This window comes from Pseudopodoces humilis, chromosome 6, assembly GCF_049639895.1.
Source record: "Pseudopodoces humilis isolate 2021_Gansu_Grassland_sample_001 chromosome 6, ASM4963989v1, whole genome shotgun sequence".
Taxonomy (NCBI): Eukaryota; Metazoa; Chordata; class Aves; order Passeriformes; family Paridae; genus Pseudopodoces; species Pseudopodoces humilis.
In genome coordinates this window covers 8,313,158-8,582,360 of record NC_142205.1, presented here as the reverse complement: position 1 = coordinate 8,582,360, position 269,203 = coordinate 8,313,158, and the positions used below count along the sequence as shown (strand labels likewise).

Below are 269,203 nucleotides of genomic sequence, written 5' to 3'. Positions count from 1 at the left end.
AACTATTTTTTTAAACATGACAGGGATTTATTCATATCCTTACCCAGCTGTGAAGGACAGGAGGGGGGAGCCATGTCTTTCCTCTGCCTGAGCATGAGAAGTGGATTCTGCCCCCCCACCACTTCTGCTGAGCCCCTGTCCCAGTCCATCCCTTCAGAGATGCTCAGGATGAAGGGGCTGCTGTGAGCATTTGTTTGGGCCTCCCCACAGCAGAGGTGTTGCAACACTGTGCTCCAGTAGAGTCTGTAGGATTTTGTATAGTAACTCCTTCCTCAGTTTAACCTTGTACAATGCACAGTGCTCCTGATCATTCCCTGCCAACCAGGGTACCAGCATTGGTTACTGTGCCTCGCACTGCTGTAGGTATGTTATCTCCATCCTACAGAAGAGCTTATTAAAATACCTGGGAACATGAGATTGGCTCATCCTGTCCTGCTATCTCAAGCATCCATGAATAATCCCTTTCATAAATCACTTGTATCTCATCACAGAGGTAAGTGCAGTTCTTTTTACTGTACTCAGACCTTAATTTTCTCAGTAGACCAAGGGTTTTAGAGATGTTGAAGTCTCCAGACCCTGATGTTTTAGTGGTCCTTTGAAGCTTAACCTTGGATCTCAGAGTTGGTCGTCCCTGTTCCTTCTGCATGCCAGGGGAAATTCTGCTCCCTGCCTGTCACCTGGCCTTATTTAGAGATGTGTCTGGTGGGAAGAAGAGAGTTTGTAGGAAATGCCTGCACTGCTGTAAAGAAGGGTGTTGTGCTGTGCAAACTGAGGATGGCTCTGTGCCTGTGGTGGCTCTGGGCTTCAAATTGAAAATCACAGCTTCTCCTGATTCTCTGAAAGTGATCAGTGCCCTCTAGGTTCCCTTTCCCTCTGGTAGTCTGCTCTTGTCTAGAAGTAGTCTCTGGCCTTAATTTTGCTCGTTCAAACTTGCTGGATGCCTCAAGCACAGGTGCCTTAAGGTGGACCTTAAAAGGCTAAACTCTGCTCTCACCTCCATCACTCCCACTTGGGCCTACAGCTCCATCTCAGCAGGTGTTTGTAACACCGTGGGGCAGCTCAGCTCATGAGGGTGCTTAGTGCTGGCTCACTGGAGTGTGTCAGCACACCTGAAATAGTGTGGGGTATCTAAAATCTGCTTCCAGGGACTGCATGGTGTGCAGAGTCACTGTGCCAGGCTGGGGGGTGTGGGTCATGCCTGCAGTCTGGAGCACAGTGTTTGTATCTTGGTATCAGTCTCTCCTTTTGGCAAACGCAGCAGAGATTGATGAGTTTGTTTTGCTTAGGTGGTAATGAAGCAGTTAATTGCACTCAGTAATGGCTGTCTCTGCCCAGCTGCTCAGGGAGATATCTTAGAGGTTTGTCCCACGGATCCTGGGCTGTGTAAGCACATCCAAGCCATCACCCAAATCCCTGGCCGCTCAGCTTTTCCAGCTCCCTTGTTGATGGTTTTGCTCTTCCCAAACACACGTTTTATCTCCTTGTTTCACCAGCCCTCTGTGCTAAATGTTGTGTGCAGCGACTGGCAGCAGAAGCGGTTCCAGCGTGGGCTCCTCGTAGCACGGCGCTCGGGTGACCTGCGGGACCAGGAGGTTGTGCTGCTGCCCAGCCAGCGCATCCCTGCCGTGCCGGGACATCCCCATCGCGGCTCCTCGCTGGCCCCGGCTGTTTCGGCTGTGCGGGGGCTCTGCTCTGCCGTGACTGATCTGCACAAGCCTTTCCAAGTCTGCCACGTACCGAAACGTTTGCCTTTCTTCACCGATAGTCCCCTGTCCCCCTGCTCTGATGGAGCATGAACTGCTGCTCCGGCATTGCATCCAGCAGCTACAAGGTTGGGTTATTTTTCTTCACTGGGACTTTTAAGTATTTTTAAGGCCCGTCCTGGCATCCTAAAGTCACCTTCTACAGAAACAAGCATATTTAAAATGTAGAAAAGCTGTTCTTTCCCGTTCTTCTTGCCAAATCACAATTTTCCCACCGTTAATGTCCCAGCCGCGCGGGACAGGGAGCAGGCAGCATTTTCACAAGCCAGGCTGCTCTACCTGCTGTCACAGCACCGGGCTCTGGCTGTGCCGAGTCATTAGACTTTTAGGTCAAGTGCCTGAGCTGCGTGGAAACCGATTGTGTTTGAGGGGGGTGAGTACCAAGTCCTTCCATCCTCTGCTCTGCTGTCACGCAGGAGCGTTAAAGCCAGTGTAGAGCGCAATATCTGGGTCAAATGTAAGCGGTTCAAGTGCTGAAAGCTTTCCCACCTGCCACAGTGGCAGGGATCACGCTGTCCTGCGGGGCCCTTGTCCCCAGCGGGTGCTGGCAGCTGCCAGCCGGTGCTGGGCTCTGGCACCTGTGCCTCGGAGCCTCCGATCCCCCGGGATGGCACCGAGGGAGGTCCCAGCGCTCCTGCCTCAAGTGAGAAATAAGATTTTCAATGCTGCGTGAGCCCATAGGAGACCACGACGTGAAGCCGCCGAGCCTCGCGGGGAGCGAGCAGCTTTCCCGGCAGGGGCAAGAGCAGCAATTCGTGTTTCCATACCCAAGCCCTCCAGACAGAAGGCAGCGGCGCTTGTCCCCTGTGGCAGGCTCGGCTCCCGGCGCGGCTGGTTTGTCCCCGGAGCGGATGGTTTGGTTTGGTTTGTCCCCGGAGCGGATGGTTTGGTTTGGTTTGTCCCCGGAGCGGATGGTTTGGTTTGGTTTGTCCCCGGAGCGGATGGTTTGGTTTGGTTTGTCCCCGGAGCGGATGGTTTGGTTTGGTTTGGTTTGTCCCCGGAGCGGATGGTTTGGTTTGTCCCCGGAGCGGCGCTGGCCAGGCCTGCGGGCCGGGGCGGCGGGCGCGGCGCAGTCTCGGTGTGACCCCGTGCGGCCGCCGGGCGCAGTGCGGGCCGAGCAGCGGGGCCTGAGGGCGGCCAGGGGGCACCGGCTCGGAATGCTGCGGCCCCGTTAATAGCCAGCCCCACTTAAAAAAACCCCCAAAACCCCAAACAAGCAGAAACAAACAAACAAAAACCCAGCTGGCTCAGCGCCGGGCTGCCAGAGCTCATCCCTCGCCTGGGTCCCCTCAAAGCCCCTCAGCCCGGGCCTTCACCACCGGCCGGGGCTCCAGTGCTGTTTGCCAATTAAAAAGGAAATGGCGGCAAGCCCCTTAAGTAGCCAGCATCCCACTGGAATTGCAGCTGGATATGAGAGGCCGTTTCAGTGTTTTCCCACTCTGAAGCCGTCTAGAAATGGAAATGGGTAGTTGCGATTGTTCAGGCAGGACTCGGTGCCCAAAGCAGCTCTTCAGTTTCCATGGCCTGGCTGTGCCCGGAGCCAGCCCTGCGTGTGGCTGCCTCATCCCTTTGCTGGCTCCGCGAGGGTGAGGGCAGGAGCTTTGCCGTTCAGAGATGACAACCGTGCCCACCTGGGCCTATGCGGGAGTCTGCTGGAGACTATGGGCTGAAAAATCCACTCAGCCACTGGAAAGACCAGAGCACCTCATGAACATTTACAGCAGCATATCCAAGGCAAGTTTTGGAAGTTTGTGGAGCAGGACAGCCTGGGCTGGTGTTGCTCCTGCAGTGCTGTGACAGCTGAGAACAGAAACCAGCTCTGAATGATTTGCAGTTTAGTCCTCTGATTTAGAGCCTGAAGGGTGCAAGAGTGTGTTTGCTGTGCTTTCCTTGCCAAGGCTCTGTTTTATGTCCTGTCCTGGGGTGGGAAGCAGGAAGGAGCTCTGCTTTTCTGCTGCCCTGTTACAAATCATTGGTCGAGGGCTGTTTTTCCTTACAGTTTTCCACTTGTTTCTCTTCCTGCACTTGTCAGAGATCTGCTCTATGGGTTTGGTTCACAGGTTCAGGGAGCAGTAGGGCAAGAGATTCCTCTTGGAGGTAATCCCCAGCCCAGGGAGGAGCAGTATCCATGCACAATTGGCCACCCCTGTGTGTGAAACTTGTGATTATCTTTGCGTGGCTTTTACTGATATTCAGCATGACATTTTACACCCACCCCGTGAAAAGATCACCACATGGCTGGGTGATACCAGGAGAAACAGGCAGGATGAAACTTCTCGGAAGAATGACATTTCAAGGCCTCCCAAGACTTGTTTGTTAATTTATGCTGACAAGTATTTACAAAAATTTCCATGCATCCAGCCCAGAATGTCCTGCTGTCTCTGAATGTGCCATACGGCGCAGTGCTCAGCTTCTGCTCCAGAAGCATCTGTGCCGCTGGGCACAGCACCTGGGACCAAGGCGCTGACCATGAAAACCTGGTGAGCAGCTGACAAGGCAGAGTGGGGCCAGGCTGCCCTGCAGGGCTCCCACACACCACTGATTAAATGCCTCAGCTCTTCCTTCCCCTCTACTTGAAAAACTCACTGTTAACTTGACTTAGAGCCTCCCTGTGGGTTTGCAAACTTGGAGAAAACTTTTTTTCCTATGAGATGAGTTCTCCTTGCCAAGAAGGTTTTAATAACTCACCATGAAATTTATAGAGTTTAAATTTAAACCACACGTGGGAAAGTGGAGCTGTAACAGTTTAATCCAATTTAACCTTGAGCGATCTGTTCCACAGCATTCAGGCAGACGATTCACACCACAAGCAAAATTCCTCTGCAGGGTGGCAGACAGCAGCTCTCTCAACATGTGAGTGTCCTTTCTGAAGCAGAGACGACCAGACTGGGCCATCTATGTTCCTGTTTCATTCTCCTGCAAGTCTCCCCTTGGAAACAGCAGGAATCTAACTCAGCTCAGACTTGGGCATACTCCTAGGATAAGTCTTGCTCTAGCCGTCATATTTTCCTTCCTATGCAAAAGAATATCCTTTTCATGCCACCTCCTGTTCATGCCACCTCCTGTTCCATCACAAGAAGGTGGGACATTTCACAGGTGACCATATAAGTGCATCTGGTTGGGGAAGCAGTCTTCTGGGAGTCTTCTTGGTACTTTCCAAGGAGAGGAGGTAGGAAAGTTTCATTGCCAAGTCAGCTAGATGATGAAAAGTTTTACTGACCTGCTTTGTCTTTTGTAACAAAGTCAGTTTTATATCACCACTGTTCCAGTGGAGACAAAAAGACCAAACATCCATTCCTAGCACCAGTCAGATATAGGACTGGCAAAAGCCTGTTGAGTGGGGATGTAAAATGCCCCAGCCCTGGGAGGATGCAATGACTGCATTCAGATGTGTGTTGGTGGCCTAAACCTGGAAGGGCTCTCCCCTGGTGTCCAGCTAAGGTAAGGAAATTCAACAGTGAGCAGCTGAAGGTGCCTTTATGTATTATATGCACCCACAGCAGTAGTGGCTGTTCTAGTAACAAGAACTATACCGATTAACTCTCTGTTGCAGTCCACAGCAGGCTGTGCCTGTCAGAATTGGGCAGACACAATGATTTTCTGGGGTGGCCAGGAGATCAGAAATCCAGGCTAGAACTGTCATGGTTGACCTAAAGCTTTGAGGAACCACTGCATGAATGGCAGTGCTGTTTCTGATCCAGCTGTGTTTGTCGTGTTTCTAAACAATTACTTTTGGTGCTGCCCTTCTTGGTGGTATCTCAGCCAAAAAAAGGTGGCAGCAAATGCTACTTTTCAGACTTTTAATCTTTTTCCTTGGGCTTGTGCATTTAACAGAAGGTTATCCGATAATTTGCTTTGATGAGATTTGCTTATGTGCTCTGTTTCTGGAGAGAGGGATACTCATCAGATAAATATTTTTAATATGCATTAGATATAATGTGGTGAGACCAGAAATTAGTTTCATGCATGCTCCCAGCTGGGTAGTTTCCCAGGGAGGTTGGCTGCTGGATGTGCAGCTCAGGTTGGAAACTTTAGGGTGGTAGAAAAGGAAAATATTCCTGAAACTGGATTGCCTTGCAGCTTGCCAGGTATACCAGGCTGACTCACCAAGGCGGAGGTTTCCAGAATGACTAATGACTGAGCAAGCATCTAATGGGACACATCTTGCAAAGTCTCCAGTTTCCAGACTGGGTGGTGTGCTTGCCCTTTGAAAATCAGATTCATGTATTGTCTATCAAGTTGACTGTACCAAAAAAGAAACCACAATCTTGAGACCAGGCAAGTGTGTCCATGGTAGGCTCTAGGCTGTCCACAGCAAGGTGCTGAGTCAGCTACTAAAGTTGCCCTCGTGTTCCCATGCTTCATTGTGGGCATGAGCAGGGCCTCAATTACAGACTAGACTTAGCAAAGCCTTGTGTCCTCATGCAAAGGGTTAATACACTCCCTCAAAGGGAGTTTCCTTCCTTTTCCCTCATCAGGGTGATGATAGTTGCTCTTCCGTTGCCATCTTTCTGCTGTTGATGAGCACATCCAGTTCTACATGCTTAGGCCTGGCCACTCAGTGATGCTTGAAGTTACTCTTGAAGTAGCTCCATGTCAGCTCCACAGGAAACAGGGCAGACACTGAGCTGGTAGTGAGAACAAAAGCTTTGTAACATTACATGTTATTTCTTATCATGGCAGGGGCCGTTTATTCTTGAATCCCCATCACAGAAGAAATACAGAAGTTAGTCAGACTTACTCTGACGCCAAACTCTCTGTTGAGCCCAGATGACAGTGGCTTCACACCTGATCCAGGCTGAGGTATTCAGCTGTGGGAATGGGGAAAGCCCAGCTCTGGCTTGTAAATCTGCCAAGCAAATCTACTGCCCTACACAATTATGTCCCCTAAAGAGCACCCACTCTTGTGTGTGGAGTGAGGAGACAAGGGTTTGGGTTCTTTTTGGCCTTTCTTGTGCCCTGTTTCATTAGATTCTGGAACTGTGTGGCACCATGTGTGTGTACTCTCCCTGCTCTTTGGGGACAGTACCAGCACAGGTTCAGCACTTCATCCCTGCTCCCTGCTGCTTCCAAGGGCACAGCAGTGCTGGGCTGCCGTGGACCTGCTCAATGCCCTCTTGGGAGATGTGCCAGAAGGTGGGTGGTTTTCCAGCCCTATCTGGGGACACGTGTCTTACTTGTGAGGCAGGTCTGTGGGGCTAGGTACTGCTCCTGGTTTAAACCTCATTGGCTTTAAACTGCTCCCTCCCCACTCCCTGAGGGGCAGCTTTGTGGCTCCAAAACACAGCACTGTCTCCCTGTGGAGAAGAAATGGAAGCTGCTACTATAGCCCAAGGAAGGGTCTTTCCACTCCTCCTTTGGACTCACAATTACCCCTGAAACTGGATGTGTGTATATGGATATTTTAAAGCTGATTTTCCTGAGCTGGGGCAGCAGGGAGAGTTGGGCACAGTCACAGTGGACTGGAGATATCAAGAGCGTCCAAGTAGCCTTGGCAAATATGACTGTGATCAAACCAAGCAGTGCTTTGTGGTCTGTGCACTGCACCAGCAGCTCATCAAACTCACCTTTTCCTGGGAATAAAAGGCATTACTAGTCTCAGGCAATGAAGGAGCAAGAGAGCATTAGGCTTTTAAGAAGCAGACTTCAGAGACTGCATCCTCAAATTTTCTGCCATTTAGAATGTTTCCCTAAGGTTTTACTGCATGTAAATGAAATGATAATTACAATATTTTAATCCAATTAGCTCCCTTCATGATCTGGCAGGTGCAAATTGGAGATGGATCAAACTTCTTACTGTGGATTATGCCTAGAGCCCCCTTAAAGCTACCGTCTGGCCCTGTGTGTACACGCTGTACAGCACGTGTTACAGGGGGACTGCAGTGAGGTCCTAAATTATGTATGGTGTATGAATTATTGCTGAAATGCATCACTAAGGCTTCACTCATCGAACATTTCCAGCTCCATGCGAGCAGCATGGGAAAAGCAAAGTATTTGCCTGTGGCGTGGGCAAGGTTTTCGTTTGCATGGATTTAAACAGTGTGTGTCACTGACAGAGTCACAGGTCACCTGGAGTTAATGCATTCCCCTACATCTTGAAGGAAATGTATTTTGCGAGCTCTCATCTGATTAGCATGGAAATTACACTGGGATTTCTTGTGAAAATGGGGACAGAGATGAAAAAAAAAAAGTATCTTGATGTGTTATTTAAAAACAGAAAAACTCTTTGAAGGCCAGTGCAGCTGCCCTTTCTCAGGCACATCTCCCAGCTCATGTCAGGGAGAGCATCCTCTCTTCCTCCTGCTCATCAAAACCAGGCAGGGATCAGGGAGCCCACCCTCTGCAAGGCAAAAGAGAGGGACATCTGCAGTGAGGTATCTGAGGATGGCCTATGCTGGCAGCAATCTCTGGAGGTTTCACACAGGTTTTCCTAACACCTGTGGATATGACTAAGCTAAAAATGGTGGGAAAATGACTGTTAACCCCATTCCAGACAGTGTGTTTGAATAACAGTAGGGATTTTGTCCCATGTGTCTGTCCTGATATGGCCCTATCGCCCCAGGGACCCCAAAGGGTATTGAAAGGATGAAGGAATTGCTTCTCGACAAAAGCCAGTGAAGTTGTTCTGGCAGCATTACATGATTCCAGGAATAAAATGACAACTTTTCTTTGACTATTTTATTTTATGGAAGTAACTGCATTTGCTGAGAAATGACTGAACCTCCAGATAGCCAAGTTAAATGACACAACCGTCCCTTGAACATACTGGACTGCACTGGCTGGGTACCCACCTTTACTGCATGGATGAGATGAAGGATAACTTCCTTATCTTTGACCTATTTTGGATGGAGAAATTTGCCATTTATGTTCTGATTTCCTCTTGGAAATGTGCTGCCAGTCTGTGCTGAATGGAAGCTCTTGTGGGACAGAAAAATCTTCATTCCCTTTAAAATAAGGACTCAGTAAATATACTTCAGAATAATGTTTCTTTTGATACTCGCTTTTCAAATCTCTGAGTGGTTCTATACCTCCATAATCTTCCATCTTCAGAGAGGTAGAAAGGGAATTTAAAACTGCCTTTCCTTTAGCACCAAGACCCAGCTGCAACAACAGTGATTGTCAGTGATGGGAGAGGAGCCAGGCCCAGGGAGATGCTGGAGCTGAGCTGTGAGGAGCAATCCACAAATTACATTAAATAATAATTAAAAATAAAACAAAACAAAAGGCACAGAATGTTTTCAAACAAACTGGAGAAAATTAGTTTTGTACATTAACAGTCTGTGAACATAAGGGGGTGAAATCCTGCTGGCAGTGGTTTATTCTGCTGTTGGCTATGTAGATGCTCTGTGGTGCAGTACAGCCCTACCTTTCCTTCCCAGCTGTCACCTTGAGCTGGGACTGAGGTGGGGGAGGCTGTTTGACCTTGTGGTTTGTTGTCCACCACTTCAGCTAAAGTTCCCTAGTGTCAGACTGACTCCTTCCCTGACCCTCCTCAGATGAGGTACAAATTGGGGGTGTCAAGAATCAATTTTGCCTGAGAAGGCCTTTGCTTCTGTGGGAGTAGGTGTGGTGGTGAATGTTCAAATCAGATTTGGGTTTGGAGTCCTTAACTGCCCCACAGTGTTAGTTGGTTTGAGTTCAGCTCTTGATCTCCACATTAATTTTTCAGCATGAAAGCAAAGAGCACAAGAAGCAGAAGCCTTGGCAAACTGAGGACACCCAGCCTGGGAGAGAGAGAAAATTTCACACAGTTGGAAAACCCAGAGCCAACAGAAAATTAGGAGTAAGGCAAAGAGCAGGGGCAATGAAAGGTAAGAATAAAGGAGGTCTGTAACTAGTTTAGTAAATTCACTTGATGTCTGTCTATAAATTCATGTCCTTAATAATTTATATTGAAAAATGAAAATGAAACAGATTTGGAGAAAAGTATTTTTTTATTTTGTTTGGGGTTTGTTTGTTTGTTTTTAAGTTTGTTTTTGTGAGTTTTTGGTTGGTTGGTTGGTTTGGTTTTTCTTTTCTTTTTTTGCTAACATAATAGATGTCTACCCCAGGCCTCCTGCTGGAAGGACTTTAGGAGGAGATGGGTTAAAACAGCCTTTCCTCTGGGAATGGGTCCCTATGGAATCATGCTGACTGTGAGGTTTGAGGAAAACCCTGTATTCATCAATATTTTGGAGGTGGGGGAATAAATCTTCTCTTTGAGCAAAGAAATGGCCACTCATTTGCTTGCCAAGCTTGCACCACCTCTGCTCATTTGAAGCATCTCCTTACAGACAGTGCCCAAAATGTCACCTGTGGGGTAAGGCTCAGCCCAAAACGTGTGACGGTATCAGGCTCTGTCTCCCCCATGTTGCACATGAAACAAAAATGGATGCCAAAATGGTGGTGTTTCCATGGACCTTGGAACTCCCAGTGTCATACTGGGCTTTTCTCTACATCAGTTATTTAGGAAAAAGAAAACCCCTCAGAGCTGCACTTCTGTGAGAACATCCTTTGCTGGAGGCAGCTGCTCAGGTGCATCTCCCAGTGATGCCCCTGAAAGGCAGAGACTGATGGTGACTTTCTAGTGGGACATGAATGTTTAGACAGTTTCTCATTCCTGTTATAGACCTCCTGTATTCTTCTAGGAGCCTCCCTCCTTTCCTTGCCCCTCCCTTTACTGCTGCTGAACTGCGCTTGCAGTTGCTGCCAAAGGACCAGGACACAGCTTGGTCACAAAGGTGGAGAAAACCCCCTGGCCAGCACACCAGGTGAGATGGCAGGAGCAGCAAGCACTACCACAACTCCCTTCCACCTCCTTGCTCAGCTGCTTTGCTGCCCAGAATGTCATACAAAAACCAAAAACAACAAGCAAACCACCACCCCCACCCCCCACCCCCCCCAAACAAAAAAACAACCAAAACCAAACAGAACAAAACAGAAAACCCAAAAAGCTGCTCTGGGAAAGAAAAAACTACTCATCCCCTAGCCTGGGCAGGAGAGGGGGAGTGGGCTGAAGGTCACTATATACTGACAGCGCAAATTTCTGGGTACTTGGCTGCATTTTTGTTTCTTCCTTGCCCCGCCTTCTCAAGAGATCTGCAGAAGTTGGGTGTGTGAGAAGCTGTTCCCGCTTGCTCAAGCCGCCTGACGTTGGCCGGCTCGGGCTCTGACGCAGCACGGCGGTGCCACAAGCCCTGTCGCAACTCTGCAGAGATCCTGCCATCCTCTGGGAACCCGGCACTGCCTCTGCGAGGCTCCTGGTGGGAAAGAAAACAGTCTGGTACTGACCAGAGAGAATCAGGGAGGGATGAGGGGGCTGTGAAATGCCTGAGCTAACTGGGAAGATGGAAGCGCTTTAGGTCCTTGTTTATTTATGTTTTACAGCAGTGGGGTGGGGGAATTTGGGTCCTGCCTGAACATGGGCCTCGGAGAGAAAACCCCTGAGAGTGTTCCGGCCGAGTTTAGGAGCAGATAACCACTGTGCTCCCTGATTAAATCCTTAACCCCAGAGAGGCCTCTAGCGTAGAGCCTCTGCTTAACTGTGGTGCCAAAATTGACGTCTCCCAGCTGCAAAACGTGGCTGCATAAATGACCTAGGGCAGCGGTCAGACATCTCTGGAGCTGCGGTCACTTCACGCAGACGCTTCCCTCTCTACTATGTAGGAAAACTGGGGTGCCTCCAGGTGGCAGCCCTGTCCACTCTAAACAGGGCTTTGTTTTTCCCTTGAGATTATAAGGGAGCATCGGTAGTGGAATTAACTTGGGATTCAGTCCACGTTAGCAGCACGGTGGCAGGACAGTGCTGGATGTGCCAGTGGTGATGCTCTTGCTTTCATACAATGATCCAGCACTTGCAGAAGTCATCCCAAACAAGAAGGTGTGGACTCTGGGCTCTGCCAGCCTATAGACAGAGTAAAGGATTGCAGAACTGCTGCTGCAGCCTCCACAGCAGCCTTGGTCCTGCCCAGGACCAGGCTGGCAAGAATCACAGGGCTTAGTGATTGCAGCATTCAATTGATTGGTTACAGATCAGAGCCTGGAAATATAACATAAAAATGTAATTAGATAAACAACCTCTTCCACCAAAAATTGTAGGCTTGATGCTGCAGTGAAGTGACTGCTACCGGCAACAAAAAGCAGCCTTCTGGCACTGTGTGGTAGAGTTCCCATGAATCTGTTTTTGTGCTTGAGAACACCCAACAGCTACTGGGAAGAGAGAGGTGGAAAGCTCAGGCTGCAGACAGCTCTACTCCATCAGCACATACGTGGTCAAGCACCCACAAGAACCTTCTCAGTAAGAAGGCAGAAATCTGTGGCTAGTGACTGAGAGGCTTGTTGCAAAATTTGAGCTTGATCCCTTTGTGAATCAAATCAACAGCACTTTGAAGAGCTTCTTAAAGGTGTTTTAAATAGCAATAAAACATTTACAAGTTGACAGCAGTAATTAAACTTATGTGTTCCCAAAATCTCCTGCTCAGTTTCTACTCCCAAAAGAAGGATTAAAATCTAAACATTTTGAGGATTCAGCTAGCTTATTGCTCACAGGTGCTTTATGGTATTCAGGAAAATGTCCTGCTTTCTGACCAGAAGTTAGACTTGTAGGCTGAACATGCAGAATTTGAATTTTCCTTTAGTGCAGTGAAAAGCAACACAAAGCTTCTGTCTGAATTTGGGTTAGTCTAAGGATAGAAATCCCTTTTATTTATACTTTTAATTAAGGATGAATTTTTGTTTCTGTCACAATGCACAGAATTATTTCTAAATCAAATTTGAAACTTCCAGCAGAAGAGGTTAACTAATACTGTGAACTCATCCACCCAGAGGAGCTCTGCATTAAAGTGGTACTTAAGTGTGGAGATCAAAGCTTTGATACCAAATGAAATGCTATTAACAGTTTTGCACAAGCAGAAACCTTCAAGAAATTTCGGTGCAAGATGTTGGCTCTGAGGAGCAACTGTGAGTGGGAAAAAAAGGTGGCTCCATCACAGTGTTGAATTTATTTGATGGTCAAAGCAAGGGCTGACAGTAGCAAATTGCTCACTGATAGCCGTGGATGTTTTGGCCATGGTCAAGGCTGTAATGACCTCTCTGAAATCTGCAGGGCAGAGGCATTGGCAGCACTCTGCTAACCTGCACCATCTACTCCCAGCTTCACTGATGAAGACAAATGCTGAGCTGTCCTGCTGTAGTCTGATGTTTCATCTTCCCAGCTTGCACAATGACCCTTCTGATTCTTTTCTCATATTGTATCCCACTAAGTAGTTCAGGAAGTTACCCAGTGGCTTTTTTTCCCTCCTCTTTTTAACCAGAAAGCAGCCCAATTCCTAATGTTCCTATCCAGACATGAATTCTGTTGTTGGTAGGAGAAGTCAAATTCTTTGACTAAACCAGGATTTGGTTGCCTTCCTTTCATCTCTTGTCATTTTGCTAAAAAACCAAAAACCCCACACAAATTTAAAAAAAAAAAATTGAAGAGAGAGACTATAATTTTTCAAAGTCTGCATACCTATCTTACAGCAATATTTTCCTAATTCCACAGCTGCGAGGAAGTCAACTTATAGGAGTGGGGTTAGAGCACTAATTAAGCAAGAACTGTAGAAAATATTTAAGTGGCATCTACAGCATTGACCTGTCCTTTTTCAAATGCCAAGTTTATATACGTGACTGTGCATTTCAAATGGGTCAAGAGAGTTTGGTTGTAAGTACCCAACACATTGCTGTGAATTAATATTTAATCAAATGTACAACATAGGGCTGAATGTTAAAGATTACCTTTAATTTTGACTCCTATGATTTTCTTGGGTTTCTAAACCCCTCTGAAAATACTTCAGTATTTTATAATAGTATTACTCATACGATATGTTTCTTAGCTGTGATTAAAGCTAGTGAGGATGTAAATCTACAAAGGGAAATCTAAGCAAGACCTCATCAGCATAAAGTACGTGGGAGACTAATTTAGTTACATCCCTATTAGTAATGACAAATCAAATTGTTCCTCTTTTTAAATCACTAATATAGCAAGGTTTTGCAACTCCGCACATAGCACGCATGATAAATCAGTTCAATCTGTACACAAACACTGAAGGCTGCCTTAAATCTGGGTTGATTTCTTATTCCAAACTCCTTCAGTGCAGTTCAGGTGAACCACCCTGGTTCCCTTAATACCTGGAAAGAAAAAAAAAAAAAAAAGAGTTAATCTCTACCCCCATGTGCTGTATATCAAGCACTGAACATTTATAACCCTGCAGCTGATTGCTTAGCAACTGTCTTTGGGAGGAACGTCTCACCTGATGTGCCATCGGGAGCTCTTGTGTTGCAGGGAAGAGGCCGGATGAAATGAGGTCAGGCAGTGTAAGCTTACCCTGTGCTGAGCAGCACTCGCTCCACTCTGTAATGAAATTAATCAAGGTCATTAATTTGATCTTTTTTTATTGTTATAATTTGAAACTGTAATTTGAGGTGGCTCAAAGAGGTGCAGGCATATCTGTAATTATACCTTTATAATTACATTTATATTTTAAGGTAAACATTTTCATGTATTGCTGTAAATAGACTGTGTATGACAGAGAATAATGACAGCAAATGAGGACTGTAAAAGGGATGGGGGGGATACTGAAATCTGCCAGCTGTGTGCTGTTTAATTTGGTTTAGGTGTTTCATGTATCTTAACATCTTAAGGTTAAGACTGAGCTTAAACCCCTAGACAGGCCCAAAACCAAAGGCTAATTGAAAGAGATACAGAAGAATTGCTGTTTAGGCACACTGACCTTTAAAAATTGCAGAGCCAAGGCATGAAGATTGTCCTCATCTGGCAAAGCTTAAGGAGTTCATGGTGGCTGAAGAAGCACATGCCAGAGCCACATCCAGACTGATGGCTGTGACAGGGACCCGCTGCCAATCCTGCAAGTGATGGTCAGGAAAAATTGCATTGCTTCTTCTGAGTTTAACATCTCAGTGGGTGAGACCACAGTGAGGGTACGAGAACACCTTTTGTCTGCACAGCCAATTTGGCTGCCTCTGTTCCCCCCCAGGCTCTGCTCACTGGCTGTCTCTGTGGCATGCATATGAGCTCCCTCCTGTCTCTGCTCCAGAGCAAACCAACTGGTTTCTCCCAAGGAGAAACCTCGACATGGCTGACAGGGCTTTTTTTCAGGGTTTCACAGAAGAGCCTGGCATGAGCTGGACCAGGCTCTACCCTGGACAGTCCTCCAGCCATCCTAGGAGACCTCATGCCCACTGTCCTCCATGCTGTGCAGTAGAACCCAAAATGCCTTCAGATCCTGCTGAGAAACATAATGCTGGCAGGCCGCAACCCAGTCCTTTCACCACTTAGAGAATTTCAAACTTAAACATCTGTCCAATGCAATAATTATTGACCTGGGGTCTGTGGGGCTTTGCAGGCAGCTCAGAGGAGACCCAGGCCAAGTGCTGCACAGCATGAAGGTAACCACTGCCCTTCAGAGAGCGCTGGTCCTTAGTGGTGTGGACACAAGCCAGCCTGTAGCAAAGAGCAGTGGTTAATGGTGCCTCCCAGGCATTTTCCACAACGGCAGCAGACGCACAACCTTTGCCAAGTAGCCAACATTCAGCATTTCCTTTCTTCTCCCTAAGCCTATTTCTGGACCATACAAACCTCTTCTTCCCTGTGGCCCAATGCTCTGTCAGCAAAGCAGTGAGGACTCCCTGGGGTGGCAGAAGTGGGTGACACACAAGCGTGTGATGCACCAAGTCTGTGAGATCTCCAGAAGCAGGATGAGGACACCAAGCGTGGGGAGCCCAGAATGAGAGAATCACTGAACCTGTGAAGGAACAAGAAAAATAGAGATATTTCTGGGAGAAAGCCCAGAAATTAATACCAACCCTACTCCATTTTGGAAGGAATTTCCTGAAGTGTGCAAGAAATCTGGCAATTTACATTGAATAGTTGAAAAGAAAAAATTGAGATGTTTTTAGTGTAGTAAAAACTGAATTCATAGATTTAGCAAGAAAGGGGGAGTGAAAGTGTCCTGAGTTCTTTACTCAATAATAAACTTGGTGCAGCTTCCACGAATACCTTCCATATCTGTCCTCCTCAGCAAACCAGTGGCAAAACTGGGAGCTTAACTCTTAAGGCCGTTGCCCCTGGTTATCTGGCTTGTCTCTCAGCAAATAAACATTTTCCATTTCTCTTGTATATTTACCTCATAGTACATATATAATATTTGTAACCGGACATTTGTCTATACTTGGCTTGTTCCCCTCTCCATTTAAACACACATCTGAGAAGAATTGTGAAGCCAATCACCCATCTCCAGCAGCAAAAGCATTTATAGAAAACATTCTAGTACACCTGTACTGGATAAATATGTGAACATGGATTTGTAAAAGATGAATGACAAAGGACCTGGCAGGCACTACGTGAATAAGCCATACAGAACCTCAAGACCCAGCTGTCAGGTCAGTGTGCTTTATTTTAGCTTGCCACAATTTTTAGAAATTGTATGGTATTTTGGCAACCTTCATTTCTCTGTTTTTCTGGAATTTTTGAGATGGTTTTATATAAGACCACTGCTATGACAATGCTTGCTCACCTCCAGATAAAAAACCCCAAAACATTAGCTTCTAAAGGTTTTTCAGTTTGAGTACCCAAACTGAATGGTCCTTCCTGAAAATTTAGGCTGTGGAAACTATATTAGGGCTGGGACAGAGACACCATAAAACACTGTGTTGTTTACACAACTACTTATTCCAGCAGGAGACCAGTAAGGGGCTTGTTTCTCAAGCAGGGCAGCAGATTTTTTTAAGCAATCCAGGAATACTCTGTAAATTCAGCAAGTGTGATTAAGATGGGTGCAAGTTCACTTTGACCACTTCGGTCTCTTTCACTTGCTGTTTTGTCTCAGGATCCTTTGGAGAATGCAGTCCTCCTCCAAAGAATTTTGTAAATTTATAGAACCAAGTGGTCGGGAGCTAGACTCAAACAGATGAAGCTGGAAAGGCTGGACAAGTTTTTTATATCTTGTTTCATACAAATTTTGAGTTGGCTGGGGTGATATCAGTGGCTTCACTGGCATGACCTCCAAAACTAAACACCCTGTGGTATCCTGGTCACTCTTGCACTTCTTCAGCATCTATATCAGCTGCAGCCTTGGCTGTTTGAAAAGAAGTCTCCCCTGTGCAGTCTGTTATTAAGTTCTCTTATGTCTTTATTAGATATTAGATGTGATGAAAGAAGGTGACATCTCCAGGGAAATCTTGCTTGAGGTGTGGGGATGGGATGTTAATGGGCTGGGGAAGACAGAAAGTCTACAAGTGTAACGATCCTGTAATGTCCCCTTGTGAGTATGAACATCCAGATATCTTTTCTTACTTTTTTATTCCACAAACAAAAAGCACTTGAGATGTATATAAACAAGGTACTTAGCTCTTCACTACTCAATACCTCTTGCTTCTGTTTTAAATATGGCTTTGGTGTCTTTTTGTTTTTATTGCTATTTTTCCATTCTGCAATCTGCATCCTTTTTATCTCACACATTGGTACAACAGACAAGTTCTCCTTTCCAAGTGACAGTTTCATTTCAGAGAAAAATGGAAAAATCCCTGCCAAATCAGCATCTTACAAACTTGTTGATCAAATAGGAGAGGGAAGGATGGATGCAGACTGCAGGACTAAACCCTGAGAAGCCAGTGTGTGGGTGCCAGGAACACTTTGGAGGCCTGCCTGCGGTAGGATTGAAAAGAACATGGTTTGAATTATTTAAAAAGAAGGTGCTTTAAAGTCTCCATGCCTCCTGGTGTGCCCTGCATGTGTGCCCATGTCCTGCTCCTTCCCCCTGGCCAACAGGCATCTTGTGAGGATCTGCAGACATATTTATGATACCAGCAGTATTCCTAAAGGTCAGTTTTGTTACCAAAACCCACCCTTTGTGTCACTGTGGCTGCAGGCTCCCCCCATGCTGATGGAGAGCCTGTGAAGCTCCCACCAGGTAGCTCCTGCCCTCCCACCCCTCTGCTCTGGATCCCAAGAACACCATGGCCATGCTGCTTGGGAACACAAGGCAAAGCAGCCATACAACAGAAGGGCTGTTGATGTAGCTTTCTCCTTAATGGATCCTTCCATTTTGCAGTATGGCCTGAAAGGTGCCACTGGGATGAACATTAGGCAACAACCCTTATTCTTAAAAGTCTGGGGTGTATTTGAGCCTTAAAGTGAATTAAAACACCCTAGAAGTTTAACACAGGTTTTTCTTTTATTAAATTTCAAGGGGACCAAAGACAGTTAAAAAAAAGAAATCTTAAATACCTCTTTAAGGTCATTTTTAGCTGTTAATTAATTGGCAGTTTCTGGCTATTTCTAATCAGGAATGCGTTTTTCCATGCAAATGCTGCAGCGTGATGAAGGACATGCTCTGTCTTCTGGCAAGAAAAATGATCTTCCCTGTCAGTGGAAACCAAAGCTGCATGGGATGAGTTCTGCAAGAGCTCATGTGCTCCTGGATCCCAGCTTGCACCATCTTGTCACATTTTCAGGTCTGGCTCCAGTTTGCTCTTTGTAACAGGTTTCTCTTGCGTCCCTCTGTTCAGGCGGACAGGCTCACAGCACAGTTGGACACCACATACCTCCCCCTTTTTGGGAAAGCAAACTGAAGGGCAGTGTGCTCCCAGGATGTATCTATATTGCAGCTGCTTTATTAGCTGGTGCTCGGGCTCCTCTGGGCTCACGGGTCAGATGCAGCTGCTCCTTGGCTGCACAAAAACCTGTGTCTTTATGAGGAAGGTGTGTTGTCGTTGGCCAGCTGGGCTGTGTTTCTTGGATTGCCTCAAAAATAATTTTCTGCTTTAATAGACCTCAGTGGCTGATGATCTTAACAGTTGCTCTAATTGCTGTCTAACTTCAGAGCTGATTTAATGTGTGTAGCAGTAGTAGTCACAAAGAAAATACCAGAATCTAAATAATTAAAAAAAACCCCAAAGCCTTTATGTGTACAAGGAGAGATTTCAATATGTGCAGAGATTTTTAGGCTCTGGCTTTAAAACAGTGTAATCATAGAAACAACAAAACTGGCCATCAGAGTAAGGGAGGTGGTATCCTGCAAACCAGAATTACAGAGTGGTCTGGGTTGGAAGGGACCTTAAAGATCATCTGCCATGGCCAGGGATGCCACCCACTAGCCTGGGTTGATCAAAGCCCCATCCAACCTGGTCTTGAACATTTCCAGGGATGGTGCATCCAGAGCTTCTCTAGGCTGGAAAGCAAGCAGACTACAAATTACTTTCTAATTGACTTCTTAATGTGTTTAAGTTTGTTTGTTAATGTCAGATAAATCTTAGTTCAGTTTTTCTATTGTTATGGTTTATTACGATGATAACTGAGGTAGCACTTCTGGAAACAGATACTACTAAACCCTATAATATTTTATCTGTATTGTCCGAGAAAGAAAAGTGAGCAGCTCTGATGAGGTGGTTGCTGTTGTAACCCAGCAGGGAACCATATGAAGACATGTTTTCATGGCATGTCCAGGTTGCAGGTAAGATGATGACCAAAATCTAGGTAATATGTAACTGAAAATTTAAGATTTTGCCTTAAGGAAACCTGTATGCCCAGAAGATTTTCTGGGGAACAGAAGAAACCCAATTACAAAAAAATCATAGGTGCTTTATGGTGACATAATTGTGTGACTTAGCAACAGGGTTCCCACAAGCAATAAGGAATGCATCCAAGTGAACCCGTGATTTATTGCTGCAAACCCTGGCATGGACACAGAGGGACCTGTGCTTCTGCAAACAACCCTTTAGCACAAGCAGCTCAGGAAATCTTGTTGTCTTCTAGGAAATCACTCTTGTGTTACATCAAAGCCCCTTCCTTATTCTCCACACACAAGTCAGGGAGACCAGAGGGTGAACAGGGCATTGCTCTCCATCAGAGCAGAGTCTGCCTGCTGGGGCTAAGCTGATCCTGCCCTTTGGGGAAGCAGAGGAGTTCAGGTTCATCTCAGCCTGGCTTACATGCTTATGCAATACAAAATATGTGTATTCAAATCTCTTGTCCTCACCCTCACAGTAAAGAATTTCTTCCCAATACCTAATCTAAATCTGTCCTCTTGCAGTCTGAAGCTGTACCCCTTGTCCTGTCACTGCATGCTCTAGTCAAAAGTCCTTTTCCAGCATTTCTGTAGACACCTTTTGACAGACTTTTTAATGTCTTGGGATATGTATTTTTATTTGCAAATTATTTTCACTGAGAAATGACTGAGGACCTCTGGATACAGTTACTCTCTAAAATCAGTGACACTTTTGAGGCATCGCCACTTCCATCCCAACTGTAATTTAGCTGTCCTGCATTGGCTAAATACAAAAAAAAAGAATTAAAATACTAGGATTGGGGGGTTTTCTTTTGTGTATTTTGGCTTATTTTAGTTGTTTGGGTTTGGGTTTTTTTTTTAATTCCCATTGTGAGGCTTTATGACTTTCTGTCTTTGAGTTTAAACAAATGCTAAGGGATTCATTCAGTGAATGGTGCTACATATTTGTTCAGGATGGGAACCTCCAGCCTTACTTCAGCTGAAAGATTTTAATCTGTGCACTCCTGACTGGCAGAGTTTTTCTCTCCCTTTGTAAAAAGCAGATTTTCATGCTGTTGTTTCAATGAGACTTGAAGATTTTACACCCCTGGGGCTATTGTGTAGCTGCTGGAGCTTTCCTCCTCTGGCCAACTTTCTTTGCTTAGAGGTTATTAATACTTTCTTCATTAGTTATTTAACATTGCAAAATGAAAACTGCTTATATCAGCCATGGACTAACTGGAGATAGGTTAGTGAATGTAAAACACAATCATGTCATCATGATGAGCAGGTAGCAAGTGCCTGCTCTCTGTTCTCCCACATGAAGTTGCAGGCTGTCCAGCTTTTTATCAACCTGATTTATAAAGTAAGCCCAAGAGTCCTTCATCATTGCATTTAAAATCCTTTCTCAGGTGTTTCTTCAGTTTCTCTTTGTCACTCAACAGCCTTCCCTGATCTGTGTGAGTCTGTGAAAGTGTTAATAATGTGACAGGTATAAAGGTGCCCATGACTTCAGAGAGAACTATTTTCCTACCCTTAAGATGCCAGCCTCATCCTGGGGGAAAACTGCCTTTTTTCAGCTCCCTGTGGTCTGTGTTTACCCTCCACAGGCTCACCAAAACCTCTTAGCAGGAACCAACAGGGATGGGCCCATACCCACAACCCATCATCTGACAGAGGCTCTGCCAGCTCTGGGGGTACAACAGGGGTGTGAGCAAGGGTTTGCAGTCCACCCCTTGTGTTTGTTGTTCTGGTAGATCTCATTCGGTGCAATGTCTGCAGCACCAGAGCAAGCACCCACACCTTTCAGGAGAGGTACCTCATTAAGCCTAAGAACACTAATTGCTCAGGCTGAGCTGGGAGGATAAAGCACCCTTTTGCTTGGGAATCATAGAAATGTTGCTCTCTAGGGCTGTGCAAGCTGAGAACTGTGTAAACAGAACAGATAAATTATCCCCCAAGTTACAAATGGGCTCAGAAGTAAAGTTACAGCCAACCTTTGCATTAGTTGGGAACAGCTGCATACAGCATAGCCTCCAAATTTCCATAGAAACTTGGATCAGCAATATATTATCTTCATTCTGTAAATGTTTTAATTATTATACTAGAACACTCTTCTGTGGGGCTTGCAATACTAAAGCTAAGGCTACATGGAAGCCACATTTTAAAAGCAATTTCCCCTGACCATATTTTAAGAAAAGCAAAGCTGGTTTAGGATTAAGACTTATGGTTTCTGATAGGTTTGATTTTTATTTTTTTTTCCATGCTACTGCATGCACTCTTTTAAATAAATAAACTCCCACCAAGCTTGCTGCTCCAGTGGGACTGGATTGAACTTCCCAGGCATGCATGAATTATAAAGTCAGATATATGTTCCTGGGGAGAGAAGAATTACTTGCAGAAACCATCTCCCGATGCACGTAGCCTGCATTGGTCACTTTAAAAAATAAAGCCCCGGGTGCGTGCGGGCGGATGGAGCCGGGGCCGCGCCCCGATGGGAACCAGCCCCTCATTGCCCCACACGGACGTGTCGCTCCCTGCGTGTCGCAACCCCTCTGCGCTGTGGCCAAGGAGAGATGGCCCTGCAGATTGCACAAGGGGATGACAGGATGTGGCTTCTGCGAGCGCCGGCGCCGATGTTTACAAGAGCAGGTACCCAAGTGGAAGAGGAGTCCGGCAGGCGGCCCTGGGAGATGTGGTTAGATCAAAGGCTTTCCCACGGCGAGGGCTCCCAGGGCGGCGGCAGCGAGCCTCGCATGGCAGCGCTGAGCCCGTCACGTGTCCGTGCCATCCCTCGGCGACCGTGCCGGGACAGCTTTCCTTGGCTCAGCTGTCGGAAAGCAGCCCGAGCATCCGTGCTGCGGGAGCGGCTGATGCTGGATGCCACAGGTGTATATAGGGTGGACAAGGGTGTGAAGCTGCCCCGTGCAGCTCAGAGCCTGCCTACAGCCTGTGGAGTGTGGTCCAGAGCCGCCCTGCCCATGCTCTGCCCCTGTCAGGCTCATCTCCCTGCCCCTTCCCTGCCTCTCTCCTGTGAATGCAAGGCCCTAAGAATCAAGCCTACCCGTGTGCTCAGTGAAACGTCCCTTAAATAACAGATCTTCCAGGACAGAGTTTGTAAAGTCACTCAGATGGGGTGAAGCTCTTTTCCTATGTCAGGGAAAGGTTTGCTTGCCTTTCCATGTGAGGCAGGTGGGCAGAAGAGGAGCTGAGCACCAAACCTGTTGCTTCTTACGAGTGTTGGGTCAGCCATGTGTTTTATGTGTCTTTCTTTGTAAAAATGCTGTTTTGCTGTCCTACACCAAAAGGAGCAGGGTTGCCAGTGGGGGGAGGATTGTGCAGCCCAGTGCTTGCACAATGTTCTTGCAAGGCTTAAATCAATGGAAAGTATTTGCCCAAGCGCAGCAAACTATGAATCAGAAAACAGCTCCTAACAAAACAGAAATCCTCCTTGCTCATGCTCTGCTAGTCATCGATCGAGGCAGAGTGATGAAATACTCAGCCCTTCTCACCCTGATAAGTGTTTTATTTTTAGACTACCTTTAGCATCGCCTCAACAGCTGGTCCTGCAGGCTGGGCTGTCGGCTCTGGCTCCTGATGCATACTCAGACCCTCTTGTTGGTGTGTGTTGGACTGTCACGAGCCCTTCCAGCTCCTAATTTACACTCCAGGACAAATGTCACTGCAAAACATTTGCTTTGTTGTGCCTTCATCTCCTTCTCACCTTCTGCTGCCGTGCTACATCATGTCCTGACTGTTTGAAAGAAGAGTTTTCTGGTCAGCTCAGCAAAATGCATCCTATGTGTTCACGTTTCTTCAATTCCATCCAGCAAATTGAATATTTTAGGGTACTTCAGGGTAATTTGTTGAGACAAAGAAAATGCCTGGCAGGGTGCTGTTGTGTGCAGAGGCAGCCACGTGTGCGGTGCCCTCCGGCTCTGCCTGTGGTGACAGAAACCAGCCGGCCACGTGTGCCTGGCTGAGGAGGCTCTGGGGGAATGCCTGGGTGTCTGCTCTGGGTATCCCAGGCAATCCCAGCATGTCCCAGCCAGGGCTCACATCAGCACATGGGGACCGTTCCCCAAAGCTGCTGCCAGCATGAGCCGCCTTCTCCGGCTTCAAAAATTTTCGGGATTTTTGAGCAGAGGTGCAAGAACAACAACAGGGATGGGAAACATTGGGACCAGTGTATTTTTCTGCTTGGAAATGCTGAGGTGCTGGGAAAAGAATTCTCTGGGAGAAATGCTTTGAATTGGACAAAATTTAAATAAACTCAAATTGCTCCAGATTTTTCTATATTTTGGAATGTTTTGGTTTGATGTCTTTCAGTTTTATAGAAAAAGCTAATTTATGATTTTTAAAGGCCTACATCAGATTTCATACATACCAAATACTTTGATCTACCTCATGTGAAGCAATTTTGGAATTGCAATCCTTGACAAATTTATTACCTGCTTCGAAGTAGAAAACAAATTCCAAAATTGTGGATTTTTTCCCATAAAACAAACCCCCCACCCATATCCTTCACCAGCTCACCCACTCACTCATTCTGAGTGAAATATGTAGCTCAGTTCCCTGCAGAAACACAGAGCTGTATTTATGACCCAAGTGGTCCCTTTTGCCGTGTGTCTCAGCCTGCTGGGTTTCCAGGTGGGATTTCTTAGAGGCGTCAGGATGACTGACCATGTGCTGGGCAGATGGTTTGCACCAGGGCAGTAAATCAGAGGGGTTTGGGATTCAGCAAATTTCCTGTGCCTGCTCTGGGTGCAGCCCGTATCCACCTCCTGGCATTCCCTGATGGCATGGCAATCCCTGTTCATTTGATGCTGCTTGATTTCTTCTGATGTTTAGGGGTGTTTTGTGGTCTGTGCCAGCCTATGGAATTCTCTAAGCAGCAGAAAAGGACCTCAAATCCACCCAGACAAACTTTCCCAATAGAAACAAAGGGATTTCTCTGGAGTGATACCTTGAAAGTATTTAGTCACAGCATCTTCATTAAGCACAGGTGATCCACCTTGCAATGCACTCCAGTTTTCTCCCAGGAGCTTTTCCCTCTTCTTCTGCTATTGCTGGCCTTCCTCTACCCATTCCTTTGCTGGTAATTAGATGTCAGACTACAGAGCTGCTGGCAGTCAAACTCTCAGCTGCCTCACTGCTCACCGTGCACACTGGGAATCGTGCTTGTTATTATTATTATTATTATTATTATTATTACTACTACTACTACTACTACTACTACTACTACTGCACTTAGAGGGCTCAGAAACTGTGGCAGGTGTTTTGCAGACATGTAGGAAAATGTAAATCTTTCCCCCATGGATGTGCAATCAAAAACAAGTTTCAACAAGTGGGAGGCAAAATTAGAAGGAAGGACTGGTGTTAGGGATGGGCAGCCAAGCTTACCACCACTGCCCTTTGAAGATAAGGCTGATAAGTGCAAACATCTCCATTAAAAAATAAAAAAAAAATATTTGAAAAAGTAATTTTTAAGTATTTGAAAAAAATTTCAAATACTTTTCAAAGTATTTGAAAATCCTAGGCTAGTTACAGCCTTTATTTATTTTTTCCAGCTGTACTATTTTGAAAGGCTTTGAAGTCCTGTTTGCTGAAGTCACTTGGGCAACCAAAGTCCCAGTGACTTTCAGGCAGATGGGAACTCCTGGATTCCCCTTCATCTAAAGATTCCTGAATACTGCATCTGAGGTCAAATGTTTTTGAGGTAAGATATGCAAGGGATGAAGAGAGTGAGGGTGATGCATCTAAAAACACCCACAAAACTTCATCTCAAAATATCCATTTATACGGTATTTGTGACTTTTTTCAAAGATGATGCTGCTAAGTACATTTTACCAATGAAATGTGAGTTTCTATGACTTAATGATTTTGATGCTCCAGACGTGTTAGTATTTCAGCCAGGACAGGCCTATTCTCAGTTTATGTCTTTGAAGGTATTTGGGGGAAAGACAGCCAGGTTTAGCTGTTTGTGAATGTCTAAGGACAGTGTTCTTTAACACAGCATCTGCAGTCAGCCACCATGTTGTGTCCCTGTGATTCTGCAACACCATTGTGCCAGAAATACCTGTCAGTGTCAGGATGACCAGGAAGGGGTACCACACAAGGCTGCAACTAAACAAGAGCCAAGGTACTTTCTAAGCATGAGTTGTACTCTCTTACAGAGATCGAAGTTAATGTGTAGACAGGCAGAAAAAAACCCAACAAAACCAAAGAACAAAAAAAACAAGCACAAAAATATCTTTGGAAAAATCACCATTCAGGTTGTGCTTTGGATTTTCATTGTCCTTTTTTTGATGAGGGGAAGTGTTTGTGCATGTCCTTGTCGAGCACTGGTACCTGAGACCTGACAGTCAAAGATGCAATGCTGTAAAACCACAGGAAATGGAAAGAAGTTGATCTCAGTAGCTGGGTATTTTTCAGGTGAATAAAAGTATGGCATGAGTGCTTTGTAGAGATGTAATTCTGAAAAAGTTAAACAGCTTTCATTCAGAGGCAGTAAATAAGAATTTTTAACTTAGTTTTTTTTCACCAGTAAAGGGCTGGTGTGCCCCGAGGACAGAGAGCCAAGGGATCAGGAGCAGAGGGAGGAGCACTTGAAAATTTGGCTTCACTAATTGTTTCTTAAATTCAATGAGTCATGATTTTTTTTTCTGTGCATGTGGCTCTCTGTGTATAAACTCCAGCCCAGCCAGAAAAATATCCCTTGGCCATTCGTGAGAGCTCGTAATGGTTTCCTAAGGATTAATTCCTCCTAAAAGATACCGTCTGCATTCCTTTGGAAGATGCCCTCCCACAGGCCCTCTCTTATAGCGCTGCACTAAAAATAGTGCTCAGAGCTTCGTTGCGACAGCTCCGTGTTGCAATTTTTATGGTTAGGTAGGTGAAGTCTCTTTAATTCAGCCAGCTCAATTCACTTAAATTTGCATGATAATGTGGTTAATTATCCATGTATTTCAAATGAATAATGATTTCACAAAAAGATAAGAACAGGGTCCTGTTTTTTCTTTCCCTATGTTTTAAAAATGCGCATAGAGTTTGCATAATTAAAATGTATTTTCTCTGGAGTGGAAATTCATATCTATTGTAGGTTGAAGTGCAAACTGCTCTGCATGCTGGGATGGCATCCTCCAGTGGATCCATGTGCAAGGATGGAGTCCTTCAGGCACTCACTCAGCAGACCTGACTCACCATGGCTTGCTGCCATGTCAGTGCTGACCAAAGGAAGTTCTGGGAATGTGACTCCAGCCTGGTTAATAATCACTGTAAAGGGCCGTGCAGAACGAGCTGCCACCCAGGCCCTCAATGGCTTTGCTGTGGGGTGGCAGCAGTGCTTGGAAAGGGCAGCAGTCCGCCCGCAGAGCAGTCCCTTCCTCTTATCTCTGTGCAGATAAAGTGGCTGGTGGCAAAGGGCACTTCCTCATGTGCTTTTGGTTGGTCTTGCTGGCCCTTTCAGTCCCTGACCTTTCCCTGTGGTCTGTGCATCCAGGAGCTCCAGGGCAGGCTGGAGTTCCTGGATGGAAGTGAGTGCCTGTGATGGGGATGGGGTGGGCAGCACCAGGTCACTGTGGATGTTCAGCTCTTGCATAACCACACACCCCTGGAGCAGGGCACTGCTCTGGAGAGCCCCAAAATCCTTCCTGGCCCAAGGAGCAATAAGCACTGTCGATATTTTTCCACCTTTCCCTACATCTCTTTTTTTGAGAATTAACTCAAGTTTTTCAGAAAGAAAAGAGAAAATAAGTATATTTTTTCCATATAAATGGGGTTGTGCCCCTGTTTTTCTGTTGTCTGGCTTGGTTTGAAGCCCTTTCCTTGTCCTTTCCCCAAAATACAGACAAGGTGGCTGAGGACTGGGAAGCACTCCTTGTGCCTGTGTGGGAGGAGGGGGTGCCTAGTCCAGATGCCAGGTAGTTGGTTAATGAGATTAATGACATTGGGGAACTGAAACTACAGCCTTTGAAAGGGAAAGGATCATCTCTGCTGCTCCCTTTACACTGTTGACTTTGTTTGCTCTTGCATGAATGGTTACTTGGCTGGCATGTGGTTGGGCAAAAAATATTTATTGGCCCTTGGAGATGAGGAAACTTAACAGGGTGATAGAAGGAGATTGTGAGGGGGCTCAAGATGCATCCTTTCCTGTGGCAGAGGGAGAGGATGCTCCCACTGGGACCTGAGCAGTGCACAGCACCCCAATGTATCCGAGACATACGAATCTCCAAGTCTGCTAGTGTTTGAACCAATGTTAATTAAAGCATTTTAATGAGGATGTTTTGAGAACTGTGTGTTAGTCTGTGCATGCCCTTCGTGAAATATTAAACATCTCTGCCCTTTCAGCAGCATCCTCCTCCCCAGAAGGTCTTCCTGCAAATGGATTTTGACACTCCTGATAATTTTGGAGCTAAGGAACCCAGAGAAATAACCTTCTACAAAAATCTTAATATGGTCTTTGATGTTGCAGTCAAAGGAGCACATGCCAGAAAATGTTTTGCTCTTTTCAGTTCATCCTCTGGTTGTTTGTTGTTATTTTACCAGTTCATCCTCTGCTTGTTTGTTATTTATATTTCAGGCGCGACAAAAAGCAGCTGATTAACTCATTAGGCACAACCATCAAAGCACAGGGTGAGAGCACAAAATCTGCTCCTGCATCCTGCAGCCGCTCCCCACAGCTCGGGGCGTTCTGCAGGGCCTGACTGAGGTACAAAAGCCTCAGTTACTCGTGGACAGCAGTGCGCCCTGTCTTTCTCAAGCCTTGTCTTTCTCAAGCTGTCCTCACTGAGGGACTGTGGCTGTGCCAGAGGGTCTCAGGCTCTGTCCAGGGGGACAGCCCATGCTCCAGATTACGTGTTCATCAGCCAGCAGGTAAAGGTAGGCCCACAGTGGGGAAAGTCCCCTGTGGAGAACCATAGGCATGAGACAGAGAGGGAAAGCACTGTATGGTGCTGCTCCAAGCTGAAAGGCCACTTGGTGGACAGGTAATACAGAGAGCACACATACAGATTTTGAAGGCAGCTCCTAACTATCAAACTCACCGGAGTTGCAGGAGCAACTGAAACGGATAATGCTAACTTTCTCTTGCAGGTTCAGCTCAGGTGGAATTATACTCAAGGCAGTAGTTTGCACCTGGGTGCTGCTGCCTTGGATTGAAGGCTTACCAAGGTGTTTTCTCCCCTAAGTGATGTGCAGCAGTGTGGCTGTCACCCAGCCTTGAAAGGACCAGCGGTGCCCCAGATCTCACTGGTGGAGGGTAAGGTGATCTGTCTGTTATCTGTGTATACCTGCAGCCCTTCAGAAGCAGAGGATTATCAAATGGGTTGTTGCAGTCATACTTAAATCTTGCAGACCCAGCTGCCTGTCTGTGCAAGTCCTACAGAAATGGCACAGGAGCTCAGCAAGTCCATGGCCTCTTGGGAGCCTCCCAGGAACCTTCCTGTACAGGAGACATCCAAAAGATCAGCGGGTCCTTATCAGGTACCCAGTGTGTCTCTTTTTTCACACCTCCTTTCACTCCTACCCAGAGATCACAGCCTCCTGCCCACCCTCCACCTCCAACACACTTCTCTGTTTTCACTACACAGGTTTCTGCCTCCTTCTTGTTTGTACTCCTCAACCAAGTGCCTTGACCCTGGGTGTGTGAGGTAAATGGACCAAGCTGGATATGCCCAGGGGCCTCACCAAATCTTATTCTGGCTTTAAAGCCTCCTGAAACTTCTGTCATTCATTAGGTGTTCAGTATCCCACCCACAACAACTGTGGTTTACGTGACCACCTTGATGTCCTTCTCTAAGGGAATTACCACAGTCCCATGGGGCTTGAATGCAGTCCAACACCACCTTGCAGCTACACACACAGGAGGAGAACAGTTAGTATTTACTGGCAATTCTGAGTTCAGGTCCATTGTGCATGGCACTGCCACAAAGGGAAAAGACCAGATTTTGCACCTGCAGAGCTAAAAAAAAGGGCTCATAGATCAAGTCCTTGTTCTCCTAGAGCACAAGTCTTTGCAAGGAGGCTGCTCACACTGGCAGCCATGTGGGATCAAAGCTGATTCTGGAAAACCCACCAGAAAGTTGATGGGTCTGTAGCATAACCAATGGCAAAATGAAGGAGAGGAGCATGGCAGGATTAAAGTATTTTTACATGGCTCAATCTTCAGAATCCCAGCCCTGGCAGTGGTGCCACTCCTGAACTCCCAATTCTCCAGTGATCCCCTCTCTCCTGCAGCCCAATCAGCCTGTGATTCATTTTGCATTGAGCAAAAAAATCAAAAGCTGAGGCTTTGTTTTGCACATTTGCCACATAAACAGGCCTGTTTGCAAAGACCAGTGCGCACTCGTACACCTACCATGGGCTCTGTTAGCACCTGAAACCATCTCCTGACAGGATGCTCCAGGGAAGGAGGAGTAAGGAGGCATAATCCCAAAATGAAGTCATGCAAGGAAATGGTTATGTTTTTTTGCTTTTACATAAGGAGGTGCCACAGTGCTGCTGAGAAATAGATACCCAACAGCCAGCCCCAGGCAGTGTGAGATGACAGATACATGTTTAAATAATGTCTTTATTCCAGTTCAGCTGAAAAAATAATTATTGAATTTGGGTCTTAAGCCAAGAAGAACCTTTGTATCTGAGAGCTCATTGATTAAAACAAATTGTGGTTTCAGCTGGGTTCTAAGAAAGACACTACATTACCCTTCACACAGAATATTAAAATAATATCTGTATTTGGGAGGACAGAGGAATTTAGAGTGACCTCAGTATTTCTTGAGATTTAAAGAATTTCACCCAGCCTAGAGAAGCTTCTACTTTTAAACTCGGGGATTTCTGCTAGAACAGGAAGTTTCTCTTGCATTGTTACCCGGCAAAATGAACTCTGGATTATATTTAGCTCCATTCATTCAGCACAATGAAAAATAAGACTCCAGCCAATTTCCTTAAGCAAGTTTATTAATAAGCACTAGTTGTTTGGTGACTAGTCATTTCTAGGTGGCTGTGGGACATGACATGCTGCAAAACCTCCCTCCTTCCACTGAACAAGGTTCCTAGTGGATTGGACAACTCGAAGCACTTTATAACCTGTGCTGGGTACCTGTGCAAGCCTGGCAGCCTGAACAATGTCCCAGGTACAGCTTCCAGTCCTGCCCTGGTCACTGTTGCTTGGTTCATGCTTCACTGGAGCTTCATCAAGGACAGTTGAGCAGATTTTAAGCTTGAAGTAGGGGCTTCTGACTGCAGGCTCGAGGCAGCTGTGTGTCCATGAGACCACCATCGCTGCAGCTGCTGAGCTGGAGGAAACCACACTCACTGCAGGTACAGCAATCACAACAAAGCCTCCCAGCACATGGAAGCACATGCTGCAGCCACACACAAGGAACTTGGGTCAGCCAGTGGCCTGCCCATAAATCCGGGCTTCATCCATTGCTTTCTGTGTATCTGAACACAAATTGCTAGGGGTGTGTACCTGCTGAGGGCTAGAAAACAACTTGAGGTGTTTTAAACTTGACAAACTTCATGACCCTAAACTTTTCATCTCTATTGTTTGCTCTCACTTGGTCTCAAAATATCTGTTGTGTTTTTAGGGTGGGCTGAGCTCAAATTATCTCCTGCCTGTGCTCAATTTAGATGCTGTGACTTGAAGTTTGGGCTTGCCCTAAAGCAGTGAGGTCCTTACCCCCCACCTCCATTTGCAGTCATCCAGGGGAGAGGTCTGGAGCTGAGTGTCCTTGTAACACTTCCAGTGCTGGGATGTACTTTCCTTGAGGTCTCAAACAAAATACAGGCTAAATGGTGACTTGGCTTTGCTTGGTCAGGAAAAACTAGTTGTTCTCCTACTGTGGATGCTGGTAGAAGACTGGGTGGAAGTGATCTGTGTGCTTCTGCAAAAGCAAAATACAGCAATCTGTGGCTATCATCTCTCAGTCTAGAGCCATGGTAGAATGCCTTCACAAGCTATGGGTGCAAGGGATGAGGGGACTCAGGAAGTAGCATGTGTCAACCACAAACCATCACTGTTGGGGGTCAAATATAAAGGAAGGAGCACTGCTGGTCTAACTTCTCCCTGCAGACTGAAGATATCCACGTAGAAGAAAAAAAAAATTCTGGTACTCTGGAACTCAAATACCAGTCCTGGGAGGGTGGTGGTCAGCATGGTCATGGGTCCTTTACTGGAACAGCTGGGCCGGTTGTTCCCTCAGCGCTCACCTTGCCTTTCTCAGGGCCCATCATGTCAGCAGTTGTGGCACTGAGAATTCCCAAAGCTCAGGTTTGCACCTTTCTGCCTGCAAACTCTGGCAAAGCATGTGTTTCAACCCAATCTGGAAGATTTCAGCCACAAGGACTGCAAATGGACTTAACTTTTCCTAAGGACAGTTGAGACTTTGTACCATCAGAGCATGGCATCTTCAAAACAGGTACAAAGGAGGTAGGTAAGGCCAACTAAGCCAGCTAAACCTATATTAGCAAGTTATAAAAGCAATAAAATGTTAAACCACAGAATTTCTTCAAATTCTAGCCATTTTTATGTGTGTGGTTGGCAGTGCTCTGTTATTCCTGCCAAGCACTCAATTAGCACTTGAGTTAATAAGATGTTTTAATGGCTGTTAAATTAATCTCTGACATTAAACAGAAATCTCTGAAATTAAACTCTGACACTGCTTTCCAGTGTTTTCGAAAGGAAAAATATTAATTCAAACCAGTTCCTATGTTATCATTGCCACTAATTATTTGTGTTTATTCTCTTTACTACGCTTATTTGATTTCATTTGAAATTAGATGCAGTGATAGGGGATGTGATTCGGTATTTTTCTCCAATGGGCTGAATAGATGAGGATTAGAGCTCCAGAGCTCTCAGAAAATGAGTCTTCACAAGCATTTGTTCAAATAGAAATCACAGAGCCTTTTTTAGGACCATCACAGCCCCTTTGATTTGTTCTTCATCAGTGCTCTTGCAAGTTTGCTCACAGAAAACTTTGCCAAAAAATTCTCGTATTGCTAAGAGAAATGAAAATGTACTAGCCCAGGAATACCTATAAAAATGTTTGGTTTGACCTGTGGCATTACTGCTTTGGTTTTTGGTTTTTTTTTTTTGGTGGTTTGACAGTGATTCAGGCATGAAAACACACAATATTTTGGCAGTTAGCTCATCAGCCACTTAAAACAGCTAATGTACTATAAATAGAAGGACAACATCAAGTAAAAGCAATAGGCAATATATCCCCAAAACCAAGAAATTTACGATTGTTTCATCCTGAAAAATTAAAAGAACAAAAGAAAACACAATCTGTAGGCAGCTGACAGCTCTGCCCTGGCTGGAGCACTGAGAATGATGTTCTTCCAACCCAGCCAGGAGTGGGATTGGTGCGTGGTTGGGTTTCGTAGGTCTCAGTCTGTGATATCTCCCTGGCTTCAGTTCGAACTGATGCTTCTGCTGGGAGTGGAATAGCCTAGGGCTGGAGTTGTGCTGAGAGAAATGAAAAGCTTTCATAAAATTATGTCATGTGCTGAATGTGCCAGCCTGTCATGTAATAATAGCTAAAACTTTCTGTAATTAAAACAAGTAGCTAGTTATGGTGTCTGACTGTGATCAAAGTTCTTTTGTCTGCCTTGGCAGTTGGTACATGTGAAGGATTTTGGCTTACATGGAAAATACTGTTGTGGTTTTTCTCTTAGTTTTAAATGGCAAGACACATACATCTTGGATTATCCCTAAACTGAAGGAAAACAGTAACGGGAAACACCAGAATGTGCATGACGTAAAATGTCTACGATTTCTGGCAGAAGCATCTCCTGCACCCAGCCATGGTGCCTTCGGAGTGCTTGACCCACTGCTGAAATGCAAATGGTTAAAAAATGTAATTTTATATTTCTGCAAAGATGGGAACAGAGCTCTTGAGAACATTCCCAAATATCCTGCACTGCCTTTTAAAATAGGAGTTTGTTTTGCATAACAAATATTTGTCTGAATTGTGACAAACCAGTTGTCTCCCATTTGAGGATTTTTTTTCATTGCTTGATTGTAATTGTTTTGAGACTTTTATGGATAAAAGGTACCTTTCAGTTCATGAGAGAAACCATCATTATTTTTCCATATTCATGTCTGGTATCTATATTATAAAAGAAAGGCCTTGATGAGTAAATGTAAACTGGTTTTGCTCTCAAATTCCTCTTCATCTTGAAAAAAAACAACAAAACAAAACAAAACCCAACCAAACTAATCCAGAATTCCTTTTGCATCTCTGAAAATATCTACTACTGCTTAGAAAGTCTCTGGGAGGATAAATATGAAGTCGTTTTACAAAAAAAATAGATGTGAACTGATTGGTTGAGGAGCATCAGCCAATAATAGAATGTTTTAAACATTATATTAATCAATAAAACATCATCTGAGGGATGTGTCCAGCAGAGTATTTCTGAGCATCTGGATTTTTTCATCTCTTCTCTTGAAGTTCTGAGGCAGATTTGGTGAAGATTTGCTTCTTCCACATCATGTGTGTGATTGTGTCTTTTTGTGTTTCCTGTAGTTTCAAATCCTGTGAATGCAGTGAACCAAAGATGAATATTTCCCAAAATTCAGCTGTGTTTGATATGGATTGTCTTCTTATCTTGGTCATGGCTGAAGGAATTGGTTCTACCTTCAACTGTTACTCTGCAAGCAAGTGTGCCTAAACCCTGCTGCTTCTGACCTGAGATTTTTCCATGTTTGCTGCTTTTCAGAGGTGACAGAAAATCTTCATTACTTCTTATTTAGATATTTGGCCAATAAACTGATTTTCAGTTATCCTGGGTTACCTCTACTTCAGAGGGCAGGACTTCACAGTGCAGGCTCAGAATCCACCTCTTCAGGCTATGTGGTCCTTGAAGCAGCTCACCCCATGGCTGGTGCTTTTGGACCAGACTGCAGGGCATGCAGAACCCTCTAGTCCCTGGAGGTTTAGCCAACTACTGCCAACTCCTGCTGACCGCTGTGAGGATCTCCAGCAGTTTGTATCTTGGTGATGTCTCGTGTCAGACTGCACCTTCTCTGCTTGTAATCTTGGTTCCGTATAGGACTGTCTACAGAATGACCCGTTTTCATCTCCTCTTGGGTGTATGACAACTGCTCTTCTGGTATATGAGGAGGAGATGCTTCACAAGCAGAGAGAGCCACCCAGGATGCTCATGTGGGCATTTCAGTAGCACTAGAGCTGTGGTCAGTACAGAAACAAACCTTCAGCTCAAACATGCTGAACCACAGCACCATGCAGGCTGCAGGCAATGGTGTCATTAACATATCCAGAGATGTTGCCTCCAGGTGACTACAGACAATATTACCATCACGTGCAATCACAGGCAATGTGCTGTGACATTCCCTCATCCCTGACTGGAAACTGTTGACCTATGGAGCTTTCCTATTAGATTAATTTATCCACAGCTCACCTTCAGTGAATGCTTTTAATTGGCAACCTGACTGATATACCTCTCACGGAAGATGAACACTGACATCTTGTAGACTGGTTTTGCTTTTGAACTGCAGACATTTAGAAAGAAACATATTTACTGCAGATATCAATGCAGAAGATTTGACCCTGCTGTCCTCAAAAAGGACATGTCAAAGGCTATGGCTGGACCTGTTTTTGCTCCTGTGCTTGGTCTGATTGCCTGAATGTGGCCACCTTGGTCCTATTACCATGATTTCTGTCCCTGTTTCTAAGAGCTCTGTGGAATGCCACCTCACTTTGCTGCTTTTCCTGTGCAGAGCTCTGGATCCAGGCTTGTCCCCAGCTCTCATGGCAGCCAGCTCTCACTGTTAGGACATGCTTATTCCTTTTTGCAAAGGAACTTTTCACCAGGAGCAGGGGGCAAGAAACATCTACCTGGCCCAATGCGCTTGACTTTCATTTGGTGATCTCACATGCTAAGGGTGAAAGACTGGTCTCTGCTGTAGCTCAGTTAGGGTCCATGTGCAGCCTCAAATGGATGGAGTATTGTTATTTTAACATTCCTTTACCTGAGATCTCATAAATGGTGATAGATATTTTCCCTTTTTGTCTATTACAGGCAAGAAGGAAGGCTCCCTCACCAAAATTCCCATGACACTGGGTGTTTGTCTACTCATTGTGTGAATGTGCATATTGACTATTCACATACCTCTAACCTTGTTTACCATAACCAGCCTCTTTTTGCATACATCAGGCTTCTGTGGAGTTCTCTTAAGTCCTCGGGGATTCACTCCACTTAATGATAAAACAAAAGATCTGCAGTGCTGCTATTGTAGCTTCAAGTGTTTCTCAATACTGTATTGTCTCACACCAGGGCATGGTTAAGAAGGATGGGAACTGTATTTCAAAATTGGCATGAGAAAACTAGATGTAATTTGCATGGCTGCACAAGGTACAGGAATCCACTGTGTAGCTTGTCACTTTCTCAAGTTGAGAAACTCTAAAAGAAAAAAGTTCCCAGAAAACCAAAAGTTTAAAAAACATTGCTATTTTACACCATTTAAATTCTTATACAGAGTCAAGGTTATACAGTTCTAGTGGGCAGGGCTAGGAGGATGGTCTCTCCTGTGATGATAACTGGATTTTTTCAGATACAACTTTCCATATTGATTCTTACTTTTCTCGCTGGAATGCAGCATATATATTTTTTCATTGGTTTCTGCATGTGTATAAGTGCAGACATAGGTGAGTACATACATATGTGTCTATATGTACATACACACACAAGACCTGGGGGACATGCCTATGCACAAATTCTATTTGAATTCTGAAGACTTCTTCTATTAACTTTAACTTTCAGGTCTGATTAATGACCATTTCACAGCAGAGGAATTATCTCAGCTGTAACTCAAGGCAGCAGGGAACATCAACACTGTCCTTAGAGCTCTTGGGGTCTTGTATAACATTTCTACTTCAAAAGAAAAGAACAGAAAACTCCACAAGTGAAAGAATTAAAGATACAAGATTCTACTGCAGAAGGCACAGACAGCACTCCAAAACTGAAAAAAACTCTTTCTAGAACCAGAAGATTGTCTGGAGATGGGTGGACCAGAGCTATGTGCTGTTTCTTGAAGGACACTGACCCAAAGATCAAAGGACACAAGAAGCACTAAGGGCTCCCAGAAAGGGTAAGACATTCAGGTATTTATTGTCTTTTGGAGATGTTATTATTATTTTATGGGTGTTCAGAGTATAAAACAAAAGTGACTTTAGGACATTCCCCTGCAAAACCTTTGTGTACATTGATCCACTCCCACATGAGTTCCCAGGAGGGTGAAACTGGAAGAATCCTGATCTTGGAAAGGACACTGGCTCAGTTAGAGCTGCTGGTAACATCCACAGTTTAGATGGACCAGCAGTAAAGAACCCAGAAAACAAAGGATTTCTGAAACGAGTTTAAACAAAACCAGATGTACAACATTAGAGGAATATATATTTAAATAAAAGCTTTTTAAACCTCAAGAGCATACTCCCCTAACAGTCAGTGAACTGAATGCAATATAAAACCCCCAGGTAATACAAGAAACATGAACAATTCCTGCAGGGAGGGATCCTAAGGTGTTTTGCAAGTGTAAATGGATACAGAGAAGATTAATAATTACCAGTTTGCCGTGAACTGGGGTCTCATCCTCTGGAAATCCCTGCAGAGAAGAATGGAGTAAGTTTCCCAGATGAACATGAAGTACTGCTGGTTTGATATTCCCTTCTTTCTGGTCATTAATAGTTTGAGAATCTTCTACCAGCTTTTTCAGTAAATCCTTCCTCTACTACTCATGTAATTCAATCTCTCCTGCTCCTTAGCTGAGCATGGTCTTACTTGCCTGCAAAATCACTGACTCCTCAGGGTGGCTCAGCAGGCATTAGTTATACTTCAGGGATTTCTCTTTTAAAATTTTTGATCAAAATACATATAACTTTTCCCAGATAATGAACAAATGATGGGTCAGTGGCACAAGTACCTGTAATGAATGTAGTAGCAAATGCTAAGCAGGTGCTGTGGTGTGTGTTAGCTCCTTATAGAAAAAGCAGAGTAAGGAGGACTGGCTATGTCCTTCTACCTCTGCCTTCCACAGCAGCTGCACTGTGGCACCTCTCCAGCTTCTGGCAAAACAACTCCCACCCAGACAATTGTGAATATGTTTCATGTGGTCGGAGAGCACTGGAGAGACAGGCCAGAAATTCAGCCTGTTAAGCTAAACCCAACAAATAGGAAATTATCTGCATATAAATATAGTTTATGCTTTTCCACTTGAAAGGAAATCCCCTTATCAGCTCAGTCTCAGTTGAAAACAACTGTGGACATTGTGGGCTGAGCCAAGAGCTCTTGCTGAGAGGAATGGGTGGCCTGCCCTGGCAACTGAATCCATGGCTTTACAGGCCTTTGAGGAAGGAGTTTTCCTATATTTTGTAAAATAAGTTGCCAGAGGGAGCTGTTGAAGGGCAAAGTGGAGCATGGAAATAGCACATGGCTGTTCTGCTCAGCCTGATACTGGGAACTGATGCAAAAACAGGGACGGGGATGTGAGGTTGGAAGAGACTTTTTTGGTTAAATGCCATTTATTTCCCTTTTAAGTAGAATGTCGTCCTGCTGCCACTTAAATCAATGAATATGTTGCTATTAAATTTCAAGAAAGTAGAAATCATTGGAAACTTCTTTGTTGTCTGAATCTTCACATTTTAGTCCTTCCTCTGTTTTTTCTTTCTATGTATTTTTGTTTCAAAATGCTCTGTGTCAAACTCATTAAGTCCTCTACAGCTGAAGACTACACAGGTACAGGTGGGATAAAGCATTTTATTTATTAAAAAAACCCAAACTGAACAAAACCAAACTGAGAAAGATACAAACTGAAGTTCCCTGCTGCAATAGTACAGAGCTATCTTAAAAATGAAAACAAACAACAAAACCTCTGAAACCATCCCAAGGAGTACTGGATGGCATGAAGCCCTGGTTCAGTGCTCAGAAATTCAACACAGCCACATACAGAAGTAGTTCTCCATTCATCAGGAACACAGCAATCTCTGAAAATTATCCTAACTAACTGCCAGGGAATAAACATTTTTCCATGATATCTGGTGGCCAGAAAAGTGTGGGTTTTTACTGCAGAAGTGCAATGATGTGGCTGATAACCGATAATTTGGCAACACACACTAGTGGTCTCATACCACTATCATGCATGTCTCATACAGGGTTTGAAATGTAAATTTTCTCTGCATCCAGCCTGATCCAAGGCATGGGAACAGCAAGTGGCACCTTTCACTCCTGGAGCTGTTCTACGCTGCTGAACCACCTCCTCCTCACTGAGGCCATGCTCTCTGCAGGCTGCACAGGCAAAGGGCAGGACTTGCTGCTCACAGAGTCCCCACCAGCCCTGTCAGGGTGGTTTTTACAAACAGCTGTGGTGAGTCCCTCTGTTTTTCTGGGATGACTCTTAATCTTGATAGTGATCCCAAAGACCCTGCACTGGAGCAGTGCAGGAGAGAAGGAACAGGGACTAAATGGGACTAGAAGGAAAAATGAGCTGATAGCACGTTTAAAATTCCTTTCAGCCTATGGTGGAGTTATGAGCAGCACCAATGGAGCCTTTCACAAGAATGGGAGCTGGTTCTGAGCTTGCCAGGGGACTCCATTGGGAGCCATGGCCCAACAGTACCACCTGCCTCAGGCAAGGACCTGCCTTCTGGTAAGAACAAGGTTTGCATGGCATTCTCAGCATCCCTGGTCCCTTTCAAATCCTCTAGTCTGGGAAAAGCATTGATTTCCCATCCCTATTCTGCCCTAACAATCAGAATTTGTTTTTCCCAGTTGAAGTGGGGAGCATTCCACCACATGAGCCCAAAGAAACAATTTTTATATATCTGCTTTCCACTGAAACAGCATCATCTTCCTGATGGCGTGGGGTCAGTTAAAGTTCTCAAGCTGTGCTGTGGAGGTTTCCTCCACAAAAGCGGGGGTGTTAACCATGATGGCATGGCACAGCTCCAGCTGGGCTCGCACCACTCGGCTCTCCCGCTGCTCTGGCAGCCGGGGCAGCGCACCCCGCACTGTTTAAACAGCTGCCTCGTTTCATCTGGGAGGTGGCTGCCCTTCAGTCCTGGGAGAAGAGCTCATCGTCTGGATAGTTTGCATAACAATTAACATTTGTCAGCTGAGATCTGCCTGGTGAAAGATCATTATTTACAAGTAGGCGGTGAGTCTTTGGAGGTCTGCAATACTTCTTGAACCACAAAAAAGTCTGCTGAGAGTGGGGAGCCTGAAGGTGGGCTGATTTCACCTGACAGGTTTAAGGAAGAGTTTCTTTTGCATTCAGCTTAGAGGTAGAAAAGCAGAGCTGCCGTGAAAGGGGGGATTCTTTAGCTCTTACAGATTTCATTCAGTTGTTCCAATGAAATAAATACATCTGCCTTAAACAATTGAAAGAGGTATTTACTGCCTGTGGTTTAACAACTGTACTAAGTCAAAGGGACCAGTCAACTAGAGCCTTATAATTCTTTTCTAAAGAGAGGATGAGAGAAAAGAATGAGACGACAATGCAGTATTTATAATAAAGATGAAATGAGTGGAACTCAATGGCGCCAGCAGCCCTGGAGCTCCTGCTGCTTGGGCTAATGCATTTTGCATTAGCACGTCTGGATATCTGGCACTGGAAGGTCCTGCAAATGCTTTTACAAAATAGCAGCATTCTTACAGCAGCAGCAGCATTTCTTCCAAGCACCACCACCGACGGGTGCAGCTGGGATGGGCAGTCCCTGCAGCTGGGTGAATCAGCAGGAAGTTTTCAGCTGACTGAGACCTGTTTTCCACTTAACTTCCCGCAGCCAGGTTGCTTTTTTACCTGCTCACTTCTGCACATTGCTAAGTGGTTGCACTATGACTCCCTGATGGAGCACTCGCTTGAGCAGGGGTGGCTGTAAGGGCAGCTGTCCCTGCCTGGGAGATCACAAAGGCAGGAACCCTGGCATCTCAAGTTATACTGGGGGGCTGCTGGGCACATAGACATCATGTTGAACATACAAAATTACATCTGTAAGTAGGTTTTCTCTGCATAGGCTAAATAAATAACATCTGTTTTACAAGAACCCCCATGTGATCTCTATCCCATACTACTCCATTACTCCATCAGCTAATCTTGTATTTGCCTTGGAAGCAATACAAAATCCTCAAAGGAATTAATAGCCAGCAACTGCAGATCACCCGAGCAATTTATTTTTCATTCTTTCCCCAACAGACTGGAGAGATATGTGTCTCTCCTTCCTGAAACCTCAATTTGAAAAGCTCTGTGTTGTCTCATCTTCTCATAACCTTGCAGAACAGTATTAGCAGTAATGAGCAAAGCACAGCAGCACCTCAGGACAGACTCCAGGACAAGTGGAAAGATCACCTGGATGTAATGTTGTAAGAACCAGATAGCAAATGGTACCTTCTTTTTATAACTATTATGTTAGAAAGGATAAATTCAGCACTTCAGGGTTTTCTTTAGGTTTTTGACACATACAAATGATTTCTTGCTCTAAGAAATAAGTGACACCAGAATATATCAACAATGTATACATCAACATGTATATATCAACAATACTTAAAATATGGACCTTAGCTGTTTGTTTTTCTTTCTGTTTAAGCCTCTCTTACATGAGCTTACCTCTGCACAGAAGCAGCACAGAAGTCTGGAGAAAAGAAAAATGGTGCTAGAGGCTACCAAAAAGTATGGGAACAAGTCAATGAGTGAGGAAGGTAGAAGGAAATTAATTTATGAAGCTGTTGTCCTGATTTCTCTATGCTTGAACCCGGCTAAGAACAGGACTTCTTTGCAAAAATACATCTACTCTCAGCCTCTTACCCCAAATGCTGGAGCAACAGGTCTGGGGTAGCAGCTATGAGCCCTGACACTTTGATCCCAGCAGCAAACTTTGTGTTCATGGACAAATTACTTTTGACTTAGCTTTTCAGCAACATCTTTTGTTTTCAGTAGCATGTGTTGGTGTTGAACTCTACAAAATCTGCTCTTAATATCTTGACCTCCTATATGGAAAATACTTCTGAGAGCCATGGATGTTGTTCAGTTACCATAGCACAATGCCAAGAACTTGTCTGGCAGTGTGCGTGACAGGCTGCTTTTCACTGCTAACCTGCTCACACACCATAGTGACTTCACCCAAACTGGAGGGTGAAAAGAAACCAACACCCAACTTTGTTTTAAAGCAACCCTGGTTAGAGTGTCTTGCAATGAGTTACTTAACCCAAGGCAAGCAGAAACTTTTGGAGAGGAGGATGGCACCCCAACAGAACCTGGAGCTGTGGAAGGTAATTAAGAAAAAGGTCTTTAAATACCACAGGTGAGCAGTAGCTCAGCACCAGGAATCCAGAGCCAAAGGGTTGGTCTCCAGAGCAGGCAGAGGCCCCAGATTGTGACTCTACATTTAGGCTTTTGAGTCTGGTCAGGATATGGCTTGGATCTGGACGTGAGGTCTGGACTGGGGTTTTGACTTGTTGCTATTCAGAAGAGTTCCCTGAGGCAAATGTTTTATGCTGAGCAACCTCCGTGTCAGGTTTCCAGTGCATCTTCGAGTCTGGATTAGTGTCCATGAGGAATGTGAAGTATTTAGCAGTTCAGTCATTAGCTGCTTCCAGGAGGATGTGCTGCTGGCCTCGCTCCACAAGTTCCCTGGGGATGGGCTGAGCTTTAACTTTGCAGAATGTTTTAGAGAAACACTGGACACCCTGGGGCTGCAGAAAGCACACGTTGGGGCAGAGTCCTCCATTTCTTCATACAGAAAAGCCAAAATGTGAAATTGATGCTAAAGAAAGCAGCTCTTGGAGCCAGTTCTCAGGAAAGCCCCTCATGTTCCTGCCCTAACACATCCTCGGCACTACTTACTAGAGGGATGCATTTCAATATTTTTTTCATACATCAGTGCTTCTTTTACATATTTGTCTTCTTTCCAGTGTAACCACTGTCTCAGAGAGTCTGAGCTGCTGCTCAGCTGGGACTGGAGAAATGGCCACGGAGACATACAGTTTGTGACAGGTAATTCTGATTTATGCCACTTGGTGCTATCACAGAAGGCTTTGAAAACAGCATGTCCCAATACAGCCACATGTATTTTGCTGTCTGCTGCTCTGTGAAGCCAGGAACAGCTTAAGGCTTTGTATGTATCTTCCTCTGCCTAGAGCAGCGTATCCTGCTAATGCTAAAAGGCATTTTGACAACTTGTATTCAGTATTCTCCTTCCTGCAGGGGATCTCAGCAGCAAAATTGTCAGAGTCACTGGTCCAGGCTGAATAGATACAGCTACAGGCTGTGCTGAGCGAGTTGCATTTTCCCACCTTCAGTTTACTGGGTGAGCTGGGGCAGCTGGTTTTCCTTTCAGGTGGTGCCTGGAGCAGAAGCAACTGACCTGGGAGTGAAAAGCCTAAGGTGTCACTTGCTGTTCCCTCAGGGTGAAGAACAGTAACTCATTGCTTTAGTGAAGAACCAGTCCTAAATAATGCCCTGGCTTCATGATGGGAGAGCAGGAATCCCAGTGGTGTGATGGATCTGGTACTGCCCTCAGAAATGGCCCAGGTGGATCCCACCAGGTAACAGACGTTGTGCAGGAAGGGAATTCTCAGACATGCAGCTCCCTGGGAGATTAGAGAATCACCTGAGACAGCATTTTGAAGATAGTCTGGAAGAGCAAGAACAGTGGGTACTCTGCATGGCCAAGATCCTGGGAATGGGACAAAAGGAGGGGAAAGGATGGGTGCAAGATGACCTGATACTTCTGCAAGGAGACCCAGAGTGAGGCTTCTGCATCCCCCTGCTTGCTGCACAACATGACTGTGAACAGCTGTACCTCAGGGGCAGGGGAGTGCCACGCTGACTCCAGGCACTGCTGCACTCTTGGCGTGTTGCCCACTCCATGAAGTGGCTTTGGCAAGGCAGCAGATGAAATGTCCTCAGTCCTGAGTGTGCAGGCAGGGACTGTGCCATCCCGAACATGCTGCAGATGATGGGATCCAACCATCAGGGCACACAGTCAGCTCTGGATAGGTGCCAGCTGCAAGGGCAGCCCCAGGAACAGGGTTCCTTGCTTTAGGATAGATCACCATGTTACCTGATTTGTCTCTTTCTGTGGTTTTGATGGTTTTGCACATATTTCCATTGTTCTGTGCTTTGCTTTTGCAGTCACGTGTTGAAAACAGTCAGGATACATAAAAACAGGAAAGATCTTTAATCTTAGGGTCATGAGAATGACACTTGACCTAGCAAAGCTACTCATCCAGTTGCTTTTCTTCTAATATACTTGTTTTCTTTTTTCAGTACTGACAGTGTTTCAAGCATCTGGATTTCAGCCACAGCTCCAGATATGAAGTTTTAGACAAGTGATGGGTCAAGGTACATCTTGAGGGGACTACCATAAACAAACAAATTAAACCATCTCAGAAAAGCTCAGGATTGCTCTTGATTTCTTTCCATCAATTTATTCTTTTGTCTTTAAATATATTCTAGAGTCTCTTAAGCAAACTGGTGTGTTTTTGTTCATTGCACAATTTTCTTCAGCTAGTGAATATTAATTCCCCTATTGGGTCAAATAATTGGAATAATGCAAATAGATCCAAATAACATTTGCAAATTAAATGATTCCTAAGTACTTTACAATAAACAGGTCAAGAAAAATACATTCATTTTAACACCTGAATTCTTTGTATAGGCAGAATCAAGACACAGAAGACCAGAAAGAATGTTAAATTTGCAATAACCCTAAATCCTAGGTCATGCAATTTGAGCTCTGCCATTGGAAAACTGTTGCATGTCACACATGCTGTGCTTTAAAAATTACTCTGATGACTCTGCACGAACACTTAATGGATTGACTTCCCAAAATCATCTGTTCAACTCTGTGTTCAAACTATACCAGTTCAGAGCATGGCTACAAGGCACAGATGTCACTTATGGAAGTCCCCAAACCTGGGCTGAACTTTGCAGTGGTGCCTCTCCCTTACAAATCCTTCACTGTCATTTACAGGGGGCATCACCCTTGCATAACTCTCCCCACTTTGGCAGTGGACCAAGCCAGCTTGCATTTGGCATGAAAAGGGAACAGCCCTGTCCCACCAAAATCCAGAAATGGCACTTGGCACCATCAGACCACATGGACCTTTCCCAAAGCTGCATTGCAGGCAGGAGCAGAAACCCCTTGTTTCAAACTCCTGCATTATCAGAAAACTTCTAAAGTTTCTCAGGCATTCATCACACCCCAACAATCTGTCCAGCTGAGTGAGAGTGCCTTGCAGCGGGATCGGGTTTTATCCGGCACCAGGTACACTGATAACCCTCCCTAATCAGTCGCTGATCTCTGCTTGGTGAAAGCACTGCCCATGGTATTTCTGCTGAAGCTATTTTTAAATGACAGTGTGATATTTTGTTTTCTTTCACTCATTTGTCAATGAAGAACTGGCTGTGCTGTGCGTCTGCTCTGACAAGAAACTTCCAGTTATTTTTCAGCCTGTTCCAGCTGGGATGGAGGCAGGGCTGGAGAAAGTGCTGTCTGCAGGCAGGATGAGCCCTCCAGGGAGCAGTGACCCTGCAAACCTCTGCCTGTCGGGGTCCCCTGGGTCCAGCTGTGGAAAAAGCCTTTTAGGTTTCTTCTGACTCTTGTCCTGATGCTGCTTTAGGCTGGCTTTCACAATTAGGGTTATTTTATGTTTAGCTGAAATGCTACTTGCATGAATGTTGGGGTTTTATTTGGTTTGGTTTTGCTTTTTGCCACTTTAATTGCACTAGGTTTTCAAGGAATTACATTTTTAGGTTTAGGTTCTGAATGACCTCAGAGCATGAGCACCCAAAAATTGAAAATTAAAACCTGTCATGTCCAAATGGTGTCACTGCATGGACAATTCACATTTCATCTCATCAAACAGCTTTCCCAAATGGAGATGTAACAAGTTCCACCTCTTCATCTGAGCACTTGGACATCACTGCATGTTTCAAACATCATTTCTCTCAAAAAATGAATTACAGATTTGCATTAGCCACTTTCCATCCCCGTCAGTTTTTTCTAGATGAAGGAAATATAAAATTCCTGCTGGAATTTTGCTGATTCCCAAGCCCTCCACCCTTAAGCACTGCTGGATGGCAGTTGTGCCATAGTTCTAACCCAAGGTTTTCTAACCCATCAAATTCACACACAAATGGCTCACAGATGATAAAACCCTACTGAGAAATAGAGGTTGTCTATGAGTGTGTGGCTATCAGATAAAAACATGCCTAATTAAGTTCTGGGAAGTTACATTCACCGGTTTTAAGTCCTCTGTTTATACCTGGGCCCAAGATTTCTCTTTAATCCCAGGATCATTCCATCGCCTTCCCTTATTTATAACATGTTCAACACTGGTTCCCTACGGAGCTAATCCCACAGATTTCATCAAGATTACTGCTCAGGTAATTCATTCCAACCTAAGAAAAGGTGTTTTGACTCAGTTGAGACCAAGTTTTGGGAGGGGAGCCAGTCCCTGGGATCAGTTCTCAGAGCAGAACTACATCTTTACTAAAGTTAAATCTGATCCAGCAGATCCAGCAGCTGGGGCAAGAGGGAGAAATCTATCACTTCTTAACATGAGCTATGACAGTTCCCACTGCTTACCAAAACTGGCTTTTACATTGCAGAATCCAGTGGAACTAGATTGAAAGCAGCATGCTTTTTTTTCCCCATTGAGAATCTGACTGTTACTCTAAAATCTCTTGAATTTTCTAGTTTGTAATACACAAGCCATTGGGAAGACCAGATATAGTGTGATTGGTTAGATTTTAAAGATATGTTGAACGCTAATAATTTCTGCTGCTTTTACTTAAGATCCCTGAGGCAATAATAACGGAAGCTGTAAAAATATGTCCCTTATTCATCATGGCTTTACGTCAGAAGTTTACTGCTCTAATCATTAACCAGCCTGCTGCATTAACTATGAAAATTGCTTGGTAATATTTATGAAATGTGACCTTTGTTAATTCAATGTTACAAAGTGTTGGATTTGTTCTGTTTGCAAGTGGAACAGATTTCCAAATCACTCTGCAATTAGTACAGTTTGATCTAACCAGCCTATCTCTGCATGGGGTAGGCTTCTACTGAAACAGCAGGATTGCAGTCAGAAATGAAATGTGTTTTCCGTATGGCTGGAAGTACGGCTGTGACACCTGCTCGCACTACATCATCTTTGGCAAAGGTAAGTGCTGAATGAATATTCACAATAAGGGAAAACAGTAACCTGACTTAGAAAGACTTTTGTTGGGAGAAATACCTCAATTAACAAAAATAAAAATGCTTGTGGCCAAAAATGATTGCTATGTATAATAGTACCAAAGGAAAATGGGACAATGTTAGGTTGAAATGGGCATGATTGTTCATTCCACCATGGATACCAATAAAGGAATTGCAAGAAACAACAGGAAGATGCAGGAGCCCCATGGAGTCAAGATGCTTTGCTGCATGATTCTCTAATCCACTCCCAAGGCCACCATTAGGCACAGAAGTGCTAAGTCCATGTTCCTGATCCTAATGCTTCCATGAATTTCTGATTCTCAGAGTCATACAGGACAGCCTGCAATGCCTCAGCCTACAGGGTGTTTTGAAGGAACCAAGTTTCACCAGAGAAACAAACGTGCTGGACAAGCATCACGCAGTGAAGCCATGTGGCACCATTCAGTAGCAGATCGCCAGGAATGTGTAATATCTGCAGCATTAATATAATATTTTTCCATTTCCCAAGCTCCATGTGGTCAGTGTCCATTTTCAATACAGGATAACCAATGCTGACTCCAGCTGGGACTGTCTGATGTGACAACCACACTGGGAACAAACTGAGCATCTCCTTGTCCCTGCATAAGTCCCCTGAGCTTGTCCGCTAGTGATGCACAAAATTAGGGCTTGGTTTGATAAGCCAAGTTAAGCTCTGATGAAATCTCTATGCAGATGTGTAAAATATACCAATCTGGCCCTGTGTTTTATTTTCCTCTAGCATGACAGCTGACTGTGCTTTCCTTTGCAGGAAATAAACATCCTCTTGGTTAAAGCAGGAGTTGGAGAGCCACAGAGATACCACCCTCATGTTCTACTCCCAGTGTGGAAACAGAAAGAGAGGCTGGGGCAGATTTGGGACAGGACAAGGTAGTGCAGCTGCTCTGCAGACAGCACAGCTCTACCAGGCCAAGGCTTCTTCTCAGGAGGAAGTGCTCAGATCCTCATAACAGTCTTGCCTTTCAAACTGATGTTTTAACACTTCTTTTCCTTTATATTTACTGGTAACCATGTTAACCTACAGGAACTGAGTAATTCAATGTCAAAGCAGCAGCACAGGCTGCAGAAAGCCCTGCCCATGCCCTGCTCGTCAGTCCTCCAAGCCTACAAGCTGCCTGCAAGCCTGGCCAGCAGTGCTTGATGAACCTGCCCTCTCCCTTTTTCCTTGACAATGCACCAGAGAACAGAAGAGCTGCTAAGGAAACAAATGTGAATTGTTGCCTGTGAATGACATGGGTTTCTTGGCATATGGCTGACAATTGTGGAACTCACTGCCAGAACTCACCAGAATCAGGGAATCCTCCTTCCTCCACGTCACTCTGTTGTTTCCGAAGGAAAAAGAAAAAAACAATACAGACATTTTAACAAGGAAATAGCAAGCAAGAAGCTAGAGACCTATACAGGCTGTTACGATATGGGAATTGGGGAAAAAATGGCTCTGTAAGTACTGGTACCATGAGCTGCAGCATTCCCTGCTAGCAGCAGGGCTCTGACAGGCTGCACTCACCACCAGTCCACCTACTTTGCAGGTTCAGTTCGGTGGATGCCCTTCCCATTTCCCAAAATTACCAAACGTGGGAAAATTTTGAAAGGATCAAATAATCATGTGGTCTGAAACAACTGGTAAGAAGGAGAAGATGGGAGAGTGAACATGTGAAACCTGGACGAAGGGGAACAAGCAGCTGCACTGATGGGATGAACTCAGCCTCTCCAGGTGTCCCAGGAACACAAACATGTGACAGCCACGGTGAAGGCAATGGGACAGGCACTGACTGTGGCACTCAAAAATGGGGGAGCCACAGCACAGGCATAGCTGCTCTCTGGCTTCTTGCTAGGGCTCCATTTCATGCACTTACTGCAGTTGTATGTGCCCACATTGGTGCAGAATGGATGAAGTCCTGGTTATCCCACAGCTCTGAGGCAGGCACAGATCCAAGGAAAGAGGGAGGCTGGGAGAGAAGAAGTGGTCTGGCCAAAAACATGTCTAGAAATCCCCAGAGTCCTTCTGGAGAGCAGTGCTAGAGCCAGGTTCCTCCTGAGCAAGTTCCTCTCTGCAACAATCAACGCAATGCTTTCTCTTCTCAGAATCATGGATTGCTCCATCAGACAAAAGATTTTCCTCCTGCTGGGTCCTTCCTCAAAGATGGGGCTCTCTTTACCATCCACACTGTTCTGTTTCAGCAAAACCATGTGAGTGTGCTGTGAGCACACCCCTCGTCGTTGTAATGTTTGACATCCCAGTGTGAAATCCCCATTTGGTTTCAGGTCTTCTCTTCGCCTGTTTTTTTCCAACCACTTCAGCATTTTTGAGCTTCTGAAAGTTTAGGAGTTTTTATGTTTTTGCATAATTAGGAAATTGAAAGATGTGGTTTATCTACTTGTTTCCTGTGAAACACAAAGGACTGAGAGACTGGGGGAGTGAGTGGGTTGGGGTGGGGTGTGTAGATAAGACTCCTAGAGACTACGAGGATGACTGAGCAGTATGAGGAGAGATTTTCTGTTGGGCCCACCGGCTTAAAGTAAGGACTGCAGCCACATTTGTCTGTGGAAATGGACTTCTTGTCCATGAAATGACTTCTGGGAAGTACCCCTCACTTACAAGGTGATCAGCTGCAGTTTGTTGTCACTGCAGCTCTGGGGCTGCAGTGGAGTGGCCGTGGCAGTCCTCCTTTCTTGTCAAGGGGCGCTGCAGTGCTGGCCAAGCACCCTCTCCTCCAACATGTCACCAACATTAGTGACATTTTCTGCTGTGCAAATTCTTTCCCATTTTGCAATGTTTGCCACAGGAGGGTTTTGTTGACTAGGAGGTGCTTTGAACAGCTTGACAAGGAAGGGGCATGATGTGTGAGGGTGGTCTGTCTGCAAAGGTATGGGCAGCACGGATGGAGAGTTTGGTGCTCCCCACCCAAGCTGCCCTTTCCCTTCCAGCATCAGCCCTGATGTGGGTTGGGACTGCTGAGCTGGAGGAATAGCTCAGGGAGAGCAGGAGGAAGACATGTTGTGATGCATCAGCACTCATTTTCACAAACAGCTTTCCATCTTCCAGAACAAGGCAAAGTTCCCGTATGAAAATGTTCTCAGTTGAATATATAATAAGAAGTAATAATAGATATTTCAAGATGTAAACAGTAGCTCTTTTCCTCTAGCAAAAAAAAAAAAAAAAAGAAAAAAGCAATTACAGCCTTTGCATGTTGTGTAGCTGTTTACTAACATGTAACATAACTCTAGGGATCAAAAGTGGAGGAAATAAAGTGGATTAAAGGAAATGTAGGGTTTTTTTTAAACTGAAAGTGTTCTTCATAAAACTATTATGCTGAGAGGATGACTAATGTAACCAGTGTGTGTTTTGAAGTGTGTCATTAACACTTTTTATTCTTTCTGAACACACAAAGAGAAACCCCAGGAGAGAATTAATTTACAAATCTGATTAAGCATAGTGCCTAAGTGGCAAAAAGCATCATACAATAAACAGTAGACTCCACAGGTAAGCAAAGCTTTAAAAAATAAAACAAACATACTTTACAGAGAGCCCAGATGTGTGCATTTTGGATAGTTTAATGTGTGTTTGATTAGATGTCAAAGTTACAGAAAATTAAAACAGAGGTCACACTGAGGTAATACCACTGACCTCTTTTTCCTTAAGCCACCATACTGAGATACTGCCTGTCTAGTGTAAAACATGTATCTGAATTTGGGAGGCAAAGACAAGAATGCAAACAGGAGAATAAGACCAAAGATAAGGATTTTCTTCCTGATGTTGAAAAAGACTTATAGATACCTTTTGTGTGGTTGTGTCAGCCTTTGCTCATGCACAGCTATAGAGTGGTTTGTGTCAGTGTTTCAGAACTAAGAAGTACTATTGATCAGCAATCAGAGGTTACCTCTCTTCAGGGACTTTCTATGTTTACAGAAGTTAGGATGCTAATTCAAATACCTTGTAGCTGTAGATCAGGGATGTCTGCAAACTACAGATAGACGGTTATTAGATGTTAAAGCTTTAAGTCTCATCAGTGGACCTCTGAATATTACACCTATCTTTTTAAATAGAAGAATATACTACTAGTGGTCTTCTCACCCCTTGGGATAACTGCCAATATACTTAGCACTTTTAAACAGCCCTCAGCATTTCATTCAAAAACAAGAGAGGTGACAGAGTGACTTGGCGTAAGTTAGACTCCCCCACATGAAGGAGTGAGTGGTGAAGTGCCCTGTCCCAATACTGCTGTGTCAGTTGTCTGGTACAGGTCCTACCTTCCACACTCCTCAGCACATCTGAAAGGGAGAAAAAAGTAAAAATCCATCCATCCCTGTGTTACCCTGGTCCCAGTGAACAGAAGGACTGTTTTGTCGTGAAAGCCCTGAACTGGATGTGAGATATCCAAGTTACTAAAGGTATCATTTCTCTAGTAATGAGATCCAAGGATTTTTCTGTTTCTACTTCCCTTTGCATAGGGAAGGTTTATTCATAACAACTTTCTCATACCTTTATCTGTTTTCTCTGTGTTGACTGTAAGGTCTTCACATTAAGCAAAGCTCTCTTGCTGTGTGTAGATTATCTAGAGTAGTCTCCTGTAGATACCAAGAGACTAGCAACAATGAAGAAGAGGTGAAGAGCTGCCAGTGTCCTGAGAAGGTAGAAAAACAAGAATCCATTAAGTAATGCCCTGAAACTTCTTTTCTGTGGTTTGATAAAACACACATTCAGTTACACAATGCAGACGCTGTCAGAGAAGCAGGAAGTCATGTCCCTGGTGTTGAGACTCTGTGCTGTAACTGCAGGGAGTCCAACACCTTGGACGGGGCTCAGGCAGAGAATCTGTGTCACACGAAAGGAGAGGAATGGAAACAGCGTGAAACCATCGGCAACAAAGGAAGGTGAACAAAAACAGGACAGAAGGGATCAGAGACACAGAGCCAAGTACAAGGTAAAAAAATAGACCCGTGGAAAGCTGGAAGGAAAACAAATAAACCAAGTTAAATTCTCCATCCTACCCCCCATTTTCTTCCATCTCACTAGTGCCTTGTTAACGAAATTTTCTCTCAATGCTAAAATCAACAAAAAGAATATGGCACTCTACATGACACTTGAAGGGTAAATATCTGCCTGAGGCTAGATCACAGGATCATCGAATATCCTGAGTGGGGAGGGGCCCACAAAGATCATCAAAATCCAACTCCTAGGTCTGCACAGGACACTCCAAAAATCACACCATGGGCCTGGGAGAGTTGTCCAAATGCTTGTTGAACTCTGTTAGGCCTGGTGCTGTGACCACTACCCTGGGGAGCCTGTTCCAGTGCCCAACCACCCTCTGGGTAAAGAACCTTTCCCTAATATCCAACCTAAACTTCCCCTGACACAACTTCAGGCCATTCCCTCAGGGTCTGTCACCGTCATCACAGAAAAGAGATCAGTGTCTGCCCCTCCTCTTCCCCTCATAAAGAATTTGTTACTTCAATGATGTCTCCCCTCAGTCTCCTCCAGGCTGAACAGACCCCTCAGCCTCTCCTCATATGGTTTCCCCTTGAGGCCCCTCACCACCTTTGTTGCCTTCCTTTGGATGCTCTATAGTAGCTTTATATCCTGCTTATATTGTGGCACCCAAAACTGCCCCCAGGACTCAAGGTGAGGCTGCCCTAGAGCAGAGCAGGAGAATCCCCTCCCTGTCCCCACTGGCAATGCTGGGCCTGATGCCCCCCAGGACATGGTTGGCTCTTCTGGACACCATGGCACTGCTGACTCATGAATGTTTGCATTTTGCATATGTCACATTTTGCAGACACAGTGCTCTATGGGTCCTATAAGGCTGGGTCATAACCACTGCATGCTACAGCATCTCAGATTCTGGTCCACAAACACACACTGCAGTTTAGGTGGCCTTTTTTTTTGTATGCAAGATTGTTTCCATGCAAGATGTGCCTTTTGTGGAGGTAATTTCTTTTCCCCTCCATGATGTCAAAGAAGTTTTTTGGGATTGTTGAGCAAAGATCTTCCCTTTCCTGAAATTCAGTGTCTCATGCAATGCCTCAAACCCAACACTCAGCTTGAAGCTTTAGCTGGGAATTATCACAGGGAAGCTGCACATAGGATCAGTTGGCCAGACCTATGCAGACTTTGACTTGTGATTCCTAAAGAAAATGATCACTAGATCAGTCCTATCCACAAAGCTATAGCTGGAGTCTGACAACATTTAGATACTTTTCAGCATGATTGATTTCCCATTATCTAATTAATTGCAGATTTCACATTTTCATGTTTCCTGCTTTGCCATGTGTCAAAAAGAACAAATGGCCCATCAGCACAAAGCAATGGCACTGAATTTGTCCTTGTCCTTGCATTTTTCCACAAATTGTGGCAGAACTCCAACCAGGCACTGGCAACAATGGCCCAGGAAGTCTCTGGGGGCTCCATCCCCTGCCTGGGGCTGGAGCCAAGCTGGAGGTGCCAAAGGCTCTCCAGGTGTCCCAGCCCCATGTTCACGGTCCTCACCAACAGAATATTTTGTTGATATCCAACCTCCTTGTTGCAATTTAAATGCACTGCTTCTTCCTCTCTTGGATTCTCAAAGACGATGATTTCCTGCTTGCAGTAGCTGGTTTTTGTTGCATAAGGAAGGGAGCTTGTTACAGTCGTTTCACTTGACTCTTCACTCAAATTCCATACTCATACCAATAAAAGAGTGGGAAATTGTCCTTGTTTTAGGTGGAATAAGAGATTGTAAGACAGTGTGAAATCAAGCCCATAATTTTTTATTCTAAACTATATACAGTATAGATACAGTTCCTACAGAGTGCTCATCTAGCATTCAGTTTCATTTCTCCATAGGAGTAATTAGCTGGCAGTGAGAAAAAGAATTTGATTAGGTCCACAACTGATTAGAGGCTAGTGCATAGCCAATTGAAATAAAGGAGAAGATACAAATTGATTTCAACATGTTTTGGGTCAGCCCCAATCTTCCAAAGCAAATAGAGAGATAAGACAGCATCTGCTGAGTATTCACCTGCCAAGTCTTTGGGCTGATCTCTAATTTTAGGTCCTGCAGGCAAGTGTCCAGGTTATTTACCACCTGGGCTGTTTTGATCTTCTCTCAAACGTGTGTATTGATGGACGAGCTCTCTTATCTCCAGCATGATAATACTGACCTAACTATACCAGCAGCATGGGGCTCGGGATCAATACTGATTCCTCCCTCATTCAGCTGAACAGCATTTTATTTGCCTAATTATTAATATCTATTAAATGCCTGAACTGGAAAATCTTGACTAAGCAGTTTAAATCGCGTGAGTTGGACACACTATAGAAATGCAGTGTATTATCATTACTGTACAATATGGGATGTACCTGCAACCTTTCCATCACAGATTCACTTGGTTCCATCACAGCTGATACAAATGATAGAATCCTATGGCTGGCAGCAGATTTGCATCAACCACATTAGGTATTATTTTTTCCCTACTGGGAACAGAACTCAACAATTTGCATACATAATTGCTGCAGCCCTTTTAATATGTTACAGATATCTGTCCTCTGAAAAAACCTGCTCTCCCATATAGGTATGCATGCGCTTGGTTCCTGGAGAGTGGGTTTATGGAAAGACATTGCAGCTCTAATTTCCTTCTCATTTCATTAGCTGATTCACCCAGATTAAAACTCAGTAGATTTTGCATGTCCAAGCACCCAGGTGAGAAATCTCCATGCCTAAATTTGTAAATACAACTTTTTCTTTCTTGGTTCCTCCTCTGTAACGAATATACTGTAGATTAATGGCTGCTAACTACTTTGTTGGTCTCCATAGGATGCATGAAGTCATTCTTCCATATCTTGATGGATTTTCACACCAAAAACCAATACAAATTCATTTGGGTTTCTTCCTATAATCTCAGAAGACACGACTGACAGATACACAGGATGCAGGTACCTTGGGTAAGAAAACGCTGTTTTTTGTAATTGAGACTGTGTTACCACTGCCTGATTTTGTTCATAAAGCTCACAGTTTCCTCCCTCCTTTAGTGAACATTCTGTTTGCTAAAGGCAGGTGTTTTCAGCTCTGTTTGGTAGCACAAATGCACAACCCTGCTCTGTTTCTCTGTCTGTCCTGGACTGCAGCAGGGTGCTAAGCATCAAGGCAGCTTAGAAGATGATCACAGTGAGGTAGAATATTCTTTTACTTCTATATGATGTGTTTGTGTCACAGTCACACAATAAGAAGGCCTGATTTTATCAGCTAAAGGAGAAATGTTTAATTTGCCAGCTCGTTCAAGCAGTGACCTCAGGCAGATGCCCATGCCCCCCAAAAGCACTTTAACAAAGTGGGTCTGAGCCATGATTTCTTCAAAGCCTCTTTGCACTGCGCTTGTCTATATATTTTGTGGAAGCTTAATGCAATACAAGTGCACACAAGGCCCCTTGTGGAAGATTAATGCAATAGAAAGCCTTTTTCCTACACCAAGGGAATGAAATAAGGCCATGACATCTCTGAGATTCAGATCTGAAATAACGTAACAAATCCTTATACTGCAGTATATCATAATGCCATTCAAGCCAGACTGGGCACTGGGATGCCCAGCCATCTTCCTGACCCTTGCCCTGCCTTTGCTGAGTGGTACTGGCCACTTGTTTTGCCCCATCTGATTTATTTTTTGTCTTTTAAAATGAAAGCAGTGATACCACTGCCTTCTGTAAAGCACTTTCAGTGTGGCAGTGTCAGAGGGAATTTTTAGGATGATGCTATTTAAAATTGCCAGGCATGGTTTAGGCAGAGCAGGACGATGGAATAAAGCAGTGTCTCTCAAGCTTTTCAATCTATGCTTCACTTCAGTCAGTTAAGAATAATTTCATGCCTGCTCACAGGAATGGCTGCAGGGCCTGGCGTCAGGGCACTGCATGTCTCGCTGGCTGGGGAGTGCTGGCAGAGAGGGGCATGCGAGCTCCCTGCAGCCAAACTCTCAAGGACACTAAGATACAAATGTTGTCTTTCATAATAACAGCAATTAACAGGAAAAGAACGTTACAAGGGACTGGCATTCAGTTTGAAGTACTTTTTCTTTTTAGATTTGGCTTTCAAGCATGTGTGTACCATAGCATTACATAAGCCCATGCTAAATCCCAAGCAAAATCAGGAAAAATTCAACTGCTTTGGAAAAGCTGGTGATTCAAACACTGCAGCAAACAACTGGTCAAGGCCAGGCAGCAAGCTGGGCTAGTGAGCTTCACATAGAGAGCCCACCAAATGCATGGAAGCCACTCAAGTCCACAGGAATCCACAGTATCCATACTATTTGTTGTTGTGATCCTTGGACCAAGCTCTTTGCCAAGCCAACGCCTGGGTGCAGCTCAAGGGGTATGACAGGTCGAGGACCAACCCAGAAAGCTCATGGGGTGAGATTGCACAGACATGACTCCTCCACAGGACACAGTCCTTCAACACTGCAGCAGCAACTCATTAACCCCGACACCCCACACACCTTCATGTAACCTCAGCTTAAGGTCTGAAAACAGCTCTCTCATGTGCTGCCACCCATCTTTGGGTACTTTGAACTTTGAGAAACCACCCCAAACTAAAAGCCAACCACACATAAAATAAAATGATGACTAAAAGCCACATGTGCACCAGTAGCAGTCTAGATACAGGGCCAAGCAGATGCAGTGACACCTGCCATTTGAGATTGGGGTGGGGAACTGCTTTACTTGGCAGAGTAAATAGAATCAAAGTGTCTCAAACTGGGCTTGGGCACCGACAAAACTGTTATTTTTGAAACTTCCTCCAGAAGTTCCACCTTCAACTTTCAGGTGTTTTGGTTTCTGTATCTAGGAAACAGAGTTCATGATCTGAATCACAGGTAAGATGAAGAATTAAGTGGAATTTGAGATACTGAGTCAGGGAGATGAAACTTGTCAGTGCCAGCCCTGAGTGTAGATCCCCTCATATGTGGGCAGATGAGTTAGTCTTTGCTAATTACTTAAACCTTTCAACACCCAAGAAAACAGAGGGAGGGAGTCCAAGGCACAGTGAAGGGCTTATCCCTGGACACAAGGATATGATGTAGTATGGAATTTTGAAAGAGAGAAGAAAGAAACATGCAGCAGATTCAATGACCCAAATCTGAAAAGCAGGGTAGGCCTAATTATTTCTTTAAGGCCATATGTGGGAAATAGCGAATGAAGTTTCTTGAATTATTGATCATCAGCTTCAGATCTCTGTCCTCACCACAGCTCAGGGCAGTCAACAGCTCTGATGTCACTGATCTTACATGCCGAGTCATGCTAGAGGACAGATTTTGGAAAAGAAAGACACTGTAACATTTAAAATTGTAAATATTACCATTCCAATCACCAAGTGCAGGCGGCAAAGAAACTGCAAAACAGTTCAGGTTTCAGGGTGTGGCTGCTGATGGCTCTCCCCTCTGCTTCTAAATATAAAGTTTTTTAGACTTCACAATGAAGTGACAGCTACCCCTTATCACTGAAGGCCAGCTGTTTCTTTAGCACTCAGCTGTTCCTGCTGCTTGCTCGTAGAAATGGAAGAAAGCTATTTAGAGACACAAATCTGCAAAGCCTTTGAGCACGTCTATCTTAGAGCCTGTCCTTCAGTTCTTAAAGTAATTTGGTTGATCTTCTTTCACACCCATTTTACACCTCTGCACCCGTGCTGACACCACCAAAACTAGTCCTGGTTCCCCGACACAAATAAAACCAGATCCAGAATTATTCCTTCTAGGTATTTTAAAAGCTTTTATGGTGCCTCCTGAGAAGGACTCAGTTAAGCTCACCCCTCGTAATAATCATGATTAAACCTCTCAGCACTAACACATTGTTGCTGTGTTCCTTCTTCAATGCAGCTAAGGGTGAATGTGTGCCACTGGTTGTGAGGTATGAGCCAGTCCTGTCCTTCCCAAATGTGTGTGGATTTATCCTGGATTTCATCCGCAGGGGCTTTATGGGTGTGTGGGGTTACATACACGCTTACAGCTCCAGCAGACTAACACAGTTTATGACTCCTGAGGCTGAGAGCCATGACGATCAGAGATCAGGTTCCTCTTGTGATGGCACTGGCCCCTATTTTGCACAACACTTTCTCCACAGTCCAGCTGGCTTCAGTGGTTCCTCACCTACCAAAGAAGACCTTCCATGCAGTGAAGTGTGGAGGCACAAAGCCCTGGAAAATGCCAGTATCAGTGTGAAATTGTGCTCAATCTCCTTAAAACAACTGTCTTCCAAATACTTCTGTCCACATTTGAAAGCAGAGCGAGCAATGTTTTTTACCTTGGGAGTGGTTAGAGATGCTGAGTTTGGGTACTGGGGAGTGCAGGGAAGGCTGAGGGCAGCTTCAGCTCAGCAGCTGGATCAGTCCAAGCTCCAAGGTTTGTCTGGTGAGGGCAGGGTGCTCAGCTCAGGCTGTGTACCCTCCTGAAGCACTGTCTTGTGCAGTATTTGTTATACCCCTGTGTTTCCAGAGTTTTTTTTCCAGGTAAAATTGTGTGCTTACAGTATGGTGAGGCAGAGCTTTCAACATTCGGAACCTCAATAAATCCATACCTGAATACCGGGCTTTCACAGAAGCATTTACATACCTAGCACATTTATCTGCCTTTCTGGATGTATGAGCTATTCTACAGCATGTGTACAAAACAGTTTAAGATCACTTAGACCTGTATACTATTATATAAATATAGGTGTTCTGAAGATCTGAGATACTGCTGTGGATGCAGTAGAGAACAGTGATGCCTTGTCTGTGCATCTCTGCATCTTCCTCACTAAGTGCCCTATGTATGTGGTCAGGCAAAGGGAACTTTCCTTCCTGTGTGGACAAAGCAGACCTGGGCATATATGGTTTCATGCTGTTTTGTAACAGAAGGCAATGTCAAATAGTGTCTAAACCTACTTCCAGTTAACAGCAAAACTGCCATAAGGTTCAATGGGTTTACAGTAAAAACTGTACTCTCTCACCCACATGCAGCAGGATTTCAACAGTTCAAGCACTGAGTGGAAAATGTTACAGCAATTTTTTTACCTTTGCAATCTATGCACCAAATTCCCTTCTACTTTGTAATTCACAGTCAGACTTTTCCCAAACATACAAAATTCTCTTAAACTACAATCACAATGCTGTTTTCTTCACTGCCTTGTATTTTCTCTTATCCGTGGTGCCTGGGCCAAATAGCAGTAAAATGTTATCTGTGTTTCAGCAATGTTCAAGAGCCACATTACACTTGTGCATCTGGGGCAACAAGATACAGACTAATACAAGATCAGGGGTAATGTATATGTGGCTTTACCACAGTGCTGTAAAAACAGTAAACCACAATCCTTGTTTTAATCTGAATCGCTATTAAACTCTTAAAAGGAAACTCTGGCTGACATCTTTTGCCAAGGAATAAACACACAGGACAACACTCTGCGTCCATCCTATATGCTGGATAGCTCTTACCTAAACACTTCAATTAAAACCAATGGGACCAAGAGCAATCCTGCAGGAGGACCGATTACAAGCTTCAGCACTTTTGGCCTGAAGATGTACCAATGTGTGATTACAGCACAGCTTAAAATATGCCTATTTTAAAACTACACTTGCTCGTGTTAAAACCAACCAGTTTTAGGCAACAGCTGTGCAGCAGCTATCTGAGATAAGGATGCAGAGTTAGCAGCACAAATAGGATGGTGTGGACAGGAAAGGTGCTGAGCTCTTCCTGCTCAGCCTGTGTGCCGGGAGCCAGGCTATTCTGGTACACGGCTTCTGTGTATCCAGATGACGAAAGGCAGCTGAACATGCTGGCAAGGGCTGGCAGGAGCTCTGGCTGCATTTTTGAGAGCTTTCCACTGTTTCTCTTTTTCAGCAGGTTAGGCCATTGTGTAGAGTTCAGTAATTCTCTTACATCCCTGTGCGTGTTTTTACAGCGCTGCCGTCTTCCTCTCTCGCCTGAGCACCGCAAGGGGTCACGGATGCACGTGCCAGGCACATTTTTAGAGCCCCTCCGGGGTCCCGTTTGTATCGTCTTTTTGGTTCCCGTTCATTTCCTGCCATACTTTGCCGCACGGGACGCTCCGCCGCCACACTGTCCCTTTTTCCCGATTTCCCTCACGCTTCCCCCGTGCCCGCCCGGCGCGTGCGAGGGGGCGGAGCCGACGGAGGCTCCGCCCTCCGCCTACCTCTTCCTCACGGCAACGCCACTCCCCCTCTCGCCCATTGGCTGCCCGCTCCTCGCTCCCCGCCTCCCGCCGCGCGGCACGCGCCTCCCGCCCCATTGGCCCCCTTCCCCGCCCTCATTTGCATGACGCTCCGCGCACCAATGGGCGGCCGCTGCCTTCTTAACATGCAAGGAAGTGGCCAATGAGCGGGTGAGGGGGCCGGGCCACCACGTGCTGTTGCTAAGCTTCGGCTTCTAAATTGTTACTACACGGGCAGCCAATGGGCGCGGGCGGCGGGGATCTGTCAACATCCCCTGCCCCGGCGGGGGGGGGGCTCTGGCCGCCGATTGGTCCGGACGCCCCCCTAAGTCCCGCCCCGCACCCGTCCGCCGCTCGCCATTGGCTGCGCGGGCTGCCCGTCCGCTGTTGTGTCAAATGTAGGTGCCTTAAAACCGGGGGCTCGGGAGTCCCCGCGCGTGAACTCGGCGCGGGGGGCTCGGGACGGGCAGCCATGGAATTGAACTCCCTGTTAATCCTCCTGGAAGCGGCCGAGTACTTGGAGCGAAGAGACCGAGGTACAGGGCGCAGGCGGGCAGTCGGTCAGGCACCCGCAGGCGCTCCCAGCCGCTCTCGGCCTTTGTTGTGCGGCGGCCGGGCCGGGGCAGCGGCCCCGAGCCCGCACCTGCCCGGGGGGGACCCGGGCTGCGCCAGCGGCACCGCGCTGGGGGAGCATCGCTGCTCGGATCTTGGCTTTTTTTTATATCTAACCCCCCAAGCAAACCAGAAGGGGGTTGTTTGTGCCGCCCTGGATGGGGACGGTGCGTGTGGCAGCGCTCAGGATCCCTCTCGCCGCTCCGTGTGTGGCAGTCGGTGATTGTATGGCAGCTCCCCTCCCCCAGCGCAGCGTGACAAGGGTTTGCATGATCCGCCTCGTTTTTAATGTGCACTTCAATAATCTTCCTAATTTCGACACTTCGGTGTTGGTTTTTTTTCCCCCTTTGGTTTACCGAGTTACGTTTTTTTGTCTCGCTTCTTTAAGAGATGCCAGAATAAAATCCAAACAAATCAACCGGAAAAAATTCTGTTCTTTACCCTAGCGTTCCTGCAAAGGAGGAAAAAATTGCATGGAAAAAATATATTGCCACTAATGCTGACTTTGTCCCTAGAAGCAGAACATGGCTATGCATCAGTGTTACCCTTCGATAGTGACTATTCCAGAAAGAAAACAAAGGCAGGCACCATGGCCAGAAAATCCCAGAATAACAGGTAATAGACGCACCGCTTTTTCAGAATGAATCGTCAGCTTTTCCGATGTGTCTAGCTTATTTGCAGTGCATACATTTATGAAAAATAATAACTAATCCGGTGTCTCAGTTTTCCCCATCCCGGTAGTCGCCATTTTTCCCCTGGATGGGCTTGGCTCTGTTTTGATCTCTCATATAAACACTGCCACGCGTACACCATCTCCTTAGTACTCACTGCACTTCAGAACCATCCGCCCTCATCGCTCCTTCTGCTCCGCGCTCGCCGACAGCGGCTTTTGCTGCAGACATTAACACCATAATCGCCACCCAGATTTCTCTTTGCATGGCACCTAATTTTTCCCCCCGGCACTCATTTATAAACCACAGGCAGCGAGCCGGCCGCCTCCCCCATGGCAGCCCGGGCAGATGCAGCCTCCGGTTGCGGCGGCTCTGGTCTCCGGGGCGGGGAGCGTGTGCGGGGCGGCGGGGGGGACACTCCGCACGCCCTCCTGCCTCTCCGGGAGGTTCGGGCTGAGAAGGTGCCGGAGCGAGCTTGACCTCCCCGGGGGCTGTGCTGCAGCGCCCGCTCGCCAGCCCTTCCGCCCGGCCGCCGCACGCAGATCCGCCGGGGAGCGCGGCTCGCCTGTTGTCGCTCCCGGTTATCGCCCATCCACCTCTCGGCCGCCGCCGTTCTGTTGCTGCCCCGCAGCCGCTACCTGCGCTGCGATGGCACGAGCCGAGCGCTGCTGTGCGCAGGCTCCGCAGCTTTGTTTGCTGCTCGGGCAGCGGCTGTGTACGTGCGGGAGGCTGGCTGTCTTACGGGGACACTGCCGGCCCCTGCCAGGAGCGAGCCCAGCCCTGGGCTCTGCCTGCTCCGCTCTGCTCCTCCAGGGCTGCTCCGGAGAGGACCGAGGAGCGTGCCCTGCTGGGCCTTGCCTCGTCCCGGGGCAGAGATGCTCTCCCCGGCGCAGGCTCTGCTCTGCATGGTCATGCTGGATGGTGGCTCCTGTAGAATAGCCTAAAATGAACTTGCTTTGCACGTGACTTGTTTTCCAAAGGAGCAGTGAGTCTCGGCAGGCCCGCTCTCGCTGCTCCGGCGGGCATCCTGCGGCCGGCTCGGATGGTGCTGGGGAGGTGCCCGGCGGATGGCCAGGAGCTGCTCGTGGGGCACCGGAGGTGCAAACCGAAATCAAAAGCTGACGAACTCCCTCCTTGAGCAGAAGCACGAGCTGCTGAGCGCCCTGGTGGTGCCTGCTGTGGCCGAGCAGTGTGCCTCGAAGATTACCGAGGGGGTGCAAATTGTGCCCCCATGCCCCTGCTCCAAGCAAGGCAACCATTTTGGGGGCTGTTAATTGCAGTACTCCTATTTTGTTTTTAGTTTTAGTTGAATGCTTTGTCTCATCATGGAGCGTGAGAAGACAGTTCATTTTAAAGGAGAAAGTCATCAGGAGCAGGAGGAGTGTCCTGAGACACTTTGCTCTTTAAGATTTTAAATTATTTTCATATAAAGTATGCTCACTGCCTTTAAAAAACTTCAGAACAGATTTCATAAGTTTTCCAGCTGTGAATTGCTCCTTGAATTGTACAGATTTCTTGTCTGTCTCTTGCATTCAAGAAATCTGTGTTACTTACAGCGCTATTATTCCATCGTTTCCGTTCTTAGGGCTCTTGTCATCCGCTGCAAAATAGTTATTTGTCTGAATTGTAAGCTGCTTTCAGGAGTTTTTAGGAGAGGATTTGTAATCTATCAAATACAGCAGAATTAAAAGATTTCTGGTTACAGATTTGCTAGTGTTATTAAAGTTGAGGCACACACATCCGCATACAGTTACCTTCCTGCTTTTTTTTCTGCCTGCAGATTTATATTTATTTACCCGTTTAGTGTTTTGCTCTGGTTCTCACTCCATAAAAGTGGCAGCCTTCAAAAACGCCATCCTGCAATGTGCAATGTGTACATTTACTCAACACTTTATTTTCTTCTAGCTGCAGTGATGAGATGAGGGGTGGGTTATCTGTGTTACAGGACAGGACAGTGTTTGTCAGGGAATGGTTTCCAGCGTGGACACTGCCGGGACACTGGCTGGTTTGGTTCAGCACGGCTACCAGGCTTGCTGGCCGTGCGGGAAGCAGAGGCACATTGCTTTAATGCAGCTCCCTGTCCCTTCAGGGACTGAGGGGTAGCAGGAGGGCCCTGTGGGTACCTCTGCATTGTCCTTATGGGCTTTGTACCTGTGTCCAGCAATCGCTGCTCAGGTTTGCCTGCATGCTTAGATTTGCAGGGGAGAAATTACCCCCGCATTTAAATATGCAGTGCAAAATACATGATGTACACCAGCATCAGTGTTTTATTATTATTTGGAGCTTAGAGGCTGTAAGTGCTGAGCCCCAGACTAGAGTGAATTTTTGGAAACACAGTTAATTCTTCCTAAGCAACTCAAAGATTAACAGAGGGAGACGACTGGCCGAAGTTCAGAGGATCTGGAGTGGTCGTGAGTGATGTGAACCACCGAGCAAAATGTTTGTCCATATTGTTCCACTTTAGCCATTTTCCAGACTCACTGGGTTTGGAGCATTAGATGCAGGGAGGCATCTGATTGCATACAGGGGATTGCATACATGTCTGAAATTCGTGCCTTATTATTTAATTGTTTTTCTGGATTAAAAATACATACTTAAGGTTGGAGGAGTAGGAAAGGAGCAGCTAACTGCACATTTCAAATCTGCAGGGGCATTGTTGTTTTCATTATCTATTTTTGTATCCTGCTGCTTGCAGCATCTGATCAGATTAAAAAGTGAGAGATGTATATATGCACATACGTTGTTTTTTTTTATGCCTTATGAGGTATACATATATAAAAGCATGAAAAACATCTTATTCTTGGAAAATCAGAAAAGAGGAAAGGCAGAGAAAAACTGTCAGATGTGAGGAAGCCTGGTGTGCTGTACTCTTCTTTGTTCTGTGTTTTCCCCCCCGTGTGCCTGCCTGTGGTGGGAAGAGCATACCCCATGTAGCACAGGTGTGTTGGCCAGGCGCCGTGGGCTGGGTGACAGGCAGGGATGGATTCCAGCTGCCCTGGGCTTCAGCAAGGGCACCAATGGACCCCTCCTTCCTCTGCCGAGGTGCTGCTGATGTTCATGTAAGAAACTGCAGGATGAGACCTCCGTCCCTTGTGGATGGCTGGCGAGACCCAGACCCGCAGGAGAAGGGGCAGGAGGCTGCCAGCCCTTTGAACGGGATGCTCAGGTCTGGGCTAAAAGCTTGCTGGCCTCTTGACTGCAATTGAGTGAGAAGTAATTTTGGCAGGTTTCGATTTGTGCAGGGAAAAATACCAGCAGAATTACATTTAAATAACCAAAATCTATAAGCTTTCTGTCCTCTGTATCTGTAGGAATTGAATAGTTTTGCTTTGTCCACTGTTAGCTTTGAATCAAAATTGAAAGTGGTTGTTAGCAGTGTGTTGATAAACAGTATTCTTGATGTTATTGGTAGCAATCAGGTACAGTTTTTAGCCATTTCTGTTTCACTTGCACATTAAAATGTCTTGATCTTACATGTTTTCTTCTCAGTTTCCCTTGATGTGCCCTTTCCCATGTCACACAAACCAAACTGCTTTGTTTTCTTTTTGGTTTGCTGTTCATACCATGTCCTCAGCTGAGATTCAGACTTGTTTCCCCCAGTAATTTTGACCAAAATCCTCTGGCAAATGAAACTGGATTCTTGTTTTGCAAAGAGGACAGGAGATTAGAGAAAGCCACAATATTACCTTTTGCAAGAAGGTAAACCTAGGTCGCATCTTGTTACAATACTACTTACAAGGTACTTGACTATAGTATAATAAATGTCTCCGCAGAGCAGTGGCCGTATGTAGTTCTTAAAGCAGTGCCATGCAGTCTGATAATTCTTGTTAAGGTGTACTTAGAATTAAAAAAAGGCATAAACCAGCTGGATTTATTGCTGTTGTACCTTGGAAATGTTAATAGCAAATATTCAAAAGTCAAGCTTGGTTTTTGCTCCAAAGAAACAGATAAGTGACACGTGTGCAATGTGCCAAGGAGGAATGCGACACAAATCTGAAATTTGGTGACGTTTGCTCACAAGGCAAAGCACTCTGACTGAGGAACATGCAATCCTGCAGATAACTGAGCTTTCTTCTGCCCTGGCTGAGTGACACTCACCAGGTGTTAGGTACCTTGAGCTCTGTGTGGGTTTGAGGTGTGTGTCTGTCCATGCACCGGGAAGCTCAGGCAGCTGCTTCGCCATGAAAGGGTCAGAAATAAGGTAAAATGAAAACCAAAATCTTAGTGTTAGATGCCAGTCTACTGAGGTCACAGTTAAATTTACTTTCAGAGAAAGGAATTGAATGCCGGTGGTGCAGTGTGTTTGGCCTGTTAATTTAGGAGCTGGTTTATTGAAGGAGAGGGAGCAAAATAAATGTCGGTTTATAAATATATCTTCTGTGTCTATTAATTAATTAATATTTTTGCTCATATGTTATATAAATAGACATGTACTTCGTGCTGTGTTCTGGCAAAGGGTTATATGCAGAAAAAGATGAAAGCGGCATTTGGATTTTCAAATAAAAACAGAGCCTAATGTCCAAATTCCTCTGTTGATGTTGGCTCATGGTGAGGGTGAACCTGTGGCCCGCAGAGTGAGCCCCTTGCTCTCAGCAGATGTTTTTCTGTGCCCACACTAAGCAGCTTAGGGATCGGGGGCCTGATTTTTGTTTTATTTTTCCTTAATTTTTTTAAAAAAAATTTTATTTTTTTGTGAGAGGCCAAGAATAAAACACTGCAAAGCAGACTGTGCAGACACAGCTCCTCTGAATTTTCACCTGGATTTCTGAATTTGATAGATCTTTCTCAATTTGCCTTCCTAAAGCTAGCACAGCAATTGATATCGCCACATTTGGTTTCAAAATAATGCATTTTAGTCCCAATATAACAGATTTCACCAATGGACTTGTCCCCACTGAGGAACTGCAGTAGGTCTGTGATATTTGGGAGCTGCACTGCTTGTGCAGTTGAGGAAAACAAATTGCCACTGTGTTAGAAGCACGTTCAGACCTGGCCACTGCAAACATGTGGCAGCACCAACTTGAATGCAATCCTGGAGCCAGAACTCTGCATCAAGGCTGTGCCAGTGTGCCTGGTTCCCAGACCCCAGCTGAATCTGCAGAACCAGTTAAATTTTGCTATGATGAGAATGCAAAATTAATTTTTAGTGGATTAATTCCGTACAGGCTTATTCTTTGACAGGCTGTAAGCAGTGTCCAGTTTGAAACAAATGGAAAAAACCAACAACCCAGATGCAGTGAGTAATAGGCAGAATGTGTGCTTATATTCAGGTTTATCTGTGCTTTTTGGGGTGAACTGTAGCATTTTCAGGTGCATTCCATGGCAGGTTAGGTATGTAGACAGGGAATTTCCTGGAAGTGAATCTGGATCCTTTCAATGAAAAGCCACACAGTCTCATTCACACAAGGCTGCAGGTGTAGGCATTGTGCTTTTACACACCTGCACTTCTGGGAGTGGGAACTGGATGCAGACACTTAAGGTGTAGCACCTTGTAAAGCTTCTTGTTCTGTTTGTTCTTACTCTTTTGGCCTGGACAAAAGGTGAAGTGCTGGCAGTGTAGTTCACACGGCTGCACCACCTGAGGTGGAGTTGTATCCTGCACATGGGTTGTATAACACCCTGTCAGTCCTGCCTGCACCAGAAAGCCCTGGCACTGGCAAGGTGCTGCCACTGTTTCAAGTACTTGGTTAACTACCCTGCTTTGCTCCCTACAGTGCTTTAAAGTGTGTTGGCAACTGGAAGTGTATTGGTGAGTCACGGTCTAGACTGGCTCCCATTAACACAGGGCAATGAACCTCAGCAGCATTGCCACACATCCCTGCTTTTGTCAGGAGCTGCTACCTTCCTGCTGAGGAGATGCCCCGTTCAGTGGGGTAGATGGATGGAGGAGTAGGGAAGGTGTCAGAATACTGAAACAGGCCGTGCACCACGCATACAGTGAAATCTCAATCTAGCATGTATGTGAGCAGATCCTGCTGGCTCACCCATAAACTGGCAGCAGGGGATATGGAGAGGCCTTTGCCTCTTCTGTGTTAGTCCTCTCATCTCAGTTAGCACCTGTTCAAATTCCTTAGGTGTGTCTGCTAAATGTTGAATCAACCAAAAGCTGAAATCCAATACCTAGAATTCTTGTGTGGGGAAAGGAAGGTGGTGGATGGGGATGGCTCCAGGGATGTGCTGTGAGAAGTAGCACAGCATCTTGCAGACCAATGGCTGCATTTGCTTGGTTCCTCCTTGCTCTTTCAAATCTTCTTTTGACAATTTTTTCACAAATAAAATTTATAATCAGTGAACCGCTTGGCATTTGCTAAAGGGATATTAGAGCTGTCTCAGATCAACAGTGTAGTCAAAGCACCAGTGTTCGTTATCCCTTCCTTCTGAACATATGATTTGCAGTTTTGTTTGTTGTTGGCTTTTTCCCTTTATTTTGATCTGAACCTTTTTACTTTTTTTTCCTCACTGCTACCTCCAACTTCCCCAAGCTTTTTGTGGAGATCTGAACTCAGTGAAGTGAACCTAAGTTAAACACCAGAAGTCTTCCTTCTCTTGAAGCTGTTTCTGAAAGGCTCCACAGACCATTTGCCTGCAAACCACAGTCATATATCTGTCTCTCTCATATAAATATATTTATATACATATAGCTTATTAGTTATGACCTACATCGTATCTTCACTAAGGTAATAAAAGATTCCATTTTGAAACAGGGTACTGGGTTCTGTGGAGACCAGTTCTTACGTTGTTTTCCCTCACTTTAGGTTGCATAAACAGCAGGAGATGGATATTCTTGCAATATACTCTGCTGTAGACAATGAGGGAAATAAAACCCAATATTCTGAGAGAGGTTAATCTCATCTGAAAACAAATGCAACCAAAGAAACCACTGTCATACTCTGTAATAGGGTATTTAACTTGCTCTGCAGATGGAGCAATTCTCAGGTAAATGTCAGGACTCCTGGTTTTGGTTCCTGCCTAGGGCCTGGTAGCTGGGGCATTATCCCCCTACACCTCCTGAAATGTGTGGCTGGTGCCCACGTGTGCACAATGCAGGCGTTGCTGAGGCTTTTGTGTCCCCAAGAGCTCTGCCAAGAGGCACAGGGTCACTGCCGCTCAGTTTGGCAGCTGGCACGCCCAGGGCTGTGCCGCTCCAGAGCTGCTCTGGCTGGACACACCTCAGGAGAGCACCGGGGCCACCCTTCATGTACCACAGGAGCCCTGTAGGTGTGCTGTATGCGGGACTGACAGCTGCTCACGGCATCCTCTCTCAGCCCAGCAAAATCCTCCGTGCAGGCTGAATTTTTTGGCCAATGGTTCCTGTGCTGTCCCAGCATGTGCTCGCCAGAGCTGCTGGGAGCTGGCAGCTCAGAATGGGCCAGCTGGAATGATCGTGTTCACCTTTGTGTCTAATTGCCAGAAATGTCAAGGAGTTCATGTCATAGGGATGAATCCAGGCCAGCCTGTATTTCCTCTCTGGTTCCAAAGTTCCCTACTAACAGTGCCTTAGACAGACCTTGTTGAGGGTGTCCAGGGACAATGGTTCTCTCCTGAACTTCTGTTTTCCATGTTTTTTCCTAAATACTGGTGGATTTAGCATAATCTTTGTCAATTTTTGTGAACACAGGTGTGGAGAAATGATTGTGGAGAAAGCCTGATCTCTCTGTAGGGAATAGAAGATAAAAACAATATCCCCTTAAGACAGCCAAATGACCAAGCCCACCTTGCCCTATTAATGTAGCACAGAAAATGTATATAACACTTGCAGTGTTGCTGCATTGGTCAGGGGCACTTAAATGGCATTGTAGAAATACACACATTACTTGATCACTTGATGCAACAAGTGTAAAAAAACCCCAAAAACATAAAGAATTCATAGGCTTTTGAGACAAAGATGCCAGGTAATGGTTGACATAATGGATGTCTTGGTACCAAGACTGAGGTGCTTTCTGTTGAGAGTGGATTAGCATCAGTACACATTTCAGTGTTACATGCAGAAGGGCAGTTCACTTAGTTTCTTGCAGGATCAGGAGCTGCACTGGCCTGAGATCCATTGCTGCATTGTGAGTTTGTTCACTGGATGTTTCTTGTGTGAGCTTTGCTTTCTTTTTCCCTCTCTGTGGCTGGAGTGATGTTCTGCCGTCAGTCACACCCAGGTACAGCATCCAGCAGCTCGAGTGTGTGCAGGGAGAGGCAGGACAGCTCGGCACTGGGCAGCATTTGTGCACGAAGGCTTCCTAATCCCCCTGGGGTGTCTCTGCTCCTGGAGGGACTGTGCACTCACCCTGCACAAAGGCACCTTACTCTGCACCCTGTGCCCAGCTGCAGGCTGAGGTTGCAGCAGGCTCCAGCAGAGCTGCTCTGACATAATTTGCCAGCCCTAAAAGCCACCACCGCCTCTCCATCTTTTGATTCTTACGTGCTGGGCATGTTTTCAGTGGGACAAAACTGAAAGTACGGAAAATCGCTGGTTCTGAAGCAGCGACAGTAACTTCGTTTTAGGAATGTTTTTAATCTGAGCTGTGTAAATAAATAAAATGAATATTTTTAGCTGAATCGGTTTTAAAAAAAAATCCTCCAATAATTTGGCTTTCTAATGGCAAAAAACCCGAGGCATCACTTGGAGAAGAAAAAAATCTCTAATCCAAGTAGATTGGAAGAGGGTAACATACTGCTGTGGTCAGTACAGGGACTATGATTTTTTTGGGTTTTATTTTCTGTTTGTAGACTGAGAAGAATTAAGAGGATTCCTCTTTTGTTGCCATTAAGATGTCAACAACAGCAACAGCAGTGATTAGCTGCTGAGTTTTCTTTCTGCTTCTCCGTGTGCTTGAAAGCTGGCTTTTTGGGTGCTTTTTGCTCTTAGCTGCTACCATTTAGGTCTTTGAACACTTTCTGCCCCTCATAATTTTTCTTCACAGATAAAAATCTTGTGGGCTGTTTTTATTACTAACCTGCTCAGTTTTTTATGTTCATTTCTGTCTCTGAATGTATTGAACACTAATAAATGCAAATATATTATAATTCCCTCCAAATCTACACTTTACTCATGGAAATTAAGTTGATACCCTGAAGAATCTTAAAGTGAACCAATTTAATAGAAAAGCTGTTTCATAATCCATGTTAAATACGTATTTTAGAGAACTCTTTTGCCATTTATGCCGGTATTGACTTTTAAGTATTCTAAATCTTTGTTTATTTATCCTTTCTCTAATATTTCTTTTCTCTTTTTAATAGGTCATCACACAACGAACTAGAAAAACATAGGTAAGTCTTGGAAAAAAGCTAATTAAAAGATGTATGCCTGACATTTGAATTACTGTGTTTATTGAAGAACATTTTATTGAAATTGTTTTGATTCTGCACTGAATTATTTATTAAGTCGGTTTTTTGGGTTTTTTTTTGTCAACTAAAATCTAATAGTTATAGTATTATTTGGCTTTTTTTTTTTCCCCTCTGTTATTTGGTATGCTCTTTTTGAAACATCTCTAATAGTTAGCTTTGGACTGATTAATGCTGTAACTGGTTAACCGAATTGTTACTAACAAAGAATCTGATTGCAGCAACTGTTTGCTAGAGGTGTTAAATGCTGTAAGTACAAAGTATTTTTGTGACTAAGGTGACTGCTTTTCGGGAACAATGTGTCACACACGGTTATTCTATGTTTCTTTTAAAGTATGCCTAAAGTGCAGTTAATTTTCATCTTGCATGTAAGTACCTTGGGATCCGTTTTTCCCCTCCGTCTGCTTTCCTTGCTGGTGCGTGTGGTGTCCGGGGAGCTGTGTGTGAGCGAGGCTCGGGCAGCTCGGAGCCGCGGGCTGAACCTAGCGCCGGGGAAAGCCGGACTTAGCCAGGACCGACCTTAACGCTGCAGCCCTGCGTGGTGCAGAGCTCTCGTTTGCCCCGCTCTGGAGGCAGTGCTCGGCGTGTGCTGTACCGTGTCAGAGTGTGTTTGCAGCCGGGCCCCAGGGCTGTAGGAAGGCTCCGGGAGCGCTGCTCCGAGCGGGGGAGCACAGGGAGCAGCGGGGCCCGTCTGGGCTCTGCCTTTCGCTTCGCCGCTGGGGCACCCTCACTGCGGGGCCGCTGCTTTCACTCGCCACTCAGGCAGCAGCATAAACGCCCTTTTGGGTGGGTTTTTTGTTCTTTTTTTTGTGTAGCTTGTGCTCTTTTGGGTTTCACGCATCCAGAGAAAGTGAGCGGGGTGTGTGTGGATATGACTGAAACCTATTTGCATGCTTCTAAATACGTGAAAAGTGGTTGATGGCACAACGAGATTGAACTCGTGGGTTTTTTTTGTGTGTTGTTCTGTGGCTGCAGTTACGTAGCAGCTAGACCATCACTTCCCTTGCATGCTTACATGCTTTCCTGTAGTTTAATTGTAATATGAGTAAACTATAGCTCTGCCTAATAGCCACGTGGTCATCCTAGAGATGAGAGGAACTGGAGAAGGCTCAAGCTCACAAACACAGGCCTGGGCTGTAAAATGCAGTGCACTGGCTAAGGCAGTGACATCGAGTGGCAGAACTTCTGCTGACAGTCTTCAGGAAAATAACTGCATGTAAAATTCTGTCCTTCGGTCACAGTTCTTTAAAAGAAAAAAAAAAAAATTGGCCCCAACTATGATTCTTTCTCATTCTGTTCCATTTCTTCCTCTCCTCCTGCTTCATCATTACAAATTTACTTTCATCTGCATATTTCTTTTCTTTTTCCTTCCGTTATTTTCTTCTTCCTTCTGCTGTGCCTTAACATGTTTAAGCAGCACAGTAAATGAGGCACAGCAGCATTTGCAGCAGATGCAGGGCCAGAAGGAGATTCTATTAATTGTTCAATCGCTGTTCTCACTTTCAGTTCTGTGTTATATCTTTGTAGTAGCTGGACCATATAGTACTTGCCTTGCTACCTTTTCTCTCTCTGCCATCTCAAGGTCAAAATAGGTAAACTGCACAGTATGTCTTGTGATTATACAACTAATGTTTCTAACTGCTGCTGCTTGCTGTGCCTCCTGCAGTTAAACTATACTTGAAGCCAGATTTTTATTATTCCTGGTGAGAACCTGCAAATTAGTGCAAGATCTTTATATGTGCAAATGGGTGTTCACAAAAGCAGATGAGGTGTGTACAGTTCTAGCTGCCTGATGTATTGGTGTGAAGGACTCCTGCAATTTCTATTTCTTCTTTTTAACAACCCCCTCCTCCAGCAACGTGGGTGTATGAGCAGATAATACCGATCATAGTGTTTTTCACTGTGTTTTACTAAAATTACATTAAGATCTGTGAAGCGTCTTGCACGGTTTAATGGAAGATTCACAGCCATGGTGTGTCCCTGTAGCAGCTGGTCCCTGCAGCAGAGCCTGTCTTCCCCCTCGGGTGCAGCCCTGCCCTGCCAGCTGGGAAGCACTGGATGTTGATTTTGGAGGTGTCTCCTTTCCAGGACCAGCGCCTTTGACTCAGCACTGCCGTGATGCTGCTCTGGCAAGGCACACTGGGTTATCTCACAGGAGCCTGTCGAGGAGGAGGAGGAGAAGAGGAATGGCTGTGCGTGTCCTCCTCCGTGCCCAGTCCTTCACGTGGTGTCTGAGGGCTGCACTCTGTGCTGGAGGGCAGGGAAATGGCTTCCTCATTTACACGGCCCTTGTGTCCTGCGTGAGGCAGAGATGCCATTAACTGGAAAGCCATGGTGTCAAATACAGGGTGTACATGGTGCTGTTTTGGGTTCTGCATCGGTGTTGCACATCAGAGCTCTTACCTCTGGTTTTGATGTCGGTGGGAATGGCAGTGGTTGACCTCTGTGTGTGCTGTATTGGCCATTTGGCCACTACCACTTTATTTTGCGTTTTCTACTGCTGGGTCTCTTTTCTGTGTGCTTTTGAGGGGGTGCTCAGAGGAAGATAAATGAAAGCAGAAACGTAATTCCAAGAAAGAAAGTTTCATTATATGATAGAATTCAGATTACTATTATGGTAAAGTGTTTCTCAGCGATTCATACATGAAATTAATTTTTTTCTGCTTTAAGTCTCTCTAGAATACCCTGCTCAGAACTTTAGTGTGGGTTCCATACAGGGAAACTTGTCCCTCTAATGGCAGTCTGGTTTGGGTCCTGTGCATTTAAGGTGTGTATCTTGGAGCCATGAAACAGGAAATCTCCTAAATAAAAAGTAGGAAGGCAAGAAATCTTCTATCCCAGGACAGCTGAGGTCCGAGAAGGTATTTTAATAATTACAGATAGGTTAGTCAGAGTGACACTTGGATGTAACTAGTTCCTAATGACAAAGATGTATATTCATGTAGGTATTTTTTGTTGTCTCCAGCCAGACCATTACGACTGTAGGCTTTCACAGAGCAATATAAATAGTAAGTAAATTAGTAATCATGACTTTTTGTAAGGAAATTTTTTAATTGACCTGACAGCTGTATAGAGAAGTTCAGCTTTCGTTGTGTAAAAAAACACCCAAGCATTCATGAGAGACGTACGCTTCTTTAAAAGACACAGCATAATCTCATTTATTTGCATCAATTTGTACTAGTTCTACATTAGAAGGTAAATGCCAAGGTGTATCCCCTCTGAAGACTGTGCTGAGATCTCCACACTGCTCTGTGAAGGCAGGGACAACCTGCCTTGACTGTTCACCTGTGGTCTTCTCCCCAGCTTGTGCAGGGCTGTGCGAGGAAGAGCACACACAGCCCTGACAAAGGATACTGGATCAACCCATCAGGACTTCTTTGGTGTCATTCAGTCCTGCCTGGCCATGAGGAGGGGTTCAAGGTCTTGCCCTTTCCCTGGAAAGTCTTTGGAAACAGCTTGTGAAGCTTGATGATTTTGAAGAACAGCTTTTAAGAGTTAAAGAGGAAAGGAATAGGTGTGCCTCAAAATCAGCAAGCCATGTGCTGCTGTCCCCAGACTGGCACCATATGAGCTGAAGAAGTGCTGTGTAACCCTAGTATGGCTTGATCTAGGTTCCAGGTCCCCAAGCTTAGATTTGACAAAAGCTGGTGAGCTGAGCCAGATGGAGGTAAAAACCAGGCATTGCTGTTCAAGCTCAGACTGCTGGAGTTGGTGTTGGCCTGGATCAATTGAGAGAGACAACCCTGAACTTTTAGAAGTGCAAGACAGAATGGGGAATGCATGAGACACAGTGATTTGCAAAACCTTAAAGATGGAAAAAAAACCTCCAAATCTTTCTTTCCAGAGGAGCTTAATGTATTTGTTGTTGTAGACTGCTGACTGGGGGAAACTGAAAATGTTCCCACGTGCACAGAAGGTAATACTGCTGCTAGTTTTGTGCAGTTCTTAAAGCTAAAATCTTGCCAGAACAAAGTTTCTATATTGCATCATCATCTGCATGAATGAGCATCTCTACAGGAACACAGGTTTTGATGAGCAATATATATTTTCATGGGAGTATTATTATGTACAACATTAGCTGGTGCAGAAAACAGAGCAAATGCCTTTGAAGTTAAGTCCTGATAGATGGTTTTCTCATGGAGGAATTGCACATTCAAGAGCACAGTTATATTCATTGGTACATCAGTTTCACCCACCAGAGTTGCTTGGTGTTATATAAGCTGAGAGAATGCCTAGATGGATGTCCAGAAATCTTCTCTGTGGCTCTTCAGGTTAGTAAACTGCAGGGTTAATGAAAAGCATATAATTGCCAGTTGGTGATAAACTTGTAAGTTTTGAAACAGAACTGAAAGGTCATTGAAATAATAGTATACCAAAACAATGCTTAATGTTTATTTTTATTATGGGCTGCCTTTTCAAAATCACAAATTACCATTGTGGTTAGCACTGTTACACAGCATAAAGCTGTAACTGCACTGATCCATCACGGTGACTGGCTGTGGTGCCACTGCTGAGGAAACCCCTGAACTGGTGCTGGAGGTAAAGTCCTTCCAGAGAAGGATTACTCAGTGTCTCACTGCTGTGCTTCCATCAGGAATTTAGCCCAGCCGTGGCTGCACACTGGTGCTTCTGGGTCCTCCTTCCTGCCAGCACAGCAGGTGGGGAGAAGCTTCCTTCTTTGGCCAGGTCACCTTCCTGAGCCAGCTCACTGTCATAGGCACACCCTGATGCCAGTACAGGGAGAGGATGGGATGGCTTCTTTGAGTGATACTGTTAATTTACAGTGTTAATTTACTGTACAGAACTGTTATAGTTCACTTCTCTGTCAGTTTATGTTTTTCCTAAGCATCCAGTTTTGGCTGCTGTTGCCTGGAAAGTGCTGTGCTGGATGGGTCTTACTGACCTGGGAAAGATCTCATTGTTATAATGGGTCTATAAAAATTGCTGCCATTTCTAGGATCTGTCCAGATTATACATAAACCATCCAGATAATGTGGCTGCTGCGTTAGTGGTGGGAAACCTGTCGTCTTGCTGGTGAAATCTAACTTCTGTACTAGGTCTTTCTTCTGGTTTTCTTGTCAAGAAAATAACTTTTTTTACACCATCTGGTTTGTGTGGTTTATTACAATCCCAGTGAATTGCAATAAAAATGCTACCTTTGCACTCCTTAAGCAAGATAATGTCTTAGGAGTGTGATTTGACTTTTGTGAGCTGAAAGCCACCATGGTTTGGGCATCTGCTCCCCCTCCCTAGCTATGACTCCTTCTCTGAGGGTTCCAGGTGTAGTGAGCAGGTGACTGGTGTTATCTCAGCCAGTGCAAGGCTGAATTTCAGCTTAAAGCCCATCTTGCCAGGCATTTGCCTCTTAAATCTCTGTAATATATTTTTTTTTTTTTTGTGCAGCTTGTTTATCAAAGTCTATAAAGAACTGGACCTGCAGAACTGGAGATTTAATCCTGTGCTTTTGCTGAAGTGACCCATGTTTCTGAGTCTGACAGATCTGTGGAATTAAAGAAATTGGAAGGTTTAAAACTTTGCACTGAAATGCTGCTCTTTCCTCACTTTACCCCATCTCTGGGCAGTCAGCAAGTGTCTGGACCTGTGACTTGTCATGCAGTGCCTGCTGCAATAGCTACTGTGGATACTTATGCACTGAACTGTTTGTTGTCTTTTCAGTGCACAGAGCAGCTCACCTGATGATGCACTCCTAACAAATGTGTCTCTCTACCTACACTGCTGGTTTGGAAAGGCGGAGTGTATTAAGCAGACGAAGCTTGACAATTAATCTGTTCAGGAAGTTATACTACAGGTATCAGAGATGTACACACAATTACACTCTGGGCAGAGCTTCTATTTTGCAATGAAATATGGGACTAAAATACAGTTTGGACTCAATTATTATGTCCTTTTTCCTGCTGAAGTCAGCTTTGGACTGTGGAGCAACTGGGTCTGGGCTCCAGAAAGCTGTGTGCTTCCTGGCCAGCCAAGCAGCCAGCAGGGAGCAGATGGGTGAGAAACCAAGTGCATGCGTTTTTTTCCACTCAAATTTGTTCATCCCTCTCTTCAAACGTAAATCCATTGTGTGTCAGCCTCTAATGGACTATGTAGAAGGTGGTTTATGTTTTCAGCATCTGCTAATTGACCTAGCCAGTTCTCATCCAGCATGGTAGAGAGAGTGGGCTGGACTTATACAAAGTAGAGATGCATGGGCCAGACTTTCTGGTACTTTCTGGACAGGTGCTGATTGCCTGCATATAGGAAAAGAGAGGCCTGATGGTGACTGCTCTCCCAATTGGAGAAGAAAAACTAAGTTGAAGTAGGTATTTTGAAAAAGAGGGTTTTTTTTAAGCTACATCTGGACAAGTGAGCTGGAATTTGATTTTTGTTTTTTTTAAAGGTATTTAGGCAGCTAATGGACTTTAAGAAGCTGGCCTCTGAAATGAGTCTTACATAATGTGATGGGAATCCTTGGCTGAATCCCAGCCAGTCAGGTCTGTGGAAGCCCACAGACCAATATACAGAAGTGGTACTTGCTGTGGTTTGAAGAGGTAGCAAATGTGCCTGAAAGTCAGCAGTGCAGCTCCAGCTCTTCAAGGCAAGGTTGGCTCTGCACTTAGGATTCACACCAGATCTGCAAGAGGTTGGCTTACTTTCTCCCAAGTATATCATGAGCATTCATGTCCCAGTGTCCCTGCTTGGAGTAGACAAAAAGGAGTCAACCTCAGCTGGAGGAGGTGGCTGTGTCCTGTGAGTTGCTTGTCCTGTCCCTTCCTCTCCCTGCCTCCATGCTGTACTGGCATCTGTAGCTCTATTTTTAGCACTCCTTTCCCTGTAGTGACTATCCCACTTGGGTATTGGATATACCATGGCCTGGTCCCAAATTCAAAATGTCTCTTTCTGAATGGAACGGTGTGTACTTCCCTGGTGCAGCTCGTGCTCCTTTGCCCTCGTGGTCTCTGTCAGCAGACACTTGTGCTTAAATTTACTGCACAGAATTCCTTTGCAGGTCAAGTAGTTTTTAATCTGTGGTTTTTCCCCTTGATACACTGGCAGACTTTGGGCCCAACTCTGCCTCGTGCCGAGGGAACTTCAGTAGGAGCTGTGCCTGGCTGCAGGCTGAACCCTGCATCACATCAGGGCTGCTGCAGAGGATACAGAAAAGGTTCCAAGAACTGTACCGAGCATGAGCATTTAGACAGCAGATCATAAATGCGAAAAAGCATTATGCTGTTCCTTCACAGAAGTTTAATTTGGGCCTTTTTTGGAAAAACAGAACCAAAACCAAATCCCCCCCATCCCCTCCTTTGTGCATGGGATTCAGTTAAAAACTGACTCCTCTTGTCCTAAAGAACTGTGCAATCCACAAGAATGGAAAAGATATTCCTTCTACACACCCCTTCCTGTGTTTGGAAGGAGAGAGTTGTTTTGGGACTTCACAGAGGTCTTTTGAGATGGAAATACATATGCTGAGCTATGTACACATCCTTCTAGGCTAGAGCAGAGTGACAGGACTTGTCAAAGGATGTCAATTGGCTAATATTATTGTTTAATGCTAGTTTATGTTATGCAAGCTTTTTTCTACACAAATTAGTGTGACTAATTTTGTAGCGCGTGGAGATTGGCACAGCCAACACAGAAGAGGTGTGGGCTTGGGATGTATGTACATGAGGTCATGTTGCAATGCTTCTAACTTGAAAAACTAATAACTCTGGTTACAGGCTACATGCCCTACATTAAGAAAGCCTTTATTAGGTTCTATCTTATAGCAACAAAGCAGATTTGTGTAACAGTCAAAGACTACATCTGAATGTGGTGAAAACGTCTGTAAAAGGCTGGAGGAGCAGTGAGTCCTCTTCTCCCAGCTGCCACCTTGGGATTGATGCCTAACAGATTTATCTGCTTTTCTTTCCTTGATGGTTCAGTTTGGGTAACTAAGTGAAGATACAAGGTGCTAAATAAGGGGCCTGCCTGGCATATAATTGCTGCTAGGACTCAGCAGCTCCTATTGAAGTTAGGTATACCATCAGTGTTTGCAAATACTGGCTGCACAGACACTCTGTGTCTTACATAGCACATTAGCTGGTATTTACAAAACATAAAGGTAGCAAACCCTGTAATTCCCCAAGAAAGCTGACTTAATCCCCATTGGTAAGTGCTGTTGTGTTGAGTGCTGCAATGAACATCATGGGTGGAGCAAATAATTTCTGCTAGGGAAATTTGGGAGCTTGTTGTGTATGTTTGCTAGAAGCAGTTATTGGGTGTAGGTGCTAAGAGGTGTTTTAAATAGACTGTTGGGTGTCTCGGTTCCCACTGCCTGACTTTACATATGGCAAGTGAGTCCAAACTTCTGGCACTTCCTTCAGTTGCCAGATAACCTCAGGACACTGCACTTAAGAAATCTGAGCTGAGTTTTGTGGGAAAGAAAGAAGGAGGGAAGGGGGGAGAGGTTTGAAAGCTGTTCCATACCTTATCATCCCCAGATGGATCATTTTCAGATTCTGCCCAACTGCATCCTATCTGGCTCAGACACAACCAGTTTTGTACTGTTCAATGGAAGGGGAAATAGGATGGAAATTAAATTATAAACAAGGCACTATCTGTGTTGTGGCAAGCTATATCTAAACTTGGAGGCAGGTTGTCAGATATCTGTAAGTCTCCACTGTCCCACAATGCCAGACTTTTTTTTTTGTTGGGGAATGTGGGGGGGAAATAAGTGTTACTTAGCTTTTAATTCACCTGAAAGTAAGAGTACCCATTGCAGCCTTGGAAGTGACCATCTTTAATTAGTCAGTGCATTTGATCCTTCCCCTAAATTTGTTTATACATACACCTCACTGTCTTCCATTCACCTCTAATTACAAGGTTTAAATGAGGGAGTTGGAGACATACAGCAAGACGTTTGGGGACATGTATTCTTAATTACTTCAGTGTGATTTCTTTTCTTCTCTTCCTTTGTTGTTCTCACCTGGGGTCTGAGCCAGCCTTCAGCTGGCTGGAACTGGCACCCTGCTGTTGTCCCAGGGCACCTCAGCTGTCTCACTGGAGCACATCTCAAGTATCTGCACTGGTAAAAGCAACACCCACCACTTCCTTCCCCAATAAAGTCAATTCATTTGTGCATGCTCAAGCTGCCATCATTAGCTACTCCCTCTAAGATGGCCACGAGGCTTTGGTAGGTGCATGTGCTGTGGAAGTAATAGCAGAAGCAAAAATGAAAGTAACACATAGCACTAAATACCTCTTTTTGATAGTTTCCTGATCAGAGCTTAAAACTTCCTACCACTGTGAAAGAGCAAGTAATTGTTCAGGTGCTGAACTGGAGACAGAGTTGCCTTAACTGATGAGGTTTCAAAACTGATGTAAATTGCTGTTGTTTATTTTGATGCCTTGTGCAGGTGGGAGCTTGGAGTCCCTACAGCGTTTGTCAGGCTACTTAAATTGGATACTTGGTATTTGGATATTGAGGTACAATAAACAATAAAGTCACAGGTATCCTGTATTACAGATACTAATGCTTCACACTCATTTAAGACGATGCAGGAAAAGGCTGCTTAATTCCAGCTGTCTGCCATCCCTAGGCCTTGTGCTTAGTGTGTGACAGCAGATCATGTTTTTAATTTAACTAAAATAATTCAACTTCACTTGCCTTTCCTTTAATTTGGCATCATACAGTGGTATTAAAAAAAAAATCTTGAACACATTTCTCCCCTCATTTGACATATGTACAAAATAACTAGGTCTATAGGGAGGTTTAAAATTAGGCAGAAAAAGCTCACTAGGCCTAGTAGTGTGCTCTCTTGGCTTAGTACTGTGCTGCAGCTCAACTTCTCTAGGCTTATTTAAGCATTGTAGTCTCCCCCGTGCCTTTTTTTTTTAAGATCCTTCCTGTTGGCGGCTGTCCTGAGACACTATGTTCTTGTTTAGCATTTTGATGTGGGGAAACAGTCTGATAATTAAAGCCGGTTTCAAGCCATGAGCTGATTTGTAAGCAGTGACTTGCTCTGGGGTGTTGTCAGTCAATAAATGTGTAGCTTGTGTGCACAGAGCTGAGCTGCACCTTGGTCCTTAAGGCCCACGTGAGAGGGACATGCAGCTCCCAGGAGCCACTTCTGGAGAGACAGACTGCATCCTCTCCAGCCACCTGTTGTTGAATGGTTAAATTGTGAAAAATTATCACTATCATTCTGTTCCACTCTGTGTGTAAACCCAGTGCAAATCTGTTGTTACGCAGCTTTTCCTTTTTTAAATGAATGTAATTCTCTTTAACCCACTCTTTGCAGTCCTTGACAAATTCCTTTCAAGGGTACTGTGAAAGGTGGCAAAAGCCAACACACGTGTTGCAGGTCTGCAGGCTCACACCATAGCTTTGAATGTGCTGTGCAAATTTGCTTCGTGGTGCTCCAGTGCCAGTGAGGGCCAAAGTTTTACTGCTCTCAAAAATGGCTGTGTATCCTACCCCACTCCTGGGGTTTCCATGGGCAGCATGTGAGTACGTGTGTGTCTCCATGTCACGTCAAGTGGGAATTACAACTGCTTGATCCTGTAATGGCATGATCTTGTGACGGCACTTTCCTTATCTAATTGCGTCTGACACTATTCTGAGGTAGCAGACAAACTTGAGTTTCCCTGCAGTGTAATCTAAGAAACTTGAGTGCCAGTAAGACAGATGGGTTTGAGAGGTCTAATTTAGGAGGATAAATTGCAATGTGTGCATTTTAATGTGCAAAACAAATGGGTGGCTGGCTGAATGAAGTATTAAATAAGTTTATTAAAAGCATGGCTGATTAGTTTGTTGTGGACTCTGTTTTCAGTATGTATGATGGTATTTCCATCATTCGTGTATTTCTCTACAAGGCACTGTTTTTCATCTGCCTGGATTAGGTAGGTACTGAGTGATGCTGAGCTCGTGGTACTAGGTGACACCTCACTCACTATTGCTTAAAAGTGTTTGAGAGGTAAACGTTAAAGACAATCAGTAGATAATAGGGCTAAAAATAGAAGACACCTGAAAAAGAAATTCCGTTTATATAGCTCTAAGAATTGTTCCTATTTGTCTGACATTGACTTTGAAGGTTTAAAATACAGAAATCTGTTCTCTATAGATGAGCACAACCTAAAGGCTGAAATGCTAAAATATAGGTTGGAATCTTCTTTTTTTTTCCTTTTTGCAGAAGAAAATAAATCCATACAAGGGCAAAAACATACTGCAATGGGTTTCAGCTGTTTGCATAATGTTTGATTTCTGTTGCCTCAGACTCTTGCAATATCAGAGATTTATTGCCCATGGTCAAAGGATGTAGAATCTCATACATGTAAATTTATGATGGATACCATCCAGGAAAGACAAATGATATCCAGCTGCCATTACTTTTGCTTGTGATGCTTTTGAGAATCCCTGTATAGCTTGTAAATTCCTGTTGACATTTCCCATGAAGTACATCTCAGATTTCTGTGTGTTGCTGTTAGTTGTCAAGACCCAAGACAATGAAGGGTCTTTAAACCTTTCATGGCTGCTCTTCAAATAAGAGCAGCTTAAGATAGTGGGATGGTTGAAGCATGGATAAAGCTGTGAGGAAGAGCCTGCCTGCAGGGAGGAGTCTAGAAAAAAACAAGGAGAGGAGATGAGAGTGGTCAGATGATGGTCCTGCAGCTCTTAGTACTGCAGAGCCTAAAGCTATGGTTCCACAAAACAGATGCCAGTCTGCTAGTGCTCCATCTGCCCTGGAGTCCTTGCTGATGTTGTCTTGCCTGTGCCTTGCCTTGCCCACTGCTCCTCTGAGTGCCTCCTGTGCTGCTGGCTTGGTCTGCAGATGGTGCAGGTACGTGGGTGAGCGTGCACCGTCGTGTGACACATCTCTGTCACACCTCTCACGCCTCTGACAGCTCGTGCTCACTTTGCAGGCAGCAGAGCCCGAGTGGAAGAGGGTTGAGGAGCAGTACAGCAACGGGCACTAACTGTGCCACAGGGCTTTCGTTCTTCTGCTGGCCAAAGTCAGATGTGACTCTGGGACACTCATCAGTCTGTCCGCTTCTGCTGCCAGGTACATTCCTGAAGGGACAGCACGTGGGCAGTCTGGCCAGCCAGCAGCTGCTGAGACTCCAGGTCTCGTGCTGGTGTTGCCCACGTTGATTTGCAGGGTCATTCCAGTCCCCAAAGCAAGCCTTGGGAACTGCTGTCGTTGCCCATCTTAGCTGATGTCCCTGGCTTGTGGCAGCACATGGGTAACCACAGCTCACCTTCTGATGGGAACCAGAACATAAAGTGTATCAAAGTCTCCTTGTGGGCTTTTTGAGAGATAAGGAAATGCTGATGTAGTCCAGTGCTTGTAACTTAGGAAACTGTCACTATATTCAGCAAGGAGCTACTGGAGGGATGGGTAATGGAGGGAGAGACAAAGGAGGCAACATGGGCAGCAAGGTATTCCCTCTTTTAGGAGTCAGCAGCTTCCCTCTCACAGACCAGTCACTATTCACCTGTTCCCAGTTTGCATCTCAGCTATCTTTCTGTGCACTGCTGCCAAGAGGCTTAGCTAGCCAAAAATGCATGCATTTGTGGCACTCCAGATGCTTCCATTAACTTACGTGTACTGAAAGATGTAGGAGCAAGTTCTGGTTCCATGTATATGTTTTAAAACATGAACAAGTGGCATCTTTTGGAAGGTGAAAAGGTAAAGATCAAGTGTGGAGTCTGGACTCAGCTAGTGGGCTGAAGTGGGCTGAAGGGAAAGTAAACAAAATGCACTGGAGCTGCTGTAGTGTGCATTTAGATATAGTGTAAAAGAACTAAAATATTTTTCAGAGTGATAAAATGTGCAAAACATGGAAATGATAGGCTACGTTAACAGGCAGCAGAGATTTTCTTCTATTTCCTTAGCATTAGGAACAGCACCAGGCGTTGCTGAGAAGTTCTCACATAAAAACTTGCAGATAAGTTCAGAGCAGCGCTGACTCTCAGAGAGTTTGTGATGGTAAGAGGCACTTGCAGCAGTTGTTATCCCATGTTTGGACACTTCCAAGGTGTACCCCAAGACCACTTGGCTGCCAAAGCAATGTGGCTGCTTTCAGTTTAGCAGAGCAGATGCACACAAGTATTCAGCATGCTGGAAATGCATATTGAGGATGAAACTCACAGTTAATACCACAGTAAATAAAGCGGGCTGTTGCATTTAATTCACTAACAATCACTGCAATTAGGCACTGCCACTCTTCCTGCCTGTTCGTTTTCATGCGGGCTTTACTGCTGAATTTAGTTGCAGAGGCCCTCTGAGGTGTTAGACACAGACAAAAATGCCTTGGATGAATTTTCACCAGTGCACAAACTTCAGGCATTAGTTTTTAACATGAAAAGGACCCCCAGCTTACTGCAGAACACTGGTGTTTGGTTTATCTTCCCCTGGATAATAAAAAGCCAAGAGGTTTGCTGTAAGAGCAAGACTGCATTTTCTGGGTTTGACTCCAAGGCACTCAGCTGTGAGCAAGCTTTTCACACATCTCGGAGCAATCTGCACACTGGGTGCCTTGCTATGGTACAGTGCTTTAATACTAAGAGGTTTTCTTTCCTTTTCACTAAAGCATATTTGTTGCGTAGTTGAAATAGATTGTGCAGTTCAAGTGTGAGCTAGAGCATCCCTTAGAAAAAAAAGAAGCATTTGAGGTATCCTTTGTAGAGGAGAAAGTATTAAAAGCATTTCTGAGTGAAATAAATCTGAAAGAAACCGGATTTTTATTGCAGTGGAGGGTTGTTATCTTATATTATGTTCAATATTTTGCTAGAGATATGCTAAATACTGTCTGGACCATTAATAATTAGGTTTCTTTTGAACCATTTATCTGATTGAATTTCTGTGATTTCATAAGATGGAAGCTTATAAATAATCTCTTTAAATGCATTTGTAAACAAATGTGTTTTAATTAGTACAGTCATCTTTGGTAGCTTATAAAAAGTCTTGTAGAGCTGTAAATATGTAATTCCTGACACTTTAATGAAAATGTTAGCTTAAAGAGGAGCAAGGCAAGTATGCTTGAGTACCAGCTTCTACTAAGCAGAGTTGGGTATATAATTACATGATTACCAACACTGTATATGCCACCATGATACCCAGGACTACGTAAAATAATATGAACATATTAAATTTTCAGTACCATTAAAATAATTTGCAGCAAAATCCTTTCACCACGTTAGAGTGTGACTGTGCACAGAATAAAAGTGCTGCAGCCCTTAAAAGATGTTGCCTTGATGTGTCAAGCTCCAGTAGGATGGGATTGAAGCTGGTATCAGAAGGCAGGCAGAGTTTCTCGCCCTCGTTTTACCTTGGTGGCAGGTGAACCCTGAAGTTACACTGGGGAAGTTTTTACTGCTGCATTCCTGCATTTTTTAAAAATTTTGAAATAATGATGTTTATGAGTAATGATGCTGTCTCTGTTCATCCTTACCCAGTGCATGTCACAAAGTATCATGAGCTTCTCTTTGCTGATTCTGTCTAAAACTCAACTGCCCCCTGTATGCAGGTGTTTGCATTTCATAAATAAATCCGTGAAGAGTCTTCCTGTAAAAACACGACTGTCTTACAATTGCAGTTAGCTCACTTCTGTATTTTATGCTGAATGTCATGTCTGGCAGGAGATAAAATCACCTTGCTTTAAGGAGGAAATACAATCAGTAGTTCACTGCTGGTGTCTCTGACCCAAAGCTGCGGGCTTGGGCCAGACTATTTTGGTTCATAGTGTATCTGGATAACATTTGACTCCAGAAGTGAATTTTTGGTGCAGAGATTCTTCTCTGACTTCACCCTTTGCATGTTATTAAGCCAGATTACATAGACATTATGCAACAATGAAAAATTTAGTAACTGCTCTATATTTAAACCTTTGTGTATTAACTTCATTGCACAGCACCAGGATAGGTTTGAATGTGGAAAAAAAATGTGAAACATTAGAGAAGGAATATGAAATGCTTAGGTAACTCTGTCCAGTTTGTAATGATGCATCTTCTAGATTAATTTCAAATACATTTCTATTCTTTGAAGTCAGGGTTTAGTTTGTACTGAATTTGCCTTGTGATAGGGTCTGATGCTGTCTGGTTTTTAGACCAAAATGGTTAATGTACAGAAATGACAAATTTTTAGTTTTTACATCTATTTCAAATAGATGTGAAGTTATTCTCACTGGTGTGCCTTGTAGTGGTTGCATTGCCTCAGTTTGACCTGTAGTGTCCTTTTCTTTTCAGAAGAGCACCAAACAAATATACTTAGGAGTTGATTCGAGAGTATGTCAACCTCCTGTACACAGAGCTAGTTTAGTGGAGTAAACTGGGACATCTGACAGACACATGTTCAGTCACACAAGTGTTTTTAGCACTAAGGCATCCTACAGAAAGCACAGGGCCTACTTGTGAGGCCAGCATTGTTTCATGCCTGCTTCAGTGATGCACTGTGGTGAGAGGTACAATGGGCTGTGCATGTGGAAGCAACAGCATCGTGTCTAACCCAGCCAACCTCTGCTGGAGCCAGCGTGAAAGGAAATTCAGGGCATGCAGTGTGGGAATATGGACATTTAGTGGCTTTTTGGCCATTTTCTAACCTTCCACATCCTTGCTGCCCATCAGCTGGAGATGCTGCATGTCTAAGGTGCCAGTATGGCAAGGACAGCTCCACTGCCAGACTGTGCAATCTGCTAGGTGTGGACCAGACAGAACTGTTCTGGCCCACAGGATGACAAACTGCTGATAGAGTTGCTCCTTCCTACAGCCAGCTCTGGGTCAGCAGAGAATGGGTACATGTGAGAGTCATTCTTGTGCTCCATGGGGGCTGTGGAGTGAGCCGTGGAGGATGTGCAAGGTGAACACTTGTCATGAATTTGACTTCTCTGTAGTGAGTTTTATGCTCTTGCTCACAATTGTTCAGAAACAGATGAGCATGGCCCATGACACTTTCAGCAAGTGACCTCTGGCAGTCAGGAACATGATGCTAGCAGTGGGAACTGTTTGTCTTAGGGTGCAGCTTCCAGGAAATGCCTACCCCGTGCTACCTGCCATGAAGATGTGGAGGGCTCTTGGAAGCTGGTCTGCAGGGAGTGCCCAGCTGGGGTGGCAGGATGGACAGGCACACATTTCACAGGAGCTCAGTGCTGTCACCCTGTATCATGAGTGTCTGTGGCCATTTAATGTCGGCAGGCCTGAGGCATTCCATGCTGAGGACTGAGCAGCCTGTTTAGGATATGCACCCTGCCTTTGCAGCTGGCTCTGTGCAGCTCAGTGGCCTCTAAATAAAGCCAGTAGATTTACACTTGAATGGTTTAGGAAACACACCTTTGCTGCTGTCAAAAAACTGTGTGACTGTTGCTTGAACAGCTATCTGCTGTCTGACTGGCTGCAGGCCATTTCTCTCTGCTGTGCTGGACCTGAAAAAGCCCTGGAGAGCCCTTGTGGAAAGGCTGCAGTGGATCAGGTCACTCCACAAACCTACCAGCATTCTGTCAACCAGAGTAGAACAGGTTTAAGCCACACAGCTGTGGATGTTTTGCTGGTACATGAATGAGAGCAATCTTGTGAGTCAAATGCTGAAGGGTTACAGGCAGTCTTGGATTTACATGTTCATGGACATGAATGTGTGTCTGTGAATGTTTATGGCTCTGTCTGGGTAAATCTTCAAGAACCTCCGTGGTCTGCCTTTCTGGGCAACCTATTCTGATTGTGCACCACAATAAAAAATTTGTTTCCCAATGTCCATCCTGAACCTCTGAATTCACAGCCATTGCCTTTTGTTGCATTATTTAGCCCTACAGAAAAGCATTTTGTTCCCATTGCAACCGCCTGTCAAGTGGTTGTAGGAATTTCTTGGAGTTGTTGCAGTTTCCTTGGAATGAAGATTATCCAGGGTGAACAATGGACTTTCTTGTTTCTTTTTTTTTTTCTTTTTTCTTCTTTTTTTTCTGCATCTTAGTATTCCATTTCTTGGAGTGCTGCTTGGATATCCATCTGAGATTTCATATATGCAGCAAAGCTTATTGACTATTATTTAATAGACTAATTTAACACAGTTTTGAAATTGATTAAGGTCAAAGATCATAGTACACCTTTGTATGGCAATCCTTTCTTTGAGAAGTGGTGAATCTGCCTTTCCATAGCTGAACACTGGAGCAAACTGGACTCTCCAAGGACTAGAGTCAGTGAGTGGTCTTCCTGTGATGGTCTTCTGGTGAATGTCCTTGTTCTACAGGAAAATTCTTAATACCACCTTTTTGCTGCTTTGTCCCTCCATGTTGTGGGGCTCCAGGGTTCATTCTGCCATGGGCTCTGAAACCCCTGCCTCTGTTGCCCATTCTGGCTTACAGGAATTCAAAACCAGTTAAAGGCAGTTCCTGCTGGTAGCCTTTGGGTCAGTTGTCAGCAGGTGGCTTTGTCCTTTACGTGAATATGAGGAACCACCGGACAGCTGCTAGACAAAGCCACTGCCCTGGAATGCTGACCAGCCTGGGCCTATCAAGCACTAGAAAAGCTGTAAAGCAGACTCAGAGGACCCTGCCGTGAACTTGCTTATGGAGAAACACTGGAGTCTTGAACATCTGAAACCCCTTTATCATCTGGCACAAAGGACAATGTGATAAATCAGACTGGGCACCCATGCACCTCTCCATATGTGGGGCTACACCCAAAACAGAGAGCTGCAGGCTTGATTTGGATTTCAGATTTTGGATGGCACATTTTAGATCCCTACCTTCCCAGATGAAATCAGTACCAGTGATGAAGGGGGTATTTCTGTGCATCCACCTGAGGTGAGGAAAGTGCCCTCTTCTGCCTGGTGTCCAGTCCTGATACCACACTGGGTGTGGGCAAAGGTGTAGCACAGGGGTTGGAAGCTGGAGCAGAGCATAATTACCCAACTTCAACCACATTTCATGCACAGACACTGCTACCCTGTTGCTCTGACACCAGGCTGCTTATTTTTTTTCCTTTCTTCTTGTTATTTTTGTAGGTGGAATTTAAGGCGTGAGCTGCAAAACACAAAGCAGCTCTGGCTGTGATTACCTCTGTGAGTGCCTTTCCCTCCTTCTGTGGTCGCAGGCAGCCGAAGAAAAGCAAAAGCTGTCAGGTCCCTGCAGAAAAAGAGAGAAATTAGTGCTGGCAGAATCTGTATGAGACAACTTCTCTGCTGTGAAGTTTGAGTCCCTTGTTCCTGCTGGTGTGATCTGTTAACGTAACATGCCTGAAATGTTTTCTTACATTCTTACAGTTTTTTCTAAGATGTGCAAGATGAAAAACGTGGGGATGTTTACTCCAGCACCAGAGGAATTGTGGTGGGCTGGTTTTCTTTTTGTGCATTTACAATCTATGCCATCAATTAAAATATATGAATTAGTCACATAAACATGTTTGCATTTATGTCAACATCTGTGTAAAACTTATGCTTTAAAGTCTGTAATGGATTCATAGGTGTTGAGTAATTAGATGAAAGAAGAAGTCTCTTTAAGAAAAAAAGGTGAAGTTAGAGGAGGTCTTTCAGCAAGTGTGTTTATTACATGATATCAGTATTGGCTGGTAGTACTGAAAAAGCCTTAAAGCAGTTTTGTTAACATTCAGATCTTTTCATTCTTACTGGTCACTTAAAATACTCTTCATAGATTCAATCCCATGTTCTTCATGGCGCTTCTGTGAAGTCCTGCTCTGCTGGGCTGGCAGGTAACATAAAAGAGTTTGTGCTTTAAAAAGGCACACAGCCATGCCCCTGATCCTTGGTGATATTTCTGTGAACTCCCCAGTTGACGGCAAGGAAGCTCACTAAAGCCTTACTTTCTTCTCCCTGTGGTAAGCAGACTTTCCTCAAATAGCAAGAGGCAGATTAGTATGTAGTCTGAAGAATTCCAGAATTAATACTAAGTAAATCTCAGATCAACAGATCCTTATCAGATTTTTAATTGCTCCCAGTATATTGATCATTCCATTTCAAGGTGTTTACCTCTCTATCTACTATTTGGTACTATCCTTCTCCTGTTCCTTCCTATATCCTCCTTCATCTTCAGTCCCCACTTCCTTGTCATCAGTCTAAATACAGTTGCATCCAGGCTGGGCTGAGTGATGCAGACTCATGTGTATGTTCAGAGGCCATTTAGGAAACAAAAAGATTATTTGAATTTAGTCCCTGATGCAGGGTTTCGTATTTAAAACCCAAATCCAGCCAGACAGTTGTTAGAGATTACAGACACAGAAATAAAAATTTGCCTCATTAAGATTTTCTGTATAAATACCAGTAGTCCCTATTGTGGGTATTTCACCATTTTAAAGATTAATGTCCCAGTTTAAGGTAGCAGCCTCAGGGGATCTGAGGGGGCTATTTTTGTGAATACTTAGGCCAGTCTTTGTTGGTGTTGTTTAAATAAAAGCATTTAGATGCTTAAGTTTAGAGCCTTGTATTTAAAAACAAACCTAGGCCTAAACAAAAAGCCTGTCATCAGTTTTCTCATGTGAATCACATTTTCACCAAAAATCCTTTTTCCCTAAATGGCTTTTGAAGAAAAATTAGAAATTTTATGGAAATGCTTTGTGATTTCTTACCTAGTACACTGCTGATTTTTAGGCAGAAAGAACTAAATGTGTGAATATGTAGTCATTACTGTTCTGTATTATATTCTATTTTGCTTTGGGTTTTTTCACCAATAATTCTGAGGTTGTTTTCACATTGCACTAATAATTCCAATTGCACATGTGTAATTTGTCATTTGGTGCATATTAAATCCTGTTCAGCTGCATTTTAAACACTGATGCTGGACTGTGGTTCTGAACTCATTGTTCAAAAGAAAGTTCATTCTCAACCAGAAGTGTTGAATCCTCTGCAGTGTTTGTTTCCTTCATGCAGCATTGAGCAAATTTGAAAAAGATGATTATTCACCTCACACTTGTGATCTGCTTCAGTTATTCTTACGGCTGTGAGGGCGGTTTCAGCTCCAGGTCATTGCTTTGCTCAGTCTGTAACAGGCTGGCAGAAAGGCTAATAGCAGATATTCATGGGAGCACTTCCACATCCGTTTCTATCTCATTGCAGAACCGTGTGGATTCCTGTTCAAGGGCTGTGAATCAAAACCAGAAGAGATTTTCTTTAGGATGTAACCGTAGAAATGCACTCGCATGCTGTTCTTTGGTTGGCCACTGCCTTGTTTTGGATAGATCAAGCAACTGTTTCATGGACTGTTGTATTACCAGCTGCTTTCTAGTTTGGGAAACATTTGTAGAAATAGTACTTGGTTCATCCTCTTTTTACTGATAGATTAATGGCAGTAGTACAGGGGAGATTGTTGAGAGCAGCAGTAGTGATACTCGCAAGAGAGTAACAGAGAAAGCAGGACCCTGTTGTTGAGAAATATGGCTGGAAGTGTTTTTTCTTGTCTGTTTATAATAAACACTGTACAGTGAGAGGAAGAATGTCTCCTTCTGGGGGGCTGTGGGTCAGTAGAAGAGAGGAGAAGGGGCATCAGGACCTCCCTGTTAGAATACATTGTTAAACCATGGCTGGAAACAGCTCTGAGCTGTGAAGAGCTGCACGGATGCCGTTGCCTTGCATAGCTAGAGTGTGTCCTATTGCAGCAGGCAGGGGTAGGAATGGGGAGAGGGGGATCAGGGTCTGCAGCTGCCCACAGCTTTGTCTGTGCCTTCAGAAATCACTGCATTGGAGCAAAATCCCAGGTTTTTTTTTCCTTACCCAGCCGTAAGTTGAGTGTGCAGCCTTGCCTGGATGTCTCAGATCTCTGAGCATACTCCACTTTGGGTAAGATGGGACTGACCAGGCTGAGCAAACTGCTTTGAAATACAGGTATGAGCCTCCTGTCTGAGTGTGCCAAGCAGCATTACTGCATTTCAAGTGACCTTTCAGTCTGAAACTTTGCCAAAGGGAGGGGAAAGGAAGCCACCATTGACTCGAGTTCTGCACAGAGATCCTGCAAACAGATGGTGTTTGCATATAGGATATTCTGTTCGGGTGCAACTCCACTACAACGCTCTTCGTTTTTAATGATTGCAGGCGGGCTAAACTCCGGCTATATTTGGAACAGCTAAAACAGCTTGTGCCTCTCGGGCCGGACAGCACCAGACACACCACTCTAAGTCTGTTGAAAAGAGCTAAGATGCATATCAAGGTAAAAACATTCATCCATGTTTTCATTTCTTTTAAGGGAGAATCTTCCAGAATGTGTATCCATAGAGAGGAAACAAATTTTCACACAAATTCCATATCCATATGTCCAGTCTTCTGGATTTATTGTCCTTTATTACTTGCAGGGATTTCAGTCAGTGTCAAAGTTTAGTGTTTTGCAATTTAGCATCTCAAATATATAAAACAGTGGGTTTGTGATTACTGCTTAGTGTTAGTAAATACACTAACTAGTGTATTTAACCATTTACACCATAATTAAAAAAATCTGTCAAACCTGTTCTTTGATTAATAGATTTATTTTTTAAGAACTGAGCAAAATATTGCGTTGTTTTAAATGTAAAAAGCCAGATCCATTTATGATGAAAAAAAATGAAATCAAAAAATTGTATCTATTACTGAGCCTTATCACCATCAACATTTTGTTGACCAGATTCTCATTTAAATGAAACAAAAAATTAAATGCAATTTCTCGTTAGTTGCTGCTTCCCTTGTTACAAGTTTAAAACAAAAAACAGCCTCAAATCTCATCTGTGATCCAGCAGCAGTGCAGGTTCTACATCTGCACAGGTAATTCAAAGGAAATTTTTCCTCAGGCCTCCTCTCTCCAAAGACACCTTCACTCCCATATTCACTGTCATTGTTTTCAGGGAACAGGGTTATATGCAGAAATAAGACAAAGAGGTATTCAAATGTAGAAGTTAAAGAACAGGTTTCTGCTGCTGTGTCCAGGACTATAATTACTCATCTGGCATTTTTTCAGTGTTACAGAGAAACAGGTCAAGAAAAGTGTCAGGCAGAATTGAATGCTGCCAGTAATCTTGGAATATTTTGGAGAGCAGCCTGCTGATGCACAGCTTTAAGATTCACTGCAGTTACAGAAATAGGTGTGATTCATAGGAAGAATTATAGATTAATTTAAACAAAACCATTCTTGTGAACAAGTTTACAGAGCTACTTTTTCAGCACTTCTAAGCACATTCACTCCAGCTGGGCAACCCCTGTTTTAACCATTTGAGATTTTGGCCTCTTGTTTATAATTCAGGCTAACATGCATGAAAGGCACTGCATGTGGTTTTTGTCTTGGGCTGCCCCCCTATCATGGGCTTATGCATACAAATTGAAAAACTGTTTTTACAAGTGGCGAGCGTGCGAGATTAGCCCTGTAGTTACCATTTCAGCTGCTGATAAAAAAAGCTGGGAACAGATTCTTTCCAGATCCGTCTTGCACAGCACCAAGTACTCGTTTTCTGAAAACCGAGACTGGAGTTTAACTTTCTTTTTAAGATTTAAATGAACCTGCCCTAACTGGGTTAGCATTTAATTGCTCCCCTTTGTCAGGTCAGCTCCCTCCCCTGCCCTGCCAGAGCTTGCCCGTGCCCCGCTGGCATTTCAAACACAGTCATTAGTTCTGAACTTTTCACACACGCACGCCCCCCATATATTGAAATCTGCTCTGAAAGATTGGACAGTTTTGAGTCTCCTGGATATGAATCACTGAGTTCTTTCCTAAAATAGTTGTTAGAATTTGGGATTGCAGCCAGGAAAATACAGGAAAAGGAAGTCTGATCAATTGGGCACATTTGGTTTGTTGTGTACATGGATGTACCAACCCCTTTTCCTATTATAACATTGTGTATCCACCTATGATGAGTATCTGCAGAGTGTATTGGTTGGGAGGGGGCTTAAAATGTGGCGGAAGAAGGTGGATTTCATTGAGCCAGGAAACTGCCCTGTTCAAGAGCGTCAATTATTTTTTCAAACACCTTTATTTCAGGCTTGCATGGGAACAGCAAAATCTCTGAAAGGGTTTTATTTGTGGTTTGCTGTGCACTGTCCCAGCCTGCTCTCCTCAGAAAACCAAGCCTAGGTTCATTCAGATGGCAGGGAGGAATCTTCAGCAGCTGTATTCACTCCCTGCACATCTCCTAAATCTCAGTGATCGTGTAAACACAGCTCACAGAGAAATGCTCACTCTTATAAGTGCTTTTACTGCTACAACCTGTAATTTACTGCACCAGATAGATAATATTTTTTTAATAATAAAAGGTGTTTTGATTTGTGTAACCTTCATGCTTTTAATCCCATCATACTCTTACAATTTTTTCCCTGATTATATAGTCAATTTTTTTAAATGGCCACCAGTGATTTGGAAGAGGGTTCAGTTCAAATACTAAAAGATACTATTCCTGCTACTGCATTTGGACCAACAGTGCAGCACATTTTACTGGGTGTGAAGTATTCTTTTTATTTGCAAAATTAATACCTGCTTTTATTCTGTCAGAGGGGAGATTTTAGGTAGATATCTGAAGAATCCTTTCACAGGCTGTTTGCTCAGAAATTTTGGATTAATACCACTGACTTTGTAGGTGATATCACGGAATTATCATACTTGCTCTGCAAAAGTTCAAGGAAAAAAAAAAAAGCAAGAATAAAGAGAGTTGTTAGTAAATTCATCCTTCTATATATAATCGATGCTGCTAATTGTTAATGAAGCTTTTTAAATGCTAAAATTTTCCATGGCCTGCAGTAGGAGGGAGAACATTCAGAGGCTCACGATGGTTCCTTTATGGTGATAGGTGAAATAAGAGACTCATCTAAAGAGGCGTTATGTTCTCACTGAAACCTGAGCTGTGCTTGAGTTATCAAAGATGATGCTGGTTTTGCCCGATAAAGTGATTTAAATATTCCCCACAACCAAGGCAACAATAATATGGTCTTAGCCAAGGAATGCCTGCTAGTGGCGAGAGAGTCTTTGAGGGATTTTTTTATTATTCATTTTTTCACCTGTAACCATATATCTTACCGTGAAACAAATTCAGCCTGCTAAAATTGTACTGACCTCTACAGAATGCTAACTAAAAAACTGAACTTTTAAATTTAATTTTAACTTTATATTAATTAATTAAAATATTTAAATTTCTTTCAAATTTCTGTTTGCGAGAAGACCTTAAGTTACTTATTCTTTGACATGGCTACAAACTGTCAGCTTAATGTGTTTCTCTCCCTTTTAAGAAATTGGAAGAACAGGACCGAAAAGCTCTAAATATTAAAGAACAATTACAGCGGGAGCACCGCTACCTCAAGCGCAGATTGGAGCAGCTATCCGTGCAGGGCATGGAGCGAATCCGCACTGACAGCATGGGATCAACAATATCCACTGACTCTGAACAAGGTAATTGAGCCAGGCCTTCCCAAAGGGGCCTGCAGGAGCAGGAAGGAAAAGGGAAGTAGGGAAACAAGGAAATGTCATTTAGAACTAAAATCAAGCTTTCAACAAAACCCAGGCAAAATTATTCCATAATGTGATTTGAAGAGTAAAAAATTAACACATCTTTTTCACATTCTTTGAAAAATGGTCTTTTTCCTAATCAGTTTTGAAGCTGTTAATACGGTGTGTATTTTTAAATCTATTTATCCTGCATGTGTTTTTTGCCAGTTTTTTTAACAATTCCTATTTAATGTTTTGATTTTTTAGTGTAATTATAGGTAAGACTGGCATAATATTTTCTTGTGAAAAAAAAGTCTTATTGGGCTTAATTCATTTGTGTGAATAAATTATTTCCGCATCATTTATTGTGAAATTTTAAAACATTTTCTGTGCAACGATCACCAAGGGCTCTCTGCATTTGTTTCTTATTTAAGACAGCTCGTCAAGCTGGCTGTTGCCATTTCTTATTTTCCCATTTGGAAGTTTTTCTGTGCAGAACAGTCACCCAGGCTGGCTGTTTCAAGGCTCAGGGGGGTTGAATGGTCGGTCTTGGGGCAGTTCCCTGGGACCACCCAACCACCCAACCATGCAGTTACACCATGGCCAGCCAACACCTGCATGGTTGGAATTACTGTGGGCAGCACTGCAGTAGGACAGCCTCCGAGGGCCACCCTTTTTCTAAATCAGTGTCTAGCTGCAGGTTAGAACAGCTCTGGGAAAGCATTTGGTATTGATGTTATGCAGTATATTTATGTGGCTGAGGACAGAAGGGATTTTAATTCTCAAGTGCACAAGATGATCCTTTCCTCAGTAATTAATGTGCCAGTCCTTTTTTTTTTTTTTTTTAAATTATGTGATTCAGGTTTCACCTGGATGTTGATTGACACTGGCCCATGACTAGTTGCTACAACTTTCTGAAAATGTTCCTTCTTATGTTTTCTTTAGAAGTAGACATTGAAGGAATGGAGTTTACTCCAGGTGAAATGGACAGTATTGGAAGTGCCAGTGATGCTGAAGACCACTACAGTTTGCAGAGCGGTTCGAGTGACGGAGGTTACACACATTCCCGCAGACTGAATGCCAGGCTCTCATAGTGCCTGAGTTACCCGCTCAACTCAGGACCATCTGACTGAAGCACTTATATATGAATATTCCAGAGGTGTCAACTGCCACTCTTCCGGGAAACCCCAACCACAATACTCTGACATGGAGGTTTCTTACCCACGGTTCCCTGCACTGTAACCACAATATTAGATATTGTAAATCATGGGTTTGCTGCAGAGAACTGTGGTTAGGTACAGTTGTGACTTAAAGCTAGCTTGATGTAGCCATCCTGCAAATTAAAGGAAATAAATTATGTCGTTCCATTCAAGAAGTATTAAATTCAAATTGTTGGAAGCATGATGTAAGGGGGTTTGACAGTTTATTTTGATTTTGCAGAAACCATTTTCAAACATGGAAGAATAAATGAAATCTACAATGTGTTAATGATTCAGAGATACAAAAACCTAAAAGTACTTTTTGTGGTATTTTTTCATGAAAAAAATACAAAACCCAAAACATTTTGAATGCTGTATAGTGGGCTTCATAGAGTAAATTCTTTCAGCAGCTGTTGTTTGGGTGAAGGAGGCAGATAAATCTTCAAATCTCAGATGATCTTTAGAAAAGGTCATATTTACAAGTCACTACTGTACTTCAAAACGGGGGAAAAGCCAGCTCTAATAATGACTTCATGTGGGATGATCTCAACTTTCTTTTGCTTTTTGTATTCAATATCCAACCAGCAGCAAATCATTCTATCCATGTTAACGGGAGCAGTAGAAACCAACATGGCAGTTTTAACCTGTTACCGTGGAATGGATGACATTTGAAGCATTTCAGTGGTTTTATGGGTTGTTGTTTTCATTTCTTTCTCTGAAGAATACAAAACTCAAGTGATCCAGTTTGTGATAGTTAATCTTTTCTTGCAAGGAAATGAAATCCGTGTGCTTGTATTTTTTTTTTCTTTTCTTCTATTTACACATGTCAATACATTTTTATGGAAGGCATGGCTTAAAATTACAGTATTCAGCTAGAAGATAATTAATTTTTTTTCTTTTGCACACTATAATTGCATTTTCTATTCTTAAAAAAGTGCAAAAAAATTAAAATGTATGCTGTAAAACAGCAAAGTTTATTTAGTACTCATCAAGCTGTTCAGAACATATTTACCCAAATTGTAGCAATACTATGAAGATGTATTTTAATACAACTTCTGCTTAGTGAAGTCATTAGAGCTTGGCTTGCCGGGTAAGAAAAAATGGACCAGTCTTTGCATTATCTGTTTAAAGAAGGTCTTTTAAAAAAATAAAAAAAAAGAAGAAAAAAAAAAAGAAAAAAATGAAAAAACTAAAAAAAAAAAAGAAAAAAGCTATAAACACTTTTAGGGAAGTGATTTTAGCAAGTGTAGTCTATATTTCCTGTAAGAGATTTTGTATTATATTTTCCTAAATGTTCTCATTTACTTGTATAAGGAGGGGAATGGTACAGACCCAGACCAGAGTCTCAGGGACTCTTCACCTTTGTCATATTGTGCCTTGGTGACCATTTATGTATGCCTCTCCTTTTCATTGTTTAAAGGACGACTAAGCTTTGTTTCAAGACCCTCTGTTCAAATGGTCAGTTGTCCACCTTCTTACGGATGAAGCAGAGAGGTGTATTTATATCTTCACCCTCTCACAACTGATTCAGTGTGGCTTTAAGTAAAATCATGAAATTAGGTTTTGGTGCGAGGGTTAATTGTCTTTGTATGAGCCCTCCCTTGGATTCTTCAGCACCCTAATCTATTTTTTGTTAGCTTATAAAGTCAGGGTCTCTGTGAGACCAGCACTCAGTGGCTTGGGAAACACAAATGTGTACTGTGTAAGGCTATGGGATGTCCAAGTGTGGTGCCATTTTTAGCATTCGGATACAAGACCTCATGACAGACTGACCATAATGATCAAAAGCAAAGGTTCGGTTGTTCTTTCAACATCTGACATATGTGTCCTCCCTTTGGCTCTTACAACACGGAGTAGAAATATGAATACATTTTGTGGCAGCTTACAGATCCTTGTTTGCACTCTCGCTTACTGCTTGGAACTTGCCAACAAGGAAACGTATACATTTAATTTACATAACCTAACGGATGGCCACCCCTACTTTGGCTCTGGGGAGGGGCCTAAGGTTATCAACTCTGGCAGCTGAATAAGAAAACAATTAACCTTTTCTGTGATGCAGGTTTTGGTATTACGTTCTATACACCTTGCATATTACTAAAATCCTCATTGTTGGGGAAAGCACACAGCAATATACTCATTGTGTGTAGCTGACAAGCAGCAGAAATTACTAGCTCCTTTGGTGCATATGTAACTAATTTCCAAATCATGGAAAAAAAAAATATAAGAGTTTACTTTAACACACGACTGTTAACAGGAAAAAAAAAAAAAAAAAAGAGGCTAGTATATTGTTGCTGTTCATTTATTATATAATGAACACATTCATGGATTGTAAAGTGTTTCCTTTCATGACAAGCAGCTCTTGCACAGAACCTCCTAATGAAAAGAGATTTGAAACTTACAGAAGGAAAAACGAGACTTTAAATTGAATATTATTGTACCTTAGGTCAACCTGAAATTTTCCTTTTAAAGATGAATGTGCTAACTTAATGAGTTCTTCCACGCTGGGTATCCATGGCTTTGTAGATCTTATATTTTCAATAAAAATTACTCGAATAATCTTGAGTGGAAATGAAAAGGGTTTATTTGTTTTTACTTTTTCAGTTATTACAGCTGGGAGCTATTACACTGGTAAAGAAAAATGACACCATACTGCCTGTGTCATTCTCCCTCAAGCACAGCCCAATTTAAGGTGGAATTTTCAGGCACAGCCCCCGGACAGCAGCAGCCCCTTTAGAGGCAATGGCACAGCAGTTCCTAGGGTCAGGTTTGGGGGCTGGGCTGTCCCCCCCAGCAGAGCTGCAGTCCCATGGGGACAGTCGGGGCTCTGACATTCCTTCAGGTTCTGCTGCTGAGCAGCCAGTGCAGCACTGCCTGTGGCCACAGCACCTTGGGATGCAAGCAGTGTTATTTTTATTATTTTTTCTCAGCTGGACACTTGTGTGTGTGCCCCGTGCGTGTGCACCAGTGTCTCTGTGCCCACAGTGGGACTGCAAAAAACCAAACTGTTTGCTGCAAGATTAAATCCTGCCACCACCTTGGCAGCTCCGCTGTTGTCATGACCACACTTTTAGCAGGCGAGGAGGTGCTACTGCTCAGTTCATCCATTTCCTCTGCAGTTGCCACATCGGAAAAGGAGTAGGGACAAGATTACAGGGCTGCTAGGTCGTTTTCTTCTGCGGAAGGGGCTTTGGAGAGATGAAGTCATCGTGGAGTTCTTTTTATGGAGACGTAGAGGTTTGGCCTGTTTCCTGGGGGAGAAGAAAGAAAGGGCTTTCCCTTGCAGCACGCAGGTGTCGGAGGATACACGCCTCTGCACTGCTCCTGGATTAGTGCTTCCTCCAGCTCCGTGCCTGCACTCTGGCATCACCGGAGGGAGACACAAAAAAAACTGCCTAAAATTGTTAGTTCCTTCTGCATATTCTCTGCTGCAATTCAGAGGATGAATCCTCCTTCACATCCATCCTCTCTCAGCCCAGCTTGTACCCTGCCAGGCCCATTGCAGCTGATTTATTTATCTTCTGAAAAGAGCAGGTTTGGCAGTAGAAGCTCTGCAACACATTATTAACCAGAGAATGGATCCTGTATTGTCTTCTGCAAAGAACAGACTTGGTTCAGAGTCAGTTTTAGCAGGTTAAAATAGAAATAAAAAAGCCTCCCAAAAATCCATGAAAAGGACAGTTTTCCATGTGGGGTATATAGATGGACAATCCTAATTTATTAGTATAAGATTTGGAGTTGAAAAAAACTACTTAAAATCTAACACATCTAACTTGATCTAACTTACAGAATTAAGACTCTGACTTCAGTGGTGTTATATTTTTTACATGGATGAGTATGGGTTCAACTATACCACTTGCATATAATCAAGCAAAAAAAATGTTACTCATTGATCTACAAATTAATTACGGTGATAAATACCAGTATGCTGAGCATCTGAATGTACACTTTGCATAACCTGTTTCAGTGGATGAACTTAAAATGCCAAAAGAAGAGAACTGAGCAACAGAAAGAGGTGAAGTTACAAGTGGGCTCTGCCTGCAGACCTGCTCTGGGCGGGTACTTCTGCTTTTCCTGGAGGTACTTACAGCAGTCTCTGCTCTTGGCCAAGTGATTATTTCACCATTTTACTAACTTTTTGGCAGACTGGTAATTAGTGGTGAAATTTTTCATCCTTGCAGATCAGCCATGTGGAAAGAAACATATTTTTGAAAAGAACCATATCATCACTGCTTTTAATTAAGTAATATTAATTTTATACATTTCATTTTATGATGTTGCTGATAAAGAAATGGCTTCAAAACAAATTAGTCTTTTATAAATCTGTTAAATGTTTTTAAATGGTAGAGGCCATTGGTTGTGTGTGGCATGAGCCAGTAACAGTGCTGATATTTAATCCATTAACTTACACTTTCCAAAATTGATGGAAGAATAATTGAAACCCTTTAGGAACCCTTTAAGGAAGAGCTGTACTCCCTACAAATACTAATGGGGCAAACACAGAAATTAATGTTGCCAGCAATGAAATGAGCCAATTTGCTTAAGTGTCTGTCTAAATGCACTGTTGTTAATTGGTAGCTGTAAAGAAAACATCCAAGTGTGTTCCATAGCTACCCAGTATTAAAATGCAGGGGATATATGAAACAGAAAAGACCATTTGGTCACCTTGGCTGTTCTCTCTGCCTGAAGTATTGTAAAGAAGCCCAGGAAAGGATTCCTGGGGAGGCATGGCCAGCCAGAAGCTTGCCTACTGGCAAGGCAGAGTGAAGGTGCCCCAAGTTCAGAATTCCTTTCTTTCATTTTGCATGAGAGGCATAAACTGTGGTTACACAGGATTCATGGCATTGGGATGGGTCTGTGCTGTATGGATGTTTGAAATTTTGGTGCACATGAAGCACTGACTGAGAGCCTTCTGCTGCTTACTGGTAAAATTGTTACCTAAAGATGTTAGCGAGTGGGTTCTGTGCCAGAGCCTCTGGGTCCCAGAGCCAAAGGAATGGTTCATAGTCTGTGAGATGCATTTTACTGTATTATACAGATCCATTTGTACACACGTACATGGCACTTGCTACGTTCTGTAGCACACGGAGTATTGTGTTGTATCATTATCTCATCACAATATAAATACAAATTTTTATACCTTTTTGTTGTGTTACTCAGGTTTCTTTAAACTTTCATCACTTGGTTTTTGTGCATAGTGTTTCTTCTCTTTTCAGTTCTTTACATACTGCAAATCTTTACATGTCAGCTTATTTCATGTCAGCTTATTTCATGTCAGCTACTTCATAAGGAGCTCACTGAATTTCAGCAATTAAAATTAATAGCACGGTATGAAGATTGGGGTGCTACTTAGAGCTCTTTTACACACACTGGCCCATTGAAACCCCAACAGTCATTAATCTTATTTGTCTCTAACCATGGGTGCTGTATAAATTTCCACTATTGCATTTCTGAAGACAAACTAACCTGTTTGCAAAGTGCAAATTGAAATACATTAGTGTCCGTTCTAAGTAATTATACTTGAAATCATTTCAGCTCTGTACAAGAAAGTGAAAAAAGCATTAAAAGGCAGCCTACATGTTCTGCATGTTTATTTTGCCAAATATGAAAGTCACATCACAAGTGATTTGCAGCCAGACAAAAACGAGCATTTTAGCTGATGAGAGATGAGAGGAGGCACGAGCTGAAATCATTCTGTGAATTACATTGTTTACTCTCAGCTGCAGTGTGTGATATCCCCTGGTTTGTGTGTCAGATTGTCACGCATGTTGTTCTTAAATACAGTGATATCTTAAAAATACAGAAGTAGTAGTTTTCTGTTGAAAGCATGGCCAGTAGCTAGTTGATACGTTTATTTTTGATTTGACTAAGCTGAGCTGCTGAATCAGTAAGATACTCATAAGAATATATGTGCAAAGCATAGTAAACTAATTTTTCTATCAGTTTTATCTGAAATTAATACTATCACAAAATAAACATAAAATACAATCTAGCGCTTAATAACTTACTATAAATTAATCTCCAACAGAAAAAAATAGCTTTAATAACATTTTAGCAGTGCTGTACTTTGTGACAGTACCAGTTTTCTCAACACAAGAAGAGCATTGAGTAAAGAAATTATTATAAATGTGGTGGCACTATTTTAGTTAATTCTGTACAGTTTATGATCTGTACAGCTTTGTTTATGACATTTGTCATATCATGCCATTTGTTTATAAGAAAAATAAGTTTCCTCATTTTGCTAATCATGAATGTTTCAAATTTAATACTAAACATTCAGAAGCTTGCCTTACCTATCAGGGTTAAAATTGGGGGTTTCATTCAAAACAGGATCAGGAGAGTAAACAAACAATTTTATAGGAAAAATATCCCTTTGTGCATTATATATTTAAATATGTTAGGAGTGGTAGGCCAAACGTGTAGGTGCTTCTTGTATATTTATGGTACTGAATCCAAAAAAGCTGAAGGGAACTAATCACTTTGACCTGCTTTTTTTGGGACTACAAGGTCTCAGAATGAAATCTACCATTCCTCTATATTAAAGATAAATGCACTTGGCAAAGAAAGCAAGCTGGTGCCAAATTCCTGTCTTCTGACTTTATAATAAAAGTTCACATGGCATTTCAAAAGTTGTGCTTAATCCGGAACACAAATTTGCTTAAAGCAATGAATTGCATTTTAGGACAAGGTGTTTCCAAAGAGTGACTGTTGTTCGTACAATCTGCAGCAGGGACCTTTGCAATCCTGCTGCTGTGAGCAGATGTGCAGTATGATGCAAAATCAAAAACCTTCTGTACAGTTACAGTTCACCAGCTAAAAGCCTATTTCCTTGCCTCCTCTGTGTTGATTTTTTTTCCCAAAACAAAACCATAACCAAAACAAAACCCTGAAGCAGTAGCAAGCAAACAACTTTGAGTTTTCCATCTGACAGATGTATCCCAGTGGGAGGGTTTAGACCGGGCAGCTGCAATGCCTATGAGGTGGCACTGTACTCCTTGGCTGTTTGTTACAGCCTCGGACGATGGGTAACCGAGAGCTCCTCTCTGAGGTGTCCGGCACAATGATGTCATATTTTGCAGTGGAACAAACATAACATGGTATGGATGGAATACTGCAGAGCTTGCAGACATCCTTCCAGAAATGTTTATGCCTTAATCTGCTGGAATTCACCGTAAAATGGCTTGTAAAGGCAATATGCTATCTGAGCAGCCTCTCCAGTTCTAGGAAACAGATGCAAAACAACTGCTCCTAGAATGGAAAAAAAGGGTAAGGTAAGCCTTAGTTATGTTTTGACTGAACACAATAACAACAACAACAAAAAAAGAATCAGAGGAAAACAATCTTGATCCAAAAGGAGCTGCAAAAGCAAACACTGATGCACATGGGTCTGAGGCTGGGTGGGGAAAGGGGCTGTCAGAAATTCTGATGATATGTTTGTAGAAGGCTGTTGTTTAATCTCTGCCCTAAGAGCTGATCAATGGTCTAACAGATGAAAATTTGTTTCTCTTTAGAGGCTTGTTCTTTCAAAATAAGAATTTTAAGTGCACAGTGTTCTGACCTAAAATATTTCAATTCTAGCCTGAATTCCTATGCCAGCGGGGATTATGAGATCATGCTGTCTGTCAACTCCTCTTTCGTCCATCTGTTCCCCTCCTCCTTTCCTTGATAACTTCTGAACCTTCTGGCTAATTTTCACCAAATTTGACAAAGCAGAGATAAAATGGAGCCTGCAATTAATAATCCATGATGAAAACTTTCATGGAAATTCCATGTCTGGGTAGAAAGAAAAATAAATTATTTCCTGCATTGAACATAGCCAAATTGAGCTCTTCCCTGTTTTCAAGAGGTGGCCACTGGCCAGCATGGACATAGCTCCAAACCTGCTACAGAATGAGCATGTAGTGCTGCTTTCCCAGGGAAACATGGGGACATAGGTTTTAGGAAAGGCCATGAAGGAGATGGGACATCATAGCTGTGTGAGTCTGGAAAGAGGATGGGGAACCAGTCACACATGGAACTGAAGGCATGAGTTGCAGTAATCCAAGAAGACAATTTGATATACTAAAGACAGGCAAACTTTTATCAGATGTATTTGTGGACTTCATTGGCAGAGCTGCCTTTGTACAGCATAATTTAGGAATTTTTCTAGGTGTTTAAAATTAGCAAATTTGCTTTTATGCAGGCATTTTTTACATGAGTAACACTGATATTTATATTAAAAAAAAAACAAAACCCCAAACCACAACACTAAAGCACAAGTCTGCAAAATACCACTGTAGGAGAAGTTGATTTTGGTGCAAGTAACTGACTGAACTGAAACAGCAGGGCATTATGAAATAAGCTGGTGAAAGCTTTTGCTCCTTCCCTGTTGGACAGGCACAATGCACTCTATCTGCAAGATGATTTGAAAACTTCAGCCAGCCTAAATTGCAGCTGCAGATCAGGCTGTAATCTGATGGGGAGGAATTCAACACTACAGCTCTTTTTGCCCATGAAAACTCACTGCCAGGTCAGGGTTTAGTCTAAAAATGTCTTGCACAGACCACATTATACCAGAAATCAGCATTCTGCACTTTGCAAGTGATACAGGTGCTGATTTTGATCAAGAAAACCTAATGTGAGCTTTTGTTAGCTGTGCTAAGCTGCAAGGTTGCTCATTTCCCTGTGTTGGTTCATTTCAACAATTGCATTAAGTGAGATTAGAGAAGCTGCACATTTAGGACAAGTAGTGGAAGGGCTCAACCACCCACATACGGACTGGGTCAATGCTTCATCAGGGTGAAACGTAAAGATAACATTTCTGGATACAATAAATTATTTCTTTTTAGAATAACTGGCCATACGAACCACAACAAAAAAATGCCATTCTGAATTTAGACCTCAGCAGTGCAGAGGATCTAATTCAAGAGCTATTAGAGGGTGAGCTGCTCAATTGTAGCAACCACAATATAATTAAATTTAACACTAAGATGAATGCAAGACAAATAAAGCAAACAAATACTCAATTTTAAGAAAATAACCTATGCAATAATGGGGAAAAATGCCAAAAAAACCCCTAAATGAGCAGTTCCAAACCAAGAAGCCTGCAAACACCCAGAAGGCTTAAAAATACAGTTCTAGAAGCCAAGGTAAAATGTCTGACGTAAATAGAAAAACGTGGCATAAACCTCCCCCCGCCTTGCATGACTCAATGAGAAATTTAAGGAGGCTATTGCAAGGAACATGGGGAAGCCCAGGAAAATGTGGCATGCGAAATGTAAAGAGGAAGTGAAGACGGCTAAACTTGAGGAGTGGTTGATGAAGGATGCTCAGAGCGTTAGTGACAAGTTTACATGATGCTTGTCTGAGAGCCAGCCTTTGCAAAGCAGAGGTTCCACAATCTATGTCGAGAGCTTTCTGGTAACTTCACAGGCAGCAGCAACCAAAAAGCCAAGAAAACAGGGAGCATTGTAAAGAAGGCATTGGAAATGAGGGTTCTGTAGAAAACCTTGGTAGACCCATGCCCTGAGGATTCTGTGCAGTCTTGTCTGCACCCTGAGCAAGGCACAGCGATGCTGTAAAGGGTTCACGGGAAGACGTTGGGAACAATGTTGGGAATGGAGCACTGGCTCTACAGAGGCCGAATTTTAGGACTCTTCAAACTAGAGGACAAAGCTGAAGGAAAATGCTGTGATAGTTTGTAAATTGCCATGAATACCACGGGTAAGGTACATGCAGAGGTAGCAGTGACCAGATCCTGAAAGGCTAATGCCAGGAATCATTTGATGAGTTTTTAGAGCTACGAAACAATTAGGGAAGTGCCTTTTCAAGCAGCACTTAATGATGTTCTGGGATGTTGCCTTGTTATGTGTCAGCATGTTTAAAAAGGTAGCAGGCAAATCCAGGGACATAAAGCCCATGAATTACTTAAAGGACTAAGCAGGGTGAAAACCACCAACACAGCGACATTGGGTACGGATGGCGAAGTGCCCACCGCTAGCCACGTCTGGGGTTCAAGGAAGCCGGTGGGCACAGCAGTCAAAGCTCAGCGACATCAAGTACGCTCAAGTCTGCCCCATCCTCCTCCTCCCGTTCGCAGGGCAGGGGAACCGAGGAGCAAAGGCCGCGGAGAGCTGAAGGGCCAGGCCTGCGAGGCCTGACAGGCCTGAGGGGACGGGACGAAGACATCGGGACCGAGGCGACCGCCCTGAGGGAAAGCGCGGCCAGCCGTGGGAGCCTCGCCCACATGACGTCACCGGTCAGCGGGCCGGGCTCGAGACGGAGCACTGCGCGCGTGCGCGGGGCCCCCGTGGGCGGAGCGGGCTCGTGCGCAAGCGCGGTGGGCGGAGCAGGGCGGGGACACCGCGCGCGCGGCGGGCGGTTCGAGCTGGGGGCGCTTCCCGAGCCTTCCCTGAGTCTTCTTTCATCCCTCCCTCGGTCTTTCCGCCACCGCCCCTTACCCTCCCTAAGCCTCCTTTCAGCCTCCCTTAACCTCCCCTCCGCCTTCCCGCCGCTTTCCCTCAGCCCTCTCTGAGGCTCCCTTCAGCCTTCCCGCCATTTTCCGCCTCGCTCCCCTCCCCTTCCCTCGAGCCGCCGCTGCGGCAGAGCAGAGCACTGGGGTGAGTATGGAGCTGTGCTGCGGGCTCGGAACTCGCTCCCGGCGGGACGGGATCAGCCGCCACCGCTCCCCGCTCCCTTCCGACCTCTCGTTCCGGCCAGAATCCCTGTGTGGCTGGAGGCAGCGGCTGCCCCGGGGGGCGGGACGTGGCCCTTGAGGGCCCCACTTGTGCGGCCCGGGCGGGGACGGGTACCGCGGGTGCTCCCTCAGGGCTCCGGAGTTGTTTTTTGTGGTGTTTGATGGCAGTGGCAGTGCCGTGGTGGCCCGGCGTGCCCGGGCACAGGACTGTGTGGGCGCCCATTATTTCACGGAATCACAGAATCAGTAAGGTTGGATGGGACCTTTGGAGACCGTCCGGTCCAACCCCCCTGCAGGATCACCTGGAGCAGGTTATCCCGGAGCGCGTCCACGTTGTTTTGGAATGTCTCGAGAGAGGGAAATTTCACGACCTCTCCGGGCAGCCTGTTCCAGTCCCCTGCCACCCTCAACTGAGAGGAATGACGGACGTAAAGTTCTTCCTCGTGTTAAGGTCAAACTTCTTGTTTTTTAAGCTTATTGCCGTTACTTCTTGTCAGTGGGCACCACTGAAAAGAATGCGGCAGCCGCTTCTTGGGACCCATATTTATATATTTTGAGGACATCCCTTTTAAGCATGGAGGGCTCTTGGAGCGCTGCCCTGTGACACGATACTCGCGCAACATTCTGTGTCATCTGCAGTCTCTGAGCTAAATCAGACACATGGGGTACTTAAGAGAAATGGCTTTACTTGTTCAGTGCTCCAGGCTGACTGGCAGAACGGGGTTCTCTGGTGAAATGCATGTTTTAGAAACAAAGTATTAAGTAATATCAAACTAAAAAAAGTCCCTATTATCAGAGTATTGCAGACAAGGCCTCCTGACTATTGATTAGTTATCCTATATCCTTCGCTGTCTGTTACACGTGCTTTAGGATCCCAAAGCTGATTATTTGTCCGCTAGGAAACAAAAAAGCATCAAACTGCCTCCTCTAAGTTGTGACCATTTTCACAGGAGTATTTTTACACTGATCTTAATTTTAATTTTTTCGATCAAATATGTTAAAGTATTTATTGTTCCATTTTCAGAGGAAACTTTTAAACAGAGGTTTAGAAGACAAGATTCTGCTTGCTGTTGAGGTAAAAAAACTCTTGTAGCCAAGATCTTGAAGTGCAGTGTAACATCACTGTAGTTTTGTTTTTAGAACAGACTAAAAACCCTGATCATTTCCGAGGAGTTAAAATAATTATGGGTGTTTTTTTAAAAGAATGTACAGAAAACTGTGTAAGTAAAATCACTTTTGGAGGGCAATGAATTGCTCAGTATTAACACCTGTTGCTTTTAAATTAATGATACTGTACTGTTTTCATAATAAGTTTATGTGAGTTAAGGCAAAACAAGTGCTTGCAATGATATGGGATGTAATTGTTATGTCCTGATTTGATCAACAAAATATATTAAGGTATCTGAAATTAAAATTGGTTTCTAGTCTTGAATAGCCACTTTAATCCAAAACAGCATTCCAGGTTTGTTTTTTTTTTTTTTTGATCTGACACTTCCTTTTTCCTGTACAGACTCTTTTTATTAAAATACTGAATATTCATTATAAATGGCAAAAAAAACAAAGCTGGAATAATACCCCAGATCTTTTCCATGTATTCGGATTTTTTTCTGCTTACAAAAATATTTCATCATGAGCTGTGGAAAGGATTTTGTGGAAACTCTTAAAAAAATTGGATATCCAAAGGCTGATGAGCTTAATGGAGAAGATTTTGACTGGATGTTTGAGTCTTCAGAAGACAAATCATTTTTGGAGTGGTTTTGTGGAAACATAAATGAGCAGCATGTGGTATCTGAAGAAGAACAGCGAGATTATCAGAATCTTCTACAGTGTGGTCAGCCTGTTTTGGAAGGAAGTGCACTGGATGAAGTCCTTAAAACCTTGGAGCCCATGGGTTCAATGAACAGTAGCCAAGAGGAGGACAGGGAAGAAGTGAAGAAATTAGAGGATGAGCTTCAAACTCTTCAGAAGCTAAAAAACCTTCAAATTCATCGGCATAATAAGCTTCAACTGTTGGTTACTACAAACAGCCACGTGTTGCAAACGTTCCAAAGCAAAGAGGAAGAAGCACGTAAGAATTGGAAAGAAGGTCTGGAAATATTTACTGCAGCAAGTAATAAGCTTGACCATGAACTGCAGTCTCTTACAGCTGCAGTGAAGAAATTTGCTTCTTTCTTCACTGCTTCAGATTCAGAACAAGGGTCGGATACACATCCAGTGTTTTTTTCCCAACTTTCTTTGGATAAATATTTGTCTGTGGAAGAACAAAGTACTGCAGCAGTTGCATCACACATAAAAAAGCATTTTTATAAAGGTATGTCTGAATGTGCTGAAAATTCACGTGAAGGCAGCTTTCAGCTTGAAGATTTAATCAAGCAAGTCCCTTTAGATGAGGCTGATGAAGTTTGTAAAGAGAGACAAGAGATAGCCAGACTCCAGGCAGCGTATATTTGTGGTCAGAACCAGCTAATTCAGCTGCGAGCTGAAGAGGAGGGCATGAATTCAGCTATCAAGTGTGCGGAGAGCCTGCTGCAATCCTCGGACAAGGTAAGGTACAAAAGGTGATGAAAGGTACTGGAGTTTTAAACAGACAGACAAGTTCCATTTGATCTAGTAAAGGGAGTTGCTGAGTTATTGTTATTTCAAATATTTTTATGTAGTGAAATTGCACTTTTAAGAAGTTTTAGTCTTAGCTACAAAACTACTTTTATGAAATATCTTCAGTCTCCATGGTTAGGAATTCTTCAGTGTGCTACAGTTCCTTTAATTCTGCATTTCCAGTATTACTACCTTTAAAATCTTAGAATTTATAGTACCTTTCTAGTTTAGTTTAACTTTGAATTTTCATATTAGAACTGGTTCTTTGTAGAATAAACAGAATCTTAGCTTTGATTGCAGTTCTGTGGTATCAAGGAGCCAAAGTGATAAATGTATTTCTGTTTATATTGCGCATCACAAGCTTAAAAAGTTTTAGTTCACTGACTCTGGAAACTCAAGCATTTGTACCAAATAAATGAATCTGATAGTTGAAGCCCCAGCAGTTTCTCAACAAATGAGTGACAGGCAAATGTGGCTAGTGGAATTTGTGAGGAAATCATAATGAAAGGAAAGGTATTTGCTTATGCCAGTCATAGAATAACTTGAGGCATCATGTCAGTTTGTATATTTTCAGTTTTGGATGATTAGTATATAGGACTTGATTGATTAAGGTAATTTGAAAAAGATTGATTCTGCCAGCAGTGTTGATCATCCAACTGAATATAAAAAATTATGTTTGCTTGTGAGATTTCAGTTAGACATACTTGAAATAGGTGCTTGGTAACATGTAGCTCTTTTATTTTCAACACAATAAACTGTTTCCTGACCCTGTGATAGAATGAAATTATTTTTTACTGAAATATATCTATTATCTACTTTGTTCATCTGTATTTGCATTATTTTGTAAAATTATGTAAAACTACTTGTAGGGTTTTTAATTTAATTTTGGAGCTAAATGTAACACAAATACGTGAACCTTATATGACCTGAAGAAATGTTTGGGTGGTGGCTTGGTGGGAGCCATGAAGAAATTCACAAATATTTTGTTTTATGCAGGATATTGGACAACAGGAAAACATTGATGCTAAAATATCTAGTTTAAGTGCTGAAATTTCAGCAATTAAACAAGATATAGCTCAGATAAATAATGAAGAGTTGCTTCCCCTTCTTAAGAAGAATGCACGACTTTTGACTGCACCAGTGGTGAAAGAATATTTAGATCACCAAATTGCTCAGCAGGACTATTATGCTGCAATTCAAGAAAAAATAGGCAGGCATTTGATAAGACAGAAAACCTCATTTGAACTTATTCAGCTGGCCTGTGAAATGGAGATGAAGAAACACCAGGAGATCAGCTGCCAACTTGAGAATTTGGTAGAATCTCTGAAACAAAGCACTGATGAGTTGCAGCAGAGACTACAGGTGATAGCTGAACGAACGGAACGGGCAAAGCCAAGGAGCACTATTACTTCAGAGGATGGTTTCTCTTGCAGGTAAGTATTATATTCAGTGTTGAACTTGTATTTCCTTTGAAATAATATTGGGGACATGAAGGCTCAGGCAAGATATGCCTTGCCTGCTTCCAAATTCTTTTTTACTTGCTGTAGCTAATTAGAATTTTGAATTTTCAAGAGCTGAAGCATTTAAGATGTGAAACTTGTTTCTTCCTTGTCCTTTGAAATTCTCTTTAGGTTTGCCTGAGGAAAAACTGTTCAATTATCAGTCTTAGTAATATTGCTGAAGCATTCTTAATTAGTATCTGTAACATGAAGAATGTTTGAACCCAAGCTTGTTTTATCTAGCACCTCCTGATACTCTAGAGGCATAGATGTTAATAGCACTGATTTCCCAGGTTGTATGCACGACCTCATCGGCTGAGCGGGCAAAAACCCCCCGTGTGGTAGGAGAGAGGAATGATTCCTTCGGGCTGTGAAATGTTTAGCTCATTTTTGCTGCTTGATTTGCCATCTGGTTTGAGTGTCCTGGCACCCATGTAGGAGTCTGATTTTTCACCATCTAAGTAATTTAAGTCTCCTTAAAGTTCAGGTGATACAGTTAAGGATGTGTGCTGTGCTGCTCTTCCATCAAGACTAGATCTTTTGATGAGATATTGTGAGAATTGTGTAATTATAGGTGTGTTACTGTCAGACTTTTCCTCCTTCTTTAAAATGGTGCTTTAAGTGTTTGTTTTTTTAATAATTGATAAGTGATAACTGAGTATGGTTTGTCACAGTGAATGACTGGAAGAATTAATTTTACTCCTATTGTGTGTTTGTGTCAGCTTGTTACATTTTTGTTCAGGTTTATTATGGTGTCTGCAAATCACTGAATGTTTCTGGCTTTTTTTTTTTTTTTTTTGTTTGTTTTAAGAAAAAGGGAAGGGAAGTTGAAAGAATTAACATCCTTACAGGGTTTGTAAACGAGACACTTGAAGGACCTTCAGTTATTTCTGAAATATAGCTCTTGCTCTTAATAAAGCCAGTCTGATTTTATATTAGGGAGCAGCTCCTGAAGATTTTGTTATGCAGAGGTGGTAGTAACGTTTGGACTATGTAATGTTGTCTATAATTGTATTAGGCCCATTCCTGATACAGTGTAAGGGTACAGTTTGCTATAGTGTGTAATGCTGTCTTTTGCATGACTTGTAACTAACTGGAGAATTTCTTAGCGGTCTCTTCATAGGTAGAAAACAGGAAATACTTCAGTGAGCTTGAAAAGGTTATGATTGTTCTTATTTCTTATCAACTGTTGAAGTCTGCTTTCATTCAGCACTTAAAAATAAATCTTATTTTGCAGTCCTTGAAGTATCAGGAAATAGTTGGCAAAAGCAGACTGTCAACTTCTATTTGCATTCATGATCTACTTACTAACTGTTACTTTAGTATTTCATTGCTGCTAATTTGATCCTGAAATATTTCAGATTCCTATTAATCACTGCTATATATAGATATATAGATGGAATCCTGAAATCAGTGGGAGATATAGCAGTGTTGCAAAAGTGCCTTTAGCAGCACTTACCTTACTTGTCCTCTGACTTTTCAACACAGACATGTCGTCTTAACTGATAATGATAGAGTGCTTAGGAGAGTTAAAATATTTGTCTGTCTAACTTCACTTGTTCCAGGCTGTATCAACTCCTGGAAGGAGGAAGTAAAAAACAACAGTTGTTTAAAACATACAAAAGCCTGGAGCAGATGGCTCAGAAGTTAAAGCAGGACTGTGCTACAGTACAAGATCAGCTGGCAGCATCTGCTCGCGAGCAGTCTGTCCTTTTGTCCAGCCTAGAAAGGGATGTGGATGCCCTTCATGGTGCTCTCTATTGTGGAACAAATCAGATACAGCTCCGGAGTCCGGTAGGCCCTTAATGATTTTTTTCAAATTGCTACATTTTGTGTCGTGTTCTTTTACTGATAAAAGTATAGTGTGAAGGCTCTAGACATGCAAACTGTCCCCACTTATCAGCAACAAATTTATTAATGATAATGGATGCTGAACATTTACATTGTTCTTGGCAAATGTTGGATTTTTCTAAATGCTGGCAGGTAATTTTTTTTGTTTCTGAGCAAACTGTTGCATCTAACTGAATTTCTTTCAAGGGCATGTGCAGTCCTTTATTCTGGTAAGCTTGTGATGTGAGAGATCCTTTGTCTGGATAGGGTGTCACTGGAAAACTCCTTTAAGTTGCTCTTCATTTCATATGGGCTTTCTCCTTTGTTACCTCTAAGACCCCAATAGTAGAGTTTCACCCATTAAAAGCCTGGCCGTGGGTGGGTCATTCAGACAAACTAAAAATAACAGAATTTTGAAGGACAATTGTAGTAGGACAATCCTGCTGCACCAGGTCTCAGGTGTTACATTTAAAACATCTTTTAAATGGGAACAGGATTTGTTAAATGCACCTTGTTATGGTTTATAAATCATTGTAGACACCTCAAAAATGCATCAAGGGGAATCTTCTGTTATATAATACTTTCTTGGTTAATTACATAAAAATATATTTAACATTTGTCAAATGAGTTTGCAACATATAGAACAGTTTTAATTTAAAAATGAGACTGTAATTGGAGCAGTATGTGTTCAGGGATTGCACATACTTAAATCAAATACCTTACTATTGATTTAAGTTACTTCTTATAATATGACATCTTGTTCTACTGTTACTGTTTCTCAGAAAAAGAAAAGTAATTCCTTTAATAACGGAACAGTGTGCAAGTAGATGATTAATCTGCTTATACTGAACTATCATAAGAATGCCAGTTGTGAAACTTGTAGCTAGTATTTAATGATTTAATTGTAAGATTGATTTAACTTTTTTATTGTGCTTTTTTTTTGTTTGTTCCCTTTTAAGATTTGAGAAAATGTCATTCACTCATCTCTCTAGGTCAGGTGCAGATTTGTGTGGTCTTAACTCATCTGGTCAACAAGTAAATTACATTTGCATAATACGATATGAGTTCTGTTACATGGAGCTCAAAAGTTACATCAATTGAATGGAATCCCTTATTATTCTTGTTTCTGGTTTTTTTTGTGATTACTTTTTTGATTACAAACAAGTGACTTCCTAAAGCAAAAAGCCTTTCCTATTTCTAGTTCAACTAGTGTATTAACAATAGAAAAGTAATAATTTTTTTGTCTTTTATTTTTTGTTAGGAACTTACTGAGCAGTTTCACCAGCTGAAAGTGGATTTAGGTGAACTAAATCATCTCCTTAAGGATCTGGTTGCTGATCTGAAGTCAAAGAGAAGCTTTTTAGAGTCCAATAGGCTGCATCAGATGGAAAGGGACTTGTATGTGTATTTTTTCAAAGATGAAGAGCACTTGAAAGAGATGGTGGAGAAGCTTGAGCAGCAGTCTCGGGCTAAAGCCAGTGGTCTGGAAGACAAGAATTTCACAACCAGTGGAGTTCTTAATGGCTAAACAGCAGTGTACTCTTAAGAAAGGAAATGTTAATGTAAACTGTGTATGACTTTATGGAGTAATAAGCATTAGCTTGACAAGGCTGACACTTACCTGTCACTGCAGTGAATCCTAACTGCCACTGTTACCAGCTGGGATTGCGTGCTGCTTTATGGCTTCTGCCTGCTGAATTCAGTCTCAGTTTTATCAGAACTCTTGGATATGAAGTAATTGTTGGTTATTTGAAAGAAGTATGTTTAGGCTGCTCTTCTGCTGACCTGTGTGTTTACTTCTGCTGCACACAGCATAGCATCAATAGGAATGTGTCATACCCTTGAGTTAAGTCTTACTGCATGCTAAGAACTTTTGATTGAACTGCAAAATAAATGTGGAGAAGGCATTCCAGATTTTGGAACAAGACTGCAATGTGCTCATAGTGAAGAGGAGAGTTCTCAATGGCAGCAGATATTACATGATTGTTTCTCTTACAGTTCTTCTAGGAAGACTTGGTTTTGTTAGAAATGTGTTGTAATATGTACCAGAATGTTTTAACTACCAAGACCATCTGTTTTAAGACCATTCTAATATCTCTTAACTTATAATCTACCTTCTTCATTGAAACCAGTCCATACTTACACTGGGCTTGTCAATGAATGAGAATTTTAAATTTCTTTTTTGTACTTCTGAGTCTGCCTTATAATTTATAATGATAGGCATTTCAACTCAGAGCACTGATGCTTTCGTGCTTGTGCTTTCATGTGCACTGTTAGCCTGTTTATCAAATTTTTATATAGCTTCCTAATATACCAATGGAACTAAATAGGCTTTTATAGTATGATAACTTCCAGTCTTTTATATTTTGATGGGATCAGCTGTGCTTGCTTTCAAGCACTGTACATATTGATGAAGGTTAATATATTAGTTGAAATTCAGTAACAGTAGTCTTTAAACTATTTTGATGGCAGACTTTTAACTTCTATGTACTTATAACTTATTTTTTTTTAGCTTACTGGTCGGGTGTCTTTATGTCTGGATTTAATGCTGCTTTACTCTTTGTGTTTATTATTAAATGCCAAACTCTGTCAATTCAGTTCAGTGTGGTTAATATTTATGGTGAATCTGTGTGGGTTTTTCTAGGCCTGTTCTCAGTCATGGTGTCTTATTTATTTTTAAGTCTGATGGGTTCTCATTTTGTTCTGCTTCTGGGGCTGCTGCTTCCCAGCCTGAGAAGTCAGGGAGAACTTTAACCCTGTGTAGGAAAGAAGTGTTGCTCTCACAGAAGTTAGGAGGATTTGAGTGTGGGGAAGGATTGTACTTCTGACTCATGGAATGTTGGGGAAAAGAAAGCCATTCCATCTCTCACCCTTTCCTTCACATGCTTACTAATTAGAACTAGATAGATACAGCCAGTGCTAATGCAGTGTGATGGATGTTCCTCTTTGAATTGTATGCAAATATTTGCATTTGTAAATACTAAAAGTTGCAACGTACCTGTGGTCTTGAGGCAAGAAAAATATTTCTGTGTAGGCAGAGGAACTGTTTGCTGATGGTTAAGTTTGACAGTCTGCTCATGCATCAGTGGGATCTAGTGGGAGAAGACCAGAGTAACAGGACTCCAGTTACCCACTTGTATAGGAATAATTGAGTCAACAGCAGGTTTTGGTAGAGTGATTGGTTTGTACAGCTTGGATCCTTTAAGTGTTTTTTAAAATGCTGCATATTTCTCTTGTGTTTGTGAAGAACTTAAGATTTACATGTTCTTCTGGTGTAACTGTAAAGCAACAAGTCATCAGTGTAGGCACTGTTTCTTGTGATTCTCCAGTGTGTGTTGTACCTAGGGATTCTCCAAGTATTTTGTAGGTATTACAGAATATGGGCACTTTAGCTGGAAAACCAGCTCCTATTCAGAAAAGGATAACATTTACAACAACAGTAGCTGGGGTCAAAGCATGTAGAGACTATTGATGTTGCTGACCAGTTTCTTAAATTGACAAGCTATAGCAGCTATTTTAAAGTTACCAAGACATAGCAATATTTGAATGCATCAATTATACAAAATTTAAGAAAGCAGAGGTCTTTTATGATAAGTATTTTTTGAGATAGCACATAACTAATGGCCAGACATTGTGGTAGTAATGCTTGTTTCTTTAATCTTGTGTTGGCTTAATTTTGGCAGCTTGCTTGAAAGTTAATTGTGCTTTTCCTGATAAAATCCAAGCACTAGTAACAGTAAATGTAGGCATGTGCTAAGCTACAGACAAGTTTAAAGATGCTGGGAGGCAGAAAGTATCTCCGACATGCATACTTCTTGTTTTATTTGTCAGATTTTTTTTTTAATAGTAAAGTTAGCTGTACTTAGGACTGCTGATTTTTTAATCAGTGTATTAAAAAACTATTTCAAAGTTTGTTTTTATAAATTATTATATTTGTTATTTCCAATACAGTACTGGTAGACATGTCTGGGAGCAAATGCAATTTTCCATTGAGAATGAATGGCTAAACGTGTTCACTATATTTTTGTCTTTAGTTTCAACAGAATATAAATGAGGATTACTAATGGCCTTGATTAATTCATAATTTGTGTTCTGTGTTTAGGTTTAATCTTAAAAATGGAGCGTTACATAGGATGTGAGATTTCTAAAGTACCTTTATCTGATATTGCTCAGAGGATTATGACAGCTCTGCAGTCTATTCCTGTAGAAGCTCAGACTAACAGAGAAAATAATCAGAGTGAGTAAATCTTAGCCTATTTGTGCTTTTCTGCTGAAAAACTGAAATAGCAATATCAAACCTCTAGTCCCTGTTTTTAAATAGAGGAAAAGAAAAGGTGAGACTTTAGGTTTATAGCTTTAGAAAAGGAATTAAGCTGTAACTGTGACATTTTCTGGGACTTTTCCGATTCAATAATGTTATGTGAGTGCAAGGAATGGTACCACAAATTTAATTTTTCCTTTTCCTGTTCCTGCTATATGGTACAGAATTACATGGGAATTTGAAACTGTTACCTAAGTACTACTGTGTCATAAATCAGATGCATACATTAACTCGACTCTGGACTAGATGTTTAAAGATCACTGGAGGTACTAGGAGCTTAACAGGAAATCTGCGAGCTCTCCAGACTCAAGTCTGTCCTTACGACACATATTCATTAGCAGTTTTCTCCTTGTGAAATTGTAGGGGGAAGAGTGAACAAAAGTCCTGGTGAAAGAATGAGTTTGGTAATGTTAAAAGTGCCTCAGCAGATCTAGAACATTGTGGATACTGGGGAGGTTTTGCAAGGTGCAGGGTTTATTCTCAGTTCTGGGCAAGTTGCAGCCAAATTGTGGCTCTGGAAAGAAGTAGAAAGTTAGGAGTTTGGCTTAATTTCCGTTGTCTGTTTTCTCCTGAGAGCTAGGTCCTGGTATATTATCTGATCAGTGGGCTTAAAATGTAACATTTATTCCTGTGTACATGGTGGTTTTTGCAGCCACTGTTCTATATTAATTATGGTTCAGGCTCCTCTTTCAGTGAAGTATTGGATCACTGGAGCCTGCTGATGTAGCAGTGACAAAGATAGTGGTTCATCACTGTGTATATCAGTGATACACTGATTTAAAGGAATGTGGGATGAGTCAATTCTAAAATATTACTTTGGTACATGTGGTACATCTGGTACTAAAATGCAGATGATTTTAAAGAAAATTCTATCTCTCTTTAGCTTAGTTTGATTTACTTCTCTTGCTACCTTGTAATTTCCTGTACATATATATACACACATACAGCTTTAGTGTGGGTCTGTAAAAAAGAAGTTTGCCTCTCTTAAAAAAAACAAAAACAACTACAAACCTTTGATGTTAGTTGGTCTGTTTCAGACTGCATTGAACTGTATTTTATAGATAGATTTCTAAATTTTTAATTCTACTTAATGGAAAAAATGTTTGTCTTTAGAAGGTAAATACTGGGCTCAAATAGAACAAATATCTGCAATGTTGACCCAGTTGGTGAAATTCTGTGGTTATCCTGGCAGTGGAGCTCTAATCTTTCCATCAAGCCTTGAGGAGTTGGAAGGCAAGGATGGGTTTCTGCTGCCATCTGGTGATATTCTGTCATAATTCACAAACTGGAAGTTGCAGATCTCTTCAATACTTATCATACCGATTATTGTGTGCTGGAGGAGAGAAATGTAATCCTCATCTTCTCTGGGGGTTGGAAAAGTGTCAAGGAAAAGTGTCTAGCTGTTAAACAAAAGCACTGAACATAAACTGAGATACTATCATTCTTAATTTATTATCTCATTGTTGTAGAAGGTGTTGAGAAAACCAAAGGTAAAATGTTTGAAGCTACAAACACAGCTGTGCAATATTGGCTGTTCTAACAGCTTAGGTTAGAAGTTTGTCTGATTATACACTAAGAATAACATGCAGAAATAAGCGTATTTTCTTCTGTAGACAAAGGTTTTGATTTGCCCAGACATGTTTTTTTTGAAACAGTGCTAGTAAATTGAAACAGATCACCTTATGCTTTGTTTGACGTTGGTCAACACCATTGTTGTTTCAGAAAGGATCTTGTTGCTGGTAGTGCAGCTTCATAGCTGACAGTGGCAGTTTAGTATGGGCATTTATTTAGTATGAATATTACTCAGTATGGGGGGTCAAAATACATACTTTGCCTGTGAGGTGTCTTTTGGCTGGGCAGTAAGATAATTGAAGCATAAATGAAGCCAAACTAGTTGTGAACTCTGGAGAAACCTGAAATTCAGGGGAGTTCCTCTTTTTCCCTGTTCTTCTTTCTGTACCCATTGAGATATTTACTGCTAGCCTGTTACCCCTGGCTCCTTCGTTCCAGGCTTCACTTGATTCTCCTCTTGGGACTTGTGGACAGTGTTAACAGCAGAAAAGAACCCATGTCCTAATGGTTTCACTTGCCACGGTGTGAGTCTGAGGTGCATTTGCAAAGCCCTCTTGGAACAGCAGCAACTGTGCTTTTGGAGCCATGGGCTAAGGGTCTCTGGCAGTTCAGTGGGGGCCCAGACTCCCAGCTGTGCTGTGCTCTGTGTCACACCCGGCACTGGTGGCTGGCTAGCTTCTTGTGGGACTGGTGTCATCTTATCTTCCTGTCAGTTTGTCAGGTCTGAAGTATCTTTGATCTCTCTTATCTGGTCTTAAAATGCCTGTTCTGTTGCAAGATGAACAATGTGAAAAAAATATCCCCTGTAGGTGAAACATGGTCAGTTTGTAAAACATGATATGCTAAATTCAAATACAAATAATGCTTTATAGAACAGAGGTTTTGTGGAATACTGCTGCTGAATTCCAAGAAAACAGTTAAGCTGTGTAAAGTTTCTAGAGTTTGGATTTTTCTTTTTTTGTCCTTCATGTTTATATACTCAGCTTTACTATGATCAAAATGAGTTGTGTTTCCTTGAAAGAGGGAAATTCACATAATTATGGAATTATAGTAATTCTTCCTCTGAATACCTTGGAAAATGTTTTTCTGCTTTGTTGTGAATTTTAAGTGATTTTTTCTTAATGGTGACAGAGCAGACTTTTGCATATGCATATTTTGGAACCTCCAGGGCCCTTTTAAGCATGAATACTAACTTGATAAATGAGGGAAATTTTTTTACAATTCTTTCAGGTTTGGTAAAAATGTCAGTAATATAACCCTGTATGAAGCCTAAGTTACATGGGCTACTTGCAGATTCATTTGTATTGTAAATTGTTTCTTCTTTTTTAAAGGTGTAGAGAAGATGAAGGAAAATAAGCTAGGTGATAAGGATGCACATCTGAGAAATGAAAAGGCAAGCATTTTGTAAGATTGAAAAACCACTAAAAGCAGTATTTCTGTAGCAGGTTTGAAGTTATAGACTGGTTCTTTCATAACAAGCTTTATCATGCTGTATTTTATACAGTCATAGTTCAGGTAACTTCCTCTGTCTTTTTTTGCACTTGGCCTATGTTTACCTGTGAGAGTCTGGTCCCAACTTCTGTTCCCTTTTCACAGGACGTTGGTCTTCTATGACAGACTGATTAGAAAAGAGGTTGCCACATTCAGACAGTCACCAGAGTTTAGAAATGTTCTCAGACTCCTGTCACTGAATAATCATAAAGTGAGATGATTCATATGAAAAATTGCTTCATATTAGGAAGCCTAATTTTGGGTTTAATAATTTCTCTGAATTTTATTTGATGTGCATGTGAGTGAGTGCCAGTGTGTGGGAACAGGTAACTGGCAGCCCCAGATCAGTCTTTGATTGTAAAATCCATTGAGTTAATTGACGAATTGCAGATGCTGCAGCTAATCCCAGCTGCAAATTTCACAGCCTTCCTTACTCTGACACTGGTGCATGTTGCACACTTCAATTCCATTCAGGTTGCTCAAGATGCAGAAAACTGATGCCTTGTATGGAAAGAGATTGTTTCCTACAAATTACCCTGGCTCACAGGTGCTCATGCAGCTGTGGGTTCACATGGATAGGAGTGGAATCCCTTTTTCTAATGATGATGCTCTAATTTTGACTGTCTGCATCTACTGAGATCTTCCTACATTGACATAAATTATGAAACTACATCCTGGGAATCGTCTTTACTTCCAGCCATGTCATTATTCCCAAGAGAAGATCAGTTCTTAATGGAAGTTGCTGTTTCTCTGTGTGGTTAATTGTTCCAGCTGTATTATTCTGACTTGATAATTAAATTGCTTTGTTCGTATTTTTTTTAATCTTTAAAAGACTTGCTTATTCCTGATTCTGTAATTACTAGAGTGTCCTAATTTAAATTCTGCTGTGTTAAATGATAAAACTATTTGCAGTTTGACTGGAGAATACACTTGAGTGAATTAGTTGTCTTCCTATGGCTCTTAAACATTTGGCCCTTCTGTGATATGATTTTTCTCCTTCTGATAACTTTATAGTGCCCACCTTTTAGCATTGCATAGGTCAAATTAATTTGTCTTCATTCAGAACAGCCACTAGTCATTTTGGTAGTAGAAGAAGCTGAATTAGCTTCCTTTTCCTGCTTACTTAGAACCTTGTAATTGTGCTTTTGTGTGGAGTTGATCCTGTGAAGTATGATCTAAAGCAGTCTTAAGCCTTTTTCATCACTTTCTAAGGTTTGGGAATATGGGAACTGGGTTGAGGAATATTGTGAAACCATAAAAAAGTACCAAATTTACTGGCTCTGTCATTCTGGCTTTCTCAATCAATACAGATGTGATGGAGGTAGACAGTAGCCTTTGATCAGTGAAAACTGTCATCTTGGGGACTGGAAGGAGCCCTGCACAGCAGGACCTTGTTCTTTTGAAGTGAGGAGGTCTCGGTTTTTGCAGTGGTGATGACAACAGTTGTACTGAATGAGACTGGGCTAGAAGAGACCAAAATACAGTAATTATGAGAGACTCCAGTTACTTTCCAATGGAGTCAATGAATATTAAGCTTACGCATGGTGCTCCAGCTGCAAATAAGGAGACAACTGCTTTGTGGAATAGTTGGAGAACTCACAAGAAAAATTTGTATTTATTTGATTCTGTGTAAGATCAGGTCCAAAATCTTCCCTGTTGACAGGTGCGCTTACAGAGACTATAGTGTTTGGGAGGCATTGAAAGATAGGTAAGACAGTAATGCTTAATTTTCAGAAAGAAAACTGTAAAATTGAAGAAGCTTTTAAAAGAAATTATATGGAATTTCCCTCCAAACCCAGAACATTTGTAGGTAGTATAGGGATTTCTTCAAAGCAGAATATTGAAGATTTGAAATGAATACTAAATTGAGTCTGGAAAAAGTAGTAGGGATGAGAGACAGTATGAATGAGACTTAAAAAATGTCATCATGCAAAAATGTGAACTCAGCAGAATTTGTATTATTTTATACTTGTCTCATTTCACTAAGTTAAATAATATGCACAATGGTATAGTTCAAAATAACTTTGAGGAAAAGCTTGCAAATGCATCACTAATACATAATTTTTTTCAAATGCCTCAGGAGTAGAAAGAGGAGCTGGCAGGCTAAGGCCTGCTGGTGGTTGAGGCATAAAAAGCATTGAGGGGAGTTGCAAGTCTGTATATCTGTAAATTGTTCAACACACATTTAACTTGGGGAATCTTGAAAAGGACAGTGATTACCATTCCAGGGTCCTTGTTTGTGAAATCAAGGCAGAGGATCTATTTCAGCTGAGGAGTTTGTAGAAGAAACTAGCAAAATAAATAGTAAGAAAGTACTAGGGCTAGTAGCATACCAAGGAAATTTCTGAAGGAAATCAGGATGAAGAAGTAGAATTGAAGCACTACCATGCAGTATCTTGCTTAATGCCCCTTAGTAGCATGCTGCTGTAAAGGGATTCAGGGGATCTGGAGTAGGAAAACTGTTCTGTGTATAGTGGATTAAACGGAATAGAATATAATACTTATTCATACTTTTTCAACTTTCTTATGTATTTTTGTTATATATTGCAATACTGTAAGATGCTTGAAGGACCCAGTTGATTCATGTACTTGAAATTCCAAAGCAGTCGTTAAAATCCCATGCCAAAAGTTCTATAACAGATGAAACTGTCATGAAAAGAGCTCTGAAAGTTGAAAGATGTAGGGTCTCCTCTCTTCAGACAATACTGACCTTGTCACTATGGAAGACAAGCTACTGGACGAGATGCATCCTGCAGTTTTTAATTTGCCACTTTTAGTGTTGAACTAATATTAGGTTAAAAAAAAAAGTAGTTGTGGGTGTAAACAGTGTATGTCAACAAAATCTCTACTGATACATGGTTGAATTTTGGTTTATGTAATGTGGTTCCCCTAAACTGGTTCTGTTTTGTTAGTATCAACATTTTTTCATAGAATTTTGCTTTCTTGAAAACTTACCTAAATTAACTTTGTGCAATTTTTAGTTTCTCCTAATAAGTCAAATAATTTGTTTACTAAAAATTTCTGATTTTCCCAGGAGGATTGTGATTCCAGAATTTCCATATTAAAAGCAACTGTCAGCCCTGAAAAAAGAGCTGCTGGTCAGATAGTCAGGATAGTGCGTATGGATGAAATACTTGGCTGTCAAGATACCAAAGTATCTGGCAGCTGTTACCAGGATTCAGGCTTCCCAAAATGGGGATATCGAGAAAGGAATCTTTCAGTAGAAGAAAAAAACCTGAAGGATGGGGAAAAGAAAATAGTTATTCCTCTTAAAAGAAAGCAAACTGTGTCTACATCTCGCTCAGAGAAAAGAAGATTGCAGGTAAATACCTACATGTTCTTACATGAAAGAAGATACAGCTGTACTCCTGGACAAACAAAGTCTTCTGGAAAGTATCCTTGTGATATCAGCAGTTTAGGATGTGAAGAGAAAAGTGAACTGCTTGCAGCTATAGAACAGGCAGCAGCTTTTGTAACTACTATGATATTTCAAGATGGTTCTTCACAGCTCAGCTCGGAGCAGGTTAGTGAAGGATGGGTTTTGTTTAGTCAGCTCTGTGGAACCATTTGATTGTGCATGTAACTGATAATCACAAACCCATGTTCATTGGCACACTTTTGTGTATGGCATACCAAAATGTACAGTTAGATTACATTTTATTTTAAACTGCCACGTAAAACTTAGAGAAAATAAAACCACTCAGATTTTTGTGTCAAGGTTGAAACGCATCCTCCTCTACTGTGTCAAAGGTGTTACTAATACATGATATTATGTATTAGTGTACATAATATGTTTAATATTGTAAAACATTTGGGAATTTTTCTTTATAGGATTGCACAAAATCTGTTAGAGGAAACACTATTGTAATTATGCTTAACAGGCCTCTACCTCATCAGTAAAAGGAGTTGTTGTGCTGGTGAAGAATCAGACTGATCAGCCTTGTCCTCCCAGTCACACTTCAACTGGCTATGCTTGGAATGCTGATAATGAAAATGATAAATTAATTTATTTGAAAACTGGACAGTCATCTCTTTGGGAACAAGAACAAGCTCACAAGAAATTTTCTTGGTGAGAGTATGTAGGAAAAAATACTGTTTTGCTTTACATATGCTTTCAGCAATAATAATGTTGGTTGCTTAGCACAGGCCTAATCTCCTTACGTGTCAAGCTCGTTGAATTTCATTTTGGCTGTGTTAGTTCCATATCAAGTCTGGGTTTATAGAAACCAAATAAGAACAGACTATTCCTTTGGGCCCAGCATATCACTGACTTGCAGCCCTTTCAGAATTAGGCTGGGATTCTGGTAGGAGCTGTTTACACTCACCTGAAAATCCTTTATGAGCAGTTAAAGCTGGACAGCACCAAAGAATGTTTTGTCCAGGTTTATCTTCGTTGTATTTTATTTACCATTTCTTGATCTGTATTTCATAGCTAGTACATTTTTGATGGACATTGTGGTAAACATCCTTTCTGAGCTTTGTTAATACTTTAAATCTTTTTAGCACAGATTTTTTTAATGGCTTTTGACATTCCAAATGAAGTTTTACTAACATTCAGTAATAATACAATATAATTTTGGCAGTAAAGGCTTTATGTTTATGTGTAATACATGGACTAAATTTTTATAAAAAGTTGGACTATGTTTTAAAGTTCTAGTTATTATAACCAAAGTCCATTTTTATTTTTATTAACTTGAAAATCATAGCCCAAAAAGGGAGAAATGCAAACTGAATCTGATTCCTAGATGTAATACTCTAGCATTTTAAAACTCCATCAGAATATTTTATGACTTTCAGTAATAGCTGTCTTATTGTAAACTGCTGAATTTGGATTATTAAATTACAAAACATTAATTTCAAAATGTGGGACTTGGTTCTTAGTTGCATCTCTTCCACTGCTTGAAGTCATGGCTTGAAACAAATCATGAGTTTGCTTCTTCAATAGTAATGGGGTTACGTGACAAGTAGATTAATAACATGTCAGCTTGAATATAGGTTGTTGTGAACTGAGAACATATCAGTAAAGCATGTATGTAAGAACAGTAAAAATTTGATAAGTTGATTATGAGTATAAGCAATTATATGAAACCTATGGGTAATTACTTACTGTAAGAGTTGTGCAATTGTTTAAGAAGGAATCTATAATGCATACAGCAATACCTTATGATCTGTGTGATGTCTAGTATGTCTGAACCCTTGGAGCTGTGGTCTCATACCATCAAAAGTGCTTTATAAAAACTATGCTTTTTCTATCTTGCCCAAAATATAACTTATTTTAAAAAGACACATAGTTGGTAAATCTATATACTAATATATATATATATAGTTGGTTATATCTATTTAAAATATCCTGAATGAAGGAATTGTAGATATTTTCAATGGGTATGGAAATACATGACAAAGATGAAGCATTTTGGATTTAAACAGCATTTTAACACTGCTATGGCAGTTTAGGCTGTCTAGTAAGTTTTAAACTGGTGTTTTATAATGCTACATCAGTATAATCTCTGTGATCTTATTTAGATATACTGAAGTATTACAGGTATTCCAATTTGGGTTTTGGATCAAGGTTGCACTTCAGGAGTTAAACAAGTATTTGTTTTCTTTATATGATATGTGATTTATATGATATTTATATGTGATAAAAAATATCTGCTAGGATATTTTAATTTCTTATACAACATCACTTTGAGTATTACTGAACTGAGAATTTAATACTCAAATGCACTAGTCTGTTCTTATAGGAATAAGGAAATGTCTTGGGTTAAGTGTTTAGTATTAGGTGCTAATTATAGATTGACTAAATATAGGAGCAGTATAGTGTGTGTTAATGAACTACTTCTGTGCAGGCAAGTGTTGATTCAAATGCTACAGAGCAAAGTTCCAATAATTTGCTTCAATGCAAAAGATTTCCTGAGGACTCTACTTCAAGTTTATAGTAATGAAATCAGCTGGAAACAAGGCAAGTATTCAATGTATGATCTCATCCTGAAATCTCTGTGCTATTGGTGTTTCTGTTAAAATCGCTAAGTGTAGAAATAACTAAATTGCTGGTTAAGTAATATATAGAAAAACAGAGTTTAGTACCATTAAAAAGAACACCCTTCCTGGGGGAGGTCGTGACCAGAGGCTTGGCATGGCAAGATAATGTATTTCTTCTCAGAGTAGGAATCAAATCGTTGAGTAACTTAAGAATAGCTTCCAGCAGAAACAAAAGCTCTCAACACGGTCCTGAATATAGCTGAAAAGTTCAAACTACTTCATGTTTCATATTCCCTAGGGAAAAAAACTTCCTCTGCTCAAAGGAAGGGCTAAAATAAATCCCTGGGATGCTCATAGTTGTCAGAATTAGGAATCACTTGAAAGGGCCCATGTTCTTTTGATAGAAACAAGACTCTTCTCTATAGATTAAAAAGCAACTACAAACAATGGGCATAAGATGTAAATATAATGTCTTTTTTGTTTTGGGTTGGTTTTTTTCATTTTCTTGGGGCGTTCTTTTTGGTGCCATGTATCAAATTACTGCTCAGTGAGTTACAAAAGTGCACGTGACCTTTCAGGAGGGGCTCCTGCTATGGAGAATCATGTTGCGTTCAGCATCTGAAAAGTTTCAGTAAATCACAGTAAACTGATGATGATTTAAAATCTGGTGTGAAGATCTGTACAAAAACCAGCACTGGGAATGGGTGGGAAAAGAAATGCCATAATGGAACTGGCAATAATGGCTTTTATAACTTTGAAGTATTTCATTGGTAATATCCCACCTGATCCATGGGATTTGAATCTGAAGATTCTAGTAAACAGAAGAATTCTTGTCTAGGCTTTTGGAGTAGCTGTAACTTGCATTATGGACATTAGAATTTGCTCCTGGATAGCTGAGTCTGCAAGGTTGTGTAGCATGGAGTGCACTATAAATGTGACCTGTAGGTCATAGTTTGAACTTAGGGGTTACTGAAGAGGATACTTAGGTTTATCTTTGAATATATCACAAAGCAGTTTAATTATTAGTTTTTCCTGTTCTTTGTAGAACTGCAGGACACATGTAGAGATTGTAGTTCAAAGGAAAGTCGAACAGCACTGGGTTTAGCCCACCCTATCCATCTAAGTGAACATGAGGCTGCAGTGTAAGCACATACGATGCTAACGGACAGAAGGTTCTGAGTTTTGGAAACAATGCACTGTGTGCCCATATGTGAATTCATATATACATTAATAATCTTGGTCTGATTGCTAGGAAGTAAATACCTTCCTAATCCCCAATAGCAATTTTGTGGGTATCAGTCAAGTTAACAACAGTAACAATAAGAAAACTGTACCAGAGGGAGACTCTCATAAAAAAAACCACCTCAACTTGAAGTTTTTTAGTTCTAGGAAAGGGAGGTTTTTACAGTAAATCTAAGGAGCCAGAAGTTTATTTATATTTAAAAATTTGGAAAGATCAACCAACCAAAAAAATCCTCCCCAACCTCACAAAATAACACTCTTCAAAAATAGGCAATACTGAACTTCCTCCTGTGTAGTCATGACCATGTATTAGAGCTGTGAATTTGATGTTTAATATTTTTGTGGAGTAAATATTTGTCCTTTTACGATGTGTGCATGCAGGAAAGATGGACAAAACTTCAGAGCTGTTTTTCAGTATGGGAGTTAATTTAAGTATTTTTAATAATTTGTTTTGTAGTTGCCAATACTGTCGTGCTAGATCCAAGGATTGCAGCATGGCTGATAAACCCCAGTGACACAGTTCCTTCCTTTGAGTGTTTAATACAAAAGTATTTTGAAAAACCTTTTTTAAAGGGAGCAGAAAATACAGATCTAGGCACTTTGATAAATGTATCTGTAAGTAGCTTGTTTTCAGTTGTTTGTGGTTGGGTTAAAAAGGGAAGAAAATGATAATAAAATTGCTTTTTCTTAGAAAATATTACAGAAGAAGATAGATAATGCTTTTATAATGGAATAAAATGATTCTGTAAATGCTACATGTTGGATATCTAAAGAAAGGGGAGAAGGGGAGGTTTTACTGCATCTACCAAGATGGGACCTCATTCTCCAGGAGCAGCTGTAAAATTTTCTTTTGAAACTGTAAAGCTCAGTAACAACGTTAATTAATATGCAGTTTTCTCTTTTCTTCTCTTCACCTTCCTGCAAAATGATTTCCAGCTCTCCTTTCCAAAATGTCTGATGCTGTGTTCTCCTGTTCCTGTGCAATTGTAGCCTGTATTTAGTTGATTGTTATTAACCATTTTGCTAAATTTCACAGCTGGTAAAAATGCCACATCATAGGCTGAGAAACAGCAGGGAGTGAAATGTGAACCTTCAAGCATATGTATGAAAAAATCTGTGAATTTTAATTCTCAGTGTGAGAGAATGCATGATGAACTTTTTGAGATGTTATCCCCTGCACTATGGGAAGTTCTTCCTGTATCATATCAAATGTCTTCTGTATTTCTCTTGAAATTCAACTCATGAATATTATAAAATATTTGTATCTGTTTTGGGCTGTGGTGATCTACTGTGGGCACGTTAGCTTTCAGAGGTTGTTTGATGGATAAGAAGATGTAGAGAAACCTACATAATGGGTTTTTTTGATGCCATTCACTTTTCAGAGGTCTTGCTCATTCAGACCATCATGTATTGCACCATGATTATAGGACTTGTAGGATACAAATCCACAGATGTCAATTGTGCTTAGAGCATAGACAGAGATTGGTTGTATTGGCACCTACCCATCAGTGTAGACTCTTCTGAGAAAACCAGAGGCAGTTACTTGAAAGCATTGGCTGTAAACTGCAGTTGTTCAGAAGCTACTTCATTAATTAAATTATTAGTGTAGGGAATAGACAAGCAGACAGAAGTTGCCTATCATTATTTCTATATGGGATGGCTTTGCTGTGAGTCAGCATCATTAATCTTGTCTCTTCCCTTAGCTTGACTCAGTCTTTTGTTCTTCAGATAACACATCTGTTCTTAGTCACTTTTCAGCTTTGTCATCCTGATTCCCAGCTCTTGAGTTAAATATTGAAATTTTATTTCCTTCCTGTCCTACTTCAGGTCTAGTTTGTTTCCTTGCCCCAGCCATCTCCAGTGTCTTTATGCTGACTTCTTCACTCAGTGCCCAGCTAATGCCTCCTTGTAACATCCTGTAATTATTTCCCCCCCTTTCCTTATTTCTTAATTTGTCACCTGCACTCTCACACTTCCTTTTTGGCTTTTCTCTTTGCTCAGTGAATCCCAGTTCTTCCTGTGTCTCCTGGCTCTTTGCCAGGTTTATCTCTTCAATCTTCTTGCTGTTTTTACTGGTAGCTTCCTAACAGTTGTCTATACTGCCAGAGGGATCTGTGGTAAGTGATAAATCATCTTGTGCCTCACTGCTTAAGTGAAGCTCCCTGTCTTGTGCTAGTCTTGTCCACCCACCACAGTACTTGGGATGACTGCTGGTTTATTCTGTAGCCCACAACTCACCCACACACCTCTAGCACAAAGATGTGCTGCTTGCTGCTTGTCTGTATATTTGGTGCTGTGCCGAAGTGGTTATGGTCCATACTCACAGCAATGTTTGCTGGAACAGGTGCTAAACATTATGCTGGTCATGTCATTGCTGCATTTACTGATGAGGAATTTTGGTGTCAGTTAAAGCCTGTCACTGGGTTCTCTTTCACCTTCAGAAAGGGATCAAGCAAACTGTCTGTATTTCACAGGCAGCTCTTTTGTTTCAGAACAAGTTGGTATGGACAAGGTTTCTTGGAGACACGTTGGTGACATTTCACTGCAGTATGGACTAGACTGTTTTAGAACAAGGATCATCACCAGTGGATATATCAGTTTTGAAGAGAGCTCTCTGCATCCTACCTTCCAGGGCTTGCTGTTTCTCAGTCTTTATTTTTAATGGTCATGTTCTTGGAGCAAACAATCATTCTCATTATTTGTATACATTTCAAAAAGGTATTCTAGCCAATTGAAGGAGGTGACGTGATGCTGTGTGGAACACCTCTGGAACAAAAGGGAGGAAATGAACAGTTCTGACACAAAAGTGGCCGTACTTATATGAGAAAAAGAATGCAAGGAATTTTTCCTCATCTTACAAGTAGCAAGGGAACTCTGACTTCACTGTCAAAGGCAGTTTATCAATACTATGTTTCTCTGTACTTGATACAAAATGTAAATATAAGAACAGGCAAAATCTGGAATGTTTACAATCTAGTTCTGTGTTAATGATTTGGGTTGGACAGAGATCTAACAACATTTCTAAAATGTTAAGGCATACAGAAAAGCACATTTTTACAATTTATACCTTCTTAAAAAGTTAATTCTCTAAATATTTTTATGCTAGCAATAAAGTTATTGTTTTTTTTTTTTATTTATCAGTATCAAAACTTGGGTGTGAACTTGGAGAAGCTTTATAATGTCATGATGGACCTTGCTCATGGCTTAAAGGTAAGACAAAAAGAATTTGCCCAGGAATAACTATGTAAATATTGAATTAAAGAGAGTTAATGATGTATTTCTCAATTGAATTAGAATAAAAGAATGCTTCAGTCCTTAGTGGTTTACATTGGCAGTCAACATTTAAAATAAATTGCCCATCCAATTTGCCATTTTTTCTAGAAGGAAATGGTGTCAAGGTTAATCTTTAGGAGGAACTTTTCCTCTGCTTCATTTAACTAAATGAAGATTCTGAGAACAGTAAAGGTTCAGAATATTGGCTTTTCTTTTAGCATTTAAATCTATGGTATTACTGTCTAAAAAGTGTTAACAAGACATAGAATATAGTATAGCTATATTTTTCTGTGTATTCCTTGCTTATGAAAACTCTCAGCATGTCTTGTGTTCTGGACTGTGTTAACCAAGCACTGATCACATGCTGCGACAGGCTTCCCAGAGAGGTGGTTGAAGGCCCAGGCCTGTCAGTATTTAAGAGGCAATTGGATAGTGCCTTTAACCATATGCTTTGTATTTTAGTCAGCCCTGAATTGACCAGGCAGTGGGACTAGATAGTCATTGTAGGTCCCTTCCAAGTGAACTATTTCATTCTGCTTTACCCCTTATTTCAGTTCAGAATGCACCTCAAGAAATCTGTCAGGGTATGTGTGCTTTTTTAATGCTTGTGATCCTATAACTGGAAAAGTGCCAGAATTTAGGGATACACCCAGGTTCTGGTGCAAGAGGCATCATAGCTTCCCAGGGATTGTCTTTGAAGTTTCTGGTAGCAGATGTAGGGCTTAGACCATGAGGTGGTGGAGCCATATTAATGTGGATATCCAAGTGGCCCAGCAGTATGATGAACAATCCGTGAAGGGAGGCAGCAGGGAAACACCAAAGGCACAGAAACACAGAGATCCAGCCCACAAGAGATTTTAGACACATCAGATTGCTTCAGTGGTTAGAGAAAAAACAGACTTTCTGTTCTCTGTAAGTAATTTGGGGACATAACCATTTCAACTCTTATTGTCTCCCTAATGAAAACAAAGTTATGGATTATGAATGGTTGCTGAATCGTTCAAGCGAACAAAGGAAAAGAGATAACTATGTGCGCTATTATAATGAAGCTTGCTTTAAAAATAAACTTTTTAGAAAAAATATATATATATTATTAGCATTCTTGTACAAAGTGGTTACTGTTGCAAAATTCCTATTCCCCACAAAAAGGATGTGACAACATTAAGATACTATAATTTACACTAAGTAGTATTTCATGCCACAAACAGTGTTGTTATATAAAAAGGGAATATACAGTAAGTGAAATACTGCTCACTGGAAAATATGTTCACCTAATGACACCACTATATGTTTTGAGATCAAAATTAGCTGGTACTGAAGAATGTACTTATATCTTGCTTTACAGGCTCAAGGTTTGTGGAACTTATTTTGCACATTAGAGCTTCCACTTATCAAAATTCTGGCAGGTATGAAAGTTCTGGTTAAAATATGAATCTTCACTATTTTCACATAGCTGCTGACTATGCTCAAGTGCAATGTAATTCCTCAGAATATGAAATCTTATCATAGCCTCATAACAGCTGTGTGAGTTTGAGTTTCCATTTTACAGTCTAAGAAGAATGTAAAATTGAAATTGTAAATTATAAGTGTAACCTAAAATTGTATTTACAGTGATGGAAACACACAAAATATATGTGAACAAACAAGAACTGAAAAAAACATCAGAGATCCTAGGGGTAAATTTTGTATTAATTTTTTTCTTGAAAATTGTATAATATCTTTGTGCTTTTGCTGAGGATAACTGATTAGAAAGAGAAGGAACTTCTGTCACATTTAATGTAGTAGTGTGATGTTTTTATTATATGTTTATAAATATAACTAATTATATTTGTTATTTTAGGATACTTCCCTGTTTATTTACACAAGTAAAAAAGAGGTATTTGCTTCATCAGCCTTTCCCCAGTACTGAAATTGTATTGCAAAATGTGCAGGTCTTTTGGGTTATGTGTTGCAGAGTAAAAATGATAATTTTTACTTTCTGAGCATGCAGTTTTCAGTAACCATCTACTTGAGAAGCGATAGACTTCTTTCCCTCTTTTGTGAACAATACACTCTTTAAATGACTGTTCTTTGATAAAAGTAGCTACAAGAGAATCCCATTTTGTAACATAAAATTTGACTAGATAATCACTGGTCTGGCAGATTACTAATTTATCAGAATAATTTGCATAGCTATGTTTCTCACAGATCTCTAAAGCTTCAGTAACCTAAATTCTTTAACCACAAACGTTGGTACTTCTTACTACAATAAATTTCCTTACCAGATCATGAAGCAATATAAATTAAGGAGTATATAAGCAATCTACTCAACCAAATGTTGATGGCCAGCAATTACATGATATCAAGTACTCCATTCTTAAATAAAGGTTCAATATTTGCATTAACCTTGGAAGTGGCAGATACTGAAGAAACTAATAATGTGAACAGAATAATTTTGATGTCCTGATACGTAGTTGCGGCTCAAAGAGCTTGAACAGGAGGCTCATGAGGTTGCTGGAGAACGATTCCTTTTGACCAGCAGTTGTCAGCTCCGGGAGGTATTATTTGTATTACTGTTTCTACTTAAGGTGTACGTTCTATGGATTTATTGATACAGAAGAACTGTAAAGCATATAAATCCTTACTGCTTCTTACTTATTTTCTTCTATATTAATTCCCTTATTTTCTGATTTTAATGAAAGACATATCAGTTTTTCATAAATACAACAATGTTGAATAATCTGTATTTGATTGTATGTACATAAATTATGCTTTTTTTAAAGTAACTATGTCACTGCTTCAGTAGCTCAAAAATAAAGATTTTTAGTTCTGTTAGTTCTCTTTGCTACAGTATGCTCTATTTACCTTGAAACCTTTTCTGTTTAAGTTCAAGCACCCGATAATTTTCCTTTCTATTTCAACTCTTGAAACACTGAAAGATTTATTGTCTTTTTCTTACTTTAGGTACTATTTGATAAGTTAAAGCTGCATACGCTGTGTGAGAAACTTCACAGAACTGAAATACAACAGCTTGTATCCACCTCAGAAGTTGTGGTGAGACAGGGAAGGGTTTTAAAACCAGCTGCATGATTTGGCAAAACTTCTAAGTTATATTCCAGTGAAATTGTGGTTTGTCTGAAGTTTTTTTAATGATCTTGGTTTATTTTTGTATTGTCCTATTTGTGCTACAGTTACTTGTGCCAGAAAAGAGAGTTGCACACCATGGCGGGGGAAAACAAATCAGCTACTGAAGGTCTCCCCTGAGCCTCCTTTTCTCCAGGCTAAACATCCCCAGCTCCCACAGTTGTTCCTCATCAGACTTGTGCTCCAGACCCTTTTCCAGCTCTGTTGTCCTTCTCTGGACACTCCAGCACCTCAGTGTTCTTTTTGAAATGACGGGTCCAAAACAGAACACAGTACTCACTGCTGAGTGTAGGGTGACAGTCACTGCCCTGCTCCTGCTGCCCACAGTGATTGGTGTGCCCAGCTGACCCAGGCCAGGAGCCATTGGCCTTCTTGGCCACCTGGGCGTGCCTGGCTCGTGTTCAGCCACTCTCAGTCAGCACCCCCAGGTCTTTTTCCACCAGGCCCTTTCCAGCCACTGCCCCAGCCTGTAGTGCTGCAGGGGTTGTTGTGACCCAGGGTAGGACCTGGCACTTGCCCTTGCTGAACCTCAGACCCCTGGGCCCACTGATCCAGCCTGTCCAGGTTCCTCAGAGGAACCTTCCTGCCTTTCAGCAGATCAGCTCTTCCATCCAATTTGGTGTCATCTGCAAACTGACTGAGGGTGCTCTTGATCCCCTTCTCAGATCATTAAAAAATCATTTTATGAAGATGATAATAATAGCAATGGAGATTCTTTTTAGAAGAGAAAAAGCTTCTGTACAGCTGCACCTGTTTCTGATTTGGTGCTACAATTGAATTGCTCTAGTTTACATAGGAGTTAAAGTGCACAACTCACTGCTGAACTTGAACATCTTTGGGGAAGTTAGGAGGGTAATATTTATTTCTTCTTAAGGAGGAAATTCCACTTTTCAGTCAAGCGTCTGAACTACCAAGTATGATCTCCAGTAACCTCAACAGTATAACCATAAAACCCACACACTACTCAAGGAGAAGGAGGTTTCATAGATCAAACATATAATCTTGGAGAGTGACAGAGAGCCTTGGGAAATGGGAGGGATCAGTGAAATAGAATTCACCTTTTTGTGGGAATATAAGATTTGTTGCTATAATCAAAGCAATGCTTTAATGTAGTTCAGTATTCTCTTTCCAATAACTGCTGAGACTTGGTTTTTTAGAGAAAGGTAGGATGAAACCTTCCAGGAGATAAATAGTAGGCAATTAATCTTAAGATGTTGTTTCTCCCTGGTAGCAAGAAAAAAACCTTATGTCTTAAAATATACATTCTAGTACAGTTGCATCTGTTTTTCATCCTGGACTATTATAGTTCCAGATATTTTTTGTGGTACTTATAAATATCCAGTATCTATTTTAATAATTTAATTCTTTACCTCAACAGAATTTTTGGCAGTTTCCAATCAAAGTAATAAGAAATATACTTTATTTTATTGATTTTTAATTTGACGATTTCAATTTCTCTTGAAGTTTTGCTGGAACTTTTCTTAAGACATGAACAGGAGAAATTATTCTCTTGGATTGTGTGGGTATAAATATGTGTGTATGCATGTATTATTTTGCCTACTTCCATTGTGTTCTCTCTTGCGTTTATGCTGTATAGCACAAAAAACAAACAAAGGGCCATAAAAACACACACACATATCACACCCCTGTGTTTTCAAAGTTGCTGTGGAAAAGTTTTGATGTCTGTGTGTCTTTTTGTCCTGTTTGGGACAGGAGTGAAAATGAAATGGGAAGGAGTAATCTCCAGCCTTCCTAATGAAGGCTTCATTGGGGCTGGGGAGGGACTGCTGGAAGGACATCATCCTTCAGCCAGTATTTTGTCCATTCAGCTTGTCAAGAAAATTTCTTCCTCCAAAATGTATTCTGTTCAGGTTTGTTTAATAATATAACTTCAAGAAAAGTGTGTCATTAATTCACATTCTTGATTTTGCAGCTAAATAAATTGCAAGATCTTCATCCTTTGCCTAAGATAATTTTAGAATACCGCCAGGTGAGCTGATATTTTTTTACAGAATGTAGTTGTATTGAAGAAAAATTTGGCAAGACAGATAACATATTCATAGTTAAATAAATAAGTTGGCTCTAGTGAAAGTTCATTCAAATACTAATTTAAAGTCAGTGTTATTAAGACTTTTTAAATTTTAATGCTTATAGTTGTTTTGCTCTGTATTAGATTATAGCCAGCAAACAACTTGTACAATGTTGCAGAATCAACTGGAAAACTTCACTGCTAAATTTGTGTAGTGCTATAAAGCATACTTAGGGCAAAACCTCTATTTTTTTGAGTTCTGAAGAAATGCTTTGTGTAAAATGAAGGAGATAACTGCTTATGGGGAGTTTTGGGGTGACAAGCCTCCTGAAAATCCAAAAATATCTAGTTAGTCTGCTCCCACACTTAATCATTAGGTATTCAGTGAATAAACTTCCAAGAATTTAAAAAAATAAAGCAAAGTTAAAAACTGTGGGGTTATGTTTGGTTTTGATCTTTTTTTTTTAAATTTGTGTGTGTTTTTTGTGTGTGTGTGTGTGGTTCTCATGTAATTTATTGACCTGGGGATATAAGATGTAAAATAATACATTCAAATAGTTCATTTAATAGTATCTGCGAAGCTCTGTCTCTAGGTTATAACCAAGCACTTGCCTAACTTACGTGAATAGGTTAAGCTATCAGTGAGTATAAATCCATTTTTTACTTGGATAAAACTATCTTTAAGAAATAAAAGTCTACAAACAGGATGCATTTGGAAATTAGGATCTTTAATTTGAAAATAATCCCTTCTTTTTATAAGTAAACATTTATCTTAAATTTTATGCATTCTAGGTTCATAAGATGAAGTCAACTTATGTGGATGGACTGCAAACATACATGAAAAAGGTAGAAATATATAAAGTAGCTTGTAAAATCCTAAAAATATGTGAAATGATTGCAGTGTTTACAGTTTAAGAACTTCTATGCATGGAAAATTTAAAAGTATTTCTTTTATATTTTCTTGTTTTGATTGCAGTGAATTTTTCTTACTGATACTTGTATTAAATAAAGCATAGCTGTGTGTCCTTTTTTTTGTTGGTTTTTTTTTTTGTTTTTCGCTTTACTTGATTTCAGGGATTTATTTCCTCTACTTGGAATCAAACTGGAACTGTGACTGGCAGACTTTCAGCCAAACATCCTGTAAGTGAGCTTATTGGAAGATTTGCATTTTAATTGAAACAAAATATTAATATTACTTGTACAAAATATGTAATATTTTTAACACAGGAAATGTTTGTTTTCATGCTTGTCTAGTGGTTGCTGTATTGTATCTAAATGATGGACAGAAAAAGCTTATTAAATGGGTATATTACTGTAGGTCATCTGTACTTAGGCATATTTTATGTTATCTGTGATCAGAATTAACATTAACATTCTACCTGAAGTAGAGGAGTACAGTTGTAAGCCATGCATGTACCTTGAGTATTTCCTTGTCATGAATTCCTGGTGTTCATGAAGTACTCCTTGTAAAGGATCAGTGGAAGGTGGGCATTACAGAAAAAAAGGAAGCTCTCTTCTGGAATTTGGCTTCAGGTCTCATAGCAGTAAAGGGCTCAGCTTGGCAGTGCTGGTGCTCTGGAAGTCTTGCTTATATGCCTGTGACACTTGGGCTCTTTGTGCTTCCTCTCTTGTCTATAATGATCTCCATGTACATGTCGGTGCCTGAAACATGTTTTATTTGACTTTCTGGACTGCTAAAGGCTTGGGTTATCTTTTTTTTTTTCCTATAAAGTGGCCTTTCAAGGGCTTACTTGAATGTATTCTATGATCCCATTTCTCTTGGTGTTTATGACACCCACTGACCTTTGGCTGTACAGACTGGTGAGTCTTTATGCTCCCCTCTGTCACAGCCCATGGCTGCATGGACAAGAGTGCAGGACCTGGTGTGGGACGAGATGGGGCTGCAGAGTTCCAGGGCCTCAAGACATAAGTGAGAACAGCAGAAGAAAACTAGTGACTGTTGATCAGGGGAAAGTTTCTGTTTGGTTTAACCATGGCATTTTCTAGCAAAGACATGGCCTGTAGCCCTGTGGATGACTGGGAACAGATGCAAAGATGGGACTTGTCTCATAAAGGCTCAAGGGAATCTGTGAGGCTGTTGTCCTTTTAACTTGTGCCCCAAAGTGTTGTCAGTTTCTATCCATGCAGATTTGGGTACTGCTTATCTCTGTGCAGGACCCAACCTTAAGCTTCATGGGTACAAATGGCATTAGGAGCTTTCTGCAGTCCTGGAGAAAGTCCATGGTCTTCCACAGCTCTTTGTGGGAACAGAGGTGTAAACCTTAACAGTCCTGACCACTTTGCATGGATGGGATTGTGTGGTTCCTGGCAAGTCCTGCCTGGAATGGTGATTTTGGAGTTCTGACAGAAACCTGTCCTGGGGGGTTCTCACCCTCACCATACTGGTGACTTCCTTAGCTCTTCTTTCACATGTCTTCACAGTTCATGTTCATTTGCATCTTCCTACCCTTGTGATACATATTTCCATAAAATTTGTCATCAAACAATTTATAGGAAGTGCTTATGCTTTTTGCTGAGTGAAAATCAGTGTTTAAGATGCTGAATTAACAACGGAATGGGGAAGTGTTACTGCTGCTCTCGTTTCTCATGCACCCAGATAGGAGAAAGTGAGAGGAAAAGATGATCATGAAGATCACAGTTGGCTGAATTTTCTGATGTGATGCACAGGCATTTCCAAGTCAGAGCTGAACAGACAGCTGTCTTGAAAAACTGCATACAACACAAAGTGACCTTTGGACCATCATAGTAAAAAGGACATGAAATCTAGTTTTCTTAAAAGTTGTTTTTCTTCAAAATAATGCTGCTAAAGCTAGCATCCAGGGTTGCCTGAGGCTGGCTTTTCCTTCTAAGGAGAAACATTGGCATGGCTTTTTTTGTTTGAAATGTTTATGGAACCTATACCATCTGTTTCTGAATCATTTATTGATATAGAAGATACACTGCAGTTCCCAGTCACTTTGCTAAGTGTTAAAGATTTGGAAGATTCTTGCCAAAAATCATAAATATTTGAGATATTTTTGCAGTTACTATGATATTATGTCAAATTTTAGCTGCATTTTTGCAGAGGTAGTTTATTTTTAACTGTTTTAAAATACTTTAACAAGTGATTAAAGCAAAAGATAAGTGTGAATCAGATTCTGTGAGAATTCAAATGGAAAAACATCCCATATTCTGCAGTGCTTCTGAGAGATGAGGTTCCAAACAAAGGTTTCTTCATCTTTCTTTTGTTTTGTAAAGGTAGTGGATATATCTGTCCTCTGTCCTTTAAGGCATTTAATGGAGTCCAGGAGGGATTTACTTAGAGGTTTGAGGGGAAATGACTAGACATTAGATACAGAGCAGAATTTCTTTTTCAGATAAACTGTCATCCTCTTTCCGACAGTTCCACATTTGATATATGGATGATGTATATTTTTGGCTTTATGTGGGTTTTTCTCAATAGATAAGTTTATTCACATGAATTTTTATGACTTCTGTGTTGTAGCAACTTAGAGGGGGTTTCTTAGCAGCAATTTACTTCAGTGGTTCTCCACGTGTTCATCTATTTTAGTTTAACTGTGCACTTCATTTCTTCTCATTTGGTTTCTCCTCTGCAATACGTGTGCAGTATAAATCGTGTTTTTCACAAATAACAGTGTTAATGTATTATTGCTAAACAGGGACACATTTGATCTTGCAGTCTCCTGTTATTGCATTTTAGGCATCTATCTGCTACTTTTGGAGAACCTGAGTATCTGACACCTAAAAGTAAATATAAACCCCAAAAAATATTTTATAATGTATCCATATGCTAGTTTTGGGGTTTTTTTCTCTTTTATGGATTGCTTATGACTATTAGGGGAATTTAATTAGTTGTATTATTTGAATATGTTATTTTCAAATAGTTTTTTGTATAAATGTATTAGTCTTGTCTACATTAGGATGCCCTTTGATTATATTGTTCATAGATAACTCTTCTATTAGATATATTTATGACATTCATAAAAGCTTGTTTATGTTCTCCAAACCTACCTGGAAATATCTCTTTTCAGGCTCTCATGTTTTAAAGCAGAAATAAGTCAAGACACAAGTAGAAAAGCATAAACCCAATTAAGATCAAGCCCCTTTCAGAATGAAAAGAGAGAAATCCTAACTTGAGATATAAAGATTGCATAAAATTAGATGCTCTAATTTGGTTTAAGATGTAAATTTCAGTGCTAGAATCAAATACTCTGTATTAAGTTTTCTTTCCTCCAGGCTTCTGCAGCAGAAAGAACTAAAATGCTGCTAATGAGTTTATGCTTCTCTGCTTCAGAAGATGTTTGTATCATTAAACTGAAAAGCATATTGTGGTGGACTTCAGGGAGCATTTCCTTCCTTTTAGTAACAAAAAGTTATGGTGAAGATAAATAAAAAAATTCACCTTCTTGGAGCAAGTGGAAAAAAATAAAAAAGCATTCCTGTTTTTCCTCAGGAAAAATGCTTTTACAACTCATCCAAAAAGGCAAAGAAATAAAATAATTTAACCTATCAGTCAAATAAATATGTTTTCCTGTAATTTGGAAATCAGGAATGCAATTTGAAAGGGAAACTAATTAGGGCATATTGAATGTTAACATGCTTGAGGAAGTATCATCAAGAACCTGATATATTGCATATATCTCAATCTCTTCAACAGACATAAGATTTTCTGGTTGTGAATGCACAATAGAGAATTGCATGCTTGTTTATTAGAAAATGAGTGTTGCAAGTAGTGTTTGGAATATGAATAATGAATCTACCCATCTGGTTTTCATTCTAAGGGGAGAGACAATCCCTTGAAGTAGAGGCCCCTCTGAGCAATTGCCATCCAAAACGAGTCTGTTCTCTCAATTAACTTAGCAAACCAGTATTTCTGATTATGCATACTGTATGCATGTTATTTCCCCTCTGGGCTGTTTTTTTGGAGTGAAAAATTTTCTAATTTTCTGAGATAAAATGGAAATGTGGTTTTGGCATAGTTTTGGGATTGTTTTTGGACAGTGTGGATGGGATGCTGCTTGTCTCCCTTTTCTAGCAGAATCCCAACAGGATTTGCATCTTGGCATCCCCACATGTGCACTCCTAGCAGGGTGGTCTGACAGAATCGTGCTACCAAAGCTGTTGTGACAGCTCCAAATTTCAGGCGTTTTGTCCAAGGCCTCGTTAAGGCTGCAGGCAGATTTGTGGTACTACAAATATTCCTTCTGAAAGTTTGAAGTTTATGGTTACAGTTGTATCCCAGCAGAAACAGGATGTTCTGCAAGGTGCTCCAGTAATGATGAGATTCTGCACTGTCTTGTTTTTTCCTTCCCCCTTTCTTTCACAGCTTTTAGAAGGTTTAGCAGAGGCAAATGTGAGAAGTCAGAAATCAAGTCTGGGAGCAGGGATATGCTTGCATTTTGCATTTTTTTTATCCCCCTCCCCAGAAATGAGCCTGTCTTGGCTGCTTTTGAAACTGCACATCTGATAGGAGTAAGATTTTTGTAAACTTGTTTTCATACACTGCCCAGTTGAGAAGAGTATTTACTTAAAATGGACAAATGGTATGTGCCTTACATTTTCATTGATCTTGGAGTGTGTTTTCTATTTTTTTAAAAAAAGTATGTTTATTGGAAAGCACTGGGGGTAGAGACATATCAGGCACATTACAGGTTCACGTAAAACATCTTTTCTAAAGTCTTCTATAGTATCATCTAGGCTAAAATAGTTTTTAGGTAAGTATTCCCTAATATAGGCTTTGCTTATAACAAGGGTAATAAGGATATGAGAGTGTGTCTGTGCTTTCTTGAGCCTTTGAATTAAAGCAATTTAATGTTGTATTTTCTAGTCATTGCAAACCCCTGTCACTCAGATGAGCTGATGTGCTGTTAGAGAAAGCCAGAGTGTGCTTGCTGATTGTTGTGGTTGATTGGTGTTCTCTGGGCATCTTTTGCATTCAGAACATATTTTCATGCCGTATTTCTTTTCAGTATGTTTATTATAATACTCTTGAGTCATATGGTGATTATAACTGCACTAATAGCACTAAAATAGTATCTCATTTTATGAGTAGAGTTATGATGTTTTTATAGTCTCTTTTGTTGCTTAGTTTTCTTAAAAGTAATCTTAATGAAGGCTTCTAGAAACCATATTTACAGTGTTGGAGACAGAAGTTCTCTGTTTCCTCTTCCTCACTCATCACAGTTGAAGTTTTATGACAGGAAAATTGTACTTAAAAATGAGTGAATGGGCATGTTGACAAGACTTTGGTCCAATTACATTTTCAGGATGAAATTTTACACTACCATAACATTCCAGTAGGAGGTTCTTAGGTATTAGTGTGTCAACTGAAGTGTGGAAAGTTACTGTTGGTCATAACGTAACACTCATATCTGATGCTTCAGAACACTGCGTTGATTTATTACCCAAATGAAGAATCAAGGTTTCTTCATTATAGACCTTAGTTCTTTCAGCATCTGGACTACAATGTCCTTTTCTATGATACATGCACATCTTTGGCATTCTCTGTTGTAATGTTCTTAATTTGTATAGATTAATGTATCTCACGGTGAGTGGGTGTATCCAATATGTGGACAACATTTTATAGCATAATTTGACTCAATAAATCTTGTAGCATCATCTGGGCTGCAATTCTTTAAAACAAGCAGTTCAATCCTGCCCTCTTCTCTTCTTTTTGGTATTAACTTTATAATTGTTCTGTGTGTTATTTAAAGAAAACTAATGTGCAGCTGGTATAAATCTGCTTCCTTGCAGTAATAGCATAAAAAATACTTGCATTTTATTTATGCAGGATAAGGTAGTCTGTCATTATTTCTTCTACAAGCTAAACATATAGCACAGAAATAAACAGAGCAATTAAAATTGACAGCACAAAAATGAAAGGTTCTATACAACTTGGAAAAATATCAGCCAGAGTATTTTTAGCACATTATGAAATATTGACTATGGAGGCTGAAATCCTCCTTCACTCTCCTTTAGTTTCTGGCAAAATAAATTCTCAGAGAAGCTTAGATTTGTATAAATGGGGAAAAAAATGTTCCTCTAAAATCTTCCTATTCTAGAGAGATGACAGTACTACGTACTTCCACTTGTTTCTTTAAAATTAGAAGATAATCTATTTCAATCCAGTATGTATAAATTAAATTGTCTGTACTTGAGCATTTACTGCTATTGAGTGGGCATTGTTAAGGTCGTTGGTTATCTGCTGATTCATTTTATCCTTTAAATGGCCTTTGCCAGTGATCTTTTGGGAATGCTCCAGGTAAAAGCCAAAGCTACAATCATGTTTTAGAAAATAATCTTGGACTACAACTACTGCTACTGCCAGATTATTTTTCTCTATGATATGAATGTGATTGGAGCACAGAATTAACAAGAATCAAAATTAGAATCATCCTTGCTAAAAAACTTGTTTTGATTAATGTAGCTTTTACTACATTACAAATTCAATGGTGTTTTAAAATGAAGTAATTATAGTATTATCTATTACTTGAAGTATTCTGTTACATAAATTAATCTACACACTTTGTTATGTTTCTTGATATTTTATTGTCTGATTCCATGTAATCTGAGAATAGTTTAAGAACAATATTAGCATGGAGTTTAGCTTGCAAGAAACAATTAGTGACATTCACTCATAGTCTGTCATAGTCATTGTTCTGCTACTGTTTATCCATTTGCATTTCACCTCATGGCTGGGCACATTTCTTATGCCTGTGGTTGGCATATGCAGCATCCCCTGATGTCTCTGCTGGTCACAGTCACTGTACCTCTGTCAGCTCTGAGGAGTTTCATGGACCCCATGTTCTGCTGAGGTAATTTTTACTGTCCTCATCCATAAGACAGTTGCTCAGACTGAATCTTCAGCAACATGCACAAATACATACGTGATCCTTATATTAAATATATATGTCGATTTGTTATTAAGTTTTCTGTTGGAACCTCTTGTGAATTGATTAAGATTTTAGAAATTCTACCTGATGTTTTTTTTGGTTTTCATTTGAAGCACTTCATTAGAGGGAGTTTTAGATATACACTTTAGGAACTACTCAGAGCTTGGAGACTTACATTCTGACAGTACATTTAAAATAAAAATCTCAGACACACAAATTATATCTTGTTTTACAAACTCTCAAAAGGGGAAGTGTTACTGTATTTCTCTGATGGCTGAATTCCTGTTTGCAAGGACAAAATTTAGTCTTAATCTCAGCATAGATTTCATTATGTTTTAACATAGCAAAAGTATTTAGTTTATTTTGCTGTGTAGTGTTCTTCTACAGTACAACCTTCTTCCAATTTGTATCTAAGAAAAAATTAAAAGATCTGTGAGGTCTTGCAAGATCAGAAATGAAGAATGATAAAAATTGGTTTATAGGGGAAGATCAAAAGCTAGGTGGATTGAAAGAGACTTCTTGTCTATTGGATGTCTTGTCTCGTCTTGGATGGACCAGTTTTCATGCAGTAATGATTTTCCAAAGCTTTGTTTTTGGAATTGGCATTCCAAAGAAATTCAGGAAAATTATCTCAGTAGCACTACATTCCTATTATATTCATCTTTCTCTGCTGACAATTATTTTTATTTCTGTGTCAGTAACTAGAAAATTTTCCAATTCTTTATTTCCTCAGCAACCTTCCATAAAGCGTTGGGAAACTTTGTGCAGTTTTGGAGATGGATGTGCTCTCTCAAGTTGGGAGCAACAGTGGAAAGAAAAAATAGTGGTTTATATAAGGGTCGCTGAAGACGGACAGAATAGGACACAGGTCATCTTGCTGACACCCATGTGGCCTTGCTGTCCATAATTCTCCTGTCACAGCATGATCATCCACTGTCTCTGACTCTTGAAAACTTACATTTAAGGACCACTTCTGTAAAGTCATGAACTGTCCTTTCCTCATTGGGAGCAAAGAGACATTACTTATTTTGGTTTCCTTTAACTCCTTCAACCAGCCTCCTGTTCACAGCTTTTTAAGAGGAATTCCCTGCTAACGTATGCTCACTTAATTCCTCAATATGTGGAACAATCTTGTTTGAGATGCTAAATTTTGCCCTTTTCATAAAACAACTGTTATATCTTTTCTCTTAAAAGTAAATTCCTCCAGCCTGGAAATCTTGTAAATTTTTGTGTGGTTTGAGGTCTGGTACTTATACCTTTGGACAATATTCCCTTGATACTGTTTACTTTAAACTTATAGTGTGCAGCTAATCTACAACTATACAATATTTACTATCTCAAGCTGCCATTCAAAGGATTGTTATCTCTATCCCTTAGCAGTGTTTTTTTTCACCAAAACCAAGTCATATCTCCTTGGAGTTCATCCCAGAGTTTGAACATCCCATATTAATGAATATTAGTGTAACAGAGCTAGTATTCTGTGTATAATTTTCTTTGAGGAAAATGAAATTAAATAAATGATAAAATGTAGTCAGTTTATATATGGGAAACAAAAGCAGTCTTTTTGTCTTGAAGGATGAAAGACATGTGTATACAAACTTCCTTGCTTGTTGTGCAAAAGTGAGTAATCTGTCAGTATGTAGCCAAGAATCTGGGCTGATGCTGTGTTTTGACAAAATGATTTGTCACAGAACACAGATTTTAATCAAATCTGTGAGTAAATTATTTTTTTTATTTATTTTAAAAATCAGTCATCAAAACTTTTTTCATGTGCCCCTAAACCTTTATTATGGCACATGACCATTGTGATCATTGCCAGGTCTAAATTTCAGAGAATGTGGCAGAAAGATAATTAGTTGTAGAAAATCAAACACACTGTTCTTAGGGCCTACTCTCTTGAAGTAAGAAGTCACAAATTTTTTGTTGCCCTTTTTTCCTTCTTTGTGTTCACATCTTTCAAAGCTGATTAAGCTTGTGGGAATAGGATGAATAACTTTTAAATTTCCCACTTCTCTGATGTCTAAAACCTTGATAATTCTTTGCTGCCAGGTAAGGCAAGAGGGGAGCGCTTTACCTTTGATTAATTGTTGTCTGCTGAAAAGTGGAAACTAGTACCAAAAATGAAGGAATCCTTCTCCAGAAGTCTTGTAATTCTGTGGTTTTTGACAAGGAAAATAGATATCCTTAATTTTCCAAGCCACTAGATGGCAATTGCAGACAAGATTTGCTAAGGAATGCATCTACATATCCATACCAGACTGGCATTGCTATGGTGACCTTCTTAGTTTTCCTATTTGCTGTGTTTATTGAGATGCATGCCATATTTTAAAGTTTAGATCTTCAGACTGTCTTGAAATTGAGTTTCATATAAATGTCACAGAAAATAGCTGTTTATTCCTTTAGAACTATAAACTAATGCCGCTGTGGACAATAATTAAATGTGGCAAATTTCCAAAAAGTTTTTTAAACTTATTTTTGCTGTGTAATTTCTCATTACAGTTGCCTCCAGCTTTGGAGGTGCCAGATGAATTGAGTGAGTTTGATGTTGTGAGTGCCCCCAGGACTCAGGACTCAGTCTTTTCATTCTGCATTGTAAAGATGCTCTTCTGGGCAGTGTATGGTTTTCCTTGCTAGTTCTCCAATAGCTTTGGCCTTTAACAACGGAGCAAGTGAAGTATTGATGGTTAAGGAAGCAGCTCACTGAACCTATGCTCAAATTTCTTCTCAAACTGATTAAATTGGATGTGAGGGCACAGTTTATCACTAGGTGTGGTCCCATGTAGAGCAAGAAAAGACAAGTGAAAAAGGAGGAAAAGGAGTGAGAAAATTTTGAAGAAGCAGATAAACCAGAGGGAACAGTAAAGAATAACAGGAATTAAAAAAAAAAAAAAAAAGGAATTAGAAATTTTTAAAAAAATGCAATTAGAAATTTGGAATATAAAGCTTAAAGGAGTTGTTATCCACCTATCTTATTAGCATTGTAATGAAGTCTGGTCTTACAGACCAGTCTTACTTCCGCTGTAAAAATATTACAGTGCTAGTCATCAAACAGATGCTGTGGATTTAAAAGCTTACTTTGTGTTTCTTTGTGTAGAGCTGAGTTCATGTTCAAAGAGAATAGTAGTGGCTTAATTATTCTAATAAACTTTCTGGAGAAGAAGTTGCTAAGAGAAACTGCAGAAACATTCGACTTAGAATGTTTCAGTTTTGCTGGAGTGCTACATTTCATGAGCAAAACTGGAATTTTGCTGCTCTGAACTTTGATTCAAATGGAAAAGAAAATCTGTGTATTTTTCAAGTATGAGGAAATAATTGGTTTCCTGAAGTAACATCTTATTAGAGCAATTAAATCTAAGAAGATCACAGTCTCAGTAAATTTTATTGCTTACAAGAAATGCAACTAGCTTTTGTTATTTGTTGGCACTGGTAGCCACTGTTAAACAATAATTAATGGCTTTATTTTGCTGTAGTGTTTGGCACTGTGCCTCACAAACAGCTGGTAGGTTGGTTGCCACATCAAAGGACATGTATATCATAACTTTACCTGGTCTCACTCCTTCCTTCTAGCTGTATGGTCTAACTCCCCCTCGTGACACATACATTTATGAATGGATACTCTTATCTTAGTAGTATTGTCTCTGTTCTTATTTTTAAGGAAGGTCTTAGAACAGTGGGGGAATTAGTCAGAATCAAATGCCCACAGAATAGTCAGCAGCCACCTCTGTGCATTCATGTTTATTTCAGTAACTACCTGTTACACTGCTTTGTTCCCCTCCCTGCAATTTGTAGGTTTTCAGAATTACATATTTCATAGAGGTTTAGAAATGCAGATCTGGGTAGTTATAGATTAATGAGCCATTTTCTAGTACAAAAATCACTTATAACTATTGATGCCTTTGTATGCAGACTTGGATGTCTATTCTGAGATAACTGGGGTTGTCTGAGGTTGCTTTTTCAAAATAACAATTTAGGCTACTGAAAATGTAAATGGGGAGAAAGAGAGATGTAGGGGTTAGCTGAACACATAAAAAACTGGAAAGGGAATCAGAATGTAGGAAATATGATCAACAACCCTACTTGATGTAGAGTAAGAAATAATTAAAATGAACCACCAGCCTCTGTGATAAGGTGAAATCTAACTACAGTGACTTTAAATGTAATTTATCAAATATATATCTGTATACTGTAGTCCTTGGAAATAACTGAAATAACATACCGGTTTTAATCTAGGAAGGAATAAAAAAAATCAGTGGCAAATGAAGATGTAGAATTTTGGATACCAAAAGTAGGAAGCTCAACAAAGTTTAACTGACTGAGAAGAAACTCATAAAACTGGGAAACTGTCTATTTGATTGATTTTGATTAGGTATTATTTTATTATCACTGATAATTCTACTCTCCTTGCATATGGTGAGTTTTCTTATGGATAAGAGCATCATTTTTTCAAGGCTTGAAGCTGTGTTTGTGAGGCTTTAAGAGAGACATCCAGAGTCCGTCAGTTCTGAGCCTCCTTGCCAGGATTGCTGGAGATTCTTTTGAGAGTTTGAATATCTCTAAGGCTAGAGGTTTCAGAACTTCTCTGGGCAGCCTGTTCCAGTGTTTGACCACTGACACAGCAAAAATGTTTTTCTAAGATTCAAATGGAACATCCTGTAATGGTTTCTGATTGTCATGTCTTGTCCTGTCATTGGGCATCAGTGAGAAGAACCTGGCTTCATCTTCTTTATGTGCTCCCATCAGGTGTCCTGAGTAGAGGACAAGGATCAGTCTCTTGGCCTGCTGGTGATGCTCTTCCTGATGCAGCCCTGGATGCTGTTGGTCTTCCTCAGTACAAAGGCACATTGCTGGCTCATGTTCAGCTTGTTCTTCACCACGATCCACGGGTTGTTTTCTGCAGAGCTTCTTTCCTGACTGTGAACTCTGTGGGACCCTGACAGCCTGCGTCTCCAGCCTGAGGTCCCTCTGAATCACTCATCTGTCAAGCACTCCTCAGGGTTTTGGATTGCCTGCCATCTTGCTGAGCTTGCGTCAGTCCTGTTATCCAGGTCATAGATGGAGCTGTTGGGCCTTATTTGCCCCTTGGCTGCTCCAATAGTGACTGACCTCCAGCTGGTCTTTGTGCCACTCACCAAAGCCCTTTGGACCCGCAGTTCAGCTGGGTCTCAGTCCATCTCACTGTCCACTTATCTAAGTTGTACTTCATCAGCTTCTCTGAGGCTTTTATGAGTGAGTGTTTTGAAAGCCTTGCTGGAGTCAAGGTAAACAACATCTGCTGCTCTCCCTGCATCCACAGAGCCGGTTGCTGCATTGCACAAGGCTGTCATTGGTTAAACATGATTTCCCCATTCTAAATCCATGGTGACTACCCCCAGTCATCTTCTTGACTTTAATATGTTTGCAGATGTTTTCTAGGATTATTTGTGCCATCATCCTGGGAACTGGGGAGAAGCTCATTGGCCTATAGTTTTCTGCATCTTCCTTCTTGTGCTTGTGGAAGATAGGAATGACAGTTGCTTTCTTCAGAAATCACCCCTGATCATCACAGCCTTTCAGACATATTGAAGCTGGGATTTTGGTTTCATCTATCCTTCTATCAGTTGGAACCCCTCTGAAAGTTAATTTTGGATTACAGTGTTGTTTTTATACGTTTTTAATTTTTTTTTTAATAATGCTAGAATTTTCTTGTTAATCATCTACTAGAATAGCTTAACCTTTTTTTTCACCCTCACTCAGAAACATTGAAAAGAAGTATTACAATAGTTAACTTCCACAACCAGCTTTTCTACCACACTGTTTCAAGTATTCTTTCTTGTCTGTTGGAACATGTTTTTTTCAGAGAGAGCAATTTTGTTTCTCTGTAACTTCTAACAAGATGTGGATACCCTTTTCTAACAATAAGGGCTAACATTCACATCTCAGATTGGATCTGTGAAGGTTTTGCAGACATACTTGAAATGTACACATAAAAGCAAAAATACAGGCTGTATGATGTAGCCCAAAGTGGTGATAATTAATTAAATTTAAAAAAATAATCTAAAATTAGATGAGAGGGATGTGCTAAACTATTCCAGTAGTTTAAAGATGAGCATTACAGCTCTCATGTTTCTTGACTTACCTCTTTTCTGAAGGTCTAGTCAAATTGAGTTGTTAACTAATTTACAAGTGAAAAGACATTTTGCACTTGTAATTACTTACTAGTGTTTTCCAGAATTATTAGTAACACTTAAAATTGCATTGACTTTGAACATACACTCTCACTGAAAACAAGATAGCAATGTATCTTGCTTTGTTTTTTCCTACAAACAAGATTTTTATATTGTTGATAGATTCTGAAATACTTTTATTTAAAATTCACTTTGTTCAGTATTTTGAAGCTAATGAGACAAGGAAAAATATCAGAGTAACTATAAAAAATTTTAACCTGTGCTGGAAATTACCTAAGTGCATGTCACAATACCATTGTAGAGCCAAACGAAAAGCTCCTCTACATCGTCTGTTAGAATGGTTCTAGAAGTCAGAATTTAAATGTTTTTTTAATGTGTGTAAAATTAGGCTCCCACATTCATTCATGTCCAGGTACATAATAAAGGGCTTAATTTTCTGAATTTCTAAAGATCTACTAGATTCTGTGGCCGCTTAGACTCCATGTTATTCATATGAATGAGCAGTAGTTCTTCCCAGCTTGTTATTGGTGGAAATCAATAGTTGCCAATAGGAGTCTTAGTTTTGTGGACAGATTAAATAACCACTTGCTTCAAAAAATTATTTTAAAATATTCATTACCATAAGCATTGCCACAACTGTGTTTTTAAATGTTTCTAGATGCCAAAGAATAAAATATTCCAGTTGGTAAGTGTTTCTTCCGGGTATTGATGGACCGAGGGTAGTGTTGCTAGTTCTTACTCATGCTGTGAAAATATTCAGTACGTTATGTGGCAGTTTCCTATCTCTCTCTGTAGGGTGCTGTGGCAGGTGCTCTACTTTAATACATTTAATTGTACATCTTTAAGGGTGGTACTAAGACTAGGAATGGTACTATTGTGGTTTGGGGGTTTTGTTCATTTGCTTCTGCTTTAAATTTCAATAGCTTTTGCTGTCTGATTACATCCCTCTCAAGTTTAAAATAACAATTTTTGAGTTGAAAATTGCATAGAAAATGATCATTCTCATTTGGAAATTATATAGCACTATTCCCACTCTCTGAACTTCCAGTATTACATAATATTAGTATGATCATCTAATTCCTTAACTTCTTGAGAATTAATTATATGGAATGACAAAATCAAAGCTTGATACACATTCTCTTGTCATATGTTGCTTTTCTAGATAAAGAGGCATAATGACACAAAATAACAGAAAGGAATTGTTATGTGCAGCTTTGACACTTTGCTGGAGGTGTATGAACCCAGATATTGAAAAAAAATCTTCTGCTGATCCTAGTTCTATATGTTGGTTGATAAAATTAGCTCTAGTTTTTAACCTGGACCAATTTGCTGTAGACAGTAAAGAGTTGCTTATTTATTTTATCATGCATTTCAAAAACATAGAAATAGATCCTGGAAAAAATCCAAGAGGCTGAAGAATATTCAGTTCCTTTTCCCTGCAGGCAAGATTCACATGTATTCTTTTCTCAGAAGTAATGCACTGTATATAAAAAACACCAGTTAAAATAAGAAGAAAATTATTTTTATTGGATTACGGATTATTTTCTATGGTGCATCCAGAGATTAGGTTTTGGAAAGGCTGCAAGTGAGTAATTGTTCTTAGAAGCTTCCAATTTTCATGGAAGAGCAAATATTCAAAAATGTCTATAGATGCAGAGTGTGAAGATTCCTTTGGAAGGCAAAGTGGTTAATCTTTCTTAATATATGGGAAAAACTTCTTGTCACTTATATTGCTAATGCTGCTAATAAACTGTTCCTAAACATATTTTCATAAACTTGCACTTACTAAGCGTTTTTATTCTTCCTGTTTGTAGAATATTCAAGGTATCTCTAAACATCCAGTTACAGTTACAAAGAAACAGTACATAAAAGGTAAAATGTGTTTTTATTAAGATGAAAAGGCAGTTTTATGTAATTATTTTATTTAGTGGTATTATATTTTGAAACAGACTGATAGGTATAAAACCTCCTATGGTTTGCAGCATAGTATTTTTTAATTGGTGTTTGGGATTTAAATGTGTATCTCCTCTCTAGGAAAAGAAGAGGACATAATAATTATTTCCCCACGAACATTGTTTGTTTCAAAAAAAGGATGTACATTTTTAGTGGCAGGTAAGAGAGAGTGAATTATTATTCTCATACATATTAATATTCATAGTTCTGTCATGTCTTTTTCCCCCTCTCCTTTGGATGACATATTTTACAGGGCTGTCAAATCCCTTAGTAACAATTAATATTGTTATATGATGTGTATTCCTTATTATGCTTTGGAAGTGGATGATGTTTAAGCCTTGTGAGTGGAAACAGAGTTAATAAGATTTATTGACACGATAATGAAGGATTGAGGCACTTTGTGATCCATAGCTGGAATATAACATCATTAGGATGAGCTTTTTACACGCATCTGTCTTTTTGGAGCATGAAGAAGTGATTGAGTACTCCAGGCTTACCTTTTAATTTGTGATAGTCTGGTTAAGATGCAGGTATGTTTTTATTTTAGAGCAATAGATGCATTTTAACACTGTTTTCTAGACTTTTCCCATATTGAGTTAAGGATCCTTGCTGACTTATCATCTGAACCAGAACTTCTGAAACTGTTCCGAGAACCTGAAATCACTGATATCTTTGCTACACTGGCTTCTCAGTGGTAAGATTAAACGTTGCATATTTTAGTAGTAATTAGATAAAATATTAAGAATAACCTAAGCTGTTGCATTACTGCATAATGGTAACAAAAGACAGTATTTTGTTACAATATATGTTATTCATACTGTTTTAACACCCTGAATTCCCTTCTGTCTTTCTGAGCCTTTTCTTCTCTGCTGTGGTTAATTACCACATATCAAAGTGCTGCTATCCAACTGGGCCACGTGACCCTTGTGGCTAAAGCGGATGCCATGATGTACTGTGAACAGTGGTTGCTGGTAACTTTCTCCTTGTATTATTTTTAACCAATTATTTTTAAAAATCCAGAGCAGCTGTTAGAGAGTTTATCGATCTGAAAAACTGCAGAACAGCTTTTCTCAGTAAAAGTTTTTTTTCTCAATAAATTTTTGAAATTTACTTAGCTACCCAATAGAAGTATTGGAATCAAATTATATATATTTAAGAAACAGAGGCTAGAGCTTATGGGATTTCTTTTGAACTAATAGGGTTTAGTGCTTCCATATTATGGAATGACTTGGAAAAAGTGCTACCCCAATAATTTTAAAAAAGGTAGGTTTATTAATCTCCATATCTATATAATTATTTACTGATCTCTTCAGTACGCTGATTAAAAGATTAACTATCAAAAAAAGATGGAATATTAGTCACTTAGCTGTTGAAGATATTTTGTATTGTTCTTGTGTCATGGTGATGCCTAAAAATCCTCGAGACCAGGACTCCCTTGTACTCAAAAGTGCATGAGCATTCATTAAGTGACAGGATAGATGTCAAGAAACTTGCGGTTTCAACAAATAGGTCAGAAAAGATTGAATAAAATGCTGTAGCATAAAGCTGTTTAAACAGACTGAAGTTTATGTAAATACTATGCAATTTGCTTATTTTCTCTTTGCCTCACCCTCTCTTTTATCTATTTTAGTTGAAGATTGTTAGCTGAAAATTAAAGCAAAAATACCTATGATTGATTGAGCTCGCTTCTCATCCTACAGTTTCTAAATTTTTGCAGGCATAGTCTTCCTAAACATGATATTTCCTACACACTTCTGTAGTTCACAGAATCTTAGAATCCTAGAATGGTTTGAGTTGGAAGGGACCTTAAAGACCATCAGGTTCCAGTCCCCCTTCCACAGGCAAGGACACCTTCCTCAATCCAAGGTTTCTCCAAACCCCACCCTACCTGGCCTTGAGCACATCCAGGGCTGGGGCGTATTTGTTAATATGCTCTGAAGTCATACAAAGAAACAAAATGGAGCTCACAATATAATTATCCTGCTGCCAACAACTGAACCAGTGCTCCAGGCATGTGCATTCTGGGAGAACAAAAATAAAGGCCACAAAAATTCCATTGAATATATCTTCGGAAAGATCGCATTTCTTTTAGAGTTTCTTAGAAGCTTCTCTTGATACTGTAATAAATTCTTAGCTCTAACATGGTATCGCTAGAACCTCATGATGGAGTTAAATCCTTATTTTAGTTTGGTGGTTTATTGGAAATGTATGCATGAGGATGAGTCAAATTTTGTCTCAGCTCTGGGCACAGCTCCAGCAATACCATTCTATTCGGCAATCTCATGGCTCTTGGCAGCCGTCAACCTCTTGCAGTTGCTACACAGTAACTTTAAATTTAATGAAATATTACAGGCAAATATTTTTATCAGACAGAATTGTCATGGTGTGTCTACAAAATCATTACATAATGATTCTGCTGACTCTTAAGCTTCAGTAAAGCTAATGCTTAGAAGAAACTTTCTGTTGAATCTATTAGATGACTTATGAGTCACAGAAACACAAAGGGCATGTTTAATCTCATCTAAACTTGGACATCTGTCATGTTCTTGGAGAGATTCATTTGGTTGACTGCTGATATGCCCTGTGTAATAAGATCAATCGCACAATAAAAGTGTTGACTTCTCACCATTGAGAACAAAGTAGGTCTGGGATGGCCAGCTTAAATGTATATTTGTTCTGACAAATTGAATTCCTCCTGTTGGGTCAGCTCCTACTGAACTCATCTTGGATTTTTGAATGTTGTCCTTAATTTCTTTGGCACCAAAGAGAAGGTATAAAATTACAGGCTTCACAAATGCTTTCTCATTTTGGATATTTATTCATCTCTCATGGTCTGCTATTGATAAATAAAATCTTCAGGGCTAAAAATTAGTCAATTGACTTTATTGTAGTTGATTCTGCTCACTGGTATTAGAATGAGTTATGAGAAGAACAAAATAAGCAACAAAACTTTAATCTCGTCTTGGTCATCCAGTTTTCTCTGGGTCTTAATCCTTTAAAATCTGTGCAACTGATACACCAATGAGCATAGCAAATGTTTTGTTCTGTTAGAAGGAATTGCATGTTGCTACTATTTGTAAATCTTTCCTGGCATATTTTGGAAAATATAATTGGAAAAACCTTTACAAAAAAAGGTATTTAACCTTTACAAAAAAAGGTTTTTTCTCTAAGAGATCTATAAAGAATGGATTTGTTTCTGAAGCTCCCTCTTCATAAACAAAAAATTAAGTTAGTGTTAGTATCTAGTAGCATATCAGCTTCTGAATGCATGTCAGGTGGTGTCTTTTAGCAGGTTTTTTATATCTAAAAATCCTTAGACTGATTAATATTAAATCATAAATAGGAAAGGATATACATTATTGGATAGAAATCTGAGAATCTGAATCCACACTCCAGAGTCCAGCGAAGTTTTATATTGTTTTGTTCACTTATTTTTTCTAAACTTCATGGCTTCTTCGCTGAAACGTAAATCCGTTCCTTAGCTGCCATTCAGACTAAAGCCTTCTATCTGAAATACAACTTTTTTAAAAACTTTCACAGGCATTTTATAGCATTTGGCAGGAAATACACATGGGTGGGCAGCTTCTGCGAAGAAGTGAACCCTATGAATTTCTGATTAAATTAAGTTCTCTTATGTATAAAAGCTTTCATAATTTGTTTAGGTGTTCTGTGACTCAGCCTATCTCTGGTGCCTTACAGATGCATCTCTCTTGGAACCCTGCTGGATCCATGTTTCTCTTAAACATTGTTCATATGGAATCTTTACCCTGGTCAGAAGAGCAGATGGAGATGTGTAGGTGTGTGAGCCCCACTGTCTGTACATGGTAGTAAAGGGCTGAGTGGAGGTATTAACTTCCATGCCAAAATTCAGTCATGTGCAGCACACTGCCCGAACCGCCAACCCCAGTGAGAGGTAACGCTCCTGGCCAGGCTGGGCTGGGATCTTGTGCTGCTCTGGTGAGCTTGCAGGGACAACTTATTTCAGGAGTAACTCAGCTCCTCCACTGTGCTCAGCTGTTTGCTGGAGACACAGCTTCCTGTAGAGAGTTTTTGAAGTGTTCTGTATTCACTTTGGCGGAACTGGCTATTCAGCTAAAACCATCAGAAGCTGCAATTAACTACCACAGAAGCACTGAATGGTTTGTGTTGGGTGGGGCCTTTAAAGATCATCTAGTCCATCCCCTTGCTATGGGCAGGGAGATCTTCCACTAGACTAGCTTGCTCATCTCTGTCTCATACAGCCAATATATTTTCTGGTCATCTAACATAGTTACCCCAGCTAGATCTAAGATGGATAGAGATTTTGATGTTTACTTGTACATGCTTAGTGCTCTTCCTCCTGTTCTCCTGTGATGATGATCGTAAGGTATTACCAAAATACCTTACATTATAATATATATATATATATATATGTACACATTATATATATTACCTTACAAAATACCTTATATTACAGTGAGTGCTCTGTTATGTCCTACAAAGAAAAAGCCTTAAAGACCAAGAGTGCATTACATTAATGACACACTGAGCACATGGCAAAGTTTCAAGGCATGCCTAAAGTTTTGAAAATTCATGATAAAATGGTTTCTCTAGCTACCTGCAAGTTCACCTTGTGCTATGTTGCCTTGATGCCCTCTGACAGTCATAATCCTTTTAAATCCAAATCATCATCCTGGTGCTGAAGGTGATGAGAGCTGTCCTGGCAGCTGTCTGACCAGCCAAGAGACCTAACTGCCATAAGACATCCAAATGACAAACCTCAGAGTGAACATTCTCTCACTTCTTTAGCTTTTATAAAATAAATGAAAAATAAGTGATTGTACTTAAAATGCTGTTGATGTGCATATGTTAAAATCACTTCCAAAAATAGATGCTGAGAAATAAGTTCAGTCTTTTAGGTAGTCTGTACTTTCTTTGCAGAATTTCTTAATTTGAGGTGTAATGATTGCCAATCTCTTCCATACTGTTCTTTTGTCACCCTTCTCAGTAGGTTGTTCTTCCTCCATCATAGTGTATACTCGCATATTGACCACATTGAGTCAAAAACCAGGATAAGTGTCTTGATTTAGCTAAGCACTCAAATGTACCATAATATGGGGTTTCATCCAATCTGACTTCTGCCTACTTTCCTGCCTGAGTGCTTTTTTGAATGGGGATAGTACTGCTTCAGAGTTCCTACTATTGGAGCATTAATCCATACTTAAAATATTTGGGTTCTTTCATTTCTTTCTTTAGAATCTCAGACAACTGGAGATCCCAGCAGTTACAAGTTCAGCTGCATCCAGCAGAGCACAATGGTGCCCTCCCTCCATCAAGGGTCCTGTGGGCAGCCTGGCCATACAAATGCAGCTCTTTTATGGCTCTATTTATGGCTCTGAACGAACTTAGTCAATGTAAGCTTGAAGATGTTGTCAGTGCGATCCAGTATTTGCTACAGATATTCCTAATATCTGCAAATGATATTTACGTTCTATGTTTTATGTTCTCAAGCCTGAAATAGAACATTGATGTGTCTGTCATAAATGGCCTAGCAGATTTATGAGACCATTTTGCCCTTTCTAAATTATAACTATGAACTAAGATGGTAAAACATGTAGACTATATCTTCATAAACCAAGAGGTTCAGAGGAAAAGACCCTGTAAGTAGATTTGTTGCAAATGGATTGAAGTGAAAGTCCAATACTCCTATATCCAGAAATTTAGGAAAGGGAATGCCCAGGTGATTTATAGTCTCTAGGGGTAATACTAGCATATGAAACAACATTATCTTGACCACATTACTTCTCTGAGATTTAATAATATTTCTAGATTGTTTGTATTGATTTACTGTTACCTTCTCATGGTAAATACATCTCTTCTTTAGATGATATTTGCTATTTGAGAAGGGAAGAAATTAAGGAAGATATTTAGTAAATTGCTTACATTATGATCTACTTGCAAACATGAATTTATACCTACTATAAACTGTGTATTTTCAATTATGTGAGAGCAGAAAGATTATTGTCCCTGTGCACAAACTTTTCCATGCAGTAATAAATTACCTGGGTATTTTCTGTCATATATTCTGTGTTATGGATAGTCTGTAGATCCATTGTAATGATACCCAAGTTGGTCTATGCTTCAGAAAAATGCTTTTAATAAAATTCTTAGAGAGTTGTACTCTGATTATTTTCAGTATGGAAATCAGAGTATGAATCAGAGAGCATACAAAAAGTTTGCCTGTATGCAATGAGTTTTCCTTAAATTCTAAAAGCTAAAAGAATAGGAGAGTAGAGAAATTTAAATAACCTCTATTAAAGATACTTGTGTATTACTATGTAGTAGAGGAATAGCTCTAATACTGTTCAGTATACAGATGTGTTGTGTATTAAAAGGCATAATAATCTGAATAAACTGATAGCTGCTGCCATTCCAGTATGGAAACAGGCATTCCCTTTAAAGTATCAATTTCTAGCTCTGAACTGTAATTTAACCTGTACACATTAACTACTGATTGTGAATTAAAGTAACAAGGTAATTAGTGGATTCTCTTTAAGGGTGATATTTACTCTAATTATACAAATGAAAGGACAGTTTGTGGCAGTTGTGTGCAATGCTCACAGTCATGGCAGTGTTTGAAAGAAGGCTGGAGAATTTGATAGTGGTCTAGCTGCTCCAGTTTCACATTTAGGTCTGAGTTTTGTAAATCCAAACCAGAACATACTCCCTTCTTTCTCATCTGTCATCTGTTTCCTCATATTCATGCTATTAGTTATTTCTTTTGTGTGGTGGTGGAGAACAGCATGAATACCTGTGCTTCTTCCAGGTATTGAATGTACCTTCCAGTAAGTACTGGACATAATTGTTCATCTTAGTCTGGGTGGCTTTCAGAGAGTTAAAAAAATTGACTGCAGATAAAGAGGATATACCTCATTATGTCTTTGTAGCCATGGCAGTTTATATCTAAAATAAAAGGTGTGTAATTATCCCATAATTATATAATCCAAGGGGTTTATAAATGCTTTACCGCTAATCATTTTGAAAAACATTTCTTTCCGTTTTTATAGCACAGGCTTGGTTGGCTGATGCTTTTAAGACATGGAAGGGTCTTTAGCTTATTGTCCTTATTATTATTTGTCCTTGCCACAATCAGAGGAACTTGAACACTTAATTTCCAATAACCTTGGGAACTGCAGACTGTTTATAAAATATTGTGAACACAGAAGTTCATCTCTCTTCAGCTGGTATTGCTGGGATCATGATATCTGTTCTGAACTGTTGCGTCAGAGACTGACATGCTGATTTTGGAAATTACTTAAGAAAAAGCCTAGAGAGAAGGAAAGCACAGAGCTACTTGGAATTAGCATGTTGAGCGGAGAAAAGGCTTTTTGTTATGTTTTTGGGTTATCTTTTCTTAAAAAAATAAGTTCAGCCACCCTTGAATAAAAAGACGATGGTGCAGAAAGGTTTGGTTTGTTCTTCACAGAATGTCTTCCTGCAGGAAGTGAAATTTTATTTCTTTACCACCTGCCAAGCAGGGAATTCACAGAGCTGATTATATCCAGTGATGGCCAGGTGAGCCAACTGTTGCATACTGGCAGTTGGTCTGGTAGGAACTGTGTCAAAATAGGAACTCTTGTTTTTCCAGCCTCTTGGCAATTCAGGTTATTTCCTGACAATAGCTCTACCTGCTGATATCCTGCTGAGTTCTGAAGAACACAGGAAATAAGCAGCAATATTTTGGATATCCTGAAATTAATCAAAATGAGTCCTCATGGGCTGAATTAATACAAAAAGATAACTGGGTCTGTTTCAAAAAGATAAGGTCAAGTATTAACAAATGCTTGGTGATAGGCTGACTAAATATATATACACCTGCCCAAATCCATTTCATACAATTTCATTTCAAATACATTCTTTGTATTAAATAGATTAAAGATTAATCCTCCACAAAATAATATTTTTTCAGGTTAATTCATATAACTGTATGGTATAGCAGATATGAAATTCAGTTAGGCTGCCTACTCAAATAGCTAGAGCAAAGGCCAGTTAATCAAGGATAAGACAAATAGATTTCTGAGTAGTGAACACCACATCTGTAGCTGAATGGTTTTTAAACAGAGATGAATATTTGTCATGAATATTTGTCCTTCTATATTAATTTTATGAAAATATTATCAACAAACTTGAATAGAGTCATTATTAATCAAGAGATGTCACCTGTGTGTTTGTTAGGTGATTAAGGAATAATTAAATAATCATGCTTATCCAGGTGGATTTTTACTAAGGAAACAGGAAGAGTTTTAGCTCTCCTCCTGTCCCTGTTAGCAGATATACAATTAAAAGATGCAGCCACAGGGTTACACAGTTCCCTCTCCCCCAGGCAGAGCTTTCTCAGTTTTGTTCTTTGTCTAAATAATGAGCTATACCAGTGTAGGGTTCTTAGAGCCCCATATTTGTTTAAAGATTTTTTAGATAATCCAGGCTATTTCATACACTTCTAATCTTCTAGGACATGTGGTCCCTTGGGTTCATTCATTTCTCCCCTTTTTATGAACTTAATGTCAAGTCTGAAGTGAATTTGAGTTAATTCATTTCACTTCATCCATTTCAAAAAGGCAAAATCTTTGGTTTTGGAGTTGCAATGAAGAAGAGACATTCCATGTCACTAAGCACATAGAAAATGTGAAACTTTTGCAGTATTAAGACAAGTTACAATCATGTCTGCTCTTCACTGGGGAATAGTGTTACTTCTAGAATTCTTTGACAAGAATGGAAAGTTTTCCTGTGTATTACATGTCAGCCCCATTAAATAAGTGTAACTGAGCATCTCTGCTGAAGTCTCTGTTTAGAAGTGTGTGACTACGTTGTGATCCTTCAGCTCTGAAGTGTGGTTCTGTACCTCAGCCTGTATTGATTCACTGTAAATCAGGAAATCCTAAGCTCAGTGCTGCCTGCTAGGACACTCACTAAGGGTTAATACAACATTTCTTTCATTATGCTTTATTAAGCTGGTTTTATAATCCTGTTAAAACTTTTAGTTGGTTTCAAGGCTTCTACTTAGTTTCCTTTGGTGAAGTAGATTCTGAAGAAGCTTTTTTTGTTATATATATATATAATTTAAATTCTGATCAATATCTAAAATATCTCTCATCTTGTACCTTTATTTAGAATGGTACTGAAAAAAGAGTGGAATCAGTAATTTGTTTCTTACATGCAGTTGAGATACAACTTCAGTTTGAATGGGAAAGCATACTCTTTCAAATCAAGTCATTCAGGGACAGGTACTATATACAGGTACTACTGTTTATAAATCTGGTATATAATAACTTGTTTGGTAAAAAAGTTGTGAGTGAGGCTGTGCCACTTGCAGCTCCTGCAGCTGCTGTGTGTAGTAAAAGGGGAAGATGTTCATTTTGCCTTCTTAGAATCAGAGTTTTAAAATGTTTTAAGCTCCAAGTTCAACACCTCATGGATGTTGGTGTGGAATATATCAACAGTGTTACTTTTGAATCAAAGAGATTTCTATGTGTTTTGAAGCTCATTTGCAATAGTTGATATTAATGAAATATCAAACGCACTTGTCTTACTTTGTGCTCTGACAATCTATATGGCAACCTGTGGAAATTTCACCTTGCACTGCCTTGTAGTAGTACAGCTGTGCCTTTAGTTTAGACTGGCAGAAAAAGCAGAGGGAATAAAGTCTTCAGGAAGCATAATGGCTTTTGTTTCAGAAGCTTTAAATAAACCAGGCAGTTAACTAGAAGTTTAAGCAGACAGCTTAATTTTATGTCACACTGGAAGCTTATTATTACTGCACATTAAATGCTTTCTTATCTTTCTAGAGTAACTAAAAAATAAAGTTTTACAATTGCCACCACCATAATGAGCACAGAAACTAGAGAGCTAGTAAGCTCTGAGGAGGCTGGATAGTCCTCAGTGGTTTTGTGGTGTCTGATAACTTTTGGCTTTGCTAATTTCATAGGTTTTGTTGTGTATGAAACTCTTATCTCCAAACAGTCATGTCCTTCTAGAGTGACTTTGGATAAAATGCTCTGTTTTATGAGCACACTCCAGAGCTCAATAAAATATTTCCATTTATTCCGTTTAACTTAACTTCAACTCTAGTGTCAAGCTAAATTTTGATGAAATCAAGAATGTCACAGCAATTCATTCTTCATGTTTACTTTTGCCTTTAGCTCAGTGCTGACCCAAGACATAGTAAAAATTTAAGCTGAAAGAAGTGTTTATAGAGAAGATTGAAAAAGATGGGATAGGAAGTTTCTTGTCCTTCTCAGCAGAATTTGTTCAAGACCCTTATATATAGAATGACTGATTTCTTCCTTTTTTGATTGCTCATCCAAGATCTTTCAAAGTCTGTCTCTTATATTTTTTCCTGCGTCATGTGGATGTAATTTGATGCAGTGTGATATCTCCTCTCTTCCCCTGCCTATTTTTCCTGAGCAAACTATATATTGTTGTAACAATATGATAGCTCCATGTTTTGTTCCGTGTAGTATATGATATGGCATTACATCAGCTTTTGATTATATGCTAAGAACTCTGTTCTTTCTTTTTCACTTTCCTGGTATTTATCTAAAGGCTGCTCTGAAGGTCCCTCTATTTCTTTGAGAGTTTTGACAGGTCCAAGATGTGTAATTATTTGATGCTCTGCTGCAGCTGCCTGTGTCGTCTCCCAAATGGACTGCTGTTCTGTCTTAACTATTTGAAGCTGCTTGAAGAAAAGCTTTGAAAGTATTTGTGATAAGTAAAGAAAGAACTCCAAGGGCATTAATTTGCATTTGATCCCTGTTGTTTTATACAAATGGCCTCTGGGAAATTTTATGTCATCCCAGTTTGCGTAGGGCCCTTAATCCATTAACCATTATTAGTTCTTTCTGTGATGGTGCCCATCACTGTTGATGCTCACACTGGCACCTGACATGGGGAGTTAGTTACCCTGACTTCCTTCTCTTCTGTACTCATAGACCCAGAGACCCTGAAATAAGACTGCCCTTGTGACTCAGAAATGTCTATGGATATGTGTGGTGAAAGCCCTTTTTTTTTTTTCCTATAGGGGTGAAGGAGAGGCAAGGTGAAGAGTAAGGTGTGCTCTTTCAAGAGCCTATGTCAATGTCAGGGACTTTCTGTTCCAGCTGCCGTATGTCCAGAATTGTGCATTTTTACAGAAAAATCCTCTAAGTGGCCTTTTTCTAATGAAGAGCACTGAAAAATAAGTGCCATCTAATTAATCTCTTCAGTATCTCATACCTGAAACAGCAACATGCCAGTAAATATCTTAATAAAGATAATGGATCACTTCAATCCCAAATTTATCTCAGCAAATTGTTCCTGATGATAGCTATAATTTATGACATAACCTTGTTGCAATTGCTTTATCTGGTTCCCTGCTACTTTAAAATGTAACAACAGAAGACTTTTGACCCTCATAGAAAACTGCAAAGACATGTCTTCTTTAAAATGCATGAAAGTTAGATACCATGCTTTTTAAAAGGAGGTTGAGGACTAATGAAATAAATCTTCATGCAGTGGATTATAGAGGCTACTCAGACAAAATAAATTATTTTATGATTAACTACTGGAAGAAGTTTTAAAATACTAAAGTGCTTCTGGATTTTTGCAAGTGTTTTATAGGAGTTATAAAGATCTTCCTGGTGCTAAATAGATATAAAATAAATTAAACCACATTTGGTAGGGTGGCATACCCAAAGGGAATAGAGACACAATGACAAAAATGTTTTAGAGTTGGCTGTAGTCTGGGAAGAATGGCATCAAGCTGACAGCTGTTGTCTTTCATTCGAATATGTTGAGCACAAATAAAAACTTTGAAAAAAACCTCTTAACTAAATAAAACACAATGTTAAACTCCTGAATCATATGTTGTGACTCTCTCTCCTCTGAGTTTAAGTACATGACCCAGATATTTATGTGGGAGATTCATGCCAGAGTTCCTCTAGCATGTGCAGGCTACTGGAAGCCAGCTCTGCTTCTCCTAATGCCAGGGTGTCTATGTATATACATATGTATGTACATATATATGTAATGCTATGTATTGCCCTTCAGGTAAGGAGGAAAAGATGTGGTCTGGTGTCCTATGGTGTGAAAAGTTTCTTTGTGTTATTCTGTAACCTTTTATCTCACACAAACCAGGTCATGATAAATTTGCAAATACAGTCATTTGACATAACCTCTGAATCAGACATGAGAAGTGTTTAGAGGTGACATAGATTAAAAAAATACAACAAAAAACTAATATATACTTAGGTTACATCAGAAAGACTTTTGACTTGCTGTTTCCCTTCTGGCAAGATGTTAGTCTGCATTTTAGTTTTTGTAGATTTTTTTTTCATAGAATCCTAGAATCCTACAATGGTTTGTGTTAGAATGGACCTTAAAGATTATGGGAGTTCCAACTCCCTACCATGGGGAGGGGACATCTTGACTGGGCCAGGTTACTCAGAGCCCATCCAGCCTGGCTGTGAACACCTGCAGAAATTTGGAGTCCACAGCTTATCTGTGGAGAGGTTTTCTTCCTATTTTCAGGAAAGTGTCTTAACTGTATTTCCATTCTACTGGGCAGTCTAGAAAAATTTCATTTTTCTATTTTCATTTTCATCCTGCTGTCTCCATGTGCTGTCTTATGTGAAAGATAATCTCATTACGTTTTGCTTTGAACATAGTTGTGTAAATGTCTCATAGTTATAGAAAGCATAGACATCATACATTTTACATTTCTATATGAAAAAAAGATAGGCTAATTGTATGTATCTTATATCTGGCTCTTGATTGATAAAAGACAAAAGTAGTCATATATTTTGATATGACAGTGTTTTCAGGGAAACTGTTTCCCAACATCTTCCTTTTCTCTATTTTGTAACAGAAGTTAGCCAGGCAAAAGTAATTCCAAGTTCTCTCCTGCATAATACCTTACAAATGTCTGGGACAAAGTATGCCTGAGCCATGTCAGCATTTTCTGTGAGTCATGGAATAGCAGCTTTCAAAAAAATTGTTTATTTTTGCTCATTACATTAGCAGTGAGTTAACTGAGTTACAGGTAGCCAGGTTTTTTTTTTGTATGTCTTGGATACTCACATGCATTGTTATAGACATTCTGCTTGCCTCAAATATAAGATCTGCTACACTGAAAAAGTGAACTTTCAGAATTTACCTCCTACATGATTTACCCAATAGTGATGCTGCTGTAAAACTGGGCTTTTCTAATCTTACTGATTACATAAATTGTCTATACCTGTTTCATATCCCAACACAAAGTTCGAGGTATAAACTTACAGAATATAAAACCCTCATCTGTTACTAAAAAGCAACAGGTGATTGAAAATGAGATTTATATAGTTCACTGATGAAAATAAAAAAAGCTGTAAGAGCTGACAGATGAGCAAATGTGTATTCACTCATACATTCATTCATTTATTGGACATCAATGACCGCACATAAAATGAATTTAATGCCGCTCCATCTCATTTCCCACATCAACAATTCACAGCTTGGACTTGGATTAATTGGCAGATGCAAGAGAACAGCCAAGGGTTTATGGCTATTATGACTGAGCTTAGTTTGGCTGGAGTGTAATGCAGATCAAAGCAACACATGCCTGCCAGATATTGTGTTTGAGGAGTTTGTTCTGCCTTTTCCTGTGCATAAACAGTTGACTTCCGTCACCACACAACATTTCCCAGAAATTCTGGAATGTCTTATCGCATTCTTTTAAGACTGATTTCCTCCTATTTCTACCTGTTCTCAAGGTTTTATTTTGCCATTACTCATATGTTATGCCTTGTGGCTTCTTTAATCTTATTTTTTTTAATGTGTTTGTTTTGTGTGAGCTCATTTCTGTATACTGAAATTCATGTTAGTTTTTTTTTAGTATTCTGTACAGGTAAAAATTAATCCGTTGAGATGTGTACTCTGTATTAATTGTTATTCCAGTTTACAGTTAAATTTTGTTAAAATTGCAGATATGATTGCTATATTTTTCTTGGGTATAAAGAAACTAGGTGCTCATATGTGTTAAAGACTTAAGACAATTAAGTAGAAAGGCTTTGAGATGTCCATTAGACCCCATGAATAAATGGAAATGTATAGTGAATCTTGGAAAATTTTGATAATATTCAAAGTATTTTCTCTGAAGAAGTAAAAAATTATATATTCCTTTTGTTTCATATCTGCACTTTGTTTCATAATCATAATTTCATGTTATCCTTCTTCACTGTTTGCTAGAAAATTTTTTCTCCTTGTTTTTTACTCTCGGAATTAGGTGGCTATTCCCTATTAGGCACACAGCTCCGTTCTTGGTAGAGCCATTTTTTAAAGAATTTGTGTATCTCTACTCTCACTGTGTTTGTTAGATTTTCTGCAATTTTTGGCTGCAAGTAGTTTGCTGCCCTCACAGACCTTTCCAAGATTGTTTAGCTCTGCTAACTCCTTCCCAGGACACTGAGATTTGCCAACTTGAACATGTCTTCCAGCACTGAGGGCTGTTTTTTATTCTACCTTTGAGATGTCTATCAAATAAAGTACTGTAAGGCAAAGTACTTGCAAATCAGTGCTAAACAAAGTAAAGGACAAACAAATCAGAGATGTGGAAATTGCCTGAGACAAGTATGTAGGCAAGTATACAGGAATGTAGGAGGTGAAATACTGCACATTTGGAGATTTGAAGATGGGGGAAATACTGATTATGAACTTGAACTTTTCCCAGCATATTTGAGAGAGTAATGAGAAGGAAGTAATAAAATGGGAAAATATGTTTCATGCTAGAACTAGTAACTGCGTATTTATTTCCTGCAGGACTTCAGGAATCTTGCTGTTTCCACCAAAAATTCTGCAGCAAATTCTTTTTCCTCCTGAGCTTTTTTCCTGCATCAATTTCTATAACATTGCATTAACAGTCTTCTTCTTACTCCAGCGGTACAGACAGTGCTGGGTGAGCTGGAGTCACAGCCTCAGTGTCACTGCCCAGCAGCTAAGACCACTTTATGTCCATTCACCTTTTTCAGATTCGCATTTGTTCAAAAAAATGCATTTCCACTAAAGTTCTATATTATATCCTACCGCTCTTCAGCACTGAGTATTTTCATGCACTGGACGGCTTGCTAAAAATTCCTTATGCTAGTATGCAGATAACAATATCTTTTTATCAATATCATGGTGTTCTATGATGAGTCCAAAGGTAAAATATAGGTTTTATCTTGAAATGGTTTCTCACAGTACCCATTAACACTAATCAATTATCACAAATGTAAACTAGTTTGCAAATGAAACAGGATAAAGCAGAAAGCCCACTGGGGATTTCTAACATGGCTGCTGCGGTTCTGAGTAACTGCACACCTCCTCTTTAATTTTATTATTCAAATGAATAAACACCCTTCACCTCAAACCGCAGGAATGCCTCTCTTTATTATAGAAGGAATCAAAAACTCTAGTAGAAGCCAATCACTGTCAATACAAAGAGAAAAAAAGTATTTATTAGGAAAGAAAAAGAATAGTTGCAATTAATGACTTCTGTTTGCTCAAGCAGTTTTGGTTTATGTAGCAATTTCATACCGTATAATTACATATTCTTTTCCGTGGTACATAAATTTGCAAATACTCAGAGTGGTAGATGTAATGCCTCTCTGTCTAGTGCTCACATTTCCCACTGAGACACTCAGAGGTGTTGACTGACCATTTTGGTTATAACATTATATTGAAAGAAATATTTGAGCTAAAGCTCTGAAATTTTAATTTTTTCTGTGTGTTTCATGACCAGCCCCAGACCAGGAAATGTGAAGTGACTGTTGAATTGCCATGATTACATGTACATGATGCACGTGCATCTGAACAAATAACTGTTAGGCAACATATTGTGCTTGTTGACTGCCAGTCATGATTCTAGCAATAAGACAATTTCTGTTTTTTCCAGTCAGTCCTCCAAGCTGAAGCTTGGATAATACAAAATCATAATCAAACCCGCAAAATCAAATAACCAGCAGACAATCCAGTTCTAGTGTCTTCTTTCACTGCTAAAACTTCTCTAGAACCACAAGTCTCTCCCAGCAAGTCTCACCTTGTGTCTCCCTGAGAACCATGGTCTGATAAATATGTATGTTCCTCTTACAGGTCACCATGATTCTTACCCACTGTCTCCTTTCTCTTGTAGCCCTTCTTTTCCAGAGCAGTGAGCAGCTGATGTACCCACTGCCTCTCAGTGGTCTCTAGCCTCTGACTTCAGTAAATCTGCAAGTAAATTCTGCTGCTGTTCTCCCATTTCTTGCCTTGTCCAATCCTCTAATTCAAATTATGCAGTATTAGGAAAGCAGTATTACATTTCCTAGGGTTTCCCCAGTTTCAGCATTCCCCAGTCTTAGTTTTGCATGTCAGAAAGCTCCTCAGATGATATGTGCTCTCTTAGCAGATTCTGTTTTCCCTTGGGATCAACTCTTTCTCAAGTGTCTGTATAGTTCTCTGCCAGATTCTTCAGGAAATTCCTGCGGTCTTTCTGCTGGAGATTGTTTCAGGAAATCCTTAATGATGTCAAGTTTCCTAATTCTGCACTTATTAACTCCTATTGGCATTTTGTCCTTATATTCAGGTACAACTAGGAACCTCAATCTACTGTATTCAAAAGATGCATGAACTTTTGACCTGCCACAGCTAAGAAAGTAAATTATAAGTGTCTCAAACTAGCAGAATGATTAAGTGGGAACAGTCTTCATTATAGGTGGAAACACTATTAAATTATTCTTGTTTCTCAACTAAACTGAGCAGTGAAGTTTTGTTTCATCTTTGAGCAGTTAGTGGTATTCAAAGGAACAATGTGAACTTCTGCAAAACCAAAGACTTTTTGTCCAGTGAAGACTAGAAATTATATTCAGTTTTATTTTTCCTCTTCAAAAAATCTATACTGCCATAAAGACTTGCTTAAATCTGATTTCATTCAGGGTCTGCTGTTTATCATTCAGAATGCCTAACTATATCAGCACTGAGCATAGGCTTGGCTGAAATCAGTGTATGAGGTAAGCAAGCAAAAATTGGTAGCTATGCTGATTTTCTAGGACGTTGAATATCTTAGTAGTGGTGAAAGACGTTCCCTGAAAAAAATACAGAGAAATACACCATTTTCTCAAAGCTCCTCAGCTAAAACCTTTGCAACAAAGCATCTTTTATGACAAAGAAACTTTCATAGCAAACCATAGAAAACTTCGCTTTTAAAACTGCAGATTTATGAAAAAAAATTACAGTCCCATGGAGAGACTATTTCCCAAATGGTGCAGATATAATCAAGTATCTCTGATAGCAGTTAATCTCCATGTTTCAAATACTTTTTTCGTCGGTATTTGTTTTCAGGGAATGAGTATATGGTTTCCCTCAACACCCTTCCATTTAAACCAAATGATCAGTATTCTTCAGTGCTTTCAGCTGTTAATAGTCAGTGTTCTTTCGGAAGGTACATTTTGATAAGGAAAACTATAGGTGGCACATACTTGATGATTGCAGAGTCATAGCTTTTCATTTTTCACATTGCTAAATCCATTAGCATTTTTGTAGGACTGTTTTATGTCAGTTGCTGAGAGAATGGGAGCTGTGAAGGAGGACACTTGGTTGGGAGTAATCTGGATGCACTTTTGAGTTCAGAATCGGCCACTGCTGCCGTTTTATGGAGCCTTGCTATTGTGGAGCTTTGTAGGGCATATGGAGCAAGCAGTGCTTGCTTTGATCAGTCATTTCTTGAAAGAAGGCCAGATATTTCTGTTAGTGATGCCCTGATAATAATCTTATTTAAACAAGCTTTAGGTGAGACTTACGCTTTGAGTCTCTAGACCCTCACATCTTGAAGAAGTGCTGTTGCTGGAAATAATTAATATTTCTCATGAACCACTATTAAATCCTCCTCAATCTGAAGAACTAGAAATATAGTAGTAGGATTTTTCCTAACCAAGAATTTAATTGAAAAGGAAAGGAGAATATTAAAATTAAAATGAAGAATTTAATTTACTATGGACTATCTCTATGAAAATTTTTTTAAAGAAGTTGTGCATTCCTGGTTGACAACAAAATCCCTTAAGTGCGTCTATTCATATCTTACAATTTTGTAGTTATTAAATTATTATTGACTTTAAATAATTTTTCTGTGGGGATAACACCTTAGTTTTAATTGAAAATGTGTGATTTTTGTTTGTTTGTTTAGGAAAGGGATTCCAAGTGAACAAGTGAAACATGCTGATAGAGAGCAAGCCAAGCGTATAGTTTACTCAGTGGTTTATGGAGCAGGTAGGCATTTTTAGAAAAAAAACCCAGCTACTATAAATTTATACTTTATTCATGATTTATATAAGTAGACTGAATTTCTAAAGGTGAGTAAAAGTTTGTCAAAGGATTACATTTATATTTTTATCCAGGATTATTAAATTATCTACTCAGTATAAAAATGATGAAATTAATGTAGTTACATTGCCATATACAAAGATTATCTGATTTTGTATTTATTTACTGCTGATAAAACTGAAGCATGTATCTGATTTTGAGTGGACTTTTGTATCCTCTCAGTATATAGACAGAGATGAGAACAACTGCAATGAAAGTAAAAAAACTCCAATTTTGTTTTAAAACACATTTATAGAATCAGAGAATGGCAGGGATTGGAAGGGACCTCTGGAGGTCATCAGATCCAGCCCCCTGTTCAAGCAGGGACACCTTGAGCTGTTTGCCCAGAACTGTGTCCAGATTTTCAATGTCTTCAAGGCTGGAGAAAGGGCTCTTCAAGGCTCCACATCCTCCCTGGGCAATCTGTGCCAGTGCTTGCTCACCCTCACAGTGTAAAAGTGTTCCCTTACTTTGAGTTGTAATATTTACTGCCATTTCTTCACAACTGCAGAAAACTTGCAAAAATCCATTGTTACCTGTTCTGCTTAAGTCCTAACCAGGTCCTAGATAAGTCAAGATGTTCTCCATACTTTCCAAAACTGCCTACTATTTCTTAAATGATGCCCAACTCTCCTTTTGCTTCATACATGCTTAAGAGTTATCTTTTCTGGGGAGATAGATGCATGTATGTCATCAGCCTAGAAGCTCTTGTGAATTGGTTTCAGTGAACAGCTGACTAACTTTCTCTACAGAGGATGAGTTCTTGAAAAAATCATTTAGGAAATGAGTGCCCTGGGCTGCAGACTTTATGTAACTTAGAAACACTTAATGCTACATCTTGGGTTCCTGCCTGTGCTTTCTAAGCCATCTTTTGCACTGAATCCTTGAACCAAAGGCAAAATCAACCAGGGTATTCTATTTATGGCATTCAGTTGGAAAGAAATGCATCAAATTCAGCTCTCCAGAGTATCTGTTTTGTGTTTTGGGGTGTGTGTAGTTTATATACATGCCTGTAAGGATGGATGGATGGATGGATGGATGGATAGATAGATAGATAGATAGATAGATAGATAGATAGATAGATAGATAGATAGATAGATAGACACCTCGACACCTCCATTTTTTCATTAAGCTGTATTGCATTTGAAACCTCTGTGTTTAAAATCTATATCAAAACAGCCCAGCACTAGTACCCTACACTGTAAATTTAGACCTGCCTGCATTGAGACTGGAATCAAATCTTCAATTTCCCACCTGAATGGTTTCATCACTAGATTATTTCAAAAAATGCCAGCATTATCACCCCTGCCCCTTGGTCCATGCAAATGCTAGACATTTCCTATCTCTTCCCTTCACTGTGGGTGGAATGGGCAGATACCAGATGTAATCAGATGAATCACCACCAGGTGAATGCCCTGTAGTTCTGTGTGTAGTCAGAAATGCCTCAGTTCTGGGGCTCAGTGGAGCCTATGTCTGTCCCCTCATCTGTAGAGAACTTTCATGTTTGCATTTAAGCACAGTATTGGCATTCCCTCACTTCCTTTGAACCAGGCACTAAAGATTTCAGTGCAGCAGTGTTTGATATAAGTGTCTCCATTTACTTGTTTGCTTTATGTCCCTGTCTCTCAAACAAGGGCAGTTGAAGCACCTCAGAGATAATAAGAAGTTTCCAGTTCATTAGAAGTGTGATCAGATCCTAATTAAGACATGAAATGGTATCATTAAACTACTTAGATGGAAACTGGGCTGACAAAAAGTAATTGTTAGATACACAAAGTTGATGGACTGAATTCCACCCACACTTTGTCTCCCTTCAAAAGACAGCTCACTTTTCATTAAGAAGACATTTTGATACAACTGGAGAGTGTGAATAGTACTTCTTTCAGGATTGAAAACTACAAAAACACTCCCTGAGGAGGTTGCCTGTATTAGGCTTACAGGAGTTAATAAAAACCTTTCATGTAGTAAATAGTATTTTTTTTTTTCTTTTTGTTTTCTTAGTTTTAGGTTACACTTGATTCATGTTTTCAAGGTCTTTTCTTTAATTCTGAAGGATAATAAAGGAAGAGACAGACTGGTTATTAGGAAAAAGTTTTCACCCAGAGAGGTGGTTGGGCACTGGAACAGGCTTCCCAGGGCAATGGTCACAGCCCCAAGCCTGACAAGAGTTCAAGAAGTATTTAGGTAACACTCTCAGGCACATGGTGTGGCTCTTAGGGTGTCCTGTGCAGGGCCAGGAATGGATCCTTGTGGGTCCCTTCCAGCTCAGGACATTCTATAAATGTTTTTAGTAGGTTTGGAGCAGTTCAGTTCACCTGTTTCTGCCTTAGTCATCTTGTAGAACTGAAACACAGGTGACTTAAACATCTGTAAAATAAGGAATTCAATGACAGTATGTTCAAGCCCTGAACTGACACAGAGGGCTATCACAGTGTTTAAATGAAAACTAATGCTATTTTCATTTTTGAAAGATGATACTCCAGAATGGAGAACACTGAAACTCATAGGCTGCTGCTAGTAATTCTACTGGCACAGATAAGTCAAGGAAGAGTGCTCAGAGAAGGTTTAGTCCACTCCTGGGCTTTGCCTTGCATGGCCTGTACTCCTGCATTGTGGAGCATGATCTGACACAATTACGTAGCTGTTTATTCCCCTCTTTTTGCTTCCTGGGAACTGCATTTCCCTGACACCTTTCAGATGTCCTTGCTAATATTATGCTTTAATTTTCCTAGTATTCTATGCAATTGTTCTGTATATTAATAGTTCTTTAAATGGATAACATGGACAAACTTAGATGTTACAGTTCTCTAAGGAAGTTACAGTAGTCTCCTAGCTGTTAGCAATGTGTGCTTTATCAGATAGATTTGTCATTTGCTGACCCAGGAAGAAAACCCAAATTAATTAGATGTCAAAAAAAAAAGAGTGTAGATCTATAATAGCTCAGCAAATGTCATCCTGGATGTCAGTGTGAATTTCTTTCTCTAGCACCTTGTCCAGACTGGTGTTCTTGCAGCTCAGTGCAGATCCTGGCGTGACTGAGAACAAAATGCTACAAGAATTGTTCTGAAATGCACATCAGCCTGACAGTGATGGCATTTAGGTGGCTGAAATCTTCTCTCTTTTAAAAGTGCTAGACAATTTTTCTTGACAGTGTTACCGTGACAATGACTATTCTGTGCCTTTGGTGCCTTGAGATGTCTCCTCTCAACTTATGTTCTTTGCAGACACGGTGCTGGTTCTCTGTTGCTGTGCAACTGATGGAAATATATGTCTTTCAAACTTCATATGACTAATGTTGATGTATGTTTTCTTTTTACTGGAACTGTTTGATTTATAAGTGGGTTTAAACTGTAACTCTTAGTTTATATTTTCGCACTCTGGAATATTTTCAGGTTTTTTTCACCTTTTCTTATAAATGCTCTTAGATCCAGCTTAACAGATATTGTGCACCTATATCCTGTCCAAAAGCTATTATTCCTTTCTCTCTCTGTTGAAACACTTTTTCTGTTTTTTCCTTTTTCCATTTTTTTTTTCCAACCCTTTTATCTCAAAACTTGGACCCAAATTTCTGCTGACATTGAGGAGCCTAAGACTGTTTGAAATCTATGGGACTCAGCCTCCAAACATCCTTTCTAAATTCAGGCTAAACCCTAAAGCTTCTAGCTAAACTCAACATCAAATATCTCCATCCTTTTGTACACCTTCATTATATTTGTGTTTGCTTGAAGTTAATTTCAAATCTTTATCTGCTCTTCAAAGTTTGGAGATTTCAACACTGAACTAGTAGAATGATACTTAAAGCAACAGCATTGCTCTGTGAACAAAAGAGATTTCATCCACATTATAGATATAAATTATAACTAGGAATGTCTTAATTGGATACTTGTTTTATACTTATTAATTATATACTTAATCCAGTAACATCAGTAAAACATTCAAGCTCAGGGTTAAACATTTATTTTGTTGCAATATGATTTTAGTGTATCAGATCCATCTTCTTTCATAGAGATAAGTTAACTAATTCCACTGACTGTGCATGAAACAGTGCTATTACATGTAGTGCTTTTGTGTTCCGCTTTATTGCATAATAGTGAGAATTTCTGTACCACCAGGTAAGGAACGTCTTGCTGACTGCTTGGGAATAACTCCTGTTCAAGCCGGTCAATTTATAGAGAGTTTTATGCAAAAATACAAGAAAGTACATGAATTTACAAAGAAAACCATTGAACAGTGCCGAGATAAAGGTAATCCAAAGTCTGTGACCATGTTTTGTTTACTGATCTGCAATCTGTGACAGTGGTAAAGACAGAGATTCAGCTTGACCCAAATTCAGATAGTTACAGGACAACAAAAATAGATGGAATATCCTTTCTTGGTGAATCAGGTTTGGTTTTTTTTTTCTTTTTTATCCCTAAAAGGAGCTGGTTCAGTCTGCCTTTTCTCAGAAGATACTAACAGAATAAGACATCTGTTCTCAGAATGAACCCCACTTAATGTCAAGTTACAGTGCATCATTTTGACATATAATGTACTCCAACAGAAAAAGAAGCCCAAGGAATCTTCTGCCTAATAAATTGGGTATATGGCCGTTGGACCGTGGAAGTTCAGTCAATTTACACAGCCAATTTTTTAAACTTACTTTTTCTTTACATCAGTCAGAATTTATGTTCTTGAAGTTCAGGTGGTAGCTGTAGTGACAGATGTGTGCTGAGTGCTTCTGCAGCCAGCAGCTGCAAACTCTTCTTGCATCAAATTTGTTTTTAGTCTACATATTCATTTATATTTAGTGAATCCTAGGAGTGCAGTAATTTGGGAAGAGAAAACATAACTGCTTGAAATATTGTCTTTTAAAAGCTTATTAGCAGAACTATCAAAATTGAGTTATTTTGCTTCTTATTCAGGCATGCAGTACTAAGACATTTTTTAGAAATTAAATAGTAAATTTGCAGTATAATACCCATCACTGTATGGATGAGTGTCATGACAGAAACATATAATTCACTTCTAGTTATGAAAATGGCTACCCTTCATTTTTCATACTTTGTAGGGCCACAGAATCTGCTGGAAGTATGAACTGTCATTGTGTCACACATTTGCATTTATTTTTTAATTAGAATTGCTCAAGAAAAGTGAAGTTACCCAACATCCATTTTTAGCTGTAATCAAGCCAAACATAACACACCTAGTAAAATATTACACATTTATAATATAATTATGATATATTTAAAATAAATTAGCATTCTTTTCTTAAAAGTGAATGGATTTCAATAAACAGTCTTCCTTGCAAGAGAATCTGGTTTATGAGTACAGTAGAAAAGAATGTCATGACTAATGTTCTAAAGTCATCAAAGCATGCTTGTCCTTACACTCCTGCCTATCAACCATTTTTAACTACTAATGGTCGAAGAGCAATCTGTTTGGGTTGTTCAGGCTTTAGAAATCTGCAGCAGTTCAATATTATTTTATATTTTTCTTGTTAATCCACCTTGGATTTAAAAAAAAAACATTCCAACCTATTGAGCTCATTAGAAGGTATTTTTCTTAACTTATTTGCAGTTCAAAGGTGAGCAGCAACCCCCTGACTAATATTATTTAAAAGTTATGAATGTCTGATACTCCATGTAGACATGATAAGCATATACATAATTCTTTTATCAGTAAGATATTTGTTATTATATATATTACTGTAGTGCTGTTGTTTTTTTATGAAATTATTGACATATTGAAAAGACTACATTAAGACCTCATTCAGGCAGGCATTTGCAGATGAGTCACTGACACCAGGCACCTTCTCTGCCACTGTTACACAAATGATGGCGTTTGTCTGGGGATGCTGCTCAGTTATGAGGAGTCACACCTCACAGGAATAAGAATATTACAGCAAATCTAATTTTAACTAAGAATACAATGTTTCAAGAATCCCATCTTCAAATACTGTTCTTCATGGAAAATGTTAGTTAAATTGAGAAGACTTGTTTGCCAAAAAATACCCCAACTTCGATATAGGTCTGTTCCTTGTTTCAAAACTGGTACTTTTGGTATCACTGCTCCTGGAAATGCACTAATTCACAGAAAGCTGAATTAATTCATCCTCTGCACACAAGCCTGGGTATGTGCTGTCCATTATAAGGTGATAACTTTTTGTTTGAAGAGATCTCCTCACCACTTACTCTTGCACAGCAGAGGAGATGAAACTGTGTCAGTCTGAATTTCCGTGGTATCTAACAACAATTCATGGGTAGTCAAGGTGATCAGAAATATAAAGAAAATTTTTTTTCAAGATGTATTTTTAACATGGATGATTTTTCATTTTTCTTAAAATAAGAATAGAAGTTTATTTTTGAAGATAAGCTAAGTTTTGTGTACGTTATTTTGACAGGAGAATCCTCACATTTCTTTTCCTCTCTCAACTCCTCTCACTTGCCCTCCAAATAGGTTTTTTTTAGAAAAATACGTCATTATGCCTAACATAAAGATTTAACTGTGTTTTTATGCTTCTTTTAAACTAAAAAATCCCACCACACTAGAGTTAAGGAAGTTTGGCTATGAAAGCAACACAGAAATACTACATAAAGAAAATGGAAAAAAAATATAACTGGTTTTTTTTCCCCAAAAAACCCTATTTTATATTTTTGGGAAATATTCATTACTGATTTAATTACTCTACAAATTGATTTTTCTTTACTATTCCCAAGTAAACTATTCATTGTGTCAAAAGCTCTAATTACGGCTGCTAATAGATAGCTAATTCTGTTAGGTATTTATAGTTTCATCTCCCACAGAGAGAGTTTGTTGGTTTATCAGTAGACATTCCCAATAAAAATTTAACAGCCTTAAAGAACAAAAGTTTTCCTTGTATAACATGTACCAATTCCTTGAATGAAATAATTTTTAAACCAAAAATACAATAAGCATTGAAGGTTTAAATAAGCTTTGACTATTTTCAGAGTACAAAATATTAAATTGAATCAGGCAGTGCATAATTACAAACATTTGTATTATCTTCAAAAAGAATTTTTGAAATTTAATTTTATTCACTCTGTTTTGCATAATAATAATTTTTGTTTAAATCCTGCAAGGTTACGTGGTTTCCATAATGGGACGCAGAAGGCCCCTGGCCAATATCAATGCACAGGATTACAAGCTACGCACTCAAGCAGAGAGGCAGGCTGTCAATTTTGTTGTTCAAGGTAAAGATCTGCCTCCTGACCTTCCTTTCTCCCCACCTGTCTCTATCCCTGCCTGGCTTTAGTGGGCAATAGCTCTGATAGTTTCAGAGGAATGAATATTCCAGTAGTCTACTAGAGTAGGCGTGAGTTTTACTGTGAAAAAAAGAAGTTAAAATTATATATTCCATCTACCTTGGAAATTGCCGATAAACAGAATACTATAATAATAGTGATAAGATCAGCAACGGTATAAATGTTCTAATACACTAGAGTGCTCTGTGATAGTTAAATGTAGGTATTGATACAAACTATGTATAGACAGAATATCTAGAATTCCTTTCTTCAGATGCATTGTTTCTTTAAACATTTCCCAGTTTTTATAGTCTGTTACTGCAGAAGGGTTTCAGTGATTATGTTTCTTACAGATTCCAGCTTTTATTTTGCCAGAGAGCTTTAGTTTCAGAAATATAAAATGTTACAATAGTTGTGCATTGTTATTATTTGTTTTGAAATCCATCTCATTCTTTGCAGAAACTTTCAAACTTAAATCTGTGGAGGGCAAGAAAAAAATTGGGTTTTTTCCACAGAAAAACATTTAACATATAGATTGGAAATGTAAAAGTCAGCATTCTATGCTCACATTAGTTAATCTAATTAGATTAGTTAATCTGAAATTAGTTAATCTAACTTGGGCCTCAGGTGTGTACAGAATTTAGCCACCCAAAGGAAAAAAATATCTGAGCTGTCAGCCAAGACTGAGATCCCTCCTACCAAGCTGTCCATTAGAAGAATTATTTTTTTAATTGGATGATGCTGACAGGGTTTTCTCTAAGTTATCCTGGAAGTGTACAATTTACAGGCAAGGAAAAAGTGCTTTCTAGACATGGTGATGGCATGCTCCTTCTAAAGTTATTTGAATTTTGAAAGTATCACTTTCCTCTCCAAATATTATTCATTTTAATGTTTCATTTTTAAAATGCCTTAAGCATTTATTTCATGTTTGACAGTCCTTAAGTACTGTCTCTGCAAAGATAGCTACAGATCTAGAATTCTAATTCTCATTCTGTGAGTCCTGCAGAGCACACAGTGTAGCACTGATAAAGAGACACAGCCCTCTGAGCAGCATTTGCTACGTCCATCTGTCCCAAGAGCTGGAGCAAGGCTGTCTCAGGAATGTCTATGGAACACTCACTTCTATGTACCTACAATCATAAGATTGTCAGATTTCTTTGTCAGTTCAAGTGATACTGGAGGACAAATCAATGCAAAATAATGCAGTTGTTACTCAGAATGTAATATTAGAAGGTGTGGTGGAGCAAAGATTAAAAACTCTAAAATATTCAGTATTCCCAAATTTTATAAAAGAAATTATTCTAGACTACCATGATGTTATTTCAGCTATAAGATAATGTTTAAAGACTACAAAAAATTTCTAAATTATGATAAAAATTTTTATCACATTTAGTGCACTAAACTGCATTTAATATGTGCTTTATAGTTAAACCTAATAGTCTAATTAATTTAAGTAATTTACATTTTGATTATGGTCACAGCGACTCAGAACACTTCAGATGCATGACAATATTGAAAGGAATGTAGAATTGTAGCTTTGAATTATTACAGTTGGATTTCTCACACTTTTTTCATAGTGTTTGTTCTCTTTTTGAATATTTCCCAGTTCAGTAGTTTCCCAGTTCAGTGTGCAGCATGTTATTCTTCAGTTATTATTCAGTTGTACCTATCCCCCTAGAGAAAAAAAAAAAAAAAAACAAACCCAGTTTGTTTTATCTTTAATTATTAATTTATAATTATTTTCTTTTTTAAAATTTTAAATTAGGATACCTCTAAAAATCATATTTCAGTAAAAAATTATTTTGAGAATTCTTTCAAAATTTATTACTCTATGTTTCGTAAAGAATGTATCTAGAACATTTCTATTGTGATGGACTAAATGCTCAGTGTAGTTTTATTCTCACAATCACTGAGAAGATATTTACCTGACCTTTACTGAAACATCCTTCCTTACTTTTTATATCAGTTGTCCCTTTTTGTTGTGTGTTGAATAATTTGACACATGCTTTGAACAGGAAAACAAGATGGATATTTGAGGCCAATCCCACAGTCAGACATCACCATCTCGATCATCAGCTGAGGCTCTGCGCTTGGTACAGTTAATGAGCAAAACAGAGTCTCAAGAGGAGACAGTTTGTCATAGATGACTGTGGAGAAAGAAGAGATGTTAAGCCTTTGTCCTCATTCTCTTAAATATTCTTCCCAAGCCAGAAGGGCCCACTGTATCCTGGGGGACATCAGGCACAGCCTCACTGGCCAGTCATGGTCCCACTCTGCTCTGCACTGGTGTGGGCCCACCTCAGTCCTGTGTGCAGTTTTGGGTGCCTCAATATAAGAAGGACATCAAACTGTCAGACTGTGTCCAGAGGAGAGTCAGCAAGATAGTGAGAGGTCTTGAGGACCTTGTAAGTGAGAGACTTACAAGGAGCAGCTGAGGTTTCTTGTGTTGTTCTGCCTGGAGAAGAGAAGGCTGTGGGGTGACCTCATCACAGTCTATGGGTGCCTCAAGGAGGCCAGTGGAGGGGAAGGTGCTGAGCTCCTTTCTCTAGTGACAGCTGTAGGACCTGAAGGAGAGGCATGAAGCTTGTGTCAGGGGAGGTTTAGGTTGGATATTAGGAAAAGGCTCTTCACCCAGAAGGTGGTTGTGCACTGGAACATGCTCCCCAGAATGTGGTCACAGCCTCAAGCCTGACAGAGTTCAAGGAATATTTGGACAATGCTCTTGGTAATATGGTTCAGATTTAGAGTCCTGCAAGCAGCAGGGAGTTGGGGAGTTGGACTTGATGATCTCTATGGGTCCCTTCCCATTTGGAGCTATTCTGCGATTCTCTGATTATTTCTCAGCAGTGTACCCTTGTGATTTGGCTACCTGGCTGTTCTCTGCCCCTATTCTGAAAGCTGAATCATTTGGAGGAAAAAAAATCAGAATTTATTGATTTACAGGGTTGTAAAAAGGACCATGATCTAGGACATTTAGGATGTTTAATGAGACAAGGAGGATTATGGCTTCCACTCTTTACTCAAAAGATTGTTTCTATGTTTTATCAGATAAATCTTTTGTGTAAAATGCTTGGATCAGAGCAAAGCCCTTCACCAAGCTGCAGGCCTGGAGAATTATTCTGTCTTGACGACCAGAGATGTGTCATCTGTTCTGTGACATGACACTGTTTTATGCACCACTGCTCTTAACACTGTAATGTGATGAATATACATTACACATGGAAATATTAAAAAGTGCAAAATTAAGGCTCCAAATTGAAATGCAGCACTAAAACAATGTTCTGACCTTTTATGACATTAAATTTTAATTGATTAATAGGGAAATTTTAATTAAAGCTTATAGATAGATTATTTCATACCTTTTTTTATAGAAAGCAATTTTTCAACATATAGTCCTGAATGACAAATTCACCTTAATTAACACATAATTTCATATTGTTATTTTCTAGTTTTAATTGACATGTAATTACTTCCTCTGTTATTTATTAATCTTATAATCTGTTCCACATATTACATTAATTGGATCTGCTAGTTTTGAAAATTATTATAATTCAGAATCTTCTGATGTTTATTGTTCCTATGCCATAGTTCCAAGAAGAACATTTTCCTTTCGCACGCTTTAAATTAAAAACAGATTGCTTTCTTTCGTAGGCTCTGCAGCTGATCTTTGTAAAATGGCTATGGTGAAGATTTTTGCCTCTGTTGTCATTTCTCCAACTTTAACAGCCAGGTTAGTAATGAATGACTGCAAAACTGTTTGGTTTTAAAACAAAATTAGTTGAAATTAATATGTTTCTGGTGTTTTAAGCAGCTCTAGAACTACCATGTGTACCTCTGAATCTTTCAACAAGCAAGGACATGTGGAATGGTTACATGAGTAACATTTAAAGTTATATCTCTGTGCTTGAATGGTTGGATCTGTAAATGCATCCATAGCATTGAAGTGCCCCATGGTCATTTAAACTCAGTCAGATCTAATTCAGTGGTAGTTCTGCACCTTTGGAATCAAGCCTACTGATCATATCCTTCCTGTATTTGAGTATATTGTACAGTGGGAGTTGAACATTCAATGGGCTGGGGAAAAAAACAGGAATCAGGAAACCAGTGCTCAAGCAAAATAAATGAACATTTTTTTATTCTTGTATAAATGGCTTTTCTTTAAAGAAAAGCTCAGTCATGATAATTCTCTTCTGTTGTGACTGCTCAGAGTTGGGTGGGAGATCACATAATGTCCTCAAAGTGTTTTATGCCAGTAGCAGAAATAATGAAGTCTACTTTTCCTGTGGAGAAGTTGGTCTAGAGAGCCAGTGAGCATTATTATTTACTGCAATAAAAAGAGACTTTGAAGTCAAACATGTAGAAAAGACCCCATAGAACTGATTTCTCATCTTTGGTAATGCAAAGGTTTTGTAGCAAACAATCCAGTAGAACATGGATTGGTGCAGTAGAAGTTCAGACAAAAGCAGAGCAGTGCAAATAGTGCAGAACAGCAATGTTTCTGTTATCTAGAACTTAGCTGTAGCAGTCATGCATTGAGGACTTCTGTGGGTGTTTAGCTCAGTACAAAGAAATAGGGCTTGTCCTTCCAAATATGCTTGGCAATTATGGGTATTATCTAACCCTATAAGTGATTTGTGTGTGTTAGCGTGTTTCATTTATACACAGCAGTGTTGTCTTATTTGATCAATGCTTGAAAATACAATTTCTAATTACAAATAAAAGTTCAGTTTGTTGAATTCAAAGTAGTTGGACTCATTCCTATGCTAAAAATTAAATAACTTCTGAATGATTCTTAAAACGTTCTTGCAACTTTTTAAGCAAAATACCATTGAGCTATTAAAAAAAAAAAAAAAAAAGCAAGTGGCCCGCTAGTACAAATCTGAAAAGGGAAATTGTTCTTTGATGGAGATCCTGCCTGTACTCAGACAATGATACATTTTTGTATTAAATGTTGGATGATGCACTATCACATACTGCATTGTACACTTTTAGGCAGATTGTCTGCACTAATTGTTATTCATTTTGCTACCTGAGTTGAATGAAGAGCCCAGAATCTGTCAGCTGTGGCATGGATGAAAATTTCTGCAGCAGTAGCAGGCATAACTGAGTTAGATGAGTGATAGAGGAACAACCAACAGCCTTTAGTGGAGGAAGCAAGTGGAGGTGGTGCGAGGGCAAAGAACATTGCACATTCTGTAGTTCCTGCCTGGCACATAGATCTTTAGGTTCAGCAGCTGGCTTTTTGTTGTAATTCTGGAAAAGCCAATGTTTTTTGCTAGTAATTACCATGTCTGATTAAGCTTAAGAATGATTCTTCTTTCAACAGAAGATTTTACTTGGGATTTTCTTTCCCAAAACTATTTATTTTAAAGAAGTAATGTCACCAAATGCTAAGGAGGTAACAGACATGGGGAAGTATTGGAGCTGTACATGTTAAAATTCATGGTGTTGTGAAAGCATAGGGAAATGGCTACACTGGTCATAACATGGATAACAAAAATACCACTGCCTATCCTGGTTGTTCCTATCATAAATGTCACAGCTCGGAAAGACCAACACTGCAAGGACATTTAAAAAGGATAGACTGTTTTAAACAGGAGTTTTGAACTTCTGCCAGCCATTAACAACTGGATGGCTTTGCTAGAGAAGTGTTTTAGTAGTCAATAATAGCTCCTTGCTGTAATATTTGGTAGGTACTTACAGGCTTGTCAGAAAAGCACAATCAATACCTTTGTAAATTCCGTGAACACTTCCCTGCTTGGACATTTGAAAACATCAGAAGGATCTTGCCAAAAGAATATGGGACTGAAACTTGAAATGTGTTTCTGCTTATCTGTCAGGTGACATTCAGTTAGTTATTTTTTCAGTGGTCTGTTTCTTGATTTTCTTATCAGTCAGGTCAGGATAATGATCCTAACATCCTTTATAAAGCCTTTTGAAAAATATTGTTGAAAGGAGGCGTGGACATAATTGGTGCTGTTGTAACAATGGGAATGTACAGTAGCTCTTCCAAAATGAGAAATATAATCAATCTCATATTATCACCCCATCAGATCATATTCATTCCAAAGAAAGCACACTACTATCTTTTCTGCTATCTTCATCCCCTTGTAAGTATCTTTATTTCCCTGTTAGAATTTCTAATTTTAGAAACAGGATTTTCACTTTGAAGAGAATATCAAATTGAAATACCATTTTCACATGCTTTAGAAGTGATTATGAACATTTACATTGGGAGACAGTATCCAATTAAGCATTGCTAGGTGTTGGCTAATGTTCAACATTTTGTCTTCCTTACCTTAGAAATAAAGAAAAAATAATTCTAAATAAGGTCTTATAGCTTTTAGTGTGAGTTTGCAGGTATGTTTGCAGTCTTCACTCACTACACTGCATTCATTGTTCCCGTGCTGAAGGCTGTCCAGCAGTGAGCAAGCTCTGACCCAATAGTGTGAAGCTTCATTTTTGTATGGCTAGCAGTCAGTAGATTTCCGGGTATTGTTTGCACATATGATACTGTATGTGGAAGTCAGGAAAGGTGATCAAGTTACATTTTCATGATGCTTCATCAGAGAGAAGTTCTTCATGAAACAGTATTCCTCTGCGACTGATCTATTTTGTCAACTAGCAGTGTCATTTTTCTCTTTGTTTTTTAATTCAAGTATCAGCCTAGCAGCTTATGCAGTTGACAATAAAAAGTCAATCAATTACTTGGAAACAATTTTACAGAAATCAGGAAAAGTAGGATTAAATGTAATGCATATGCTACAGATCTAATATTAGTATAGGTGGACTACTGGCATCAGTGTTAATATCTCTTCATTTTTTGCATGGTGCAAGTAATCAAATTTTTCAGACTTCTTCCATATTACCTAGATCTTTCTTAAGATGTGCTGCTGCTGCTGCTGGCCAAGTTGCTCGCTGAAAATGTGCTGCTAACATAAATTATTGAAGTGCCAGCTTTTACCTGTCTGATGCAATCCACAGAACCTCCACATGATGTTTCCTGCAGGCAGATGATAGCAGAGAAACTTCTGAAATGAGATCAAGACATACAGTAGCAGCTGAAAGAAAGATTTATGGAATTGATGAGAATGCAAAGGTGAACTTGGTGAACTCAGGTGGACAGTTGTAGTTCTTTTTGGTGTTTAAAACATCACTGCAGTGACAGTCACATGGAAACTTCATGAGAAAAAAGGATGCTGGTGACTTGTGGAAGAATTGCTGCCTATAGTATTGTTTGTACATATTATCATTTTGTAAGCTGAAGAAGCACTGATGTTACCCAAAGTCTACTTGGTATTACATGGACTTCTCAGTATCTTAACAACATGTACATGAATTTTAACAAGTCTGCAGAACTATTGATTAATTTGGTGTGAATCCACCAATTCTGCTTTTGCATGAAATTATTGTTCTTTCACCACTGGACTTGTGCCACAAATACACAGCTTTACTTTTCATCATGTCTGGAGCCTAGTTAAAGAGACAAGTTCAACCACAGGTCAAATATAAATGAGTAATCTGAAAAGGAGAAACCACTAGCAAATAAAAGCAAAAGGTTTATTTCCTTGGTTGGTCCCTGCTGTTTTTCAGTAGGAGTGGATGTTGGAGTTTTTCTATGTCTTCCTCAAGGAAGAAATGCCTTAATAAACCTACTGATTTTCTGTACTGGTGAGCTGTAAATGCAACACACTTCTACAGCGAGCTAAATTAGTAAGGAACAGCTCTTATTGTCCCAGCAACAAGTATTGTTTTTTGTGACCTGGATTTTTTTCAGATACAAGTCATGATAAATCACAAATAATTTATTTCTTGAAAGTGGCTTCAGTTTTAGTACAATTCAAGAATCTAGAGGCATTTTTATAAGGTCTGTAGGATTCAATAATTATTTCTTTATAAACTGCTTGTAACCTCTCAGATTCATACAAGAGGGCATATTCATAAACCCATCTTGCTGATTACATCATAGTTTCAAACAAATACATTAAGTAAAATTCTTAGTGCTGCTGCTATGTGTGTTGATCTTCTTTAATTCTGGTCATAAATCTTACATCCCTTTATCTGTTTCTTCAGGAGTTAAGAAGCTGTTTTTACTCATGTTTCTTCTCAAGCAATTAACCAGGATTTTCAAATAAATTATTTTTGCTCTGGTATACTGCCCACAATTTCCACTCAATATATGCCCAGACTTCCTTAATGTATTAACTTTAGCAAGATGGTTAACTTTCATCCTTAGCCTAATACTGGAGAAACTGAACCACAAGGAAAGGAAAAATTTTGGATACTGCTTGAGAGGAGAATAAGATTATTCTTTCACAGACAAATGCTTTTGTTTCTGTAGCAAGAAGGAAACTTCTGAGATCATATTGCACTCTCCATAGCTGTTGTCCAGTATGTAGCTCTTTGCCTCCTAAAGTAGAGAAATAACATTTCTATGCAAGCTGTAACTTAGAAAAATCATCACTTTCCTCAAGCAATCAAAGCAGTATTTTGCATGTATCCACAAGATGGTGAGCTGTTACCTGAACACTTCATGCTCAGTGAGCCAGAGCAAGTCAGAGTAATTTATTCTTTATAGAAAGAGCCAAGTATATTTAATATGCTGAAATATCAGAGCCAAAAAGGACATGCATAATGGAGCAGGTTTTTCACTATTCCTTTATAGAAGACACAAATAAATATATTTCATTTATAACCCTTTTGTTGGTCACCTTTTAGATTGGTATGTTTTCAAACATTTTGGATACATGCAAAAATTCTATTATCTTTAATTAGCCATCTGTTCATGATGTAGCAGCTGAGAAACCCCATTTCACAGGCTAGCTGGAATTTTATGGTTAAAATATTAAAATAATTTGTTTTTTTCATGAAAACACTGAAAGAGGTAGCTTGAAGTTAATGCAAGTAACATATATTCAAACTATATGAGCATATATGAGCTATAACTTTTATATTACAAGATTAGAAATCCACATAGGTGCAGCTTCAAAAAAACTTTTAAAAAGGGAAAATTCTACAAAATATTACAATATTCTAATATTCTTGTTCCTTACTTACATGACAATAGGCATTCTGTCCACTGGAATCTATGGGCTTTTGTGGGGGAACTGTGGCACAGTTAAACAGCAGGTAGTGTTAGTAGTATCAGAAAATAAATTAAAAGTGTTTCAGTAGAGGGAACATGGATATTTCTAAGAGGAATTGGATCCAGGTTCCATCTGGTCCATTATCACTGAATGTGGCCAGTAGCAGATGCTTCAGGAGGGAGGTGTAAGATTTGTAGTAGAGTCGCCTGTCTGCGGATTTTCATCTTCCTCTGCTTGTGGGGATGAGTCTAAGGTCTGAAACGTAAGATTTAAAAGTCTTCCCATAAAATCATTGTATGTCATCGTTTCTAAATATCCTTGAAATCTATGCAAGTGTTCATTAGATGAATAGCCATTCTGGCTTTTTCTGGCAAGTGTTTCATCACGTGCCTTTTCAATCAATATTTTATTAAATATTAATGTATTAAGAGTGAATGTGTCAATTTTTCAAGTGATTTTTTTTTTAAAATTTAAAAAACATGAAACATATTTCTTTTTTTTTTTTTTTGGTTTTGAAGGCTTGGGTTTTGGTTTTTTTCATATTCTTCCATTTGTCTGATTTTAAAATACTTACTGTTTTTATCTTTTTTTCTTTTTTTTTCCTAACTACTTTACAGTTTTTATGCTTTTTGGGTTTATTTTTAAACTTTACGTACAAAGTTTTTAACTGTGTACTCCCATATCTGCAAAGTCTTCCATTAGATGTTTGTTGGTTTCAAATTCAAAACAAAAAAATGTGGTGTTACTCGTTGGATTATTATTTTATTGATTGATTTGATTATATTAAAAAAGGGGAATAACATAGAATGAGATACAAGGATATTAATATTTGGGATATAAAATCTGACACCTTCATTTCAGTGGTCAGAGACATAGTGCTTTTTTAAATAAGATGAAAACCTTGTGGGAATAGAAAATGAGAAATATTTTTAAGATATTGTAGTAAATATTTTAGATAATATTTTTAAAAAGTACTTCAAAGTTTCTTATGCTACCAAGTGATAATTAATGCCCTATTTTAAGTGATGTACTTGTAGTAACTCTTTAATGTTTATATTTTTTTTCTTCTATATAGATACTTAGCTACTAACATTGTTTTAAATTCTCAAGATGTATTATAGGGTTTTCCCACTAGAATTTTTACTCAAACCATTAAGTTATGATGTATTTCAAATAATTCATCTTCTTTACTCCTTCTCCAAAGACAATCCTTTTGCTTTAGGAAATCTCTTCAGATATTATTTAATTCTCAGTATATCTTCAAGTTAGAAATAAAATATGTTCATTTGTTGAGGAAATTTTATACTGGAGTGCTCTAGTTCAGAATCAGACCTGTGACCTTGTCCTGCACCATTTTTTCCTGAATATGTAGGAGTGTCCAACAGGAACCATCTCAGACTTTAGTATGGGCTCTCAGCCTGGCTCTTGGTCAGAATAAGGTGCCCTTGATTCCTTACAGAATTATAGTATCAGTAAGGCTGGAAAAGACCTTTAAGATCATTGAGTCCTGCCATGTTATGCATGTTGATCAAACCCTCTTTCTTAAAGCTTTTCCAGTTCCCTGGTTTTAAACCTCATTTTTAATTTATTTTCTATTCAAATCCTTAAAACAGACAGCTCAATGTAATAGAGAATCATAGAAGCAGTTAGGTTGGAAAATACCTCTAAGGTCATTGAGTCCAGCTGTTAACCTGGCACTGCCAAGTCCACCACTAAACTGTTGGTGTTTTATATTATGTTCCTACACATCACTCTGGAAAGCTAAACCATGTTATGCTTTGGATGTGTTTTTAACAGCAGTAAAAATTTCCCTGGTGATTCAAAAAATATATCCCAAAAATGTACAGAGGGTTAATCTCTGTCTAACTTCAGGTAGCTCTTTTGGGAGGTGGCACCCCCACAAAGTCAATAGACAGCTGGGGTTTTCCAAGTGTGAGTTCAGAACATCTAGGTCAGAATCAGCCTTAGTCCCTTGTCTGTAGAAGTATGAATTTAATTAGTTTAAGCGTCTCTTGGCACATTCTAGCTTCCTGAAGCACTGCATGTCACTGTTAAAACCTCCTTCTGATGAAGACTACTATGACAGTCTTGTCTTTTTTTTCCCCTCTCCTACACTGGCTTCTTCTAGTGAATATACCTACACTGGAGCCTGCAGCATGTCATGCCACAGTGCTCTTTTTTTGAGTTTCGACAGAAGGTGGTTTCCTTTAATAAGAAAAATACAGTTGCTCATTAATAAGGTAACAGCTGTTTTGTTGAGGTCAGTTCAATAGTGTAATTATTTCTAGGTGTTTGAAGTAGTCATGGAAAACCTTGCAATTCTGTACTTTAAAACAGAGGAGTCCAGACCTGGAATGATTGATTTGCAGTAACAAACAAAAATCCTCATTAATTCTTTTATTAGACAACTGGCCTGGTACTAAACAAAAGTATGCTCTAGCAATAAGGCTTCATAAATAGAATACTATGAAAAAAAATATTTCGAGAACAGTTTAATTAGTTTTGGCATATATAATTAATTAATATGATTATAATATAGTAGTAATAGCAGAGAAGATCCATTGGAGGCCTGAGAATTTAGTTTTTGTGTTGCTTTATAGGAAACTGGAAGAATCATCAATGTAGTATTAAGAAAATGAAAAATATTTTCTTTTAAAAATTCTATAGTGGAGCACAATAGTTTAAGATATTGTATGGCCATTGTATGCTGTGCACCCTAAAGTGGTGTCAAAAGCCATGTGGGAATCCAAAAGCCACTGGGAGCCACAGAAATATTTCTGCATTTGAAGGGTCAGGCTGTAGCACCATTTCTAGTTCCACACCACTGGCATGTTTAGATGCAAGTCATGTTTCTCAGTGAAGGAAATCATATGTGTACTCATCAAAAGCAATGCCTAGTTTTCCATCAGGCAAAAACATAGTTCATAAAATACTAGTTTCTAAGTCAAAGGCATTCTTATAATCTGTAGAATTAAAAACATACTAGTCTCTGCCTGGTTTGCAGTTTCTAATCCAGTTGGCCAAACCTTTTAGCACAAGATAATGAGAGGAGCTTGCTACTGCAATATTCCTTCAAAGTGAAGAGGATTCAATTACACTATTAAGCAAAAGTATAGAGGCTTTTTCAAATTTCTTTCACTCAGAGTATGCAATGGCTGTGTGGGTGCATGCAGGGGAATGGTGAAAGCTGTAAATTTTGAATGTACAAATTGCTTTGATTTTTTTCTTTCATCTTTATTGATGTCAAATTGAATGTTTCCTTCTGTGGAACAGCATATTCCATGCAAGTGTTATTACTTAAGCAAGCCTGAAAAAATATAGGTGGCCTTGTACTGTAAGACCAGAACTGATTAATTGCTGTGAAACGCGTAAGAAAAAAAGATAAAACATCATCAAAAAATATCTATCTTGTTTGATGAACTTTAAGGAGGAAACAGTGTGTACTATTTCACTTCTTGGCATCAGTCTAGGAAATCATGTTTAGTGTTAATTAAATCTTCTGTAATATCTTTCATTTGAAAATAGAAGTGTATTAAAATACTGATTTCTTAGATCTCAGAAATATTATTCCCATTTTCTAACTGAAGGCATTGGTTAGGAGCTTAGCAGAGCTGGACAGAGAACCAGCAATGCCAACTTCTAGTTCTGTATTTAGCAGACAGAACATGGTCCTGAACTTCAAATTAACCACTAGATGTGTAAGATGGGGCAGATGTAACTCTGCAGCTCTGTGCAGGTCCTGAGTTAACTTGGCAATGCAACTGAGCTGATGGGCTGTGCTGTTCAGGAAGACGTGAATGAGAAACAGGATCCTTTAGCCATGATGGAGAGCAAAGCTAAAGGACCTGCATTCAGTAGGTAAACTGGAACATGTAGAGTTGTATCAAGTCTATTTTGCTTCCCAGAGAGAAAATTTCAGTTAATTTACATTGCTTCCACAGGTTTTCAGACATACATAAAGTAGCACTTAATTCTGGTCCAACCCTACTCCTCCTGTTTTAGCGTGGAGGTGAGGTGATCTGTTGTTACAATGCTGAGAGGTTTTGAAAATCCTATTCTTTCATTCCTAAATCCTGATAAATTTATGATGTTTTTATGTCTACTGTAAGTTCTTCTAAGAGAAGGCATTTCCTTACCAAATATTCCAAATGTATGATGCTCTAATCCTGACTGAAGGCATGAGACACTACTCTGGAGCAAACAATAATCAGCCTATCATGTTTTAATTGCATTAGTTTAATAAATGGAATTATTTTCACTTACTCCATTGACTGACTGTTTATTCATCTTTAATATTCACTGTTCTAATTTATACCTTTTGCATGTCATTTCAATGGTTATGAGGACACTCTCACTTTAATTAATTTACTTGAATTGGAAATTACAACTTTTCATGTAACTGTATTCTCTTGCTATAGATGATCCTGGTCTTTCAATCTATTTCTTTTTTGTGTCCTGTGTCCTAATTTCCTATTAGAAATATGTTAATCAGTTTCACTCTGCTTCTGACTGTGTTGTAAGTGACTAATAATTTAAGATCTATTATTAGAGCTCACCACTGTTAGTCAATGTCACATTGTAATTTAAGGCAGCGTGAAACTATCTTAAGAAGCTGTGAAAAGCTATAAGTCATAACAATATTGGTGTTTCAGCCATTTGTAAAGAATTATTTACTTGAATAACTGCTATTATCAAAAAAAGGTATTAAGAAAAGTCTACAAGTGACATTTAATTTAAATCATGGAATCACAGAATGGTTTGGGTTGGAAGGGACTGTAAAGACCACCTTGTTCAACCCCCTGCCATGGGCAGGGACACCTCCCACTACACCAGGTTGCTCCAAGCTCCATCCAACCTGGCTTTGAACACTGCCAAGGATGGGGTATCCTCAACTTCTCTGGGCAACCAGTTCTAGTGCCTCACCACTCTCATGAGGAAGAATTTCTTTTTTATATCCAATTCAGAAAAACAAGCTATATTAACAAAAACATAGTCTGTCACCATAATTTCTTGCGTTTTCCTACAAATTATGTTGGTTTTAAGTAATATTTTGTCACGTCATCAAATCTCTGAATGACATTTATAGGCTGGTAAGCACAATATGGGTTTACAACCATGGCCTTTATATTTCCAGAATATAGGGAGAGACAATTCTTAAGTCCATTAATGATTTTTCAATTTCCTTTGGATGTTTACTTTCACTTTAACTTATCCATGAATGGAAAGCACTGTTAAAATTTTTGCTTATATTATCTGATGTATTTGAAATTTTTCAGGTTAATTGCCCAGATCCATGATGAATTGTTGTTTGAAGTAGAAGATTCTCAAATCCAGGAATTCTCAGGTAAATACAATCTCTCTGCCTCTTTTCCTCCCCAACCATTTTTACTCTCTATATCCTGTGATTTCTCAGAGAATAAAGAACTGATATAGCGAGAAGAAACACATTGATTCTCACAGTTAAGAAAATGTACACTAAGCAGATTTTTCTGAATGTTTTCACCACTGGCTCTCATGTAGATAAAACGTGATATACTCATTTGGAATTTATTATCATGATTATTTGTATTTGTTTTTTTTTGTCAAGATTTCATCATTCACTGTGTGAATCCTGTAAAAGTAAATATTTCCTCTGAGGTTTTAGAAGGAACTAAACCAGTTTGAAGTACTTTAGATTAGAGGCTGTTACATAAAGAACTATTCAATTCCTAATGTAAGATTATACCGTACTGTAATTTCTAAGTTAGTGTACTGCTTTTTTATATTAAGAAACCTTTATGATGGCATTCTCAAGGTTAAGGTTAGTAAAAGTGCATGCCTATGTTTCTATCCTCCTATCTGGCTTACTTCCAGACATTATTCCCTAAGCCAGAGTTTGTCTCAGTATCTGCTACAAATTTAGCAAGCGAGGGCACATAGCAGACTGTTGGGTCTCTTCTCCAGTAAGTAGTGGATTTATTCCTGTAGGCACCAAGTGTTTATTCACAAAATTTTGTCTAGTTTGAAGCTCAGCAATATGTTTATCTAAACCAATTAGGGTAATGTCACAAATATTTTAAATGAACCAATACAAGAAATATCTTCCGTTATAACACAAGCATTTAATAAAAAATTAATTTCACCTTCCTATGCTGCGTTCATTTGAACAGTGCAATTTGCTATATTAATCTCATTTCATCACTGATCTCTCTTGTGAGTATTAGTTCAAAATGAGAGCATTAAAATTCTATCTAATCTAAACAAACTACCTGGGAAATATTTCCGCTCAGTATATTCAGGGCATTGTAATGAATTAAGTTAATATATTAACATTTGACCTCTAAATACAGGAGTTAGAATCTGATTTAAATTTTAAAAACCATGATACAGTTTATTGGAGATTGCAATATCTGTTCAGAAAAGGCAATGTCTAAAAGTGACATAGTTTCAGAGTTAGGAAGCGTAGTGTATTGAAAGACATCTGTAGGACAGCATAGAAGGATTTTTATTATCTTACTTTGCATCAATTTGCATAAAGTATAGAGCTAATATTATACCCAAAAGATAAAAATGATTCATGATTGATTATACATATAGAAAAACATAGATTCTGCCCTCACTAGGTAAAATTCAGATCTTCATTACTACTCTGAATTTGTGGCAAATTTGGAAAAATCAATACTTTTCAAGTATAACAGAAAAAACCTCTAGCTATCTAATCAATAATAGTAATACATTATCCCTCTATGGAAACATGATGACTGGAGGCTTTTTTCTGAAAATGCAAAAAAAATGCAGTTCAAATACTCAAGTTTAGAGTATGCAGTGCGCAGTAATTAGTTTGCTGATCTCCAGGTCTAGCTGCAGGGTGCAGAACAAATATACCTGTAAATTCTTTGTTATGCTTCAAAGTTATCACCCTATAATTGAAGTTGCTAAGATGACCTTTAGAAAATGGACCTGGGCAGCCTAGAGGTCTGAGATACCTTGGAAATTGTCATTGCACTTAGCATAGGCTGCCAAACTTGAGTGTTCAAGATGGAAGTTTGTTTCATTCTGCTGATTGAAGATTGAGTTTTCAATTTGTCTCTACTTTGTCTTAAGAGTCAAAGAAAAAGAAAATTCTGCATGACAGGAACTTTCAGATATACTCTCCAAAGAACAGAAGAGTGATAACTTGTCTTGTTCTTAACACAAAAGACCAGTCTGAGACACTGATTTCCTTCCTCTTTATTAATCACTGGGTGAGCCTTACTTGGAGTAATGCATCTGGTTCTGGGCTCCCCAGTACAAGAGTAAAGCAAGTGCAACAAAGGGTGACAAAGATGATGAAGGGACGGGAGCATCTGTTCTATGAAGGCAGGTTGAGAGACCTGGGACTGTTCAGCCTGGAGAAGAGAAGGCTCAGAGGATCCTACTCATGAATATATCTTGAGGGAGTGGGCATAGAGGAAGTGGTGGTGCCCAGTTACCAGAGACAATGGGCACAAACTGAAACATAGAAGGTTCTCTCTGAAGATCACTAAACAGGAGCACTGTTTTACTCTGAGAGTGAGCACTGGCACAAGTTGCCATGAGAGGCTGTGGAGTCTCCATCCTTGGAGATGTAAAAAAGCCATCTGGACAAGGTCCCGGGCAACCATCTGGAGGTGGCCCCTCTGAGCAGCAAGGCTCGACCAGGTAACCTCCAAAGGTTCCTTTCAACCTCCCTGACTGTTTTTTTGCAAATGATTCTGCTATTGTTAGAAGAACTGATCTGTGGTGTCTTAGAAGAGTCCAAAGCAAGCGATTCTTCCGGTCATTAATGAGGATTTTGTTTGATCTGAATAGGCAGAAAAAGGGTGTATCTGCACTGGCATCTCACTTCCAGTCAGAAGTAAGTGCTGAAGCAGATATCCCTATTGTCCCAGTCCATGGTGTGAACGGTTTCAGTTCACATCACAGAGCAGCCTGAGAACAGTTGACCTAGATTCCTTTCAGATGAAACTAAATAGGAACACTCTTTTTCCTAATCTTTTCCAATTATTTCAGAAGCTGCTAAGTGAGGTAACAGATTAGATGTCTGAGCATTAAACCAAAGAATTGTCAGTGGGATGCATGCTCCTAATTCACTGAAGCACTTTTAAAGTCCAAATATGGTTTTCATCTCTTTACCTAAAGATTTTTCACCCTTTTTAAAAATCCTTTCTCTTCTTACTTTTATTTGCCAATATTCTTTAGCTGTCAGCTTTGTCTTTACGTATCTAATGAGTTTTGTCCATTCAGAAACTTTAAATTACAGAATCTGCTGACTTGCAGTTTCCAGCCTGGAGTTTAATGATCCAGAGAGAAATCTCAGTTGTACAGTCACAAAGCTCAGTAAAGGGAAAGACGTGGACTTGAAGCTAAAGGCCAGTGTTTGAGGGTTTTAATGGATTACACTTCATTGCTGTGTTATTCTCCTGCACTTAATGTGATCCAAGAAGTACTGGCCTACTATTCAGCATGTTTGCATTCTGATTCCAGTCATGTTTCTTATCTACTTTTCCAGGAAAGCAACAACAAATATACATCTCTTTTTTCTTGTTTGTAGAATGGAATTGAAACTTAAAGTATTTTTAAGATTTATAAATAAAGAACATAAAGGTAAATAGTATTATTTCAGTAGATCATCGTACAGAATATAAGCCTTCTCAGCACTGTTTCCCTAATGGGAGAGTCTCTTTTGAATTGCTTCATGACACTAAAACGTCCTTTTGCTTCTAAGACTCTCTTAAATGGCGGCTGAAAATTGCCACACAGAATTGTAATACTGGCACTTTCTTTAGTCTTGTTTAGGACTTCATATGCTCCAATAAGTATTTTCAGGACTTTTCAATATACAGAAATCCCAATTATAGTGCATCTGATAATGCACAGAACATTTGGAATCTTTTGAATCTAATAAACAAGAGGCAAGCAAAGAAGTGTTTTTTTTTAGATCTACTTCTGCACAAAGTACTGCATGAGGTACAAGCTCTTATCTGCATTTTGGAATACCTTCTTCAAAAAGAATCCATTGCCTACAGTTCTATAGTACACATATGGCTCACTCTGAATGGACAAGGCAGAACATCATTTATTTATAACAAGGTTTTGACTGCCCAAGCTTTGACATACTTTGAAATACAATGAAGCACATACTACTCTGAATGGTGCAATTTTCATCAAAGATATGGCATACTATTTCCCTCAATTCTCTGTTTAGGGCAAGAACATGACAGCAAAAGAGCTTTTTAAAATCCTAATTTCCTATTAGAGGGTGCTTGGGAAGTTAAAATCAAAACATTTGGCAGAAATTGGTTTGGCTTGGGCAGAAGGCTCTCAGCTTTACCATCAATAATCTGCCTGGTTTCTGGACAGCCTGCCTGTCTGGCTTCCTCACATCTTGAGCTCTCCAACAGCCCAGGAAGCAGAAAGGCAGATGATATTATGGGGATGCCAAAATCTGGGTTCTTGGATCCAAGAAGGCTCAGCATCTCTGAGTCCTCAAGTCTGTGTAATCAGGTAGACAGTCTGTCCCCAAATCAGACTGGGAGTCTGTGTAGAGACTCTGGAAGACTATTTAGGACTGGCAGAACCCAATTTTTCATTTTGTGGGGACTGTTTCTGACACTGGTGCTGCATGCTATGTTTGAAATGCCTCTTTGCCCTTGGATGATGCTGAATGCATTACAGCTAAAAGGCAGAATACACTTTGTGGTGAAGAAATGCAAAATTATTTTTTTTTTTACAGTACAGGGATACCTGTAGTTACAGCTGTAGAATCTGGCTTCTAATGTGTGTTCCATAAATAGCTGGTGGGTTTGAAAGGTGAACTTTGCCAGTGGCAATTACTGTGGATTCTTCCATGCCTTTCTGTCTGCTTGATTGCTTCCATTAGTGATAATTAAATGAAAGATACTCGGTACTTGAAATAATATCTTTTTGTAGAAATATGTATTGCAGTGCTTTGTGTTCAATATCACAGTGCATTAGAGTAATTTTTAAAGGTTTTTTTAGAACTCATTTATAATTATTCAGTACTGATAGAATTAAAGAATTTCTGCATCTCTTCTTATTTTTGGTACATGTACAATGTAGAGTTTGAAGCAATTTTTCTAATATTTTGCCAGGTATAAAGTATTTCAGATGAAGTACTTACCTGAAATTTAAGAACACCGAAATGACCAGTCAAAACAAACAAACAAAAAAAACCACAAAAAAACTACCCACCTCACAAATAAAACCACTCACACACAAAAAACAAACAAACAAACAAAAACAAACAAACAAAATTACCACAAAAAACCAAACAGTCAATATAAATTAAACCTATTTATGTTGGTATTAAGATCACTTGCTACCTAAAGAACAGTATCTTAGACTTTTTTTTAGCATCTGCCACTACACATTTTTGGCTCACATGCAAATTGCATGAAATTTCACTTTATTCTGCTACAATTTTATGCTTACTGGGTACTGAGGCAGCTGCATAAAAATATGGATATATTCAAAAGGGGGCTGCAGTAACAGAAGAACAAAAGAATGAAATGGTCATCACAAGTTAGTGACATTTTCTGTCCTCTGAGCTTCTGTTTTCTAACTTGAAAAACACTGGTGCATAAACTAAAGATGCCTCTAGATAGCTTTCAATTTGCAAAAATCCCTGTTCCATAGATCATATGTCTGGCCAGCTTTGACATGTTTCTGGAGTCATAATTTCATAGGTGAGTGCACTTGAAAAATGTCTGCAGTTCGATAGGGACAAATAAGCTTTTGTTCCACAGCAGGCATGCGTGTCTTATCTTTGTTCCTATTCACAGCCCTTTCAATAAGCATAGTTATTCTGCTCAGTGTCAAGAAAATCTAATATATGTTAAAACATATGTTAAAATTTCATTTTTTGTATAATCTTTTCACTTTGCTGTCACCATTTTTTTATACATAATATTTTTTGTGCATACTTAGCACTTAAAAGTATTTCAAGATGAGTATAATCAACAACTCTCCTAATTGCTGACTATGGGTTTTGAGAAATAACTGCGAAGATTGGGAGAACAGCATTTTACAGATGCCATTGCAGTATATGGCTGGCTGTAAAGGAACATCTTAAAATTAATAATTTATGTGCCCCAGATGTACTAGATTCTTGACTGAGCAGAAATAATCATTATCCCCAAAACCTCTAGTCTAAATCTTAGAAAAGAAGCAAAAAAAAATTAAGAATGATAGAGACATCTATTTAAACTCTGTAGTTCTGTTTTTTACTGACTACACCCTAAAATACATATGAGATAAAAAAGACATCATTGAATATGTCTGATTATTTATTCTGAGCCTTGAGAAAGAGGGAAATTTTCAGGGAGATTTGAGAAAATAGTGGGAGAATTGGATATTATGTGCATGGGACTAAAGGGGACCTCTTCTGTGATTACATACCCCCATGCCATATTGTCTCTTTTATAAAGTATCATCTTCATATGAAAAATTATTCCCACTAAGGACTATTCCAGAATATTGTCTCCAAAATCTAGAACTTTAAATTTCCAGCCTAAGTGTATTCAGCCACTATACCTATTTATTTTTGTGCAAAACTGTAATGTAGTTTAAATGCTTCCTTATTCACTGTTTACAGTCTTAGCAGACCACTGAACAGGAATGGCAGTACAGCTGCTTTTTCTTGATATTTGCAAAGGAGTGGTTTCAAAAGGCTGAAATGCAGGCACAACAACTTCAGATTGCTTGAAATGAATGGCTTTACTAAACTCTGGGTAGAGAAGAAGTCAGTGTGACATGAGAAAGAGAACAGGGAGCTGAACTGACAGGAAAAAAAAAGGAAGAAAATGAAGCAAACACATGGAAGGTTTTTAATGGTTGTTAAAGTGAATGAGGAACTATTGGGTTTGTTCACTGATGTGGCCACTTTAATCTGTACATTTTAAAATTAGGAGTATTTAAGAATGCAGTAGAATTCTGATTGTGCCAGATGCCTTAGAGCAAAAAGTGTGTGAACCAACAGAGAAAGCTGTTGCAGTCATTGCTGCCATCATGAATCCCCTTTTAGGGATAACAGCTAAATGGGACAGAACTAGTCAGATTCAGAGATCTAGACAACTTGGGGAAAGCAGGTCTAACTCAGTGCATAGGTAGGCAGCAACCTTTGTTGTATCACTCACATATTTCAGCCCAGGAAGTGATGCTGCTGACTCATGCTCCATATTTTACTGTCTGTTGGAGCTCATTTTGTCAAGAAGACCTATTACTCTCTTTGCCCAAATGCTCTATTGCTGTTTATTTATCTAACAACACAAAAAATGTTAAACTGGACAGACATGAGTGTGCCCTTCATAAGTGTCTGGTGGAACATATAGAGCTGAGTGATTCTGATTGAGAAGTACTGAATTCAGATGTTATCCTGTCAAAAGTTTTGTGCAGTTGTAGCTTGGAACAAATGTTTACCCCGGACTGACTGGCAACGCACTGAGCCTTCTGAAGGCATCCCACCTGGCTGGGGTGCCCCAGCATCTGCTGCATTGCTGGCCTCCTGGAGCTGACAGCTTGTTGAAATTCAGAGTGGGTTTCTCAAGACAGAGGCAGTCCAACACTTCTCTATTAATAGCCATGTTGACTTGGACTGGATTACAAATGAGTAATTATTTAGGTCAGTGCTTCTCCTTTCACAATCTGTGGATTGCAATGTTTGTTTCTACACTCCAAAAATGTTGCTCTGTCCCACACTGGACCATGAACTACCTCAAATCTGACATGAACCAGGTTTACAGGTGTAGCTGTATGTAGATGTGTCAACAAATGTCTTGGTTTCCTCAGCTCTGGCACTTGATCTGCTGATACTTTGAGTTACTGCATAATTTGGACTTCATGGAAAAGCTAATGACAGCTCATTAGTGCACAAATCTGAGTGAGCCAGCATGGTCTGAGCACTGTTCAGGCAGAAGCTGGCTATCCTCATCATTATCAGGCCAACCTCAGTGTCAGTGACATGACACCAAACATTACAGACTGCTCTTCATTGCTGGCATCGTTAGAAAAGGTTTTGGCAGCAGCCACAGCAACAACATCCACACCTTGGTGGAGTTTTTGTCACTCCTTTGCCTCTAACCTCAGCTGCCAAAGAGCTGTGATGTGCAGCAAGGGATAACTTCAAAGGAAGCTGCTCAGTAATCATGTGTGTTTCGCTCTAGCAGTTACCAGCTCATATCACAAACCCTGCTCTTTCTCAGGTCTGTGAGGCACATGACAACATACATTATTTAGTCATCCACCTGTCAGAGCAGTGGAGGTTCTGGGGCCTCATGGTATTTCTGCTTCACTTTCACTAGCCAAAAATGTCTTCCTTTTTAAAATATGTTGATCCATTGAATCCCTCTTTGATTTTTATTAGAACAGTATGTGTTGAAGCAGCAATTTTTGTCAAGCAAAACACTAATTAGCAGGACCAGTGATGGCAAATCTGATTGATTTTGAATAATTATAGATGCATTTGCACTGTAATAGCAAACAAAGTCTTACGGCATGATGAGTGTCATGGGGTGGCTTTACCTTTAAGGTAGTTTTGAGAGCTAAGGAAGTTGAGGCTGCTGGTGGCTGATGGGAGTCCTTTCTCCTGACCAATTATCAAGCATTTCTAAGAATTGGCAGCAGTTCTGACCATTAAAAAGTGAATTCAACTTGTGAACACTCCCTTAAGAAGTACAGTCAGAGCTGTTTTTCTCTTTGGTTTCTGGCTTTTGAGAAGGTAACAAGGCTCTGTGGTAGCCTCCTCCACCCCCCCCACCCCCCCCCCCCCCCGGCCGAAGAACGCCGCAGAGGACGAGAGGGGGGAGGAAAGGAAAGCAGAGCTGGCCAGCCTGGTTTAGTTTTCAGTTTCTGCTGCTGGACTGAAACCTGACACCATGAACTCTTAACAGCTTTCTTAAAGCTTTTAATTCTTTTACTACCTGGATAAAATGTACAGATTACTCCTTTTTCTCAGAAAGACAGAGAAAGACAATCAACATGTAGAAGACATCATAGAACTACGAAAAACAGTGAGGAAAAGAGTTAAGTTTAAATAAGAAAGAGGGAATAAGGAGATGCTTACAGCTGAAATATCTTTCTGTTAAAGCTATGGAGATGGACAATAGTAGTTTAAAAGACTCCTTTAATTCATGACTAGAGTATGGGAGGAATAGAGTGTTCAACATGTGGACTTTTATAAAAAGAGTAATTGTGATACTGTGAGTTGCTGGAGATGGGTAGAGTGGAGATTTTGAAGCCTTGAGGGGCAAAGCAAAAGCTGTTTTCCAGGAAGGCTCACAGAGACAGATGAAGAGGACTTCCGCCTTAGAATAACTCGTCCTTAAAATGGCATCCCTAGACTCATTGACCCATGCACACCTCGGAGTGATGTGGAATGGGAGGAGTGAACTCTAAAAACTCCATAGATTGGCAGAAGGAGACTTCTGTTTCTCTACAAAGACTGAGGAAAAGACTCTAGCAAAAAATTGAGACTGTTTTTGACCACCAAAGTTCTAAAGTTTTTTGTCTCTATGTTATCATGTGTACAAAGGAATGGTCAAGTGGTGGGAGATAAAGGGGTTTTCTGGAAGTTTATTCTAGTGTTCTTATTCTTGTAGTTTGTTAATAAACTGTCCTTATTCCTTTTAAGTTTTAAGCCTGTTTTGCTCTTGTTCTAATCCATATCTCACAGCAAGAAATAAGTAATCTTTAGTTACTAGTTTAAAACCACGACAATGAGTTGTTAAGTTACATGAATTAATTGTTTAGAGTCCTGATAGCTCCACTATCCCACAGGGATGATTTTTAAAAAAAATTTAGCTCTGGTCTTTGTACTTTGAAGAAAAAAATATTTTTTAAAGTTGAGATTCTTGTGGACTTTTTTTCTAGCTTCTTTTTTTAAGTGAGTTTTATGACTGCATAATAAAATTAAAATATATAAAATATCATCAAACAGTTATGAGTAGTGAAGTTGAAAACTGAGCACTCACACATGCTCTATATACTTTTATATGAAATGTAGTTGTGCTGTACTTCTTTATTTATGGGGTATATAAATTAAATAATTCTGCAAATTTTACCCTAAAATTCAATTTTAAGAAAGAAACTGTTTACAAGAGATAAAATATCACTTTAAAGTAATCTGAGAAAGTTGTAAATGGTAATTTTTTATGCAGAAATGCAGCTATTATGTAGCAGAATATAAAAACCAATTTTATATTTATATATAAAACAATTCTAACATGGGAAATAAATCTGTGGGTTTTCAAATTTACCTTACAGCGCTGGTAAAAAGAACAATGGAGTCCCTGCAGCAAACCACAGCCTTGGAAGTACCATTGAAGGTAGGGACAATTTTGAATTTCCATTTCTTTCTCAGGCATACTTAGCTTTGTACATCATTATTGTCATTATTAGGAATCTAGAAACAACTATTTTGCTTTTCACTTCAATCATTTCATGTTCATATTTGTGGTAATTGCTTTTTCAAATTACTACAAAAGTTCCTAAGGAAAATAACTGAAAGAAGTATACTCCCTTTCGGAAAGTGAGATTGCCGTAGCAATGCATATGGTAATTCAAAAATCTATTTCATTCATTTCCACAAAACTTCTGTTAGGTGTGGTAGAGTGAGAAATATGTCCCTTTAATAGACTTTCTAGATGTGCCTGGCATTTGTTACTGCTGAAAAATATTGCAAAAGGTCTTTCTTCAGTAATTTTCCCTTAGAAAATGGGTCTATATAACATTTCTGTGTGGAAGCCTAACACACAAAGCAGACAAAATCACTGGTCATTGCTAAAGGTAGAAGACATAATCTACCAGACCAACATCTGTAAAAAGTGAGTAAATAACTACACAGCTGTCTATGTATTGGACCTAATTGTAATTATGTTATAAAATAATTATGTTTTTCTCTCTACAAACCTGGTACCTATCACTGTAGCTGACTGCTCAGCTTTTGTTGCCTGGTAAAAGACTAAAGCTCCTGGGAATCCCTAAACTTCAGTGAGCAAAAGCCCAAGAGTTTCCATTTTCCTGACAAATGGAGTACTTGGTGTTGCCAGGTCACTCTCTCAGCAGTAGTACTCAACAAGATTCAGGGACAGAAACAGCTTTATTCTAATTATTTCAGAAATGGTTGCAACATACAGACTTGCACTAATAGAAGCAGCTGAAAAAGAAAACTACTTGAAAATTTGTCTTGTATTCCTTTCTCCAGATCTTCTATATCTATTGCAGCATTCCAGCCACTTTGTGAGGCTTTCTCTGGAGGTCTTGCAGTTACAAGACCCTTTATGGGTCCTTTGGGACCCCATCCTTCCCTCAAAAATTGAGAAAGGATAATGAAGGGTGTCTGAGATCTGAATTACTCCTTCTGCTTCCCATACTGATTTCCCTTCTCACTGTTCACTTAACCCTGTAAGCTTTTACATTCCTGTTTACTAAATATGGTCCAGTGAGACTTTTTAGCCACACTGGGATTATAAATTTCTTGGACTGATACTCCCAAGCTTTGCATACCACATTTCTGTAGGTTGCTTACATTGTACACCTGTGTTTGCCTTTCTTCTTTTGTTACAAATTCCTTGGGGAAAAAAAAAAAGAAAAGAAGAAGCCAGAGTGTTTTTCAAGGTATATTACATTTAAATATTTTAAATTACTGTATTAGGTACCTGGCATTCATGCTGTATAAGGTTCTTAAAAATAATCAAATATGGTATTATTGGTGGCATATAAGTTGAATAGCAACACTATAGTACTTTCTGGATAGTTTGAGGAGATTATTTGTTGCCTTTTTCAGAGTTAACAATGTTCATGCTTTGTCTGAGGAAGTCATGGTCATGAAATAAATATGAGCACTGTAATAGGTTTCTAAGAAAGACAAATGTTTACATGGTTACTAAGATTGTTCATAGTTACAGGGGTGGAATATCATTTTAGTGTTACATTTATCAGACTAACCTTAAGTGGCAGAAGGTTTCAATGTCCTGTGGACAAATGGGACATACCTTGTTATTCACCTCTGTCTAAGGTGTTTTACTGTCACACACTGACAAAACCATCCCAGTGCATTAAACAGATGGATTCAATATGTCATTCCCATGAGAACAGTAATTCTCCATATAAACACCAACTATGCCTTAATAGGTGAAAAGAAACACATACTTGGACAACAAGGAGCTCTCTGGGGCTTTCAAGGATTAGGACTTTTTAGAAGACAGTAGAAGTATTTAGAGATACACATTTCATTACCCTTGTTTGGGCTTTTTTTCCTAAGAAATTACTGTAGGAGTCCTGACATACTTCTGGTTGTGCAGCACTTTAGACTACATCCATCATGAAGATACTTCACCTTCCTCTGAAGCCTCAAAAAGAGATCAATGATGGAGGCCAGATAGAAAACACAAAGTTTGATCTCAGAGAATAAATTGAGAGTGATCTTTAAAAATAAAGTCTGGTTTTTTTGTTCATGTTGTTTACCCTTCTATACAGTAAGAAAATGTCTTTTAGGATTAGAGATGCTGAAGATGAAAAGATTTTTGTGAAATGCTCCTGCTCTCCTTCAGCAGACTTATTTCAGCTAAATATGTATTATGTGCTCTGTTAATATGAATATTATTTTTTAATATGGAGACAAAATGTCACTAAAGTAGAGCACACATACAGTCTTAATGTCTAGAGATCTCTTTTTCTTCTTTGAGGTAAAGGGTGCTTTATCTTTGAAGTAGCTTATTTTTTTCAAAATATAGTCCATGCTAATGAGGCAGCTTTCATGTCAACAAATCTACTGTGTACAAGAGCACCAGGAACTGCAAAACAAACTGAAATCAAACCAAAGCAACAATAAAAATACCCCAGAATTTGAAAAATGGGGGGTAAAAAAACATTGCTGACAAAGTTGCTGAGATAAACATCAAAATCATAATTTGTAGCTCTTTTAAAAGCACAAGATTAATTTTGCTTTAGTGTATTCCTTGCAATTCAGTAACATGTATTTGCAATTTGAAAACTAAAGGTTAGTTTAAACTGTTAAGGTATTTTTATCAGAATTGTAGCAATAATTGAATATTAATAGAAATGAAGAACATTTCACATTGGATAGGTGTGTAATCTAGAGCAGTATCACATCCAAAAGGAAAAGCAAAAATAGTAATCTTGCTGTATGTGATGTGTTTATTTGTTTAAATTTTTATTTTTTTTCCTGACAGGTTCCCTTGAAAGTGATTCTCACCACTGGGAAATCATGGGGGTGTATGACAGAATTGCAGGAGATGTAAAGCAGTCATTGGGGATGTTATTCAGTACCCAAACACCTCATTGGCCTGTGCTGATTCCTCGCTGAATCACTAGGCAACAGCGCTGCTGGATCTTTCATAAGCACCTAATACTCTGCATGTGAATTTTTTTACTTCATTTTGTCTGTAGCCCTAGGCAACAGCAGTGAGATAAAACTGGTTTTTACCAGTTCATTGTGTTCCCTTTAGCCAAGGTATCCAGCGGGGAGCTGCTTTTGTTCACAGCTAAATTACTACATGTACGAAATGAAACAAGACAGTATTAACCCTTTGGGAGCATCACAAATATATTTGAGTTACACGGATGTTTAGACTTTAATGTTAAATATTTCGTGAAGTGCTTGTGTAAAAATACTTATGAGCTACCAGTATTTGAACTGTCTCAGATGCTTAACTGTTGTGTGCAGCTTATTTTGTATTATGTGAGTAGAATATAGCTGCTTGGTGTTCATCACATATTAAATGTCCCATTCCTCAGACTTAGAAATAGAGTTAATTAACTTAATTTTTATCTAGAATTTTGGAGCAAAACAGGTAAACAAAACTTTAAGCCTAAATATATTAAAAATAAGGAGATTGTTGTCCATTCAATTAATTTCCAGCTGAGCTTGTACCACGGCCTTAGCATACTTTAGATAAAGTATTACAGTTTCCCTAATTTATTATTTTTACTACTGATATAATGATAAATATTGTTTAGATAAATTTTAGGATTCGGCCTTATCCTTTTTAAGATTCAGACTTTTACTTCAGTGTTTGGATTTTTTATAAATAATTTGTTTTTCTGTAGAATTTATTCTTCAAATGAGATTTGTTTTGTAACATTACTGTTTTACACATTCTGTCTCTGAGCTTGTGGAATATGAAATTGTCCTTGAAGTCTACTGATTATTCAGAAGTTGAAGTCAAGCACAAAACTTTTAAGAGTTGTTCAGTATGTTTCAGCATTAGACATCAAATTATCACAGTACAATTTAAATTCTAGAACTGTATGATTGTAAAGACTTTCCAGCATTTTTAATTTGTATAATTAAATAATTTTACTTTGCACTTGAAGCCATTAAACTATTAAACATTGTTTTCTTATGTTGCTCATTAATCATACATAACCTGTCAGCTGACGTGAGTCAGTAGTTTCTAAAAATTGATTCTTATAAAACTGGCATTGATCATGTAAGCAATGTCAGAACATTTTGCTTATTAATTGGGGTCTGCTTTTTGGCGGGGGGATCCAGCCTGCATGGCTGTGACACCATGCCAGGTCCTGTGAGCAGGGGCCCTGATCCCACCTCTCCAGCAGAGAGGAGGTTGCACAAGTTTACTTCTGCTTTTTGCTATTTTCAAGCCCTCTGTGTTTGCAGTGACATTGAATAAGTGTGAAATGTTCTACTGTCTCATCTCTTTTACTCCTCTTGAAGATCTGCTGGTTTTGGGAACCCTCTACTAACTAAACCCTGTTTCTCTAAGGCTACATTGCTAATCTTCCTACTATATGGAGGAAATAATAATTTTTTGGTTACATTCTCAGCTGATTTCCACCTTGTGTATTTTTTTTTAGGCTGCATACTTTACAAATAGATGGATGGTGTATTTTTTCAAGCCCAAACAGCACTAGGAATACCCTTCGGCCTAACAAAAAACAAAAACATGCTTAAGAACAAAAAGAACCTCAATCCACTGGTGTGAATTGACATCTGCTCAAATGTGAAGCTACAGAAATGCAGAGGTCACCATACAAATTTTCAAACACGGCCCTTCACAAAAGATTGTCAGTTGTAGTTGCCCAGATGTGCACTCTGTGTAGGTTCTCATACAAGCAGGCAAAGTTAATATTTTATTCTCCTTGTGTCACAGTTTCTTTGGGGTTTTAAATTCCCAAAGAATCAGCTAACAGAAGGAAGAAGGCCAAGCAATAAAACACCACTTTATCACACACGTCCAAGGGCTCATTCTTTGTATGAGGGCAAAAGGCAAACTGGCATAATTTTGGAGGATTGTTGCTGACCAAGTCTTGAGACTTGGTGAAGTTTGTGTCCCCTCAACTTGCAGGATACATACAATGAACTTGGGATATCACCCCAGTGCTCCAGATTCTCCAGTAAAAAATCTGAGAAGCTTTCTCCACTTGAGAAAGAGTAGCGTTTGCAATTCATTTCCCAACGAGATCCTCTGGACAAGGCATCAGTTTTACCATGCTTGTGTGCTGATCTATGTATAATCATAAAATCTGGGCAGTGCAGTTTTCCCAAACCGTAGTCAAGGTCTGAATCTAAAGAGCCATTATAGGAAGCAGGCCAGTCCTGACCACAGATTTCCTTCCAAATAAATATAGGTGAAAATATTCAGGATTTGATGACTGCCTTGAATTCCTTTGGGTGGCACAATGATTTCACACCAGTGAACTGAAGACCCTTATTTTAATAAATAACCACCTTGTCAGGTTATTTTGGTTATGCATGGAAGAGACTTTAAAACATGATTAGGCTTGAGCAGGAACAATCATAGGAGCACTTTTCCATCCTTAAAGCTCTCAATCTCTAATATGATTCCCTTTTCCTCACAAGCTAAAAAGAGGTACTGGGAGGGCAACAAACAAAATCTTTTGTTTGAATTGCAGAACCTTACAAAAGTACTGATCAATGAGCATGGGAAATCACAGAATAGATGGGCAGAGGGAAATGGCTGGTTGTACTTTGTTCCAGATATCCTTTGTGAGCAGGAGTTTCATTAATTGATTCTCTGAACCCAGTAGTAACACCCTTTTGAACTGATTTGTGTCTGGGTTTAATTTCAGACATGTCTTTGATGGCCTGAATCTTCCTTTAGAACATTTGTAAATCTCTTTGTTTGCCATGTGAAGTAGTGAGGAAAGAGCACTATTTCAAAATACTTCAACTCAGTGTCTGTGGGAAATGGAACAGCTCAGCTATTTGCTGGTGTTTGCATGGGATGGTGTGATCAGTTCTTCCCTGCTTGCAAATCTTGTAATGTCCATGTACAACTGTGGGATGGCAGGACTTTAATCTTCATTGCTGGTCCAACTTGATAATAACCACAGCTCAAACACTAGCCTCAGATTTTATGTGAGTAGTACATTTTAAACATGAGGAGGGGAAAAAAGTGTGAGTTTTTGAAAATGAAGAGTAGATTAAGAGATTGAATCTGCTAGATTACCCAGGACATAGTTTTGTTCGTGTTAATGATTAAGAAAAAGACCCTTCATTTTTTGGGAGTCAACAAAACCTGTTCCTCTCATTTCTTTTTTAATCTGATTTAAAAAGGAGGCGAAAGAACATGTTTAAGATTCTATTATAGTTTATTGATATATATCCTCAGTGGCCTGAAACATCTTTTCTTGCTTCACCATTTTAAGACCAGACTGGACAAATCCCTGAGTAATCTGTTTTTGACCTCATAGCTCACCCTACCTTGAGCAGATGGTTGGACTGGAGACCTCCTGAGGTCCCATCCAACCTGAATTTTGGTCCAATGTCATTCCTCAGTTGGACAACAGCAATCGTCCGGGTGGAAGACAAACCAGAAATTCCCTTCAAACATTCTGCTGCAGCACATTAAGGATATAGTGCCATTCCAGAAGAAGCCCCAAAATGTTATGGGATTTGCCTTCCCACCTGTGTTGCCTCATTCTGTGCCAGCATTTACTATATTCCCTGGCTCACAGGCTCTCTTTTGGCTGGCATACTTCCTTTTGGTATTAACACATTGTCAGAAACATTCAGGGAGTGGAAAGGAATCGTTTTTTCTGCCATTCTGCAATGGTTTTAATAGAGAGTGCATCTCTGGGTTTAAAATAAGTTTCAGTTGTGCCTCCTCTTTGCCTTGCTGGGAAACATTCCCAGCCTAATAATCAGCTCGTCCCTTCTGGAGACAGCAGTCAGACTGTTGTCACTGGTCAGCTGCTTCTCTTGAGACATTTGAAATGCAGTTCCACCTCCTGTTTCTGGAAGTCCCTTTTTTGTTACCAAGCATGTTGTTACTATCTACTCCAAGTCCAGGCAATTTTTTACTCTGTCTGCTTGTGTTCTGAATTGTGGAGGTCCAGCTTCAAATATTGGCACATTTTTTGTGCACTTTTCCATGTTCCCTTCTCTATTCAAGGTTAATTAGTTGGACAATTTTTAGCTTCTTTCTTCCTCAACTTTTTCTTCACACTGACAATTTTCCACTGCTAACCTTTCCTCTCACTTCATAGATACTGTTATTATTTCTAGTAAAAATCACACTATTAGTTGTCCACAAGTTACAAAAAAATTGCTTATATGTTTACCTCTAATCTTTGTGCCCTCAGTTCACTCCTCTCTGCCATTTGGTATGACATTTATGCATTTATGGCATTTTGAAGACTATTCTCTGGCTAACTGTATTTTTACTGTAGTTGTTCATTTCATGATCAGTTTTTCCAGGCTATAGAAAACTAACTGTAGAAATCGTCTCTGGTTTCCCCCCCCCACCCCCCTTACATTTTTTGGCAGCTTCATCTGCTGTGCACACTGAATTTCTCACATCTAATTATTCAAAAGTGTCATGCATCAGATTACAATCCCATTTTCCAATTTGTGTGTTAAGCAGAGTACTGTAGTTACAGGCTCCTGAGAATCAACCTCCATCCTCCCCACGAGTGGCTGCTGCCTGCTACTCTGCCTTTCTCTACAGAATTGGCTGAGAAAAAATTAAATATCTCCCTAGGTTACTTGGCCTCTTTGCACTGATCCATTAGTCCACATCCAGCTGAGTCCAGAAATTAGTTAATTGCTGATTTATCCTAAATGTTTTATTGGTATCTGGTTAGCTGAAGAAGACAAGTGTCCTAAGGACTTCTGCCAGAATAATTTTTCCCCTCTCTTTTTAACTCTAAGCTATGCCCCAGAGCTGGTTCAGGCTGATGATTGACTCCAAACTGCATGTGAAAGACACCTATAACAACTTCATTTCTTCACAATGAATAAATTCTGCAGCAGTTTGAAAGCTGAGCCACCCTACTCGCCTGCCAGCAATCCCCATCTCTGTTTATCTTCCCATCCATTCACTTGAATCATGATGTTAAATTAAATAAGCTTCCCAGGGAGGTTTTCCTTTAAATATAATGAGCTTTTGTAACACATGAGCTGGGAGAAGTCAACATCTTCCCTTGGGGCCTCTGTGGGTCTCAAATGAGGTTAAAAAAGGGTTGCAAATGTTGGGCTGTAGTCAAACTCTCTGGCTGCTTCTGATACTATGGCTTGTGATATATTTGCTTTTTCTTCTGCAGCTGAATTTTTTTTAGTCCTTTCACTTCTTCTCATATTTGACCTAAAATTTAACCTTCTCCTGGCATTATCCATATCCTTTAACACCTTACATTCCCTGGAAATCAGGTTAATAAAAACCTCATTAATTCATCCTACACCTCCAGTCTGGGCAGACATTTATCATTGCACAACAAACCAAATATTTTTTTGAGAATGAATCATATATATCTTTTCTGGGAAGGTCTGGAATCCTGTTTATGTTGCTTCTGTAGAATTGAAAACTTGCTTTAAATCCTTCTGGCCAACAGGTTTATAATTCAAAAGGATTTTAATACAATGGAATAATAGTATAAGATGAATATAAAGAAGTGAGGATAAATGCAAAGCTTCACACAAAAGCAAAACCAGTTAGCTACCCAAATGTAGGCAACATACTTCCTAAAATGTAGGGAACAGCTAGGTAGGTATCAATTTCAGGGAAGGACCTGGGGATCTGAAGGTGTTTGTAGAATGATTTAAAGTGGTATAACCAATCCCTCCACTCACTTCAGCCCCAGTAAGGTCTCAGTTGAATGCCCTGCCCAATTTTCAGAAGTGTGTTTCAGAAAATAGATGGAGCAACAGGACTCCATAGGAGACCAACAAGAGTGATCAGAGCTATAGACAATGTCACTTCTGAGGAAAGGCTGCAAGACTTTTAGATCGTTTAACCTTGGGAAGACAGGAGAAATCTAAAAGGATACATCCAGTACAGATGGGCTGTCATAAAGGTGGCAATGAACTGCTCCATAGGTCCCCTGGAGAAAGAATGAGAAGAGAGGGGCTTCAGCAGGGTATAACTAGGGAAGATGTTAAGCAAATCTTTAAAATGAACGCTAGTGGTAATTGAACATTTGGATGGACTTGAACAGAGCTTTCAGGTATTTATTACTATGCATTTCTAGAACAGGATTGACAAATACACATCACAATATACTTATGCTTCTTTGATCCTTCTTCAGTCCAGGGGCAGAGACTGAGCAGCACATTGGGATCCTTTCCAACCCTACTTCTGCCTTCAGAGAATGTACATACAGCAAGAGAAAAGGTGCCATTGGCTCTGCAATGACACCAGCAAATTAGACCCTCAGTTTACATCCCCAATGCCAAATGAGGGTGCTTCTAGTACAATGTGTTACTAGTTCTGGGCAGACTCTGTACAGTGTAAGAGAAAATAAAGCTACCTGTTACTCCTCTCTTTGAAGCTGGCCCCTGGGGACAGGAGTAGAAAGAACCAGCAGAGATCCTTACCAATTATTCTGTGAGTGTATACCAATAGCAGAGGTGAAGCACCCTGCTTTTCTGCTGGGTCATTCCCAGCTAGAATCCCACATGGTCCAGCTCTGCAGTCTGCCTGGATGTCAGTGCAGTTCTTAATTGCCTCAGAAAAGGAGTCCATAATGGGGCTTCTTATCACTGGAGTTTTACTGGTGTGGAGAAAATTGGGATTTTCTGATGAAGTCTGTCTCAACTCATGCAGATGGATTTTTCTTCATACTGAAACAAAATAGTTAAATTCTGACCTGCCCTTCATCTTTAAAGGATCTTGATCTTTTGATCAAGGAAAAAAATAATAGTATTCAAACTCTCTAGACTTTGTTGTTTTGCTGTCTCCCCACACATCTTCCTACTTGCCAGTGACTGTTCATTGCCAATTCCTTATGGACAGCATGTTACAGGAACTACAGCATCAAGGTATTGCTGAGCAAACTTTATTAGGACCTTGCTGAGGACTGGAGACAGGACTCCTCTCCATAATTCTTAAGGAGGCACCTTCAGCTGCATGAATTGAAACTTGATACAACTTTTATCTGTATCTTTGGAGGTAACTTGCTGCTCAGCTGGTCGAGGTTTTTACACATTTCCTTACCCAGTGTCACCCATATGAATATATATGTATATAGCATATACATAACTCTATGGTTATTTAAACACAGCAATGTACAAATTAGGATCTTTTCTCTGAAACAACATACAAAATCAGTAAGTCATAAGACAGGAAACACTATTCCCAGGTTGATTTGCAGACAGCTCCTTAAGACTGACCAAAGTTTGTATTCATCTGTCTTCCATCAGAAATTACTGGACTTCTTTCAGTGTTGAGCAACACCTGAATTTCTTAAAATATTATTTCCACGTATCCTAATATATTTAAGGTACACAGTTCTGACTTCAGAGGTGATTTTTCCCTCTGCTTCAATTTTGAGAAAGACATGCCTCTGCAACCTGCAAGCTCAAATCACAAAATGAGCATAAAGGCTCATAGTCCCAAATACTCCTTCTGGTGCATTTAGTAGAGCTCATCACTGTGAGGCATCTACACCGTGACTTTTTCTGACTGAACACTCTCTTCAGGACTATTGCCATCAGTTCATTTGGGAGCTTGAAAATAGCAAGACTGTGCATCTGTGGCTTACTGAAAGGTAAGTGTGAGCATGTATCCTTTGAAAGCCTCAGCATTAGACAGGCATGATCAGGAATGTGTTGGCTTTTGTGTAAGAAGTGCACCTAACCCTTGAGCCTGGCCAAAAGTGTGTTTGTGTATCCCAGCCCACCCTCCATTTCCTGCTCACATTCTTGGTGTGTCCATCCTTGCCACGCAGGGAGCAGTGACCTGCTGAGCTGGGCACTTTATCTTTGCTTATCTGAAAGTCCAGCTTGGGTCAAATGAACTTCTGACCCTTCTTTTCATCAGCTGCTAGCATGAGGATTACTCAGCCTGACAGGAGTAGCAGGAGCTGGCAGACTGTTGGTGTCACACAGCATTTTTAGGAACAGGTATACACATAGCACTCCACAAAATTCCTAAGACCTGTCCCTTGTTTGCCAATCCTCTGAATATCCAAGTAGCCTGCCCAAAACCTGTGCACAGGAAATTGACTGATTCTGCCCCTCTGGAGTTTAAGTGCCAGCTTCTGGGATTCACTTCCTTGTGACTGATATCCATGGCTTTTTAACACTGAGAAGGCTGTTCCTTCCTTCAAAAGGCACTCAGAGCAATGGACACTGCAGCTGCTTCTGTCCTCTGACCTACAAAGTGTAGGAAACCTTTCTCCCTGAAAGGCTTTCAACACCCACCACCCGCAGGAATACACGAATCACCAGATTACAGAACGTTCTGCTGAGGAGTTTTCTGTGCCCTCTTGGGGCTGGCCACTGCATTTGATCAATATTTGCTCTGAGAGAGAGATATTAAAGAAAATATATAAAGAAAAAGGCATGACTCTCCAACCTCCAAGTTACTGCATCCCACAGAAAAGCCTGGCCTCTGTCTCCAGTCTTCAATCCAGGTAATGCTTCATGTTTCTAAACATATCTTTGCCCATAGGTACACCCCAGTGAAATCCCTGCCTTTTGGGCTTTTTGCCCAGCCTTGGGCTGGAAGACTTTCCACTTTTTTTCATCACTCCTGCATTATGGATCCTCCATGTCCTTCTTCATGCTCCACACTGGTGGTACAGAGCCAGGAATGTGCTTTCTTGTCCCTGTTTCCTCTCCATCATCTTCTGACTCAAGGGTGGGCATTTAAGCTATTTTTATGTGATGTCTCAGCCTTAAAACTCATTTCTAGATTCCTCATATTTCAGTTATATCAATAAATTATCTTAGGAGCAGGTGTTTTTCACTCCCCATCCCACTCTACCTCCTGCTTTTTTTGCTCATTGATACCTTTGTACCTAACAGTTGCCAATAACATTTTTTTTACTCCTTACTCCAAGGACAGTCATCCTCAGCAAAAGCAAAGTCTCTTTTTTTACTTGTGGGTTTGTTTTTTTTTATTTCCAAATCTGCCAGCTTAAACCATTGTCCTGTTTGTGGTTCATTTAAACACATAAGTCATAAGGAGGAAACTCTGGAATTGAAATCCTTTTACTGCCAGCATGAACCTCACATTGTAGGCTAAATGTTAAATCTTCAGATATTTCCTTTTCCTGTCTTGGAGAAATGGAGAAGTAAGCCATCAAATTGCCTGGTTCATAAAGCCATTGGACTAAAACTCAATTTTGAAAATACTTCTTGATAAGCAGTTGGAAAAAAAGTGGGCTCTCTTCTCCAAAAGTAGTGATATGACAGAATTCAGCAGATGAAATTGAACCTAAAGGAAACCTGCATGGAAAAGACTCAATTCAGAAAGTATGGAGATGCTCTGAAGTAGTCTCTTCCTTTCTGCTTCCCACAATTAAGGAATGGGAAAGTTTTGAATCCTTTGGTACTGATAACTGAACTCAGACATCACTGCAGGGATTCAGGATCTCAAGCCTGCTTTGTAATTTTAGCATCTGCAAGAGGTTTAGAGAAGAACCACAATTTAGACCAGCCCTCCCAGTGTGTACCTTTAAGTGAATCATGATTTCTTGCCTCAGGTTCTTTGAAATCTCATCTGAGCCATCTGTCCACCACTATTCTTCCAGACAACTTAGTGCTTACTGGCCAAGGCATTCCTTCTCACAGTGTGTGCTGGGATCAATCTCAACTTTTGCTTACAGAGAAACAAGGTTTTCAGATCAATTCCTTTTGGAATGGTCACTGGTGTTCTTATTCCATAAGGCTATGGCACAGGACTGTGAAAATGCAGCCTCTGGCAATGCTACCAGTCAGGACACAAGCATGAAACCATTACCATGACAGGCTGTATCAAACATTTTTTGGGAAGTGGTCTTATATGTCTATTTATTTCTGTTTTCCTTAGACTCTGACATGCCATGTCTGTAAAGACTGGCCTTGAGTCATCTGCATAGAACGTGGCATTTGACGATCCACCACAAAAGACTCCAGTACCAGAGCCACACAGATTCTTCATCTCTCTGTAAACTAAATCAAACCAGCCCCTTTGAAGTCCTGGGCCTGTAATAATTGGGATGGTTTGTGTGTAGAAGTCATAAATAGGTTTTATTAGGCTAAGCAGGAAAGACAAAATGCTTGGCATTTACAATTTAAATGTTTAACTCTGGTAGCACTCCCAGAAATAATAATTAAGTAGGAACTAAATGACTTTCTTTAATTAAAAATTTTGCCAGGAAAATAACACTGATAGGTACTTCACTTCCAAGAACTTCACGACCCAATAAACTGACCAAGGGTTACTATATTGAATTTCAGCAAATGCCTCCACACCCATGACAGGAGCTCACTCTCAGTGAAGTTTGGGTGGCTCAGTGATGGTGGAACAGCAGCGTGGGCAGCAGGAGTCACTTGGGAAGGTGGCTGCTCCAGAGAAGGTCCTGTGGGAAGCTCTGCACTGTTACTGCCCTGCTGTAACACCTCCTACGGACTAAGGAATTCCTTTAAAGTCCCGCTCTGTAGGTATTCCTGAAGTAAAGAGGGGAAGGGGGGCAAAGATACTGTGGCCCATCTCTTAAAATTATGCAATGGGCAGAGGTAACCCCAGCATATGCAGCAGGGAGCTGCCTGCTGAGGACGCTTTGCAGCTGCAGCCACGCTGGTTTAGAGCATCTTGTTCAGAGCAAGAGTCACCAGTGAAAGCGGCTTGAACTTGTCAGCTGTGCAGCACGAGAATCAGACAACCTTTATCAAACTCATTAGCTATAGAATGAATGTAAAAAGATTTGTGTGGCATTCTCTAATTTAGTGGAAAGGGAACAAAGAAACAAGCTTAAACATTGTTCCTTACCTCGACCTGGTGTTTCACCTAACAGATTTTCCACAATACCAGACATCACAGCAAGCAAAGCTCTCTGGGCAGCCACCTGAGTGCTTGAAGAATGAGCTCTACAGCCTGCAGTTCTGTATAGCTGTTAACACACAGAGAGTAAGAGGCTATGGCACATTGATGGTAAAATAATTCTTCAGTTTAAACACACAACTCTTAAAAATATTTTTCTGAGAGTGAGTTTTTGGGTACAGGACACACTTAGATACATTTTTCTACACCGGCATGCTCCAAGTATATTAAGCTCACAGCTCTAACCCATCTGACACGGCCTTTTGTAGGGCCTGCATGTCTGTGCTGTTTTCCCTTAAGACTTCTTTACATATGCAAAAAATACTGAAAATCTGTATGGAAACTCTGGTGACAAATCCTTTGAGACTATGACATGACGAAGGAACAAGCCATCTCAATGAATAATTTTGCAGTTTATTAGCATAGTGAAGTGTTTTGATTACTTTTGCTTAAGTGAATGACAAAGGAACCCTTTTATCATGCACTCTGCTCATTTCACTATTATTTGTCCTATTGAAAGCTATCTCTTTTTTTCAATTAGGCATAGGCATAGCACATTCTTAGGACCAGAGGTGTTATGACACTGATATTAATTAAAAAGGCTACTATAGAAATAATAGATAATCATGTGATTGAGCTGTGTGTCTCAGATGTTCAGTCTAGGAAAACAAACAATCCCAGAGGGGGAAAGGATATTTATAATTTAGCCTTCATAACTTGCAAGTGCTCAAGGTATCTGTGTGATTTTTTCACGTTTGCCATGCAAACAGAGCATGTAATAAACCTTAATGACTCAGCATGAGAGTAAGGGAGAAGACAATATTTCTTACCTCTCTAGCTGGTTAACTCTCCCAAAGCACTGCTCACAGCCTGGCTGAGCTCACTTCAAACCATCTAAACACAGGCTGTCTCAAATGATAGTAGATCCTTATGTTTAGCCAGCTGAATCGTGTCCTTTGTGTTTCTAGAGGGCATTGCTGTTCATATCAAAATCTATTGTGTTTCTGTTAGAAGGAGTGTGAAAAAAACCAGCATCTGCCTTCACTAAATGCACTATTTCTGCAAGTCACAGGGAGGGAATCTCGCCAGGCTGCCCAAAATTCTGGTTTTAAACACTGCAATAGAGCTGAAGCATGAACGGGAATTGCAGTTCTCCTCCCCACAGCCTGACTGAAGAAGATGGTTTGTGATAATCCTAGGTGTATTAATTGACATTTAGGAGACTAATACTGCAATGATAAAAAGTTCAGATCTAGCATCAGTGAGAAACACCTCAGCCTTGTGAAAATTTAATAGGCTATCTTGGATATTTTATGCAGTTTAATGTACCCAAGTGCCAGCCATACAAATTTTTCCTGTCTGGGAACCAAACTGGAAAGTTTTCACACTATTGTATTTGTAGAAACTAGCTATCAGTTTGATTTTTTTTTCTCTTTTCCGTTTTTTCCCTTGTTCTTTTTAGTTTTTATTTGCTCACTCTTTTTCCAGTTCCCCACTTTTCCCAGGACACTGACATCCCATCTAACATTATCTGCAACAGAATCTGATGAACAGAGCTACCTTTTTGCTTCTGTGTGTTAACCCCTACAAAACTTAACGGGAATGAAGGTAAGGCTAGGTCAGTATAATTTTCCCTGTCATTTGAATTCCATTCACCACACTTAGTAATACAAAATGAGGATCTCCAGTTGAGTTCTTTCTTACAGTGGACTCAGTGGGAGAGCTGGGTGTATAACATACATTCTTAAGAGAAAAAAAATGTATTTTCATTATAGAAATATATAGATATTTGAATTTTTAAATGAATTGACATGCATACAGGCTAATAATGATGTTTTAGACATCATTCTTGCATTAGAGAATATTTTGAACAGAATGCTAATCTCTGCAATGTGAGACAGAATCATGGTGTGTATTTTTCCCTGTGGCTAACCTTGAAGTTATTTTAGGTGTTTTTCTGGGTATGCTGCACTGAAATGAAAGGAGGAACTGCTGCTCTGTCATGCCCTTGTGTCTGTGTATTATCCACGAGGGGACGTGCCCACAGTGGTAGCTGCAGAGTGGTGCAGACAGAGCCCTGCTCCTGCACACCCCTGCGCTCAGCATTCAGAGGCATGCTAAAAAGTCTCCTGGGTTTGGAGCCTCTCACCCACCTGCTGGGCTTGAGTAAAAATTCATCTCTTTGTGCAGGTTTGACATTCAGCATGAGGTCATTATTCAAGGCACAGGGCTTTTGTCAGACCAAAGCAATCCAAACTTTACAAACACCTCTTGGATAGCTCAGCTCCTCTATCCATGGAAAAATAAAAAAGAAAATCTGTATGTGAAGAGAGCATCCAATCCTAAATTCATTTCCTGGGGTGATCCTTGTGGGTTTGAAGGCTTGACTTTCCCCTTCTAATGACTCTCTAACAGGTTTAAGACCTTGTGCTTTAAGAGCAGGAGGAGTTTGTCACTGTGGGACTGGAGGGTTCTCCACCTTCCATGCTTGGCAAAGGCCAAGAACAGCATTTGTAACCATTTAATCATCCTTCTCTCAAACATTCTTTGATGTTTTGACAATTCCCAAGGTGGGGGAAAGATCCACCCTTCCCACTTGGTGGATCCTGGTCCAGTACTGAATCCTCTTCCCCTTGATCCTCTGCCCAAATATCTTTCTAGTGCACATTACTTGGAGATTTTTTTAATTGTCCACTGATTTCTAGCATTTCTTTCTCTTCCTTAAAGTATTTCTAAAAAAGTAAAATCCTGTAAGACTTAGACATTTACTTTTTTGTCTTTCTTTCATTACATTTCCACAAAGGAAAAGGCACAAAAAATTAATCTTGGAAGCCAATCTCATCATACAGATCAGTCTCTCCTGTTGAGAAACAAGGTCTCTTTGGCTTAGGATGTAGGAGCTTCCGTTTTTACAAGTCCAGCAGCTGTAAACCAAAGTGGCCTCTCAACAACTGAATTGAAAAACTGATGCTGATTTTTAGTGGCTAATATCCAGGGTTGCTGCAGGATAAAATATGGGTGACAACATAAAACAAATAAAGAGGAGTGAAAGGCAATTCAGTTTGCTGTAGTGTTCTTTTCTTCCATGGCACTTCTCTCTCTGCAGAGAAACACAAAGCAGCTCTTTATTTTCATATTCTATCAGTTTTTTCCTGTCTAGGTAAAAAAAATCTAGGTAATTAGACTAATATAAATACTGGTGATGAGCAATTGATTTTCACACTTCTTACTAGTAGATGGAACCACAGTGCAGACAGCCAGTGCAGCTGGATCACACTAATGATCAGCTGACTTTTTACAAGCGATTTGTCTACCACAGCATCAAACCTTTGATTTTTTAACTACCAGGAACATATTTCCCTGTTAAGTCTTTAAGCTTTGGTTACTGAATGCAACCATTTACCTTAAAGCCCCAATGAATATCTGTTGAAAAAATGATGATTTATCCTTTTTCCCTGAGTTCTCAGGTGCAATTAAGCTTCTCTACAGAGGCATCATGTTAGGATTTATCTCACCTTAGGTGTTTGTAGGATGGACATGTACTGCTGGGTAGTCTAGACATGTCTTGGACTGGTCATTGATGGAGAGAAATTAATACTTTTTGAAGCATGATTCAGCTGACCCTGCCTTTGATGTCCAGATGAGAAGATTCATCTTTCTACAATGCTCATTCCTCTTCTGTTATAACAGACATCAGGTGCTGAATTTACTTTATTGACTTTGCAAATGCAATCAAGCATGGAAAAGAATGAAAAACTATCATGCAGAAATTATTAGGCTGATTTCCTGACAAAATTGGCCAGTAGTCTTGTAAAATAGGTGCAATAAAAATAATCTTTGGGAAGGACACCCTCACCTTCACCCTCATGAGGATTTACTATTATTTATTATATATTATATATATTTTATATATATTATATATATAAATATATTTTAATATAATAAATATTATATTTTATTATTTATTAAAATGGAAGGGGTGGTAACTGTGGTACTTACGTTTGTGTAACAGAGGCTGGTGGGGGGTGTTGTGATCCAGGGACATGCTTAAGGGAGTCAAGAGGGAAATATCAGAGAAAGCTCCGTGAAAGACTTGGGAGATGAAGGAAACTTCAAGCTGACTCCTGCACACCCTCAGGAGCACTCCAAGCAGACTCTGGACACAGCTGAGCAGATGTGTCTCTTGGCAAAAGGGCCAGCATGGATGGATGGAGGGACAGATGTAGATAGCTGGATAGATAAATAGACAGATGGAATATTTTGCAGCTGTTTGGCCAAGATAAAAGCAGTTTTGTGGGCTGCATGTTCTCAGCTGGTAGACGTGGGGTCCTCCCTGTCTGATTCCAGCCTCAGCCTTCTTTTCTTTGGGAGAGCACCAAGCCCCTGATGGGAGGCCATGCTTATGGCAGAGGGGACAGCCTGGAGTGGGCCCGTGCTGCTGCTTTGCTTTGGCTCTTTAGGAGGCATTAAGGTGTACATTGATGGTCGGTGCGCTGGGAGCAACAGGGAAGGGGATCGCTAGGTCCTGTCTCATCCAGGGCACGAAATACGTGCCTGGGAACACAGGGCATGGAGGCTGAGTCCTTGTCTCCTTGAATTCTTATTTTTTTATCTGAAGCAATTCACTGTGAAGGATGAAAGAGGCCAGAACATGGACGTGTGTCCGGTTAGTGGAGAGTTTGAGCCCAATTAGCAGCTAATTGAGGTGCTTTAAGGCACAGAGCACACCCACACTGCAGCAGCTTCTAAAACCAACTCGGCTTTTGTTGCCACTCTTCTGTTATTTCACTAGAGCAGTTTTAAGAGTGGAGGTGTTTTGTTTTTTTTGTTGTTAGCTCTGATATAAAATAAAGCTTGTGCACATGCATGATTTTGCAGCTGTTCTCTCCCCGGGCCGAATCCCAGAACACATTGCTATCAGTCCCAGGTGTTTTGTGTTCATCGCCTCTGAGTGAGATACTGCTATCAGGATCTGCACCTCTGGACACGGCAGGGAAGGGGCAGGGACCAGATCTACAGGGCAAAGGCATTAACTTTCTGCTCCACATCGCTGCCTGACTGCTCAGCTAGATAGCCCTGCACATCCCACAGCCCGCACTGCTGGGGGGATGCCGGCCCTGGGGGATCCAGAGCCAGCTTGCCAGGGGATGTTGCTGGGTAGGTGTCCCTCAGCTGCTGGCTGGCAGGGCACTCCTGAAGCATTTATAAGTGCCTCCAGAAACTGGTTTTCAGGAACAGACATCCCCAGAGGCCGTTTCATCAGCAATCAGTTTATTTCAAATGTATCTAATTGTGACTGGAGGCTGGAGCCCCATTTGCCCTCCCCAAACGGGAGGTCACCTTCCAGAGACGGTCCTCATGTAGGTTTCACAAACAAATAGCAGGGAACAGCCCTTTGATGCTGGTTTTTACCAAAGGTAATGCACAGGTGTAGGGAAGAAAAAGGGGCCTGTGTGGCTTGGGGAGCCCAAGATGCACCTGTACCATGAAAATATCCTCCTCAATAATGCTTACTCCATCACCTTATGATGGCAGAGAGTAGACTCTGTGTGGTTTTGTTTTGTCCTCTGCTCCAGTGGCGCATTCCTCAGGGCTGCCTCTGATCTCAAGGGAGGATCTGGGGTGAGTGCTCAACCAGGCAGGTGGCCAGGGCCAGGCCAGGTGCCACGGCAGGGCTGTCTCCACAGTTACTGTGTGCAGCTTCTGGACATGGCAGTATGAGCTGGAATAGCATGGAAACGCAATCTAAGGATGAGGCACAAAAAGATATCCCTGTTATCAACAGAAGCAGGAATGAGTGGTGTCTGCCTGTGCTGGAGCTGGGGAGCTGGAAAAGATGCAGGCACCATGTGCACATCAGTAACTTGACAGCAATACAGTTTAGGAAAAAACTGACATAAGTTTTGGATTTTATTCATTCGTACATTATTTACAGCAGTTGCTTTCATATTACAATTCTCTTTCATCTTTTCAGTTTTCACTTATAAAAAATTAACCAAATAAACCTTATATAACCAAATTTATCACAGCAGGTCTGGTTAATTTTCACAGTTACAGCGGCCATCAGGAACAGAACTTAAGTACCTACAAGTCATTTGTCCAGAGCACCTCGCCTGCCCCTGCCTGAGGACACCCTGCTGTCCCTCGAGAGCTGGCTGGCTCCCGGGGCTCTGCGCATGGAGAGACCTCGCTGCAGCGGGGTCACGCTTTGGAGGCTGGGGCTCAAAAGCCTGAAGCACACCAAGGGATAACTCACACACATCTTAACACCCTGCCACGCCAGGGGAACGGTTTGCATTGCTACCTTGTTGGTATGCAAACAGCTTTCCAACAGAGCTGACTCCTGCTTCCCTCCACAGAAAATTAGTGTCATTGATTCTGCTTTCTGCCATTGCCGAGCCCCAGAAGTGCACCAGCAGAGTATGCTGGGTTACAAGACTGCGGCAATAAGTGTTTACCTTCCTCTGTGTGACTCTGACAGCTCTTCCTTATGTCTGTCTCTCCCACCAGGAATGGTATTTGCAATAACTCACCACCTTTAACTGTGGTGAAAAACCTGCACTGCCTAAGGGCTCACAATGACTCAGCTCTAGGGACCCCACACAGGCAGGTTCTCTGCCAAGGTGACATCCAGTTCCAGAGACTGATGGCCTTCCCTAGTACTTAATCCTGCTCCCCAGGTGCAACAGCACCCCTTAGGAACACACTGCTGCCAGCGTGCTCCTAACAGCATCACCTGCATTAACTATCTTCCTGGGCGCTCCCCCACATGCTCTTTTGCTTTACAGTGATAATTATTGCTGTTTTAGAATATGTTCGTTTTTCTTTGAGGACTTGTAGCCACTTCCCGTTACAAAGTACAGTACATACTATGCTGAACATAGAAAACACAAGACTCATTTCACATTGGTCTTGTACAATGGTGAGGAGATGCAGAGTAAAAGGCTGTTTGGGGAATCCAAGTTTCTATTTAGGCGTGAGTGAGTAAGCCACTGCCTTAAACATGAGCAGTTCTGGGAAGCAATTTAGCCTGTTTGTTTGTTGTGGTTTTTTTTTTTTAAACTGACATTGGACATTTTCCAAATGCATACCACACATCTGCTTAACACTACCAAAAATATTATTTTTTTTCCTTTACTGCATTTGTCTCAAGAAGACTTTTGCTTTAATAAAATAACACAAGCACACAAACTGCTTAAAGCTAACGGCCCAGCACAATCATAAGTACAACTCACAAAGCAACTGATGCTTTGTTAAACCTAATTACATTTAAAAAAAATCAAATATACATATTACAAGGCAAAAGGATTAAGCTTTGGAGGAAAAGAAATTGGAAACAATATTAGCTGTAAGTTCATTATGTTTTCATCGCAGTAGCTTCTGCATTCAAATGTGTTACTTGTAAATAAATTTACAGTTACATTATTTATTTGTTATGCTCTTGGTCTCACTAGGTCTGTCTTCTGCTATTTAGATGTTAAAAGCATGTTCTCTCCCACAGGTGGCCATTGTGCAATACAAAGACAGCACTGAACAGCAATTTTAACTCTGATCAAACTCCAAATGCTGACTTGGAGCTTGTTATTTTAAACAATACTGTGTTTTGACTAAACTCTCAGTTGTTCACATTCATCTCCTGATTATTTTCTATGAATGGTACTCCCAAGCACCGTGCAGGTAGCAGGTTTTGGTGGGAGATAAGCATAAGCTCTGTTGTACAGCCTCTATGACTGAGGGATACAAGAGCACACCAATTTTTCCTCAAGATTCTATGTGGATCTATTTTGAGGGAGAAAAAAAATAAAATTTTCCTTTTGCATTTTAAAGCTTATTTAACACTTAGCATGACTTCATTTTCTTTATGTGGTACAGTATATTCCACTGCAAGACTCCAGTTAGTGTCGAATTAAAATGCCTTTATTAAGCTTTAAGTAGAGTGCATACCAAGAGCATCACACCAGCACTAATGAAACACAGGCCCCAGCACAGCCAAAGTGAGATTGTTAATTCAGAGGTAACCAGAGCTGGTCCCTACCTTTCTGTGTTTGTCAATTTGGAAGTCCCTGCAGTCAGTTTCTATCCATTTGCACCTCAGCCAGCAAATCTAGCAAATTAAAAGACAGCAGACCTGCATCGCATACGGGTGTGGATCAGTGAGCAACAGCAGCAGCAAGGATTGGCACAAGGTTCTGCAAAACCACAGTTCCCTTAGGAATTCTGACCACAGGACTTTCTGTTCTTCCAGTTGGCCACAGCAAGGACAGGGCCCAAAACACCCCTGGCACCAAACACTTTCTGCTCCTGCTGCAGGTGTGCAGCACCAGGACCTCACCAGGCACATCCCAACCTCAACAGCCACTGCTGACCCTTAGTCCTGCCTCTCCTACCCAGGGACTATTAAATTCTGACATCATGACCTAAAGAATCATCCTCATTTCCCATGGGGCAGAACGCAGGGGTAAAATGACCTCAGGTCCCAGCCCCGGGGACAGATGTCTCCAGGTCATTTGCCCCCTGCATTTGCTGAAAAGCAATTCTGAAATGAGTCCTGGAGGCTGTACCCATGCACAGGACCAAGAAGCAGGATCACTTCTGGAGAAAGGTAAAGGCTTTCTCAGAGACAGCATCCCACATCACATATGGGGACAGAGGGGAGGGAAAAGAACAGCTCTCCACTGATGGCAATGCCCTGAACTTTTCTGCATCTCCCAGCAGAGACACAGCTGCTTTTCCTAAGCATCTTCCAGGTGCTGCCTGCTTCACAGAGGGAAAACAGCATGAATTTACAACAAATACAAATTTAAGGATTTCAAGTTAGATTAGAAACCACTTTTTTGTTGGTTTGATTGCTTAGCATTATCAGCCTGGATCTGTTCAGGGGCCAAGCTTCCCAGAGAGCTTATTGCCAAATATGACATATGCTTGAGATGCCAGTTTGCTCAAGATGTGGAGTGAGTTCCCACTCACTCCACAGGGAATGGCCCAGGCTATGCTGGAGGGCTGGGGCAACCCCAAGGCTGTGGACCTCAGCCACAGAAATGCAAATTTTCCCTGTTTTCCTGGCTTTTTTTTAACTTTTGGACACAACACCTAGTGCTTTCCTCAGGAGTCAGAGCTCTGTCCCAAGCTCCTCCAAGCAAAGGACACTTCAGCAGTGTCTAGTGCACAGGGATTAGCAAAACAGCTCCCACTCTAAGGAGAGAGCAGCCAGGTGAGGAAACTGCATCTCTGCAGGCAGCACGAGGGCAGGGGGCTGTGACAGCCCACCTGCACTGAAAGCAAGAGCAGCTGTGGGAAGTCCCTTCACACCTCTAATTCATCCTCCACCTAAATCTGGTCTTACTTAACCACATTTACCAACGTCGGGCTCAAACCCAAGAGACACTCCACTCTTCCTCACACTCCTGCCAGTGTTGTCCTTGGGAAGAGAAAGACCCAAAATAAATCAGGAAAATCCCCTCCCATCTTACACTGATGTGAGTCTCTGTTGGAATCAAGACTCAAGGACTGGCAATAGGTCCAGGTCACCACCTCTTCTGCTCGGGACCAACCCCACAGCCACCTTGTGCTGCTCCTCATGCACCCAGCCACTGAACTGGGATGAGGAGAGTCAGGAGATTCAGGCCCAGAGAAAGGACTGTGCTGATCTTTTCCAAACACTTTGTTTAAACCAGGGCACCCTGAAAGATGCAGAGCAGAGGGATGGATCTGCCAAAGGCAGCTCCACCTCAACACCCTGTGAGCTGCACTGTGGTCTGGCCACACACTTCCCTGGCACAGTCCAGAACCCAGCAACCCTGACCCCAGAACTGTGCCTGACCTGTGGCATTTAGGGAAACTTCCCATGAATGCAGACAATACAACAGTATCACGTGGTGATTTTAAGCCCAACCTTGGCAGCTCTGGGTGGGAGAGCAGCAACAACAGAGGAGGTTGTGCACCCCTGTCCCACTGCTGCTACCAGGGATAGCAGCCTGTGCCATCTTCCAAGGAGAGCAAATCCCAGCCTATTTGGCATCCAGCCCTTTCCTTCAGAAACAAGCTGTCCTAGCTAGAGAGCTGGGAGCAACCAGCTGGATTTTTTCCAAAAGGCCCAGTCACAAAGCAACTGGCAGAAGCATTAAGGGAATAAATTTTCTTGGCAGCTACTGGCCAAGTGGCAACAACTCAATCCTTATCAGTGCATTTCCGTGTGCTGGGGAGGAGTGCAGGCAGCACCCCCAAAGCCACACCTTTCCAAAGCACCTCTTCCCCAGGAAACTATTATGTACAGATACTGGAATATTATCAGTTAAAGTTTACACGTTTTAGAAGAAAATACTGGTAAACCTGATGGTACTTCTGTGTCTGTGGGATCTCGTGGGATTTATTCCAGGTTTGGATTTTCTGACAGGATGTGGAGTTTTACTTCAAAGGCACAGGTATCAAATAAAACCAGCAACATTAGTTTAATTAAATAGCCTAATAAAAAAATTAATGCTCGATTTAGCCTTTACATATTCCTCCCTTACTAAGAGACTAGTTTTTGCTTTTTGTTTTTTTTTTACCTCTCTGGAAAGGTTTTAGTGCAGTGATTATATAGCAACAGAAAAATAAACTAAAAAAGGCACAAACTTCTGTGTTTTTTCTTTCAACTTTTGCTAACACTTTATATTTGTCTGTTTTACTTCGGTTAATAAATCACTGAATGCAGCAAGAAAATATTCTGCCGATTTCTGTACACTATACAAGAACCCCTACCAACAGTACATTATTTCAGCTTCAGGAGAAATGTACAGCATAGAAAGACTTTTAAAAATATAGTGCCCCATACAGAAATTTTGTTAATTAAACTCATGGTCTCTTGCTACAGTGTCCTCCACCATCACCTTATTGCTGGGACACACGCTGGGACTCTGCCCCTCCGACTCCTCACAGGCTGGACCGAGCCCAAGCCAAGCACTAAGGGCAATTGGGGTTGTGCCAAATGGCTCCTCCGTCCCCAGCATCAGTGCCTGGCCCATGGCCCTGCAGGGATGGGCTGAGCCCTGTCTCCTGCTCTCCGTCAGCATCGCCGGCCACATCTCAGTGCTGGGAAAGCTTCCAGCTGGAGAGGAAAGGGCAGCTCCTGGTAGGTGCAGGACAGACAGCACCCCATGTCCAAGGTCTGTGCTGGCTGTCCCCCGATCTGCCCCAGGGCTCCTGTCCTCTCCCCACAGCCCAAGGCTCCTTCTTTCTGCGGCTCTCCTGCTGACTCTTGCATTGTATTTGCAAGCGTGGTTAACACATGCTCTACCCCTTCACCAGCTTCATCGTGATGAGGTGGGGGTTCCCCCTCACCACATGCATAATACTTCATAAAATAATCGTTTTTCCCAGTAACTGAAGGGGTTTTCCCTTTAAACATATTAGCAGAGCCAAACCCCTCTACCCACTTGAAATTAAGTGCAGCCAGAAATGGTTTTCTGTAATACCTCTGATACCACACTTTAAAAATTAAAACCTACCAGTCTTCTTTTTTCCCAAGATGTAATTCATGCAAAGTTGCTATTTGTTTAAATAAGTTATAAAAGTTGATATCTCAGGCTAGAAGAAGCTGTAGTCTTGGTTATTCTTTAGTTGGCAGGCACTGTACATACATACCGGGTACAGACACATGCCGAATCTGCTTTGCATTGCTTTTTGCATTGTACAATTCACAAATCTGACATCATTAAAGCAGTTAATTACCTTTGATGGAAGGCTGCAGTGAGGCCATCTACATTTATCAAACAAGCAGCTGGTTAAGATAATAAGTACGCTCCCCCCCACCCCGGCGCTCCCCAAAATGCTATTATCTGTCACACGTTGCTTCTCTGAAGTGGTGAGATTTGGTGCGCACATTAATGTGCAAATGTGTTGCCATAGGAACTGCAGCCTCCATTACGCCTCAACGACACCATTCAGCAGAAGCCAAAACTAAAAATAACAACAACAACAACATAAAAAATAACCCTTAAAAATAAGATGAAAACAAACAAAAACCCCCAAAAGGCAGCAAAGAGAAAGTCCAACGCACATGCGGAGTCTGGCCCAGGACTGCAGGTTACGTGTGGCTACGGAACAGCGCAGGAGATACTTAGATCTGATCTTAACTTCACACTATGGTACAATGGGGCTCAGTTCAGCCGGTCCGAGTCTGTGCTGGCTTAGGAAGGAGGGGGAGGTGGAGCGGAGTCGTGGTCACCGGATGCACCCGGGGTCTCTCAGACATTTGGCAGAATGAGGCACATCCAAAAAAAGTGCAACACCAGTGCCGTGGTGGCAGTGCGATGTGTTTGAGTGCGTGCACACGCTTTCCTCTTCATGCATTGTAGCAAGCGGGTTGGGGCGGGGAGGCAGGGTGTACCCCCCACCTTTTCTCTGAAAACTATTAACCAGTAGATTACTGTAAGAGGAATGCATATTCTACTTACTGATGCGTGAAATACTGAAAATTGCATTCAAGTAATATTTCTGCACTATTATGAATGCATCTCACTATGTTATCTTACACCTGGAAAAGGAGAGGACTATGTACACCAGAGCAGTTGTACTATTTTGCAGTAAGTTTCTGTGCTTTACAGAGGTACCTGGGAAGGAGAGGCCGCTGCTCCACTCCACCCCGCTGGGTTGCAGGACTCCCAGCACCACCACCTACAGCATGCGAGGAAGGGGCGCTGCTCGGCCGGCCCATCGAGCTGAACGGAGCAAACCAAAACGTGACGTGAGGGTACAAAAACTCTAACCCAAAATTGGTAAATCAATGGTGATGAGAAATAGAAGGGTAATTTATTATTTTTGAAGGGGGAGGAAGGGGGAAAAATTTTTTTTTTGTTTTTTTGTTTTTTTGTTTTGGTTGGTGGGCGTTTTTTTTTATTCTTCCCGCAGCTGCAGGCGGTAGCGGTGGTAGCGGACCTGGAAAAACATTCTCTCCAGTAAGGAGCGTGTCATCCCTGGCAGGGCATAATGTTCGACGACACCCACGTGCTTGAACCCCAAGGACTCATAGAGCTTGTGGGCTGCCATCTTCACGGCCGTGGTTCCCAGCACAACAGAGGAGTAGTTGTTGAGCATGGCGAACTCCAGCACTTTGCGGCCCAGGGCCTTGGCGATGCCTTTGCCGCGGTAGTTGGAGTCAACGGACATGCGGCGAAGCTCCACGGTGTTGTCTTCCTCGTTGCCCCGTGCTGCCACGATCCCCACCACGTTGCCGTCCAGGACGGCAACCCAGAAGCAGGAGCCTGTGGGAGATAAAGCAGCACATGTAGTCATCGGCCACCCCCAGTGGACAAGTGCCCATTGCCAAACAATCGTCTGGGAGCAGGGCCTGGGGTCCAAAACCACGTCACACGTGGGGACTAATGACCTCCATAAATAAGGATCAAACACTCTTTTTCCCTGACAGTGTGACAGAAATGTTCTTTTCCCAAGGAAAATGCACAGGGCCTGCAACCTCCTATCAGGGGATTGTAGAAAGTGAGAAGGTCTCCCATGAGCCTCCTTTTCTCCAGCCTAAACAGTCCCAGCTCCCTCAGCTGCTCCTCACAGAACTTGTGCTCCAGACCCTTCACCAGCCTTGTTGCCCTGCTCTGGACATGCCCCAACATCTCAGCATCCTTCCTAAGTTGAGTGTCCCAGAACTGGACACAGTCCCCAAGGTGTGGCCTGACCAGTTGCTTAATTACCACTCCATAAAGTCACCATTCAATACAGCAGCCAACCATGGGCACTGAGAGCTCTCTTGCCCAGAAAAGCACTGACTTTCAGTGCTCTGAAGCAATATATCTTGATCCAGAGGAAGAAGACCTCATGACAGGAGAAGCCCCTGGTGTAGGCAGTGGCCTTCTTCCCAGCTGCTAAGCAGAAGAGAACCTGACTTAGGCAACACCTCCATCTTCTGCACCAACCCTGCCAACTGCTCCAACCCAAATGCACAGCACATCTCTGCAAGACCAGTTACACAGCCCAAGGGGGTGCTCAGGGGGACAAAGGAAAACAGGGGAAACATGAGTAAGACAATTCAGTGTACTTTGTCACTGGAGGAGAGCAAAGCATGGGGTGGTGGGAGGTGCCTTTGCAGCTGCTGTAGGAAAAATGCACTTTGTGACTCCATGAAACCATCTGAAAGATATGTCCAAGGTCTTCCTCACTTCCCTGTGGCACAGCTCAGCTTCCAAGGAAAAGCTGGCTACAAACAAGGGGTGGGGAACCAGCCCAGGTTCACCTCAGCACACCAGGCTCATCCCCACATTCAGAGGAATGTGCAGCTCCAGTGATGTTCACTCTTGTTCCCACTGAGCAAGTCATCATGCTGCTGCTATCTAGGTCAACAGCTAATTTTTAAAACACCAGGGCCCATCTTGACCCATTTATCATGAACAGTGAAGATGTCTCTGCTCCGCTGCTGCGTTGACAGTGCGGCTTGTTCCCTGGTGCTCACTTGGATCTCAGAACGTGATTTATTCAGACACGACCCCAGACGAACACCTACAAGCACTGAAATCAAGCAGCCACCCTCCCTCTGCATACAAATTGCAGGATAGAGAGCTGACTGCTGGTTTTAAAGTGCTCATCATGTGGTGGCTGAGCCCAACTCACTCCCCAGCACCTCCATCACACCTCTGGCCACATGGCGAGCACACCAAACGTAAGCCCACAGTGATCCTCACCCTACATGCATGGCTAACACTCCTGTGGTGTAGTTCCAAAAAGGAAGTTCAGGAATTTCCCCATGCTTGGGGAGCAGGAGTGGGATGCTTCCCTGGGGCAACCCCCAAAAGTGCCAGGAAGCAGCCATCAGCTGGTGTCTGCTGGGCCGCAGTCACAATCATATCCTCCTCATCCAGCCCTATCCACAGCAGCTCCTCCTGGAGCTGCTTCTTCAGCAAGTCTGCCTCATTTCCCCTCAAACCAGAGAAACAACCTAGGTTTCTTTCAACCCAAGGTTACACAATTGCTTCCACGACTGCTTCCCACTTTTATTCCTTATTTTCTCTTCTTAGCAAGCACCTCTTCTCTGTGCCCACCAAACCTGAGAGGTTGCTAAAGCTCGCTCAGCAACACTTCCCACATTTGTAAAATGGCACGTTTCTGGTACCTTGAGGTATTCTGAACACTTAAAATCCAAATCTGGACATACCTGCTGCCACAGAGCCACCAAACCCTCCACATTCCCAGCCCCTCTGACCACCCTCCCTACACCCCTCCATCCCAGCAGGGACTGGACCCGGTTGCAAGCAACATGACAGGAAACCTGCATTCCTTGTTAGTTTTTACTTATAATTTTAAAGCTTAATTATAATGATTTTGAGTTCAACACAAAAAGAAATAGTATCTGGCACATCTCCCAGTGTGTGTTGTGCACACAACGCTTATAATTAGCCACAGACAGGACACATCTGCTCAAACAATGCGAGTTGTATCCAGCTCTCCTTTAAACCATGGCCATCAGTCCCCAAGACTTCTACCCTGCTGTCCTCCTCATGTCTGCTCTAAGGATTACCAGCAGCCAGTTCCTTCAGTCTACTAAAGACACCTTGGTTCCCAAAGGTGGCTACAAGCCCAGGAACAGCTTTCCCTCATGGGGCTGTCAAATCCCTCCTCCAGGCAGCCGTGTTCCATTTGGATGGGAACTTGCAACTGAAAGCTGTCCTGGGATCACACCACATGCTGCCCACCTTGGGCTGGGACTTCCTCTCCTCTGGGAAAACCCTCCAGTTTCGCAGCAAGAACCCCAAAGGTCCTTAGACTGCTTTTTACTCAGACTCAACTAGATGACCTCTAAAGGTCCTTTCCAACCCAAACTATCCTACCCTATGATTCCATGTTTTCCACAATGCCAGCCAGCTGCAGCTCCTCACCATATCCACTCTTCCAGCAGCACTTAATTCTGGAGCAATGTGGAAGCACCCTGGAAAAACCTCCTTGCACTGCCACATCCCTGAGCAGGGAGAGGGTCTCCTCGTCACCTTTTCTGGACTGAGGATACCAACTCAGAGCATGGCTTGGTTTTGCACTTTTTCATACCTAGGATGAAACAAAACTAACTTCATCTCAGCTGTCAGTAATGAGCAACAGCCTTGTTTGCAGCGCTATTATTAGCAAGAGCTGACGTTTTACTCTCTCACATGCTATCTGAAAATAATCACTGCTGCAAAGATAAACACAGACCCTGACAGCTACAACTCTCCCTTGCCTTCCAGGTACTCATCTCATGGCAGCATCTCTGTCTTCGCCTTCACCCTCACTTGTCTCCATCTTCTGCCAACCCATCACTCTATGGTCATCCAAAGCCCTTCCAGCTCACTCCAGCATCTATTCTTCATGAGCATCTTGCATTTAACCACAGCTGCCCTGGGAACACCACTCTGAAGCACTGGAGGCACTTTCCAGAGGCCCTAGCTGTTCCCAGCCAAACACCAAGCACTCTCCCCTGCCTCCCTCCAGGCTGCCAAAAGCAAGCTTTCCTTTCTCCACTTCCTCAGCTTGCTGCCTCTCACCACACAATCTTGACATTAGGAACGCTCAGACAAAAGATACAATAAAGGAAGAATTTTTTTTACCCATGAGAGTGGTGAGACTCTGGCACAGACTGCCCAGAGAAGCTGCTTCACCCCTGGAAGTGTTCAAGGCCAGGCTGAATTGGGCTTTGAGCAACCTGCTCTGGTGGAAGGTGTCCCTGTCCATGGCAGAGGGGTTGGAATGAGATGGTCTTTAAAGGTCTCTTCCAACCAAAACCATTCCATCAAAAAATCAAAAACACCTTGTGATGCACACACCTATGAGAAAGACACAAAATGTCTGTGATGTGCATGCCAAGGAACATGATTTTGGTCAGATGTGATTTCTCAGCTGATGGCTCCCAGGGCCTGAAAGCACACCAGATGGCACTGTCTTTCTGCTCCAAATTTAAGGATAGTTCCCAGCTTCTGAAGACCAAAGAGGGTGGTATTCTTCTAATCCATCCACCCATCTCCCACAGCACAGAGCTGCCCTCAGAACCACACACTGCTGCTGCCAGCACATCCCAAGGACTTCCCCTCAGCGGTGGCACCGCGCTGGCCACATATCCTGCACTCCTGCCAAGAAGGACACACCATGCAATCCTCTGGCTGTGCCTGCAAGCCTCCTCTCCCACCCTCCTCCACTGTCATGAGCTGCACAGCTCTCCCCCACGCAGCCGACGAGGATGGATGGTGGGTGAAAATAAATTCATTTATTTTTGCTGCAAATTCTTCTACACCTTTTGATGAATAAAAGGCCGGTGGGTGGATGGGTGGAAAGACTGGAGCCAAAAGCAATAGCAGAGTACTGCTGGAAGGGAGTGGGGACAGAGACATCAGCCTTCCTCACCAGCATGAGTCCCACATGACTGACTGCTGCAGGTTCCAGCAGCTTTCTTAAGCCCTCAGCATGCAGGGGCCACTACCTCAAGCCCCAGAATTGTGTTGCTCTGAAAAGGCAAAGTTGTTTTCCACATACTTTACAAATACATGGTTTTCTAGAAAATTCTAGTATTCCCACAAGAGCAAGCCAAGCTTTGCTGCCCCAAAACTTCCTGAGCTCACATTTGGGTCCTCCCTAGTGCCAGCACCTGCACACTGAGGGGTGAGGGCTGAGGTAGGTAAAACCTGTCCCTGTTTTCCTTAGGGCTGGGGAGAGGACAGAGCAGCTCCTGCGGCCAACACTGGCTGCTGGTGCTAATCTTGCATGGATGCATCCCTGTGGGAAGGAGTTTTCCTTGGAAGCTCAGCACAGGGCAAGTATGGAAATCTTGCCCAGAGGCACGCCAGTCTTCTCTCTTTCCTTCAGGGGTGGCACTGCTATCTATGCAGCCGAGCTCTCATTAATTCTTAGAGGCTTATGCGTGGAACATAATTTCTAGACAGACATGCAACTTCTTAAGAAAATATCCCTTCAAGCAGAGACTGTGACTTTCAGTTCTGCTTTGGCATGTCACAGCAACACAAATGTGAGCAATTCCCCTGCTGGCTTAAAGCTGTCACAGGTGATGTCCCTGGAGCATCATCCAGATGAGGGGACTGGCAGTTTCCATCACCACTGCTGGGAACCCAGCAGGACAGCACCAGCTCCTCTGCATCTTTACAGAAGAGCCAGGAAAGCATCCTGCACAGGGAAAACATCCCTCTCCTACATTTTTCCCCAGGCTACTATGAAGGGGCAAAAAGGAAGAAAAAAATTCCAAACACCAAAAAGCTCAAAATCATTTCTGTGCTTCCATAGGATAGGGTCTGCAATTGCTTGTTGTCTATGCTCTTAATATAGCCACATAAAGGCTTGCCAAAAGTGACAGGCCTGCTCATCCCAGAGATCCAAATGCTCCCTGACTCCTCCCTGCGACCCCCTGACTGCAGCAGAGCCTGGTGTGACACCACCACACAAACACCAGCACAGAGGAGGCACAATGTGCTGTCACATCATGGAGCTTCCAGTATCTCCCCTTGCACTCACTTGTTCGGCCTCCTGTGCCATCTTTTGGCGTGATTTAGCACAAAGAGCTGCTGCTCTGGCCAAAGCAGGGCAGGTCTGAGCAGGGCAGTACAGAGAGAATCAGGACCCAGTGCAGAGCTGTTTTTACTTATTCAGTAATAACCTGTTATAAAGCCCCAAAATTCATTGTCTGGGCTCTCCTCCTGCCAGCTCTATTTACAGACATCACTTTAAGAGAGACAGGCCGTACATGGCAGCAAGTGGACAGAGCCCCTAGCCCAAAGCTGGCTGTGCTGTGGCTGTGTATTGCTGATGTGGCTTAAATTCCTGCTCTTTGATCCTGTCTGGGTCTTGAAGAAGGAGAAGAGGAACTAACCAGCACTAGAGGCAACACTCCCTCCTCCTTCCCTCCATCCTTGGTGAAACACAGGGCAGAGCAGCCAAGTTACATCAGCATCAAGGGAGAAAGGAGGCTTCTTCTGGGGACAGCTTGGCTGCCGGGACGTGAATGCTGCCAGCGGGAGGAGTTTGGGGCACAGACGTGGCACCTCGGCTGCCACCCAGCCAGACACAGGCAGCCTGGGTGCAGGGACCAACCAAGGACAGGCAGCAGCTGTCCCTGTCACTGACTACAACTGCTCAGCTAGCCAGGATGGGGAGGGATTTGTGCCTGTGTTTATGAGGCATGCCATCATCCTATTATTCCTCCTTACCTCCATCTTTCCCATGTGTTGAGTTTCCTTCCTTTCCACCTTTCTAGTTTCCTTTAGCCTCAAGCAGGGCTGCATGACAGCTCCCACAAGTTCTGCTAGTAACTCTACACTTGACTTCAGTTAAAAGGCATTCCTGGAGGGGTCCTACAAAATTATTAATTATTAAAATGCCTTTTAGTGCAGTTTACGGCTATGGAAACTTGGTGAGATGCAAGAGATCCTGACTCCAACACTCCTGACATCCATAAGCATCCTGCTGCACCAGACAAGGCCCAGGTGTGGGGGAACAAAATATGTCAGGGACACAGGACTTAATCATGCATGAAATGAGAAATGCTGTGGGACACCTTCCTCCCCATAAATAACCCCACATAATCTACCACTGCAGGACACTTTGCCCTGTTATAAATAATTCCTGGCTGGAAGAGCACAGGGCAGTGCATCTATATGCCGAGGGTGGGTGACATCCCTTGATTCATGGAGCATCTGGGCAGCAGACAATGAGATCACCTACAAAGCATGAAAAGAGATGGATGGTTTGGTTCTCCAACCAGTTCATCTACTTCTCCATCTGCCTTTTTTTTCACCCTTGCTACCTTTCACCTGTGTTGTTACTAAGGTCTTGCACCAGCCCCAAAGCTCAACCAAAGCCTCTGGAATTGCAAGCAGCAGGGAATCAGTGGGATGACAGTGACATCCAGCATTCAGTCTGCAGCACAGCCACAGGGCAGATCCATGGACATTTGCTACCAGAAACACTGTGACCCCAATCCACCACAGCAGTGGGTCTCAAACCGCCCCAGGAGGCAGGAGTTCAGAGGTGGCCTCTGAGCTGATAAAGCCAAGTATGAAATGAGTGATAGGGCTCTTGACTGCAGGAAACTGCTGCCCCAAGCACCAGTACAAACCCCAAACCATATCTGCATTCACAGTGGTAAATGGTGTACCATACCAGTGCTGATAAACTTGGAGCAGCAGCACACGCTGCACATATGCAGTCCCACTGCAGCTTTACCTGCACCTAGGGATGGAAAGGGAGGTGGGGTTGCAATTTAAAGCAACAGTATGAAAACTTTCATCAGTGCCTGCTCCATACCTTCTGATGGAGTTCATCCTCAAAAGCACCCAGCTACTTCGATGCAGGTATTACATTTTGGGGTGCCAAAGCCCCCAGAAAACCCCCAAGATGCTGATGGCTAGCTATAGTTTACTTTCACTCTACTATTTTGACAGGAAAAAAGGAAAACACGTTGTGCAGCAAAAGGACTTCAGGAAGGGACCAGGTTTGGTCCCAAACAGCAGCTCCTGCTGTCACTGCTGGGGACATAGCCCAGCAGGAATTTCTAATCTTCTTTAACCCCTTGCTTTAAACCTCACCCTGTTCCTCTGAAACACCTCTACAACAGCTCCTGCCCACACACCTCACTCCTGGCAAAGCTTTGCAAGGACCAGCCTGGACGTCTGGATCGCTGCAAGCTGTTAGTGGCCATGCCCCATGTCAGCACTTCACTGGTTGATTTTACAAGCGGGGTTAAGTCCCCAGGGGCCCAGAGTGTCACCACGTGTGACAGCACCCGAGGGGGTGCTCAGCAAAACCCCAGGAAGTGCTCGGCACAGCGCAAGAGCAGGCTTTTGATGAGACAGCTAGAAATCCAGGCGATGCTGCAGATGGGATAAAGACAGCCCTTCCAGCACATTTCACAGGGTGCTATATTAAGAAGTGTAACAGCAGGACTTTAAAATCTTCTATCAGGCTCTTTTTGCTGGCCATGCTGCACCTTGAAAAGCAAAGCCTGTAATAAAGCCAATGTATAACAACTGTTCAAGAAAAAGCTGCAGAAGCAGTTGTGGGGGATTAGAAGTAGCCTGGTTATCTGGACAGATTTAGCCTGGCCCATTGCTCTGCTCTCTGCAGCTGAAAAGAAGGACACGACACAGAGAAAGGAGAGAAAACCACAGATGTAGCAACCAGGGTCTACCTGCTGCTGGGTCATCGGGGGAAAGCACAGATTGAGAAACGAGGCAGCATCTGTGGTTTTGGCATGTGAGCATTTGTTATCGATAAGCAAAGAATTAAACAGCTTAAAGGAGCGGATAAAGACTAGGGTCTGTGGTTTTGGCTGGGCATTGTCCTCGGGGCCGACTGGATGATGAGTCCTGGTGCAATGGAGCTGGCTCAGCAGAACAGTCTGGTCTGCACAAATGGACAAAACCAGAAAAAAGTATTTAAACTTTTCAGGGTAGATGCCCCTTATGCATACAAAATACACACTAAGCCGATCAGCTGCAGAGTCAGGCCTTAAGTAAGCCTATGTCCTAGAATTTAGGCTGGTTTTTAGTTAGAAGTTTTAAGGGAAAAAAGAAATCAAGCTCTTCTGCCTGCTTTGCTAGCCAGGGTCATGCCAGCTCCAGAAGACTGATGTGACAATTAGCTCCTTGTTAGTGAAATTAGTTTACAAGATCAAATGTGCCGCTGGTTGTGTTTTGAGCCAACTCCTTAAAAGGACATGGTTAAGGCTTGGTCTCTATCTTCTACATCAATCTTTCACTACATGGCTTTATTGCTTTCAAAAGGTACTGAATTTGCCTTGCAGCAATTTTCACTTCCAAACATCGAACAAACTGGAAAATCTACAATTATTGGATGTTCTAGAATTCATTACTTGGTGGCTGACTTTTACTTTATATGCTTCATTGTGAAAAGGGACTGAGCAATAACCATTGAATGGCTTTCTTTAGCTTAGCAGTTGGCCAAGTCATAAATCAAAGAGGGAAAATGGACAGAATCAATCTGATTATCACCGTCCATCACTACTTGTCTGGTCTAAATTTAGCCAATAGTCCCTTTATTCAACAGAAGTGCCTGTATCTACATAGGGATTGCACCAAATGCTTCACAGCAAAGGGGGAAACTAAGGTTCATTTACTTAAGGTTAAATAATAAACAATTCTGAGCTCTACAAAGGCTTTCACGGGGTTTTATGCTGCTGTCAAGTCAACAACCTTTGAGATGAGTCACTCTTCAGGAGAGCCCCTCTTCTGCAAAAGACCACAGCTAAAGCCTACAGAGCTCACTGCAAACAACTGCTTTCAGTCAGGAGCAATGTAGGTGAGATGAATTGCAGCCAAGATGTAAGTTCAAACTTAGGATATGGCATAATGATGCATCAGGACAGAATAACTCATCTGTGCATGCAAACTCTTTAAATCAAAGTCAAAAACAAGGCTGAGAGGTGCCCCCCTAAAAGGTAAAAAAGGGAGCCACTAAGAATATTTGCATATTTAAAAAGGAACAGACAAAAACCAAACAAAAAACCCACACAGCAAAAGAAACCACAATAGACCAAATCAAGTAAAGTGCATATATTCAAGCAAAACATGCTGCACAGCTTGTTTCAGTGCTTCTGAGCATGGTGTTAGCTCCCTTATCACGTTATTGCTGCCCTCATGAGTCTCTAAACGAGGACTTTCCTACCACAGCAGCCGAGGAGCAACAACACCTGTGGTGCAGAAACACTAACCAGGAAAGCCTCAGACCCCAGGGTAGCTCCTCCACTTTCCTTCCTGGGACAAACTGGGGACTGACAGACAGGGACTTGCACTTCACCAAACCCTGCATGGCAAAGAGAAGCTACCAGGACACTCTCCTAAAACCAACAATAAATATGGCTCTGCTGCACTCAAAGCCTTTCCATCTACACGACTGGTTTCACAAGAATCCTACCTTGCTGCTAACACAATGAATCAAGCTACCCTGCCTGACCTCCAGCTTTTCATAATCTGTAGGACTGAAACAGCAATCACAAGGAGTTATATTCTCTCTGAAACCACAGTGAAGAATTCATTAATCAATATTGAGGAAAACATCAGGAAAAAAGAAAAGGTTCAGGGCACAGATTTGGTAAAAACTGCATGCTGAAGTCAAGTGGTAGATGGCTTGATCTCCTTAAGTCTATTGCAAGCAATAAATATTTCCTATTTCTAGCACACCTTGAAATGGTGCTGCACACACAACCTTCCCAGGGCACAGGCATCCAATAAGGACACCAGTTATCAACTGGGCACCCTGTCACCAGCTGCTTCACCAAGATGAGCCCCTAAAATCCATTACAATGGACTGGGAAGAGATCAAGAGGTGATTGACTCACTCATTTGAGCATTGCTCACTGGACCAACCCTGTCTGACCTGCATGAGTCCCTCATACACCTGGGGCAAACTTATTCCCCTAACCTCTGGGGAAGGAGTATGTGACTAAAGAACAGGTAAACTGGGAAAGATAATCAAACTGGTAAGGAGAACCAGGCTTGGGACAGCCAAAGCTGGACTTTCTGCCCTGATCCCATCAAGGCAGCATGCTGTCTCTGCAGAGGTATTCATCCTATTATGGAAAGTGATGGAAGAAAAGAAATTTCTATCTGCAGCATGCCAAGAAACAAGGCCTTTCCCTTGGAACAGGGTTTGATGTACTTCTGACATCCAAGGACAGAGGTAGCAACAGGAATAATGCTACAGTTTGTAGCAAATCCAACTCCTGACCCATATAAATAAATGAATAAATAACCAGCAAACCTCTCTGGAATCAAACATTTTGAGTATTCTTGACGTGCTTTTAGCACCATCACACTTCTATAACTGAAGGACTTGCTAGAGCAATGAGCTCTCCCTACAACACACCCATCAGCCCATCCCATTTGGGAAGAGCAGGGAAGGAGGTCCTTTCCCCACCACACCCTAAGGTGTTCCCCAGTCCTGCTGGGGCTGGATCTGACCTATTGATAGCTGCAGGCATCTCCTGGTATCTGTTCCTTCCCATATCTTCAACCCAACCCTCAGCCAGGTGGATGGTGACTTCAAGCACCAGGCAGAATCAGCGACAGGGGTACCACTGCTTTCTCATCCCACTGTGTTTGTAAAGCCTGGTTTTGGGAGATGCTGAGCCCTCCTGAGATGGTATCTGAGGGACCTCAGCCCTTCTGAGGCAACTGGGACAGCCAGGACTGTCAGGGACACACTACTGTAATGAGTGCCCTCCTTGAAAACAAGCACAGATCTTCTTCCAGCGGGAGAAGCCTGTGCAGGCAACCTACCATCCTTCAGGATCCCCCTCCCCACAGCCATCCCACCACAGCTCCCCCTGCAAATGAACACCTTTCTGGCCTGCAGCCCTCTTGCTTCTCCAGCTTTGCTGTGAATATGTAATCCCTGGGGGGCTGCTATGTTTATCCCTAACTCAGACAAACAAAGCCCTGGGCCTGGGGTGAGTTGCTCCAGTGTGTCCCACCTCTGTATGCCAAAGTAAAAGGGCCCTCCCACTCTCACTCTGCTGGATCCCTACACAGCCAGGAGGGCAAACACTGCCTCTGGACTTCACCTCCTTCTGCCACAAGTCACAGAATCCTGCAAGGATTTGGGCTGGAAGGGACTTTAAAAATCATCTGGCTCCAATCCCCTGCCACAGAAAGGAATCTCTTTCAATAGAGCAGGTGCACACCCCCTCCCAAGCAGCTGGAGCCTTCATCAGCACACATTGTTTCAACCTTTAACTCTCAGCAAACCAGCGGCAATGCCTCATGCGAGGCCAGAGCCCTGCCGTGGTGCAGAAAAAGCACAAACCTGGATGTCTGCTCTTGTGCAAGCCAACATTTTTCTACATCCTCTCCCAGCACATCAAAGCCAAAGTGCCTTGGGTATAACTCTACTGAGCACCACTAGTCTGGATCAAACTAGCACATTTATTTAACGTGGCAGTGCAAGAAAATTCCACATCCATAAATACACGAACATCTGTCAGGCTGGGCACAGACAATGGATGTGTTGTGGATGATGCATTAACAGAAAATGAAAATTACATGTGTAAATCTCTACATCTCTAAAACTAATAAAGAAGAACAACCTTTGCCACACATTCAGACTAACATGCCAGAACAATCAGGCCAAAAAAGTCCCTAGAAAAGCCTAATCCCGATGTCCTGTGATAACCATCTATCATCTCCTTACACTCCACATTCATGAGAGCCCCAGCCTCAATACCAGTCACAAGAGCTGGGGATCTGAAAGACATCTGTGAAATAAATTACTGGAGTGAGTAGGTAACAGGCCATGCCTCGTTCCATCAGGAAGATGTGTGGTAAATGAAGAGCAGGCTGCTCAGGGCTAGTGAAAGCAGACACCTCCATGCCTGCGGCACGCTCATTCACAAAGGACCTGCGGAAAGGGGATCAACTTACAGATATGAACAGCACTACAGCAACCAGAGCCAGAAGAGATGCAAATCCACACAAGACTGGGTAGAACTCAGTGTTTTGAGCATCTGTTGGATTGTCCCATCTACAAAGACAACACTAAACCCCCGTACACAATGCCAGGACAGGGCAGAATTAATACATCCAAGCTCAGGTTCACAACTACAACTCCTTTTTCCAATGCATCAGTATTCCCTAAAACATCATAAATTCATCTTGCAGGCAGCAGATGGCAAAACCAGCAAACCCAAGGTTTACCATCACTTATGTCACAGGTCTCCTGTAGCTATCCAAAGAGCACTTAGACCTATACTGCCCCTAAGTATATGCTAAACTCCCAGCAAGGGACAAGGGATTTAAACCCATGATTAAGTTAAAGCAAATGCTCCACTGAATCTTTAAGCCAAACTGTCCCAAGAGTTCAGTCTCAGTGAATGTGGGGGGTTATGTGAAAATTTATTTTTAGAATTTCACTGAAATCCTCTTTAGCTATTTGAGTTATCCATGAAAAATGTTCCCACTTCTCAAGAATCCTTGCAGATGCTTTGATGTTTTTCAGACTACTGATGGCTGAAAAAAAAAGCCCCGTAAAACCCGATCATGGCTTATTCCCAAACAAAAATCACTGTCCAAGAGGCACAGCTTGATGTTATCCTCTGAACGCTGACAGCTTCTGAAACCCCACCAGATGTAGATTTTCAGAGCCATTAAGTGAATCTAATTGACTTTACAAGCAGGAAAAACTTGAAAAGGTGTTTTACAAATACCCCTTTTAAACAGTTTGGATTTAAAAAAAAAGAAAACAAAAATCTCTCATTAGCATCCCTATTGTACAGTAACTTCTCTGCTTGCTTTCTTTTTCAACAAATCCCACCATTAACAAAGTAATTCCACCAAGAAGGACTTTACCAGGATGTTCACTGCTGTTCAGCAGCCAGGTATCTGCTGCACTTTCATTGCTCTGCCTCTCAGTAACCATCATCTGAATTAGCATTTGGAAATGGCAGGTGCTCCAAACCAAGCTGTTTTCAAAAGCTTCTCTTTGCAGTTCTACTATTTAGCATTATTTTAAACTGGAAGACTACAGATTTAGGTCTTCCCTGGATTCCCACTAGAAGTGTTACACAGTGTTTCTGATGCTGTTATCTAGATCCAGGGAGGATGAACAGATTTGGCACCTCCAAAAAAAGAACAAAAAACCCTGGTCTCAGAAAATGCAGTGGTTGGGTTTGGGTTTTTTTTTTCTTGTGCACTTTGAATGCAATAACGATTTTATAAATTGTGTTAAAATGAGAAGGATTAGGTTTGTAAGAAAAGTCATAGGGGAAAATGTCAATGGATATATCTGGAAGTGATGTGGGTCAGATGCTCTAAAGAAGGTGTAAGAAATGTTGCTGGCAGTTCATTTACCTTCAGGTAAAATGTTCTCCCCACACCAGTGATATGTGGGTTTGTGCACTGATGCACTGTTTTCAGCCTAGCAGACACAATATCCTCATGCTGCTGACTTCTATTTATTTTCTCATCTTTTTTATTTTGAATCTTCTAACCACAAAAAAAATACACTTGCACTCACCATGCTAAATATCCAGACAAACTAAAAGAGAAGAAAGTATACATGTACAATAAAATTAGGTAAAGGCACATAAATTGAAAAGTTTGATGGAAGGACGGGGAAAATCAGAGATACAGAGAGATCCTTGGTAGGGGAACCACCATCCATGGGAAATGCCAGAAATGATGACTGAAGCAAGAAGTAGACCAGACCAAAAATCACTGGAGAATTCAACACAGGGATGGACAAGAGAGCTGAGCAGAACTCAAAGGAATGCAAGTATTGCAGTTTGACCCAAGACTGGAAATGTGGGATAAAAAACTGCTGTGCTAAGGGATGGAAGAGGGGAAAAAAAAGAAAGGAAAAAAAAATAGCTCAAGGAATCACTGGTTATCTGATAGCTGTTGAAGTGAATGTTGAATGCAAGGTGCAGGGAGGAGCTACCCATGGCCAGCCAGTTGGTCCAGCACCCCCCATTTCAATTGGCAGCACTAGCACAGAGCCCAAGAGTTGCAACTGTAAAAAGCAAACTTGCACTGCTGATGCTGGTTTCCAAGTCAGGATTCAAGCACACTGGCAAGGGAGAGTGGGAGCAGCCTGTATAGCCATTACTGGTGATTGAGGGTAAATCTAGGCAAGCAGCTAACTCAAAAATGCAGATTTTTGTCAATGCAAAACAATTCACACATTTGTCCCGAATTCACCAAAGGTAAAATGAAAGGCAGAGGAAAGCCAGGCTGGCAGAAATCCTGCAGAGCTCAGCCCCCAGCATTGCTGGCTGGGACACGGGCACACAGGGGATGGATGTCCCAGCAGCCAGGACTTCAGAGATGGACCCCTCAACACCACTTCTTCAACTTCACCTGTATTAAATACCTAAATATGTAACTCAGACAGGGCCTGGGATGCCTGAAATGCCAGCACTGACTCAGTACAGATTTAATAGTGCCATGCAAAGCGGGACCTGGGTAACAAACACTTAACCATATCATGGCTCTATCATGGGCAGTATTTTCTAAGTATACACTTGGGTCTGACCTGTGCTTCTTAAGGAAAGCTGTAACAGCCAACCATTCAATTTTGGGCTGAAAAAAGCATCACACCCCCCCCCCCCCCCCCACACACTCCCCCAAACACAGATCCTTGCTTCATCATAATGAAAAAACAGAGAGAAAGAGTAGTAAATCAGCTTAGTTTGGATCAAAACTATCCTTCCTTTTACTTTCCAGTTCCTGAACTGGAAAATCATTTTTCACAAAACCTGTGGTTTTCAGTTTTGCCACTTGGATAAATCCTAGAAACAACACATGAATTTTAGGTGACAAATATTATTTGCTAGTTACAATTTCAAGCAGGACCCGCTGTGGTGGGACTAATACCTTGTACTATTCCATTAGCATTTACACTGTTGCAAATCCCATTTAAAATAACAATATCTCACATAGCTACTTAAAAATACAACTGTAATACATGCTTCCCATTACCAGTTTTGAAATGTCTCACTCCCAAAATTCCATTTTAAAGCAGAAGCCCATTTTGGCACTAAGCCCTGCGAATCACAGGAGTAGAATTATCCTGTAAGAAAGAGAATTTTTTCTTCTCAAAAGAAATGCTCTTCAAGCAGTTATAGAAGATAATGAATGACTCTGTACATGCTGTCATAAATTGTTAATTGGTTGCTGGGGTCCAACAGGTCAATAGAAGACTTAAAAGAATGGCTCAAAGCCATCTGCAACAGATACCACAGCTTGTACCTGGCTCTGATCAGACCACTATGAACTAATTTTTGATGCATTCTTAATAAAGGACATGAGGCTTCTTGGCAATTCCGTGTGTCCCTCTTACCAAAACACAAAAAAATCCCCCCCAAAACAAACAAAAAAACCCCAAAACAGACACCAAAAAAACCCCACCAAAAACCCTATTTGGTAAAAGGAAAAAATTTGTCAATAGAAACTAGGTAAGACATGCTGCTGTCTTTGGATTTTCTTTAAGACTCCTTTCATTAGCCACCTGTCAGGATAACAAAACGATGCCTCAGCTTTCTACAGAATGGAAAAAAAAAATAAAAGGGAAAAAGAAAATCTAAAAATACACTTTGAAGCTCCCTGTTTTGCTGATGCAGAAAGTAACAACAAAGGCTCATACATCCCTCAGCTCATCACAGAACCAGATACCAGCAAAAACACTCTAGGTCTCTGTTTTTGCTGTAGCCTGGAAGGGAGAGCATCAAGTATATGATTATTTGTAACAGATCCCCAGCACTGCATTACCAAAATAAAACCACACGCTCTGCAATACACCAGCAAACAACACTGCGAGCTCCTGGCGGCCCTGAGGGGCTCATGGCCACCCCAAAAGTCATTCCCATCCTGAGGAATTCAATATAACCTGCCTGAATGAAGATCTAAGCCTACAAGGAATCTCAGAAATCCACTCTGAAATTTGGGGAGATTTTGAATGGTTTGCCTTCTTGAAAAATCTGTCATTTAGACTTTTACATAAAACCAGGGTTTTTTCAATATATTTAGAGGTCTTCAAGTAGAGAACAATCCCCAATGGTAATTTCTAAAGTATTAAGACCATTGGTGGTGCACACTGAGAGGCAACAACATGACCACACTCTTGAGTAATCCTAAGAGGCTGAATGCAATAAACAAACAATGTGAGAATAAGATTTTTTTTAGTTCATGTTCCTACATCCAAAATTCAGTGTCATGAGGGGCTCAAAGCTTTGTACCTTTAAAACTCCTGCCACTAGTCACATATCTAACACAGAACCTAAATTTAGGTTATTATGAAATCTTAACCTGAAACAGACTTTTGGGCAATTGTTTTAAATCTTGGCCATTCCTAAGAAAGCAAGAGAAAGAAGAGCTGCCAAAAACCCTTTATAAGAGTTATAAATTTGCATTTAAACTTGTGAACAAAATTCTGGAGTCAGAGCCCGTTTTTGTTTATTCACTAAGACAGACCTGAGAAATTGCATACACCCATGCCAGAAAACATTTAAAACTGGAGAAGACATTAAAAATATTACTCAAAGCTAGACAAAAAACCCAGAACACCTGATGTGCCTGCCTCCTTCATGTTCCTAAGTCCCAGTGTGGCTTGTTTGCTGGTTTTGAGAAGTTAACTGTGCCTAAAAAATTACTGATATTCAATTTACACAACTAGTTACCTCTTGTACTGAAGATTAAGGACCAGCACTGGGATGTACTGAGGATTTGAAACATCAGCAAATTGAGCTTACATTCAGTAGCATCATATCCAGTCATGGCTACAACTCAAACACCACTGCATTAGGTGATGGTCATGTCCATGAGGGACTGGCTACTTTTAGAGAGAATTCTTGAACACATGGGGGAAAAAAAAGGTCATATTACTCAGCAAAATTTACTATAAAATCTATTTTCATCTAATTTTGACATGGGACTGTGCCAAACTTGTGGATCTAAAGGGAGAGCTATTTTTATGTTACGGATACGCACATTGAGTAATGGGTTTGTTGCATATGTTCCTGCTCCTGTGATAAACAAATAGGTAGGGGGGGAGGCTGCAGGAGCTTGCCCATGAACATGTTTATTCCACTGGCTGTGGATGACACAGCCCTGAATCCACACACTGCTCCCCACATCAGGCAACTCCAGCTTTCCCATGTTGGCCCTTTGCTGAGAGCATCGTGCTTCTACTCTGTACAACCTGAGCCCCTCAAAAGTGGAAAGAAAAAGTAAAAAAGGTTTTGCGCGGTAGAAAGACCCTGCAGGTCCTCCAGTGGGATGAGCAGAGCTGGCCCACATGGCTCAGCACTGCAAGGGACCCAAGTTGTGTCACCTCCCGATCTAGCCTAGCTCTTATCAGCAGGGCTGCAGCACTGGGCTGGGCTCTGCAGTGAGCTTGCTCCTGGGACCAGGACAGCCCTTGGTCAGCTCTGGGAATTGGAGTGAGGGAGAGGAGCTGGTGCCAGCAGCGCTTCGCCTTGCTCATGGTGCCTGTGCCTCACACCTGCAGGATGGGGCTGCCCCCAGATGGAAAAGGCAAGGCTACAGCACAGCAAAATGAGGCAGCCATGAATGACAAAGTGCCAGTGTCAAAGGAGGTGGGTTTTGGGAGGCAACCCAACTCTTAAGACATTTTACATTATTCAAATAAAACCAAAATATTTCAGCCCATTACAAATGATGGACAAAACACATCCTTAAGACTTGGAAATACGAGTTTTCATCTTGCTTCCCAAAAAGCTCTACACCGGAGATGAGAGATGCCAAACCAGGCAGTTTCATGCTGCCAAATTGTAGAAACCCAAAAGTAACAGTAGAAATTGCTGAGCTGAAGAATCCCTGACTGTCCCACTTGCAAGAGGTCATCTTTGGAAATACTTTGACAAAAACTTTCCACTATAAAGATTATGAAAAGTCTGCAACCCTAATCTTACAGGATCCCTCTGCTGTGGAGGTCTTGTGCCTGGAAGCATCTGACAGAACTGCAGAGAGAGGCCAGCAGTTAAATGCTCACAGAACAGACCCTCCTCTGCCCAAGGAGACCTAACTTCAGTTCCCAGCAGTGATAGGAAACAGAGCTGGGAAACACCCAGGAGGTGACAAGGACACAGCCTCTCCCATGGATTTCCCAGCCTCAGACAAAACTCCTCACCACTCTACAAGGCAGTGTAGTGGGAAAGGCAAGGATGAAAATCCCAATACAGGACAGGCAGCTCAGGGGTTTGGCAGATACATGAGGTCAGGGCACTGCATAAGCCAGCAAGAAATGCTGCAGATAGGGATGCTTCAGATTCCTGCTGCCTCTTGGGCACCAGGGGTGCGGCAGGCTCTCCAAAAACACATTCTTCCACTGGGAAGCAGCAGCCCTGAGCCCCCTCTGGCATCAGGTAACTGAGCTGCTCCTTTGCAAAGCAAGAGCTGCTCTATTCTTTCCAAACAATGTTATCATCCGGGAGCTTCACTCCTGCTTATCTAGCAGCTTAAGCATTATCCAGAATGTGGAAGAACGGGGCTCTGAGGCTGTTCCTCTGCCCGGGGGCTCAGTGACAAGAAACACCCCCCACCCCCTCTCCCTGTGTCTTGGGAAGGGTTTCGGCATGGCAGAGCAACCACAGCTCCAGGGCTGAGGATCTCCTCCCAGGGTAGACCCTATATTTTCCCTGCATCCCAAAAGTCACTGGTGCTCACCCCTGAGCCTCCCCAAGGCTCAGCACTTATGGAGCAGAGGTAGCAGGAGCCACACGATTCACAAACAGCTGTTCACCTTGCAAACATCATACCAGAGGGGAAAAAACCCACTGCCAAATGGCCTGAAATACACAAATAATGTGTATTTACATTGTTACCCAGACAAACACCTCACTGCAGGTGTGGGACACCTCAAAAGGTAGAGGCAGCAAACAGGATCTCACCTCTTCACAACCCAGCTCTGGACCCACCTCAACTGGTGTCCTTCTGGCAGAACGACATGATCCCTCTGCCAAGAAAGGCAGGACATCCCCCCTTTGAGCTCAGCTGAGGAATGTGCCACCCAAGAGCAGCAGAAATGGAACCCTGATGAGCCATGCCCCCGCAGTCCCTCTTCCATAGGGCCCTGCCCAGGGAGGTCGGGATATCTGTGCACTGTCACACACAAAGGGCAGCAGGACAGGAAGGCTCTGCTCTCCCTGGATGGAGGCAGGAGAGCCAAGCACCCATCAGAGTGAGGCAGAGGTGGCTGCCCATGCACACAGCGAGAGCCGGAGCCGTGCAGCCAAAAGCCGCAGTTCTCAGCGCGGCGTGGCTGATGTGACCCGACATCTCCTGCAGCAGCACTCCTGCTCCAGCTGCTGCACCACGCAGATGCCTTCACCAGCCCACCAGGAGCTGCAGCCTCAGCTCTCCAGGTTACCCATCTGTGCTGTCTGTCCATCCTCCCCTGCGGCACAGGGCACTGCGATGCAGCCACCAAGCCTGTCAGCAGTCCCCAAAATCCTGTCAAGGGCCAGCTGCCACCACCAGCAGGTCTTTGCACCACCAGGTCAGGTGTGCACACCCCTCAGCAAACCCTGCCAGGACAGCCAGCAAAAACTCTTTAAAGAGTCACAGAGACACGTGGAAATTTGTCAGCCAAAGCCCCAGCTCCAGTCGCTTTGGGGAGCAGCAGTTTTGCATCGGACAGAGTTTCCATAAACTCTCCAGCTGAGACCTCAACCTCACAAGAATCTCTCTAACACACCAACCGCTGCAAAAAAACATGCAACACAACCAACTGGGACAGAAGCTTGAAGAGACACTGTAAAATTGATTAGTCATCAAAATCATCAGACCATAAAAGAAGCTCCAGCTGTGCTCATCTTTTTTGTGTGGATAAATGCAAGAGGCAGGGCTCTATTTAAAATTAATTCCTTTTTTTTGGTTGGTTTTGGTTGGGGATTTTTTTTGTTTACTAGAGCTTGTTACTCTGGTTGCCAATTAAGCCTATTATCCAATTCCTTTCTTTTTCACCATTCCAGCAGTCTTTTTTCATAGCCTTTGAAGAAGGAAAAAAAAGAAAGGTAAATTCCAGTAAGTACTATTTTAAAATGAAAAATGTGAGTTTACAAAGAGCTCAGAAAGGTGTTTGAACCATTCAACCTTCTGTTTTAAGACCCCAGCACACACTCAACACAAACAATTCCTTTCACATTGAAAGCAATTTCAAGTCACACCACTGTGTACAAGCTCCAAGTTAAGCACTGGCCCAAATGTTCTGCCAGATCCTTGGCATAAGTGTAGGAGGGCAAGAGAAAACAAAGATTTAAATTTTGGCTAGTGTACTTCTGCAAAATCACTGTCAGCACGTATTTTTCAGTTCATACAAAACCCAGCAGAGGAAAATTCAAAGAATAACTAACTTGGAGGCAAGAGGTTCAAAAAAACTGCAGAAGAAAAACCCCAATATGGTGTAACTAATGGAACTGTTCAACACTAATCATTAACCTTGCTCACGGTATCCCACTGCAAACTGGATTTTGGCTTGGTTATAAAACTGACCCACGTTTTGTGGATGCTTTTACAATATCACCAAGTTAAAATATCCCCTCACTGTAGATGCCTGCCTTACCAGAGGCTATTTGCTGCAGATACTCTATAACAGCACCCCAGCCCTGGGCAGCACACAGACCTGGCTGCAAACAACAAGTTTTTGTGCCTGGGTATCTTGGATTCCTAGGGCAAAAACCTTAGCAAAGCTGCAACTAACATCTTCATTCAAGACCTTAAGACCATGTCCCAGTTCTACCTGTGCATTAATCACCCTGAGAAACAGGAATTCGTAACGCCACCACAAAAATGGTCCCTTCCTCTTTTTTCCACATTGAGAAAAAAAAATATTCAAGGAGGAAAACATGGATTTTCTAAAGAGGGAGCAGGAAGTTTCCTAGTCATACTCCCAGGCCAAGCTGCAGTTATATCAGGTTGGGTTTAACTTGTCTAGTCAAGCTCTGGCCATCTCCAGCCTCTCTGGGACCCTGTCCCTACACCCCATTCCTCTCGCTGTGACCAGTTCTTAACACCTCACCGAGAAAGCTCTCACACATATCTCAGCTGCAGCAATACAAGGAGCCCTTCTCATTCCCACTGCAATAATTTCTGCCTGGGTGCTAATTTGTAAACTAGGCAAATAAAAGACAAACTTGGGGCTAGAATTTGTTTTATTGCCATTGTTCTGTCCTTTGGGTGGGATGGGCGATGCCAGTGCGGCACATTGCTGCCTTCCTCCGGATGTTCAGCCAGCCAGCCTTCAAATTGCACAAAACTCTGGGATTTTCTAGGATGACTGTATTTATACTGCTGTCCTATGGGGAAAAAAAAAAATCCCTCAACTGCATTTTCGGAGGAAATAGGAGCAAACCACTGGATTCATGCCTTGTGCACAGCTACACCAAATAGCACCCCATGGATGGTGCTGGTTCCTACAGACACGCTTCTCCTTCCCAGACCCCAAAGCCTCTCTGGTCCCATTATCCCAACACCACTACCATCAAGAACCTTTAATAAGCACCAACAACCCCATAAATCTGATTTTTATTGCATGGCAGAAGCCTAATTACATGATTAAGTTCTGTCAAAAATTAAAGCCCACACACTTGCTCCAAAATTGCAATTAGCTCTTCCAGGTACCAAATAAAAGCAATGCTAACATTTCAAAGACATGTTTGCAACACAGCTGAAACAGATTACATTACTGACCCAAAACAAATTGAGGGCATTACTTTGAGTCCCTTTCCTTTAATTTTTTGGGTCTGCTAGTGTTATAAATACAGGCACTGTGATCCCTCTAAATTGTGACCACGCAAGTCCTGAGCATGAACAAGCTAAGCAGCTCAAACACCTATTAACTCCATATTACATGTTCTTATTCTGCTGGAATCTTCTGTTCTCTCCAGTGTAATACTTTGCTGGGCCTCACTACAGAGGTGCAGAAATGTTCTGCCATGAATCCCTTTATTTCTGTGACATTGCCTTTAAAGAAGATTGAGCTTTTTAAATACAAGTCACACATCATTTATTTTCTACAAAAACAAGCCCTGTAAATGAAACACACCCTGTGTGTAAAATGGGACAAGATCTGTATAAGACACGCACTATGATCGGAAGAGAAAGCTAAATTAAGCTACTTAATGATTTTCAAAAGAGGAGCAACATTTTAGCAAAATGTAACATTGCATATTAGAAGTGAGGGAAGGTCTGCGGCTATTGTACTTCCCAGCAGTTTTCTAGCAGTGCCCAGGGAGAGGTTTGTCACACCTGGGGAACAGGAATGATACAGCAAATGATACAGCAAAAACATGGTCACATGGAAAAACAACACAGTAGGTACCCAAGAAGAGAGCAGGGTACCCCAAGAAGATGGAACTACGGTGGGATACCATCCTCACCTTGTGTTTCCTTCTCATCACCAGCACTCTGAGACCACCAAAAGCAAACCTCAAACCCCAACTGACTGCCCAGGCATCCTCCTGCCCTTGTCCGAAATATGGACGTGTGCCTACAAAAAGGGAAATTGCACCTGACAGGTTCTAGACTTTTTTTCTCTTTTGATGACATAAGTTATCTTTTACAGCTTAACAAGGTAACATTATCATTAGATGTTGTATTTTTAATTATATAGGTATATGTAACAAAGGGATGAACCCATATTAGGGCAAGCTTATGTGGCAGCAGCCCTTTACATACCTGACCCATGCCTCTTCCAAAACACCTGCATTAAAGAATGTTCTTGAATGATGTGGGAAAATGGGCTCAATCGCTAAAATGGGCTCCTCTGAGCATTTGGGCTGAAAGGCCTTTCATCTCCCTCTCCTCCTGCTGTCAGAGCTAATACCAAATGCACAGAGCAAAGAAACACCAAGCTCAAGATGTAAGGGCTGGAATGGACCTGGGCTGCAGTGAATTACCTGCACCCTCCAGCCTCAGTGTCCCCAAGCACCCTCACCCTGTTTCTCGGGGTGGCTGTGGGACCCAGCAGCGCTGCGCTCGAGGGGTGGACAGAGGCTGCCTGGGATGACTAGGCACTTGGGGGAGGGGGAGTAATGAAAAAAATAATTAAAATAACCAAAATCAGCAAAAAAAAAAACCCAAACCAAACCCAAACCAGAGATGGCTTTGTGCCCGGTGTGGCTAAAGAGCTGCATTCTGGCGACTTTTGAGCTTGCTCAGTGCTGCTGACAGGAGGAAAGGCACCAGCAGCAGGGAGCAGCCATGTTTCCCAGCAGGCTGGGGGAAGGAAGGCTCCCTCAGGGAATTCGTACTCACCTGGCGGTTTCATGTAATATTGCTCAATATCGGACATGTCCGTGTGCAGCGCACAATCGAGATAGTGCAGGATAACTTTTCTACTGAAGTAGTACCTCATGCCCATCAGAAAGATGGGCAAACAGCAGGTCAGCAGGAAGGACTTGGTCACAACAAAGCACATTACTATGGAGATAAGGAAGAGAAATAAACGACACCTGTCAGAAAAGAGAATTTAGTGTTGATTTCGGAATACAAACTCGTTATAAAAATAAATCAATAAAACAAGCACAGTCAAAATATACATTTGCAGCACACACACGGTTCACGCTCTCGAGATTATCGTGCTAAGGCATGGCGTATCGCGACGAGATAACCCGGAGAAGTTTATGAGGTCCTGAAGGAGGCGGTGGGGAGGATTCCCCCACGCCACGGCAGGGCCCACCGAGCCCTTCCGGAGCGGGGCCGTGGGGACCCCGAGGGTCCCGCACACCCCAGGCCCCCTCCGCTGTCCCCGGTGAGGCCGGAACGCGGCCGGGTGGAGGAGCCGCGCTGCGGGCAGCGCTCCGCAGCCATGTGTTCGCCACTGCGGCAGCGCTATTTCCATCAGCACCGACTCCCAGGGCAGCCACCCTGCCCGTTCCCATCCTGGGGGGCTTTCTGCGGGTGTCTCGGAGCCGGCGGCTCTCTCCGGCACGGCCCAGAGCCACCGGCTGCGTCCCCCGGCCCCCCAGCGCCTGTCGGGGGTCCCGTCCTCCCCGGTGTCTGGGACATGGGGTGCGACCAGTCTGCGGCCACCGGGGCCGGGAGACCACCCCAAAGCCCTCTCGGGGCGGGGACACGCATTATTACTTTTTGGCACGGGAAGGGGACACCTTGCAAGCGCTAGTTTTGGGCATTTAACTCAGGGAGGTGAGGTGACCCCGCGGCTCCGTCCTGCTGCCAGGGGTACCCCTCCCCACGCCGGGGGGAAATGGGGGCCGCTCACCGGCGGGCCCGGCTGTCTCCAGGCAACGCCGGCACGCCGGGCCCCCCTCGCCGGGCTGCGCGGGGGCGGCCAGTGCGCTCCGCTCCGCTCCCCTCCGCGCACTGCAATAACCACAATGACCCATCTACCCTCACCCCCGCCGCGACCTCCCCTTCGCGGCTCCCCGCCCTTAACACCGCGCAGGGTCGCGCATCCCCGGCGGCCCAAGGCTCCCCCTCCAGCCCCCGCCGCAGCGCTGCGGCTCCGCGGCCGCTCCGCACGATGCTGCGGCGCTCCCCCGGCCGCACCGCGCCCCCGGGTCCCCGGCGCCTCCCGCCTCTCCGACCATTTTGTCAAGACCCACAGCGGCGAATAAACCCGGCGCCCCCCGCCCCAAAAAGGAGCGGATACTCACCCGCCAGCAGCCCGTAGAGCAGCTGAGTGAGGGGCTGCTGCTTTAGCCCCCTGAACGCCGTGTTGGGGATTCGCTCCATGATCCCCTCGTAAAAGATGCGGCGCACCACCTCTTGTTCAGAGGGGTGGAATTCGCGGATATAGACATTGTCGCGCCTGGGGTCTTCTTTTGGTGGGGTGAGGGGAGGTGGGGGTGAGGGAGGGGAGCCCGCCAAAGAGGGCCACATCTGGGAGGAGGAAACAATGATCGTGTCTTTTTTGGATCCCGGGATTGATTCATGATCTTCCGCCACAATCTTGGTCTCACAAACCATCTTGGGAGACAGACAATGCATGCAAACCGGCCGCGGGGAGGGGGCGAGGAGAAAAACGGGAGGGGAGGCGTCAGAAAATTAACAACAACAACAAAAAAAAAAATTAAAAAAAAAAAAAAAGGAAAAAGGGGAGGGGGAAGGAGCGGGGCGCGGAGCCGGCACGGAGACCCGCGGGCAGCGGGGCGCAGAGCAGCGCGGCCGGGCGGGACGGGAGGAAGGAGCCCCGCTGCATTTTGGAGAGGCATTTATAGGGCGGGGGGGCCGCGGGTCCCCGGGGTCCTAGAGCCCCCCGCATTGGCTGCGCGGGGTCGCCATGTGATCGGGGGGGCGGGACACCTCCCCCTGCCCCCCCATCCCTGCACCGCCCCTTGCAAATTACTACGGCGCGGGGTTGCGCGGAGAGCCGGGGGACGCGCATCCCTGCCCGCATACACCGGCGCACGCGGAAGGGGGTTATTCATTTATATTTTACGTATCTGTTTATCTTCTGCGAGCGCACTGTGCACTCAGCAGCTTTCTGGAGTAGTCGCTGCGGGTGCGCGGAGCCGCGGGGAGGGAAGGAGGGAGGGCTGGCCGGCGGGCTCCGCACCGCGTCCCGCCGGGCTCCGCACCGCGTCCCGCCGGGCTCCGGCGCGGCTGCTCCGCCGTGAGTCCCTCCCCGTGGCGGCGCGGAGCTCCGCGGAGCGCGCCCCGGCTCCGCCATCCCGCGCCGAACGGGCTGGGAGACGCAGCCGCGCGGCCCCCGGCTCGTCCCAAACCCAAGTAAATCCCCCTTCTCCATCCCTTAGCGCCCCCGGTCAGTAACTTTTCCTGCCATGCCCACGCCACTGCGCGGTGCAGAGAGCGCGGCCGGCCCAGCCGCCTACGCGCCCCTCCGCGAGGCGGTGAGAAGAGGTGGAAGGGGAGGGGGGATGCGCAGGGAGGAGGACGGGCTCCTCCTCTTCGCAGGACCCGAAAAGCTTCGGCCTCTCCCGGTTGGAACCGGCCGGCATCTGCCCGAGGCATGCGCCGTGCGCGGCCGGTGCAGGGACGGGGCTGGGCGGGGAGACGGGAGGCTCAGGACTCCCCCAGTCCCGAGTGGTGCATCCCCCGAGAGCTTCGTCTGCGCCTCCCCCTGCCCGCTGACAGCCCCCAGCAGTACAAGCTGTGCCTCTCCTCAAACTTCACCTGTGCATCCCCTGGGACTTGAAATCCTTGCGAGCCTCAGCCGTGCCTTCACCTGCAAGGTGCACCCGTACACCCAATGAAAGTTTCATCAGTAGCATCCCTGTATTCCCCTGCCAGGTGCACATGTCCCTGTGAGATGCACCCCAGCTTCATGCCTGCATGTCCTGGGAGATGCACTCTGCCGTCAGGGAGTGCGGCTGTGGCGCTGGAACTCTGCGGGATTTGCCTTCCCGGAGTTCACAGGCTACGCTTTGGTCCTCAGGAAGATGCAGTGACTGGATCTTTGCTTCAAGCCAAAGCTTGATTTCGCTGTGATGATTGCGTAGTGGTTTCATTGCTTCACTTTTCTATTAAAAATAGTTCAGGAGTATGAGAGAAGGAAGGGGGGAAGCTTTAGATAAGGACTTGGAAACCTTCCCACCCAGAGGAGTGGTGCCAGCACCCTACAGGCTTGCTCTGCATTGGGCATCCCTGGTGAGAGAAGCTGCTCCTCGGGTGGCTGTGGGACCTGCTTGTGGCCAGGCACTGCAGCACTGCCAGGCTGCCTGAGCACCCGCAGAGTTCCCCTTTCTAACGAGCATTGCCTGCAGCTGCAGTCAGAACAACCCCCAAAGCCTCTGACTGTCTGCACTGGAGATCAAAATATGGGATTATAAAAGGCATCGTGGCACAGGTACAACCGTGGATGAGTTGGCCAAAAGAGCATCTCCTGCTCAAAAGTGGAGCCTCCCGTGGGAGGGAGATCACCCTAATTAGGAAAGGCAAGGCACATGGTATCCCTGCATCCCCCCTAACATCTCATCAAGGAAGAAGCAGTTGGACTCCTGCACTTGGGAGATACCTGGCAGCCCCAAGTTCACCAACACAAAGAGTCAGTGGATGGGGGAAAAAAACTGAAAAAATCGAGGCAGTGTTTGCCTTTGAATTCTGAAAGCTTCGGGCCAAAGATAGGAGGTTGCTGTTTCAGAAATATAATTAAGATGATGCTTAGTTCCCACTTGCCTGGGTTAAGCAGGCATTTATTTTCATTTCATCCTTTCTAGTCACATGCATTCCTTATTTATGAAATTACTACAGTAATAAAAACAACCCATTCCTTAAAAAAAAAAATATATAAAAACAACCTACTGCAGTTATGTAACAGCCAAGGGAGCTCCCAATTCTGGGCTATGGACCTGAGTGTTTGCAGATGAGTTATCTTTAGAAAAGCACTAAATACTTGTTTACTATTTATGCTGCCACATTTGAGCATCTTATGAGCAGTAATTAACATTTCCTGTTCCCCCAAGATAAGGAGGTATCATCCTTGGCCATAGCAAGGGAACCGAGGCACAGAGGGATGCAGTGATTTGTGCACCATCATGCAGTGAACTCTAAGAAGACACAAAGCATTGGACCAAATTTCCTGAGTCTTTCCTTACTGTATGAATGCCAAACTTCACCTTTACTATTGCAAAGCCAGGATTCAGCTTTGTCTATAAATGGAGGTGAAGGGGAGGTTCTAGGGGTGCTGCACAGTGGGCAGGAGGGAAGGAGGAGCTGAAAGCTCTGACTGACTGAAGCAAATGTCAGTGAAAATTAAGGGCCTCTCTGAAATCAATTGCAAAAGCCAGTCAGGTTCACAGACGGCAGATTTGGGTCCCTGGAATGAAAAGGATATTGTTAACAGCAGCTTGCTGGCAAGGCAACTGCTCTGCCAGGAGCTTTTGGTCTTTAAGAACACAGTTGTCATCCCAAGTCACTGAGGATTTTACTCTTGAGTTTACTTCTGCTCCTTCAGGACCTGAGGGTAAATCTCCCACATGCCATGACCGACCGCTGAACCTCACGGATAGAACTAATTTAATTAAGATGGACAGTTTAAGGTTTGAATGTCATGCCAGTGCTCTCAGCAGCTCTCACTGCTCAGTGTAAAACCGGAGATTGTACAGATGTTTGATCCATTGGTACATTGGGGGGAAAAAACCTGGGATAATGAGGGCAGGCTGTGTCACTCTGGGGGCTGAGGAAATTCAAGTATTTCAGTAAGAAATATGTTTTGCCTTCAGCAGGTCTGATTTAGGCTGACTTTGTTTTGGATTAGCACATCAAACCAGTAAGCCTTGGAAATGCCATTATTTATCCTTCCCAAATCAGCAGCTCTCGTCTTGGGTCAAAGGGAGTCACTCCCTCTCAGGAGCCCTAGGAAACACCCAGAAAATGTAGAACAGAATTACCAATTCCCTTGCTGACAAGATCATGCCCTGCTCTTTGTCTGTAATTTTAGGTTTTCTGTCCAGCCCTGGGCTTTGCATGACTTGAAACATCTTCCAGCCAGATTTTACTGTAACTGTTTGTCCTGGGGTGACTGGACACAGTTGAAGCAGTGAGATCAGTGTGATTGCAAATCAGGGAAGCAAATCGGGAAGACCAGTTGCTCTCCCAAAGCAACTACACCTAAGGAGTGGGGAACACCAAGGCAGGTCCCCTGCAAACCTCCATGACCCACTGCCCAGTGTCTTCTGGACAAGGAGAGGTCCTGCTGGCTCTTCAGCAAAAGCTGCAAGCAGACACAATCCTTTGCTCATCAGGGGCTGTATCTATCAACCTCAGCAATTAACTGGTTGACAGCAAAAGCTGCCCCAGGTTATATTAATGCAGTGACTCCGGAACAGCTCATCCCAGCAGGATGAGGCTGTCTCTCAGGGATGGCTCCCACCCTGTTCTTTGCAATGACTCCATCAGTGAGCAGGGGAGAAGATATTCAGGTTTAAAGATCTTCTCAACTGCCTTCAGCTTCTCCTTCAGCCTGGACCTTGGTAATTTCAGCTGTTTTTTCCATGCTTGACCTAAGATGCCCGGAGCAGGCTAAGCACACCCAGCACCTCTGGCTGTTTGGTCAAAGCTATCTCCCACCCTCCTGCTTTGCTGGGCTGGGGAGAAAGTAAAAGCCCCTTTGTTGACTGCAGATGCGCATATGAATGTGGGGCATTTGCCTAATAAATTTCTTCCCAAAGGGGGATTAATTAGCATCCCAAGGTTTTCTCATTGCACTCCCTCTGACTGCAGCAGCTCCGCAGCACCTTCTCTTAGGGATGCTGGTTTCCTGCTGAGAGTGTGTTGCTGGCCCCTTTCCCCTGCACAGACCCCGAGGGCTGAGGATTCACAAATCTCCTGCTCAGGAGCCAACACTGGCAGCAGCTCCCATGCTGTGTGAATGTCTGGCAGTGACCACACACACATCCTGGTGTCCCCAGTCCTGCATATGACCCATCACAGCAGTGATGAAGGCTCCCTCCTTCCCTGTGTGTCTGGCTGCTGTGAATAAGTCACTATGAAACCTGACACGCCAAATTATTTTCAACTGGTAAAAATCCGTGAATTGGTAACCAGGGCCAGGGGTGGGATCTGCTGACAAACTGATCTCTACTGGTGTTGGAGCTGGCTGGCTTTTGCTTTGGGCACAGCAAGGTGGGAAAACAGGCCCCTTTGGAGTCACAGAGCCTCACAGCCCAATGTGGATCTCAAACAGATCAAATGAATCATGTGCTAAAAGCAGTTGAGTTTATATGTAAAAGGGAGTTCAGGGTGACTAGCTCAGCTGTGTAAGTCTCCCCGGGGGATCTCTGAAGATTAATCTCTTCCTACAACTTTTTTGGGCTGAAAGAGTTTTGTGGGTTGTGAATTAAATACAAATGTTTCCCAAACAGTGTGCACACCCACGGCTGGCTTTATCCTCTGTTGAATGGGGATTTTTGAACTTGCATGTACATTTAATGTACAATAACATCTATGTTGAAGAAACCCCATTCCAGATCAAAGCAACATTAATATCTGAGCTATGTAGCAATTGCATAGAGATTTATCTAGAGCACCTCAGTGCAGCCATCAGGAATGCTTTCAAACAAAGAAGTGTTCAAGGCCAGAGTGAGTGTGGCTCTGAGCAACCTGGTCTAGTAGAAGGTGTCTTTGTCCATGGCAGAGGATTGGAACTGGGTCTTTAGGGTCCCTTCCAATCCAAACCGTTCTGTGATTCTGTAGGGATTTTAAGCATCTTCATTTAAGGGGTAGTATTTTCTGACACTGGATATGAAGTCCTGGGGAGAAAACATGTCTTTCTTTCTTATAATATTTTTGCTGCAAGCTTAGATTTTTTTTTAAAGGTTGGGTTTTTTCCCCCAAATGCTACCAGAGACTTTCACTTCAGTTAGCTGTAGGAGACAGAGCTGTGCAAGCAGACCAAGCTCTGTGATGTATGGGGGAGGCTGTCCAGGGGCTGTGTTGGGAGCACAAGGCCATGAAGGAGGGGACAGGGCTACATGTGTCCTGAGAAAAGCTGAGGCCACAAGAGCTTTTCTGCACGTGGGAATAACACAGGAAATGCTCATTTCTTGGGGGTTTTCAGTGCAGGACTTTACACCTTCTTTCTAAATTAGCAGCACTGCTTTGGAAAATTACATTCCTCCAGTCAGTTCCTTCTCTTGCTGTAAATAACCTCCAGCCACCTGAATTTTGGCTACCTGCTTGGGTCAGCAGGGTAGCGCTATTACAAAATCTGCTGCATCATGAACAACTCTGTCAATGTGTATCCATCTTTGCTAAGGAAGAAGGGGAGAACATGAGGTTAATGACTGTACTTTTGACCAACAGCTATTTTGCTGGTGTTTTAAACAATGATTGTTTTAACTAACAATCACCAAAGTACAACTGTAGCTTTATCATGGGACTTGGATGAAGAGCATCTTATGTACTCTCCACAAGGCAGGCACTGCAGCCTGACAGCAGGTAGGGGGGAAGAAGTTTGAGAAGGACCAAAGGGAGGTAAAAGGAAAACAGGAAGAAAATTGGAGCAGAGAAGGTATGAGGATATTCTGCAGCAAGGACAGGAAAATTAGATGTCAAACCAACCACGAGTAGAAAAACCTCAAAATACTACTAAATGCCCTGGTTCAAGATGAGCTCTGCAATGATAAGGCAGGAAAAGATGTGGCAAGGTTACTTGAAGTTTTTCTGGCTATATTTGAGAGTCAGTTCTGTTGAGTAAAGGAAAGTCACATTTTCAGCTCAGCCTGCAAGGCTGCCCTGTTTGCCCTGCTTGCAAGGTCCAGCAAATGCCCCAACTCCTCTGACAGCTATGTGTGTGTGTAGCCTCGGGGGAGGCAATATAGATCATCCCCTGTATGGGTTGGGCTCATGTCAGAGCTGACTTTACACTGGTTTTTCCAGCACTTTATCCAGGCTGGGATTTTCCTTTCCTTTCATAATGCCTTTCAGCAAGGAGCTAAGGCAAATTTTCAGGTATTTCCAGTTTTCCTGCTCAGTGATGCCCCCAGGCCACACTGCTGCAAGACACAGACCACAGATCCCCTACCCCCTGTACATGGGCTGGGGGGACACTCACTCCAGATGCCACAAAGACCTGGGCTCAAGGAAAAGCAACACCTATCACAGTGAGAGGCATCTGACTGATCCTCCCTTCTCTGTCTGGGGGACCTCAAGTTCTTAAAATCACATTTCCCACAGCTGCCTGATGCTTGGTTCTCTTCTCTACAGAGATCCAGAAGTCCAGCATTCTCCTTGGGGACAGTCTGAGTATGGGGACAAGTTTTGGGCATCATAAATTAGGATCCACAAAGAGGTTTTTGGGGAGCCCTGGGCAGACTCTGAGCTGGCCACAGACAGCAGTGCTCACATGTGCCCCCTGCAAAGGGCATTTTGGACATCTGCTCAAGGAAGGTTCCACACCAAAGTTCACTGGTGGGGTGGAAGGATAGACCTGCTGTAGCAGGACACAGCCACACATCTGTTTCACAGACTGGTTTCCAGTGTTAGATGCAGACCTGCCTGGAGAACCAGGAATCCCCATTTTCCTTGTGTAGATGAAGATAGAGCAGCTTCAGCCTAGGCTCTCCTGAGAAGTCCAGTTTGGTTTTTTGCGTGTGTTGCTCTGATTTTGCTTTACTGGGGGTGTTTTGATCCTTGTGTGCCCTATTTCCTTTAAAACTGAAGTCCTTAAAGCTTGTGACGTTTGAAAGCTCCGGTGGCATTTTCACAGTGGTGAGGTTGCTATGTTGATTGCACTGGGCAAATTCAAAAACCACAGTGCCTTCCCATGGCATCACAGCCCAGAGCAATGAGCACGGCCTGGCACCCTGCAGAGGCCAGGACAGGGAAGAGGCCATCCTGCCACTGTGGGTGGATAAAACTGGGCTGAAACACAGCCAAAGTGAGCCAGCCTTGAGTCACCTGTGGTCCTGCATCCTCAGTGCTGGCACTGAACTGCTCCCTCTGTGTCAGACAGCTGCCGTGCCTGTCTGTTTGTCCAGCTGGGAAAGTGGGTGAGCACCTTCCTAGAATGAAACCACTGTGCAAACACACATTCATGCCATTTTCCCTCATCTCACAAATGAATTTGAACTTGATTAAAAACAAAATCAGGGCAACTGATGCAGCAGGGGCCAGGGAAGCAATGATGGATACAGGCAAGAGGTGCAGGGCTAGAGCTGCAGGGGGCTGGATGACAGCAGCTGTATTCAGAAAATAGCAGCCTGTGACCCTGGAAAAAAAGGAGCCTTATTGTGAGAATTACAACATCACCCAGTCAATGATGCCAGCCAGTCAGGGGAAGGAAGGAGGTTTTCACATCCCAAAGGTAGACGGCTTCATGCTGGTCTGGCCCGAGGATGAATTCACTCCAAACTTGGGAAAGACGCAAGTAGTTCCTTGGGAAACAGAGAGCCCGTGCAGCTTCGGCTGCAGGAGGTGCCTCCAGCGTGGAGAGGAGCCAGACGAGCTAATCTCCCCTCGTTCGAGTTTTGCTCTTGGATTTTTGCCCCACCATGGAGCCAGAGGGAGCCAGGGAGCCCAAGGCTGCCCTGGGCTGCTCGGAGGGACAGGGCTGGCCTGGGGAGCTGGGTGCGCTGTCCTGGCCGGGCCGAGGGAGGACAAGCGGGGCTCATCCCGCACTGAGCAGCGCCGTGCGGGGAGCGGGAGAAAGCAAAGGCACGCAGACCTCCAGTGGCCCTGCCGAGTACTACAGGGTACTGCTGCTGCTGCTGTCACTGCCACTGTCACTGCTGCCACTGCCACTGCTGCTGCTGCCACTGCCACTGCCACTGCCACTGCCACTGCCACTGTCACTGCTGCTGCTGTCACTGCCACTGTCACTGCTGCCACTGCCACTGCCACTGCTGCTGCTGTCACTGCCACTATCACTGCTGCCACTGCCACTGCCACTGTCACTGCTGCCACTGCCACTGCCACTGCTGCTGCTGTCACTGCCACTGTCACTGCTGCCACTGCCACTGCTGCTGCTGCCACTGCCACTGCCACTGCTGCTGCCACTGTCACTGCTGCCACTGCCACTGCCACTGCTGCTGCTGTCACTGCCACTGTCACTGCTGCCACTGCTGCTGCTGCCACTGCCACTGCCACTGTCACTGCTGCTGCTGTCACTGCCACTGTCACTGCTGCCACTGCCACTGCCACTGCTGCTGCTGCTGTCACTGCCACTATCACTGCTGTCACTGCCACTGCCACTGCTGCTGCTGTCACTGCCACTATCACTGCTGCCACTGCCACTGCCACTGCTGCTGCTGCTGTCACTGCCACTATCACTGCTGTCACTGCCACTGCCACTGCTGCTGCTGTCACTGCCACTGCCACTGTCACTGCTGCCACTGCCACTGCCACCCCAGGGACGGGGACCTCGCCTGAGGCTCCTCTTCTTCCCCTGCCACTGCAAATGAATAAACTGTGCTCATGTGCACAGTGAGGGGTTCTGTAGGAACGCAAAGCGATATGGAAGAGTTACTCCTCTCCTCCCTGCTTCAGTGGCCAGTGCCTCAAGCATAAATAAGGTTGGCTGAGGCTGCAGGCTGTGCTTCAGGTCTCAGGGAGAAGAGAGGATGGTGCCCGAAGCCCTGTGTGACACTGCCCCGTGGCAGCCCTGGGCTCCATCTCACTTCTGCACCCCAGAGCCTGCAGCTTCTCTAGGAGGGTGCTCTGAGGCACAGGTCCCTGGGAATGCAGATAAACCTGCATAGTCCTAATGTGGGCCTGGGACCTGGTGTGGGCCCAGCTGCTTACAGCTCCTGCTGCACATTGGAAACACAGAACCTGAGAGCAGGTGAGACAGTCAAGGATTCCATTTCCCATACTTGACCGTATGATTTCTTACAACGAGGGACCAGTGCTCAGGAATGCTCAGTGGGAAGCACCGATGGTCCAGAAGAGGTCTGCCCTAAGGATTTTCACAGTGCTTCACTGGGATAAGCATCACGCATAACCTCCCACCCACAGGAATGGGTGCAGTACAGAAACTCACTACCTCCCTTCCCTTTACTCCCTCCTCCTTTGAGGTGCAAAGGGGCTTTCCCATGGATATCCTCCCTCTTGGTGTTCTCGTCCAGACAGGCACAAGGCTTGAACTCATCAGCTTCAGGTGATTTCATCAAAACACTTCTAACAACCACCACTTCTTCATGTGCCTCTATTGTAAACACCTCCATAAGGAATGGTTACTCATTTACAAGGTAGTGCTCTACGTGCCAGTCTGCTGCTCCTGCGAGAAAAAAAAAGTAGCAGTATAAACCCCTAGGGTTTGGTGATGATTTCCTGGGTTTAACAGTGACCAAGGAATTAGGTTTGAGGCTTTTTTCTTTTGTGATCCCTTTGCACCACATGGCTGCTTTTACTTCACCTAATTTCTTAGCCCCAGTCTCCTCCATGGCTTTTTCTGACTTTCCTGATGTCCATCACCTTCCCATCATGCCCTCTGCAAGAGGCAGAGTCATCTCAAAATTCAGGACAAATGATTTAGATGCCAATGAGGTATCTAGTGTGGCTACAACAAACAGGTTTTATAAGGGAAAAACCAAGAGCTGTGCTGAGTACAAAAGGGAAGATCAGAGGATTTGAGTTCAAGGCTTAGTGTCTAATTTCAGCCTGTCCAAGTGAGGATTGAAGCCTGGTAAGAAAAACCTCCTTCCTTGCTGTCCTCTGTCCACCCGCTGGTACTCCCTGGGGGAGTGCTGCTGGCTGCTTCAAAATTCAATTTCTGCACTGGCAGTGGCGTGTTGGGTCTGGCAGTAATTGCTTTGCCAGACAGCTCTGCTCATCACTGCCTGCATGCTGAGGGGCCAACACAGCCGGGATGTGGTGCTGGGATAGTGCCATAAGTCACAGGGCTGCAAAAACCCCATGCTTTTGGGTCAGCACCCCCTGCACTCAGCTGTGCACTCACTCCATGAGTGGCACACCAAGGCTTGGGGCTCAGTGCCTTGTGTTTGCTGAGGGTTGGAGCCTTGAATCAGCAGCACTGAGCCAACAGCCTTCCCATCCCATCCCATCCCATCCCATCCCATCCCATCCCATCCCATCCCATCCCGTCCCGTCCCGTCCCGTCCCGTCCCGTCCCGTCCCGTCCCGTCCCGTCCCGTCCCGTCCCGTCCCGTCCCATCCCATCCCATCCCACATCCACCTCTACCCTGCTGTATCCTCTCACTGTACTCTGGGGTGTCCTACCTAGTAGGAAAACTTCTGAGTGTCCACAGGTTCCCTTGCTGCTGCTCACCCTCTGCAGTTCCCTGACTATCCTGTGCTATTTCCAGTACATCTCCAGAAAATAGCTCACTCCCCCCGACACCACTGGCTCTACAGCAGGGAGCAAACTCAGCAATTTACCAGAGGGATTCTGATTCTTTTTTTAGAATCCTATTTTAGCCTTCTTTTTCTTTCTAAATTTGTTAAGTTAATCCTTTTTTACAGCTCTGGGAGTGAGGTGCACCATCTCAGGGCCCCCAGAAAGACTTACTGGCTTCTCAGCCTTACTCCCTGCAACCTGCTTTCCTCACCTTGCCCTCATGAGCCCCCTTTAATTTGGACAATAAAAGATGCTCTGAGCTAAGCAGCTGCTTTTTATTACTATTATTATTTTTAAAGCTGCAAACATCACCATCTCTTCAACTACAGCAGAGAAGGTGAGATGGAAAATGTGGGGTTTGGGTATGCCTGATCCAGGATGGCAGCAATGTTGCTTGGGACTGAAAACTTCAGAGTCCTAATGTAGATCAAAACTGCGGGTGATATCTATTACCTTGCAATCTGCTCCATCTCTAAATCCCTCATTGCAAATAGCCCTTCTCGAGACCATGCTTTGTCATGGGATCTGCCTTGTATCTGCCCTGTGCAGAAACCTGGTCTCCAGAAAATCTGTGTGTAACATCTGTGGGTCATCTCAGTTTCAGTGGCTGGGAAGAGGGTGATTTGCTGTGGTCATGTGAGTTTCTTTTCAGTTGTTTTAGGACATCAACACACTGGTACAACTGGCCCAGATGACATCTGTTATTTCTGCAATGCCGGCTATGTATCGTCTTGGCTCATTTTCTATTAGATCCAGTTGTTCTGGCTGATATGCTATTGACCTTCTCAGCTGGTTCAGCACTTGGCTCCCAGGAGGTCACTGGGTGCCACTTTGAAACAGGCTCAGTGCTTACAGATATTCTGCTGGGGTGAGGACAGATTTCATCCATTTGTTTCAAGTGTGAGCACCTTGAAAGATCAGCTGGCCTTTGCTACCAGCACAAGGTCACTGCCATACTTGCAGGCATCAGGAAGCATCCATAGATCAGTCTAGCCCTGGAGTTTCAGTAAATTGTGTCATCTGGAATGTGCAGCTCAGCAGCTCATGCTCCCGCTCTTGGGAATCACAGGTTCACATCACAGCATGACCAGGTGCTGACTTCAGCTTTGTTAGGTGGGAGGAGATGCCATAGTGATGCATGTACTGAAATACCTATTAAATATGTAGCAGCCCTGGGGGAAAGAATTACCAGGGCTTGGGAAAGAGGGGAAGATAGAAAGACAGGGTGAATGACTGACCATTGCACATAACTGCACTACAGGAGATTGCAAGTAAGCAAAGAAAAAAATGTTGGGATGCCATATTTCATAGAGTGACTTGTTCTTGTGGGCAGTGATTTCTCCACATAGCTTTATTTTCTACTTTTGCTCATCTGTTTGCCCATGTTCAGCCTCTAAAGCAGCATTTCTGGTTGAGATGAGGCCAGAATTTATGAAGATTTCCTTCATCGAGTACAGAGTGTTTCCATACTATTCTAGGGCAAGCTTAGTCTGATCTGTCATTAGAAACCTTTATAGATGGGGAGTCTGAAGCTTTCGTCAGGAACTTGATCTCTGTTTTTATTGTCTGGTGTTTAAATCTCCTTTTAGTTACTTGTCTAACTTGAGCCACTTTTGCTGGATATTACTCCAGTTATCTGTTGTCCTCTTATCAGGAGCTGAGGGACAATGACTGACCATCTCCAGCTCTGTAACAACCTTTTACATGTTGGATGATTATTCTCTTTTAGCATTTTAGCTTCCTTTTCTAGGCTAAACAAGCCAAGACCCATCTGAAACCTGGAGATTCATCTCTTTGTGCAACAATTGTGATTTGCAGTGTGTTTCTGCCTTGGTCCCCAGCAGCATTGCCATGGCCCAGCTTCTTCAGGAGGCTTCCCAGGAGAGGACACAACCTGTGTCTTTGAGCTTCCTGGTGGTTTTGGCTGCTTCTGGTGCTGTGTACAGGGAAGGAAATGGAGCAGAATCTGTCCTTCAAGGCTTTTGCTTTGTCTTTGCTTGGTTCAAAAGCCTGTGTAACATTTCTGGAGCAAGGCAGCCTGGGCTGGTAGTATGTCTTTCTGAGGGAACATGCCTGGATACACTTTTCCTCCCCTTCCTGTAGGGAGAAGGTGGAAATCTGTTCTCTTTGGGCTTTCCCCACAGGTTTCCTTTCCTCTCTGTAGATAGGAGCTTATGTAACTGATGTGCTGTCATAGGAGGCCATCTGGGCCAGATGTCCCACACCTTCTGGGAAAAGAAGGACAGGAGAAGGGCAAAAGGCAAGTCAGTGCCCAGACACCACATCCATACCGTGGTGAGGTTTGGGTTCCTTATGGTTGGGTCTACACTGAATCCCCCCTGGGTCCCACATGCTGAGGACAAGTTTTGAAAATTCTCACTTCATTTCTGCTTTTGATAATTCCCTGCATGTCTCAGAGGCTCCAAGGGGAATCCTCACCCTGCTCAGGGACTTCCCTCCATCACTTGTGGCAGGCATGAGGCTGTTTGTGGGCTGGAGGGACACTGGGAACAGCACGTTTAGCTCGTTTTGCTATCTCGGAGGGACTGATTGTAGGGAACAGCTGGTCCGGCCAGGAGAGAAGTGCGATAGCGAGATGCCAGATGAGGAAGACTGAACAGAGCTTGTCCCAGCTTGCCTGTCCCTTCCAGCAGGTCAAACCAAAACTGAGCCACCCCAGCAAGCCACTCAGATGAGAGCAAATGCAAGTCAGTGCCTTCATTTTAAAAACCAATTTTCCTCACAGGAAAGGACTCAGTTTGAAGGACCCAGCACCCTGCCTCCCTTTCTCTGATCCTCAGAGACTCACAGGATCTTTTACTGTACTGCTAATAATACTCATTTTCTTTCTACCAGAGGCAATCTCTGTTGTAAATTCTGGTTGTAAATCCTTGTAAATATCATGCTGGGTGCAGCTTCCCGCAGGGACATCCACGTCCTCAGCCCAGGGGCAGGTGGCCACTGCAGGGGATGTTCCAAGACTGCTGGTGCTTCTGACCCCAAGGCAATTTGCAAATTTTTGCCTCTCCTCATGAACCAGCTTTGGCTTATTGTGTGGAGGAGATCAAGTTGTTGGCCACTGAACTCTCCTGCTAGAATGTTGAGGTGCTGTGGCCCTGTAAGAACTTTGGTCTGAATTTAGAGGTCTTACATTAAGTGTCCAGTTTAATTGTGGTGCTTAATGTCAGGAAAGGGATGGGATCCACCCACCAGACCTGACTGCCTCAGCAGTGGGGAGAAGCTCTACAGGAAGCGGTATGAACATAGCCATAATCTCACTCTCCCAGTAACACTGGGGTAAAGAATATTTTCTCTTTAAGTATTGTATATTTCTCGTTAAGCAAGTATAGTGTTGTTGTCTCAAGAGAGGAAGGTGATATCATTTCATAGCCTACCTGGTGTCCAGCTCCTCTGTATGGGCAGGAACCTGCTCCAGGCCCCCTGTCACAGCCACCAGTCCCCTACAGATGGTCCAGTGCCCGCAGAGTACCCTCAGTGGTGCTCAGTGCCTCTGCATGGGCAGCTGAACGGGGCCCTTGTTGGCTCTGCTTTGCAAAACCAAACCCCAGTGCAGGTAGGCAGTGCCTGGTGAGGACACTTGCACCCAGCAAGATGTTTGAGACTGGAGCAGCTCCAGTTGATCTGATTATTGACTATTATTGTGACTGTTTGGGTTAAAAAGGCAGCTGCACAACTGGGCTTTGGGTAGCCCTTGGTTTAGCTGCACACAATACAGCCTTCCCTGCAGAACAATGCCTGGCCCCCAAGTGTGTGTAGCCAGAGCTCGGCAGAGTGTGGTTTTCTCTCCCTCTGAAATTTGTTAGGGAGTCAAAGAAAAGAATAATAAATCTGTTATGAGTTGCCATGAAAAGCCACAGTCACTGAAGTGTTTTCCAGCTGTAAACCTGAAGAAAGATTCCATGTGTGAAACTGAAAGGTTTCACTTCCATTTCAAGAATGCAGCAATTGCCCGTCATCCCACTCCAGCTGCAAAACAATATGTGTTCAGCAATGTCAAGTGTGGTTCAAAAAAATACTTTGCCAACTTGCAAAATTACTCAAAGCAAATTTTTTTTTCCTAGCAGAATACAATGTTTTTAGCTCATCTGATCAATTTTTAATTTTCCCATGAATTTTGTTAGCCCAGCAGCAATCCAATAAACTCCAAAGAGTAGCTGGGCTCTGCCATTTCTGTGAGCACTAGAGGAATAAATGTAGTGTGTGGAGTGATTTATGCAAGTTCACTTGTGTTTCCCAGTTGTGGTTGCAGTTCCCCTGCAGCTTCAACACTCTTCAGGAATCTTCTTGCTTCTTGCCCTGCTGCTGTGATCCTGAATGGGCTGTCTGGGTCTCCCATCTGTGCTGCTGTCTCCCAGCCCACCCACACCAGATCAACCTGTCTGTGATGAGCATGGAAAAAGGAGCCAGGAGAGGGGCTAAGAAGTGTCTGTGTCAGCCCACCTGCCTGCCCAGCAGTGTAGGGCCAGCACCTCCACCAGCCTGCTCTGACTGTGGCAGCA

At 41.8% G+C, this 269,203-nt stretch overlaps 4 protein-coding genes across 8 annotated transcripts; 3 read left to right on the top strand and 1 right to left on the bottom strand.

Annotated features, from left to right (window-relative positions):
• Positions 1 to 60,113: 60,113 nt before the first annotated feature.
• On the top strand, positions 60,114 to 98,439 carry MXD4 (MAX dimerization protein 4). Of its 3 annotated transcripts, none has more exons than XM_005517890.3 (6): positions 60,114 to 60,237; positions 60,829 to 60,928; positions 70,213 to 70,242; positions 91,326 to 91,440; positions 94,470 to 94,629; positions 95,611 to 98,439. In XM_005517890.3, the coding sequence occupies exons 1-6, from the start codon at positions 60,174 to 60,176 to the stop codon at positions 95,757 to 95,759; spliced, it is 618 nt and encodes a 205-aa protein (XP_005517947.1). In that variant the 5' UTR covers positions 60,114 to 60,173; the 3' UTR covers positions 95,760 to 98,439. The 3 variants fall into 3 exon arrangements, with proteins under 3 accessions (XP_005517947.1, XP_014117245.1, XP_014117252.1); XM_014261770.2 differs by having other exon boundaries at positions 60,125 to 60,237; positions 60,760 to 60,928; XM_014261777.2 differs by having other exon boundaries at positions 60,127 to 60,237; positions 60,832 to 60,928.
• A 7,750-nt stretch (positions 98,440 to 106,189) lies between these two features.
• Positions 106,190 to 115,053, top strand: HAUS3 (HAUS augmin like complex subunit 3). 3 transcript variants are annotated; one of them, XM_088056801.1, is made up of 6 exons: positions 106,190 to 106,459; positions 107,561 to 107,611; positions 108,047 to 109,080; positions 110,128 to 110,564; positions 112,196 to 112,424; positions 113,722 to 115,053. In XM_088056801.1, the coding sequence occupies exons 3-6, from the start codon at positions 108,166 to 108,168 to the stop codon at positions 113,986 to 113,988; spliced, it is 1,848 nt and encodes a 615-aa protein (XP_087912927.1). In that variant the 5' UTR covers positions 106,190 to 106,459; positions 107,561 to 107,611; positions 108,047 to 108,165; the 3' UTR covers positions 113,989 to 115,053. The 3 variants fall into 3 exon arrangements, with proteins under 3 accessions (XP_087912927.1, XP_014118733.2, XP_087912926.1); XM_014263258.2 differs by lacking the exon at positions 107,561 to 107,611; XM_088056800.1 differs by having other exon boundaries at positions 106,190 to 109,080.
• Positions 115,054 to 123,178: 8,125 nt separating this feature from the next.
• On the top strand, positions 123,179 to 205,587 carry POLN (DNA polymerase nu). Its single transcript, XM_005517891.3, has 22 exons — positions 123,179 to 123,367; positions 123,726 to 123,913; positions 125,694 to 125,806; positions 127,526 to 127,683; positions 130,210 to 130,278; positions 131,687 to 131,747; positions 131,953 to 132,017; positions 132,795 to 132,878; positions 133,285 to 133,374; positions 135,398 to 135,454; positions 136,286 to 136,339; positions 136,568 to 136,633; positions 151,385 to 151,442; positions 151,605 to 151,682; positions 152,103 to 152,217; positions 169,711 to 169,793; positions 173,999 to 174,130; positions 176,966 to 177,076; positions 180,779 to 180,857; positions 191,490 to 191,557; positions 201,493 to 201,554; positions 204,423 to 205,587. Exons 1-22 carry the CDS (start codon positions 123,179 to 123,181, stop codon positions 204,489 to 204,491), a joined length of 2,049 nt encoding a protein of 682 aa, XP_005517948.2. The 3' UTR covers positions 204,492 to 205,587.
• Positions 205,588 to 221,359: 15,772 nt separating this feature from the next.
• On the bottom strand, positions 221,360 to 254,173 carry ASPNAT (aspartate N-acetyltransferase). The gene is made up of 3 exons (XM_005517892.2): positions 253,582 to 254,173; positions 252,221 to 252,385; positions 221,360 to 228,721 (listed from the first exon to the last, which is right to left on the bottom strand). Exons 1-3 carry the CDS (start codon positions 253,913 to 253,915, stop codon positions 228,354 to 228,356), a joined length of 867 nt encoding a protein of 288 aa, XP_005517949.1. The 5' UTR covers positions 253,916 to 254,173; the 3' UTR covers positions 221,360 to 228,353.
• Positions 254,174 to 269,203: the final 15,030 nt, after the last annotated feature.

Excerpts from the sequence above, each read along its gene's own strand:
- ASPNAT (XM_005517892.2), bottom strand. The coding sequence starts at position 253,915 with ATGCATTGTCTGTCTCCCAAGATGGTTTGTGAGACCAAGATTGTGGCG. Across the intron at positions 252,386-253,581 it reads GCTCTACGGGCTGCTGGCGG|TAATGTGCTTTGTTGTGACC; the intron begins GTGAGTATCCGC and ends TTATCTCCATAG. Across the intron at positions 228,722-252,220 it reads ATATTACATGAAACCGCCAG|GCTCCTGCTTCTGGGTTGCC; the intron begins GTGAGTACGAAT and ends TATCTCCCACAG.
- POLN (XM_005517891.3), top strand. The coding sequence starts at position 123,179 with ATGTTCTTACATGAAAGAAGATACAGCTGTACTCCTGGACAAACAAAG. Across the intron at positions 180,858-191,489 it reads TCTCCAACTTTAACAGCCAG|GTTAATTGCCCAGATCCATG; the intron begins GTTAGTAATGAA and ends GAAATTTTTCAG. Across the intron at positions 191,558-201,492 it reads TCAAATCCAGGAATTCTCAG|CGCTGGTAAAAAGAACAATG; the intron begins GTAAATACAATC and ends TTTACCTTACAG.
- HAUS3 (XM_014263258.2), top strand. The coding sequence starts at position 108,166 with ATGAGCTGTGGAAAGGATTTTGTGGAAACTCTTAAAAAAATTGGATAT. Across the intron at positions 110,565-112,195 it reads GAGGATGGTTTCTCTTGCAG|GCTGTATCAACTCCTGGAAG; the intron begins GTAAGTATTATA and ends CACTTGTTCCAG. Across the intron at positions 112,425-113,721 it reads AGATACAGCTCCGGAGTCCG|GAACTTACTGAGCAGTTTCA; the intron begins GTAGGCCCTTAA and ends ATTTTTTGTTAG.
- MXD4 (XM_014261770.2), top strand. The coding sequence starts at position 60,174 with ATGGAATTGAACTCCCTGTTAATCCTCCTGGAAGCGGCCGAGTACTTG. Across the intron at positions 60,238-60,759 it reads CTTGGAGCGAAGAGACCGAG|CGTTCCTGCAAAGGAGGAAA; the intron begins GTACAGGGCGCA and ends TCTTTACCCTAG. Across the intron at positions 94,630-95,610 it reads ATCCACTGACTCTGAACAAG|AAGTAGACATTGAAGGAATG; the intron begins GTAATTGAGCCA and ends TGTTTTCTTTAG.